Here is a 287,407-nt window from a genome sequence, read left to right as displayed (position 1 = left end):
TGCCTCCTGGTTTCTGCAGCTTTTTCTCCTCTCACTTTGCATGTCCAAGCCCTTTGCAGGGGCAGGATGGGCACCAACTTACACCTAAAGCTGTGAAAATGACCATGAGGTTCCAGGATGACCAACAGCAGCATGTGGAAGAACAGCCCTACAGCTCCGCTCAGCAAAGCAGCCAGGCACCGTGACCTGCAGATTTCAGTAGTACAAATCTCAGGACTACAACCCGTGTAAAGAGCCAAAGGCTGTGTTTACTAAGTCAGTCACTTATTTTGTTAACCACGCAGTAAAAAGAACAAGAATATCTTTCCTCGTCTCTGGAGGACTGTTGGCTGTTAGCACCTGGGACTTTAGCAATAGCTGTCCGAGTACGTACAAGCAGAGCTGTGTCTCAGTGCACTTGGCACCAAGGCTGCTCTTGGCATTTTGACCGCTGGTAAGTGTTCTGACCACCTAAATCCTCCAGCTATTGCACTGCCTCCTGATCCAGGATAAATTCTTTGCCAGTGACTTGGAGGAAAGAGAATTGCTACTTGTTTTACAAGAAGGGATAATAATGGAGATGATAAATCAAGGGGAATTATTGTATCTATTTGGACGATTAGAGGTTCCGTTACATTAATATTTTTGTCAGATTCTTTCCATTCCAGTGGACTACAAAGCTTCTTAATCAGGAAAAATAAGCACAGTAAGCTTCCAAAAACCTGTAATTACAAGGGACATCCCCAAGATAAAAGCTATAATTTTATAATGTTTTCTTATTTGTATTCTTTAATAACTTGGATGACTAAAACTTGAGGAAACATAAAGAGCCAAACTCCTTTTGGAAGTTCATAGTCCAGCCAATAAAATCCATCCACATGGTAGAGATCTCATAAAATAAGTTTTATGAGGGAAGTAAGTCATTTTCAGTGGCACTCATCTGGCAACTTTAGACAATACATTATACTTTCTACAGTTCTGTGGGACAAATAAATGAGATCCGGAGCACAGCCTCCCGACCATTTGGAATCTCACCCAAATCCAAACCTCTAGGCGAGGTTCGAAACCTCACCTAAAACAAGATGTCACTTTGGATCCAAACTTAACACAGACAAAAGGAAGACAGAAGGAAGTCCTTATGGAGTATGAGAAGGTAAGCTGGTATTAAATTCATACTCCAGCTCACTCCAATTTAAGTCAAGAATATTTGAGATAAGACAGAGATTTAAAAAATGAAAGCTAATTTGGTGGCCCACTAAACAGCTTGGAGAGTCACTTCAGCAGTTTTAATTTAAATCTGAAATACAGGAAAACTATGCAAAAAGCAGCAAAATATCTGCCCTGCTCCAGGCTGGTAGATGCAGCAGATACGATGCCTGCACTAGGACAGGGTCAGGACCTCTGGTTTGCCAGAATACTCTAGTCCCAGATTAGCAAACGCATCCCAGGAGTTCCCCAAACTCTTTCGGGTAGACTCCCAGGGAGTCTGGAAAATGATGCAGGACTCAGTGAAATAGGGATAAACTGCTACAGTGAGCAAGAAATACACCTGAGTTTTTTCTTTTTTGCCTTTCTCCAGGGCACATTAATTGTTACAAACAAAACAAAAATAAAATGTTAGTAGCCCAAAAAAGGGACTAAAAGACTTTTGGTGTCTCTCTCCTTTAGGTATCAGGGATATTTGTTGCATCTTTCAGTCACTTCACTCACTGCAAGCTGATTCATTTCTATTCTTGTGATAAAGTGGTGAACAAAAGATTTTTATCCAAAAGTTACTTATAAACCAAATATACTTAGTGGAGAATGCATGGCTGACTCTACTACAAGGTACCAAAAATGTCTATTTTGGTGTGTGGACATACTTGAAAAATAAAACAGCATTTTGAAACAGATTTACTGCAAAGATGGTCGAGTGCATTATTTTTAGATCCGCAGTTCAATGTTCGACTCTTATTACCATGTACTGGACAGAAGAGGTAAATGCAATCGATCCAGTGCTGCCATCAGAGCATGCCCGGGCGTCCTCCCTTTTTGTCCCTTTAATGAGCTTCCACGAATAAAGTATGTCTTCATCCATTCTTTCATCACAGCTTTGAAAATCTGCCATAACTCAGAATAAAGAGCATGTCCTGTTCCTGTAAGTCTCAGGCATTTAGCAGACTGCCGTTTCTCTTCTTGCTACTGTTGTAATATCACTTTTTAGCTCCTGTATCTCTGTATTAATAAGGGTGGAATTCATCTTACTTAACTGCAGATGGCTACACTGTAGACATTTACTTCTGCACTACTCATCGAGACTCAGTTTATTGCGCTTGCATCTGTTCTAAGCACTTCACGTAGGACAAAGTGTCTTCCGCCCGGCCAAGTACGCGTTTCCCTCTGCTTGCCACCGGGATAACCTCCCTGACTCATTCAGATCTACATCGTACACTGCAGAAGTCTAAAGGGCGACAGATAAAGCCTGCTTTCAGATGCCTGCATGTTTCTTTGGTTGCTGCTGCTGCTTTAACAGAACTGACATTGAAAGTCATTGATTTTCTCCAGCTAAATGAATTTTGTGCACTGTGGGAGTTAGAGGACACCTGTCTCAGCCCTTAGGAAGGCTGAGCTCCATATTGCTGTGCTTCTTCTTGGACACCATCATGACCATTCTGTTTCAATATCAAGAGACAGCGGAGCCTGTGACAGTGCCCCCCCCCCCCAGCCCCCGCTTTTCCATCATAATTGCATCCAAAAAAAAAGATGAAGAAAAACAACCCTTATTTCACCTATGAATGCTTCTACCGGGGTTCAATAATATTTTTTGGTGTTGAAACGTATTCATCTGCCACAAGAATCTGTGAATCTGTTCACCCGACTCTCCACTGCTTGTACCTCATATTATTTTCACGAAGACGTTTCTGATCTGATTTGATTTTAAAGCTTTATTTGTCTTGAGCATATGTGATAGAAAAGGATGCAAGGAGAAATAATGTTTCCTTTTTACACTATTTAAAGAACCAGACTGTTTTGGTACAGCCACATGGTGTGTGGGTCCTCACGGAGCTGAGCAATGTGTGGTCCTGGCTTCCTGGTGTAAGAAACACATCTCTGCGAGCTCTGGGGCTCTGAACTTGAGGTGGAGGGCAGAGGGAGCTTGTAAACGTGTAGGGCTAGGAACACAGAATCATAGAATCATTAAGGTTGGAAAAGACCTCTAAGACCATCAGGTCCAACCGTCAGACAGGGATCATACACAAATGCAGAGTGAATAACTCACTTGGGGGTTTAAATCTGCTGAGAGCCTCTGCACCTTTAATGTCATTGCTAGGTAACCCTTGGATTTGTCTTTTGAAATATGGTTCTAAAGCTGGTATTTGTCTCACCTGAACTTAGCCATCTAAACACTGCGTGTGAGTCTAGGCTGCTCAGTAACTGGAATGGGGGAGATGAGTCAGTCCCGCAGTTCTGCAAAGAGGCAGCGTGGGGACAGAGGGTCACGTTTAGGGGAGCTGTCTGCCCCCACAAAGAGGCAACGCAGAGGGGATTTCTTCCCTGCTTCTGTTGGATGCTTCAGGGCACAAGTTTACAGGCTCAGAATAGTAAAAAAAGTGAAAGGAGCTTTATAGTGAACTGCTTTGCGTTGTAGGCTAAGCAGAATGATTATTGTATGGACTGGATGACTGGAAAGGTTTGGCAATTTGAAACTAGACTGGAGAGCTGAAAGCGGTCCCGGGTACAGGACATAAAGGTTGTGTCCTGTAAGGCTGTGGACTGCGTAGACGTTGTGCCTGTGCTAGATGTGTCCTGGAGTGCTTAACACAGGGGTTACCGAGATTAAAACTTTCGATTGCTGCAGTAGTGATGAATGTTTAAGGACAGAAGCGTGCGCCTGTGCTGTGTTAATTTTTATTTCCCAGTAATTTTTAGAGAAGGTGTAGGAATGGAAAATCAGGCTGTAGGAAGGCATGCAGCCAGCATTTACTGCTCTCATATTCTTTTGGCTTTGAGTCCTAATAACAGAGGTGACTCCACACCTTTTAACCGAAAACTAATACAACAATTGACTTTGTGTGCCTACATATTTATTTATTTATTTATTTTCTTAGGCAATGAAAAGGATAGGACTCTGAGGAAATAATTTCTTTCAAGAACAGGATGAAAAATGCTGTTGTTCATGTCGGTTCTGGGATTTTAGACTTTAGCATGATCCCAGTTCTGTCCCCTCTGCTCAGTCTGAATACTTACATGGAAATTAATGTTCTGGTATCTGCTCATTTTTCAATATATGATGTGTGGTTTTGTAAACGTAATAGTGATTTGTCCATGGCATCAGGGAAACAAAATACACTGAAAAGAAAGGGAAGGCTTGTAAAATGGCTATGGGAGGCTCATGCCCTGCAAAACCGCTTCTTGAGGCGATTCTTCGCTCCTGGAGATAGGGGTCAAAGAGAGACATCTTTGTGTTGGAAGGAAAATTATGTCACATCTAGTATCTATAGAGTCTCTTCTGGCTGCCATCTGCATTTGGTGAGCCCTACAACACAGCGCAAGACATCAGCCTTGTACGTCTGTACGTCTGCTGTAGATCGTAGCATCTGACACAGGGAGTGAAGGAGTGAAGCAGACCTGCCTGCAAGAGGCAGCCTGGGGGAGAACCTGGTGTGCTCTTCTACTGTAAGTGTGACTGACTCCCCCGAACAATGCCCCATGGATAAAACAATGGAACTACTTCATTCCACCACCTTTGGAAGAATGCATGTATTTGATTAATCAGCATTGATATTAGAATGCTGAATTACAGGTTTTCAAATAAGCATTGAGGAAGGACCAAGTAAACAAAAACATTCTCACTGGAGATCTCAGCAATTTTAACTTCAGAATTTAAGCGGTTTAAATAACCTTACGTCATAAAATACAAACGTATCAGGATTTTCTTCTCGGATGGCAGCTGATGAGAAACAAGATTCTCCAGGCACTTTGTGTTTTCTTTGGTAGCAAAATGAAAACGCAAGGCAAGAGTCAGTGAAGGATGGCCATCAGATTTGTGAAATATTGTGCCATTCTGAAGGCCCAGGTTCTGGAGTGGTAGGTACATGACAATCTGAACTGTCCTGTTCATATTTGGGTCCTTGAGTTTGGAAAGAAAACCTTGAAAACACTGAATCTTCCATTTCATGGACAAGTAAAAATAGAACATAAATTAAAAAAAAAACACCACCAAACCAACCTCGAAATGTATATTTTACTTTAAAACACCATAAAATTCTGGACTGGTGTAATGGATTTTCAACATTTGCAATTATCTGTGTTTTAATAAAGCTCGAATCCAGTTGGCTGCACAGCTTACTAACGAGTAACATTTATTGTTCAAACCGCACCAGGAGCAGACCACCAAAAAACAATCTGATGATTCTTGTTTCTCATCTGTGTAGCCACACCTTTCACTCTCTTACTCCGAGCTGAAGCAAGCTACTGCTGGAGGCTCAGATGAGGATTCCTCCATTTCTCCATTAGTTCGAGTGTGGGGTCATGCAAGCTGGAAAACAGGTCCTGACTTGCTGTGTCCACAGGTTTCTGTTTATCCACAGGCCCATGAACGACCCTGCAGAGCTTAGGCTTTTCTGGTCCTGCTGGGTCTTTTGAAGCTGGTAAATCTACCTGGTGCTTACGTCTCTAAATTATTATTCTACAATTACAGCCTGTTTGAGCGTAAGTAATCCCATTACAAGGAAAATTTGGCCTTAAACCTGAAGATGAAGCCAAAAGGCAGAAAGCAGCCAAATCACACTCTTCAATGACAAGTGCTCTGCTCCAGCAACCTCATACATCGAATTCTCATTTAATTTACAGAAACTCATGCTCTTTTTTGAATTCTTAGACTAACATCTCAAGTAAATAATGTACATTTGGACCATCCGTTTCTTTTGTATCCAGCTCTCCTTTGGAAAGAGATTTTTGTTTTGGCCTCAGAGAAAGTAAATTAATTCCTCCAGTTAGTAGTATGGAGTTTAAATAGATATTTCATGGAAGTCAGTGTTGCTTTGAAGATAGTCAAGTTATTTTCTTCAGTTGCCAAGGGCCATCACTCGTGACAGGAAATCTATGGAGGTTTACTCAAAAGCACAGCCACTTCCTGAGGTTTTCACATTCTCCTTGGTTCAGATTTGAAAATAAAGTATTGAGCTGTAGTTCTGGGTTTGTGAATATCCTGGACTAGGTCCAGGGGAATGAGAGCTCTTGTGTCACAGATGGCCACAGGGAAGGGGCAGGAAAATCTCTGTTGCTACCCAGAGTTTGTCCTGGCATCTTTGCTTTTTGCTGAACAGCCATTAAAATGCTTTTCACGAGTATAAAGCTGCGGAAACTTATTCAGAGTTCTGGTTAAATTCCACTTCGGCTAAATACATGGCAGAGCTTCTGTTTTTCCTGTTAATTCTTTAACAGCTGTGTCTCAGTCAGCAGGAGTCTCAGTCTTATACAATACCACCTGCAAACCAACACATTATCAGGCTCCAGCATAAAAATGCTTCCTAGATCTTCTAGCACAACACAAGCACTAAGAGAAATAAGCAGCTGGGAGAAGATGTTTAATGTTTTCCAGGAAAGCTTCAGATTTTACTCTCTGGAGTAAAAGGTAAAAAAATTGTAGACTGACTAGGGTGAGGGGTCTGCATTTGCTTTTCAGGGCTCATTGGAGTGATGAACCCATGTCCTAATTCTGCAGAAATGTGCTTAGACAGAAATCGCTAATTGCAGCACAGTGCAGCAAAATCCCTTTGCCTTTCCTTACAGCATCACCGAATCACAGAATGGTAGAGGTTGGAAGGGACCTCTGTGGATCATCTAGTCCAATCCCCCTGCTGAAGCAGGGTCACCTAGTTTAGTCCTTAGTATTAGCACCACCAGCCTGATGGTACATGGGGCCTGTGCTTACATCTGTGTTCCACAAACAGTTCTTGATACTTCTTCTTCCTCAAATATCTCCAGACATTTCCTACCCTTCCTTATTTCTACTCTCACTTGATGATACCTCCTGCTTTCCAGCCTGCTGAGTTCATTGTCCCAGATCCAGCTGATTCACATCTGGGACAAAATCCTTTATTTTTCTGTCTGTATGTTTGCAGAACACCTCACACCCAATGGAGATGCATAAAGAGACTTCTTCTGCTGGCCAGATGGGATGAAGAAGTTCTGGGCAATCTACTACTTGAAGTTATTGTATTTTGCTCCTCTATTACATTCTTCCACATCACAGAGGCTTTGAAATTATAAGTGACTGAGGACAGTCATCTCCACAGGCCAAGAAGTGGTTTCGTGCTGCCTTGCGGGATTTAATGAACAGGTGGCTGTGTTTGGCTCTGACAAGCTGCAGGGTGAATTGCAGGGCTCGAAAGAGAAAATTGCAGACAGAGACCTTTGAGAACAGCTGGAGACTTTACTGCTAATTGCCTCAGCTAGTGAGATGTTCTTGGCATATAACTTTGTGACAGAAGGAATCACAGTGTCTGATTACAGGCCAGAAACACCTTAGCATCAAACCTGCCTTGTGCAGGGAGATGGGAGAATTGTAGGTCCTCTGTGTGGGAAGAGGTCTAGGAGGAACTCAGGATTGTTTGCAAGGAGCCACATGATCTCAGTACGCACTCTCCAGGGCCATACACCCTTGGTGCATTCAAGGGGGAGATAATTCCTGGTCTTCACATCATTACATCTCAGTAGGGAACATACTGTAGCATGTGTGTTTCTGCTTGGCAGCAGAGGAATTTTGAAAAGACTTTGTGTATCCTTAAAAATTTCCTGAAGCTCATACTCTAACAATGAAAAATTAAATTATTTGTAGTAAAACATGTTTGTCAGACTTCACTTGACACACATCCTATTCCTTTGGCCATGCAGAGTTTTAGCTCAGTCCTGCACTACAGCAAGACCTTGCACATTTATCATCTCCCAGGGCTTCCTTTCTTCTTGCTTCCTTCCCAGTCTGAGGAAGAGCAGCAAGCTGCAAAATCCATCTCTCCAATTAGGAGGATACACTGGGACATCGTTAACTGTTTATGGTAAGACTCGAGAAGGTGGTGGTCCGGCTAAAGACATCTAAAGACATCTGCCTATGCTCAAAGAATGACCCCCAAGTCCAGCACAGCGTGCAGCTGGGTAATGTATATTACTTTGTACATTACTTGGCACTCATCCCACTCCAGAGCTCCGGTCTCTGCCAGCACCATATTGATATCAGCACAAGGAAAGGGTTGGCATGAACACAATTTGTGGTTTGGGTCTGCTTTGTAGAGCTGCAGTCCCAAAGGAAAAAGAAAGCAGAGAGGAAGGGAGCAGCAATGAACCTTATAATGCAGCTGAAAGCCAGACTTCGCGTGGGCTGAGTACTTGGTTTTTTGAACAAATGCGTTTATTTGTCTTTAATTTGAACAATTGCTGGTAGAATGTCTTTGTTTCTGCTTCTGCTGTGAAGTAGGACTTTGTGGATAGTCTTTGTGCACAGAAAGGTTTCCAGACAAAAAATGTTCATCTTGTGTGGTACATTTGTCCTTGAACAGAAAAAAGCTAGAAAGTCTACAGCCCTGGGGTAAGCACACAGGTCAAAATATATACAAATGTAGCAGTACCTCTGCATGTACCTTCAGCGGATCTATTATTTGATGTGCCATTCTTCCTGAGTTGTCTCAATATGTGCAATGATTCCTATCTGTAAAACAGACATACACCTCCCAAATGAGTCTGGTGGGTTTTCCAGATCTGCGCTTTCTTAGTCTCTAGCCCCATTTCTCCTTGTCTTACCCCTTCCCGTCTTAACAATTCAAAGAACTGTGAAAACTGTTGAAGAAATGAAATTCTAAACCGACTAAATTCTCTGACAAACTGTTGTAGAAACTTGCAAAAATAAGGTTTACATCCCGTTTTATCATAAGGAGCAGCTGGCATTTCCGTGGTGTAGGACAGGTGCTGTATTTTATGCTCCAGGGTTGATTTGCACAATCTTTTCCTGGACTCCCCCTCCTTTTCCCACTGTCTGGCCCCTACAGGGAGTGAAAGTAGCTGGGCTGATGAACTTTGGACCCTAAGCTCTGCCCATCACGATTGCTGAATGTTATTTCATGGGGAACACTAGTATTTTCTGTATAGCAGAGAAAGTGTATGTTACTAGAGTCAGTGACTCAGAATTCAAGCAGTGATTCACCGCTAGTTTATTTTCAAGACAACATCCCAGGAACTTTTCCCTGGTGCTGGGGTATGAACTCTCTCCTTGTTACCACGTGGCTATTTCAGCAAAGACCCAGCGCTAGGGTCCAGCACCAGCTGTCCCACAGCCAGCATGCAGGATTTCACTTCATGGCTGGGCTGTAGTCAGCAAGATCAAAATATCAGCTCTGACTGGTACTTTAAGCCACTGGAGAGGAGACAACTCCTTAGGCACATGCTCTGCAGCTTTGTTCCAGCAGCATGCCTGTGTGGGGTGATCACAGAGTTAGTCTTTTCTGCTTTGTGAAGAGCCAAGTATTGAATTTTTCCGGACTCAGGTCATTCAAGAAAATTTGTCCTGACAGAAGAGACATCTTTTAAGAGGACAAGCACTTAACCTCAGTCTGAGCTAGAGTCCACTGCACTCAGACTTGGAAATGACATTTTGATCCCACTCATGGTAGACAGTACTCACGGTGAAGGAAGGACTTGTTGTAAGGATGCCTTCAAATGCTGATCTCAACTTCTTTCCAAATCACTCCACATACTCATGGGGAAGGTCAATGTTAGTGTATCGGTATAAAATTCAAAAAATAGGAAGAATCGCATAAGCCATTCTGCATACATGTGTCCTTGCACGACCGAAGGCTTTATCTATGCTTTGGCAGCACTTCAAATACATTAAGGCAGTTTGGTCCTGAAAATTTTTACAGCATGAGAAGACAAACAGTATAATTTGAGTAGGCGAGGAGAAAATCAAAGCACACACAATTCTACATATGTAAAAAACCTGCCTTTTCAAAGATGTGGGAGCTGGCTGGTTTTGTACAGCTATAAGAAAAGATGGGTAAATCAGGACATTTGTGGAATCTTCAGTTTTCAATGCTGTAAACAAAGCAGGACTGCTCTCCACTCCTTCCAGGATGTGCTGTCTGATTTCTTTCAGAAGAGGAGATAATTAGGTCTTCAAGAGGAATTTCAAAGAGAGAAAGATTGTAAGTTTAAGGCTGAGTAAGATGCCAAGTGTAAATAGGATCATGGGAAACATAAACAAATGCAGGATAAAGTTGGATTTGTTGGAAGCAACTTGATGAGGGACAAAAGCTGGCCAGACAGAGCGGAGCTATGAGGGTCTTTGGATGTGAGGACACGTAGCTGGAGCTTGATGTGAAGTGAAGCTGGAGGTGCAGAGATGTCAGCACCTTGCCCTCTCCCGCGCAGTCTTGCTCCCCATCGCTGACTGTGAGACTTGCCCTTTTCATTCCTTGGTGGGTCAGGTTGCGGACAAAGAACGGCAGGGCCAGCGCTGTGGGTATCTGAGCTGGCAATCTCTCTGCCATGAAAACTGGAGGCAGCGTAACTTAATAGGAAAAGTCAATACTGCAGAGAAAGAACAAGCCTGAACAGCCCTCTGTGTTCTGCTTTTGCAGAGGGCCCGGCCCCGTCCACTGCTTGCATCTGTGCGGGGAGGGTTAGCATGCTATTAGCATATCATTTACTCACTGAAAGAGAGGTCTTGTACGGCGGCAGCAGCTCCGATGGACATGCTCCCAGGGCAGTCGCATTCCCTCTTTCAGAGGCGTTGCCATGCATCCGTTTCTGCAGTCGCTGAGATGCAGAAGGGTTTAGGTGAAAAATGAACTCGTACTTGGAGCAGCTGAAAATGGTACCAAGGGGAGCGCAGACCTCTCAGTGGCACTCACAGACGCCACTCGCCCTTCTGTTACCGTCTGAATTCTTCGCCAGGCTTCACGTTTCGCACCGACGTTGCGTTCTCAGTTAGCTGAACGCGAGGGCTGATCTCAGTGCTCACGCTATCGCTTGTTTGTATTGCAGGAGCCAGACGCAGCCCCACGCCCAGACCCACCTTCCTCCACCCATTTAGTGAGTCCTTGTACGACAGGGCTTACGGTCTGTATACAAGGCAAGACAACAGGGCAAGGAAAAACAAAACAGGTGAAAAGGACAAAGTAACAGTGAAATTATCATAATTTTAGCTAGTTAAAACCATACTAAATGTAGCAAGAATCAAGGCTAGCAATCTCACAGCCTGGCTCTACTGGGGAGTGTTTTGTCTGGCATCATAACAGAGGTGAGCTTTTAATTAGTGTGATCTTGAAATCGGTGGGATATCGGCACAGTAGGAGTAGTGGCTGCACTTCAAGACCTCCCATTGAAAGTAGCCAGAGCACGGGAGGAAGAAGTCTTAGATGAGAAGCACCAATAAAATCTACAGCATATTTCAGACTTCGAAAAACTTTCATCAGAATCGCTATTCTGCTCACAAGAGGGGGAATGGAAAAATCTGGCCCCTATTAAAGAAAAGCTCTTGATTAAAATGGGGATTTTAGTGCAGCTTTCAAAGGAAAATCCTATTTAAAGCTCCTGTTTCCTCATTTTGATAGATTCCCCTGGGAAATGTACATAAGGATAACTCCTTTAGAAAACACAGTGTGCTCTCCTTTGAACTTAGATGAAATTCCACATGGAAAATACAACAGCTTGGTGTTCTTTTTGCTAACAGAGTCAGCAGGCAGCTATAGGTATGCAGAATGCACTATATATATATATGTGTGTGTGTAAGATATATATATATATATAAAATCACCTGTGCTAAAGGAAAGGAAACAAGCTCAGGGTTAAAAATGACAAGGAAAAATGGAGTGCGGGTCTTGTTTCTGCTCTTACTTTGAGAGCAGGATTCTGCATTGTCGGGTCTTGCAAAATCATTCTACCTCTGCTAAGAGAATATGACTCTCCATGCAAAAATCAGATGTACCACTCCTTATGCAGAAGTGTGAACATGCTGCATCAGGCATGAGCTCTCTTTATGACGGTGATCAAATTATCTAAAAAATAATGCCAATGGGGAATTTATCTATGAAGTAGGGGTGAATTACACAGGAATGTCGATAAGCGAGGAACTGGGAAGGTAAACAGAAAGTAGGCTCGGACATAGATTTTAAAGCAATCTGGTCATATCCCTAACCCAATCACAGGTTTTTATGGCAAGTAAATACGTACTTAAGATGCTCATCACACCTCTGACTGAGGACCACAATGGGGGACAGTACTGCAGAGCTCTGAAACAGGGGGTACCTGCTATTGATTTGGATATTGAATAGCAACTCAGTGGACAAGAGTGACATAGTCTGTAGTGGACAAGAGCGACATAGTCTGTGCTTGTGGCCAAGTGCATTGCTTCTGAGCAGTATTTTGGGGAAAAAATTGCATATTGATCATCAAGGAAAAAAACAGCTAAATAATACCGCTTCTCAGGAGTGCATTTACGAAGTAACATATCTTGTGTGTCTGTAGTTCTGGAGGTTTTTGCTTGCATGTGGCAAGTATCTAACCCCAGGGTAAGGGTCAGTGCCAAGGATAGTCCAAATGAATTGATTAAGCTAAATCACGGTCAAAGTGTGTCAAAGATCATCTTACCTTTCAGGAACAGAATTACTCCCAAGCCATTTTCAGAGCCTCACGGCTCAGGTGTCATTGCAGCCTCTCCTTGTATTCACTGCATTGATTTTTTTCTTTTTTTTTCAATTCCCATGCCACCCATAAGGATATTTCCACAGAACCAGGTTTAATAGCTGTTTTCTGTTTTCTTTTTCCAAGAACAAAAAACTTCATGTGTGGGATTCATTTGACCAAATACAACCACCCATTTCCAAGTTAGTCATCCTCCAACTTCCTTTACACTCTCTGCAGAGAAAAAGTACTTTGAGGGAGAGATTCATCTCATGTTAAAGACAGCTAAAATTAGGCAAATTGACTGTGCCCTCACAGACTATATTTTTCGCTTTTCTTTGCAAGCAAAGCTGAGAGGCACTAGCTCAGATGTTCCAATGTACACTGAAAATGTCTAAATGTAACTGAGATGAATGCCAATGCGCCCTATTTTGTGCTTTTTTTCCCTCTTTTTCTTTTTAAGTACCACCAGTGCTATATATTTTGCTCAATTCCTGATGTAATTTCTGATTCATGACTACTCTGTCATTACTAGGTGAGAACACAGAGCTGCCTCCCTTCTCCACAACAGGAGGAGACCACTCGGTTCTGGAGGATGCGGTATCACCAGCTCTTACTGCTACAGTCATTATCATCATCACCGTTATCATATCGGGGAGTGCTTACCTGTGTTTCCTGAAATACATCTGCTCTGGATGCTGCAAAGCTACCCAGGTAGTACCAGCCAGAAGGCTTGATCCTAGCAGGTCTGAAGAACAAGTCTAATCTCACCTCAGCAGGTGATTTACTCAGCTGTAGTAAGAAATATCTGTAACTAAGAAGAAATATCAGAAAGCAGTGGAGACATGCTATTCACCGAATAATAACAACTAACAGACCCCTCCCTAATATCAGTGATTTGCCATACTGTACCCTTTGTATCTTTAATTGATTCTTCCCAGGTATAGTGAATCTTCTTTTGCAGCTTTCGGATGAAACGCTACTATAGATCACACTTTCCAGTACTATTTGCCTCTCCTTGACAATATCTTTCATCCCCTCTGACAAATCTGGCTTACTGCTTTTTCTTGACATTTCTCTGCTTTCATATTCGATTGGATTTGGGGTTCCAGAGTTCTGCCATTGCTACCAAGTGTTCTCTCTTGGAGACAGAGAGAAAGAGCACAGGACTGGATACCTTGGGAACTGTCTGAATCTGTCATCTTTTGAAACGGTAAAGGCAACCTGGACACACTTCTGGAGCTCTAAAGCCAAGCCTTTGGTCTCCATATACAGGTATCTCAATGATACACTATAGCTTGCATTATGTCAGAGGTCAAAATGGATGTTCCAGCAATCTTCTGACTGTAAACTCCATGCCAATGCATACTCACATTTCTGTTACTAACAGATCTCTAAAGTCCATGTGTCGCTTTTTCTTTACTGGTGAAACATTCCATATTTGCTGTGTAACCAAGCCGCTATTGTGCGTCTAGCAGAGCCACAACTATACTGACGGGTTAATAAAACTCTCAGCTGACACCATTCCGGCCATGCCAGTGCTATTCTTCCAGTTATGCGTCCTACCCAGTGCGTGAAACATGTTTGAACCTTGTTAGCTGTCCGGAAAGAAACACATCTGGGTGAAATAAAAGTGAATCGTACACTTTCTGACAGCAGACATTTTTACTCTTTCTTGGGATCAGCTGAGAAAACGAAGTTCAGAAGAACATACCAGTGGAATGGCTCTTCTTGGGTCATTTCGGCTTAAGGTGAACAGGGAAGTATTGAAAAGCTTTTTGGAAGATCTGATTGTGGGGTTTGCTGTGCAGCTCCCAAAGAGAAACAGGTACAGATAAATAAAGGCAAACATCCAGAGACAGTCCGTTTGAGACCTAGCTGTATCAAGTCTTTGAAGTGTGTGTTGTCTGTGACTAAAACATTCGCTGACCCAACTACAGCTGTCTTTGCCCTCTTACAAAGGGCAAAAATCTCTCTCCAGGAGACATTGCTTTTATGTCAGCCTCTCCTCTTCCCCTTTAAAACAAAATCTAAGCAGTTCTGGTCTTTGTTTTTGCAGTAAAAAAGCTTGGAAATGGGATGTTTGAAATGCCCATGAGGAAAATTTGAAAGAGAAACTCTTCTTTTTACAAATCTGCCTATGTGGGCTGAGACAATTCACATTTTTCTGAAGAGCTGGGTTGCCAGCACTGTATGCCAGGCAAGTTTTGGACCTGATCTGTGTCCCTTGGGCATCCAGTGCTCCTAATCCAACAGCAAAGATGAAATACAAGAGCCAGGATCACTGTTATTCTGGGAGAAGGCCAACGAAAAGCAGCGCAGCTCTGCATTCAGACCTGGATAAATTCCATTATCGTTATTCAGATTTCACCTGCAATTGATCAGCAGTATTTATGCTTAAAGCTGATATGTTTATCTTGCCAAGTCAAAGCTGTATATTGTGTTTCGCCTCTTAAATCTCAGCGTGTTTCAGTAGCTCTGTATGTGTCACTAGTAAGTCAACTGAAGAGCTGATTTCTATCAAATGAAAGACTGACCTTGATAAATCTACTTTACAGCTGTGCATATCGGTGAAGAAAATAAAATAAATAAATCTTGATCCCTCTTTCATTGTATAAAATGACCATTGTATTTTTAGCTGTAGAAGTTTCCATGACTTTCATTTCATACCAGAGAGCTATTTGTGAAAATAGCTCAGCAGTCCAAGGAAAGCCCATGAGCACTGCTGCTAGCTCTCAGTATGTGCTGGTCATTGTTGATATTTTGACAGCTGTATTGACAACACAATAATTTGTATTTCATATTTTGCTTTCATTAAAACATTTTCTCACATCTCAAACATTTCTGACTGATACCACTAAATAAAGTCATCAAATGCATAAATCTGATTCTTCTTGATCAATTAGGTGCTTGGGTTCTCGATTAATGATGTGTTGGGGTTGGTTACTTCCATTCTAGGTACCTGTGGCATCCTGGTTTTACATAAAGGAATTGCTCTTCTCAGGTTTGTTTTGACACACAGTCAGCCTGCTGCCGGGGTTCTTCTGGCTGGGAACAAGGATGTCCCTCTCTGTAGGCTGGCCTTGAGAGACCTGGGTTTCTCATTCTTCCAGAGATGATCTACGTGAACACCTCCAAGCAGGTCTAACACCTCCAAGGACCTCTGTGTATCTACCCAGCATCAGTGCAGCTTGGGGGGGACCACACAGACATTTCCCACCAAACTCACAACCACCAAGCTACAGCTCTGGCTGCAGTTTCCTTCCTTTCCTCCACTGGGACCAGCTCTGCTCGGCAATTAATTTAATAGGAATTAACCCAAGAAGAAACAAAAACAGCTTAGTGGTCAAGGTACTGCCCTGGGCAACAGGTGGCACAGGCACTGCTCCCTTGCCCTGGGATTTGCTTCTGTATTTGCCATTAATCTTCAGAAAAGAAGACATGACTGGGAGCAGACCAGGATCTGCTGTTCTCCCAGGTCAGCTGCCTGTTCAGCCAGAAAAATATGGGTCTGATTAATTTTAAATATTTTTATACAGCGTGTGACAGCAGTGCTGAGCATCACAGCGGTTGGAAGGAGACAGGGGAAAGTGAGTGAAAAAGACTTGGTGGTCAGAGCTGAAAAGCCTCAGTACCGGTGGTTTACAGGGAAATCTAACCCCTTAATCCTCATTTTTTAGCCTCATTTAGCAAAATGTGACTCTTCTCCCTTCGCTCACACTCTGTCCTTAGGAAAAAGGCCTCAGCAAGGGGGCTACATCAACCACAGCAACAAAAACATCCCGCGAAGGTATCCAGCAGAGGGAGTTCCACGAATGCAACAAACCCAGGCTGAAACAGAACCGGTTATAAACCGGCCGGGATGAGCTGCCGGGTGCCCCCCGGGATGGGCAAGCTGCTCCCCGCGGCCCTGGTGAGGAGCCCGGGCTGAATTCAGCCAAGTACTGACCCGAATCTGCGTAATCGCCAGTGAATACTCAGTGAACTCGAATGCTCTGCGCATTGCACGGAGCCAGGGTTTCATTAGAGGGGTGAAAATACTCAGCGCTTCGCAGGATCATATGAGGAAAAGAAAAGACTCTGTTTACACCTCGGCTTTTGTTTTTCCCTCGCTGGTTTGCTTGTCAGACAGAAAGCCAAGCGAGGGCCAGCCCCGATTCTGAGAGGCCGGCGGAGGAAGCCTTGGAAGCAAACCTGACTGCTTCCAGAGTCTGTGGCGAGGCCACGCGGCGGGCACAGAAACCACTGCTCTTGCCGGACCCCGGACACCTCTTCCAGAGAGAAAGGCGATGAAACGGTGACACCTCTCCATCCACACTACGGGACGAATCTCTGATTCAACGTGAAGTCTACCTCCGAGATCCTTTGACCCAATTCATGTTAATACTGTTTTCACCAGAGGGGAAGAGTGCATGCTATCCCTTTACCAAAAAAAAAACGGTCAAATTCCTGCCTCCCTCTGTCCCAGAAAGCAAGCAAAGGATCGCAGTGCTAGCAAACCAGCGTGGAAATATCCCAGACTAAAAATACCATCTTAGAGCTTTTTTAATTTTTTTTTTTTTTTTTTAATGTTATCTCCTGGGTACCACAGTGTCTTGAAGAGCTGCTAAAAGAAATTTAAGAAAAAACACTCCACCCTGCTGGAGATCCTGCATAAATTCTGCTTTATATCGAAGTAAAGGAGCACAAGGAGTTAATCCCAGCTATGTGCTTTGACACAGCTCCTGGCTCAAGGCTAGCAGAGGCTGTGAGAAGATGTTAAATGAAGGTGATTCCTGTCTTGATGAGATTATTTTCTAATAAGGAAAAAGAAAAAAAAAAGGCATCACAATATTAGAAATGGACTACACTGTGTTTTCTATGACCGCAAGAACAGTCAGGGGAGCAGAAAGAGATGCAGAGAGGGTTTTGCCTTAGAACATTCCTGAGCCTGAATTCCAGCCCCGAGAGCAGCCGGCCCCCAGCCCAGGGCACAGCCCTTTGTCACCTCTCCTCCCTCTGTAAACCGGGAGTCTTAATACCCCCCCTCAACCCCTCCTTTTCACAGGAATGCTGAAGAAAATGCCTGGAAGATGAAGTGCCTGCGCTGCTGTCACGCTGCCAATTCTCCGGCGCTGCGCGGATTCATATGGTAACCAGAGCCAAGGTCAGGGAAGCATTAGGCAGCCTGAATTTGGCAGACGGGGGTGTCGGTGTCTGATAGCCCTCACTCATGGATTAGATTAGCATGAAACGCCCTGCCTAGGTTATCCTTGAAAATCACTTCAGCTACTGCAGGAGACGGCTGTGCATTGCCATTAGCAGGGTTGAGGGCAGGACAGTTACTTTCAATGCACATTTGCTTCGTCGGTCTTGGTTTTCCGGGCTGTTAGTGTTGGTTTAAGCCTATATAATTTGAATATAAGTGTCCCCAGGCCCTTTAATGGTTACTAATCTGTTCATATTTAAGCTAACGTTCTTTTATCCCTTTCCTCTTTTCGCTTCTTTCAAGCATATCCAGGGGGTGTCTACTGACAGGCCATTTTCAATGGTGGTTCCCTCACTGTGAAGGTCTTGTCAGTCCTATCTGAGCATATAGATTTTTGTACAATGAATTTCTGGAGAAAGACCATGATTTAACACCCACCAAGGCCGTACATCCACGGGGTGCAGACCAGCACAGAACACCACCTGGGCAAAGCCAGGCATCCACATCAGTGTATTTTCTTGCCTGACAAACCCTGCCATAAGCAAGGCTGAGGACCTTGTGTGCAATGTCCTCTGCGCACACTGCTCCCGGTTTTGAAGCCAGATAGCTGGGCCCCAGCCACCAGGCACCACGCTCCGCTGCTCCGTGCGATGAGGGGCTGCTGGTGAGGTCATCCTTCGCTGGAGAAAACATCTGGGATGACAGCAGGTAGCTCCGGTCCTGTGCCAGGAGACGAGCAGGTCAGGACTATGAGGCTTGTTTTGATCATATCAAGAATGTCTTTGCATATCAAACATATGTATTTTAAAAATATTTTCTTGATAGAAAGGCAAACACTACGAATGAAGAAGAAAATGCCAAGTGGGTTCTCCATGCTGTTTGCCAGTCGCCTTTAGTCTGGTGTCACTTGCAGTCTAGGGGAAAGGCGAGTCTTTTGAAGCACTAACGATATTATTAGAAATCTAAATATTTGCACTGCCTCTCCGTGTCTCCATCAGCCTCACACGAGACACCAGCTTTTCTGTTAGCAGTCATGAAGGTTGAAGTCCCGATGCCAGCCACGCTGTGCTCACCAGGAGGCTGGGACACAAAGAAGTGGGGGGAGAATATGAATCTCACTCACCTCTCCACTTTCCTGCCCCTCTGCAGAAAATATTGCCGTTGAAGGGATGTTCAAGTCGTGATGGTGAAAACCGGGACCGCACTGCAGCGCTGCTGCCTTCGTGGCCCTTCCCTCCTCTCCCCAGCACGTGCACTCACTCTTAGGGAAAGTTTCCATCATCTTTGCAACAGTGGAAAAGCACAAAGTGAAATACCAAGATTGGGCCTCTGTCAGTATTAGCAGGACTTGGGAAAAATGCCAATAAACCCAGACTAAAGCATTTTTCCTTTAATTCTGTGGGGCTCTGACAATAAATCTATGTTTTTCTAGGAGTTCCTTCTACTCTACATACCCTGACCCTCATTCAGTTCATTGCGTATGGTAGAAGAGTGTGAAACTACCATCCCAGAAAGGAGGTATCTCCCAGCTCCACAGCCATTCTGACTGAGGTCTGGTTTGCTCCACACAGGCAAATCAGCTTCCAAAAAGCAACATGATTCTGGAGGAACAATATTAACAAAATCAAAGTGCATGTGAGGAAAAGCTAAGACGAGGCCAGGAAGGCATTCAGCTGTCGGTAAACGCCCCCTCCCCTTTATCCCCTACCACTCCCTTGTCTCTTTATTCACACAGGAAAAAAAAACGATCCTGATGAAGCTGTAAATGACACAAAGCAAGTTTAATTTTTGCGGTGAAACCAGTGTGTAACAGCCTTGAGCTGAATTAAAGTCATACAAACTGGGGATAAATCAAAGCAGCTTGTGTAGAAGCATCCCAGGGCAGCCACAACATTGCTGAAGACTGCGATGGAAGCGGGGCCAAGAGTCACATGGAGATGAGTCCTTGCAAAAAGTCTTTTCTAATATAATCAAAGTCAAAATACAGTCCAAAGTGAGGCTGCTGTAAACAAAGGGAAATTTTATTAATTCCAGACGGCATCATAAAACTAAGTTTCAGAAAAAATCAAAGCCAACATGTTGAAGAAAATAACCACCTCTTTTTGGCCCATCTTGCAGAAAGAGGTATTGGCATCAGACAGCCCCTGTGGACATGGAGACGTTTATTCACATACATGCTCCTTACAAAATAAGAAAGGAAGAAAAAAAAAGGGCTTCCCACCTGCTTTCTCCACCTTCCCATTACAGTCTGGTCTCTACACATTTCACCAGGTGAGACCATGGGAATCGTGTTTTTTTTCTGCCTGATGAATTTTTATGGTTTCATACCTGAGTAAGTCACAAATCTCAGTCCAAAAAGTCAGCTGCACTGTGCACAGCTACTGGCAGTAAGAGCAGTCAGGGTTATCTGTGCCTTGCCTATCTTTGAAGCAAGAGAGCCAAGTTCATGAGAAAATCAAGGGTGGCTCCACTGAACCCAACAGCACAACTTTGATTAGCTACAGTGGGTTCAGGATTTCACCCCAGACATTCCTCCTGCAGTCTATAAACTGAACCTGAATCTGAAAGTCAGGTTTGGCTTTCTCTCTCTTTTCCATCACCAATAACCTGTGTTTGGACTTTCATATACAATTGTGTTTATAATCCGTACACCAGAAACCACTTCAGTGCTGGGAACGTGTTGTCCCTGCAGACCTCGCAAGGTGAAGAAGCAGTGCAAGTTTATTTGAGTCAATCGAGTCGGTCGGTAAGGTCCTGTCTATACACAGGAATTCAGTCTGCTGCACAAGCAAGGGCCAGAAGTGTTTACATGTTTCCATAGTCACTTAATAGCCACCACATACAAAATCCCCAAGTTTAGCATGCTTTCAGATGAACAAAACTCCACCTGGATCCTAGCCTTCACCCTGCTCCCATTAAGACTTCCCCAGATTTAGCTAACATCTTGCGTGCAACAGAAGAGTAGCTTTACTTAACTTGTCTAATTTTTTTGCTCAGTTCTGGCTGTTTGTTTGGCTGGCTCAGCTTCTGTCTGTACCTCTAATTCTCATAAATGTTTTACACTGGCCTGTTCACATTTTTGAAGTGGTGAGCTCCTCTTTACCTTGCCTTGATCTGTAAACAGCGAATTCCTGTTTAGGAGCTGTCACGTGGCTCTTTGCTGATGCTTCTTTTCTTTCGGCAGCTGGGACTGCAGTGTCTCTTCCCGGGCTGGCAAAAAACCTACTCAAACATCTTCAGAACCTTTGCAGCTTATGGTTTCTAGTTTTATTAAGTTCTTTACTGTGTGTGGAAGCTGTTGACTTCTCAGAGAATGATAGCAAACTAACTGGTAATGGTACCAAAACTAACTGCAAACATGTAATGCTTCATCAGGAACACAGGGACTGCTCTAGTGGCATGAAAAAAATGATTTTTGTGTGGCTATGGCCTCTGCTAAGACTTGCATGCCCTTTCCGAGGGACTCTTCTGCCGGCCTGGGGTGCTCCAGGGCACTGTGCAGTAGCAGTGCCGCAGCAGGTCCCCAGCACTGCGGTGGTCCAACTATTTTTCTCCAGCAGTGAGGTAACAGCTTGAACCATGGCTTCTGCCTGGAGAGTGTCAGGAAAATATTCACGCTGGTTGTGCCTCTCCTTCATACTGGTGCAACACTGGTGTCTGAGACCATTAAGTCCAGAGCCTTAGCCAAGAAGTGACGACCCTTAACTACACGCCTCTCAGCGTCATTGCGAATGGCCTCACAGACAGCAACGGCTCCGATGGACCCAAGCAAGACCAAAGTGATGCTGGACAAAAAGGTGAATCCCTTTAAAGAGCTCACTTGGACACTGACCTCACATCGCTCCACAGCACACATCTCCCTGCTATCCCCATGTTAAGAAACTTAGAGCCTTTCTCAGAACTTGCAGGACCACACTGTCTGAAACCACCTTCTTCCATCTCTGGCAAGCTAAGAAATTCCTTTATTTCGTCCTGGATGAGGCCTTGGTGACCCATGCCTGCATGGCCTCCCATTTGACCTGCTGTGATTCCCTGTTCGAATCAGAATGTGCAGGCAATAGGAGTCCAACTCAGCTTGCTTTCCCCACGCTTTGGGTTTCCGTGAACACAGGTGCCTTCACTGGCTCCTGGACAGCGTCCGGTGCCAGTGGTCAAGCCCATTTTATTGGTACTAACAAAAAGCTAAGATAAAGGTCAAGACATAATAAAATTTTTTTTTCATCCTCACTGGAGTCTGGCTACTAGAGGAGATCAGACAACTTCTGTCCCTGAGCACCTTGAGGGAATGAGGCAAATCCTTCCTGCCCGGATCAGCTCTGTCAAAATGTGACTCAGTCTCCGTCACTGCAAGGAATTGTTGTTTCTGTCTCAGCTGCAAGGTCACCTCTGGATTAAAATATTTGCAGTTCACTTTTGATGGATATTTGCCATCTGAAGTCAAGTGACGAAGGCACTTCATTTTCCTTCAAAACACTCATCATTTATACAGTTCTAAGTAGTTCTTCCTCTGAGACAATGTCACTGAGATGAACCTGAACTTCCTAAACAAAGCTAAAAACAGCCACTAGAAAAAAACTGAATTTCCCTAAACACTGGGAAATGAGTGAAACACCATTAAATATGGAAAAGAAGGACATGTAGGTTATTATTCTTTCCAGAGCTTTGTATTATAATTGTCACCCTTACAACAGTACCTACATAGAGCAATTCAGATAAGAACCCCCCTGAGATAAGCATTGTGCAAGGCCCTTATAGTACGAGGCAATCCCCATAATAGCAAGCAGATTAATGTTAAAGACATGGAAGCATTTCATAGCTGAATGTCCTGTCAGTAAAGTCGGATAATACGCCTTCTTTTCACACACCATTTGCCTTCTAGCAAAGGAGGATAAATTCACCTGCACCGATGACTTCCAGCATTCAGGCCAGGTCACTTTGGATAAATCTGCATGGGTCACCTCGGGCAGACAGGACTCACTTGTCAGTGCTCAGAGCAGCAGGGACGTCAGCCAGCTTCGACCCGAAGGCTGCGCGACCACGTTAGCACCGTGCTGGGTTGCGTTCCTCCGCCTGGCTGGTGTGACCAAGGGGACAGAGCAAAAAGCAGGGCAGAGGGATAATGCTGTAGATAAGAAGAATTCAAGAGAGTGATTCAGTGACTTTCCTAAGGTCACACAGAGGAACTGGCTGGGGTGACAACAGGGCACAACTATGAAAAGCAACAAGACAAACCTCCTTTTCTGAAGGGTGACCAATCCAACATTGTCTGACTTGGGTTTGGAAAGCATGTTGCGCAGACAAAGCATTCCTCTCCTTTTCTTTCTGAATGTGCTGGCTGCAACTTTACCAAGCTTGTGTTTTCCTTCTTGAATTTCTTTATGGTTTTCCCTATTCCACCACCAGCGCCCGGGGTGAAGTGTCAGATACCAGTGGGGAAGGTGAGTGCAGACAGAAGGAATGCAAGTGTTGGAGGAAGCCAGGCTGCCAGACAGCATCTGCGTCTCCTGCTGAAGGCTACGTTGGTGCTGACACACCGGGTTATTTCTGCTGTGATACTACCCGGGTGTCTAATTAAAGACAAGGTTAAAGACACAGCCTGAGATTTAAAGTTATGAATACTTACGAGTGGAGATTTCAGATTTTGCTTTCGTGTTTAAAAGGTCAGAAGCTTTATAGCTCCTGCTAATCTCCACTGAGACGCATCCCAAACCCCCTCCCAGGTAGCCTAGCTTTAGGACACTGGCACAGCAGGGCAATATTGCCCTGCCAGGCCTAATCAGAAAAGATCGCACTAATGAGGAACTTACTCAGATTTTTCAGATTTAAAAATGCTTGGCAAAAATATTGTTGTTTTTTTTAATATAGGTAATTAAACGATTTTTTATTGCAGTCAAGACACTGTATTGTTTAATGCACAAAGTGCATGGATAAATAATATTTTTCCATTAGGCTTTATTTGGAAATCAGAAGAAGTACAAAATCATACTTTAAATCTAGCTACTTATCCATGCCAAAGAGCATGAGTCACACATGATGGTATTCATGGAGAAGCCAGCAAAGCTTGGAGAAATATTTTGGTGTTAGGTTTCTGTTCCATACCCAGAACCAGACAAACCGAACTGTCTAGAGGGTGAAATCCGAGAATAACAACAGTGGTCAAGATTTTCAAACTCAGGTACGTAAGAGATAATTCTGTTTTGGGGGACTTTGATGAAAGATAATGTCATTGCTTGAAATTTTGACTCCTACAAGGTTTCCAAGAAGCGAACAGGCACCAGAGGTGTGCACTGCAAGGGAAACTGGGGTGGGATTCAGGTACCTGCTTGTAGGTGTCTGCACGTGAACTAGGGACTATGCTTTCATTATGGTAAATATGGATGATGTCTCCCATAGTCACAGTCAATGAAGTCTGGAAACCACTTGGTTGACTGTTAGGTGACTCCTTCAGGATACACCAAATTATGCTGAAGGCTCCATGGTCTGTATTAGCTGGATCTCCGCTGAGTATAAAGGGAGAACAGGCACTTAGACCCCACATACACACCAGCACTTTAGTGTTTTAGTCTCTAACCCAATCCCGTACCAGTTGCTAAAATATGGGCCACCTGTGCAATCGTAGTCAAGATATATCTAAAGCAGTTGTGTCTCAGGTACATCCACTGCATACAGAGGTTACTCCCTTGCGCACACCATGCTCTTCCCCCTGCACATCTCTTTCTTCACAGCAAGGAAACTGAGGTTCTCAAAGCACCCCGGAACCAAACCCTAGAGGCGAACACCCTAGCTCAAAGCAAAGTGTCAGAAGAGTTCCTAGCTCTGTCTGCATGGACAACACAACCCACTCTCAAGCTGCAAGAATGACCTTACCATGCCTTGCGTCTACAGGTAACAGGCTTAAAGCCTGAGCTTGAAGTCTGGACTCTGACCATGGGAAAACAGAGTCAGCACTGACCACCCGGGCTATCTACTTTGCACTGTGCTGGAATTGAGATTCCTGACCAAAACCGCTTTCTGTCATGCTGTTTCCATGAAAGCCAGTCTTGGAAACCAAACATACACAAACACTATCCCACCAGTCCTTGCAGCCTCCCCTGGCACATCTTAGAACTGGCCCAAACTTCAAAATATCTTTAAGAACTATTCAGGTTTTATTTCTTTTTCCTTTGTCTTTCCTTTGCTTTTGTTCATCCATTTTTGCAACCTTTTTTCCGTGGGCAAATTGCAATGGAAGCCTGATTACTAACTTTTGTTACATGGACCTTTAAATCTCTGCAGGGTGACACTGGAAATCAAGGGCTTCTTATGTTCATAAAGCTCCCTGCAATATCTAATCTATGTAACAAAGAACAGGAAAGAGAGGGAAAATTGGCCCCAAAGCCCTCAGAGTTAAATGTCTGAACGGGTGAGGAGTGCTGACGGAGGGGGAGGCGATGCGACCGCGCTTAAGCAAGGCTGTCCTGGTACTCAGAAACACCCAGAGTGCTCGGCGTCACCCCCGCTGCAAGGGACGTCAAAGAGCCTGTAAAACCCTGAGTGGATTCAACAGATCATACCCAGATAAAGTGTTGAAAAATGAAAGACAGTGAAGTGGGGAGGACACTGGCAGCCAAGGCTCCTTGGCTCTGCTTTTCGCTCTGCGGTTCCTGGGGTCCACCAACCTTAAGAGCCTGGGCTGAAGAGCTGAGCCCTAAGCAATGTGAGCCCCGTCGCACAGCCCGGCCACGATGACCTGCGAAGGCACCGATTAAAGCCTGGAAATGTTTCCTGGGAAGGGGTGGGCCTCACCGAACGTACAGGACATTTTTATAACCCTGCCCCTCAGGCTGAGACTTTGGAAACAACCAGCAAGCCAACCACGAAGGGTCGCCTTGCCAAGTAAGGCAGTGGAAACTAATGACAGAAATACACTTTGAACAAGACATCTTTATCAAGAGAGGAAGTACTAAGAGCTACAGTGACCAGGCCACACAGGAGAAAGGAGGATAAAGAGGACTGAGATAAGGTTAATGAAGAATGACAAATAGAGCCAAGTGGCTTTTTCCTGCCAAAAAAAAAAAAAAAAAAAAGCCACCTCTCGATATCGAGCTCAAGGATGCAGAGGGGACGTTCCTCAGCCAAGGAGCTGCACAAAGAGAGCCCCAGCAGCGAAAGGGGACAGAAACCCAAACCCTCTCCCTCACAAACGCGGGGCGAAGCTCTGGTCCAGCTGCAGGTGGGCCTGCTCCCCCGGGAACCCACAGAGGACAACGAGGATTCTTCCCCTGGGGCAGCGGCAGCCCGGGGCTGTCCCAGCGCACACGAGGGCTCGGGCACTGCTGGTCCTGCTCTCCCCGGAGCCAGGGGAAGACAGACACGGTCAGACCCAGGTTGAGCCCTCTGAAAACGTATTCGATTGCCTAGACTTGTCATTTTGTCATTCCAGAAAAGTTCCAGGAAGGGTAACAAACTGAAAGGATTAATTAAAGAGCAAGAATTAATCGAAAGCAGAGCAGTACCTTCTGGCTAACAGACCCTATTGCACTTGCAGCAGGAATTGTTTTCATCTCTCCATGGTGCGGTTTTAATTTCTAATAACTGAGCTCCCTACAGCCATTTGCGAGCAAACTTCCCTGGTTGCCACCCGACCCGACCTGGACCTCTCCGCGACGACTGCCTTTCGAGCGGATGGAACACGCAGCACACTCGGCAGCAGAGCTGCGAGACCACGAAGAGCCCGTCCCAGTAACTGGCTGGCTCAGACAAAACTGAAGCCCAGTGGAAAGAATCCAAATTACTTTTGAGGACGCTGGCTCAGGGCTTTTGAGATTTCGGGCCAAGATGACAGGGCTAGAAGTCATGAAAGCAGAGGAAGGTGTGAAGGTCTGGGAGAGCTTTATGTGATTGCACCCACCACCTCTTGCGCAATCGTCCTGCAGAGCAGGGCCTGCCCACCGCCACGCTGTCTTGCTAATTAGTGTGTTTTGCATAGAAATTTCAGGACCCTGAGACCAATCACAAGCCTTAATCAATTGACACGACCAAGCTGACAGCCCTGCACCCATGCTGTAAGTAGCCTTGTCTCCTGTCCTGTCGCTGGCCCTGTCTCCACGTGCTCCTGGCCAGGCTGCCTGAATGGACCCAGACCTTGCCTTGTCTATGGTCAACAGAGCTGGGCTTGTCCCACCCGTAACTGCGCCCTGTTGGGGATGGCACTGCCCATGCTGGGATCATCCTCAGCTCCCAACTTGTCCTCCCTCATGGAGCGGCCCCATTCTTACTCCTCCTGAGCAGGCACTTAAATATCATATATCTATCCCACACATGAGGACCCCATAAGCAGCTAAGATGGCTCTTGCAGGCATCCCAAAGCGCTTTCCATTCTCTGCTTCACCGACCTTCCCAGCTTTGGCAAGTGTGTGGCTTCGCTATGAGTAAGGCAGTTGGGCAAAGGTCTCCTCACTGCAAGTCAAACCAAGACAGCTGACCTTCAAGAACACCTTGAAGACATATGGATGTTCTCCAGATGAAAAGGGATTCAGTTTCCAGGCCAGGCAACTCAATTCTGTATCTAAATTTAAGTTCTGCAGAAAGGGGTTAAGCGAAAGCTTAGGTTTACATAAAGACGTAACCAGGCTAAAAATAGAATGTTACATCATGGTAAATTGTATGTTCTATATAAACCAGAAAAAAAGCAACCCCCAAAAAAGCTTCATATACACACATCCATACACTTTCATGGTTTATTCTAGCTCAGTTGCAACAGAAGGACCTGGGCATTCTTATCATTCAGTCTCAAAATCATATTTGTGAACTTCGGATATGCCATTTACAGCCTGATTTATCCAGCAATAAGGTAAGGCTGTAACGGCGCTCACCATTTCTCAGAACTGCTCTCAGTCTTCACACGCTACTACTTTCAAAAGTATGACAGCACAGATCGATACTCACTTCACATGACATGCAGGTAGATCATCTCCTGAAAAGCATATCTGAATAGCAAAGCATTATTAATCATAACCTGAGTTTTGATAAGGCTGAAAGAATTTATAAGAAAGGGCCAGTGGCAATAAAAAGATGGGTGGGAAACTCTTAGTAGCTGTCCTTTGCAACAAGAAGATTTCCAACCTCTCGCAGGAGCTGCGGGGGGATGTCCTAGCTCTTACCTCCAGACAATCAAACACAATGCACTGAAGAGTGATAGCAGCTAAGAATATCTGCAATGAAATATTCCACATGGCATCCTTTGTGTTTCCACATGGAGCCTCTTTTGACCTCTAAGAGCTAGTCCTTCTCATCGCTGTTGTCCCACACAGCTACAAACGTTCCTCACTACTCCATTTCATTAGCATATACGCTGAGACGCAGCCCGTTCTTCACAAGCTGAGATGTGCAGTGCGGGCAGCCCTGTGCCTTGCTGCACAACTACCACATCACTCGGGATATCTGGCAATAATTTGTTCCAACAGCTTTCGAAGTACTCATTTTAACAATAATTTAATTTTATGTTTTAATAAAAAAGGCAGATGTAGGCTGCAGCAGAACAATTCCCTGCACGAGATACCTTCTGAGCTCCAGAAAAACATGTTTTAATAGACTCCCCTTCCATATCATTTAGGAAGATTTTAAAATGTACACATGCTGTCCAGTTACCATCACTTTGCTGGCAGCTGCTTCATAGACCTTTCCTACAGTAAAAATAAGCTATCAAAAAATGACAGCACAAGAAAAATACGGCCCAAATGATAGCATTTGGTAAAAGTAGCATCTGCTCATTTAAAAGCAAGAAGCATTTAATATCCTGTAGTCATTTTTGTTTTTCAAGCTTTTTAGGGTTCTGAAACATTTTCAGGACACAGGTCCCAGGAGTCCCAAGCGAGGTGAGAGACCCACTGCTGCAAAAACAAACCCAGAACTCAACAGCTCCTCGACGAGATCAGCGCAGAAATGCCATTTGCTCCACTGTCACATGCAGTCTGCGTTTAGAGCTGTCTCCTCGCTTATCAAAGTGCCCTTCCTTTGGACCCATCCCTCCTCAGAGAGAAGAAGGGGAATTTGCCAAAATTCCACGCAAAAAGTTTGGACAATACTAACTTGTCTCACGTCAGGCTGTGCAAGGATTTCGCTGTAAAGAGAGCAGAGGGACCCAACAGACCTGAACATGTGGAAGTGCTTCTTTGTCGACCCGCAGGTTTTATGGAAGCTAAACCAGGCTTATTATTGAATTTCTTTTTGTGTGCTGTAAATTACCGAAGAGAGGTCCCGGATTTCAAAATCTGGCCTGGATTTCAACCTCCCAAAGAGCTGGGCTGATATTGATTCTGTGGTTATAGTTCAACTGCTGCCAAGGAGCCTGTTACAAAGCTGGCATGTGGTTCCAGCCTCGGATTTCGATTATTTTTGGACCAAGAGACGAGCATGTCTGGAGCTAGGATTTTACTTTATGTCTCTATTAAGTAACATTTCGCAAATGCTCAGCCCAGAAGGAGAGAATGCATTCCAAGGGGCACAGACTGTTTTAAAACCAAATAGTTTTTTAAGTCTCGGGCTCCCGTCTTCTGCATCACCAGGACCCCAGCAGCACTGAGAGCTGCTTGCAGCCGGGCAGGAGCTGCCTGCAGCCCACAGCTCAAGCATCGCCCTCAGTGGAGCCATCCCAGACCCAATCTCAGTCCTCTTCTACCCCTGCCACTCTGAAAAACCTGAGCCATCAGCAGCAGATTCAGCACAGCTATCCCGAGGATGCAGACAGGCCTCCCAAATTGGCCACATCTGATGGCAAAAAGGACCAAGGGATTGTGAACCTCTGTGCAACCCTACCGAGGGGCTGTGACCAAGCTAATGCTTCCAGCCTTGGTATAAATGCCCAGCCCTGCCGTTCTTCACCGTGCCAGCCGTGCTTCCAAAGCTGAGCCTTAACAAGGGACTTCCCCAGCTGAAAACGCTCTGAGCAAAGCTAACCCCATAGCGACAAGCTCCGCGTGCAAGTGATGGAAAGAGGGAAAGTGGGAAATCTGGTGACCTTCCAGGCTGAGGGCCTTTTCCGCTGAACTGTGTGTGGTGATGGGTGGATGAGGGGAATAACAGACCGGCGGGTTTTTAATTAAGTCATAAAAAAACCTGTCCTTTGATCAAAGCAATGGGAAAGCCTCCGCATGGCATTTATTTATCTCTAGGTTAATCTGTCTTAAGGATCTGAAAAACGCATTGCATCTGCAGCAATTTTACTATTTCTGGCCATGTGATCTTTGTCACAACACATGTCTGGAGCTCTTGAAAATACATTCAATAAGCATGAACTAATCCTCACGCTAGCCCGGTGAGTGAGTGCGGGTGAGCATCCCATAAAACAGCTCGTACTCCAAGGACAGGGCAGGTGACTGTATCGTGCATTTTCTACACACTCCACAAAATGAGGATTTTGGAGCTACCTGCATCTCTGTGGCTCCCTCGTATCACGTGCACCTTTTATAAGGCAAAAGACACAAACCAGTAAATGGTATTTCCCCAGAGAAAGGCCACTGAGGCACAGATAAGAAAAAGTAGCTTCTCCCATGGTAACTCTAGAGAAGAAATCTGTCTGCTGCCTTACAGAGTTGTGTTACTCACCTGTCCCTGCTCCCTCTTACCACCAACGAAGTCAGTGTGTCTGATCCAACTTGAGCTGATTGAATTACAGTTCCTATCTTACCTAAAGTGACTGTCAGAGTTAAGCAGCCTTTTAAATATGGGGTTCCTTGCAATACTGATACATACAAACGTCACTCAATAAAGATCATTCTTCTAAAATTATTACCCATATTAATTACAATATGATTTTTTCTCTTGCCCTTCTGCTTGCTGTAAAGTGCTAAAGGGGCTATGAGAAAGTGAAGTGCTTTTTAACTCTGGATAGCAAACCATCAATACAGCTGCAGATTGATTTCCAGTTGCAGATGCTTTCTGGCTAATGAAGTTAGAGCCAGGAGAAATGCAGTTTGGCTTTGATGTTTTAAACAGTTTGCGGGCCTGACTGTTGGAAGGGGGGGGGGAAATAACCTTTTATTTGTACTTTGGGCAAATTAATTTTTGAAATGGCTGAAAGGCAGACAATAAGCTTTGCACTATCATGCTTGCAGAGCTGCTTTTGAGATTGACGCTAAACATAAAAACTTCTTGGATTGGAGCCTGAAGTGCTCCCTGGGGAATAATTGTGCAACAGCAGAGGGATGAACTAGATGATGAAATAAATCTTTTTTCCCATTACTGTCTGTGATTTTAAAGTTATTAGAGTGCTACTAAGGACTTGATAGCAGGAGAGACTTATAAGACTATTGTAAGACTTGGGAGAAAAAAAAAAAAGGAAAAAAACCCAGCAGCTGTAAAAGCCGAAGGCACTGCCAGGCCTGCTGGCACACTGTGCAGTTCAGGCAATACAGGAATTCTGTGAATTCTTAGAATTCCACAAAACCACTGGAAAAAGGACAGAACAACCAAGTGACAGTCTGCAAAGAGGGAACAGGCTTGGGAGATGCCATCAGGGTGCATGTCGAGGTAGGAACCAGAAGCAAATGGGGAGGGGGGTGAACCAAATCTCCTGCCTGGAGGAGAAAATCACCCAATGTGTTTGTGAAGGACAGGACACTTCTAGCCTACCTGCTCCAGTTCATCTCCTATTTTCAGTGATCATGACACAAAAACATACATTATATTATACTACAAATATAATTTTCCTTTTTATAGGAAAACAGTGTGGGACTGATCCGAAGCCCTGCGCTCTCTCTCTGGCTCCTTTAGAAACCCCGTTCAGCATGCACCACAACCTGGTCTGGTTGAAGATGTCCCTACTCACTGCAGGGGGGTTGGGCTAGATGGCCTCTAAAGGTCCCTTCCAACCCAAACCATTCCATGATTCTATGATTCTATCTTGGTGTCATCTTCCTACCTTGTGATAGGCAACGTAATAAAAAAGTGGGATAAGTCTTGGTTTTTCAGAGGCAAGAAGAGGTGAATTATAGGCAACAGTGTGCAATGAGTGAGAAGGAAATAATCAGGGAAGAAAGTTATGGCAAAGGGAGATGTGGAAACATGTGGAGGAAACAGCAGAAGAGAGGGAGTGGAGCCATGCTCAGAGCTCATAAGGTACAAACGCCTAGAAAGCAGTGAAAAATAGATAAGTGACTTTTGAGAAGCTTGAATGGGAAGGTGGAGAACTGAACAGGATGCTAACGCCCAAATTTCTGGAATAAGAGTCACCCAGATATCGTAGGTTTTCTGCACACGAGGATCCTCAAGCATGCTGAGAGTTGCAAAAACTTGGCTGTGTTATCTCTCCTAAATAGTCTTGTAGCACTGTGAAGAACAACCACTACCAACCTTTCATTTGTTTGGGGTTTTTTGAAGGTGGTGGTGGGGAAATTTCTCCTCCCGCAAACACAGCATCAAATCTTGCTCAGTACTACAAGTAGACAGGAAGGGACGGAGGCCTTTCTTGTAAAGGTCCCGGGGATTTGGGACAGAAGTGGGCACCTACAAATGGCGCCACAAACCCAGGAAAACCTCTTTGAAGGTCAAAGCAGTTTTCCTGTTCCTGAAGCAATACAGAGGGGATTTGGTGGAAGTTGGCATGCCTTTAGGTGAATGTGGTGGTTCCTTCTTGCGTTTGGTATGGTCAGAGAATGAGAACATCACCAAATATGGAATGAGATATGAACCACAGGTTTCCTGACTTCAAGGTGGTTTCCATAGCAGGTGATGTGATACTGGGCCATGTGTCCAGAGTGAAGGGGAGAAGGTATTGAAAGTGGGAATGACAAGTGAACTTCTACAGTTAAAAGATACAAAGCCCCACAAACGTGCAGAGCTAGGCATGACCCATCAGGGACAATTTCAATTTTAATCTTTTTTTCAGTTCTGGATTTAGTTACAGTTTCCTCAGTTTATTTGGCCTGTGGCACAGCAAGTCAAGCAGCAAAAGAAAAGGAGTGACTGTGCTAGGGCCCATCCCAGGTCTGCCTGGTCATTAGGGCTTGCATTTTGCTTTGAGGACTTCCCAATCCTTCCTCACATCAATGGCTTTCACTGGATCCCAGCAAATTAGAACAATTCTCAGAGGTGAGCAGAATCCCTGAAGATGTGCTGCGGAGCTCACATCTGACTCAAATATCTTTAAATTTTAAGAGGAAACAAAGTGTGTTCCAGGCTGACCTTTTAAATCTATCTATAGTACTTTGATGTTGCTAGACCAGCGTCGGAGCACCTTCCAAATTTAACAGTTTTAGCTGTCAGCTACCTTTCCAAAACAGGAACGTTCTGCTGTCCTGTAACGGAGCTAAGAGCCCTCAGCTCCTTTTAGAGACAATAGAGAGAAACAACATTATTCAGTGATTCATCTGACCTATTTTAAACATCAACTTCAGGGAAACTTGAATCATGACCTACAAAACGGGTTCCCCTCTCCATTGACTGTGAAAAAGTGTTTATCACATCATAGACATCTGCATTTGCTCAGCCCAAATTGCATCCAGAGAAGCTAAAGCCCAGACTAATTCTCTTCATTTCATTGGAGTTTGACATTTAAACATCTTCCAAATCTGTGCATGGTTACACAGACAGGAGAAGTAAATCCAGGTCTGAATTCCAGTCTAACCTCTGATCATTGGATTATTTTCCTTCTGGATCTGGTATAAAATGAGAAATAGTTTGGTTTTAGCTTCTGTTTCAGTTACAACTAAATTCTCTGAACGAGCCAATATAGTTTGTGTTCAGGCCTTCAAAACACTTTGAGTCTCTAGAGCTCCTGACCTCTCCTGTCTCAGATCCTCTGCTCCCTGTCTAACTCCTGTCTGCCCTCAGCTACAAGTCCCACTGACTCTGCCTCTTGTTGAATTTCCCTGATACTTTTCTGTATAAGATCTCGGTTAAAGGTCCTAAGATCTTGGCAAACTCAAGCTGTAAGGAGATGTTCCTGATATTCAGCTTTCTGCTCATATATTCTTGGAAACTTCATGCATTCCTGGGTTGAGACAAGGAGATGAAAGAGATGGCTGCACAGGTTAAAAGAAAAAGCTAGTGACATTTTGGGTAAAAAAGGCTGTTCTAGTGCTGCTGGATTTGGAAGAGGAGCTTATATTTTAGCAGACCAGGAGCTTATATTTTAGCAGACCAGATGTTTGCAGCAGTTGTATTTATCTTCTTGTTTTCTACAAGTCTGCCCAAATCTGACCAATCTCTAAGCTCTCAGAGAAAAAAAACCTATATTTGTTCTACAGAAGCTTCTTCTGTGCAAATAGCTATCATCTTTGAAGAGATGCATGCTCAAACCTTTCATTTTTTTCTCATGTGCTCAAACCATTTACACTCATGACAGTGTGGTGCTAACCAGGGTCTGGCGCTAACCTAACTGCAAAGGCATCAACTCCATCAGACCTCTGCGACTGCTCCATTTGAAGACAGTGGGGACAAACGTAGACTTTCGCAATGATGAAGAGCTGTGGCTGGCACTGGAACCGAGGGTTGGGTCTTGGTATCTGCTCTGCTCTGGGTGACCCAGACTCCCAGGAGTACCAGCAAAGAAGCATTTTAATTCAACATGGAAATGTTTGAGATAGGAGTAGGAAAAGGGAAAGGATTAGTGGGCAGCTGGAAATTTGGGATTAGGAAGATGAAGTGACAGAGAAGTTGAGAAGAATCTAGATTTTCATGTGAGACAGTGACCTGGGGGATCTGGTTTGGGACAGGTAGTCAAAGATACAGACCTGGAGTCAATACACAGGTGACATATAGGCTGAAGAAGGTAATGCATGGCCAGGATCTCTTCCTCTCCTATCTTTATAGGGAGATGAGAAGCCAGCTTGGACCACTGGTGATAGAAACTATCCCTGGTGAAGGGGTGAGCTCAAAAAGAGGAAGAAAAACCAGTTAAGAGATACCTGTCTGTGGAAGGAGATGGGGACTGGACTGAGAAGCCTCGTGAGTGACCCTGGGTGAAAGAAGGTTTTGTATTCACTATCTTCTCCAAGGAACTTGCAGCTTTGGTTAACGTTTCACATAGGCAGGGGAGGAGTATTTCCAACAGAAATAGTGCAGGGGAGGAGAGGCGTTCCGGTTTGGCACATTCACAGCAAATCTCTGTACCGTGACCTCATGATTTTAATCTCTAATGCTTTCTTTTTTTCTGGCTGGATGGGCTTTTTACTGATTTATAGATCAGATCCTCCCTATGGTAGACAGGCTGTCTCCAGGCAGAGGCCCACTCTTACCAGCTTCCTGGTCTAGCACTTTTATAGACACCTCTTGACTTTGACCTTACTAGAAAAGCTCTTTGTGTTAGGAAAGTCATCAGTTGAAAGAAAGGGCTGAACATCACCTATCATCTTGTGGATAGACATGATTTAACAGCTGGATCCCTCAAGACATAAATCCCATGCAGTTTAAGAGACCAGGGTCTTCTTTTCTACATTTTTCTACTTTTTTCTACATTTTCTACATTTCTATTTCCATTTTTGACACAAAGACAGTCCTTGGGCTTGACACTGTCTTTGACAGAAGGCTGGGTTGGATGGGGCTCTGAGCAACCTGGTCTAGTTGAAGATGTCCCTGCTCACTGCAGGGGGGTTGGGCTAGATGACCTCTAAAGGTCCCTTCCAACCCAAAGCGTTCTACGATTCTGTGACACAAAACTAAGATTTTGTTCGTGAGAAGGTTGCTCCCTCATCATTTGCGTCTTCTTGAGAATGGATTGCATCCAAACATGTTCTTATCTCCCTGCTCTTCCTAGGCTGGGCTTGCTCATGCCCATTGGTTTTAAAGAGTTGTTCAACACTCTGAAGGAAACGGAGCCAGCTTTGTTTCCAAGTTCCTGTTACCTTCTTTATCTCTCTCAACTACAAGCTTTAATGGATCTGTTTTGCTGGAGCATTTGAGGTTGGAGGCTATGAAGAACTTCAAAGGTATTTAATAGCAGCTTTGTCACTGATTTTGTAAAAAGACCACATAGTTTGATTAAACGTAAACTCTGCTCACAGTACTGCATGGAACTCTGCTGATCTATTTTTACTGCATCACAAACAAAGCTGAGGAGAGGGGGAAATCCCACTGACTAAACAGGACGTGTGGGAAGGATGGAGCACGTCTCCATCCTGTATTACTCAGGTACTCCTTAACTCTCTGATAACCAGTTTAGACAACACAAAGTGGAATGTCTCCAGCACCAGATGGTAGTGATGAGGAAGAAAGAGGAGTGCAGCAGACAAGATAAAACTTGGCAGGAAAATATACAGAGGAATTTCTGTTCGTTAGGGCAGAGATGGGAATCTGAGAGTTCTAAATTTAACCATTTCTTTGTTGTCAGGAAGTGTCTGAGAAGTATCAGCACAAAGATAACTCCTATCCCTGGTAACATAGCTGGCCCACCCTCAAAAATCCCAACTATCCAGTGATGCAGTTTCTGATTTAGCCCAAATGATGGAGGGTCTGTGGTGTTAGACCATGGTCCACAAGCGCTGCTGACCAGTGTGGGTACCAGATAGATCCCTGCAGAACAGTTTAAATTTGCAATCTCTAATCTGTTCCGAAGTTCAGAAATTTGGGCATTATCTTGGCCCTCGCAGCTTTAATTCAAAGCTGATATACATTGATAAAACATCTTAATTAAACACTACCATGTGCTTTCTCCAGTGTGTCCCAGAGCATCACAGCATAGCCTCATCCCGTGCTACAAAGAACATACTTTTAATAGTTTTTTAATAAACAAAAGGCAAACTCAGGCAGTAGCAGTGTGAAAGGTTTGTTCTTTAGAAATAATCAGTTACCTTCAAAAACTTTCTGGATGCATGAAAGGAAGGCACTGCAATGAGGAAAGCATTTTCCCAGACTAATGAAGTCTCTCTTTGAGCGAAGCAGAAGAATTTTATTGACAAGGATTCTATATGGGCTTTCGTACACTCACTGTGTAGATAGACAGATATTTTTGGAATGCATCTCCTGATATCACGGCTGTTATTAATTCTGGCTGTCATTTTCATTGAAAGCCAAACAAATTGCATACAGTGTATGAAAAGCAAATGTAAACCTTCAGTGGCCAGTAGCGCAAGAACCCCCAAGATCAAAGCAAGCCACGTCTCCTCTTTTACATGCCTTTTAATATACCGTGTTTTGCCTTGGTACAAACATTTACCAGGCACATATCATGCACTAAGCAGTAAAATATGTGCAGAACTCAGAAGTGGCAGACTCTGATTTTCATATTTATTAAAGAATATAGTAGCAATGGTACTCGGTCTCCTGTGAAGTGTTGTGAGACCTGAAGCCACCATACGTATTAAATTCAGAGGGATCATGTGAAATAGTTCATTAAATCCTGCAGCCTGTTCCCATTTCACCTTCAACCTACAGATCTTTCACAAAAGCAAGCGTGCTTTGCTGGGCTTATGGTTTCCTACAGCTTGTCCCTTCAGCAAGAGGATTTCTGGAAAAATAATGCACTTGAAAGCAAGCGACGACAGTGAAGGTGCTAGTGTTTGCTACAAACATAACAAAACATCTCCCTGCACATCAGTCCAGAGGCTGCAATTCCCCCTGTACCACATGGGAAGACATTATTACGGAAATTTGGGAGCAGCTAGCAACAGAGATGAACAAAACAAAACCCAAACCCAAATAACCCAAAAAGGAGCTACGGAGGTACCTTAGTCCGACCTAGGAGTGATGAAAGGAGGCTGTAGTGAGGCAGGTGTTGGTCTCTTCTCCAAGTAACTAGCTATAGGACAAGAGCAAATGGCCTCAAGTTGCATCAGGGGAGGTTTAGATTGGGTATTAGGAAACATTTCTTTACTGAAAGAGTGGTCAGGCATTGCCACAGGCTGCCCAGGGAAGTGGTGGAGTCCCCATCCCCGGAGGTGTTCAAGCAACATGTAGATGTGGCACTTCAGGACATGGTTTAGTAGCCATGGTGGTTCTGGGTTGATGGGTGGACTTGATGATCTTAGAGGTCCCTTCCAGCCTTAATGATTCTATGATTCTATTCTCTGACCAAACAGTATTTTCTCAGGTCAGATGGGTACGTGACTCTGGCGGTTGTACTGCGATGGTGCTGGAAAGCACAAACCCCAGCTGGGCGCCAAGCAGCCAGGACTCCCCGGGCTGCTCCCGCTGCCCGATGGCGCAGGAATCAGGGGTCCTGGCAGCCCCCAGCTCATGCCAGGTCACCCCTGCATGCTGGAGATCTCTCTGAGGCTGCGGCAGAAGCAAGGTGGTGATACAGGGAACTGTGCCCCTCTCACCAGTGGCAGCTCCAAAATAGTAGGGAATCGTAGGACCTAGAGCTGACGACACTCCTAACTTTGATTCCTTATTTAGCTCTTCCATTCAAATATGCAAAATATTTCATATTCCAAACAGAGGATTTCTACTAAAGCCCTCCATAAACTGACTTCACAGACTGTTTTTGTAATCTTCGCAGATCGCAAGAGTCAAAACTGGGAGGAAAAGAGGGCAACACTATTTTTTATGGGGCAAAGAAAAAGATTCTTCTATTTCCAGATGGCTCATAGCCCTTTCAAGTGTAGAGGAAGATATTATGACAGCAGATTTTATGATTCTTGGCTTCAGAATCACATCAAAATTGCATTTTATCTGACATAAAAAGAACGAGCTGTTTTATCATCATGATGATGCTAAAGATCGTGTGTCTGATCAGATTAGTGACAATGCAACGAAGGCAGCTATAGAGAATAAAAAAATCACAGTTGAATCCTTAGGATTTATCTGTGGTTTATCAGCTTCTAAACAATCAGCTACATGAAGAAAGAGAACCAATACAGTGTTTATGTTCTGGATTAGAGCTTAATAAAATTAAACATATACAACATTTTCCTAAGCTTGAAACTTAGATAATTTTGAGATTTTGTCCCATAAGACTCCCAGTTCTATTGATAATATTACACTAAAAGCCATGCCCCAAAACTGTAATCTTAATTGAAGTATTTCTTTCTGGTGAACATTTAAATAAAGATTAAAGTGAGCATGATGAAATAGTCCATCTATTTTGCACATAATTTCTTTCAGATTCTTAACATTGCTCAAGCAACAATTTAATTTATAATAATTGATTTTGGTGGACCTCATCTAACTGGATTTCAGCAAAGCAATTGAAATGGTGCCATATAAGGAATTCTTAGCAAAAGGGTCTGGCTGAAGCAGAGACAAAAGGTGCTGAAAGGGGAACCATCAGAGTAGAGGGAGGGTACAAGCAGCGTTTCTCAAGCATCGCTCTTAGCCAGTCTTAACTAAGCGCATTCACTAGAAACATTTGCACAAGAAGCAGGAGCACATTAATGAAATCTGCTGATGTCAGAAAGCTGGGAAGAGCACCAGAATATCTCACAGGAAGAACTCAGGGAGCCGATTACTGAGAAATACCCTAAAGATACTTAGTTATACAAAGCTTAAGATCATGCACCTAAAAGGGGATTGTGTTTCCTGAACGAGTTCTGGCGGAAACAAGGAGACAGAAAGTCTGTTTTTATGGTGGAGCCTGGGAAATGTGAATTTCTACAGCGGATGTTTCCACCTTACCTACAAGCTCGAGTCCAGCCCAGGCAGTGAAGGTGCTTAGCACTGGCAGCAACAGCAGTGGCCACAGGTACTTACAAAAAATATGAGTATTTCTGGGTACCCGTTTGCAAACAGTTATTTCATGTGAACTGAACGCATCTCACAGCTTCTTTCAGGTTACTCTCTCAGTTTTTACTATTCTTCCTGTTCCACAGTTCCTTCCCGCAGGAGGCATTGAGGGGTTCATCCACGACGGTGAGCGTGTGGCAATGCCCCTCCCTCCTCCTGTCGCCAGCGACATCCCTGCGCACTGTGAGCAGTCCTGCAGAGCAGAGCTGCTCCCCTCCCACCTCCGGAGCTCGCTCAGCCTCACCCGCTGTTTCAGGGAAAAGACATTTCAGAGTTATCCGCACTCCTGAGGTGTCCCCAGCATGAAGGGTTGCTTTTCCCCCACCCACACGCTCTGGAAAAGTCTTTCCTGCCCTTTCATCGCCCACAATGACCCCTCAGAAGGGCTGGCTGGAGAGAAGGGCTCCCACACGCCTGGTGACATTTAAGCCATGTGGCAGATCCTGCTCCCAGCACGGACCCTGCTCCCACCCAACACAATAGCAGACTTTGGTGGGTCCGGGATGAAGCCTCGCATGACATTTTCTTCCACCCCACGCTTCTTTGCTGAGTGAAGCTTTTGTGAGACGGCGGGGGCCAGAAAACCCATGTTGTTCCACCTGTTTCTGCAGCCTCTAGTCCCACGGTCAATTGACCCTGCGCTGCAGTGGTGCGGACCTCCTCACATGCTCCTCTCCCTACCAACAGTGAAACAAGCCCCTGTGTGCTCCACTCAGAATGAACAAAACTGCAATAAATTCAGGTAAAACATGACTTTTGGACAGGAGAATTTTGTTGAATGCTGTTGATAAGCCATAACATCATCTTCCAAGCAGGGGCACCATCCTCCTACCCACGGGGGCCTGAACACCACCACAGGAAGAGTTAACTGATGCAGGGTCTGACTGGAAATTCATTAGAAAAATAGCCTTTTATAGCAATTCACAGAAAATGAAGCTTTGTTGCAGTATGCTCATTTCAAACAAGTTTTTGTCAGCAAGGTTTCTTTGACCCAGGTGGAAACTTTTGGTCAAAACCAAAGCAAGTGCCACCTGCCTGGCCCAGACCAATCAGAACAGCCAAGCCATTGGGTAGGCACCCTCTTTGCAGCAGGAAAGCACAATCTTACCAGTTGAATGGGTTTCTGAAGTGCACCTGATCCCCTCATTTTTAAGGATCTCCATTCTTTTTCATCACGGGAAGTTTTCTTTTCCAAGGATGGGCAGGAACAGAAAAAGAAGCACGGAGACAGTGAGAAAATACCAAAAAGCAACTGTCTTCTAGCTAGCTCAGGTTTAAACTCATCCAAACTACCCCATTTAAACCTACCCCTTTCTGTATGGTGGCAAATATAGTACAGCTTCAGCTCAGAAGTGCGGCTACATTTCAGACAAGCCTTTAGTGAAATTTTGCGAATGTGAACATTTTTGTCCTCTTCTGACCTGCACATAGCAGTAAACACATCTGGCTTCACAGGTACTGGGATGCAAAAAAAATACTCTAAATCATCATTAAATTAACTTCTTTGTGTATCTGACCTGTGGAAAATCACCAGATCTATGATAATGTGGCATAAAATAGATATAGGAAATTATTTAGGATAAGCTGGAAAAATTTATTATACATTACTACTGCTGTCACTGAAATAAGAGCTAACTACCTTCATGCTCCCATCACATGTCAATATTTCACGGACATGCTCTTTGTATTGGAGTTGGCCAGGCTTGCCAGAAAAATGCTCTCCTCATCAAATCGACATGAACGGTGATTTCCAAAACTGAAACAAGTGCAAATGAGAAAATGTCAGTTAACATGTATCAGATATTTTCATTATATGTGCTATTTAAATGGAGTATTTTACATCATGATCATTTGCTTGTTGAAGTAATAGAAGTGTTTAACTTCTTAGATCTCTGCTAATGCACACTTATCTTTTAAACAGAATCTATTGTAAAAAAAAATAAACACTGTCCATAAAATGTTTGCAGATGAACATTCATTATCTCCCCTTGAGCCCCAACCACTTAATTACTGTCAGAGATCTTTAGATTAAAAAAAAAACAAACAACAGTATGAACCTGCTTCATGGCTCAACCTAGACCCATTTAGTTCAAAATCAATCGACACCCAAAGCATCACTGATAATTTTATCCTGGGAATAATCAGTATGGATAATAGTGTCTGGGGCATGCTAAGATGTTTCTCTTCTCTTGTTTAATCATTTACCTCTAAAAGCCCCCATTCCCTTCAACAGCAGGCACACCTAACAGTGACCGTGTGAGGCAGGAAAACACACCTTCTGGGTGGAAAAGATCAGGTTCCTAATTCTGATGCCACTGACGCTTACGCTTCTCCTGTGTACCGATAGACAAGCCACAGCCAAAACTTCTCACAGGCGGGTGCCGCACGCTGGCCTCAGATTTGACATTTACGCACTGATTTTAAGAGGCTTAATGGACTTCATCTCAGAAGTTTTTCTTCTATACCTAGTGGAAAAGGGAATGGAAATGAACAGTATTCCTCATAAAAACACTACAGACATGCGTATCCATACACGTGCACGTACACACCGCAACCGATTCCCCAGGAATCTCGCTCTTGCGACACGTACCATTCTGCCCTCTCACTCTTCTCTGCCGCTCTGCTCTGTCCACGCTTCCCTTTCACTGCAGGCAAGCAAGGACGCTCTCACCCACCCATCATACTTTACCCACTCTTTGAAAGCTTCTCCTCTCAAGGCCGGCGCACATTGCGTTGGCACGCTCCCAAAACCCGCTAACAAACGGCAGATTAAGTGGAAACACGGAAAAGAATTTCAAGCATGTATTATACTTGCTTGGAGTCCAGCGTGCAACTTTTAAGACGAGGGCTGCCCTCTGAACAGGCAGGCCTGGGAATTCAGTTGCAAAACAATTACAGATGCAAGAAAAATACCTTTCCTCTGAGAAAGAAACTTGATGTTCTGCAGTGCTGTAGGCTTATAAGTTCACTGCGTGCTCTGGAAGAGCTCGGCATGGCCTGTGCTTTCTCGAGACCTCAGTTTCCATCTCCAGCACTGCTCTCCAAGCGAGTTATATCACACTAACTAGAATTTTTCTTATGTCAGCCTCTTTAAGATGCAGAAGGCTGTAGTCCTTTCCATTCACAACCAAAACAGCCCCTCTCTACCCATCCGCTGTCCTGCCTTAAGACACAAGAACAATGCGGCATTCAACCTGACTCTGCAGATCATTGGCAGCCATCATCAGCTGGACAATGAAATTTCTGGTATCGCGTCTGTATATAGCTCAGTTACCTGTGTTTCCGTGATAAACTGTCGGCTGCATCTTTCTGACAGTGTAAAGGTCTGGTTTTAAAAGAGCCCTATCTACAGCATTAAAGCAAATAAACTCAGAATGCAGCTTCCAAACCTGCGCAGCAATGGCCCAACCCCACTCTGCATGAATACGCCGGCAAAATTGCCACCCGCTCAGGTGGGAACAGGCGAAAATGTCGAGCTTTAGCGCAACAAATCTGCCCACGTTATCTGAGATTTCCTCTTCTTCCCCAAAACAACCTGGAATGTTTGCATAGGGCATACAGTAGAAGGAGACTCTCCCACCCCTGAATGCACTAAACTTGCTCCATACTTTTTGATTTTTTTTTTCCTCATTTGCCTTCAGCACAGCTCCACTCTGCCAGTCATCTTGAGAGATTAAAAGATCTCGGTCCACAGTCCAGTTGAGAACACAGGTCCAGTGGATGGGAAATACGTCCTGTAAGCCAGGACTGGTGTTCTCAAGCCCACGTGACGTAACACGCACATCCAGAGATCAGGAAAGGTGTGTGGATAGCAATTCCCAAATCAAAAAGTAGAACATTTCTGCACTTCAGTGTTCCTCTAAAAATCTGTGGGTCTCACCGTTGGCTTAGGAGGAACTTTCTTCTTACTGCATCAACTGAAAGAAGGTAGACCTGATTTATGACCTTATACTGACTGGTTCAAATTCCTCCATAGTTTATCAACCCTAAAGTTAGTAAAAAATAAAAGTGACTCTTTAGTCTAAGAGGTTATTTTCAGTTTTAACTAACCTGAGCTCATGACTGCAACAATTCTATGAAAGCTAAAATTGATTACTACTGTCCAAAGACACAGAGTAATTAAGCCTACTGGAAAAAAAAAAATTAAATTACTGCTATAACACATGGGGACAAAAGAAAACTGAGGGAAAATAAACAACACTGAGGATATTAATACATCTGTTCTGTATCTGAACGTTCTTCCAAATAAGTGACTGAAATGAGATTGGGAGTGCAATCCAAGTATGGTACAAATACAGGAACGTCTGCATTGAAATTCCATAACATTTCTTTATTCACTGTGATACATTCCAACAAAAGTGCTCCAGATAACAGCCATAAAGTAAAGGAAATTAAAATAAAACGTCAGAAAAAGACCATCAGATACATATGGTGATTATTCATATTTCAAAGCACTAGTAACTGCTTGTATCTGAGTGCACCAGAAGCCCACATGAGGGTCCATGTTTTTGTACGCTGCACCTATAAAAATAATAATCATAGGCAGCTCTAGCAAAAAATGTTTTTCAGAACTAGAGCCAAAGCCATCACAAAGATAAAGCACCATCAGGCACATGTTTACAAATGCCATAGTAATTAGTAGAGTGTAAGAAAGGCTTAGCTGAATTAACATTTTCCTTCTATACCATAGGGAAGCTCTGCTTAGATTCATTCCTTCCCAGCTCTGCCCTTTCACACCAGGGACTTGCATTTGCCCCACACCAAGTGCCACAGGCAACTTGGGAAGCTTCAGGAGACAGCGAGAGATGGATGGAAGAGAAATTGCAACAGGAGCCAGCATCTATCCTCCTATTTAAAGAACAATATTGGCATGGTAGCATGTACTTAACCACGTTACTGCAATACAGGGGCACAATCCACCTGAGGAACACTGCTTGTACAGACCACACTGACTTCCCAAAGCCATTTACTGAGCTACAAGTATTTGACTGGACTGATTTTACCTACAAAAGGCAGTTCTTGTTTCAAACTACAATTCTGCTATAGTAAAAATATAAGTCACTTATCTATAAGAGACAGCAGAGCATCGCTCCATAGCAAACTCAGATTGCACTCTATAATGTGGCTCTATTCCAGCTGCAGAATTACCGCACTGTGCATTTGCCAAGAATTATTTGTAACTCAACAATTTGATGGGGAGGAGGATTCCTACCCCAAATAACACAAGAAACAGAAGTCAAGATGCCGTATAAATGACACTGTCAAAGGGACACGACTGAGATACACTTCTAAATCTAGGATTCCTCTACCTGGTGTATTTTTAGGTAGAACAGCATGGATCTTCAACTAAAAGGGGAAAAACTCAGTAGAACCCTCTTCCTGCTCTCCCCACTGCCTGCTTGCAGGCTGCAATTCAGGTGGCCAGCAAGACCAAGGACAGGCTTCCCCTCTGAGATACGAGTTGCTGACATGAGATTTTCCTTAAAAGATCTAAGCAGATCATAACAGAATACAAGCCTCTGTCCCCACAGGCTTTCTACAACAGCATATTCATAGGAATCCTGCCAGGCACAAGGCTATGCCCCAGCCACTATGAAGATTTAAGCCCAGGTATGATTTGTGTTTCCCAAAGCAGGATGCTACGGCACTGCTCCTATGACCAACATCATCTTCACAGTCAAGGCCTTGCAACATCAGGGTCTGTTTGCTCAAAAGGCATTTTTCTTCACTATGTTACTAACAAAGTCTCAAATCACTCAGGCCGAAAGAAGGTCAGAAGTGTTACGCAGTTATTCACCCTTCACGCTATTTGTGTGGCGTTCATCTCCCACAGCGCATGCCTTGCCCTTTTCACACTCCCTTTCTCATGCAGGAACACAAAGATGTAATGTTTGGGTTGCAAACACCATTAAATGCCCCTCTTCAGCCCCCCAACAGCATAGAAATATTTTCTTTCAAAAGTTCAGATCAAAGCATTTCTACTAATCCTAGGATTTATTAAAACAAACATTGTAGGCATGAGATAGTCAACAGCGTCCCTTTTATAAGATTCTTTGGAGACGGTTCTGATTTCGTACTGTTTACTGATCCGCCCCTAATTAATCTTCAGTTGCTCAGCTGCAAATTCAGCAAGTCCACCTGCTTCTTCCCCACCCAGCAGATGTTCCTTTCCCCCCAGTTTCAAGCTGTAATGACAGCACCACACAGCCCCTGTCCTGAGAACAAGGTGGCTTGCTTGAAAAGCTGTGTATCACATCCCAATGTCACAAGATCGCATCACAATCATTTGCAGCAGAAGTCTAGTCTTTCCTTAGATGAGTAATTAAAACCAGTCATTAAGTGCTTTCAATAGTTTCATTGTCTTTATCCTTCCCTGCAGTCAAGGTAGTTGCCTTTGATCCAGTAACAGATCTGTGCGTATTTGAGGGGTGTGATGCGAACGGCCACATTGAAGTCCTGCGGGGTGCCATTCATGTCCACCCACTGATGGCCTGAAAATATTCCAATAATTTTACGCTCCCATTTGTGATTCTGCCTCTTCCACATCCTCACGTACACCCCAGATCCACTCGCTCCCGGCTGCGCGTCACACTGCTGGTACAACAGGTCATACGTTTCGTCTTTGACATCACAGAAACGGTAAACCAGATTTCCTGGGCGATCATTGTCGTAGCCAGAGAAGTGAATCCTCCCTCCGGGCAAGTGTCTTGCTGGTGGGCTCACACCTATCTTCATAAACTTTCTTTTATGAGGCTTCTTGAGCTCCAGCAGGGCATAGTCATAATCCATGCCAATGTCATTGGCGTTGCCTTTGATCCACCCTTTGGGGACATGTGTCCGTTTCACTCGGATCCACTGGAATTTCATTTTCTCAGGCATTGCCGAGTTGGTGATATTGGCCCCTTTGCTGCCATCTTTCAGCTTGGGCTTCAGGAACCCTACCCGCAGTTTCTGAGCTCCTTTGACATAACTCTTGCCATCATGGATACAATGAGCGGCAGTAAGAACGTGTTTTTCAGCCACTAGCGTCCCTGTGCAACCTGTAGATAGCTTCACTGACGTGGAGAACGGGTAATTCAACAAGAAGTCTTTCCCAAAAATGCTAAACCTGCTATCATAGCCATAGATCTGCCTCTTAGTTCGGGATTTGCCTTGAGACCCATCACCGCTGTTGCTCAGAATATAAATGCCCACTTCAGTTTCAGTGAGGCTACCATTAGCGTACAAGGTTTCGTAGGACAGGTAGTTCTTCACTTCTTCGTAAGTGGGCAGCGGAGAACTTTTGTGGCACGCTGGGCCACACGGAGATACCACTTCCAGTCTGGCTTCAGCATCAAACTGCGGTTTGTCCAAGTTAAGGGTAGACTGTGGCAGGATAACCGGAACTCTGTAAGATGGCCAGGTTGGCTTCCAGTGAGAACTGGAGGGCATCACATCTTTAGCAGCACACAAAAGGAGGATTAAAGCAGACAAGCCTGCCATTCTGAACGCCGGTCTGTGGGAAACAAAAGGAACTCCGGTTACTCACCCAAACACGTTGCAAGATTAACCTACCTCACTAAGTAACGGCCTGCTAACCAAGTAAAAGGTAATAAGCATGCTATAATAAGGGTCAAGCCATTTGAACAGAGCCAACTATCATGAATTTCTGCAGGCAACTCATACCAGAAGAAGGTTTCTCCTCCACGTAGCATTCGCTCTCCCCGAGGCTTACGTGAGAAAGCACGATACGATTACACGAGGGCAGCTAACGAAGTAGGTTTATAATTCTTGAGGGAATGTTCAGTTAACATACTGTCTTACTCCTTTATAAACTCAATTAATTACAAATGCAAACCAACCCCCTCTGAGCACAGGGAGGCAAACGGGACTGCAAACGTGTTTATGAACCGCAGGCAGAGTGCCTCAGACTGCAGAGAACAGTGTGCACTAGCACTGCGTCAAGAAAATGTGTAACTTTAGTTTATTTGAAAATTAGCCATACAGCTGGATCGCTGCAGGAGGCATTGCGCCCTGGGCAAGAAGGCAGGCAGGATCTCCCTCATACAAGGATTATTCAAACAAAACTTCACAATTATGTTGAGCTTACACATATTTAAAACCCTGCTGAGGTTACACTGATCACAACTGCAGGTTCATTCCTGAAATACCTCAAATGAGTAAGCCAAAGCAAATCACAGAGATGACCACAGCTATCTAAGAATAAAAAAGAAAAATCCTTCCCTCCAGTGCTTTTTGTAGGAATACTAAGCTGCACCGAGAAAGACTTCGGAAGCTACAGACTGCTAAAGCCCAAAGGTGTCCAATTCAAGTACTGGGCCTGGATTCTTCCACTGTTGGTAGCACCCTCTTTGGGAATGGAGGCTATAATTAAAGCACACAATGTTCAAAATATCAATTGACTCATGCAGGACATCAGAACATTCCCATTCCAAAAAACTCAGCAGATGTAGATGAACAGAGCTAATGCTACTGATGCCCACAGAGGCAGGTACTGACCCTTCCAGAAGTGACCATTCTGCTGGCGATTTTTTTCATTAACAGACAGAACATCTTCAAAGGGACGTATTTTTTTCCAGAAGGGCTAAGCTCGTTAGAATGTGTTGCTTTATACCTAACAGGCAAGTCATGCTGCAAAATACAGGCCATTTTAAACATGAATCAGAACTGCATAATTTTGGATGTCCCAAAACTGGAAAATACTTGCTTATGTATTCAAGGAAAACCATCAGCTCCTCCGGCTCCTTCCACAGCAGAGATTAATATTTGATGCGGCTGGGTTCTTCAAGCTATCAGATGAGATAGATAGTCTCACGTAGGTGTAAGGATAGCCCAGGGAACACTTGCTGTATATCAGATACACTCCTTGTGTAACAGTGATTAAGAAAACACAGAAGCAGCAGGTAACGGGGACAAATGACACCACTCCATCCCCACAAAGACAACATACACTAGCATAAGTCACCTGCTAACTGTCCTACTTGTGACAGTGAGGGTGTACGCAGAAATGCTTACTGGTTTCCCAGTCAGAAGCTGAGAACAGACTAAATCACAGTCATGCTGTGCATCAGGCAGCAGATCCCATCATTAAGAGCAAGTATTTAAAAGCAGCCTGCTCTCATGTGCTTCACAACAAAGTTCTTCCCACAGATTACATTTGAAGCTTTCCTGATGGATGGAATCTCTTTCTAAATTGCACCACTCATTCTGCTTCTTGGATCTAAAAATCGTTCATGCTAATTGAGCCAACACTGGCCTCTAGCTGGTTTATTCAGCTGGCAGGGGAAAATTGGAAGTGTCTTGTCAGTTGTTATTTGCACAAGCAGCAAGATCCCCCTGTGCCCGTGATGAAGGGACTGCATGCCCAACAGCTTCTCTGCTTCCTCCAAGAGCATCCTCGGGGCTGAGAAATCCCTTCTCCCTGCAACTGCCCTCCCTACCATCACCGCTGCAGTAACGCCAGCGCTTCCCAAGGCAGTTTCAGTCAGCAGAGGGCAGCCGCCCTATGAAGTGAACACGACAGGAGCTGGGAATCATGCTGGTCCCAAAAAAAGGCTTCAGGAGACGACGGTATCTCTGCCTGTGCTGTACTCTGTAAAGCGGTACTCACCTCACCTCACGTCTCCGAGCAAGCCTTCCCACACCCCTCCCCTGCCGCCTCTGTGCTACGATCACACTGCAGATACATGGGATAAAAAAGCCTCCTCGTCAGCTACAGAACTCTTCTATTGTTTCAATGTTATTAAAACCTAACGATAAAATACAGTTGTGAGTTTATACCACCACAGAAGCTAAACAGAGCTCACAAACCAAGGCATTTACTGAAGTCTTTGTAATTATGTCTTATCTAGAGACATAACTGGTATTAAATCAGGTCTGGGCTGCAATAAATAGAATAAATATGCATTACTTACAACACGATGCCAAATTAGTGCATAGTACCTCCTTATCTGTAGATCCTTCCTCTTTAAAAGATAAAATGGTTAGGCAGAAAAATGAAGGAATCTAAAAAGTAGTCTAAATTTAAAGAGAAACCTGCCAGTTAGCCTCCTCTTTCCTTTTTTCTGTTTAAAACAAACAAAAAAAAACCCTGCAAAAAACAGAGTTAACACTCTCTATGTTCAGCTACTTACTCACGAGTGACCCTGAAAGATGCTCTCAAACAGAACAAACCGGTAAGAAGCGAGTACTTCCCTGAACGGCTACCACAAGACGACACTGAATGAGTTACGACGGGCTGCTCGACTGTAGTACTGCTCCTCTGCTTCTATTTAAACTCCGTCATAAACTCCATCCACCCTTTGGCGCAGCACAAAGCCCTGCTCTGATATCCAGCCTCGGAACCCCCTCGAAAGCCGTTTGTACATAATCACACTTGCTAATGGCATTAAAATTGTTTAGAGAATGGAAACAGTGACAGCTACCCCGGGGCTCCCCACGCCGCTAAAACACTTCACAGACACATTTTCCTGCCTGCTATGGGCATTCACGCCTGGAGATAGATGCTGGTGAAAGAGAACTGCCTTGTTCAGGACGGACATGAATCATTTTCTAATAAGCAAGTAATTTTTCTGGAAGAGTTCACTACTTCGGGGGTGGTTCTTGTAATAGATGGTTAAATAACAATAAATCTTGGAACATACAGTATGAAAGCCCGTGAAGTGAACAGCTGCCATTACATTTTGAAATGAAGAAAGTTTTTCCACAGTGCTGGGAGCCAGAATGGCAAAAAAAACATAGGAAAAGAAAAAAAGAAGAAAGAAAACCAAGAGAGTAAGAGACTCAAACCTGCCTCAAACCAAATTATAAAGGTGAACTAAATCACTGTCACTGCTGTGCCAAAATACCTCGGCCGCTTTTCTTAGTCACAGAACTTGTTAAAACACAGCAAAAGCAACCGAGCTGCGCTGCAAGAATTGCAGCAGCCCCACTGCCACGGAAACGCAGCATCGCTACCAGCCTGCGATGCGAGAGCCACGCCGCCTCGCCCGCCACACGGAGGGCTGCAGGCAGGGACGCCTCAGGAGACCCGAGACGAGCTCCGGTGCCGGCAGGCCGCGGGTGCCGGCTAACCGTGCGGGTGTGCCGACACGCGTGCCAGCGACAGGCGCCCGCAGAGCAAAGGGATCGCGCCGTGTGCTCACCGCTTGGTCCAGGGTAACCCCACCGCTTGGTCCAGTTCCGACGGAGTAATCCCACCGCCGGCTTTCGCCCTCCCTTCTCACCTCACTCCCCGCATGTGACGCGGCCCCGGTGTCGCCGTCCGAGCGCGAGCCGTGGCCCGGGCGGAGGGCGGCCGCCGCCTCGGACCCCGCGTCCCCGGGGCCACCGAGCCCCGCAGCGACGGGGCCTGGGCCGGGCACCCCGCCGGCCCCTCGGCCCTCGCTGGGGGCGGGAGGCCAACAGCCGCTCCGGCCGCCGCCGGGCCGAGGGGACGGCGCCTCGGGCGTCTCCGCAGCCCGAACGCCCGACGCTTCCCGGTCACGGCGAGGAACCCGACCGCAGGACGGCGGCGGCTCGGACGGAGAGCTGCTCCCGAACGCCTCCCGAACACGGAACGCGGCGACAGAGGGGTTTTTACCGGCTGTTTCCTCACCGGGGGTCGGGCAGCTCTCCCGCCGACGCCGGTGGGGTGAAAAACGAAGCGCTGCGAGAGGGGGGGGGCTCGCCCCGAGCCGGACAGCCCGGCCGGTGCCCCCGCAGCGCCGCGCTCCCCTCGGCTCCGCGCCCGCCGGCAGGTGAGGCGCCGACCCCGGGGCGCCCAGGGCACATCGCCGTCCTCCCCGCCGCCCCTTCGCGACCCGCACCCCGCGGCACCCTCCCGGCCGGCGGGACCCGCTACCTACCCGCACCCCGCGGCACCCTCCCGGCCGGCGGGACCCGCTACCTACCCGCTCCCCGCGGCGGCGTCTCCGGCAGCCGTCAGGCAGGTGGCGGGGCCGCGGCCGGGGCCGGGCCCATCCCTCCCGCCGGGCGCCGGCCCTCAGCGGCGCGCTCGGGGCGGGGCGGGGCGGGGCGGAGCGGCGCCTCCCGCAGGTGGCTCCCGCCGGGCCGGGCCCCGCTCCGCAGCGCTCCCGGCGGCCTCTGCCCGCCCCGGCCCGGCGGCCGCCCCTCCGCCGCCTCCCCGCTATGTTCCCCACCTCACGCCGCGGTTTTCGTTGATTTCCTGAGGTAAACCCGATGGTTTTTTCATCGTCTTTGTTCTCCCTCGCGGTGTCCCGGCACTGCGGGCACCTCAGGGGCTGCCACCCCCTCAGGTTTCGGGCGCGTTGGTCCCTCCGGCCATGGCGACTGCTCCGGCAGCGCCGCGGTCTGTCGCCGGCCCTGCCTCACCACGCAGATATTTAATTGTCAGACACGTCCTTTGCATGGGTTTTAATTACTCATCCTTCTTGAATCCTTACAATGACACAGAATCACAGAATGGTAGGGGTTGGAAGGGGCCTCTGTGGGTCATCTAGTCCAACCCTCCTGCCGAAGCAGGGTCACCTACAGCAGGCTGCACAGGACCTTGTCTAGGCGGGTTTTGAATATCTCCAGAGAAGGAGACTCCGCAACCTCCCTGGGCAGCCTGTTCCAGGGCTCCGTCACCCTCAGAGGGAAGAAGTTTTTCCTCGTGTTCAGATGGAACTTCCTGTGCTTCAGTTTGTGCCCATTGCCCCTTGTCCTGTCACTGGGCACCACTGAAAAGAGCTTGGCCCCATCCTCCTGGCACCCACCCTTGAGATATTTGTAAGCATTTATTAGGTCCCCTGTCAGCCTTCTCTTCTTCAGGCTGAACAAGCCCAGCTCCCTCAGCCTCTCCTCGTAGGAGAGATGCTCCAGTCCCCTCACCATCCTCGTAGCCCTGCGCTGGACTCTCTCCAGTAGCTCCTCATCTTTCTTGAACTGGGGAGCCCAGAACTGGACACAGTACTCCAGATGGGGCCTCACTAGGGCAGAGTATAGGGGAAGGAGAACCTCCCTTGACCTGCTGGCCACACTCCTCCTAATGCATCCCAGCATCCCATTGGCCTTCTTGGCAACCAGGGCACACTGCTGGCTCATGGTCAACTTGTTGTCCACCAGGTGACACCTGGCAAGAGAAGAGGAAATTGGAGCCAAGCAGGCAAAAATTCTACAATGTGTTTTAACTCTGTGAGAAAAAACACCCACAAAGTGTTTTGCCAGAGTTCCCAGCTGACCGCCATTAGCCCAGAAGGGAAATACTAATTTGACAGGAATCTTTATTTGCTGCCTTCTGCTGACCCTGCTGCTCCCCTTGCAAAGGGCCGGCAGAGCCTGCAGCCCGGCGAAAGCTCTGCCCCCGCACGGACCCTGCACAAGGAGCTGGGGTATTACAGGACCTGACGTTCTTAGATGTGACTTTTCCAATTTGCCTTCACTTGGGCCTAGCACCAAGCCCATGTGGGTCTGTGGAAAGGATTTACCAGATGACTGGAAAAAGCAGGTGCTACAAAGATCGTAACTACTCAGACAAGCCTTCACCATGAATTACAGAATTAGAGAAGTACAACGTGAGGGAGAGGTCCCCAGGGGTAGAGGGTGAACATCTTCGAGCAAGGGCTGGTGACACCAGTCCAGCTGCTCTTGGGCCACCGGGAAAGGATCACACAATGGCGAGCAAGATGCCTGGAGCATCAGCAGGCAGCTAACAAGCAGGACTCCATCAGCAGTACCACTCTACTCACAGATCCCTTCCTTGTCTGGACTCTTTGCCCTGCACACCTCGGCTGTTTTGCGTGGACAGAGGAAGTGGTCCACGTCTTGTAGGGGGTGAAAGCGTTGTGAGGTTTGGGCACGTAGCAGAAGTCGGGGCTGCAGCAGTGGTCCAGGTGGGCTCTTGCTGTCCACGGGCATAGAGCCTCTTCTGTCACAACAGCTCCAGGGCCTTCCCAGCTTTCCTCCTGCAGGACTTCCTGACTCTGGGAGGTCACCACACCGAACGAGGCCTCTTGATGGCTTTTACTCTTCTGACAATGTACAGATTGCCCAGCGGTCACTTCTAGATGACCGCACAAGCTCCGCTGAGCGGTTCTCTGTATGTCCCCTTCCTGCTTTATCTCAGATGTATCAGCCTTCCTGTATCACACTGCTGGTTTTCAAGAGTCCCAGTGGGAAGAAGGAATAAATAGTAGCATAATTGTTTCCTTTGTGTGTTTTCCCCCATTTTTTATTTACAGTGACTGTGAATAAATTCTGACTGACTAAAGAAGGACTGTTTGATCTGCAGACACAAATACAAATAGATGCAACCCTAGAAGATACGACACTGATAGAACACAGCGGACGGGGTGGCAGAGATACAAGACTGCTGAGATACAGACGGTGGGATTCACCTCACTTAACTGCAGGGGTTTGGGATGCCTTGAGCTGTCCATGATACAGTACAGGACTACAGACCTCCCCCGTCTGCAGCATCAGCTGAAACTCAGTGCTGGAAAAGATAAAAAAGGCGCTGTGTAAATATCCATAGTTAGACATCCCACCACGCTTCTCAGGGTTTCCTGGTGTATCTATCTTGTTGTGACTGGCTGCTGTCTCTCTGCTTCTCATTAGGGAAGAGGATAATTTTCTTTCTATGTAATGATCGTATAGCACCTGCCACGGTGGGGAGCTGGTCCACAGCTACCAGTATTTCAGCGAAGACATGGTGTGCCCTATGTACAACACAGAGATGAATAGGAGCTGCAAGGCCTGGTGTCTACGGGACTCCTCCTGAGAATGAAACCTTAAAGAAAGGGTTGGGCAAAACTTCTTTCACGTCAAACGGAGTGGAGAAGAATGTTTAGTTTGAAATTTAGTTGCGAGATATCTGGTTGCCATAAAAACTTCTAGAGTTTTATTATTTTTAGGGCATACATTCAACCATAAGCTCAGAAAAGACAGTTCACTGGTCTGTTTAATGCCTGCCTTTAAATGAACCGCTGTCTAGTTCTTTCCAGCAGCTATAGACAGAATCTAATGTTTTAACTTTCTAATTCAAAAGAGGAAAAAAATACCAGTTATAGGAGGTTTTTTTTCCTCCTGTGTGTATACTTCTTAAGAAACAAAAGCTCTGGTGAGTTTGGGCTGCACAAGCTTTTTTAAAAAGGGAGTGAAGTCCAAGATGTGAGTGTCACTGTGAGCCATTGTTGAGGCAAAGAGCAGCAAGTGAGAACATACGTAAGGGTGAAGAGGTACCAGCTGCACTATATTGTCAAGTGATAACACACACGCTGACTTTTCAGCACCTTGCGAGTAAGCTGAAAATGAAACAGTCTACAGGTGGGAGCCCCAGTGAATGGCACTGTCAGGAGATAATTTCTCATGGTTGAAGAAATCTTTTATTCCGCAGGGAAGTGAAGTAACCTGGCATTATGGGCCTGTGCCAGACTCCGCCGCAGACAATGGAGTGATTTCAGAGGCCACTGAGTCTGGAAGGAAGAATGACAACCAGCCGTTGGCTCCAACGAGTCCTCCCATTGCTCAGCGCTGATGTAATGCAGCGGCAAAGGCCTTGGAGCTCCCCGCTGCAACGGTGGCTCTCCTGCTGCCTTCCCTGGGACAGAGACCCCTGCTCACAGGTGCCCTGCTTCCCAAAGCTCTTTCAGACTGCGGGAGGGAGAAGTTAGAGGTGAAGACACTCTCTGTCCCTTTGAAAACAGCCTATTTTGAAGGCAAGGATGATGCGGACTGGGACTTTGGAGAAGGAAGTCCTATCCCCTACTTGACTGCAGGACTTCAGGAAGGCTCTGCTGCCTTGGTTCCGGATCTGTGCAATGAGTGCGAGAGCATGTTCGATCTCGGTGCAGTGTTATGGTGACAAATACAGTGATGACTGTCCCGTGACAGGGTGCTGTGATGACGGGAAGGGGGAGGCCAGACATTCGCCTCAGGTGTGTCGCACCATAAGAGGATACCACCCAGAGAGAATGAACGCTTTTTCTCTTCCAAGACTGTGGGTGCAAGGGTGGTGGGGGAGGCACTCATTTCTAGTTCCCAGAAGCAAGATCCTTTTACTGTCAGCTCTTAAAGGAAGCATGTGAGGGCTGAGAATCTGAGTTGTTTGGTTTATGAAAAAGATTGCCAAGTGGGAAAACTGACAGCTGAATGTATACAGTGTCCTTCCTGTGTTGGGAAAAACGCTGTCATCGGTGAGTGTGACCCAGTGGAGCAGGGTAGGGGACTCTAGCCTTGGAGATGAGTCCTCTGCCCAAATAAAGACAACTTAAAGCTAGGCATGACCACTCTAGGTTCCCTTTGCAGGCCTTTAGGGGCTACCTCAGAGGGTGATTTATTACACCCTGAAACAGGATATAAGATAGACCAGACAATCATTCCTTAAAAGCACTCATTTCCTTCCACTGTCTACTAGGAGAGGTTAAACCTAACTTTTTGAAGCCTGCAGTTAGATGCAGTGAGTCCCACTCAGTGTGTCCATCTTCTTCCCAGGTGAACAGGGGTATCTGAGCATCTCGCCGCAATTCGTCCGAGCAGGGGAAGGTTTCTACCGCACTCTTCCAGCTGCAAACATAACTGTGCAAATGAAAGACTTTGCCTGAGATGACTCAAGCTTTACAGAAAGTTTATAAAATTATTGGGAAAGTAATCTACTACTTTATGGGAAACTCAAGAGGTAACATTGGACTGAAAATACAGTACATTTTGGAATAATTTTGTAGGGGTTCTCTCTTCCCTGCCCCCCCCCTCCCCGAATTCTCAGTTGAAAGGCTTATTGGGATTATCTTTATCTGTCAGACAGGGCATGGTATTCTCTAAATATCTGCTTGAAATAGAGCATGTTATGTAGATGTTCTGATCAAACTATGAGATGCATAAAAAGAAGAAAATGTGGAAGAACGTTTTGAATTCATCTTGGTTCAAAATTCACAGCTATGTATTTGTTATATATGCTCTTAACTATACAGATCTTGGGAATTACAGCTATTCATATTACTGAAAACATTTCTGACAAACTAACAGGGTCCCTTTAATTTCACGATAGTGAAAGCTTGATGAAATAAAACAGGCACCTGGATTTCCTCCAACAAGACTGAGATTCCTGTAAGACATTGCATCTTCACCATGTGGATAAACAGCATATCAATACAGTGAAGTAATCAAAAAATAACACCTTAAAAATAAAACATCCACTGCAACTGCACTCCCTGAAAACTTCAGGAATTTCCTGAAAAAGGGAATTTTCAGTATTATGCAAAACTGGATCACATTCATCACTACTGGTTTTGTTTTCATGCTAGACTGTTTCTGTCTGCTGGGTTTGGATTCTGCTGTAGGTCTCGCTGCTCCGTCTGGCGGTTATGAATCCACCATGTACTCATCTAAGAATACTGAGCTATAGTATTTTATAAGTGCTGTATGTGACCATGAAGTTACTGTATAGTTACAAGGTCACTGAAGATATTAATAGACTGCTTTTCAGCTCCCATTGGAGACCATACTCACCATGTGCCCAGCTTGTTTAAAGAGAAGCCCATGTTCGGTGCACAGAGCAAAGGAGAAGGTTCTCCCTGCAGCGAGAGGCCACGCCTGCAGAGCAAATGAGCTGCGTGCTTCGACCAAACCTTTCACCACCTGCCCATCAGCCCTGGCAATGGTGCTGCTTGGCTGATGCTGGGAAGGGGCTTTCCTAGCCCTGTTGTACAGCAAGAATTGGTGGGAATTCATAGAATCATAGAATGATTTGGGTTGGAAGGGACCTTACAGATCACCTAGTTCCAACCCGCCTGCCACGGGCAGGGACACCTTCCACCTGACCAGGTTGCTCAGAGCTCCATCCAACCTGGCCTTGAACACTGCCAGGGAGGGGGCAGCCACAGCTTCTCTGGGCATCCTGGGCCAGGGCCTCACCACCCTCACGGTGAAAAATTTCTTCCTTACATCTAGTCTAAATCCATCCTCTTTTAGTTTAAAACCATTACCCCTTGCCCGATCGCAACCGGCCCTGCTAAAAAGCCTGTCCCCATCTTTCTTATAAGCCCTCTTTAAGCACTTGAAGGCAACAATAACGTCTCCCCACAGCCTTCTCTTCTCCAGGCTGAACAGCCCCGACACTCCCAGCCCTTCCTCACAGCAGAGGTGTTCCAACCCTGGGATTATCTCTGTGGCCTCCTCTGGCCCCACTCCAACAGGTCCAGGTCTTTCCTTTGCTGAGGACTCCAGAGCTGGACGCAGGACTCCCAGTGGGGTCTCAGCAGAGCAGAGCACAGGGGCAGAATTCCCTCCCTTGCCCTGCTGCCCACGCTGCTGGAGATGCAGCCCAGGACACGGTTGGCCTTCTGGGCTGTGAGTGCACACTGCTGGGTCATGTTGAGCTTCTCATCAACCAGCACCCCCAAGTCCTTCTGGACAGGGCTGCTCTCAATCCATTCTCCGCCCAGCCTGTGTCTGTGCTTGTGATTGCCCCGACCCATGTGCAGGACCTTGCACTTGGCCTTGTTGAACTTCCTGAAGTTCACATGGGCTCACCTCTCAAGCCTGTCAAGGTCCCTCTGGATGGCATATTTCCTTCATTTCTGGTAAGAAGCTTGAGCTCAGACTTAGTCTGTTGCCTGGTCACATTGCACCCAGCGTGAAGGCACCCTGAAGTTTCCTGTGTGACTGTGTTCTAGCTACAGTCCATCTGGCAGCACAGACAGAGCCTATGCAGTTAAAACATAGGGTTGAAGGTACTGTTCTTGCTGCGATCATCCTGCAATGGATGTAGACCCTGTGGGGACACCTGAAGCAGCTTCTCCCAAGCTTAGGGAGACGAAGAAAAAAGGAAAACCGGGATGGGATTTGGACTATTTTAATGTACAGTTCTGCCTTAATTTCTCAGTCAAATAAGCCTTTGCTGGTAGAATTTCTGTGAGTCCACAAAACACCTGTGAATCAGTGCTCCTAAGAGGAATGAACATCGGGGTCCAGGGTGTATGGGAGGGCTCTTTGGCCATCACAGCCAGCACATGGGACTGTCTGATAGAGCCCTCTAGTCTGAAACATGAAGAGCAGTTGTATTAGAACCAGGAGAGGTCAGTTACGATTAGAATCAGAGAATCAGAGAATCATTAAGGTTTGAAAAGACCTCTAAGATCAAGTCCAACCGTCAAATTAGCTTGGAAACAAGTAAACAAGATTAACCTCAGCTAATTTTAGCCACCTAAAAATTATGGCAGCAGCCGACAGAAGACTGTCTTTCAGTCAGAGGAGAGGAGGCATCTCCAGAGGGCAATCCATCCCACCCATGCTGCAGTTACTATGGAATGAACTGCAGCCTGAAATTATTTTCTCTTGGGTGTCAATAGAGGCAGCCTAGACAGCTCGTGTGGAGAGGACGTTTGGCTCTTAGATGGCAATACACCATTCAGAGTTAAGTGCTCCTCGTCAGAGAATTGCTCTGGAGCAGCTCTTGTTCACATCTTGTCAAGATGAGCTCGGCTTGTTTTCCAAATCTAGTGTATCCAGCTATGAAAACAGTGATGATTTTTCTCCCAAATAGGCAACGTGTTGCACTAACCTATGATTCTTTTCCTTCCCTTGTGGCAGATGACATCTTTCATTTGCAAGGTAATAATTGAGATTTTATGCTTCTCAGCTGTGACTGCAGCTGCAGTACTGCATTTAGTTCTGGCTACCTAGTTCTGTGTGAGATGTAGACAAATTGGAGGTGATTAAGAAAAAAAAAACCCCAAGAAATTATTGAAGGTAAATAAAGAAAACTTGTATAGTTTTTCATGGGATGAATCTAACAGTTTACACTTGCAGTGTAGAGTATATAGGACCCTAAGGAGGAATTATTTCACATAGCACTAAAGAGTATAATGACAAGAGTATAATGCAGTGAGATAAGAAAAGACATATTTGGGCTGAATGTCACCAGAAGAATTTCTGACTGTGCGAACTTGTTGTGAAATAGTATCCCAGGAGATTTTTGACCCCCTAAGGATATATAAACTGTGTGAGGCAAATTGTTAGGAAAGGGAACAATCCTGAATATCCTGTAGCAGTTTAGGTAATCCAATAGGTCTTTCCTAGCACTAATTACTACAATCTGAAGTTCAAAGCCTGGAAGATAAGAAAACCATTTGATGATATGTCTTGCAGAGACACATCCCCTAAGGAATATTTATAGCAAGTCTGGATTTCTTATAACTTTTTTCAGACACAGAGTGCCTTTGAGTGCTTTTCAAAATGCAAAGATGAATGTCTAAAAATAGCCCTGTGCTGCTCCATACTATGTGCCAGGTACTTTCTGGTGGTCTGTAAATATTTCCTCTCTCAAACGTGCTCAGTGAAAAAGCCTGTTTCCGAAATGTCAAATCTATGCACTTGGTCTACACTCTAGTTGGGTTCCCTTCTGTACCAAAGAGAGAGATTTAAGTGGAAAAATTTAAATTTTAATGACATGTATACAGCCTCACAGAACAGCTTCAGAGAATGATAGGTAGGGGTTGGAAAGGACCTCTGGGGATCATCTACTCCAACACACCTGCCGAAGCAGGGTCACCTACAGCAGGCTGCACAGGATCCATCCAGTTGGGTTTTGAATATCTCCAGAGAAGGAGAATCCACAACCCCTCTGGGCAGCCTGTTCCAGTGCTCCATCACCCTCAGAGGGAAGAAGTTCTTCCTCATGTTCAGAAGGAACTTCCTCTGCTTCAGTTTGTGCCCATTGCCCCTTGTCCTGTCACTGGGCACTACTGAAAAGAGCTTGGCCCCATCCTCCTGACACCCACCCTTCAGATATTTGTAGGCATTTATAAGGTCCCCTCTCAGCCTTCACTTCTTCAGGCTGAACAAGCCCAGCTCCCTCAGCCTTTCCTCAATAGGACTGATGCTCCAGTCCCCTCATCATCTTCGTAGCCCTCCACTGGACTCTCTCCAGTAGCTCCTCATCTTTCTTGAACTGGGGAGCCCAGAACTGGACACAGGACTCCAGATGGGTCCTCACTAGGGCAGAGTAGTAGGGGAGGAGAACCTCCCTCGACCTGCTGGCCACACTCTTCTTAGTGCACTCCACTATACCATTGGCCTTCTTGGCACACTGCTGGCTCACACAAGCCAAATCAGATTAAGATACAGATACTACAGACCTGAGTGTAGGACCAGGGGCACACCAGGAGCTGAGTGAGAGATCAAACCCATAAATATCATTCAGAATTTAACATAACTTTCTCATTCTCATCGACAATATGAAGTAAGACAAGCAGGGTATAGGTATCTACCTGCATTTAACAACGGCCTAAGACATTTAGCAATGGCCTTTCTAAGGCCTGAGAGGCATCTCATGTAACTCCATGGCATCATTCCTTGGCCCTTGGCAGAAGACTTGCTGGGACAGGAAAGCAGTGAGCAGTGCACCCGACCCCGTCATCCACACAGGTACTCCTCAAATAGGCAGTTCAGCCACACTCAGAAGTTAAGCTCCTGACACTGCCCTCACCCCCGTCTGTAAGTAGGAGGATCCCATATAACTGCTGATTGGAGTAGTGGACCTCAGCCGTAACGAAAGACCTTGGCCAGAAGTACCAGCTTTTGCTGTGCCTTGGGTGCTACAAAACACTTTGGTCTGTCTTCACTTGGTAGTCAAGTTACCCACACGAGGAGGGGTTTATAGCTGGAAGGAAGCACTGTGATCTAGCCCAAAATCCTACACTACCGTGTGGACTTCTCTGCTCCTGGTCACTAGACGTGTTCGAGCTAGAAGGACATTCTAAAGAACAGTCAAGTCTTGAGCTAAAAATTGTCACAGTGTAGGTATACATTACAGCCTTTGGTCCATCGTTGTCTAATTATTTCTATTTATACTTCAGCTGTTTACCAAGATATGTTATGGTCAAAGACCTTAGAAATCTTAAGTATACTGTGTCAGTACATTTACTGTTATTTCAAAACTTGTGATTTCACCAAAAGTAGTATTATTCTTTGACAAAATCTGTTTCCATAAATCTTAATTATATTACTTTTAATCCTTTGTAAAATATATCATCAATCCAATTATGTGATCTGAGATTGGACTCAAGTAGAAAAGCCCACATTATCTGGGTAATTCCATATATCCTGTTCAAATACTTATATCATCTTCACATTCTTCCAGACCTTTCCAGTTTTCCTTCTGCTTTAGGACTAATTGAAAGTTGACAGTAATGGTCAAGAGAGCTTCTTGACAAGTTTTGTCAAAATCTCCTGATTTTAACATGTAATTTTAGTAACAGTTGTAAGCAATAATATTTAACCCTTGGAATGATACCTCTGTTAGCTAGCAAGGCTAATATATTTTCTGTATTGATTTTCCGTTTAGAAAACTGTATGTAATTTTTAGAAAGTCCCACTGTCACTTTGGGAAATCCAGAATACATCATTCAGACTAAGCCACTTTCTCTACACATGGCAGAGAGATGTTTTAAGTAGGTATTTATTCTGTGGTTCTAAAACATTTGAGATCAATGGTTTCCCTTCTCAGTGACAGAAAGAGGCGGTGCCAGTTTTGACATAAAATTTCTGCTATTTTGAGATCACTACTTGCTGGCTTAGTTAGAACAATTGATTTAAACTGTCTGATCACAGAAATCCTGCCACTAAATTCAGTAATATTAGTTAGGTCAAACTGATGTTTATTAATGAGCAGGCAAATTCCTCTTGCTTATTTCCAGACTGAGTAATATCTTAAGGAAAAATAGATATTTTCTTCTTTGCAAGTCTCTTGGTTGCTTTGCTGATTACTTCTATGATGTTTTAAATTTGTGCTAATGAGAGTGCTTTTGTTCTACGTTGTTACTCTGCTCTTCTCTGAGCTTAATGCCCCAGCCTGATCCCAGAGAAATCTGTATGCCTTTCTCTTAATTTGGAGGCCACCTAAGCTGTCCCATTTCCCTAGGAAAATTAGGCCAACATTTCTCAAAGCTTTAGCTTGAACTATTTACCTCGTGTTTACCTAGTTTCTGCCTAGCATTTACCAGTTCTTCCAGATCACTTGAACATTCTCCTCAGTGGCTCCTTGCTGAGATCTCTACTCTCAGTAGTACATGGGGTGTCCTGTCATTAGTATTCATTTAGACCATCAGTAGTAATAGTCATTAAATCTATTTGGAGAACCTTAGAATAATTTAGGTTGCCTCTGACAGTCTTCTGGTCCAACCTTCTGCTCGAAGCAGGACCAAGTCCAAAGCTGAGCCTTAGATTCACCTCTTCAGTCCAGTAAAGCCCCTCTCTTGCAGAACATCTATCAAGGACCACCCACTGCCTTTGAACAGGTTGTGAGTTCTTTACGGGGACATGTACAGCCTCACAGGTTGAGACAGCCACAGTGATCTACCCCAAACCCTCTGTTCTTTTCTGAATGCCTTGTGCGTGTATGGCTTGAGAGAACAATTAATAGCAAGTTTAGTGGATTTGTGCAAGAGTGGCTTGATTCTGTTCTCAAAGAAAGACAAGTGAAAAACAATGAAAACACGCAACCTTTTTTGTCTCGTTTTCTTCAAATATCTTACAAAAAATATTTCCCTGCAATTTTTCTTATGTTGTTTACCAGATTTTATTTATTTATTTACTGTGTTGAAGCTGGGTTGGCAGATCTGTGGCATACAGCAGATTAATTTCCTGAGAACTTACGCAAGTTCCTTACTCTAACTGAAGAGATGGGTTGGATAAAGTGAAATCGGGTGAAATGTAAGAGCTTGTGATATACAGGAGATCGACTTGGATAATGCTGCGCGTCTTTTACTGTATCAGTCTGGAACTATGAAAGGCAAGGATTACAATAAACATGGTGACCTGATAGAAAAGGTACAACATGTATGCATGACTCAAAGTATGCTAACTTTACTTATTTGGAGACACACCATTAACATATTTTAAAATAAATACTTAAAAAGCACTTGTTAAATATTTCCTGAACTGCCAGCATGAAGGAATAAGGATACAATTCTCCATTGTACTGCAACAGGCATGATTATAAATGGAAAGGCAGTTTTAAAACAACAAATTCTCTATTATATTTCATTAAAAGCCAGCTGTTTGCTACCAGCAATGAACACAGAAGTGTCTGTGACAGCAATGCTCCAAGTTATACTTTGTCTAAGTGTACATTGCTTACAGTATTATGCTGGTAGCTGCTGACCTGTTCCATTATACGACTTTCAGACAAACTCCTTTTTACCCTTGCTGTAAAGCTAAGCACATTTTTTCAAAGTCCTTAGTAAATAATCGCTGTATCTCCATATACAAAAATAGAATGGAGCAGAAATTCCTAACTGAGTCTGTGGGGCTGGACAAACGATCACAAATGTTTAAATATTTGATTGGAGAAAAGCCAAATTTTGAATGTCATGGAGAGTGGCCAGTGCCAAGCATCCAATTCTTCTACAGGACTTGAGCGTCTGAGCTGGAGCTAATTGTTTACCCAGTCTGTCTGCCTGGGCAAACAAGCTCCTGGAAGCTCATTGCTGTGAGCCTGCCCGGCTCCCCATTCCTCAGCCTTTATGCACTTATTAGGCTTACAATAAAGGACGGCACCGAAGCAGGCAGAGGCGTTAACAAAGCCAGGGGAATGCCAGGCCTGGTCAGGATTAAGTCGGTGCGTCGTGAATGCTCTTGTTCTGAATGTGAATACGGAGTTTCTGTTGTGAGGGCAGGCGAGTTGCAGAAGGAGGGTGAGATGAAGTTGAGTCCCCTGTACGGAACTCGGCAGGGAAAGCTGACAGCTGCCTGAGCTCTAATGAGGACCTGACGACCTGATCCTGAAGGCAATATTCTCACTGAAATGAACGGGACCTCTGTCTGATTAAGAACAGTACTGTGTTATATCGCTAAATGTATTATTTATATGTCTCCAGACTCCACAAGTCCTGACTCAGTTTGGAGCTGCACTGTGCTATGCATTATAAAACAGAAAGACCAAAAGATATTTTCTTGCTCTATTTTGCAATCAAGATAGAAAAAACAATCTGTCTGCCTATGTTTGCACACCGTGTTACTGGCACAAGCTGGGATAAAGCCAACATCCCCTGAACCCCCGGCCAGTACACAATATTGCTCTAATTTAATTAGGTTTCTCAGATACATCCCTAACCTTAGTACTTAACTCACTTTTTCGTTTCATATTCTTTCATATTCCATATTCCTGACAGTAGTTTCAGGAGACTGACAGAGATCCCATAATACAACCCCATGTGGCATTCGGTGAGGGACAGAACTTCTAATTTGTCTCTGATGTGCTTGAGGAGATAGAAATAAATTTGTGGAGCTGATTTTCTTCCTTCTGGGAAATGTCTGAGAGAAAGAAAGCAAATGAAACGCGGAGCTGGAAAACAGCAGCATTAAACTGATTCTCTTTGAGAAAGGTATCTGAGGAGCTGTTTCCTTCCTCATGGTGGTTAATTAATTTCATAGTTTGACAGAGGTCGTCCAGTGTGGGAATTAAAAAGAGACTCTCAGTTTAGGTAACAACTTCTGTGGTTCCCTCCGGGGTCGGCAGTGTGCCGTGGCATCCAAGGGACCTCTCGTGCGCCGGCAGCCTGCTCCTTCAGCCTCTGTGCCGGGGCCGGGGGACCCTCTGGTCTCCCTCCCTCCCTCCCTCTCTCAGTTGCTGGCCTTTCTGCTGAGACAACTGATAAATACATCAAAAAGTGGTGCTGGTGGAAGACTGGATTTCGATTACAAGCCCAGGTCTCCAAACTGCCAGCTGACAGTAGCTGTGATTGCTGCTGCCTTGGACTTGATTTGAATGCCTGCCGAAAGGGAAAAGCTCCGTGTCTCATTGTCTGGCCCTGGCTCCTCTGGCTGTCTTTTCTAGCCCGCTGAGGAAGACTTTCAAGTAGGTTCTTCTGTGGACAGAGATGAAATGACACAGGAGACAGGGCAGTGGGGGAGGGCCTTATGGTCCCTGGAGGCAGAGGACATCCCGGGGAGCTCCTGCACACTAACACACCGTCTGGGACACAGATAGGAGGGCTGGGAGGTCTGTGCAGGTGCTGAGCTACACCATCAGTGCAATGACAGAGGTGCAGTGGGATGTTTGCATGGCTGGAACACACAGATGCACTCAGATGGAGTATAATATGAGCATACTCCCTCTTTAGGAAATACAGAGGAGGTGGGGAGAAAGCTGTGCTCAATGCCGAGGAGACCTCCAATGTGCAGGATGTCTAGATATCTCCAGAGATCCTTTACAATTTAAATTCCTCTAAAATTCTCCATGATGCATATTCCTTGGAGGATTATTCTTCACAGATCTCTCACCAGGAGGCCAGACTACACTGTCCATTTTCCCTTTTCACAGTTTATTCCCTCTGCATTCTCCTGGATAACTACTTTTCCCCTCCTGGTCACTTGCTGAAATTAATGATAAAACTGTCATTGAAAAGAGTCTGGCCCCATCCTCTTGACACTCACCCTTGAGATGTTTATAACATCCCCTCTCAGCCTTCTTTTCTTCAGGCTGAACAAGCCCAGCTCCCTCAGCCTCTCCTCGTAGGAGAGATGCTCCAGTCCCCTCATCATCCTCGTAGCCCTCTGCTGGACTCGCTCCAGCAGTTCCTCATCTTTGTTGAAGTGGGGAGCCCAGAACTGGACACAGTACTCCAGATGGGGCCTCACCAGGGCTGAGTAGAGGGGGAGGAGAACCTCCCTCGACCAGCTGGCCACACTCCTCTTAATGCACCCCAGGAGCACATTGGCCTTCTTGGCAACCAGGGCACACTGCTGGCTCATGGTCAGCTTGTTGTCCACCATCTTCGTATGGAGAAAAGAGGCCACACAAACTAGAATCACAGAATCAGAACTCAGAAGGAAGCACAATGCTGCGATAAGGGATCCATGGCTCCGGGATACGTTATCTGCTCTGGGTCAGGCAGCCTGAAAATGTCCCTCTGGTGAAAACAGGCGATTCAAAACCTGGCAGCTCAGCGCGTTCCATGCTCTATGCATGTACCCTCGTGAACCTGCTACAACACAAGGCAAGGTGGAGGCATCTGTGGGTGGTGAAACAGCTTCGCAGATTGTCTCATCCAGAGCTGAGGACGAGCTGTGGGCAGAGGAGAGCAGCTGCCTCTACAGTCGCCACTAGGTAAATCCTCACTGACAAAGGACGGCTCATTCCTCCATCACCTTCTCCTCAAAGCTGGAGATTTCCATACTGGAAGTCCTCTCGCACTGTTCCTGGAAACATATCACTGTGGACAATTTTTACCCCCCTGTTTGCTGGATCGTACTGAGCTCACACAGATGTACATGTAAGTTGGCTGCATCTCTCGCTAAACAGCAGTGACACTGTACAAGACCAAAATAAAGAACATTTTGACTTAGTATCTGGATTTCACCAGAAAAAAAGCCATACATTTATTTCATCTTTGGCTGCCTATATGATAATGCAACTACAATTAAAGCATCTACGAATGCCTGAAAATACTCTGACAGCGTATTTTCCCTGTTTCATCTACCCTGAAAACTTCCTCTATAACATTGCTGACTTTGATGATATTTTGGTCTGACTCCTTTGACTAATCTTTCATTTCACAACAACTTGTTGTCTCCAAACATATTTTGTTCTATATTACATTATACTAATAGCCCAAAGAGCTAAAGTCAGAATAGCAGTCTTTGTTCTTACCATAATAGAACTGGAATTAAAATGTTGGCATTTCTTGTGGAATGGAAACTTGAGGTTTCAGCTAGATCTAATAGCATCTGTTTCACAAAAAGGAAGAAAAGTTTCCCTTATATCTATTCCATTTATTATTTTAATATAGACTAAAACTGTAAGACAAGGGACTCACACCTGTTGTGTAGAATCCGGATGTATTCTCATAAAACAGGGAGCCATGGTTGTATCATAAAATAATCTTAACCTCCATGAAAAATTTGGTTGGAAATCAGAAAATATACTTCCAGCCAAAATCAGTCAATAGCGATTCTGTCTCTGCCGCTCCGATTAATTTAAACTTCAGATGTCATGGGGAGGAAAATGGAATACATTATCACTGGTGAGCAAGGCTGGCAAGCTATCCCAGTAAGCTGGATGGAGCCAGGAACGATGTGCACAGCTCCACTTACCACCCCTTCGCTCCACCGAGGGAACTTCCTCCCCATTTCCTGAGGACTGTGTTGGATGACTGATTCTGCCCAGTCTTTTCATTTAGAGCCAGGACAAAGCCAAAGTTTTTGCGTTGTCGCATCTGATAAAACACAAAGCGCAATGAGGAACCCAGAACTACAGCACTTTTTAGCAGATCACCGTTTGCGCAGTCTTTGCCAGCTGTCAGCTGGAAAGAAGAGACGGTCCTCCCGTGCCAAGGGAAGGTGAGAGAGGCCAGTAATTTAGCTTGCATCACATATCTTTTCCACAGTCCCAAGCCAAACCACTGTTATAGATTTCCCCCCTCCCACCCAGTGGACTTTCTAATGTGTGAAATATCTTCCCACGGAAAGCAGTGGTTACACAGTCGCATGGGATCCTGCCTTACTCATACTGCTGGCTTCTGGCTCTGTTTCATGAAACCGGGCAGGGATGCCAGAGTTACCCTCAGGCTGAGATCTCTCCTGTAAGCAGCAGCAGCAGAAGTCAGGAGGGAGCAGACAGGCTCCAAAAGAGCCTCCCAGTCATCACAGAAAGTGGCTTTTATTTGACTAAACAGCAGGCAGGCATCCCATTGCATATTATGGCACACGTACTGCCAGAAGAGCAGGGGATATAAATCTGAAGACCAAACCACCCATGCTCCCTGAAGACGCTGAAATCTTTTTGTAAGACAAAGCTATTCAGCTCTGAGTCCCAGACAAATTCCAGTCTAAGTACAATGTACTTATCTGCACTGCTTTGACAATAGCAGTTGGATACTTGTCCATCACTCTGACCTTAACAGCTCTGCCGGTGCTGTTTGAATAGTTGCTCTGCTGAGCACCAACCTAGATGAGAGTATTATTTCAGTGCTAAGCAGAGTGTGCTTTAAGTATGAGATTTATAAAATGCCTTGAGAATGTCACACTAAAAGTTGTAAGCTTATTGAAAACCATGAGCATGTTCACCCAGAACCTGAATGGCCGCGAAGAGAGCTTGGTGAACCCAGACAGTCCCAGCATCATCAGGCCACGAGCAGCATGCTCGCTGCTCTGGAGAGTGCTAAGAGCGGAAGCTCAGATCTGGGCCCTTTGATTGTCCCCCAGTTCCTCTGCACAAGGTAGGCATTAGACGCCTGCACTGCGTTTCTGCCCCGGAAAGCAATCGGCAGCCTCAGTCACCTGTGGCTTAAAGGGCTTCATGTGTTTTATGTGCAGTATCTCAGACTCTGCCATGGATGCAAATGGGCAGGTAGGGCAGGATATGGGGCAAAGTAGCACCAGAAAAGGAAAGTGGTAGACCCATGCCCTGCTAGACCAGGGTGTTAAGTTTTCAGAAGCCTTTTTGAGATCTTGGAGGCAACTCAGGGAAGTAGGAATGGCAGCAACTCTATCAGTGTTTTCCCTGGAAAGTCTGCACAACGCAGTACCAACATGGAAGATTAAGTTACTCTTCATGGGGGTAACTGTCCTGATACACCTAATATCTGCTTTTCTCTCCCATTCCTACTGGTGTTGGCATCTGATGCCCAGACCGAGACTGATGAGTTGTAAAGAGGTGTATGACAACAATAAGAGACATTTTCCTTCCTCACAGAGCCTCTAGATCCACCACCAAGTTCCCAGCCCCAAAACACTCTTTGTGGAGGCTGGGTGCATAAAATGTGAAATAAATGAGTTTCAGGCTTCTGTCCTCACACCGTGGGCCTCTCTGACTCACAGGAGCCCACAGTATTGCCTACAATACCATAGTGGGGTTCTTTTTGTTGTTTTCCACTGCATTAAAGCAGCAGTAATAACAGAGTGTCATGAGACCAGCACCAAACAGAAGAAATGCTGCCAAGTGAAGCTGTGCTCTTGTACAGCTTGAAAGCAGCAAGGAAAGGAACTGTCCAGAGAGTAAAACATTTCCATGTTAAACTTATGATTTAATACTTGTTTAAGTTAAACATTAATATGGGTAAAGCAACATTCAAAACAGAGCCAGTGCAGAGTTGATCCAAAAGTCAACAGGACAAAGGAATCTGGAGCAAAAATCTGAGCCAAACCACTGAAGCTGATAATGTCTGGCAAGAAAATTCACCTTGGAGAAGAGCTTGAGGACAACAAAACTCCATTAAAAAACACAAATCAGACCTCGCCCTTTGCTGACTGTCTCTCTGCCTTTATTCTGACCAGATGTAAGAGACTCATGGTCTTGGAGGCCTGGGATATCTTTTCTAAGAAGGCTCTGCGGGATCAGGATTGCTTCTGCACTTGGGGATTCAACTTCCAGGCTGAGCTGCAGCTGACCCTGCCAACTGGAGACACAAGGACAGAAACCTTTAAGTGACTCTGGCCCAAACTGTATTTACTGACAGAGAGCTGGTCTTGAGCTTGCCAGCTATTAATTGTACTTTGACAAATTATAAAGGCTTCCTGTCATGCATCAGGGTACCCACTTCCCATTATTCTGGGCTAACAGTCTGTAAAATGAAACGGCGAACAGAACTTCATTAAAACAAAGTGAGATGCTTTCTTGGCTGCCAGGTTTGGAAGAGCAGGAACCAAGACCCAGGGGCTGCACTTCCAGCTTCATCTCTGACTAGCTATATGGGGAAAGAAAGGACAAAAAGTCCTTTCAGCTCTCTGTACCTCAGTTTACACGTTTATCAGGCAGGGACACTACTACTCAGATTCCTCCTGAGAACATTGCGGCAATGAGTTACAATTTATAAAGCATTCAGTGACCCTGAGTGGATGCAAAGTATTAAATTCTTATTCCAAAAACATCCAGAGTAGCTGTCAAAGCACTAAGTCTTATCATTACAGTGATTGGAGACCCAAGATAGGAGTGTTGAAAACAGTATCAATCATTTAATTAATTTATCATCCAGCAGAGTACAAGGGAAAACACATTCCTCCGGTGTAATCCCGTACACCTTGGCGACCCGTACTTGCCCAGATTCCTCTTCCTGACTGTTCGCCTGCAGCGGAGGCAGCTGCCTGGGAAGGTAACACCCGAGTCTCCTGGTGCAGACAGACAGACAGACACCTTCAGGACTGCCTCAGATCCTGGGTGGGCTGACTCAGACTCTGGAGGTGTCTTTATCTTTCCAGATCTTAGACTCGGTCTGTATTAGTAAGTTAAACACGTCCAAGCTCTAGCCCTGAGGGCAGATGGCACTGTGCATCCGCCATCCAGGTGGGTAAATCTTCCTGCTCACCAAACCAAGGGGTCTCTGCAGGGTCCACCAGCTGGGAGTCGTGCCAGCCCAGTGGGCTCCCAGGTCATGGCCAGAGACTGCTGGGACAGGGAGAGTGCCCTTTGCTACTCCAGCGTCAGGGGCCCTTCTGACAGTACAGCAGCAGTTCAAGGCCCCTGCCATGGAACATTCCTTGGCTTGTTTAATTTATTAGTGGAGGCGTAGCCTTAGATGTATGAGATAAGTGTCTGAAGTTAGCAGAGATGTGCTAGGACAACACGGCTATGTGAGGGACGGGGTTAACTCTTTCCATCCTGTAGCTACTCATCAGAAAGGAGGGACAGCCCAACATCTAAGCTGACAGGATAAGTCTATATAAGCTGAACATGTCAAAGGAGCTCAAGAGAACTCCTTTTGGTGCTCCATGATCTTGGAAAGCAGTGGTTTATTTATGGATTTGAGCTCAGTGATGAAGCCCATGCTGTTCTCACAGCCCTGTACTTGGGACGTTCCAGAGCCAAGTGAGGCTGGCTTGGTCATGTTCTCAGCTGTTACCAGTCACCTGGGCTGGGGCTGCTCGTGCTCTTCTGAGAAGTGTTGCCTCCTGACTGGTTACTGATGGTTGTTTCCACCCTCCTCTTCCCAGTCATGATATCTGTAGGTCTGCTCAGTAAAATACTTCTCGCTCATCGCCCATATGCTGGCATCTTTGCATTTATAGTGCTTCTCACCGAAGCATCTCCCAGCCTCTGCGCACAGATGGAGAGCGCCGTGTGTACCAAATGTACAGGTAAAAGGAATCTGGGCACTGGGGACTTGTCCTTAGCCTGGCCGTGCGCCAGCGTGACAAACCCGGAGCGCAGGCCAGGATGTCTGAGTCGCAGCCCCGTGCCTGAACCAGGAGACCACAGAGCCTCGCAGCCATAACCCGAGCTCTTCGCATCCCACTGCTGCAGCCACCCCCTGATGAGCACCATGCATCCACCTCCACAGTGAGACAGGGACAACGAGGCAGGACCGCCTCCCTTGTGCCGCAGAGATAAGAGTAGTTCCTGGAATATCTACCAAGCCACTGAACCAAAACATTTTTATAGTCTAGCTGACAGTTTTGCAGAGCCTTTCAGCCCCTCTTTTTATGTGACAGCCATTTTGCAGCCCAAATCCTTGGGTCTATCACTAGAAACCCACAACGCAAAGGCAACATGGCCAGCATCTGACATCCTAGCATCCAAAAAGCAGCAGCTAGTCGCCGCAGAATAGAAACAAAGGGAAATCTGTGTGTGCAGTCCAAAGTGAGGGTATCTTTAGCATTGTAAGTGGACATCTATTTAAATACATCAATATTTCTATGATGAACCATACCTAATAGAGCTATTGCAGCTTCTAAGGATTAGGTGCTGTCTTCAAATCTTGCTTTGAAGAGCAAGGCAGATCAGAGCTCAGGTAGATCACGTGAAGTAAGAGGTGTGGGAGTATTCGCACATCTGAGCCTCCTGTGCTTAACCCTCAGCATTTAAAATACTGCTTTTAACTTGCCCTAAAATATTAACAAAAGTAACTAAAACTTTACATGCCAATTAAGCAAAACTGCTCTACATTTGGCTCTTGAAGAGCTTTGATTTGATTTGAATATAACTGTTTGGATTCCATGGATAGTAAAAGGCACATGCCTCTGAGTGTTGGCTTTTATTCCTTTAGGGCAACCAGCATCCACTCAATGCAAAGGATTAAATCAAAACTAAATTAAGAGACATATTACAGAGAAGGCTGGCTGTGTACTTTTCAGTACGGACAAAGCAACCCTTCTCCCCACTGGTAAAAATTCACACTAGTGCCGAGACCTAGCACAAAGCCTAGACGCCACTTAAAGATCTTGCTGAGGGGCTCAAGTGCTGGCTAGGCTTTGTGCTGAGCCTCAGTAATCGACTGAATACCACCCACACGAAAAAACAGGGACAAACTGCATTTGGATTTTTCCTGGGTCTGATATTTTATTTCCACAGCCCTTTATTTGGTGGGAATTTGGAGCCAGCGTGAGATACAGGACGTGCCTTCACATTTCACTTCATACCTGAAACCTGCATTTGTAATGAAAGGGGTATACGGATATATTATCCATGATGATCCGAGGGCTGGAACCCCTCTGCTGTGAGGAAAGGCTGAGAGAGTTGGGGCTGTTCAGCCTGGAGAAGAGAAGGCTCTGGGGAAACCTTATTGTGGCTGTTCAGTACTTAAAGGGGGCTTATAAGAAAGATGGGGACAGACTTTTCAGCAGGACCTGTTGTGACAGGACAAAGGGCAATGGTTTTATACTAAAAGAGATGAGATTTAGACTGGATATAAGGAAGAAATTTTTTATAGTGAGGGTTGTGAAAACCTGGCACAGGTTGCCCAGAGAGGTGGTTGATGCTCCATCCCTGGAAACTTTCAGTGCCGGGTTGGACGGGGCTCTGAGTGACCTGGTCTGGTTGAAGATGTCCCTGCTCACTGCAGGGGGCTTGGACTAGATGGCCTCTAAAGGTCCCTTCCAAACCATCCTATGAGTCTACGATAATATTTCTTTGCTGTAAATGGACACTGCACATAAAATATCTGCAGACCAATTACCACCGATCAAAGGCAGTGCCACTCATCGAAAGAACCACTGTGATGTGAGTCGTTTCGGCTCAGGGTCTCCCATGGGGATTTCCCAGTTTCATTCCCACACTAAGAAGCAGTGTGTCTGTGCCGTGGTGCAAGCTGGGGGCCCAATCACACACACGCACTGAGGCCTGCGGTCCCCTGGGATGCTGCTGCAGGCACCGCTGGGACTCCAGGTGGGTTGTTAAGGCTGGTTCTTCCCTCAGGCATCGCTGTATTTTTTCATGTAATCGCTATGTTTGTGTCCCAGATTCCACCCTCAGGAAAGAGGATACAGATGTTGTTTGTGGCTGTTCTGAGCTTCCCGTAATCTATTGATATTTCTAGCCAGGGCAATCGTGAGAGTTGGCTGCTATGAAGAATCAGTGCCTCTACTGGCTGGCTCTACCCATGGTGCCATTTCTACACAGCTTCTTCAGCCCTTTCTCCTGCGGCTGGTGCTTCTCATGGACCTTCACAAAAGGAAGCTCAAGTGGAAGTTGTTAAAACTCTCCAACTCATCACATCGCAGGCATGTTTGGAACAAGTAGCAACCTGGAAGAGCAGGGACCCAGGAGTCAAGCCATGGCGTGTGTGCATGGGAGAGACTGTCTTTGTTTATTTAGATTTAAATAAGGAAACTTAAGAAAAAGTTTAAGATGAGGATCAGTTGAAGAACTCTGTTGAAAAATCATGCAGACACAGCTTAGCGGTATACTTCCCACAAGCATAAAGATGCCAGGCAGTAAAACTGCCTTATAAACCAAACCCGCATTTGTGTCAAGGTACCAGCCCGGGTGTGAAGCAGCACAGCTCCAATCAGCATCCCGGTGAATCTGGACGCAGCACTGGGTGAAAGCCAGCTGTCAGCTTACAGCTCCAGTCTTTGCCCTATTCAGATCAGGGAGAAAGTCAAGGAAATCAGAGGTCCAGAGAGGTGTTTTCATAATCTTCTCCTATCTTTTACCAAATGTGTGACATATTGCAGGGCAGTTAGCACCAGGACTGCCACAGCAGAGTGGGCAGAGGGCCATCACGTCCAGCATCCTGTCCCCATGAACCTGCAGCACCAGGTGTTGCTGGGGAGGATACCAGGATCCCTGGAAGAAGCATTTCTGTGTAATCTGTTCCCAGAAGAATTTAGCACTTTATCACTGCTAAAACACTTTATCTAGTCTTGGTTTTTGCTTTCAAAATACTCTTCCTCTTTCTCTGGATATTCTCATTTGCGATACAAACACATTGGCCCTTTCAAGAATCCTGCTAAGCTCTTGATATTAATGGCTGTGTCTAGACCAGTAAATTAAACAGGGCCACGACGCTAGCTCTAACCCCGGCGCGTGCTTCTCTATATTGTTTCATGGTCCCTTGATGTGGATCAGCATCAGCTAGCAGACAATACCTGAGCATAGTGTAGGGAACAGCACATTCTTGGGACCATTCCCAATAGGCAGGCTGGGTGTGGCCACCCTGTTTTTAGGGGGAAAAGAGTTCAGTCATGTGGCTATGAATCACAACATGCCCTTTGGCTTCATGCCAGGCAACAACAGTCACTGGCCTGTTGCATTTAGTATTACAGCTGTAGCCAGTGGGACTTTTTAGTAACAAGCTTCATGGCCCAGTTAAGCAAACTGTGAAAAGCATCACTTTTGAAGAAAGCCCATAATATGTAGACAACAGCCTGATCCCTTTCAGGGGAAGAACACAGCATTTCCACAACGGGCTTGGTGCTGTGTCGAAGGACAGACTGTGTCATGAGGTTTTTGCCACGCTTCCCAAACTTCATCAGCAATGTAAGATTAAACATGCGCAAAGAAGGCTTAGCACTGTCCCTCCCAAATACCTTTCCATGCCTGTGGGCATGTTCAAGGCTTGTTCAAGACAGCTTGGCTTGAATCTGATCAGTTATCTTCCAGGTAAACACTAATAACTTCTAACCTGAGGTGCTTTTACATGAGTAAATGGGAGGGTTTGGATTGCCTAGGCCAGCCACCACACTGAACAGGTCTTCAGATTGACAGCACACACATATTTTCACAGTGGCAAAGAATACCTCCTGGCTCCTGTGCGCCACTTGGGTAAAGGATTCGGATGCTGAAAAGGACTGATTTGAGGACTCTGTTCCTTTATTCCCTCTTGTTTCAGCTGTTGAAGGCCACTGAACCTGGAAATCCGTGGGTACAGACTGGGCAGGATACCTAAGGGTCAGTTGGTTGGCTGGTCAATTAGTAAAAGGCAATCTAGCATCACTACGGTTTGTAAAATCAATTATTGAGATAAAAACATGCATGGCTGAGTTTGGTAGAAATGTCATACGTAATACAGAGGAGGAAGTTCATAAATATCTCAGAGACAGTTCTGTAATATTTCTGTTTTGTTTCAGTATTGTAAGTTTGCCATATAAATGTCAGTTCTAGACAACGGACAGGCAGAAATGATGCAGATTGCATTTCAGAAAGCATGGGCGTTAGCTCTCGCCATGAGCGAATCTGGTAATGCTAAATCATCCAGGGAAGTGAAGACTCTGGCAGAAAGTTGACTGAGCCATCAGTTCCTGCTGAATTCCAGCCTGTGCAGAGATCCTGAGTGTCCAGCTACAACTGAATTGAGAGGGAGGGGTCCTTGCTGGGAAAGAGTGGGAAACACGGAAAAGCTTCTCTGTTCAGCTACATGTACACACTAGGAGTATACAAAAATGATTTTCTGGAGTGCAGACGTTAAATTCTAGGTTCATAATGGACTTCAAACACCAAAATAATTATATAGGTACAGAAGTCCAGCACTGGAGTGCCTTGGAGCCATGTCAGCTGCTACATAACACTACAGGAAAAGTTAGTAATGCTTGAGAAGAAATATTTTGATGTATAACTAAAGCCTCCTACATCCTGCCACCACCTCATCATTAGGGGTCTTTATTAAAGATGAAGTTCTGGTGGGACCCTCAGGATGAGCATTCCTCTCTGCTTCCCAGGGCTCAGAGCATATCTGTCTGCTTGGTCTGCTACTAAAACCAGTCAGGACAGGACAGCTGGGAAGTGCCTCTGTTTCAGCTGCTGCCCCTTACATGTAACACCTTAGCATCACTCCGCTGGGGCAGGAAGGAAGCTCCTGTTTAAACTCTTACTTTGTCTGAGTTCATCCAAATTCTAGGTGAGCGGTGTCCTCACCAGGGGCTGCGTTCAGTCACGCCAGCCTTTTGTAACTGCTCCTACTTTGTACAACCTATTATACTCAAAGCTGGCTCACACAATTCTGTCTGACCTTAAAAAGCATAGAATCACAGAATCATAAAACCATTAAGGCTGGAAAAGACCTCTAAGATCATCAAGTCCAACCATCAACCCATCACCACCATGCCTAATAAACCATGTCCCGAAGTGCCACATCTACGAGTTTTTTGAACACCTCCGGGGATGGGGACACCACCACTTCCCTGGGCAGCCTGTTCCAATGCCTGACCACTCCTTCAGTAAAGACATTTTTCCTATTACCCAATTTAAACCTCCCCTGACACAACTTGAGGCCATTGCCTCTCATACTGTCGCTAGTTACCTGGGAGAAGAGACCAACACCTGCCTCATTACAACCTCCTTTCAGGTAGTTGTAGAGAATGGTAAGGTCTCCCCTCAGCCTCCTCTTCTCCAGGATAAACAGCCCAAGCTTCCTCAGCTGCTCCTCATATGATTAGTGCTCCAGACCTATCACCAGCTTTGTTGCCCCTCTCCAGACACGCTCCAGCCCCTCAATGTCTTTCTTGTAGTGAGGGGCCCAAAACTGAACACAGTACTCCAGGTGCAGCCTCACCAGTGCTGAGTACAGAGGCACAATCCCCTCCCTACTCCTGCTGGCCACACTATTCCTGACACAAGCCAGGATGCCGTTGGCCTTCTTGGCCACCTGGGCACACTGCTGGCTCAAGTTCAGCCGGCTGTCGACCAGCACCCCCAGGTCCTCTTCTGCCGGGCAGCTTTCCAGACACTCCTCCCCAAGCCTGTAGCGTTGTAGCATTGCATGGAGTTGTTTTTATATTTATTTATTTATTTATAAATATTTATTTATTTAAAATAATGCAGGAAGTATAAGAGTTCAAGAAGGACCAATTTCATAATAACAGATAAGATGGTACTTGGAGCCATCATCAAAGGTAACTGCAGCTGGAGAGCAAGTCCCTGCCGTGGGAAGGCCTTTGATTAGAGACATGGTGGATGTCAAGGGAGTCCCCTGCCACAGGGCTGTGGACATTCTCCATTCAGCATACTAACTTCTTCCTTTTCACAGCCTCAAAATGCTCCCTGTTCAGAAAATGGGCAGTCTAGGCAACTAGCATGCTGCTACAGAGAGGATGAGGGGTAGCTTCTTCAGCGCTGAGCCACATCCTTAGGTTACCTTGAATTTAATCACACTTTTCTCCTATTTCGAGTCCATGGTATTCCCCTAGTTTCCCTTCCTTCTCTGTTGCTTCATTTTATGAAAAGCCAAGAGGATTCAAGGTACCTCAGTGCTGGTCTTCATTTTACTGATATTCAGTAAATGTGCTTTGATGAGGGAAGGGTGACCTAGGTCCTTCATTCAGTAATTCGTTAATTGCTCTGAGTTATATAGGTTAATACTCCAGGCTGGTCTTGCAGTCCAGTCTGAACCCAGCTGGAAATATCTGTATCCTAACCACTCTTGCACTTACTTTTCTAAGAACAGGAGGAAATTGTCCACAAGGTCTCTGTTGGCCTCTGTAACACAAATATGAAAATATTTGCAGTCAAGTTAAGCAGTAGAAAATGTGTCCAAAACAGTATTGAGTAACCCTGCTTGTGGAGAGCAGTGTCTATAGAGTTAGTGGGATTTGACACTGATGTCTCAAAGGACTTGGGAATACCAAGGACAAGGCAAACCAAAAAAGGCATAAGTAAATATTTAACTGAAGACTGCAAGAAATTTCCCTTTTGGGTAAATTGTTCTTCATATCTGAGTTCATTTCAAGGTGAAAAGCGTAAAAGGCAATTACGTGGGCATCATCCGAGAAGTGTTGCTCATGGGAAAATCATTAAGACAGAGTGAAAGATAAGCAGTTTGAAAAAGAATTGGATAACTGATGACACTGTCTTATACAGAGATGAGAAGTGGATGCTCTGTTAACCATGTCTGACTTGAAACAGTCTGCTCCCTCCAGCAGATCCCTCTGCAAGCACCTTCCACAAAGAGGTACAATTAGGTATGCTGGGAAGAGAGGCGCCTAAGAGATGCATCTGAATAGTTTTCCTATGGAGATTACAGTGAATTTTGCCTCCTGAAATCAGTGGAATTCCGGTTTTCTTCTGAATTTCATTAATACATGTAATTCCATATTTCCAACCATATCTCACAGAACTACACAGAATCACAGAATGTTCGGGGTTGGAAGGGAACTCTGTGGATCATCTAGTCCAACCCCCCTGCCGAAGAAGGGTCACCCAGAGCAGGATGCACAGGACCTTGTCCAGGCGGGTCTTGAATATCTCCAGAGAGGGAGAATTCCACAACCTCCCTGGGCAGCCTGTTCCAGTGCTCCGTCACCCTCAGAGAGAAGAAGTTCTTCCTCATGTTCAGACGGAACTTCCTGTGCTTCAGTTTGTGCCCATTGCCCCTTGTCCTGTCGGTGGGCACCACTGAAAAGAGCTTGGCCCCATCCTCCTGACACCCACCCTGCAGATATTTATAGGCATTTATTAGGTCCCCTCTCAGCCTTCTCCAGGCTGAACAAGCCCAGCTCCCTCAGCCTCTCCTCGTAGGGGAGATGTTCCAGTCCCCTCATCATCCTCGTAGCCCTCCGCTGGACTCTCTCCAGTAGCTCCTCATCTTTCTTGAACTGGGGAGCCCAGAACTGGATGCAGTACTCCAGATGGGGCCTCACTAGGGCAGTGTAGAGGGAGAGGAGAGCCTCCCTCGAACCTGCTGGCCACACTCTTCTTAATGCACCCCAGGATCCCACTGGCCTTTCATATTTCCATCCGTACATGCAATTCCATTGGGTTCCTCTGTTGCATCCACATCCAGGCCCTGACAAAGTAGCTGGATGCTCCCAGGAGAAGAAATATGAAGCCAGACAGGTAGGTCCACTTCTTGTCTTCATCTAGCAACCATCACAGGCGGGTGAGCAATGTGTTACCCTCAGCAAGTTTGCTGATGACACATAACTGGGAGGAGTGGTGGATACACGAGCAGATTGTGCTGCCATTCAGCGTGACCTGGACAGGCTGGAGAGCTGGGCAGAGAGGAACCTGATGAAGTACAACAAGCGCAAGTGCAGGGTCCTGCACCTGGGGAGGCACAACCCCATGCATCACTACAGGCTTGGGGCGGACCTGCTGGAGAGCAGCTCTCTGAAGAGGCACCTGTGTGTCCTGGTGGGCGACAGGTTGACCATGAGCCAGCAGTGTGCCCTGGTTGCCAAGAAGGCCAAAGGCATTCTGGGGTGCATCAAGAGGAGTGTGGCCAGCAGGTCGAGGGAGGTTCCCCTCCCCCTCCGCTCTGCCCTAGTGAGGCCCCATCTGGAGTACTGTGTCCAGTTCTGGGCTCCCCAGTTCAAGAAAGATGAGGAGCTACTGGAGAGAGTCCAGGGAGGTCTACAAGGATGGTGAGGGGACTGGAACATCTCCCCTACGAGGAGAGGCTGAGGGAGCTGGGCTTGTTCAGCCTGAAGAAGAGAAGGCTGAGAGGGGACCTTAGAAATGCTTATAAATATCTCAAGGGTGGGTATCAGGAGGATGGGGCCAGACTCTTTTCAGTGGTGCCCAGCGACAGGACAAGGGGCAATGGGCACAAACTGAAGCACAGCAAGTTCCGTCTGAACATGAGGAAGAACTTCTTCACTGTGAGGGTGACAGAGCACTGGAACAGGGTGCCCAGAGGGGTTGTGGAGTCTCCTTCTCTGGAGATATTCAAAACCCACTTGGATGAGGTCCTGTGCAGCCTGCTGTAGGTGACCCTGCTTCGGCAGGAGGGTTGGACTAGATGACCCACAGAGGTCCCGTCCAAGCCCAAACACTCTGTGATTCGATGATTCTGTGATCTTGTTGTGTGGCCCTCTGGAGAAGTGGGTGCTTCATTTCATTAATCTGTTAGGATGACTTAGGAAAAACATGCCTGAGTTTTATTAGCTTTGCCTTGCAGGAGAGTTTGGGTAATGTATGGTATGTACATAGTTCTTCCCAAAAGAGTTACCAGTAGGATGGTAATAATTCAAGACTCCAGAAAAGCAAAAGATGAAAAAGCTAAAAGCTGTATCTCTGTGTAAAACCGAAGCAGCACTGAAATCAATTGGAAAGCTTCACTGCCTTTGATTGGAACTGGAGCTCACCTTCTAGAAACCTCCTTTTAAAGTATTTCAGATGGCAAAAAAAAAAATCTTAATTTACCACTGCTGATTTTAAAGCTTCTCAGATGACACTTTTATAAGGACTTGTTTCACTATAACGAAAAACCCTTCTAATTCACTTTAACATTAAGCATTGTGCAAACTCATTCTGGCTGAGAGGACGGTCATTTTTTATGTTGGATAGTTCTTATGACAAACAACTAAAATATGCATCTGGAGCTCTTGGGCTTATGGGACTTAAATCATTAGAATATTTTTATGGGAAAAAAAATAAGAGTACAAATAAAAAAAGCTACACTTCTGCTCTGAGGGAAAGTTCATTCGAGGGTACGGGACTCAGGGCACCCAAACCCACCATTTAAGCATACGTACGCCTCAGATGCACTGTCTACACGTATGTATGCCAACCCTCCCTGCCTGTGTTTGTGTGTGTAAAGTTTACATCTCTTCTGTTGCATTTGGCCACATTTACTTTTGTATCCAACAGCCCAGTGTGAACTGGGACCCACTGGTTTTGAAGAAATAAGGATCAAGCTTCTTAAAAACAGAAACCAGAACGACAGAGCCTTTTTCTCAGCAGACGATGCTGTGTGAACACAAGGCTTGATTCAGCCATCAGAAGGAGGAGTACCGGGCAACTGGGTATCCTGTGCTTCCCTAAATCCAGGGACAACGCAGTGATCATTTTTAAAACTACCTCTGCATCATAATCTGAATGAACATGCTTAGAAGAAGGCCTAGTGACACATAGCTGCTCTCCTGGCTCAGGAGGGTCCCATGCACCTTTACCAGTCCCTTCCCAACAGAGCGGGTGAGCGGTGTTGCAGCGCACCAGCAATGCCAATGCCTGCTTGCCTGGCCGTGCTGGGATGGAGGGTATCGCACAGGGCACATGAATGCTAGGAAACATCTGCTGGAATGGCTCAGCTGAAATCAGCTATCTGCCTGGAGCACAGAAAAGGGGGAGGCTTCTAAATTACTCGGAGCACAGACCATAAAGGGAAAGGTTAACAACCCCTAACTCCTCCTCCACTTAAGGGGCTTGCGCTTAACTTACATGGCATGTTTTATAATACATAAGGGATATGTTGTGATCTGGGCTTGGATTAACAAAAAAAAGTGTAGCTATAGGTATGAAACTCAGTCCTCTCTCTTGTTCCCAAGGCAGTTTTATGGTATTCATATTTCTTATTACTACAGAGTCCAAAGAAGAAGGAAGGAAAAATGACTTTGGGAAGTTGCTCAGGGTGTGTTATAAGGAAAGCCCATGAAATAGACAGGGAAGTAACTGAGCGTGGACTACCAGTGCCAAAACCAAATCCGTGGTGGTTTACATGACTCTCTGAAAAAAAGCAGTACGGTTTCTGTGACTGCCATCTGTCAGCTGAGATTCCCCTCAGGTTTGCTTTAAGCCTGTCTGAACAGCTAATCACCATGCATTAGCTGCAGCTCCTCTCAGGATGCCTTGGGAAGGATCCACCTTCATGTCAGGGTCAGTTCACACATTTTGCTTTGCAGATGTGACAGGTGAAGTGTTTTATGCTGATGGGTGCAGCAGCTCAGCTGACGGGCAGTGATTCACTAAGCTGTGGTAAGGCAGCCCGCTTGTTGCCTTCCTGCGCTCTCAGACGGATGCCTGGAAGGGCAGCCCCCATGTTCCCCCCCAAACCCCCAAGCTCGAAGCCTCACTTCTGCTCCACAGCATGAAACCAGGTACTTTGCCCTCCGTGCAAGGTCGCCCATATGACAGAGCCCTTAGCAACACCACTATCTTCATCTCTCCTTCGCTTTCCCCACTCTTTCCCTAGAGCTAGGATGAAGCTACCTCACGCATCTCAACTGACTGGGCTTTACGCACCCACTTGCGCTGGCTCTGTATCAGCACTCGCCATGCCCTGCTCCTCCTTTAGGTGCTTCTGTTGGATTCATCAGGGCAATGCATAGAAATTTCCTTTCTGTACCTTTGCCTTTCTCCCTTCCCTCTCCACGCCTGCTTCCTGCCATCTGTCACCATGCTCTTGTTGCTGGACCCTTTCTCAGTGTGTACCACAAGCATTTCTCTAGGAAATAGGCTCAGGCTTGGTGTGCTTGTGGCCTCACGGCGTATTGAGATAGCCATGCTGGAGCCGGGGAACAGCAGGAAGGAGCAAGGCATGGAGAAAAGTGGAGGTGAGGAAAACAACCAATGACTCTCAGTGCTTCTGCCAAAAGATAGTCTATGCTGCACCAAGCTGTTTGCCTCCCTGTACATCACATCTTAGGGTTTAAAGCATGCAACAGACCTTGCTCCTTATAAGTGGCACACCAACCCAGGAAAGCGTCCGTTAAAACGCGATCTCAGTACCTGCTGGTTCCTTTATCCTGATGTCTCTTAGAAGTTTATCTCTTAGAACAGATGTTGCCTTCAAGATACAGTTACTTAAATGTTCACTGCTTGAATGAACACGTGGCTCAGAGCTCTGCCCCAGAGAAGGCAGGCACTGAGCTCAAGCAGAGTCGCTGATGCCTGTTGGTATTGTGGGACTGTGGGACTCAGAGTTCGGGTTCCTTCTGGTAGGAGTTGGTGACCTGGGCAAATGTGTGTAGCTCTGCGCCAAGAGATTAATCATAGGCCTGTTTTACAATGAGTTCCAGTGTTTGGGAGCAGTGGAGCAATCACTATTAGAGTATAGATCTTTTTCTTCAGCGAGGTAAAAAAGATCTTTTCTTAATTCTTATCTAACGTTAGGAAAATCTTCAAGGGAATAAATTCTTTAAAGAAGTCTGTTTCTGACAAGTTATCTTACCAAGTCAAAACCCAGCCCGTCTGTGCGTGAAATGAACATATTATAACAGAAATTTCTATAGTCACATGTTTATCTAGAGATGGGAAAGTGATCCAGATAATAAGATTCATCAGCCTCCTAGGAGTATGTGTGATGGGTGTACGTTAGTGCTCTGCCCAGCCTACCTGAAACTCTGGCAAGGGATGGATGGAGTTTTCTCCTGTTCATATCGGTAACAATTTCTCAGCCTAGCAGTACCTCTTGCATCAGAACTATTTGCTCTGTTTTGTATTTGTGAATTATTATTTATTTTGTATTTATTCTCCATTAATCTATTCAATCATCCCTATACTATTTTCCAGTAACACATTATGCAATGTGTACAGCATCCAGCATTTGGTACTTGTTCTCCCATCCCTTCCCCGCAGGTAAAGGCGAACACATTGCAGCACACTCCATGGGGAGCTGGGACGGAGAGTGTTCAGGGGTTTGAGTTAGTTTAATTTTCTTATAAATGTTCATAATCCTGTGGGTCTCTACGAGATGTTTGCATCTCTTTTTGTTCCGTTCTGTGAGGCAGTACCAGTTTGGTGTACCTGCCTTCCAGACACTCGTGGCATTCAGGTGTTGTCCAGTGGCTGGGAGAAGCGTACCAGCTGCAGGCAGCGAACAAGGCTGGCCGGGGGCTGGAGAGGTGCTGGGGCTCTGGCAACCCCGCGCAAAGTCCAGCTCTGCCACAGCTTCCTACATGGTCACAGGTGAACCACGGAGTGCCAGGAAGGAGCAGCATCCTTCTCCCACACGCTGCCTGTCTCACTTCATACCCCACAAGCTTTCAGAGGACGTTGCACCGTATTTTTACAGCGCCAAGCTTAACTGCCAGTCTAAGCTCAGGCACTGGAGCTTGGTTATCCTCAAAACGGGAGAGCAGCAAGACCTTTTGGTAGCTGAGGTTGACACTTCCAAGCTACTCGGGGCCTTCTTCCCTTCTCCTGTCAGCAGCCACATCCTTCAGTTACTACTCCCGATCCACAGCACTTCTTCTAATCCTCCCCAGCACTCCTCCCTGCTCTGTGTAGAGCTCTATTAGAGGATGTGGCTCTGCTTTAAGGAATTCTGCCCCTGCAAATTTTGTGTCAGTCTCAGAGATATCCTCCTGCTCTCCCAGATGACATTCACTCATCTAACAGTGGATATAAGGAAGAAATTTTGTACAGTGAGAGTGGTGAAACACTGGAACGGGTTGCCCAGAGAGGTGGTCAATGCCCCCTCCCTGGAAACATTCAAGGCCAGGTTGGACGGGACTCTGAGCAACCTGGTCTGGTTGAAGATGTCCCTGCTCACTGCAGGGGGGTTGGGCTAGTTGACCTCTAAATGTCCTTTCCAACCCAAAGCATTCCATTATTCTATGATTGATTCTATGATTCCATGATTCTATGATAACACACTCAGGACCAAAACAAGCTCAGTGCGAGCTGAGCTCATCGATGCAGGTCAGGTTACCCACACCAACTCCACATTTTTGCCCCCAGGTAGGTGAGATGACAACCTGTCCCAGTGATGAAGTAACCCAGACAAAAGGGTGGAGAGGAGTGGAGAGGACAGGACAGGACGTACCTACTTCTCCAACAGCTGTGCAGAGTAAACAAAAATGCCCTCTTCCATCTTGATTCTTTCTCACCATTGGCCTTTTTACATCTATAAAAAGAGGTGTGATCTATCTTGCTGTATCTCTGCCAGGATTGTAGGCAACACACAGCCACCATCCGGTGTTGTTTTTCTGGATATAGCCTGTCAAAATGGAAAGAATGAGTCAGTGTTGTGCAGAGCAAGAATAACACAATTAACACCTATTTCATGTGTGTTCCTGCCTCCTAATTTTGCAGAGGAGGGTTTTGGATTGTTGGGGTTTTCAGCACGCAGCCTCCTAGGTGAACTATACACTCTTACCCGTGCATTAGCACGTACAAGATCCATGCACCTCCATTCTGAGGCGCAGGCTTGCCCGTTCGGATGTGGCCACAGGTTTGTTTTCGGAAGCTGACCAGCGGTGTCCTGCCAAGCCGGGTGCCTGGCACTGGGAAGGCGGATGGGATGGTGCCCAGCGGGGTGCTTACGCACTACAAACTGTTCCCTATAGGTGGAGTGATTTGTTTAATGCTTTGTGGTGGCTCTGCACATTTGAAGGTTAATTTGGTAGGTGCAGCATCACTCAGGGCAATCTGACAAATTCATTTGAAAACAAGTTTTGGACATACAAGAAAAAGATTGTCTTCAGCATTCAGACAGCGGAAATAAAATTTCCTGTTAAAGGAAGCTATGAAGACAGTGGAATTGCTACAGGATTAATTAATGGAGATTTAAAGCAATATTTCAGCTGTTTCTAATCACTGATCGTCTCCCTTCAGTATCCCAGGGATTCAGGATGGGCAGACTCGGTGGTTGCAGCTTTGTTATTTTGAGAAAAAAAAATCTTCAGGCTTTCTGCACTCCAAGAATCCTCCCTTCTCTTCCTGCAAAGCTCATCTCAAAACCAACTCCCAGGCAAAGCTGTTGCTCCTACCCTCTGTTAACACCCAAAATCTTTCTCATGACAAAAGCGTGCTCTACCTGATGCTGCAGAGTCCCTGTTGTTGTATATCGCAGTTGTGAATGTTTTGGGCTGAGGCCCATGTACGTGTCATTGAGGAGTCTGTTGGGACGTGGGGTCGCAGAGCATCGGTCCTACCCTGCTGACCGCTGGAGCGTGCTCCATGGGAAACATGACCTGGGGATCAAGCGTGCCAAGGGCTGTCGCCACGAAATAGCTGAAGTGGTAGAAGTTCGCCGCCAGCGAACCTCCCAGACAGCTGTTGATGTGGCCGTACCCTGTCATTGTGCTCCCCAACGTAAATCTCACATATTCAAGTGGCACTTTTATCAAACAAACCAAATAAATAACCTCAAATAATAGGTAAAACAATCCAAAGGCATCTAATCTTCTGGCATTAGCATTAAAAAGGAATAGTTCTTTATAAACAAGACCATATTTTGAAACTAACTCTTGACACAGAGAAGTGACACCGGTGGAACCATTCTGGGTGTGGACGTAAAGTACCAGGTCTGCCTTGGGTCCTTCCAACCCACACAGTGTCTACATGCACACGCGCTTCCCATGCAGTGTCTTTTCTGAGGTGTGATTCATGGTGAGCTAAAAAAAGGTTCAAGGGCAGGTAATGGCCGATATTTATTGGCATGAGGAAAGTGTAGCTGAAAGGACTATTAAACCAAATCATAATAAACTATTCCTGTTGATCAAGGCTCATTAAATTTTATATTAGCCTTGCCTGCAATTTTCTGTATGTAGGTTTTGCAGATGATCTTCAAGCTGAGCCAAAATGTGTATTGTGAATTATCCTGACCTTGCTCAGAACAGCTTTATATGTTTGCATGCCTGCCTGTAAAAAATGCTTTCTCGTAACCCATATCTGAACGTTGCCAGATGCATTTGCCACATTGTAAAACACAGAACTTCATCCACCTCCAGGGATTAAAGGCAGCGCTGTTTAATGGCAGGGACGGAATGTGCTGCCCTTGATAACAGTGGGCCATGCCCTCAGAACTCTGTTAAAGGATTTTATACCACCAACAATGGCCATAGATTAATCAAAACAAGCAAAAAGAAGATACAACATCACAACTTTCCACACAAACCGAAGTGTAAACTCTGCACGCAGCAGGGACGGACCTTCTTGCTGCGGTCCCTAAGTTGGTGCCTTTGCCACCGACGCCTTCCATGCTATAGACCAGTTCGGAGTCACCGCCTGCTGCTCTGTGCAGCTTCCCCAGCTTCTGGCACAGTGACATGAGGATTATTACAGAATGGTAGGGGTTGGAAGGGACCTCTGTGTGTCATCTACTCCAATACTTCTATTCCTATCTACTGCACTTGCAGTCAGAAGACCGATGGCACTCAGCGTTGTAACAGTTAACAGAAGAGATGATTACACCCAAGAAGCTATTGAAAATCCAAATGGGAACTATGGCCTTGGCCTTAGGGCACTGGGCTGGACAGGTGAAACTCCTCTGCTTTGACACAGACCACCCATGTGATCCTAAAAAAGTCACTCTTTAGTTACGGTGCAGATCCCCTGCTGAAAACATGGGCATCACGGGAGATTGGAGCAAGAATTACCAGTTTGAAGATGGGAAGTGTGCTGAGCCCATAGTTACAGAGGGCTCCTTGGGAGGGATACACCGCTGATGCAAACAGGACCATTTCATGCCCCAAGCTGTTCAATTACAAATCCTGGGATGAGATACTGTGAAAAAGGGCCAAGTTTAATGTATATTTAATGTTTCGCTGCTGGGTTTTTTGGCAGCTGCTCTGGTGATCAATATACTGTAGAGCAGGACTGTCACTCCCCCTCAAAGTCATTAGGAGTAACGCATGACTCAGCAATCCTTCCAGCACGCCGTGGGCTGTGGTTCTTATGAGCAATCACATATATTCCTTACTCTTGCCTCTCCAGAGTCAAAGTTGAAACACATTTTCTCCTGGTAAAGGTCAGGGAACTGGCTTACATGCAAACTTTGACATTGCAGTCTTTGGGGGATTTGAGCAGAATGCAATGAGAAGTTTAAATTTATTTGTTTGGAGGCAAACTAAGACTCTCTGGTCTTACGTCACAGAGTGGAAAACACAGGTGGTTAATCTCCGCACTGGCGATCATACCGTCAGAGGAGCAGATATAGTGATCCTTGAGTACTGAAATTTCATCGGTCATTGTAATTGCTGGAAAAAAAACATGTTCAGAAAGAGAAATAGCGATGAACAGGACTAATGAGGACTTAACCTCCTCGCTCCATATCTCCCTCTGAAGTACCACAAAAGCAGCCTGCCATGCCCTTCTTCACAGGGCTCTTGTTTCTCCACTCACAGAATCACAGAATCACAGAATCACAGAATGGTAGGGGTTGGAAGGGACCTCTGTGGGTCATCTAGTCCAACCCTCCTGCCGAAGCAGGGTCACCTAGACCAGGCTGCAGAGGACCTCGTCCAGGCGGGTCTTGAATATTTCCAGAGAAGGAGACTCCACAACCTCCCTGGGCAGCCTGTTCCAGTGCTCCATCACCCTCAGAGGGAAGAAGTTCTTTCTCATGTTCAGATGGAACTTCCTGTGCCTCAGTTTGTGCCCATTGCCCCTTGTCCTGTCACTGGGCACCACTGAAAAGAGCTTGGCCCCATCCTCCTGACACCCACCCTTCAGATATTTGTAAGCATTTATAAGGTCCCCTCGCAGCCTTCTCTTCTTCAGGCTGAACAAGCCCAGCTCCCTCAGCCTCTCCTCACAGAAGAGATGTTCCAGTCCCCTCACCATCCTTGTAGCCCTCCGCTGGACTCTCTCCAGTAGCTCCTCATCTTTCTTGAACTGGGGAGCCCAGAACTGGACACAGTACTCCAGATGGGGCCTCGCTAGGGCAGTGTAGAGGGGAAGGAGAACCTCCCTCGACCTGCTGGCCACACTCTTCTTGATGCATCCCAGAATGCCATTGGCCTTCTTGGCAGCCAGGGCACACTGCTGGCTCATGGTTAACCTGTCATCCACTAGGACACCCAGGTCCCTCTCCGCAGAGCTGCTCTCCAGCATGTCCGCCCCAAGCCTGTACTGATGCATGGGGTTGTTCCTCCCCAGGTGCAGGACCCTGCATTTCCCTTTGTTGAACCTCATCAGGTTCCTCTCTGCCCAGCTCTCCAGCCTGTCCAGGTCACGCTGAATGGCAGCACAGCCTGCTGGTGTATCCACCACACCTCCCAGTTTGGTGTCATCAGCAAACTTGCTGAGGGTACACTCTAACTCTTCATCCAGGTCGTTGGTGAAGAAGGGATTGGATTGTCTTGTTTCAAAATCGGATATTGGTGGCAAACTGAATGTCACAAACCAAGCAGGATATCACAGCACTGCTGTCCACCTTGGCTTTATTTTGTGAATTCTGGGACTCAGGAGAGGATTGGGACCTTAACAGCTCAGCTTCGGCTCTGCCTCCGTGTCTGTTAGCTTTTCCCACAGCTGCCGCTACTTTCTGTGCCGTGCTGTTCCAGGACGCATCCAGGGAAATGCCAATGCTCTCAGCTGGGCAGATGGTCAGGAGAGGCATCCCATCTCGCTGTCATTGATTTTATGCCTATTCCACATAATTTACTCTTTTGTAGTTACTGGACTTGAAACCGCTTGATTGTGCATTCATTAGAGCTATGTAATCCTGTGGTTTCCTATAAAATCTCTTTTCCTCCTTCAGTTCCTTCTGATCGCTTGTTAGAACCACCTGCCATTCTCCATAGATCGGATGGCAAGGCTGGAAGGGGACAGGGACCGTTTCTGACTTGGGGATTTATAGGTGGTTCCTATAACACACAGAGCACCCACAGGCTTAGGCTGTGTCCCACCATGCAGAGTAGGGCTGGGTAACCTTCCCTGACACAGTGCAAAACATCCCAGCAGCTGCCCCACTCGAGCAGAATGACCAAGAACAAAAAACATTGAGGCGTTTACATTCATTTCTTTGTCCCTTAAAAATCAGACTTTCACCTGTGGTTTGGCTGTATTGACTGTAACGTGAACTTACACCTTCTTATGGAGGAGGCCAGCTCCAAATAGTGGGGTGCGAAATCCTTGAGCGAGCCCCAAATGCTGGAAACAAGTGCTGAGCTGATGCTGGGGGCAGAGAGCGACACTTGGGCATTCTAGACTCCACGGCAATTTTTGCAGAACATCAGAAGGAGCTGCGCATCCAATGAAGCACCTAAGCTGTACCCTGGATTGTATCCGTCTAAGAAGGAATCTTTTAAAAGTCCGAACCCACACGGTCTGCACGGTCAATGAAAAGCGGTCAGGGCCTTTGGAAACCTCCAGAGGCACCTGCACTGGGTACCCCAACTCTGACAGGCTTTCCCGCTGGAGCCTTCAACAGCACCGAGCCCTCCACTGCCTCGGCTGGAACCCCAGCCTATAGTGGACAAGCACTGTTGTACCAGGTTTGGGGAATTCAGGGTGTGAGCTAGTTGCCTAAATTACCCACACTAAACCCCATCCAGACTCTCAAAAATCATGAGTCCGAGGGCCAGTTCTGCCCCAGGTAGGTACAATTTACAGTTCCTCCTCCCATCTGCACTGTCTGTCGTAAACTCTGCTGCAGTGCAGATCTAGCGCGCTGTTAATATTTGATGCTCGACACCCATAAGATGGCTGCAAATCAGCAGCGGGCGACTCCCACCGTTTCATTAATGAGGTCTGTTACAGTAATTCAGGATGATTATACACACTGTGAGATCTTTATTATTATCTATTATTTATTATTGTGTTATAAAACTGCATCTAGCTACACAGAAATTTTTTAGTTAAACAGTCATTTCAAATTTCTTCACAGTATGAAAAATAAAAAAGTCATCTTTAAGTAGGACATGGAAACGGTGATGGGTTCAAATGATGATCAGAACCAATAAACAGAAATCTGGGGTTCGGGTACTCTGCCATATCACTAGGCAAAATGTCACCGGGGTGTTTGACCTTGAACGCCTCCGTTCCTCTTTGAAAAAAAGTCTGCATCTCTCATGATGTTGTGAATCTTGACTAACATTTTCCAAGCACTTTATGCTGCTCAGATGAAAGACTTTCCTAATGCAAAGTATTATTACATGTTAAGTTCATGTCTGGAGCAAATTTTTAAAACAAACCATATGAAAAGCAGAATTAAGAATGGAAATGCTGATCCAGCCATTAAGTGCTTCACATCAGAGAGCGCGCAGAGGGTCTCCTTTCATGTTGTTTATTTCAAACAAACAACTCTGGGAATCTCCTGTGGAAATGAAACGCAAAAACCAAAGCCCTTTCATGGGTATTTTTGGTTTATCTCTGCATGAATCTTAAATTCATCATGTGGAGAGAATGTGGAACACATTTTTTTCCCCGTATACACTCACTTTCCCACAACGAATAAAATCCGTTTTCTTGTACAAGTTTGTCTGCTTGTTCACCCAAGGGTAACAAAATAACCCAGAAAGCAGGAACACCCTGTCCCTGAACCCAGTTGACAACTAAATAAATAAATAAGAGAAACAGAGGGATGACTCGGAGGGTTCCCAGGCAAACCTGCCCTGTTTAACATCGCGTCTGTAGTGACCACCGACACATGAGTCCCAGAGCTCCCCATTCCTCAGCTCTTGCTCAGCAGTGAGTAATCAGCCCCAGCGCAGTGACTCACGCCGGCTCGGAAATGCAGCTGAGCTGTGTGTCAGTGTCAAGGTTTTAGAAAATGTGAGTGGGAAGGGGAAGATCTCTGCACCTGCCTGCACTGGAGCGGGGGGGAAGCCTGGCACGCTGTGGGGTCCTTGTGCGCTTGAGTTACAGCTGCTGGCACGCAGGCCATCATACCAGAGGCTCCCAGCACATTCAGCGCTCCAGAGGAATTTTGCTTCTGTATTTTGTCTTCTCTTCCACTCTCCTTCCAGCACACACGTAGGCTTCACTCTTTTTTTTTTATTTAATCCTTCAGATACCGAGATTTCAGTGCTAGAGTCACAATATCGAACCACAAGTTAGCTGTCAGCTGAAACCCTTCTCTGCTGCAGGAAAAGCTTCGCTTTTCCCAGAGAATCCCGATGTGAATCCCGACGTGAACACGCAGCGGAGGAGGCAGCCAGCTTCATCAGGAGGAAACTCATCTTTGCTGTTAACTCAGTTTCTAAGCTGTAGCAAACAAGCCATGCAAACCAGGCTTGTCACAGGTGGTCTCTAAGGATTAATCCTAATCAATATCGCCTGTTTAAATATTAGACAGCAGCTCGAAGATATGCCTCCACACTTTAGAATGAGAGGAGTCAGGCTGGGGATTCAGTTAAATCCTTAAATCCCCCAGATGGAGATTCAGTTAAACTCTTCGCTTGGGATGGAAGAAAGTGCCCTCTGGAGACATCTTTCTCTGTCGGCTCAAGATTGGACTCTGGTTGCCTAGCTTAGACTAACCATCCCGTTTTCAATGGCTTAGCAACATCTCATGTCTTAGGAGCGCTTTGTATGGTTTGGGGCTTCAAAAGATCCTTGACTCATTTTCTTCCATTACACAAAATTTTCTTACACCCCATTGGCAATTCACTTGCACGGGTGATAGTTTGTCTTGTGATAAAGAGATGGTATCACTTTCTTTTTTTTGTTGTTCTGGCAGTTTGGTTTTGAAAATTTGTTCCAGTAACACTTGGTTGCTCGCTGCTCTGAACCCTTACATATTCTGCTGATCAGATGTCAAAGGAGCAGAGGGTACTTGGTTGTTCATGGCCATGCTGACATTCACAACTGTGTTTCAGTGAAATATCCACTCCTGCGTAATTCAAAAAATACTCCCCCCACGTACCGCTGCTGGATGTATGATTTATCCTGTGGGAATTTTTTGATCTTAGCAGGTCTACAATTTTTAGACATGATCTATAATTTGTGCGTGTGCTTTGAACTTGGCATGTCTCTACCTTTCTTCCCTGCTATTCCTTCCATTGCTGACTGGGGCGATGCTGGGATGCAGACATAGCATTTTACATTGATTTTGGTCACAAAGATATTTTCACATCAAATTGCTTCTTAAGATTCTGCAGGAGTGTCTCCTCATTTAAGAACGGCTCACAGCAATCTTTGCTGCTTGTGGATTTCTCTGTATCGGTGATGAATTGCCTCCACTCAGCCCTGGAGAATGAGCTTATTCATCAGCATTGCACATGCCAATAGGTGTTAATGGAGTTAGCCTGAGCTCCTTTGGGATGGACCTTTGACTTGCTGTACCCTTCCCTCCTATTCTAGAAGTAACACAAATGAGTTCATCGTTTGAGATTCATTATGGCATAGATTAGCCATTTTGTGCAGTTCACCATTACAATTATCTATGTTTTCCCCAAGCAGCAGATGGCAATTTGTAAATGATTAACTTTCACCTGTGGCACGTTCCATGCATTGAAAATGCTTTTGGAAGCCTCCTAGGCTTCTGCAGGGACCCAACAGCCTGTATGGCTGCGCCGGCAGCCTTTGCACACTATAGCTACAAGTGATAACTGTTCTCACTTTGCCTGCTAATTCATTCACCCCCTTTGCAACATCAAAATTCCCCACTGTGACCTAAAGAATGTCTATTTGAAAAAAAAAAACCCAACCCAAACTCATTTGTGCCTGGTAGAGCGTTATGAGCGCTGTCTTCTCTCCCGCCTTTAAAACAACCTCTCTGACACACTGGGTCTGGCAACTCCTGCTGCAGAAGTTTGCAGCGTCGGCAGAGCCAGCTGCCCACCCCCTTGGCCAGCAGTGAATTTCGCAGAGCAGAGTCAGCAGAAGCAAAAAGCCGCCCAGTCCCCAGCAGCTTCAGGGCGAAGCCGAGCTTCGGCGGGCGCTTGGCAGGCCATGATTTTTAACTGCGGGCAGCAGTTCTGCTTAGAAAATGAGCATGTTGATTAAAATCCCTTCCTACAGTTGGCTCATGCATGCAGACTCCGTGACATAAAGTAATTACCTAAACTGTGTTATATCCTCTCAGCAGAATATGAGAGAGATTCCTCAACAAACAAATCTGTGTTAATTGACCGTCTGCAGCGCAAGCGTTCCGTCACTTCTATTAAATGGCCTTTGAAAGCATTCATTTTCTATTTTCTGATTTTCTTGCCTCTGTAATAAATATATATTTACAACTACAAGAACTCAGGAAAAATGCTGTGTTTGGAATGAAGCGATCAAGTCAGTGATCAAGTCTGTTAAAACAAACTTCTGCTGGTGTAAATAAGTGGAATACTGATGTCAGAAAAAGCTACAGTGATTTGTATCAGTCAAAAATCTAGGCCCATTGGCTTAAAAAATGTTTGTCATGATTTATTTTAATAGGCATAAGTGACTCAAAGTCACCTGAAATCCAACCCAAAGGCTTTCTGGAAGATTGTCCTGGAGGTTGTAGAACTGACTGAAGACTTGATGAACAGACAAAATTTCTGCAAATCTTTGTAGTGCCAAAAAAGAGCGCTGAATGAGAAACCCAGCAAACATTTCTGCTTTACTCCTGCAAACAGCATGCTTTTATGCGACACGTTTGAAGAAGCCTGTCACTTTTTTATTTCTTTTACCATTGCGTAGGACACTGCAAAACATTTATCCTGACATTACACACATTTTTATTTAAACGGCAGCGAGACTGAGAGCTCCACTCCAGGTACGAGAGCGTGCCCGCGGCTGAGCACATCTGCACCCCGTCAGCGGGGCAGCTGACCTTGCCAGCTGCTTCTCACTTCCAGCTGTTTGCTTTCCTTATCAGCCCTGTGCCTCATCCACACACCTCTGCCCAGCTCCGTGCTGCGGAGCGGGGTGCAGAGCAGAGTTCAGCAGGAGCCTGCTGCCCTCCCTGAACTGGTTATCGCTCGGAGAGTTCGCGCCGGCCTTTTCGCTTTGCCAAAGAGTTTAAAGAAAGCACGCTTTTGGGTAAAGCATTAACGAGATGATTTTACTAGGAGGCGGTGGTTGCAATTTCCCTTGATAGCTACCAACTATTAATTGCAGAGCTACAATAATTCTACAGAGGCCAGCTGTGTTAAAGTGGATTTCTAAAAGGACCTTGTACCATACTGGCACCAGTTTCTCTAAGAGCCTGAGAAATCTTCAACAGATGAATTCTTCCAGTGCTTACTCTTACTACAGTTCATATTGGAGACTTGCCCACTGAAGAAGATATCCTTCGGGACAGGGGTGAGTATAAAGACTAATATATAAATATAGCGCTTGGAAAATGCTCCACTTAACATTAAAAGGCTTGACTTCTAGGAATGAGATTCAAAAAATGAAGGGATGACAACTGCCTGGTTGTAGGCAGAAGGGTGAAGAAATGTTTTGTGTGCAGGCATGCACGTTCCTTCATGATGTCCAGGTTTACTTGGCTCCACAGGTATTGTCATAAAGTTCACCCATGTGCAACCAGGTATTATTTTCTCATTTTGCAGTCTCAAAAAATAGCTACTTTTAAAACTCACCTCTTCACACACATAAGGAAAACATTTAAAAATCACATTGGCAAGGAAGCTAATGAATACAAAGTTTATGAAGTATAAATTATATACTTTTATATTATCCTGGGCTGCATCCCCAGCAGCGTGGGCAGCAGGGCAAGAGAGGGGATTCTGTCCCTCTTCTCTGCTCTGGTGAGACCCCACCTGGAGTCCTGCGTCCAGCTCTGGAGTCCTCAGCACAGGACAGACATGGACCTGTTGGAGTGGGGCCAGAGGAGGCCACAGAAATGATCCGAGGGCTGAAGCACCTCTGCTGGGAGGAAAGGCTGAGAGAGTTGGGGCTGTTCAGCCTGGAGAAGAGAAGGCTGCGGGGAGACCTTATTGCGGCCTTCCAGTACCTGAAGGGGGCCTATAGGAAAGATGGAGAGAGAATTTTATCAAGGCCACTAGTGACAGGACAAAGGGTAAAGGTTTTAAACTGAAAGAAGATAGAGTTAGACTGGATATAAGGAAGAAATTTTTTGCAGTGAGGGTGGGGAAACACTGGCACAGGTTGCCCAGAGGTGGTTGATGCCCCATCCCTGGAAACATTCAAGGCCAGGCTGGACGGGGCTCTGAGCAACCTGATCAGGTTGAAGATGTCCCTGCTCCTTGCGGGGCAGCTGGACTAGATGGCCTTTAAAGATCCTTTCCAACCAAAACTATTCTACAATTCTATGATTCTGTGAAATCAAAACTAAATCTTTAATCTATGAAATCTATGAAACTGGTGTTTAACATCTTTATCAATGGTCTAGATGAGGGAATTCAGTGCTCCCTCAGGAATTTTGCAGATGACACCAAATTGGGTGGGAGCAGTGGGCTACTTGAGGGTAGGAAGGCTCTGCAGAGAGGATCTGGACAGACTGGATAGATGAGCTAAGGCCAGCTGTATGAGGTCCAAGAAGGCCAAATACCAGGTCGTGACCTTGCATCACAACAACTCCATGCAACACGACAGGCTTGGGGAAGAGTAGCTGGAAAGCTGCCCGGTGGAAAAAGATCTTGGGATGTTGGTCAACAGCAGGCTGAACATGAGCCAGCAGTGTGCCCAGGTGGACAAGAAGGCCAACAGCATCCTGGCTTGTATCAGGAATGATGCAGCCAGCAGGAGTAGGGAGGTGATCATGCCCCTGTACTCAGCACTGGTGAGGCCACACCTGGAGTGCTGTGTTCCATTTTGGGCCCCTCACTACAAGAAGGACACTGAGGTGCTGGAGTGTGCCCAGAGAAGGGCAACGAGGCTGGTGAGGGGTCTGGAGAAGAAGTCTGATGAGGATCGGCTGAGGGAACTGGGGCTGTTTAGCCTGGAGAAGAGGAGGCTGAGGGGGGACCTTATTGCTCTCTACAACCACCTGAATGGAGGTTGTAGTGAGGCAGGTGTTGGTCTCTTCTCCCAGGTGGCGATCGATAGGACAAGAGGCAATGGCCTCAAGTTGCATCAGGGGAAGTTTGATTGGATATTAGGAAACATTTCTTTACTGAAAGAGTGGTCAGGCATTGCACCAGGCTGCCTAGGGCAGTGGTGGAGTAACCATCCCTGGAGGTGTTCAAAAAATGAGTAGATATGGCACTTTGGGATATGGTTTAGTAGGAACGGTGTTCTTGGGTGGATGGTTGGACTCGATGATCTTAGAGGTCTTTTCAAGCCTATGATTCTATTAAAAGCTCCTCAAGTTGTTTTGTCCTTTCATCACTTGTACTGCCCTAGAAGGCTCAGGAATGTCAGAACATGGCATAGAATAATTGAACTGATTGATAAAGTCAAGTGCCAATTGCAGTTTTGGACAATCGGAAAAGATTCTTCAGAAACATATCATGATTACTTTTGTGGCAGCAAGTCAATATTAAAACCTCCCTTGACCAAGCTCTTCTGCAAAAACTGGCATGATGATAAATATTTTATTGCTTTAAAGCCAGAGGAGACTGTTAAAATTTTGGTTTCCATGAACTGTGAAACTCGCTGCCTATCAGCTGTACTTGTACACATTCCCATGCCATGACAAATGTGGGCTGTCAAGAAGCAGGTTAACCCAACCGTCTGTGTGCTTACCCCAGTCAGGCTGAAGGGAATACACCTCACCGTAGCGTACTTTCCCCTGGAATTAACCCACCTCAAACTGCCTTTGCGGCAACAGCGAGTGAGGATGCGCATGGGTGGAGCAGCTGACATCGACATTTTACCCCTCAGTAACTTGTATAAGAGCTCTTACCATAGAATCATGGAACCATAGAATGTTTTGGGTTGGAAGGGACCTTTAGAGGTCATCTAGCCCAGCTCCCCTGCAGTGAGCAGGGGCATCTTCAACTAGACCAAGTTGCTCAGAGCCCCGTCCAACCTGGCCTTGAATGCTTCCAGGGACGGGGCCTCCACTACCTCTCTGGGCAATCTGTTTCAGTGTCTCACCACTGTCATGATTAAAAATTTCTTCCCTATATCTAGTCTAAACCTACCCTCCCTTAGTTTAAACCCATTACTCCTTGTCCTATCGCAACAAGCCCTGGTGAAATTTTTTCCTCATCCTTCCCATAGGCCCCCTTCAGGTACTGAAAGGATGCTAGAAGGTCTCCCTGAAGCCTTCACTTCTCCAGTCTGAACAGCCCCAACTCTCTCAGCCTTTCCTCATAGGAGAGGTGCTCCAGCCCCTGGATCATCTTTGTGGCCTCCTCTGGACCTGCTCCAACAGCTCCATGTCCTTCTCGTGCTGGGGGCTCCAGAGCTGGACACAGGGCTCCAGGTGGGGTCTCACCAGAGTGGAGTAGAGGGGCAGAATCACCTCCCTCGACCTGCTGGCCATGCTTCCCTTGATGCAGCCCATGATACGGTTGGCCTTCTGGGCTGCAAGCGCACATTGGTGTCCTTCTTGGCAGGGCTGCTCTCAATCCCTTCATCCCCCAGCCTGTATTGATAGTGGGGCATTGCCCTGACCCAGGTGTAGGACCTTGCACTTCATCTTGTTGAACCTCATGAGGATCACACAGGCCCACTTCTCCACCTTGTCCAGGTCCCTCTGGATGGTATCCTGTTCTTCTGATGTGTCAGCTGCACCACTCAGCTTGGTGTCACCTGCAGCCTTGCTGAGGGTGCACTCGATCTTGCTAAGTCATTGATGAAAATGTTAAACAGGACCCTTGAGAGGCACCACTTGTCACTGGCGTCCATTTGGACATTGAGCTGTTGACCACTACCATCTGGCTGCGACCTTCCAACCAATTCCTGTTGTTCACATGCCTGAGTTCCTGATCACCTCCTTGACTTCTTTCATATCACAAGGCATTATCAGGACATCTTACCTTGTTTTGTGAGCTGCAAAGTCTCACTCAGCATCATTTCAATGAATCCATATTGTTAATGCAAGTTTTCAGTCGCACAAAGTTTTCTAGGAAAACTAACAGTCCAGGTCAGTCTTGTGGCACATTACTAATTGGAAAGTCAGTTGTGCTCCTTCAGATAACAAACTGACTTCTAAGGAAAAAAGATTATCCCCCTCCTTTTTGTCTTCAAAACCTTCTGTTTAGACATGTATGATGTTAATCAAAAATAGCATCATCATGCTAGATGAGAAGAGGTTACAGAAAAAGCGCCACAGATGATCATGTGCCACCATAAAACAGCAGATCCCTGCAGTGGGATAACAATCCTCTCTAGTCTTAAACATCTTTATTACTCCAGCCTGTCCCCTGCAGCAAAATTCAAAGTCTTTTTTTTTTTTAATATAAGCATGGTTAATGCCACAGTGCTATTTTCTCAAGCACATTACAGATGGGGGGACATGCAGAGGGCTCTTGTTCATGGTCACATACTCAGACAGTGATGGAGCTGGGAACGGGATCCATACGTCCCGGCTGCCGGTCCCTTGCTTGCTTGTCATCTATCACCGGGCTCCCTTTGTCACAGCTGACTTCCTTGACACATGCTCTCACGATGTTATTCTTCAGCTGCGAGAGCCTTCGCTGTCGTCCAGATGAAAACCATCTGCAGCTGTGCAGTTAAAGCCTCAGTCAGACCTTTGGACCTCTTTCCTGGCTTCAGCTAGTTTTCGGTGATAATGGCGGTGGTTAATACTTGCACCTCTTAAAATGAAAAATGAGCATGGAGATAAACACGCCTCAGTCAATAAATTCTCCTGTCCTCTCTAATACAAATGTTGACTTATTTTTTTGTTTTCCTGCCATCTTACTACAGATATCCTAAGCAGTACGTTAACCCTGTAGTGCACGTGCATGATCCTCTGTGTCCAAATTCTTGAAGAGACATGAGCAGAACAGCAAAGACAATGGACTATTTAATGTCTTAATTTTTACTAAACAGAAACAGTTTATAGTGCAACCCAAGCATATAATTTTGATTTATTTTACAACTGAAATTGTTTTTCATAGACATGGGCTTTGAGCTTCCTCCCAGAGAAGGTGGCATAGGTGTTACATTTGGCTTCAACAGAACTTGAATACTGCTGCATTCCAGCTACAAATTTTAGTCATATTTTAAATTCAAAAATAGTTCTTTATACAGTGCAAGAGTACATTGGATTTGTCAGAGGTGAACAGAAGTGTTCTGGGGCTGCTGCACTGGAACAGACTTTTGTGAATCCTTGTGGATCAAAGATCAAGTATGCAAACTGCTTGCAGTTGGGAAAGGCTGGTGTGATGATCCCTGTGGTGCCTTCAGATCCCGCAGTCTGACCCGGTTTGATACCCTGTATATGCCATATAAATTGAGCCCATAATTTCTAACGGAGCTAATGCATGCATTTATCTGCAATGTACATATTTTACTATATATATGTTACTCTACAGATATTCTCTTTCCATATGTGTATGCATAAATGTATCAGTATGACCAAGAAGAGCAGTCTAAATGCTACAGCAGACGAGAACGTTGTCTCACCTTCTGCACGGGGAGCTCACCACAGCTCTCGCTGACCCGCTCAGCTCCAGGCTCTTCTGCAGCACGGATGCTCTGTCTTGCCACTGTTTGTTGTGCACACGGGTCCCAATCAAAACTCACAGCCCCTGTTGTGTGAGGCTGCTTGTGTCACGGCGAACTCAAACTAACAGTCTGCATGAACGGAGAGTATATCTGCAAAATCTAATAAACCAGGAGACACACTGCTGCGCAATCCCAAGAGTTCTCAAGGTATGTGGTTTGAAAACCACACCAATGTAAGTTTATATCTGCAGCTCAATTAATTTCCTGAGAGGAAAGATAATGCCGTAGAAGAACAGACACTATAAGGTCCCTCTTTATAGGTCAGAGATTCAGCCTCTGGTAAGTTTAATGAGTATTTCACTGGCATTCTCTTAGATGCCAAACTGTTACATGTGAGGCCACAGCACAAAGAGGTTTCTTAAATTACTGGAGGAATAAATGAGCTCTTATAACTCACTTCGAAATGTCACTTGCATTCTGCAGCAACCCGCAAATCCCCAAGTGTGTACAGAATCCCACTCCACAAACCATTGTTTCCTTCCTGCTGCTGGAAAATAGCTTAAATAAAATCCGAAGCCTCAGTGCTGAATGTAAGTGTGCATTTCACTGCTTTTGTAGCTTTTCTGTAACACTCTTCCTAGTTTTTTAACCAAAAATTTAACTATTGCTTCAATCAAATTAGCATTCAATAGAGGTTTGCATGTTAGACAAAGTGCATTCATGTGCATCTGACAGCAAGCACTCTGCACCCTGGAGATAAAGAATCGAAATCAGATTCAAGCTTTATTTTGCAGTGCCAGGTAAGTTTTAGAAACACAGAATTTGCAATTTCTTTCTCACTAAGTTGCAAAAATCAGTCTGATGGCTGTTGTCAGCTAATAGGAGGAAACAGATGAGAAGCCCCCCGGCAGGGCACTACTCAGAGTCTGCACGTGGCAGGGAGACAATTCATGGCTACAGAGAAAACCTTATTTTTAAAGTATACAATACATCCCTGCTCCCAGAAGCAGATAAGCTAGAATTTTAAAATCAAGGAAATAAAGTATGTGAAAAATGTCCATACAGTAACAATAAAGTCAAAACCATATACACGTGTGTATATATACATCTTTCTACATCTTCCTCTGGCAGTGTGTGCATGAGCCAAAAACGCTCCAAATGCTGTGAGCTTGTTAAAAATAACCCTTCTTACAATCCTGTCCTATATCCTCAGAAGTCAACAGTGGGAGATCTTACATGCAGCCACTTCTGCAGACCATTTAGAAATGAGATACTAGAGACAGAGCACTTCCCTCACTCCCCATCCTGTGCTTTGTGCCAGGCTGGGGTGGAAGGGGCGTGCGGGAATTCCCACCTTTGCCATTTGACCTTTTGTGTAGCCCCAGGCAAGCGACGTCTCCATTCCCCTGCCTACATTTGTCCCCCATGCACATTTAGAACATAAACTTCTCCTGAGGGGTTACGGTGCAAGGCCCCTGACATATTTCCAGGCACTCTTGAAATCAAGATAATAATCCTATCAGTTCAGCCCCAGGAAAAGAAAACAGACTTCTCTTCTGACAGTTCACACGCAGCTTTATGTTTTGTCGTGACCCTTGATCCAGCACCGACGGGCAGAAGACGGATGTACAAACTCAAGATTCATGCAGCAGCTCTCTCCCAGGGACATAATGGAAGCTCTGCCCCCAGCCAGAGGCTGAACCAACTGTTTGGGGAGCTTTCTCAATTTCAGATTGCTGCTTTGGGACAACGTTGTCCGACAAGCTCCAACGCAAGCTATGAAGCCCCTTTATTTTGCTGTGCTTTGGAACAGTATTAGGCAGGAAAAGCTGATTTAATTTTGTGAAAACTGTGTGAAATGCTTTCGATGATAATTCAGTTAGCTCACTGTGTGTATTTATGGGTATTCCTAGTTAAAACATGGTGTTCTGCTCATGCTGGTACAAAAAGAGGCCGTGATTCATGAGTTCCGAGAAAGCGCCTTGAAGAACATTAAGAAGCAGAATAAAATTCCAGTAGCGTTCAGAAAATTGGAGCCCAGCCCGAAGAGGTGTCACGGTTACCTTCCCTCGCTCAGGTCCAATGTCAAGCAATAACAGTTCCCCGTACCATTCAGGAACTGATCAAAGCTGTCGGCCTGGCCAGCAGTGCTGTGGCGTGGCAAAGGCCTTTTAATGTCTTCTTTCCTCCTCCCCCAGCTTCCCTGTCTTCTGTCAAGCAAGCATGGACCGTACGTTTGGTTTTCATTATTGGTGTCTGCCTTCCGTGGCAGCCACGCTGGTGTCTGTGCTTTTGCATCTCGTCTTTTACAGTTCTTAGCTGTCTGTTTCTCCTCTGATGCAAAGTTAAGTCAGGTCTGCCAGGAGGTTTAGAGGATTAGGAGGCTGCAGGCTACACGGTTTGCAGATACCGCAGCCAGCAATGTCCTGCCCTTTCCTCAGACAGACAGGTATTATATCTTCAGTGTTTGCTACAGATGAGTAGATTTAAGCAGTCATTTCTGCAAAAGACCCAATAGAAGTTGTCCTTGCTTGGATTGATCGAAAGATTCAAATCTATTTCAGATGAAATTTTGGAACATTTTGTCGTTAAATGCATTATATTTAGTAAACCAAACTCAAAAGTAAATTCACACAGTTAAAAGTTCTTAAAAAAACTGTTCTTAGTAAATTATTTTCTTATAATGTATATTTTAATTCAAAATTGAGGCTAGTTAGGGTTTCAGCTTCACTGAAACTTCAGCTTCTGTAGAAAAGACTATATTCTGTGATAATACCCATTTTAATCAGTAAAAAAGGTTTTCACTAGATCATATTCATACTTAATATTTTAATTCATACTTCATATTTTACACTTCTATGGGCCTGTCTGTATTTCCAAAAAGCTGGAAATTTAGTCCACTGCAGGTCTGAAATCCTCCCGAATTATCTGTTCCTCCTACTTAGTGACATAACAAGGAATCTTCCCCAGCCCTGGAATTCTCTTTCCCTCTCCATTCCTGTGGGGCTTGCGTATGTGTTAGCAGGCACAGAAGATACAATATTCAACAAGCAAGGAGACCTTTTCTGTCTGCAGATATTGGGTTAAAAACGTCAAATTACTTTGTGAAAACTTTGCGTTGAATACGTTTCAGGTTGCAGTGCAGACCCCTCGGAAACGCTGCCTCTGTACCATTCAGAATGGAGTCTTTCCTTTACGAAAGAGGCAGCGACGAAGCCCGTGAATCACCTCCCAGGTATTTTCACAACACCATAACGCCTGATGGTTTGAACTCAAGAAAGGTGAGGAGCTACTGGAGAGAGTCCAGCGGAGGGCTACCAGGATGATGAGGGGACTGGAGCATCTCTCCTACAAGGAGAGGCTGAGGGAGCTGGTCTTGTTCAGCCTGAAGAAGAGAAGGCTGAGAGGGGACCTTATAAATGCCTATAAATAACTGAAGGGTGGGTGTCAGGAGGATGGGGCCAAGCTCTTTTCAGTGGTGCCCAGTGACAGGACAAGGGGCAATGGGCACAAACTGAAGCACAGGAAGTTCTGTCTGAACATGAGGAAGAACTTCTTCCCTCTGAGGGTGACGGGGCACTGGAACAGGCTGCCCAGGGAGGTTGTGGAGTCTCCTTCTCTGGAGATATTCAAACCCCGCCTGGACAAGGTCCTGTGCAGGCTGCTGTAGGTGACCCTGCTTCGGCAGGGGGGTTGGACTAGATGACCCACAGAGTTCCCTTCCAACCCCTACCATTCTGTGATTCTGTGATTCTGTGAAGGGGCAATGGGCACAAACTGAGGCACAGGAAGTTCCATCTGAACATGAGGAAGAACTTCTTCCCTCTGAGGGTGATGGAGCACTGGAACAGGCTGCCCAGGGAGGTTGTGGAGTCTCCTTCTCTGGAGATATTTAAGACCCGCCTGGACAAGGTCCTGTGCATCCTGCTGTAGGTGACCCTGCTTCGGCAGGGGGGTTGGACTAGATGACCCACAGAGGTCCCTTCCAACCCCTACCATTCTGTGATTCTGTGACTCCTGACAGTTCAAGATGCTAATGCTCCTAGTTTGCGCAGCAGGCCAAAGAAAACTAACTGGCACTCTTCCTGCTGTTCACAGCAGAGATGACAAGCACAAGGACCCAGAGACCTTCCATATGTACTCAAAAACAGTTTGAGTTAACTCTTAGACACACACAGTCAAATTACACCACAGTTCTGTTCTTCTCTCAGACCATTTTCAACACGAAATTGCAGCATGCTTTTTCCGAGAAGAGGAACGCAGCACTTCACAAAACAGGCAAAGTGAACTGATTTGAGTTTTGTAAGAGCTGAATCTTTCCCCAAGAAAACACTAGATGGTGGAACTAAGTCCCATGGGTAGGAAGATCTTGTCCAGATTTTCCAAGGCACAGTAAAGGCATTTGCTCTGAGCCCGAGGGTGGGCACCTATAGCCAGCAGAGCTAATGGTGCTGCCTGAGACACTTCTCAGCTGTGCAAAGCAGCCCCATTGTGCAGGCTCTCAGTGTGACGCTTTTTCCTCTGTCCCATAAATCTCCTCCTTTTTATATCTTCGGTCACTAAGAGTGGCTCAAGAATCCGGAGATTTAGTGTTATGGACTCTTCTACAAACACCAGTGTCAAATGTCCTGTCTGCTACGCACAGGGCCACAACAAACAAAAAGACATTGCAAAATTTACAGTGAATCTGTGGGATGGAGAATAACTCACTGAAATTTACGCTGGCTAAGATGAGTGCGGTGCTGGCTGGTGGGAGCAGGAAAGCTTTGACGAGCTGGCAAGATATTGACTTTGCTTTTATCCAAATTGATCTTCACAAGATCCAAGTCTCAAGATTTTTCCAATTTATAGGTACGGAAAAACGAGATAAGAGTGGCAAATTGCTTCTTGTGTCTTCCATGCACTAAGAATCTCCCTGATTATAATGTGGCCTCCGCAATGCACATATTTTTTATCTCCACCGTCTGGGTCTCCCCACCAGTGCGTCTCCATTTATAGCCAGTTTCTGGTACTTGAAAGAAAAGGGGAAAAACCCCAAAGACCAAACAACCTCACTCTCAGGATGCATAGAATCATAGGTTGGAAAAGACCTCTGAGATCATCAAGTCCAACCATCCACCCAACACCACCATGCCTGCTAAACCATGTCCCGAAGTGCCACATCTACACGTTGTTTGAATACCTCCAGGGATGGTGACTCCACCACTTCCCTGGGCAGCCTGTTCCAATGCCTGACCACTCTTTCAGTAAAGAAATTTTTCCCAATATCCAGTCTAAACCTCCCCTGACGCAACTTGAGGCCATTGCCTCTTGTCCTATTGCTAGTTACGGGGAGAAGAGACCAACACCTGCCTCACTACAACCTCCTTTCAGGTAGCTGTAGAGAGCAATAAGGCATCTGACCTGGGGGGGGGGGGGGGGAGATTTTCCCCCATGGTCCTGGTAGTTATTAAGTGGGCACAGTCCTCCAGTAAGAGATGTGAATATAACCACTGTCTTACAGCAGAGGCGTAAGTGTCCTGGGCACGCCGAGGGCAATGCACCAAGCCATGTACTATTTAGAGAGAAATCACAAGATCATGGAGTGCCTATAAAATGCAAGAAAGGAAAACCACATCCATCTGATCAACATCTTTCACTCTGCAGTCCATTCTTCCATGCACAGACTGTGTCATCTATCCCCCAAAATGTTAAACCACATTAAAAAATATATTCCTGCAGCACGAAGGGAAGGAGAAACTGGAGAGGGTCCCTCACCCAAAGCAGGCCTGAGCTTCGTGGTGGGGGAGCAGCATTGATCTGAAGATGGAACTGAACTCGAATCTTCCGCTCTTTTGAGGGTAATCTGACTGCTGGGTTTTTAGATGAGAAGTGATCGTAGTGAGGACGATGTCACCATTTTAAGGGATAAAACAACTCATTTCTTTGAAAAAATGGACGCAGAAACCTGCCTTCTTCCGTGAGTAGAAAACACAGATTAGAACATACACAAAAATATACGTAATTAAATAATGTAACCAGTGGAGTATATAAATATGGGCTGGAGTACCTCTCCTACGAGGACAGGCTAAGAGAATTGGGGCTGTTCAGCCTGGAGAAGAGAAGGCTCCAGGGTGACCTCATAGCAGCCTTCCAGTACCTGAAGGGGCCTACAGGAAGGATGGAGAGGGACTTTTCACAAGGGTGTGTAGTGATAGGACAAGAGGTGATGGCTTCAAACTGAAAGAGGGGAGATTTAGATTAGATATAAGGAAGAAATTCTTCACTCTGAGGGTGGTGAAACACTGGCCCAGGTTGCCCAGAGAAGCTGTGGCTGCCCCCTCCCTGGCAGTGTTTGAGGCCAGGTTGGATGGAGCTCTGAGCAACCTGGTCTGGTGGAAGATGTCCCTGCTCATGGCAGGGGGCTTGGAACTAGGTGATCTTTAAGGTCCCTTCCAACCCAAACCATTCTGTGATTCTATGTCCAGTGTAGTGTATACACAGACTTTATCGAGGGAATGTCTAGATTATCAGTGGATCTAAACGCCGGATAACTGACTGCTGGGCCACGGCACCAAACCCAGGTGCTGGCCCCAACCCTGCCTGGTCCGACGCCGCACGGCAGCGAACCCCCGGCCCGCGGAACGAGCCACGTCCCGGGAACGGGGGGCTGCCGCGGGGTCCCACGCCCGCAGACCCTGCTGCTGGAGGTGCCTGTGAAGCCAGCACGCCGCTCCGCCTCGCCTCTGCCCGTCCGGCGGTGACATCTCTTCTCATCACCTCAAGCTCCGGCTTCCCGCCTGGTTTTCGACGCCTCTGCCAGCGCGGAGATGTCGGGGTGCCTCGTCGGGCCCGCGCCATGCTCCGGACCCTGACGGAGCTCTCGCCGTGCCAAGAGGTGTCCGGTGCCCGGCCTGGCGGCCAGGCGAGCGCCCAGGGAGAGGGGTTGGGGGGTCTTGTCCCCCTCCTCCATCCCCCTCCCCACAGCACCGGCCCGGGTTTCGGTCTCAGGACGCCCTGGGCGAAGGCGGGCGGAGGAAACGCGCACCCCCGGCGGGAGCGGGCGGCGGCGGGGCCAGGCGCTCCCTCCGGCCCGGCCATGGCGGGCAGGCCAGCCCCGGCCGGCCGAGCCCCCTCCCCTCGGGCGGCGGCGGGGCGGGCGGGCGCGCTGCCCCCGGCGGAGGCGGGGCCCCGGGCGGGCTCCCCGTTCCCCTCAGCCTTAACAGGTAACGGGGGAGGCGCGACCGCCGCGGGGCCGGACCGGGATCCGCTTCCCGGGTTTCCTTTCGCGCCGGGAGGGGCCGGGCCGGGCCTCGCCGCCGCCCGCTGCTGCCGCCTCCGCCCGCGCCCTCTGGAGCCGCGGCCGGGCGATGGAGCCGGTGTGCGGCGGGGCGGGCGGCCGCCTGCTGCGGGTGGCGGCGGCTGCCCGGAGGCCGCTGCTGCTCGGCCTCGCCCGGGGCCGCAGCTGCCAGGCCGGGGGGGGCGCGGGCGGCCGCGGCGGGGTCCCGGGCCTCAAGAAGCGGGGCTACGACATCACCAGGAACCCGCACCTCAACAAGGTGGGTGCCGGGCGTGGGGCATGCGGCAGGGGCGGCAGGGAGGGAGGCAGGGCGGGGGTCTCGGTGTGGGGTGTCCGTGGGGTGATCCCGGCAGAGCTCTTGGTGGGTTTGGCGGGCACTCGACTGCTGGTCCCGGTTTGGGGTGTCCGTGGGGTGATCCCGGCAGGGCTCTGGGTGGGTTTGGCGGGCGCTCGGCCGCTGGGCCGGGTGCCTGCTGCGGAGCTGGTCACCCGGAGACCCTGGGCCTGCAGCGCTGGAGGAGCCCGGCTAGGGCGGAGGTGGGCGGAGGTGACCCTTCAGCTGGGACCTGGAGCGCTCGCCCGAAACCGCGAACGCGTCGGGCGGGGGAAAGCACGGCCTCTGCTGAAGATCCAGCACCGCCACCTGAGCCGTTTTGAGATACGTCGTGTTACACGTCTGGCAGCGGAGCTGATCGTTCACACCTTCACCTTAAAACAGCGTTCCATGTTCTTGAAAGCTTCCTTCTGTAGCATATCCATAGCAATGTGCATTCCGCTGCCAAAAGAGCTTATTTTGCTGGGGTGAAGATGTATTCATGCTCAATGCTTAGGAAACCTCAAATTTAGAAAAAAGGCAAAAAAGAAAAAGCATTTGGAGAAACCTTTTCAAGGTGGGTGAAATGAGACCCTGTAATTTATCCCCATGCTACTTTTCCATCCCTTTCCATCATTTTAAGGGGGGAAACAAAAATCTGGATGCAGATTTTAAGATCAAATATGTCAGAGTCAAGAATATTTGGATCCAGTTTCTTCTATTAATATTGCTAGAAATAACTACAAAGACACTAATTACCTTTAAAAATAAGGAGGTATTAAAAATGGTATGGATAGTTGATGGGGCTGTGGCTGTTTATCACCTGCTCAGTACGTCGCTATTCGGTGTATGAACCTTCTGTGCCGCCTTCTGGACTGGAGGCTCTCTGGATGGCAGCTTTGACTTTCGGTAGTAGGCTGTACGCTGGGCTGCATCTCCCGGTACGGTTTCAGCATCCGCAGAGGTGCACTCCTAAGGACCAAGGCACGCGGTGGCGCAGATATTACTGAATACGCAGCAACTTGGTAGGCAGTCGGATTTGTATCGTTATAGAGTGCATGTCTGTAAGACTGAAGAGAAGATGAATTGCCAGCTATCTCATAAGCAACAGTAGTCTGTTACCATTAAGTGGGTTTGATGGGGTTTGCTTGAGTGTCTCACTTGTTCTCTTGGGTGCTCGATGACGGTTACAGAGTGTGACATAGCTAATGTTTCTAATAGCGTTACATATATCAATTTCAACTGAAAAATTAATACTTTGACCTTTGCTCGGTGTAATGCAATAGTAACACACAAACAGTTGAATCTATTGCATATTTTAAATTGATCTGGCTATTGCAGAAGTAGATTTTGAATGTCCCATTTGGAGCCTGGAGAAGAGAAGGCTGCAGGGAGACCTTAGAGCAGCCTCTCAGTACCTTAGTGGGGCTTATAGGAAAGATAGGGAAAATATTTCCAGCAGGGCTTGTTGCAGTAGGAGAAGGAGTAATGGCTGTAAACTAAGGAAGGGTAGGTTTAGACTAGATATAAGATGTTTTTTACCATGAGGGTGATCAAACACTGGCACAGATTGCTCAGAGAAGTGGTCGATGCCCCATCACTGGAAACATTCAAGGCCAGGTTGCACAGGGCTCTGAGCAGCCTGGTCTGGTTGAAGATTTCCCTGCTCACTGCAGGGGAGTTGGGCTAGGTGACCTCTAAAGGTCCCTTCCAACCCAAAGCATTGTATGATTGTATAATTTTCAGAACTGAGGCTTTTCTGCAGTACTTTCCCCCATTCCAGTGAAATAAAGTATTTTTCTGAAGTCTAAACAGCATTTTGGTCCATGTGGAGAGAAGGGAAGAAAACTACTTCTGTTAGAGGTAAAATGTATTCTAGTGTGCCGTGTTTAGTTGGCCATGAGAAATCTCCCAGCTGGCCTCCAGCCTGGATATTTGCTGTTTATGTTGCTATATTCCTTTGTCCGTACAGACTTTACAATTGTTGGTAAGGTCATCTACAGAACATCCAGGTGAGGACAGAAGTGGCTGACATCTGCAGCAAGAGATGAGGACTGCCTCTTTGTGTACCTACATAACTAGTATCTAGTCATTAGTAAACGCTCAAGCTCTCTTTCCAAACATTTAAAAACTGACTTCTATTTCTCTGTTGCTCTTAACAGCTCGTTGTAGTATCTAAGGAATTAACTGTGTTCAAATGAGATGAGATACTTGAGGCAGTTCCTGTGTGGTGAGGGTGTGCTTGGTGGCCCTTTGGTCTGCCACGCTGCAGCGGTGTAGGTCAGAATCGGGGATCTCGACAGGTTTTCAGCTGTTGTACTCTCATCACAATAGCAACTACTCTTTACCCTTTTGGTAGCTAAGCCCCTTTTGGTAGTTGCTGTACCCCTTTTGGCATGGGGTCACTGCCGTTTTGCTGCAATGGATCTTACTTTAATCTGAGCTTTCATTTGATGAAAGGCTGTTTTGCAGGGAATATTCCTTGCATCTCTCCAAGAACCTCTGAGAAGGTTTTTCACAAGTGAGGCTTTGGGCAGCAAGTGTTTTGCAAATCTTTATTCGATGCTCTGGCTGTCTGACAGCTTTTGAGTGAAGCTTAAAGCATCAGTCTAAAGCTATGAAGTGTGTGGTATTTATTCAAGGAAGAAGACTATGTCCCTCCAGCAGAATCACAGGCAGATTTACCATCTGAGGTTATTGATCCAAGTCTTTGCTTGCTTACTAGGTTGAAGGTGCTTTGAAGAAGCAGCAGAGTCAGAAGTCACTGCTGCCAGGTCCTCTGTAATACCCTGAATATCAGTAAAAGCAGGCTGTCCTCTGAGAAGCTCCTCTGCTTTGCCTGGAGACAAAAATAGATAAAAAATTGAGTGATGGATGTAAGAAATTTGCAGCTGTTCCTTTCCTTTGGTCATTGTTTACTGTGTGAATGTGTCTGGTTTTTCGGATGTAAAGGAATAGAATTCCTAAATACTAATCAAGGGGTGCCAACAGTGTGAAGTATGGATGGTAAATGAGTTATCTCCAGTCCTTAAATTATTTGGCCAATCTGTGCATTGTGTATAAAAGCTTACTGCACAAGGCATTGTGGGGAAAATTTAGAGAGAAAACTGGCTTGCAGTTAAGGCAAGACTGGGTTCCATCTCTGAGACCGTGTTTGTTTATGTCTCAGGTTTTCTGTGTGACACTGGGGAAGTCATGTGCGAGGAAATGCTGTAGCTTCAGTCCTCGGGCAGTCGGAGGAACTTCGGAGACAGAACCGGTTATGCTCCATCTATGCTCATGAGACTTCGAGTGCAGTGTGTTTGTTCTGTGCTATTCAGATATGGTTCTTCCTTCTGTTTGCAGGTATTACAGCCTCTGACCTAAGGGCAGGGCTCGGGAAATGTCAGCTTTCTTATGAAGGGTACTTGTGGTCTGAAAAGGCAATAGTGGTGGTTCTCAGTTGGCAGAACAGTCTCAGAAGCAAAAGGTGGATGAGGAAAAACTTGACACGTTTTCATGAAGTTCTTCTTTTCATGCCTTTGAATGCTGCAAAGTTGGAAAACCTAAAAATGTTAACAGTGTCAGATAGCCACAGAGAATCGGTAAGAGTGTCCTGTAGTGATCCAAGTACGAGCTGGATTCCAGGAGGATTGCTTAGAAGCTTTGGCCATGTGTGAGCGAGTGGCTTGCTAACAGGGCAGCAGCAGTGCTGGACTTGCTGAGGGACAAGTCTGTTCTGCTGTGGGGCTTCAGCCTTGTGAAAAGCTAACTCAACACTCGGCTCCTGGGAGGAAAGATGGGGTACCTCTTACTCACTGCCTTATTTATCAAAGTTACCTTGTGTTTGGTGTGGTCAGGGCCATGTTGGGTCATCTCTCTGACGCTGCTGTCGTTTCCTAAGATCCTTGCAATTCTGCTCGTCTCTGATGTGCTCTTCATGATTCCCCTGTTCTCCCAGGCACTCTGTCAAATTCACGCGCCCTCTCTGTGGTCAAACACAGACTGAGCTGGGCAATTCCCAGTTTGACCGCACACCTGTAGGGGCTCAAAAATCGTGAACAAAATTACAGTCGATTTTGGACATGACACCTGACTGCACTGTTCAGTTGGAAGATTGACAGCACTTCATGCATTTTGCTGGAAGACCTAATTTTGAGATAAATCGTGCCTCCTTGGAGAGCTGCCAGCACAAACAGATGCAGAACTGGAGGTCACAGTTTGTTTTCAGAGTGGCAGGATATTGCTATATTTGAAAGGCTGAGATAATACACTAAAATTTTCTGCGAGGGGCAGTGCGGAGATCAGAAGTCGGGGCCTTCCGTGTCTGTCTGGATAATGCCCTCTACTCTTTCAATATGCGTGCGTGCTGTCCATTTCTTTTCTTGGAATGTGTCATGGAATCATTTAGTTTGGATTAGGTTGGAACCTTAAGATCTTCGAGTCCAACCATAAACCTAACACTGCCACGTCCACCACTAAACTATGTCCCTGAGTGCTACATCTACAGGTCTTGTAAATACCTCCAGGGGTGGTGACTCCACCACTTCCCTGGGCAGCCTGGTCCAGTGCTTGACAATGCTTGAGATGAAGAAGTTTTTCCTAATATCTAGTCTAAACCTCCCCTGATGCAACTTGAGGCCATTGCCTCTCATCCTATCACTAGTTACCTGGGAGAAGAGACCAACACCTGTCTCACTACAACCTCCTTTCAGGTAGTTGGAGAGAGCGATAAGGTCCCCCCTCAGCCTCCTCTTCTCCAGACTAAACAGCCCCAGTTCCCTCAGCTGCTCCTGCTAAGACTTGTTCTCCAGACCCTTCACCAGCCTCGTTGCCCTTCTCTGGACACGCTCCAGCCCCTCAATGTCCTTGTAGTGAGGGGCCCAAAACTGAACACAGGACTCCAGGTGCAGCCTCACCAGTGCTGAGTACAGGGGCACGATCCCCTCCCTACTCCTGCTGGCCACACTATTCCTGATCCAAGCCAGGGTGCCGTTGGTCTTCTTGGCCACCTGGGCACACTGCTGGCTCATGTTCAGCTGACTGTCGACCAGCACCCCCAGGTCCTTTTCCACCGGGCAGCTGGGGCTCCTCCCCAGGCCTGTAGCATTGCATGGGGTTGTTGTGACCGAAGTGCAGGACCCAGCACTTGGCCTTGTTGAACCTCATACAGCTGGCTTTGGCCCATCGATCCAGTCTGTCCAGATCCATCTGCAGAGCCTTCCTACCCTCAAGCAAATCGACACTCCCACCCAACTTGGTGTCATCTGCAAAATTCCTGAGGGAGCACTGAATCCCCTCATCCAGATCATTGATCAAGGTGTTAAACAGGAGTGGCCCCAGCACTGAGCCCTGGGGAACACCACTCGTGACCGGCCGCCAGCTGGATTTAACTCCATTCACCACCACTCTCTGGACTTTGCCAACCAGTCTGCTTTCTACTCAGCAAAGAGTAGACCCATCTAAGCCATGAGCAGCTAGGTTCTCCAGGAGAATGCTATGGGAAACAGTGTCAAAGGCTTTACTAAAGTCCAGGTTAACCTGCAGGGATCAGGTTAGTCAAGCAGGACCTGCCTTTCACAAACCTGTGCTGGCTGGGCCTGATCCCCTGGTTGTCCTTCACATGCCCAGTGAGCACACTCAGGATGAATCGCTCCATAATCTTGCCCGGCACCGAGGTCAGGCTGACAGGCCTGTAGTTCCCAGGATCCTCCTTCCAGCCCTTCTTGTAGATGGGCGTCAAATTGGAGAGCCTCCAGTCATCTGGGACCTGCCTGGTTGGCCAGGACTGCTGATAGGTGACGGAAAGTGGCTTGATGAGCACATCCACCAGCTCAGTCAGCACCCTTGGGTGTACCCCGTCCAGCCCCATAGACCTGTGTGTGTCAATGTGGCGTAGCAGGTCACTGTCCATTTCCCCTTGGGTTTTGTGGGCTTCATTCTGCTTCCTGTCCCTGTCTTCCAGCGCAGGGGGCTGGGTACCATGAGAACAAGTGGGTCACAGAAGGCGTGAAGTACCTCAGCCTTTTCCTCACCCTTTGTCACTGCGTTTCCCCCCGCATCCAATAAAGAAGGGAGGTTCTCCTTCACCCTTCTTTTGTCGCTAATGTATTTATAGAAACATTTTTTGTTGTCTATTACAGCAGTAGCCAAATTAAGTTCTAGTTGGGGTTTGGATCTTCTAATTTGCTCCCTGCATAACCTCACGACATCCTTGTACTCCTCCTGAGTTGCCTGCCTCTTCTTCCAAAGACCATAAACTCTCCTTTTTTCCCTGAGTTCCGGCCAAAGCTCTGCTTTCAGCCAGGCTGGTCATCTTCTCGCCGGCTCATCTTTCGGCACGGGGGGGTGGTGTCACGAATGAGTGGTTAGGATCACTCAAAGGTTTTGCAAGAAAAGGTTTTACTGAAAACTTAGAAAATGTGAGCTTACAAAGTTTGTTGGTGTGGTTCACTTTATTGCTTATGAATGGAATACAAAATCGAAGGAGGTTTTGAGTGGAAAATGATTTATACAGAGTAGAAGAAAAGCGTAAGGTGTAAGGGAGACCCTCCCGTTGAGTCACCAGGTTCGGACTGGACCCTCTTGCTTGCTAAACTCCTTCTCAGAGAGGAGCCTAGGTGTGGCTGGATCCAGAACCGACCTTAGACCACTACGGTTTATGTCTAAGGGATATATTTAGCAGCAATTCAGGGCATGTTCACAGTTGAGAGAGAGAATCACATTAGCAGCTAATCATTTAGCAGCTATTAGTCACTCATTAATTTAGCATTTACAGAGTGATTAGAAAAAGTTTGCTATTACAGTCACAGTAATAGAATATTATGCTTTGAATTGATTCACACACACAGAGTCATAAAAATTCCCCTCAAATTCAGTGAAATAATACTCGCTTCAAATCGAATGGTTTCTCAGGTGAAGGCTGAGTCTCAAGGAGATCAGCCCAGGTAGTTCACTGGTTGCTCTGAGAGGCGTCCCACTCCGAGGGAGTTACTGGGCACAGCCCGCTGCGGACCAGAAGAGCTCAGAGGGCCTTCCGTGGCACCACTGTTTGTAGGGTCTCAAGATGACTGACCTTAGACATCAGTGATTCTCCATCCTGGTCACGATCCGCATGATACAATCGTGATATTTAGACAGCAGCTACACAATTCCCGCAGTACCCAGAATGCACAGTTCTGACGTTGACCAGGCGGGTGCGACTCCGGGCATCAGGAGATTCAGGTGCGGTCAGGGAGCGCCTGATGGGCCCAGCTCACTGCTCCTGTACAAGGGCAGGGAACGTTGCTGCACAGCAGCTAACGGCTCCTGCAGTGCCAGCAAGAGCACAGCGCTGGCTGGTTCTGGGGTTGCCAGCTGTGAGGGGGGGCTGCACCACCACAGATGGCCCCTGCGCCTGTAACATTTCCTTGCAATGTCATAATGAATTACTGTAATTGCAGCCTTTCAGTACTTAAAGGGAGCCTATAGGAAAGATGGGGACAATCTTTTTAGTAGAAACAGCAGTGACAGGACGAGGGGCAATGGTTTTAAACTAAAACAGGGTAGGTTTAGGCTGGATATAAGGAAGAAGTTCTTTACAATGAGGGTGGTGAAACACTGGAACGGGTTGCCCAGAGAGGCAGTGGAGGCCCCATCCCTGGAAACATTCAAGACCAGGTTGGACAGGGCTCTGAGCAACCTGATCTAGTTAGTGGTGTCCCTGCTTGCTGCAGGGGGGTTGGACTAGATGACCTCTAGGGGTCCCTTCCGACCCAAAACTTTCTATGATTCTATGGTTCTATACTAGTCAGGGTCTGTAAGGATGAAACTTTGAAGAACTGCTGTATGTTTCTGCAGTGGTTTTGGAATGTACTGCTGTTTGCATCGTTAAAATGCAGAAAGTTTGTTTGTCCTTCAGCTTTGCGGAGGTCAGAAATGAGCTGACCGAGGGTTCCTTGAACGTGGTGTCAGTGATTTGCCACTGCAGCTGAGGAAAAAATGGTACGGTCTTGCGCATGGCTGTACTTGGCAACTGTGGTGAAGCAGCCCTAAAATTAGCTGGATTTGTAAAATGGTTGCATTTAAACAAAATTAGTAACGAGCACAAGAACAGTGTGTCTGAAATGGCAGTTGGCAAGATCAAATGGAGGCAGGATTCTGTTACCAGGTTAGTAAATCTCTCTGAACCCGCAAGGTTACATGTATTCTTACAGCCGGCGTTTCTGGCTGGCTGGCGTTAGGTCTGGACGGACGTGTGACTACTGGGAACGCGCAGGGCTGGGAGCGGCTGCGTCACTCTCGGCTCCATCTGTTCTTGTTTTGCAGAGTCAGAGCACGAGGTGAGCTGGGTTTGGAGGTTCCCCATTTATTTTTCAGGAGCTCATAGCTATTTGAGCAAGTTTTGGGGGACAAGTTTTAGACTGGACAAGTTCATTTAAAAAAAAAAGAATCTGCTGAGAGTTACTAAATACACTAAAACCGCGGCTGGGTTAGGAAGTCCCCAAACTGAAAATAATGAAAGGTTGGGAGCATGGAGAGGAAGAGTAACCTGTTTACCTGTGCTGTTAACTGTGCTTAAGGTTTGTGGGTGCTGCTGGAGGCAGGGTGCTCGTGTGGACAGACTGACCTGGGAGGACTCTTGTGTTTCTAGGGATACCGAACAAGACACTTTCATGGCCAAAACCTGTGGCATGTGGGCCACTTCAGACCTGAGCCAAACCATAGCTGAGAGCAAGCTCTCTGTCAAATCATGCTCGAACTCTTCTGGAGTTGAAACGGGAGGGAGCTGGAGCAGTGTGCAGTGTGATGAGCCTTTGATCGTGTGCAGAGCAGAGAGGCTGTGTTCATGTTTTTCCATGTTCTTTATTTCATCAGTCAAACCTAGGTGTGTCATCCCTGACTTCAGTGGAAGCACACTCTGAGGAGATGAGCTTTGGCCCAGTATTTTGGCAAATATGGTGGCATTCTGGAAATACCACTGCTCAGTCAGATTTGTTTTGGCCTTCATCCTGGTGCGTGGAGTTTCATTTTTGTTTGTTCGGTGTTAGTGTCAAGCATATCTCTTTCTGAGTCCGAAGTCTCTTTTGGCAATGGCATTTCCTAATGTTTTGATACCAAAGAACTTTGTCGTTACGTCGTGATCAGCAAAATAAGCCCAAGCTAAATCTGTCGGTGCTCCTTTCCTTGTCGTACCAAACCAGAGGGCCACCTGCCTTCCCATCCCTTGGCATAATCTCCTGCCAGCCCTGTCACTCACCCCTTTGGGATGCCACTAATGCTTTGGGGCTAGAGCTCTCGTGGAACAGCTTGGAAGTGCAGAGGCAGGTCTGCTGCTGCCAAGGCGAGAGGGGTGCTGGCGCAGCCCCTGCCTCTGTCTGGGCTGTGCTAAGCCCGTGATACACTGGTCCTCGTTTTGCCTTTAGCCCTGGTAAGTGCATTGGGAGGCCTTGAAGTATTATTTGGGCAGCTTTTATAGGTGCTGAGTTTATGCTTGCACTCACTGTAAGATGTTAATAAAAATAAATTGTGTTTGTACCAAAATATGTGTTTCTGTTTTCTGAGCTGTTTATGTTATAAAAATACCTTTAAAATTGCCTTTAAGTTGTGGAAATTCATCAGATTGTTAGCTGCCTATGTTACTTTCTTTTTATCATGCCCTTTCATTTATAGAAACCTTAATCCTTACACCAGCCATGTTTTGGCAGGGCAGAGCCAGGACTGAATGTAGCTCTTGTTTTATAGAGTGGATTAAGTTTTTTGGTGCTGGAAGAAGAATTTGCCTTAAGTAACACAACCTGCTTGATAAATAGTATGAAAATTGATATTGTTGCAGTTAGAATGGATCCAGGGCTGAATGTTAACAGCATTCCTGTTGATTGCATCTAGTGAAGCCGAAGCATGTTATATGTGGGGCTGGTCCTGTAAACAGTCTTCGCTCCACTGACCTCAGCAGACTTCAAGCCTTGCCCCACATACGTAGCATGACATAGAATGTCATTGAGGTTAGAAGCTGTGTGCTGCTGTATGTTCAGGTGAGTCATTGGTGCTCGTCAGATTCAGCGATGATTTCACTGGAGCTGCTGAAAGGCAGTGGCAATTCACAAGATGAAGTGGAGAGCGATATTTTGTGGCTTTGTTTTGATTTTGGATGGATTTTCCATGCAGTAAGGTCCCTACTAGAGATCAGTCCGGTAGCTTTGTAGTGCTATCTGGCAGTTTGACCCCTGAATTTTTGCTTTTGGTGTCTCATGGATCTGGCACTCGCTGAACAAAACTAGACTAGAGCAAATTCCATTTGACTTGATTTTGGATAAAGAGAATGTAAACTGAATTCCTCTTTAGCTTCTGTAGCAGCCGCCTCCAGAGGAACACTCTAGCTGCTGTTACTGGCATTCCTTCAGAGCTGAGAAAGGAAAGGTGGGTCTTTAACGAAGACACAAACCAGGCCAGCAATTTCTTAGGAACAAGAGATAGAAACTGTTCAGTGACTCCACTGCTCTGATTTGAAGTCTGATGGTAAGAGAAACTGAGTGCTTGGGATCCTGAGGTTTGGGTCTCGATGCACAATGACCCTCCTTCCAGGGAGAAAAGCAGAAAAGCTGCCCAGCTGATGGGAGTTGGGTGCCTGAAACACCCACAGGTTGCACCGGCTCTCTCATGGTGCTTTACTGTAGTAGGAGCAGCACGGGGATTCGGATTCCGCTACTGCAAGGTGAGAGTGTTTTGTAAAAAAAAAAAAAAAAAGAAAATGCTGCTTTGTCCCAGTTTTATCACTTCAAAGTACTGAAATTGGTGTCAAAAATGGGGCTTGTTAGGCTCCCAGTGGACATAGATAGACAAGATCGTTTTATAAACTTACAGGATGACCTCAGCTGTGTAGTTTGACCCTGAATCTTGTATCTCAAATCACTTTATACCTAGTTTCTGTTCTGTTTTTCATCTGCTGACACGATATAGTGCGGTGTGTGATTTCTTCAAATCAGCATAAATTCCATAGCCTGCATATGCCTTGGAACGGAACATAATAATTACAAATGGTACTGTATAGTTTTTTAAATTTAGAGAACAATAAATGGGATTCAGCACAATATGAGGGAGTTTTTCAGTTTAATACACAGTAGTAATCTTCTTGCCATACACTGTTTGTCCCCTCATGCTCCCCTCCTTGCCCCCACAAATAATTCTTAGTTTTCATGGCATCTGCAGAAACTTCCATATAATTAACCTTTTTTTTATTTTTCTCATTAATAAGAAAGCATGCTGGAACAAAGCATCCGTAGTCATCTCTCTGTTCACTAGGTGTGTTTTGCTGGTGGACTGGTGCTCCAGCACTATTCCACGGTTACGAGTAAGGTGCGCAGAGCGGTGCCTTGTGCTCGGAAAGAAGGAACTGGGTTCCATGGAGCTGTCTGAGAGCCCGGGTTGGTCCTGCTGCAAGCCGTGGCTGGTTCCTGTGAGCTGCGGGAGAACCAGGATTTAATCCAGGAGCTGATAACAGACAACTGCACCCTATTGATACCCCCTGCTCGAGGGGGAAGTTGTATTTATAATGTATGGGCTCCTCTGGGGCTTTGGGATGGTTTTCTCTCCCTGGCTTGCTATGAGCGATGTTGATTTACCTTTTTGCCCCAAGAACTTGCCTGGCTCATGGCAGGTGCTGTGCAAACCTCTGCTTTTGGTCGCTCTCCTGTGGTTTCTGTCTTTTCCTCGTTCTTGGCTGCAGAGCGTGGCCCTGGCAGCGCGTGCCGGGGTGCGTTGCCAGCTCCGAGCCCTCGCGGGGCTGGGACCCCGCGGTTGGTGTCGGAGCTGCCGAGGCACACGCCTGGCGTCGCTGGAAGCTGGAGGCTGCTCGGCGCAGGAGAAGCACCGCCTCTACCTGTCTCTGATTAAATGCCATGCAGGAGTACAGATGGTCCTGTTTTGTTGATGTATTTTTAATCAAAGGAGCAGGGAGCTGAGAGGCAAACGGTTATTTTAATTACCCTTGGGGTTCTGGATCTAGAAATATTCTTACACTGGCAAAACCTAGGAGACAAATCAGGCTACAAAAACAATGTTTCTTCTTTCTCTTTTGCTTTTCCTCTGTTCCTTTTTTTTCTGTCTTTTTCTCACTGACTTATCAGACACCCTGTTGTAGCTTTCTCCCAAATAAATTCTTTTGGGACAGACTTAGCCTGAGAGTTGTTGTCAGCAGGTCAGACGGGCCTTGATGCTTGGAGGAGAATAAACACTGTGCTGTAATTCCTTCTCTTTCAACAGAGGACTTAGCACAACAGCAGACTTGACTACTTTCAGCTTATAATGTGCTCTAGTAGAGGTGATGAGCATGTTTTTAATTTTTAACCTCCTTTTTGAGGCCCAGGGGTGAGACTTGCTATCTGTCTCCCCAAACAACATGACGTTTTGATAAATGACTGATGTATTGTTAGCCTAAAACAATATGTTTCTTTTAAAAATGTTTTAAATGGCAACGCTTTTTATAGTACTGCAGCTGCCAAACACAAAGCTCAGACATAAACTGAGCAGACTGTGGTTCTGACAAAGAAAATAACGCCAACGCAAAAGTTTTCTGCGTATCAACATTTTCTGCTTCCCTTCACTTTGCAGCTCTCTGTTGTGCATATATCCTTTTTCAACACGGGGAACCATGGAACCGAGACAGATTTTCGGTAATCTTCTGTATTGGGTATAGAAAAAGACTAGCTCCATATCTCAGAGCATTTTTTTTCTGTGTGTCTAGCTTACAAAGTGAGAAGTCTGTTTTGCAGTGTGTCCGTATGGGTTAACTCTGTTCAGCCTCGTAAAACGTGCAGTTAAGGCTTTGCTGTGTTTTGTAACATAGGAAGGAGTTGGTTATTTCAAGTACAACAGTGTTATGTTCTCCTGGACAAGACATTTTGAACTTGTAACTCTTTGCCTTGGCTAGTGGATTTGTCACTTCCCCATGTGGTTAAATTCATTGTGGAAACTGTTAGGTTTAATCTCCCTTTGAAGGGTTTGATGTTAAACCTGCAGGTAATTTTAGCTGTGATTATTTGCAAATAAGAGAATGTATCAGAAGTGCCAAATTCTGTAATTTTTGGAAATATCCTGATTATGAAGACTTCTGTTAAGCGTGTAAGCAGCGCAGGGGCTGGAAGGAGAGAGAATGTGTTTTATGAGGCCAGCTGATTTAGGTGGGGCGGGGGGAAGAAGTAAAACCAGGGATTTTCACATTCATAGCCCTGCTTCTAGCAACTTAATTTTTTTTATCTCCAACTAGATCAACTGGCCCAATAAAAAACGCCAACTATAGCAATAAAAAAAGCCCAAACCCCAAAGAAAACCTCTCCCTGTGAGCCGTTTCCTACTCTGCAGGGAATTAGATGTCTTCATGTTGCCCTTTGCATCTACAGCTTATTGCTGGGGTGGAACAACTGCTTCTGTAAATCTGATCCCTTGATCACAGTTATTGGAGGGACAAGGCAAGGCCTTGCTCTCCGCTAATACTGTGTAAAGTTTTCTAAATCTAGCCATAAAATGAGCCAAATGAAAAAAAAAAATCGCTTGTTGAATTGGTAAGTCTGAATACTGTGGGGAAAAAATATATAATCTAAAAATGTATCATATTTCCCATTGATTTGGATTTTTTTTTAAATAGACCCTCTTCAAAAACAAAAAAAAGCTGGGAGAGAAAACCATTTGTGCTAGTGCGATGTGCACAAAGTCTGAATTCCGGCAGACACCCTGGTGGGGTAGAGAAAGGGGTTGTGCAGGGACATGAAGGACACCCATCGTTGCACTGGAGTAGTTCAGCAGTTTAGGTGGCTGCTGGGTGGGAGACAGAGTTTGCACAAGAGGGGTGTTTGAAGCGATGAGGGTATTGGGAAGAAGAGTTGAAACCTCCTCTCTCCCCACAGTGCCTAGCAGATGGCGTGGCTTGGTGGGTGAAGGAGATGGAAAGCAGTGGTAGAGGTGATTCCAGGTAGGCATAGCTGGAGAAGACTTGCCAAGCATCAGTTAATGCTGATCCTGATGCAGAATGGCTTGTGTTCGGCGGTGTCTGCTGCTTTATACTCACCAGTGAATTTGCTTACATTGGTGTCTGATAAGCTTGTCAAGTAAATCACATTCAAACACAAACTCAGTTGCTCAGAAGTAATAAAAGAATTTTTTCCCCGCTCAAGTCCGGAAGATTTTCTGTGCCCGTGCCACAGGGACTTGTTTCTCACTGCACACATGCAGCAGATTCCTTTTAGGTTTGGTCAGTTGCCCAGGTTGTGATGTGCAGCAGTATTTCTTAGAAGGAGACATGTGTGACATGCCTTTCACGCCATGTGCTGATGCCAGCAGCTTTTACTGGCTTATGCCTGGGGGGGGGGGGGAAATGCTTGCAACAGCACCGAGGTCTCCCTAAGCATTGCTCTTCGGTTTCGAAGAGGCAGCATAGGCTGAAGCTGTTGGGAGGCTTTCTGCTGATTTCAGTCGACTTTGCATCGAGCCTTTTTTTGAGCTTGGGAATAAGGAACTGTACTGTTCAAGATGTGAGACTATTTGATCACAAAAGGGTGAGATTAAAGGTAGTGTAGTGTGAAGTTTCACCAGCTTTCTCTGTTAATAGATGGTAATTACAATGGAAGCCTATGTGCAAAATTGTGCTTACTAATTGTTCCAGCCAAAATCTCAAAGCAAAAATGGCACTTGCCAGTATCATTGATTTCTGCTGATACAGAATCGCATGGAGGCTCCAGCTGCTTCCGTAGCTGTGTATCCCAAAAATTAAAAGTGCTTTTTAGAGCTCTTTGTTTTAGCATCATCTGTCCAAGCTCATCCGTCTTCCTGCTGCACTCTGGAGCAACGAACTCAGTGATGCCTTTCCAGTGCCAAAAGCTGTCCTCTGGCATGCAGGCAAGAAGAGCTGGACTTCTTCACAAGAGCTGCTGCCCTGGAGAGTTCAGGTAGCTTAATAAAACTTGCAGAAGTGCCTTTGAATTGTGACCTTCCAGATGTCCACTGGCCAAGGGTAACTGGGATTATGAAACCAGAATGAATGCATGACTTGGTGCTTGCTGGAACTGGGCCGCTCTCCCTAAGGGCAAGTGATTGTTTTGGATTTAACATGTTAACTGTATTTGAATTTATAACAAAGTCATTGCTCATAGAAATAGAAGAGACACAAAGGTGCTGGAAAGCAGCAGCTGGCTGCTGATGGAAAATAGGTTTGCTGTTGGCCACGTTTTAAAAGTTAATTGCATTTTAAAGATAAGCTTTAATGGATTTGGCAGTGAGAGTGCAATTGTAACCAGACCTTGTTGTTTTGTACAAGTGCCTTTCGGGTTACTCTTCAAGGTCAAATGTCCCGTTGACTGGCAGCTGGGCTACTTCGCTTGTAGGAATGTCGCTGGTATTTGTTGGAGTTGCAAAATGAGTTTCCCACTGAAGCCAAACATAAAAGTGTAGCAGAGTCCAGCGGTTTCACTTCCTGCAAAGCTGGAAACCCTCGTAGCGTTTGTTAGGATTTCCTGCAGGGAATGAGGGATATTAATCTGGTTTGACTTACCGAATCATAATATTTGCACTGCAATTTGTAACACAGAGCAAGGAGTTTTCAATTAGTACTTCCTGAAGAACTGCAAGTTCAGTAAAGTGGATGCTTTTAACTTTTTATTTTTTGTCAGAGAATAAATAAAGCAGCTCACAGGACCTGAAATGTTCCCCAGTGCTGGAGCAGGGAAGAAGAGCAGCGAACGCGGTTACAGGTCTCCTAGGAAGCAATGAACAGCAGAAACTGCTCTCAGGTCTGTCTCAGTGTCTTTGCTTGGCATCATCAGCATCCAATGTCTGAACTGTGGTGCTGTATCAAGCGTGCTTGTGGGAGGTACGAGCTTCAGTCATGTTGATAAAACAGTCACTTGCTCAGTTCACCACTGGTTTTAACTTTCCTAGTGTTGCAAAATTTTTCTCAAGCTCTAAGCTGATTGCAATGAACCCTGATTTGGGGCCCAACCCAAATTTGCGTGAAGTTCTGTGAGCCTCATCCCTTTCAGGTTCATAGTAATTTCAAGTTCATAGTAACTTCATACTGTGGGAAATTCTTTATGTCTTCTAGAAAGAGCCTTCAACCTTGAGGCAGCATTGCTTTTTCCTGTCCTGGCAGAAGAATGCTGCTAGGAGAGGCGAGGCGCTTGGGCTGAGGAGCCTCTGGGATGTGAGTTCCCAGATGTGTGGTGCACAGGGTGGTGGGACCATCTAGACGCGTGTTCCTTTATGCATTGTGGATATTCCACATCTCCATTCGGGATGAGATGGGCCATATATCTGGGATTTCTGGACATCCAGCATCTACTTTGGATACGGTCTGTACATATGCAGAGGCAGATCATCTTTTGGAGGCGTTGGATTTACTGTCCACTTGCGGATTGACTCTGCACATAAGACTGTAGCTCTGAGCCAGCTTCTGGACTTTCAGAAATCCTGGGGCAATGCCCAAGGTCTTGCATTTTTCCCCAGTAAAAGATCTAGGTGGGAACAGAGGGCATGCCTTGGGATGCTGGTACGTGACAGAGCAGATCTCGAAGCTCATTCTTTTGGGAGAACATTGTGTACATGTTGGGCAATTCACCTGACAAGTGTGAGGTGAAGAAAAAGATACTAGAAGTTGTAAAGGTACTTATTTATTGCTCTACAAATTAAGAAGCATCTTCATTATCTAGAATGCCCCATTTAGGTTTAGAATTTTCTTCATCTGGAGCCTGAAGTTAAGACACAGATTACTTTTTCAGTCCGGTGAGATTGTGGTTAGACACATCATCCCTGGCTGTGGCTGCCAGATTGTGGCAAAACACAGGAACTACTGAGTTTGAGCATGGAGACTTGGGATAAAAAAAAAAAAAAAAAAGAGAAAATAACATGACTGGAAGAAATACTTGTGGTTTATTATTTCTTATTCCTAGTTCTTGGAAGCATTCAGCACATACTATGACTTTCAAGGCACGTGTCATTCAGCTTTTGCTTTGCTTTAATGAGATTCATTCAGGCATTGCAGTTCAAGCTGTCGGAGGCCTAACACGTTCGCTGCATTACATCTAGCGCTTTTGAGCTCCCTTGTGTTTCTTGCCAAATAGCTACGGAGGGCAGCTTCTGAATCACTGGTACGCGTTCGAGAAAGGATCAGGCAGTCACGGGCATCACGTTGGCCTATTATACTTCACATTTAGTTTTGGAGCACTGTTCTGAGATAGGGAAATGGAGTTATTCTCACTGCAGTGGGGAGCAGAATTTAGCTTGCCCAAGGTAATACGGGACATTGTGGCAGACCAAGTAAGTGAACATGAGTCTCTCCAAATTAATTCCCGAACCGTCCCGCCAGCATACCTGTTCGCTCAGTTGTCTTAGCATAGCATCTTTTATCTGTACCAACAGTGGTCTCAGCCACAGCCTGTTAGAAGCACGTGGTGTATCAGCTGTGATGTACCATACATGCCATCAGTATGCATTGTTTCATAAAATGAAAAGCATTTTGTGAAAGATTTCCCAAAAGCTGTGTGCAAAGGAAGCGAGCACTAATAAGCAGCTGTTTCAGGAAGTTTTTTTAATTCTGTTTACCAGAGCTCACTTCACGTTTCTATTAATATGCTTAGTTAATCACTTAAAATTTCTGGTTTTATTATGTAACAGTTCAAAACTTGCGGTCACACTGTGTGTAAGTTACAGATGCCAGCACCTGTAAACTTGAGGTAATTACCTTGTCTACTTTATTAAAGTAGTCATTCAAAGAGAGAACCGAAATAGGGTAAATACTTATGCTTAAAGCTAGTGGGCCGGAGATGTGGGTGTGCTGTGTGGTCCCCCTGGGGCTGCTGCTGAATCATCTGGTTGGGCAGATGCTACAACCAGAGGTTTCTTAGAAATTGAGAGATTATTGGCCTGACTTTCCTCGCATTTTATTTAATGACACCTTCCAGCAAATGGCCTGGACTAGATCCAAAGCAGATAGAATTTGATGGGAAGCAAGCAAAGTCGTTACAGCCCTTTGCAGTGAAGTACTCAGAGCTCTAGCCTTATTGGCTTCATTCTGTTCGAGAAAGTGCTTTGCTGAAGTGGGGCGTAGGTTTTGGATTTAGTATCCTGCTGCTGTAAGCCTGTGAGTGTCTTCTGGCCAAAGGCTATCTGAGGAGTGGCTTTGTAGAAGCGCAGCTGGGTTGCAGAGAAATGATGATGCACTTCTGCTCTGCATCCAGAGAGAGGAGAAGGGAAAATAAAAAACAGTAATGTATCTGTATTGCTGGGTACCACACAGAATAAAATCAACTGCAAAACCAAAATGAACTTGCAGAATGACTTTCAGACAGCTTATAATGTCTCCAGTTGGTGTTAGCTTTATTAAATAAATAAGAAGAAAAACAGGTAAGGAATACCCCAGGAAGTGACACGGTCACTTCAGGTGTTAAAACTCTGGAGTGCTATAAATTGGCTTTCATCTTCACACTGCTGAGCTGGCACGAAATTTTTTCATTGATTCGCCATCTTCCTCTAATTGAAGAAAGGAGGAGCACAAGAGTAGTGGGTGAAAGGGAAGAAGAAATCCCTGAAGCAGTATGACGGACCTTTATGGTGGTAGTGTACTGGTCTTAGGTCCTACGTTTTTTAATGCTAGCGTAGGAGTTTGAGCTGTCCTTCCCGTAGTACGTCGGCAGTAGCTGAGCAGTTTGGTTGAAGTATGATTGATTAGACACTGTAAGGGTGTTTGGAGCCAGGGTCTGCCCCCAAGCCGTGGAGAGCAAACCTTTCTTACTCCCGTAGGAGTGAAATAAGCCACAAATAGATGTTAAATGTCGATTCGCCTCGTCTTGGTGCAAAAGTAAATACTTTGATACATTTGCTATTCTGGTTCGCAGTTCCCTTCTCCCAGCTGCCCCGTTCCTAGGTTTGGGAGGTTAGGAAAAACAAGCAAAGTGTAGCAGTAACAACGAGCACAGTGAGGATTGCCTGTGAGATATGGCAAAAGCAATAAATGCCCCCAGTCACCGCAAACTTAGGTCTCTCTTCTCCATACCAGGCACCTTTGCAAGCAAAAAGTCTGTGCATTTCTTGGAAAGAAAGCTGAGATCAGCAACATTGTGTAAATGTTTGGGTTCTGATCCTGCAGGTCCTTAGATGCAGTGCTTACAGTCAGGAAGGGGAATCCTGTCTCCTGGATGCTTGTAGAAAGACTCACACGTGAGAGCAGGTTTGGGAGGATGCCCAGATTCTGAGGTCTGGTGGGAAAATTCAGTGGTAGAAAGATTTCTGAAGAATATGAAGGTGGATGACTAGATCTGTGTAAAAAGTGCCCCAAGGCATGGATTTTCAGTGAGGATAAAAATAAATCCAGAATGTTTGCTTCATGCTGAGTCTTAGCAAAACTGTTCCAAGATAAATGTAGTTTAGAAGTTGGTGGCTTTTGGAAAAAACTAATTCTTTTTTTTTATGTTTATAAGTTATTCAGGTAACCTCAAGCTTTGCAGAACTGCTTTCTTTTGTCTGAGGAGAAAAAGGCTTGGCAAAGCATCAGGGCAACTCTTATGCAGAGATTTGGACTAAGCATAATGGAATCGGGAGGTACCTGATTCTATAAACTTACATGTAACAGGACACTGATTTAAAATGTGCAACTGCAGGGGCACCCCTCTGCACTTACCACAACATTTTAGCCTGAAGTAAGATTTTGATAGGTACTAAATATACATCCCCCACAGTACAGGATTTGAGCAACCTTAATTTGGATGCTCCTCAAAGTAGAACATTACATGAAATTTGCCTGAGGCTGCTTCCCTCGCCCCCCGTAAGCAAGCACAGGCATGTGCCTCGACTGTGATTTTTGGCAGAATCTGTTGTCTTTATTCTGAGTCCTCATTCACCCCTGCTGTTCTCTGAATTGAAAACCTTCTGACTGTTCTGCAGGAAGAGACATCGCTACTGCCACCTGCAAAACATCAGCATCTTCTACATCATGCTAAAATCACTCTGACCTCTCAGCGTATGATGACTTTTAAAGAATGTTCAAGGGCATATCCTTATCTTCTGGTGGACACTGAAGTTAGGAGACTGAATGTGTCTTGTCATGTAACCCATTTATTAGGTGGGCACCAGTTAATTTATGGTGCTGCTTAGCAGCCACTAACTCATACTTCAGTTCGTGTATTCTGGTGGTGGAGAAATGGTGTGTTTGTCTACTTTGTATTGACCCATTATTTTGTGCATTATTTTGTGCACTTCTGTATTTTACAATGAAAAACATTTCTGTGAAGCAATAGCAGATTTCAGGTGCTAAGTTTTGAATAGTACATTCTAGATGTATTTGCACGAGCCATCTTTTTTTAGAGCTCTCCTTTTATAAATATTGGTTGTAGATCGTGAATGGAAACGCTTGGGAAATGCATTCGTAGCTGCAAGCCTGAAGCTGCTTTGTGTGGGTAATCTGTAACACCTTGGAGAAAAATGTGAAACATTTCATGCTATTAATGTAACTGTATTTTGAATATGACATACACATCAGAAAGGGATTTTAATATAAAGATGAGAGTTGTTTCACCATCAGGAGTACAAGATAAGGAGACAAGAAGCAAAATCTCTGTGCTGTAATAAAATGAAGAGTGATAGCAAAAGCAGTTTGGTGTGTTGCCTGTGTCTATACTGTACTTGGGCTGCCTTAGAGGAACCCAGGTCCTGGTTCTGTCTGTGCATTTATCAGCAGCCCGACTTCAGCTTGTTTGTGAAATTGCAAGACCCTTATGCAGACCCTTTCAGGGAGAAACATGTGTGGTCTTGTCTGTTGGCATCAGGTTGCTGAAAAAAGGATGAGAGAGAGAGGCATCAGAACCTCTCAGTGGTCTGCTGCCCCACAGCAGACAGACGCATGCTGGAGCGTGCCGTAAAGCCCAGGCTGTACTCCCAACCTTTCCTTAGTCATAGCAGCCTGGTCATCCTGGTGGTGCTCCCTGGAGGGCTTTTGAAGGTCAGCACGATGGGCAAGCGGCGAAACAGACCTTGAACCTGGCTTTTTAGAAGACGTTGTAGAAGTAGGTGGTATTTCTGTTTCTGAAATCTTGTATGAAATATTTTTGTTTCCAGCTAGATTACTGTTCTACATCTTTAAGGAAAACCACTGATCCTGTGCAGTGGTGAAGGGAGTGAAGTCTGCATAGTGCAGTTTACAGGTATAAAACACCCTGTAGCTGCAGCGCGGTGTACTGTGCCGCTCCATTCTGTCTCTGCAGCTCTTTGAGTTTGCAGCACATTCCTGCAGATCCAGGTATCTCGTGCCACCCTGAAATCAAGGAGAAGATCGTTCTTTTAAACTTTACTGATATGTCTCAGGAAAGCAAAGGTAGAATGAATACATACGCCTCTCTCTCGCCCTTTGAGGACTTCAGAAGTGGTGAGAATTTACAGTTAAGTTTAAGATTTGTGACATTTACTATCAATCTGTCAACCTGTTCAGCTACCAAGGGAAGAAGAAAGAAGGCATTTTTTAATGCAGATGCTTTTTGCCACAAATAAATTAATTCGTTGGATTTGAGCATAGAACTACTTTAATTGCCCACAGTTTACTGAGCTTTGTGATACATTTAGAAACACTTTAGGAAAGCATCTGATCTGAATTTGTATTGAGGATTTTCTATTAGAGCTACCTGTTTGTCTTCACTGTGCTCAATCAGACATCAGGTTTTGGTGGTGTGATGATGTTAAAAGAGGTGTTTGTAACCCTTTAACAATTTTAAAGGGTAGGTATTGTAGATAATAACATATAAGCTCTTGGGGAAGTGGTGGCCGTAAGCTTTTTGAATGTGATTAGAGGTTTCTCTGTGTGTGATATACAGGAAGGCTGTAGGTTGACCACTGTAATCAAAATCAAGTATCACATATTACCCATCTCAGCATCCAGGTACTCTGCTAGATCTCAACTGTTTTGTGATCATTAGCAGCCTTCCTTGGACTCATAACTGACAAATATAAATCTTAATTGACGCTCATATAAAACCACAGCTGATGAGCTGTTTTGCCATGTGAGCTGGTCGCAATGGCATAATTAAATGTTTGCGTTCGTAATCTGGTTACCATCTCTTAATACAGGCTTTAAAGCTTGCCTTTATCCCTATCTCCTGGAACACTTCAGTCAACACTTTCTGTGAATGGGGCTACAATGAATGTGGTGTGGTACTGGATTCCTGCCGATGTAGGAACTCAAGAAACCCAAAATGACCTGCCTCAGACATAGGGATCATCTGTACTAACAAATCAAACATACCTAAGACCATTCTCTGCCACTGAGGCCGGCTGCAAGGTCTGCATGGACACTACTGAACTCTTACACTTCAAAAGAGTGGGTCTGCTTACTGGGTATGGTGCATGACCCATCGTAACTCCCAAATGGCCAATCCAGGAATCACCAGTCCTATGAACAGGACTGACTGCTGCAGAAGTTCTGGATCTAACTGTTATTGGGAGACATTGTGGGTTTTCAGTTAAAACATGGTGTTGGTAATTATAGCTTTTGATAATCAGCAGCTGTTAGGTATTCATTTAATTATTCTCCTACACTTGTTTTTAATACAATTTGTTATGGAAATGCATTTCTGCTTTCGATATTAACAAAAGTACAATTTAGTTTTTGTTAGTAAAGTTTTCTTTAAATCTCAAAATACAGACTAGGGTTTTAGTTCTGCAACAGATTTACAGCTTGCCTGTAGTCTTTCATTTCGCCTCACTATTTCCATTTTTTCAACTGGGGAGACTTTTCATTCATACTGGGTTTTTTGAGGGGTGTGTCTTCTGGTTTTTCTTTGGTTGGGTGAGTGGGTTGGATTTTTGTTCTTTTTCTATCAGTGATGGCGCTAGGGTCTCATTTCTTCTGTTACATGCTTTCTGCTTAGAGACTGGTGTATGAATCCCTGTACGAACCACTTCTGGATAGAAGCAGAATTTCCTTTTGTAGCAGAATCTGTATCTAATTCTATTCTTAAAATACAAAATATGCAAATGCACTTCACATTGCCTTGCTGTTCTTGATGATGTACCTCAGTTATGTCCTGTTATGTCCCCTGTTATGTCTATTTCTGTTGCTTTGGAGTAGGATGTGCAATTTATTTTTTACTCTTTTCCTTTTTTTCTCCTTTGTGTGACAGCGTCTTTCTTTAGTAAGAGTTACAAAGTGGTGGCTAAAAGCTTAGAATATGAAAAAGTACACTGACCCCTTTGAGCTCCACTTCCCCAGGCCTCCGTGCCTGCACCTTTTCAGTGGAAATCCAGTGTGGTCTGTGTGACAGCTGCTTGCTGATTTTTACACTGGTCCGCAGCAGAGTCAAAGAACTGAAGAACTTTTGTGCAACAAACAGGGATTTCCCACCCACACTTTTAAGGAATTCTTTGGAAATTATGTTTCTTGTGGGCTGCCTCAACGTTGGTGAATCATGTGGCACTAAACCCACAAATTATAGCTTAGTAAAGTGGTCTAGAGTAAACAGAAATTTCCAGTATTTGAGGAAGAATTTGTGACCCTGAAAGCCTGTCCATTTTTTTTCTTCCAGCTGTATTGACTGGCATAGCCAAGCTCAATGGGAATGACTGACATATGTCAGGAGCTCATAATTCTGACACTGAGAATGCTTAATCCCAAAATGGTTAATGCGTTTGCTGAGCAAAGTTGATGGAAATGCCCTCCTACCTGCAAAACCTGTAAGTCTTGTGTAATAGGAAATACATAAAAAAGGTTTCCATAGAGATATCTGGGTGGAAGGTGTCCCAAATACAAGAGAAAATGGACCTCCAAAAAGTAGCAATTCATCAGCCCCAGAATAAATGATGACTTGTCTTTCAAATAGTAGTTCATCATCATTCGAAACAAGATGCTTGTCAAGGGACATATCTTGGATGGTGTTCAGTGATCGGGTAATTGGTGTTCTGGACTTAATGAGCCAAGTTCAGGAGGAGTTTGGAAAGTTGGATCTATCTTGCTTCACAATTGCAGAACCACAGAATCTTAGGGGTTGGAAGGGACCTCTGTGGGTCATCTAGTCCAACCCCGCTACCGAAGCAGGGTCACCTACAGCAGGCTGCACAGGACCTTGTCCAGGTGGGTCTTGAATATCTCCAGAGAAGGAGACTCCACAACCTCCCTGGGGAACCTATTCCAGTGCTCCGTCACCCTCAGAGGGAAGAAGTTCTTCCTCATGTTCAGATGGAACTCTCCATGCTTCAGTCTGTGCCCGTTTCCCCTTGTCCTGTCACTGGGCACCACTGAAAAGAGTCTGGCCCTGTCCTCCTGACACCCACCCTTGAGATATTTATAAGCATTTATAAGGTCCCCTCTCAGCCTTCTCCAGGCTAAACAAGCCCAGCTCCCTCAGCCTCTCCTCGTAGGAGAGATACTCCAATCCCCTAATGATCTTTGTAGCCCTCCTCTGCACTCTCTCCAGTAGCTCCTCATCTTTCTTGAACTGGGGAGCCCAGAACTGGACGCAGTACTCCAGATGGGGCCTCACTAGGGCAGAGGAGTGGGGGAGGAGAACCTCCCTCGACCAGCTGGCCACACTCTTCTTGATGCACCCCAGGATCCCATTACCTTTCTTGGCAGCCAGGGCACACTGCTGGCTCACGGTCAACTTGTCATCCCCCAGGACACCCAGCTCCCTCTCCACAGAGCTGCTCTCCAGCAGGTCCACCCCAAGCCTGTACTGATGCATGGGGTTGTTCCTTCCCAGGTGCAGGACCCTGCACTTGCCCTTATTGAATTTCATCAGGTTGCTCTGTGCACAGCTCTCCAGCCTGTCCAGGTCACGCTGAATGGCAGCACAGCCTTCTGGTGTATCCACCACTCCTCCCAGTTTTGTGTCATCAACTAACTTGCTGAGGGTACATTCTTAACTCTTCATCCAGAATTGTCCTTTCATCAGTGGTTTAAGCTTGTTGCTTTATGTTTCATGTGGACACTGTAGACTCTTCCTCATCTTTACTACAGAGGCAATCAACTTCAGCAAGTCAATCAACTTCAGGGCTTTGCAACACACACACTACCCTAAAGCAAATACTCATGCTTGAACAGAATGCATTACCATCACAGCAGTTCTCAGCCCCTCGAAGGACCCTCGTGTGTTGTGGTGCAACCCCTTCTATGCGGGTGTTTGGATTTGGAAAGGGTTTGCTGCATCTGTGAGCCCTGAAGGGACTCTGCTCATTTGTAGACTGTAGCTGAGTCTCCTTTCTACAAATAAAGGGTGTGCAAGGGGAAAAGATGTTTTGGGGTATTTTTTGCAGACAGATCTCACATTCATTAAACACCAAGCAAAGCCTGCTGTCTTTACACTGAGCAAGACTCAGTTCCGAAGCGTTGTCAGGTGTGAGCGTGGGGTTTCTGGCAGGTCTGGCGTGGGGATGGGGATCCAACTGAATGACGCGTGAGGTTTCTGTGGTACGCTTCAGCACTTCAGAAAGGCAGTCAGTTCTTAGAGGCATTAAGCATCTGTGAAGAAGCACTGCATCTTAGGTTCTAGCTTCCCAGGCTTGCGAGACATCGGCTTTTCCTTGGCTGTTTGCCTGAGGGAAACATGCGTAAATCCTGTGAGTGCTCTTAGCTGGCTGCGTGTAAACACGTTAGCAGTGGAGAAGTGTGCGGTGGGGTTCGTGCTGTTGTTCCAGAGGATGTTTGTGCCTTGCTGGTCTTTTCAGCGACAGTTGACATAGTCAGCCTCTTCTGTAAAGACCTTTCATGGCCAGAGTGTTCCCCCCAAGCAGAAGTTTGAGAGCTATCCTGGTCTATTTAGCAGTTCTCTGTGTGTGAATATATAGAAAAAAAACTCAGGAAGGTGTCGCTGCTTTTTGTTCTGGCTTTAAATTTCCTTCTGGATAGCTTTGCATCAGCAGCGGTGTTACATCCAAACAATTTCAAACTGCAAAAGCACTCTTTCATCCATCGCTTTCCAGCCTGTTCGCTGAAGCCGTTCACACGTGTTTCACTGCGTCAGGGATGCTGTTTCCGTAGCGCTGCCTGTGCCGGGGTTGAGCTTATTTCAGCATTTTTGTCTGTCTGTTGTGGCTGGAGCGACATGTATCTCCATCACAGAAGATACTCGAGGTGGTGGAGGGCTTTTTGGCCAATAACTGATGCTAGATGTCACTTGGCTCTGTCAGCAGGGTTTGGCTGGTCAAGCTGACTCTGTTCTGTCCTCCCTCCACCCACCCTCAGATTTGTTTTCCCCTGTTCCACAGCTTGGAAAGGAAAAATGTGAAAGTGAAGAAGTCTCAGAGATTCCACTACTTCATACCCCGTCCTCTGCCGTTAGCAAATCCAGTTTCCTTGTGAATAATAACCACCTCAGTGCAAAGCCCACTGTAGAGAAAGGACAAACTTGAGTTGGTGGTAAGAATCAATTCCATGATGTGCAGCTACTTGAGTCATTCCTGATGCTGTTTCAGTGCTTTATAAACGATTAGAACATATTTTTGCCTTCTTAGGGGATCTTGTTACAAGCCACTACTTGGTAGTGGCAGAATTTTGGTTTCTGCACAAGCTGTGTGGTAAAATCCCCTGGCACACGCCTTGACTCTGCGATGGGTTGGCCCTGGAGCGCTGATGCTACAGATGCCTGTGGAGAACCCTGTGGCAAGAAACACTGTGAAAAAAATGAGAAACTTGAACAGATTTGCAGTTTCCTTGTATTCTGCCAACCAAATGGCTTTTTGTATCCTACCTTCTCCTGTATCTCGGGCAGCTTGATAATTCTACTGCTTGGATATGACTGCATGGCTTCAATTAGACCAGACCATTTGTTCTGGTATCCTGTTCCCACAGTGGCCAGCAGCAGATGCTTGGGGAAAAACAAGGATAGGCAAGCAAGCGGTGACAGTGCTTCCTGCCGCCAGCTCAGGGACCTACGGGCCCAAATCACCGCATTTAATAGCCTTTGAAATATTTTTTGTCCTCTGTTTGTTAAATGCTTTTAAACTCCATATTCAAAGAAGTAACATACATGACAAGGAGTTCTTTGAGATAAGTGAGTGTTGTATAAAGAAATAGCTCATTTTATTTTGAACCTACAGTTTGGTGGTATTTTTGATGTCTCCTTGTTCTTCTGTGAGAAGAGACTGTGAATAACCACAGATTTCTCTGTCCTTCCAGGAGAAATATGATTTCCAGCAACTTCTGAAGAGAGATTTCTAGAGAATCTCAGCCCCTGAGCTGGTGGTTGGATGAAGGAGTTACTGATGAAGGCTTTGTGGTGGTGGGATGAAGGCTCTGCAGTAGGACAACATGTGCTAGCCAAATTAAATTTCTCAAATTTAGGGACCAGTTACTAGGTCTAACTAGATAGGGTGGATATCTCTTCTTTACTGTCAAGTTTTCTGCTTTATATAATACATTAGTCATGCTCAGATGTTCATGACCTCCTGAATCTCAGCACCAGTTTTTCCAGTGTGTGTGGGGAAGAGAAGAACACTAAGAGTCAGGAAATGTGTATTCCCTTTGAAGCAGGTTAGGTGTGAGTCACACCTAGGTTAAAAATGAACAAACAAACAAAAAAATACCCCCCGCACATAAGATGATCACCAAAAATTAGCACATCTAAAATCAATGAATTTTGTAGAAGTAATTAGTTCTCAGCCAGTTGCTTAAATCCTCATGGGAAATTAGTGGAAAATTTGAAAATAGAATGGAGACTTGATAGTGAAAAGCCCTGGTGTAATGGAGTAGAGCTAGAAAATTAATTTGAAATGTGCAGTTCTATGAAATCAATTTTCTCATTTCATAAGAAAACAACAATTCTGAAGCAATGTCTAATACAGCTCTGCACTGAAAATTACTTCCATAAACTGAAGCTGTAACTTCAAGTGGATCACATAAACATATATTCCACAGCCTCAAAACATATTTAATAAATTGATATGATAGAATTTCAATACAAATAGCTCTGTGAAAGAGTAAACAACACTATGGTGGCAAAGCTGTACAGATAAGCCCTCAGGGTCTTTACAGTAGTTTTTTTATGTTGGTTTTGTTGTGTTTTTTTTTTAAACCTGTGTAAAAATATATTTGTTCTTAAGGAGAGAGTCCTTGTCTATTTTATGTAATAATCTACTCTGAGCTTGGCTTTAATTTAAAATAAATAAATGTCTGTGATGCCACAGGCTGGCCTTGAAGTTTGCACATATTTTGAAGACATCCACTGCACAGCGGGCTCTGAGGAGTCTTAATTAGCTGGTAAGAGAATGGATGCAAAACCAGGAGGTTCATCCTCACAGCCTCAGCAGACACTCCCTGGGGTGCTGCACCCATGGAGCTGCAGGAGCAGACCCTAAAACTCGTTTATGCGCCCAGTCTATCTGCTTTTTCTTTCTGGGCACTCTTTGGCTGTCTGTTTGGCTTTACTGAGGGATATCCTTGAGCCCTCTTGCACTGGACTTCGGTTCTGCAGAGAACATGAAAAAATAAAATTGAAGGCTAGAACCAAGGGAAAGAAAATGCTGGTTGGGGAAACATGGAGAAATAAAGCTTTGTCTGTTCATTCAGAATTGTGGGGAGGCTTCTACTGCTCCAGTGCTGGAGATGACACATGCAGATTACTCCGCTGTCGTGAGACTTACTCCGCTCTGGTGAGACCCTCCCAGGAGTCCTGCGTCCAGCTCTGGAGCCCTCAGCACAGGGCAGACCTGGACCTGCTGGAGCGAGGCCAGAGGAGGCCCCAGCAATGATCCGAGGGCTGGAACCCCTCTGCTGTGAGGAAAGGCTGGAAATGCTGGGGCTGTTCAGCCTGGAGAAGAGAAGGCTCCGGGGTGACCTTATAGCAGCCTTCCAGTACCTGAGGGGACCTACAAGAAACCTGGAGGGGACTTTTTACAAGGGCATGTAGTGATAGGACAAGGATTAATGGCTTCAAGATGAAAGAAAGGATAATTAGATTAGATATTAGGAAGAAATTCTTCCCCATGAGGGTGGTGAAGCCCTGGCTCATGCTGCCCAGAGAAGCTGTGGCTGCCCCCTCCCTGGCAGTGCTCAAGGCCAGGCTGGATGGGGCTTTGAGCAACCTGGGCTGGTGGAAGGTGTCCCTGCTCATGGTAGGGGGGTTGGAACGAGATGATCTGTAAAGCCCCTTCCAACCCAAACCATTCTGTGATTCTAAGATGACCTGAGGGGAGTCGAGGCGGCTGTGGTGGTAGCCTTCAGTATTGTCCTCAGAGTGACAGTGTGTCCATAAAGACGCCTGTGAGGACCAGTATGACCAGTAAAGCTCATCTGCTGTCTGGAGAGATGCAGCTCTGGTAAGGAGTTCTTCAGCTCTGGCTCTAAAATACATATCTCTCCTGACTGCATCATTGGTAACTGGAATCTCTCAGCTTTTGCACCCCAGGTGCCTACGCCGCTCTCCTGGCGTGGGTGTCCAAGCTGCTTCCGCAGGAACCTCCCTGGGTCTGTGTCTGTGTAGTTTTATCTGGCTAGGCTGTTTTCGTCACCGTGGTTTCGGGTTTGGGGATTTTCTTTCGTATGTTTCGGACTGTAATTGAGGCCTGCGCAGTGGTTGTCCTAATTTCACCGAACTTGCACCCAAGGCTTCTGACCTGGAATTCTTTTTGCTTGTCTCTGATGATTCGTGGCAGAGCTCAGGTGAGTTGTTTCATCCTGAAGCCTACTTAGAACTTGAGAATCAGCTAAGAATTACTAGTCAGCTTTTCCAGTAGGGCTGGTAGTGCTCGACAAGGGGTCAACCTGATGTCCATGTGAATAGGACCAGCTGGAAACAGCCCTTCAGCTCTGGGGTGAGAACGTAGTTTGGCGTTCAATTTATTTACTTGTGCTGTTTAAAACTTTTTCCTTTAGAGAAATGTCTTGCAGAATTTTTCGGTGGAGAACTTTTGTTCAGATGTGGTTTTCCAGTTTTTGGTTAAAATGGGATGTTCAGTCTCTGTTTTTTATTTCATTTACTCTTTTTAAGAAAGTTTTACTTTTTGTCGCTAAGTACAATATAAAGCTACCTGCTGTTTTTTGCTCTTCTTCGTGTTCCCACATTGCAGGGTTTCTTATTTTAATAGCTCAAATTTATGAAGCTAGAATAATGAAAAAGGGACTTTAAAAAGTGGAAGGAGGAAGGAGCTGATCCATATATTTCCTTTCAGAAAGACAGTACTGGAGAGGAGAGAATAAAGTTTAAATAACAAAATCCAACCTCCTCCAAGGATCCTCAGGCAGAGATAAAGTCACTGAACACGGCCAGCTGAGTATTTTAATAATCTGTCTGAGGAAAAATGAGGCAAAAGGGAATATGCAAATGGAAAAAGTCTGAAAATAAATGTATATCTGTAATTATATTGTCTAGAGCTGTACAGCATATGTGACCTGTGCCCTCATTGTGCTAATTATGGTTAATTCAAACAGTGAGAGACACCGTTCTGCTGTGCACTGCCACAGGAGGGAAGCAGGGAATGGGAAAGTTTAGTATCATCATCAGTGACACAGACAGTGAGATCGAGTGCACCCTCAGCAGGGTCGCAGATGCCACCAAGCTGAGTGGTGCACTTGGCATGCCAGAAGGATGGGATGCTATCCAGAGGGACCTGGACAAGCTGGAGAGGTGGGCCTGTGTGAACCTCATGAGGTTAAACAAGGCCAAGTGCAAGGTCCTGCACCTGGGTCAGGGCAACCCCCTCTATCAGTACAGGCTGGGGGATGAAGGGATTGAGAGCAGCCCTGCCGAGAAGGACCTGCGGGTACTGGTGGACAGGAAGCTCAGCAAGAACCGGCAATGTGTGCTTGCAACCCAGAAAGCCAACCGTACGCTGGGCTGCATCAAGAGCAGAGTGACCAGCAGGTCCAGGGAGGGGATTCTGCCCCTCTGCTCTGCCCTGGTGAGACTCCACCTGGAGTCCTGCGTCCAGCTCTGCAGCCCTCAGCACAAGAAGGACCTGGAGCTGTTAGAGTGGGGCCAGAGGAGGCCCCAGCAGTGATCCAAGGGCTGGAACCGCTCTGCTGTGAGGAAAGGCTGAGAGAGTTGGGGCTGTTGAGCCTGGAGAAGAGAAGGCTGCGGGGAGACCTTAGAGCAGCCTTTTGGTACCTGAAGTGGGGCTATAGGAAAGATGGAGAGGGACTTTTTACAAGGGTGTGTAGTGATAGTACAGGGAGTAGTGATTTCAAATTAAACGAGGGTAGATTTAGGCTGTGTGTAAGGAAGAAATTCTTTACTGTGAGGGTGGTGAGGCACTGGCACAGGTTGCCCATAGAAGCTGTGGATGCCCCATCCCTGGAAACATTCAAGGCCAGGTTGGATGGGGCTTTGAGCAGCCTGATCGAGTTGAAGATATCTCTGCTCACTGCAGGGGGGTTGGACTAGATGATCTTTAAAAGTCCCTTCCAACCCAAAGCGTTCTATGAAAGGGAGTGATTGAAGATCAAGAGGCACTTGGCTTTGATTCCTTCAGGCAGATGAATGAAGATGCAGAGCCTGGGTCAGTGAGTGTCAGTGCAGAACTTCAGCAGGATGAGAAAGTCTGTCATGCCTGGTTAAGGTCACCTTGTACAGCCTGCCGGGTCTTGGCAGCAAAAAATATTTTGCTTGTGTCTGTTTCTGGTCATTTAATTATTAAAAACATACTAAAACATGGTTTGCTATGGGTATCCAAAAACATGTTCGTTTTTCTACTCTTTTCATCCCTTTTATTCTGGAAAGTGAGTCTAAATGATGAGATCAGCATTGTGCTCCAGTCACATTGTTCTCTTTGCTCTCTCAAACCCACCTGGTTTTTGCAAACTCCTAAGGAGGCGTGATCCTGAGCAAGCTGCCCTGCTCTGAGCCAGGCTAGGACTAGATGACCTCTGGAGGTCCCTTTCTACCTGAATTAATCTGTGACTGTCTGATGTACTCATGTAACTGAGAGAGATCCTGCTTCATGGAATTGTATCACAGTGTTTGGGGGTTTGCCTCCACTGCTGCCCTGGACAGCTAGAACCAGAATCATAGGTTGGAAAAGACCTCTAAGACCATCAAAGTTCAGCCGTCAACCCCGCACCACCATTCCTACTAAACCATGTCCTCAAGTGCCACATCTACACGTTTTTTGAACACCTCCAGGGCAGCCAGTTCCAATGCTTGACCACTCTTACAGTAAAGAAATGTTTCCTAGTATCCAATTTAAACCTCACCGATGCACCTTGAGGCCATTGCCTCTCGTCCTATCGCTAGTTACCTGGGAGAAGAGACCAACACCTGCCTCACTACAACCTCCTTTCAGGTAGTTGTAGAGAGCAATAAGGTCCCCCCTCCGCCTCTCTCTTCTCCAGGCTAAACAGCCCCAGCTCCCTCAGCCGCTCCTCATCAGACTTCTTCTCCAGACCCCTCACCAGCCTCATTGCCCTTCTCTGGACACGCTGCAGCCCCTCAATGTCCTTCTTGTAGTGAGGAGCCCAAAACTGAACACAGGACTCGAGGTGCAGCCTCACCAGTGCCCAGTACAGGGGCACGATCCCCTCCCTACTCCTGCTGGCCACACTATTCCTGATCCAAGCCAGGGTGCCCTTGGCCTTCTTGGCCACCTGGGCACACTGCTGGCTCATGTTCAGCCGGCTGTCGACCAGCACCCCAAAATCCTTTTCCACCGGGCAGCTCTCCAGCCACTCCTCCCCAAGCCTGTAGCGTTGCATGGGGTTGTTGTGACCCAGGGGCAGGACCCGGCATTTGGCCTTGTTGAACCTCATACAGCTGGCCTTGGCCCATCAATCCAGTCTGTCCAGATCCCTCTGCAGAGCCTTCCTACACTTGAGCAGATCAACACTCCCACCCAACTTGGTGTCATCTGCAAAATTCCTGAGGGAGCACTCAGTCCCCTCATCCAGATCATTGATAAAGATGTTAAACAAGACCAGACCCAAAACTGAGCCCTGGGGGACACCACTCGTGACTGGCCGCCAGCAGAGCAGCTCTGTCCTTGTGGTTGAAACCAGGACATTAACAGGTTGAGGACTCTCATGTCTAGCTGTTAAAAAAAATTTTGATTTATTTCTTTTTATTTGGCTTGACATTAATTGATACTTTGTTGATGCTTAAGGGATATAAAATGAAGGATTTTAATGTTCTGTAATGTTTATTTTTCAAGTGAGACTAAAAGTAGACTACAACTTTTGACAGAAGATGTATTTTTTCTAATCTGTGCCAAGGAGAACTGTTGTTTCATTTCTCCTTCCGTACTCCTAAGCACAGGGCTCTCAGAATTAAAAAACCTGGACATCCATACAGCGTCTCTGAAGCAGTGAGGGGCAAGGACATTGCTCTTGCTAACTAGGTCTTCACATATGGCTTAAACCCACTCTTGGACAGCAAGAAGTACTTTGACAACTTGTTCTCATGCACAGAAGTCTCTGGTTTATTTAAAACTTGAAGCCAGGGCTTGATCTGTTTTCCACTAGAAATATCTGGGCCATCACTCAAGGTGAGCGTCCATGTGCTTGGTGGTCCATGTTATAGCATGATGCTATAGCGATGTGGAAAGTTAATTCTGAGAATAGCATCTCCTGACAGTGCTCTGTTGGTGTGAAGACCAGGCAGACAGATAGCTGCTGCCATTTCAGCTCTCCCAGGCAAATCCATGCAAACAGCAGTTCCACACAAAAATGAATCCATATTTTGCAAACATTTTTCAGACTTTTCATTATTTTAAAAATAAAAGTTGTACATAGGTGATTTCTTTGTTTCTTTAAAGGCCGTCAGGAACACCTGTCCGTGGCTTATTTTAAATATAAGAGAGAGCGTAACAACTATACTTGCAATATTTAGATATCGCCTGCCTTCTGCAAAGGCTTCATTCACGGTGACATGTGAGTCTGGACATGAATTTGTGTTGCTTGAGCTCACTCAACCCACACACAGTAGTTTAAAGGTGAGGTTCGGTAGCAGGAGTTGTCAGGGATTCTATACAATCTGGATTGAAATTTTATGTCTAAATGGGAAGAATATAACATTAGATCCTTATTAGAGGCTCTTCTGCTAGGATCGTGGCTCTACCTGCATATGCGGAGATCGCGGGGCAGAAAATACTCTTGTGTGTGGAAAATCCAGTTACCGTCCTATCTGTGGCTCCACATCTTGCCTAGCGTTTGCCCAGAGGTGAAATGGGGAGATGCTGTCAGCGATTGTTTCCTGCAGCAGCCGACCAAGGTGCGCCACAAAATTAAAATACAACCCTTGACTTGGCATTAAGGAAGGTGCCAGCTCTGGCTGAGTATTTTGCTGTTTGAAGTGCTGCTCCTACCAGCAACTACAAGGTATTTTAGATTTCGTGTCCCTACAGAGATACAAAGGCCAAACATCCACCACGACTGTACTCAGCTTCTATAAGATTATGTCTGTATGAGGAAGATAGATAAAAGGGTGTTAAAAAGGGCTTTTAAGAGAATTGAACAATGATAGGAGGAATGGAGATGCTGAACACTATCACACCACAGTCACTGGTATGTCTTACCTTTCAATAAGGGCTGAGAAAATGGTGAAAGGGAGCAGGTGTGGCTAAACAGCAAAGTAAATCAGGTTATGAAGAGATGGGAAGGCAGTCTTTGGAAAGCTGGAAGTGTATCCAAAGGATGAAAACGGAAAGAATCCTAATTTCTGGTAGATGAGAGATAAAAATATAAAGCAAAAAGAAGGAAAACTAGCTGTAGGACTTATAACTAGTACTGAATTCTTCAAACATATCGAGAGCAAAAAGCAAACCAGAGACTCTGTAGGGTCAGTTGGTCATCACAGTAGAAAAAGAAGCATCTGGAGATGATGGACACCCCATTGCAGAGAAGTCAAATTAATTATTTGCATTGGTATTCACTGTGGAAGAAACAGGTGAGTGCCATAGAAGATTTTGGAGGAAACACAGTAGAGAAAATGTCCACTATTGAGGCTACTGTGGAAGAAGTTATGATACAGTAGACACTGTGAAGCTGATGGTGTTCACCAAAGAGCTGTGAGGGAACTCAAAAATTAAATAGCTGGTTTGCTTACAGTAAAATGTGTTGTCACTTAAAGATTTCGCAGTATCTGAAGACTTGTGAGGTGGACACCCACCTGAAAAGCATTCTAAGGGAATGTGGAGAGCGACAGGCCTGCAACATCAGCAGATTAGCAGAGACTCTAACAGAGGATAGAATGAGATGTTTGGACAAATGAGATCTGCTGAGGCAGAATCCATGTTGCTTCTCTAAAGGCTTCTCTAAACCTCCTGGTTTGTAAATCTCTGAAGGGATCAACAAGTATGATGTAACGTGGTTTGGCTGATGTTGTCTGTAAGGATTTTGATAAGTTTTTGATGCAGCCCTTGCCAAAGTCTTTTTAGGAGACAAAGCGACTGTGACAGAGGAGGGAAGGCCCTGGTTATATCAGTAATTAAAAGATAAGAATCAAAGGCTTGGGATGAATGGAGGGAAGTTACCAGGAAAGTCCTGGAGGGATCTGTGCGGATGTCTGGGCTCAGCTTGTTCGTAAGTGCCCTGCACGAAGGGATGCCCTGTCAAAGGTCCAGAGAAGGGCAGCAAGGATGGTTAAAGGTGTAGAATGGCTTCCGTATAAAGAACAGTTGACCAGATTGAGATTATTTGGTTTCCAAAATTGTGAGTGGCATGGAAAGGATGGGCAAAGATGACGTTCATTTTCCCAGCATGTATGGAATGTAGAATACCGTTTTCATTAAATATCTCTTGGAAGAATATCCCCAGGGAAAAAAGGGAGATGAAAATGTCACAAAGTGCCTCTGAATTTCTTAGTACTTTCCAAAATTTTTCAAACCCTAAATTGAGATGCGAGTTTAGTTTGATTGGTTTTGGTCTTTCTGCTTTCATTTTGTTTTTGAAGTACTAGCTGTCTCCAGAGCTTGATGAAGTGGTGTCTTTTCCTGGTATCTAAAAGTGAGGCACAAAGTGCTTCAACAGAAGGACTCAATATCAGTGACAATTTTCAAATTCTTCTGAGTATTGCTCAGGTTTTTTTGGTAAGATTCATGTTGTATCTAAGCAAATGGGTCTAAAGAGACTGGAGTTCACTTGCTTGTGCTAGAAAACTGGCCAGAAATAACGTAGCTCCAGGAGCCTGCGGCCACATTAGTCGCTGATGGAGTGGCCCACTGCTTTGTTTCCAGAGTGGAGCAGCTTTGGGTTCGTTTAGATTGGAATGTGAGAACAGTAGATTTGTGCTCTTCCGTGTACAGTACAGCGTCCAGATCGTTCGTTCGTAGTCTGCTGAAGGATGCTATAGACCTGCCAGGGTAGAAGGGAGCTGAGGAAAGGCATTTTCAAGTTGATCTGTACTGGGGGGGGAGGGAATATTATTTAAAGCAATTTGTTTACTAGATCAGCCAAAAGTATCTCAGTGCACACTCTTTCGAGTTTGTTTTGTACCCCTCCTGCACTGTCCATACTTGTTTTTCATGAATACATATGAGAGTTAGATCAGCCAGGCCAAGCTTGGATCTGATAGACACCAAATTGTTATTGCCTGTGGTCCTCAGTCCTTATTTTCACTTCGCCTGATCTTGCCCCGCTGTTATGTTGTTAACATCAGTGGAGTTGCTCCAGGTATTGCTGATAAGTGATATCAAAATCAGAGTTTGTTAATGAGAACTAGGCTCGCTATTTCAAGGGAAAATGGTTCCCTGAACTGTTGCCAGAAGGAGAGCAGTGCTCATTTCCAAACCAGCCCAACTGTTGCTGACATATATTTGCTCTGAGAGTTGTTGCAGAAGTATGGGGGTTTATGCTGATCAATAAAGGGACTCCCCTAAGCCGTATGGACCAAAGTATTACAGCTGTTAACTTTTTCTCTGTGGATCGCTTAAAAGACTTACTTCATTGAAGGGGAGTGGACATTAAATCACTGCCAAGAGCATAAAATCCTGTTGTGTTCACGTGCAATACAACTGAAGGTTCCAGGCATTCCAGTAAGGATCAGCCCACCCTGATCCGAGTCACTGAACAGGAAATGCTGCTAGGCAAGATCCTGGGCTTAACTAATTAATGTATGTATTAAAGTGTTGAGCTAGGCAATGCAAGAATTACAAATGCTTGCGTTTGAAGACCATGAAAATTGCTAAAAGATGAAATTTTGCAGTCATCAGAATGTGAATGTTGGTCACATTTGGCAAAGAAATGTTTGTCTTGTCCCAGGGCAATGCGTTTGTAATGAAGATGCAAGTAAAGACTCTTGAGTAGACTCAGGTCTCTGAAGCACATCTCAACTTGTAGACTCAATAATGCACTACCTCTGTTGCATGTGCAGTCACAGAAATGGGTATTTTTGAAAGACACCCAGCAATTAATTTCAAAATGAGCCCACAGTCCGGAATGCCCAAACCGTCTTTTTTAAACTGTGTCCTTCGAATGACTTATTTCGTCCCAGGACATTAAGTTTAACCATATTAATTTCTGAATGATGGAATGAGACAGTGTTTTCAGGGTCAGCAGCTGATTTCACACTCGTGCTCTTTGCCTTCGGGCAATGGTTTCTCACCCACTAAAGAGACCTAAAGACGTTTGTCTGTTGTCCCACTGGTCCCTGAATCAGCTGCTTTCAGGAGGGCATAAAGCATATCCAACCTCAGAGAACTACTTAGCTTATAGCTGGGGGAGTTTCTTACTTCACTCTGACAAATTGCAGCTCCCAAAGGTTCCCTGCAACTGTCAGATCACTGGGAAATTGCTTTATTACCAGACAAAATTTAAAGGTAAGAATCGGGTTTGGCCAGTACCTTCATAGAATAAAGATAATCGTAAGTGGTGATTGTACTACTTTGAACATTTACAAAAGAAAATCATAAGAAAATGTTTTTCTAGAGATCGTTAGGCAAACACCCCTCTGTTTCAGCGGCGGTGTCTTGGCTCACTGCAGCTGCCGCCTCTTCAGCCGCCCGAGCCTGGTTTGCCAAAGAGCTGACACTCTGCTTTGTGGTGCCCTTTTTCAGTAGGAATACTGCTGTAGGGCTTGGGTTAAATGTGTGCTGAAAATGCCGATCTTTGCCTCCCTTTGCATTTGGGCTCTGGGAGGACACTGATCCTCCACGCTGCTTCGAGACGGGACCTTGCGTAGCTTACACTACCCTGTGCTCCTCAGTCACCATACCTTTTCTGGCTTCAAGCTGATGTTTCCCATTTACAGCCTGCAGAAAACCCAGGATGGTGAAGTGCACACCTACCTCATTGGATTTGCCATGCAGGGCTTGCTGCAAGCATTTCGTACTTCACACACAGTACAGCCATGAATATGCCAGAACTGGCACTGAGTCCCACCCTAAGTTACTCCCCCCCTAGCTGCCCACCCTCCCTTCGTGGTAGTTTGGGGATTTTGTTGTTGCAGCATCCATGGATTCCTCTGTCGCATCTGAGTGTGCTGGTCTTAAGGCACAAGAAGATTGTGTTCTGCCAGTTCCACAGTTTGTTTCCTTTTGAAGATGAAAATACAGATGCCCAACAGGCACTGTGAATGTTACATTTATATTAGTGTAGCATTCAGAATCTCCAGAAAAGCAGTGCCTGCAGGGACCTTAAAATCTAGAAGATTCACAGCGTCACTCTACCGCCTGTACTGTATCATCTCGCCTGTGATTTGTTCTCACTTTACTTTTCATCCAGTCTAGCCATGTACATTTGATATGAAAACACAGGGGGTTTCTAATGTACAGGACACAAAAATTTTAACAACAGAAGATCTAAAGGTGGTGCATCTCAAAATTCTTCCAATTCTGGTTTTCATTTAAAGCCTAGGTATGTATCTTGCTAAAATGTCTGCTGCCATTGAGAGAAAAATGACCATTGGCCAACCAGTGTTTGTAACAGTTAATGCGTTTCCTACCTGCATCCACCTCAGCGGCTGTGCGTGTGCCTGTGTACAGTTATGGAAGTAAAACTACTTGCACTAGTTAGAACCAGAGCGAGATGTAAACTGTGGCCTCCTGTTAGGATGGTTCCAGTTCTACTGAAGTTGATGGGAAGTTGGCGCAGGCTTCCACACCAGTGTTTCCTGACTTTGGGGCCACCCTACGGATAAATACCGATTGCATCTTCTGTGATCCTGATACAGCCAGGGAAGCTGAACACGGGGCTGTGGAAGAAGGAATAGGAAGAGAGCAAAAAAGGAATTGCTGCAGTGTGTCAGAAACAAGGGCAGCACAGCCTGGAGATTTAAAACAGGTGTTTGTTGTCTCCTTTCATCAACTTTGCTCTAAGACTGTTTACTTAAGAGCTCTTCAGCTATTGCCAGGAATGCAGTTATCCTATTTTAGGCTGTATGTACTCAATAAAGCTCTAAATCATTCCCACAGTGGGTGAGAGAGGCTTTGAGCTGGTGCTGTGATGCTGCGGTCCACCAAACTCTGCAGGTATTTCAGAGAAACCTCTTTGCTGGAAGGTGCTCACCTTCTCTGAAGTAGTGAGTGAACATTTAAATGTAGCTTTGTTGTTTCGTCATTTTTCTCTCACGTGTGTAAACTGAACCTCCTAAAAGCACAAAAGCCTCCAGATAATCTGCCAAATCAGATGCGGAGCGAGAGGAGAGGATTTGAAGCAGAGGGAGGAGGCGATACACATAGGAGGCCGTGGGGAAGATGGAGGGAAGGAACTGATGGAGACTTAGCCTCATTTTATGTGTGTTGCATGTCACCAGAATCATAGAATCATAGGTTGGAAAAGACTTCTAAGATCATCAAGTCCAACCATCCACCCAACACCACAATGCCTACTAAACCATGTCCCAAAGTGCCACATTTACACATTTTTTGAACACCTCCAGGGATGGGGACTCCACCACCTCCCTGGGCAGCCTGTTCCAATGCCTGACCACTCTTTCAGTTAAGAAATGTTTCCTAATATCCAATCTAAACCTCCCCTGATGCACCTGGAGGCCATTGCCTCTCATCCTATCACTAGTTACCTGGGAGAAGAGACCAACACCTGCCTCACTACAACCTCCTTTCAGGTAGTTGTAGAGAGCAATAAGGTCCCCCCCTCAGCCTCCTCTTCTCCAGACTGAACAGCCCCAGTTCCCTCAGTCGCTCCTCATAAGACTTCTTCTCCAGACCCCTCACCAGCCTCGTTGCCCTTCTCTGGACACGCTCCAGCACCTCAATGTCCTTCTTGTAGTGAGGGGCCCAAAACAGAACACAGCACTCCAGGTGCTAGTACACTCCAGGTACACTAGAATGCTGACACTCACCAGTGCCGAGTACAGGGGCACGATCAGCTTCTGCTGAATCACTGGATCTTGTGTTTTTAAGAAATTATGCACTGGCTATGTGTGAAAATGTAGCAGATGCAGGGAAAATACAGGAAAGAAGGATTTTATATTTCTGTAACCCGCTGCAAGAGAAGTGCTTGTTTATTCAACCTGGTAAGCTACGGGGATCATAATGCCTTCGCTGCTGTGTCTGTGAATGCTTTCTGTATACTGCGTGGCCTCTTCTCTGAATCTAAACAAACCAACTAAAACTTAAACAGCCCTGTGAGTGAACTCCATGCTACCTCCCTGCCAGAAAGGGAGGCCTCTCTCGTTCGCAGTTTCAGATGGAGCAACGTCCATCTGTCCGCCCTATGTTCTTTGTGCCGGGTCTTGATTTTTTTATGAATAGACTAAAAGGTGGAAAAATAGTAGCAGTTTGGGGGCATGGAGGGGAAGAACCGAAACAACCGTTTTTGAACTGCTTGGATCAGATTCAGACCAGCAGCCAAAGTCCAGCCCCAGGCAGGGCTGGATTTGGCATCGTTGGACCCTGCTCCACTGCTGATGGGGTGGATTTGTCCCGCCTGGAATTTGAGGAACAGGCTGTTTCTTGTGCTTTCCTCACTCTGCTGCTTATTAAGAATTTGACCTTTTGAGAGGGCAGTGTCTTGGTGCACCCGAGAGTCTTGTAGGTGAGCGGGTATTAGAGCTAAATCTTCAAATACACGTCAGTCCCGGAGCTGTCTGAAGGAGCAACATCTTCGCTTCTGCTTATGGCTGACTTGCTGCCGCTCCTCCGTGGCTTGCTGTGTTGTGCCGTCGCTCATTTCTGTCGAGGCTTTTTGTTGAGATCCAAAGCTCGTATCTGATTTCAGCTCTCAGTTCTGTGTTCAGCTGATGTTGAAATCCTCGTGCGACTTCGCCTCACTTCATTCAAGTGTTTGTCTAACAGTTTGTTAATTTTTCCCGGTGCTCTACTAGGTGAAACCAGGTCATCTCCTTACAGCTACGAGCTCCTCTATTAAGGCAGTAGTTTAAAACAAACAGATTTTTTTCTTAGACATCAGCACACGACCTGATGTCAGCGTGAATGATTGAAGCAAGCCCGCTTGGCTGGTGTAGCAGGCTGTTGGTCTGTGCACATGCCTAAACCCATCTCCTGCTGGGGGTCGGGAAGGGAATTCCTCCATCAGGAGCAGCACACAAAGAGCCAGGAGCATTTCTGAAGAAGGGAAAATCTCACATTCCTCCGGGGCATCAGCTACCTGCGGCTCCGAGGGGGACGGGCAGCAGTGGGCTCAGGGGACCAGCCTGGGTCAGGCATGTGGGTCCCCATCTCTCTGACTCTCTGTTACGCATCCTCCGGGGTGTAACCCTGACATCCAGATCCTACCTGCTGTGTTAAAGCCCCTCAATTTTATTTCTCCCCGGGAGAGCGGAGGGCACTGTGGTCTGTAGCTCCCCACCGTGGGAGATCTCTGGAAATGCTTTAGGCTTGAGGGAGGTTGCAGGGATGGGGGGGGTGGCTGGGTTTGGGTTTTTGAACTATCTCTGCACTTGGCCTGTTTCACCCTTTGCAGGAGGTGAAATATGTCCCAAGTAATGAGATATTTTTTTTTGTGCCAGTTTGTCTGCAAGGTTCAAAGGAGCAGAAATGCTTGGTAGCTTTTGTCTCCACTTTGGGAAAGAAAAATGCAGCCCTCAAATTCCTGCTGCGCTGCTGGTGAGTGAAATCTGTCCCGAACTGCAGCTGTACATCGCGAAGGGCAGGCAGGGGAGCAGCTCTCATCTAGATGGAACGCGAGCACGCAGGCATCTGCAGGCCAGATAAAATCCTTCATCGTAAACGAGGAGGGGAAGGATTTAAAAACAGATTCCGGTTTTGTTTGGGCCAGTACCTTTGGATAAGGTCTGACTCAAATGAGGTGGTTAACATTTCTCCCACGTTTCGGTCTGCTTCTCTGAAGAGCAGTGTGTGCTCTTGAGGTGAGGGTGCCTGGGGAGACGCCCCAGCTCTGCTAGTCCCTCCTAGGAAGACGCTAGGCCAGTCTGCCTGGGATTTCCCTTGTCGTATCTCACTGGCTCCTCAAATGGGCGTAGGATTTGTTGATAACCACAAGAGAATAAGGGGGAAAAAAGATGGGAAGGAGAGTCGTGCCTTCATCAATTCCCACCTCCAGCTGCTGGAGGTGGGTGTTGTATTGAGAGAGGTCTTGAGTGTGCTTAGTGAGGAGGGAACATCGTAGAATCATAGGTTGGAAAAGACCTCTAAGATCATCAAGTCCAACCGTTACTCCAGCACCACTATTCCTGCTAAACTGTGTCTCCAAGTGCCGCATCTAGAGGTTTTTTGAACACCTCCAGGGGTGGTGACTCCACCACTTCCCTGGGCAGCCTGTTCCAATGTCTGACCATGCTCCTGGAAAAGCCTTTAGCTGCAGCAAACCTTGTCTAGGACAAGTTGTCCTCTGAGATTAACACTCAGAAAGGTCCCTGTGGCTGGTTCCACAATGTACCAGTCGTGAGAAGGACACTGGTGAGTAATGGACCGTGGATGGACTCCTTGGAGTGTCCCGTGGATCTGAGGAGGAATGAGCCACCCACCACTATTGACCAAGTGCATTGAACTGGACATTCAGTTATTTCAATAAGCAACCACTGAAGTCTAGCATTTTCCAGGCTGAAGCAACACAAAATAAGACTCCATGGTCCGTGCGCTGGCCATCTTACAAGTGGCTGTTACCCAGAACAGGACAGTCCCACGTCCATGCCCCAGTCTTGCGTTTGTTCTTGAGGCTGAGATAGTCACAAAGAACAGAAGAGGAGGTTTCCTCTGATCTTCACCCCGTCATATTACTGTGATTTGTTTATTTCTGTGGATAATGCTCTAAAATGGGTTTGAACGTTTCTTCAGAAGTATGATTTACATCCTACATTTGGTGTTAATGAGCTTCGTTTGCATGTGTGTGTGTGTTTGCTGCCACTTGCTATAGTTGCATTTCACTCAGCTGAAATAACCAGCATCTTCATGAGTCAATCTTCTGTTCATGATCTGTTTTGATTCCAGTTCAATTGCTTGCATGCCCCGGCACTGGGACTCCAGTCCCCCATCCCTTCCTGCACCATGCGAACCAAAGAGGTGTCTTCTAGCCAGGAGAAGTCTCCCTGAAGGAAAGGAGATCTCTGCATGGAAAACTGGAGAGCCAGCGCACTAGTTTAGCACTGCAACATATGAACTGCACAGGCCGTAGGAAAATAGGAGTAGTCTGAAAACACTCAGACTTCTGGGACCATTCCTGTTGGGTTATTTTTTCAGGTCCGTTGCAAAGATAGACAGATATTGTGTACCTCCAGTCAGTATTTAATTTTCTTTTCCCTTGTACCCATATATGTACTTTATATATTGTGTTTGTGGTCGGGGAAGGAGGGCAGACGTTCATATGGATGCTGGGAGTAACCCCCTAGTATCTTCCCTTCAGGTCAGCCCTGGCCTGAAGTAGCCTAAACTGTTTCTTGAATATATTTTGTAGTGTTTCATTCAGCTGTGATTTCTGCCACATATTTTTTTCCACAAAAGCCATAAATTGAAGGAAATACAAGCACAACACATCCCTATTTTTTAGTACATAAAATTTATTAAACCCAGCTATGAAAATTGCTGGTTTATCTTATCTGATAACTTTTGAAAAGCAGATATTGAAGAGCTTTAGAAAGGTCTTTGAACAATTTATTTATGGGAATGGTATCCAAATTGTTTCGCTATAATCGTATTCGAGTAGCATTGACAGGAGTAGCTGAAGAGCTTCAACTGGGTCTGTGCTTCACACACTTGAGGTTTTCTACCTCCAGTATTATACTGAGTGATTTCAAGAAGCAATATTTATAACCATAAAAAAGCCTGTAAAGTTTTATTTTTAAAATCCACTATCACTGCATTTGTGCATTTTGGCGGCATCCCTGTGCACTGCAGCTGGGAACTGGCCCCCGGGCGCTGAAAAGCCGATCGTTTCCAGGCAGGTTGTGACACAGACCTATGTCACTGCCCTCATTCTTGCCACAGTTTTCCAAAGGTGTAAAAGTCAAAAGCCAGTGCACTGGAAATTACCCTTTGCTACGGATGCAGGTTAGTAAGGGCTTTTCCAGGGGAGAGGGTTCGCGCCGCGCTGACTCGCCAACCGTTCCTGTCTCATGAGCTCCGTGCTGTAGTGGAGGGCTGCAATAACATCTTTGCTGCAAGCAGATTTACACAGATACACCCAGAACAAACATTTCCTGTCATTTTTTATCATCTCCTTTGTTAGATACAAACACAAATGTCTCCAAGGACAATCAAATGGGAACACTTTGAAATGAACCCAAGCAGTGAGCAAGTGCATTAACATGCAGGGTCCCATTTTGCTTTTCTAATTAAACTCAATTGTGTTCTCTGACCTGCATTTTAAAGACTGAATATTTAGCGAGATTCATGCTTTTTTCCCCCCTTGCCTGGCTCTTTTCAGGCTTTATTCAGCATGTGAATAGCTCCGTTAGGGAAATGTGACAGCACTGGACTATGCATTGAGTTGCTGTTTTGACATTCCAGAGGGAGATGCTACTAAGCTGTAAATTACAGAATTGGACATCGTTGGTTTGAATTCAGATCAGTTTGGCCTGAAAAGCTGGGTTTAGCTGTTTGACCTGCCCTGACCCGTTGCAAGTGCTTTGTTCAGTAAGGTACGGGGATTGTTTGCAAATTTCTCCCAACTCTGCTCTGTACAGAAATCTGAAGTATTCAAATGCTTTAGACCAGATCTCTTGCATTGATAAAATAAAAATAATTTTGTGCTTCGTCATAATATGGGATTTGTGAACATTTTTGTTGCTGCCCTTTCTTTTCCAGCATGCCACAGTTTCAGTAGTGTAGCTACAAAAAAAAAAAATATTTGCTTACAAACCCCCTGAAACTCTGGGCATCATTGAAGCTAACATTCAATACAATGGTTAAAGCCAGTATTTACCGTTACCCGAGATGAGATTGAAAAGGTGCTGGGTTGCAAACCTTGACTCCAGGAAGAAGTACAATACTCTCTGCTGGAGTCATAGCCTGGCATGGAGCTTTGCCAGCACGTTGGAGGGACGGAGCTGGGGCAGCAAGGCCAGCGCTGACGGGTCTGTGCTGTGCTTGAAATGGATGCCGAAGAGGCAGCAGAGAGAGAGTGAGAGGTGGAAAGAAGCGACGAAGTCAGGAACATCACCTGTTTTCTCAAGTGAGATTCGGTTACAGAAAGGTTGCGAATTAAGAGACCCAGGGTAGTTCGCTGGATTTTGCTGTTATTTACTTAAACTTGAAGGTTTGGAGTGTTGTTGAATCACAATAAAAATACAGGACCTTATTTTCTACTTACAAAGGTCTTAAGCCGAGTGCATGACCACCTCAGCTGGTACAGATGTAGGTGCAGATAGACTGTTCAGGCATAAACCCCACACCTCCAGAAGGAAACCTTCTGGGTGCAAACTGAATGCCCATTTGCCATCCTTGCGAATCGTTTCCAAGGGCGGTGGTCGTGCCCCTGTACTCAGCACTGGTGAGGCCGCGCCTCGAGTCCTGTGTTCAGTTTTGGGCCCCTCACTACAAGAAGGACATTGAGGGGCTGGAGTGTGTCCAGAGAAGGGCAACGAGGCTGGTGAAGGGTCTGGAGAACAAATCTTACGAGGAGCGACTGAGGGAGCTGGGGCTGTTCAATCTGGAGAAGAGGAGGCTGAGGGGGAGACCTTATTGCTCTCTACAGCTACCTGAAAGGAGGGTGTAGTGAGGCAGGAGTTGGTCTCTTCTCGCAAGTAACTAGTGATAGGATGAGAGGCAATGGCCTCCAGGTGCATCAGGGGAGATTTACACTGGATATTAGCAAAACTGTCTTTACTGAAAGAGTGGTCAGGCATTGGAACAGGCTGCCCAGGGAGGTGGTGGAGTCCCCATCCCTGGAGGTGTTCAAAAAACATGTAAATGTGGCACTTTGGGACATGGTTTAGTAGGCATTGTGGTGTTGGGTGGACGGTTGGACTTTATGATCTTAGAGGTCTTTTGCAACCTTAATGATTCTATGATTCCATGATCTTTTCACACAGCTAGTGCTGGCCGTTGTCCGAGCTGGGAGAGCAGGTTGTCTGGCTCATCGCTCTGACTCCATTGCTGTTCCGGCTGTGCCACTGCACCTGCCGGCTGCTCTGCGCCCTGCCTGCACCTCTTGCCTTCTCCAGCTCTAGTGGGAGACATCCCATCCATGCCCACACTGTGATTCCCAGCTCTCCAGAAGCATGGATGACCGGCTTGGCTACCCTTGAAGGTGCTGGGGCACGGTGGCAAGCTCGCCGACATCCAACCTCCACAGCTTGCTGACTGAAGCTTTTAACAAGTACTCTGTGGCATGGACAGGTGTAATGCAGCAGGGTCACTCCTCCAAATTGTCGTCTTCTTGTTCACTTTTAAATTTGGCCTTTGGAGAGGCTAGAAGAAATGGAGAAACACAGCTTAACATTGTTCCTTATTCAGGTTGCATAGGGAGGCAGGAGGCACGTTCTTGGTTATTGCTATTTTTCGTTGTCTCCCACTAGGTTATTGTCCAAGTCTGGAAGAGGAGACCTTCTGAAGCATGATTTATGGTGTTCATCCTCCCTGGCTGTAGGTTAGGGAGTGAGGAAATTTTTGTTTTCGCTCCCCCAGCGCAAGTCATGAATGCAGCGATACTGTGCTCAACATTGGGTTTGTAAGTTGGCTGACACAGGGTCGTAAAAGGCCTGTGAACCGGCAGGTAAAGCTGATACAGAAGCATTTTCTCCATGGCAAGAGGAGCTGGTACCCAAGCCCTGTGCATCTCTTTCCCTTTTTTCCATTTCAGCGCAGGGGGGTTTGCAGGGGAACTGTAAAAGTCGTGAACTAGGGGTGGCCTTGCTGGGACTCTGCAGTGAGAAACAAGTCTGGTAGCTGGCCGCAGCAGCCGTCAGCTGGCTCCAGACGTGAGCTCGCAGCCGCGTCTGCCTGCGGCCCTGGGCTGTCCTGGCCGCTCGTGGCCGCGGCCGAGAGGTGTGTCGAGAGGCGCAGGCTAAGGCCTCACAGCCGCGAACTGCCTGGACGCTGCACACAAGGCTGTGATGTAGACCGTGGTAGCGTGAAGAAATAATACTTCAAGAGTATTCATTACTACAGTGTAGTAACAGCTATACATAGGCTTAAAAGAATGGGAAGGAGAGAAGAGGGGTCAAGAAGGCAGAGAAGATGTGCAAGACAGAAGAAGATGTACATAGGCTGCATTTCCTTAACTCATTTTAGCTTAGTTGATGCTTTCAGAGACATTTTTCCACCTTATTTATACACTTTTTATAACAACCATGGGCCACAAATTAGATAAATCACTCGTTCCGTTTTGCCCTTTCCAGTCCTGCATTATTCCCCAGCGCAGCGCAGTGCAGAGCTGCTCTGGCAATAGCCGGGGAGTAACTCATTCTGACGGGAACCTGCTGCTCCTTGAAGCACCCAGTCTAGGATGTTTTCTCCTGAAATGAGAGATGTAGCCAGCATTTCTGGTAGTGGCAACTGCAGTACGTACTTCTTGTTCACCTGAACAGCTAGTGCTCTGCGTGTGTCGGATGCATTATGTAGAAATGACACCCTAAAATTACTCCCTGTTCACTCTACTCGCCTCTCTCTCTAGTCCTTGTGGGCTGGGGGGTTTAAGCAATCTGCGTTTATCAGATGCTGATGGTTGCTTGAGGTCATCTGGATGTTGTTGGCACTGAGAGCGAGGGTTCCCCCCTTCCTGAGTTTGCTGAAACCAGAAGAACTTCCCACACGCTTTGCCATGGCAGAAGACAGGAACTGAGAAATCACCCCTCTAAGCTGGCTGTTAGGAATTCAAATGCCAGCAGTGCTAGAAATGAGGTTGCTTTTTTCTGTGCTTTTTACTGCTTTCTGAATATTGTAGGCTCTGAATTAGCAGTGATTTTGAAGGACGTTTAAGCAATGCAATGCAATTATTGTATTTGCTCATTACATTTGCTGATGACAACGAGCTATGGAGGGCCTGTGAGCACCCCCGAGGGCAGAACTAGAATTCAAAATTATTTGCATGAACTGCAGAAATGATGTGAAAAAGCATATATGTGAGGTTGATTTCCAGTAATCAACAGGGCAAACACAAGATGAGGGGAGAAACCCAGCCAGAGAGCAGTTCGGCAGGAAAGGATCTGGTGGGGTTGTGATGGATCTCAGACCAAACACAAAACAACAAAGTCATACTGCTGTGGAAAAAGCAGTCTTCATACTGGAATGTATAGACTGGAGTGTCCTTTGCAAGACACTTTTAGTAAACCTTCTCTCTTTGGCTTGTGTAGATGAGCTGGGATTCATGATGAGAAGTCCAGAAAGATGTGGCCTACTTGGCCAGAAGGTGACCATTCAGTAGAGGAGTGGGGGTGGCATGGCAGTGGTCTTCAAATATATAAAGCAGAGCAGTAACACTGAGGGATAAACTGTCATTTGTAGATGTGGGAGATGTGATGGGAAGTAGTGAGCTTCACTGCAGTGGGGGCTGGGCAAGAAGAATGTCTTTCTGGAGTGAACTGAGTGGGTAATGTGGAACTTGTGATGTGGGAGATTGCTAGGACTGAAGTAAAGATCTGTCCAGAGAGACGTAGGTGTAGCTCATCTTGCCTTATGGTGGAAGAATGAGCTAGATGACCCTGTCATGCCACTTCCAACCCCCTTTTTGCTCTGATTCTGGGACCGAAGGGTAGTGACTTTGCAGCTGAGTGGACCTTAGACCCAAAGGGTCTGTTGGCTGTGGGATATTTCCATGGAGGCTTGGCTGAGTGGGAAGGAAATGAATCCTCTCCCAAGGCCGCTTGATGGGGAATGTAATCTCTTCAGGTAGATCAATAATGATGTGTTTCCCTCTCCCCACCCCAGGAGGACTAACAGGGACAAGCAGCATTTGTCAAAAAAAATTGGTTCACGGCTGCAAAATTATTCATAGCTCTCCCTGCAGATGTATTTCATAGCCTATGCCAACGTGCCCTGACATTATTTGGGCTGTACTAGCAGGGCAGTGGCGAGGAGATGGGAGCAGGGTCATCCCCTTGGAGCACTCGGCTGGAGTGACCGTGTGTGGAGGGAATTCGCTTTCATCAGCGTGGCAGGTTCAGTTGGAAGCAGGAGATTTGCAGAGGGTGCTGCTGTCTGTGGATTGATGGTGGCACTGCGAGCGCGGTCGGAGAGCAGAGGGATGGAAACGCAGCACCCGGAGCACCAAATTCCCGCTCGTTGATTTTCATAACCCATCTTGTGAAGTCTGTACCGCGTGAGCAGCTCTGAGCAGTCGCTTCCTCCCTCCTTCCAACAACCAGCCACCTTTTTAACCAAGGAGAAAACTGGAATCGGGTCAGAGTTTACTTGAGCAAACAAAATTACTGTTTATGCAGAATGGGAAGCAATTTGGGCTTTGAGCAGTAGGAAAGAAGATGGTAATTACAGTTTGTCATTTTCCCCTCACTCATTTCCAAAAAAATAAACGACCGAGATGATTTGGGATTTATTTGGCAGATTTGACACCTGCGCTGACTTCCTGGGAGTGAAAGGGAGAGAGCAAATTGGAGAGTTCAGTGTCAGACAGAGAAGAAATGTCTAGGAAAAAAACATCCGCGATGCTAATAATTCCGATGTGATGCCAGTATGGTGTGCGTAGGCTTAAGCACAGTCCAAGGAGCTTTAAACTCCTGAATACTAATTCAAACAAGTTTGTATAAAGTGGATAGAGTGCTCGAACCATAAATAAAAGGGATGAGGGAAGAGTCCTGGGGGCAGTTTTGGGCCAAACTTGCTTTTAGTGAAGCCCCTCCAAGTTTTGCCACGGGCTTTGGTAAGGTCAGATTTCCCCCTTTGGAGACCATCCTCCCTGGACCCAGAAATGGGCTGAGCTTTTACAGAGGTGGATGGGGTTTGTCTCCAGTTGCCGTGAATTTTCCTGGTTAGCTTTGGGAGTTAAGTTATGTAAATAAATTAAAAGAAATGGGGAAAAGCGTACATGTGTGCCTGCAAGTGGCTTTAGAAAAGCATGTTGAACGTATTAACACCGAGTGAGAGCAGAGGGAATTCATAAAACGTTTCACGTTCTACTAATTCCTGAGCTACGCAACAGATGGAAGAGTAAACCAAGTGGCACTGGTAGAAAAAGCTTTTTGCAGAGTTTGGTGGACATCTGGCTACAGTTAAGGGATGCTTTTTTAATACAGGATGAATACCCTGTTAAAATATGCAGCCCTGTAGGTTCTGAATTGGGAAGGGCCTGTGTTAGCCGAGGGGGCTATAAACAAAGATGTGTGCTGTTGGGGGAAGCGCTCAGTAACTTGCACGTTGTGAGCGTGCAGATTGGTTTGGCCCTGGCTCCAAGAACCGCAGTGACGAGCTGTTCAGGGTTCGGAAGGAATCAAGAGAGAAGAAAAGAGAGAGGGACCCCGAACCGCGGGGAATCTCCTCCCTTGATGGCTGCCTTCTGTCGTGACCTTGGCTGCGGGAGGCTGTGGCTCAGCTCAAGGCCTTGCTCCAGATCCTGCTGGGGTGGCCCAGTCCCGCTGCTGGCAGTGGTGGTGCCTCGTTTGCAGGCTCCGTGGAGAGGTTGATGCAGAGACCTGGAGCGTCTGGGCAGGGCAGATTCCTCAGCAGGGTTTCTGAAGGCTAGGAATTTATGTTTAAGGAGCGCAAGACTTCATACCTTCTGGCTGGTTTAAGGCTGCTACAGGCTTTTCACATCAAAATGTTCAACCTATTCCTACAGGACAGGAGTTGTGCACTCCCAGATTATTGTCATTCCACTGGCTCTACTTCACCCTTTCTGAGGTTTTGCCGTGGTTTTCATCCACATTTCTCCCTTTCTCCTATTTGCAGCTGAGCTGTGCCTTCAGGAAGTCATAAAGACTTTGCATCACAATTTTTTTTGCAGAGGGAATAGCTGTGACACCAGGAATTGGAAATTACTGGACCAGATCCTGGTGATGTGGGAGTTTCTCCTGCTTTAATAGAAGTTCAAATGCAGCATTTCTCTGTTCTCTAAATGACTGTGTGATACACGCTGCATACTTCTGCTGGGAGCAGCATTTCTAGTGACCTCGTCTTAAGAAAAGCTCAAAGTCAGGATTTTGTACCTTTCCTTCTATCCCACTGTCATCCACCTTCGCTGAAGTCCGTGACATCTACCTGCTTGAAGTCCTGATATCCTTTGCTGTCTGTGGCTGTTTGCCTCTACTCAGACTTCTCTCACCACGTTTTTCTTTTCTTTTCAGTGGTGGACTTCTCAGTGGAGTATCTTCTATCATTTGTCCCCTTCTCCTTCCTTTTTCTTGATCTTTATGTCATCTTAACCATAACTACAAATGCAACTACTGTCGCTGTGTGTATATCTTAGGGTTATATTTCTCCACATGCAAATCTCTTCCCAAACTTCAAGCCTTTCTCTCTGAGCCATAATTTCAGCCTAATTTGGATATCGTCCCATCTGGCCTTTCCTAAGGGGAAATCTAGCTATTAGCTCGCCTTGGTGTACCTAGGATGGAGACCTTGGTATTTCGTCCCCATCCTGCTTTCTGGATCAGTGTCAGCAGCAGCAACCTCCTTCCCCATGCTTAGCTGGTACCCTGGGTCTCTCTAAAGGGTCTCTCTCAGTATGTCTGCGTGTTATCAGCTGCTTTTTGTGTAACAGCTCTAATATGTGGTCCTTTTCATGCTAAAATTTCACACAGCTATAATTTCATCCAGGCTTTTATCGTTCTGCGTCTGAATTAACTTCGGCTTTGTTCCCGGCCTTGCTGTGTGCTGCTGTTCTCTCTCCACTTTTCTGCAGTGAATCAAACCAGGCTCTGCAGTGAGAGCGGTTCACGGCTGATTCTGGTTGCATGGCTCCTTTTATTTGCGGTCAAGATGTTGACTCCCAGTTCAAAGCAGCCTGCAACATGAGCCTCCATCATTCCCTTGTTGTCTTTTCTGCGTTCTCTCCTTTCCCCACACATTAGAAAAAACTTTTTTGAGTACCCCTAAAGCTGCTACACTATCACCTTTCCAAAAAACAGCTACCTTACCAAGTTAGGCTGCTGATAGATCAAAATCATTGCTTGTCTTGCAGATATATCTTTGTGCCCTGCCGCGTGCCTGTACCAGCTGGACCTTCCTATGCTTTGTAATCTGTTTGGGGCAGGGTTTTGCTCTGTTAGTGCCACCTCCAGGACAACCACCCTGGGTCTCACGAGCTGAATCCCCCCCCCCCCCAGCTAAGGTGCCCCAGTAATTCAAGAAAAGAAGGAAGTTTGCAGAATATTTGGTAGGCTCCATCTGCTCACCTCTGAGCCCTGGCCTTTGAGAGTCAGTCTTTAACCTTTTGTCCAGTATGGAAACAATGAATTAATTCCTTTCTCATTTGAGGGCAAGTGCTGTAAACCTTTAGCCTGTGACCTCCCTGAAGAGCTGTGCTGGCAGGAGCGTGCGTTGCGTGTGCTGCTCAGCCCTTCCTGCAAGGCTGAGCCTAAACATACAACTTTGGCTGCAGTTCTGCTGCAGTCTGGAAAAAACTTCCCTTCGGTGCAGTAAAACCGAAAACTCATTTTGCACGCTTCGGCCGCAGACCGTGAAATTCAACTTGTGAACTTTGCATGGCAGCGATGTCGGAAAGCTGAAGTGTCTTTGTGCTCGCAGTCAAATGTGTATGGAAAGTGAGCTGCTGGGGGAACTGAGATCATATTTAACTTATTATTTACCATATGTCAGATTCGTAGGCTCAGTGATGTATTGACAAGATTTGTGAATGAATGTGAGTGAATTACAGCCTGCCCGACGATGGAATATTACTGGGAGCCATCTGTACCCTGTGGTGTAGTGCCATCCCCGAACATCTCCTTACAGCCTCCTGACCCGCCTTCTCCTCGCCTTTGACACACGCAGGGTGTAGGATCTACACCAGAGGTTGTTCGCTGGTCTTCCCTGATGACCGGTGGGAGGAAAGAAGCACCTGTAGGGTGCCACGACCCGAGCTGAGACATCTGCCTGAACGTGAGAGACAGCAGCATTGCCTCTGTTAGGCTTTATTTTCAGCGGTGAGGAATGGCGTTGGGCTTTACGCAAACCTTAGCTTTGCTTGGGTACCTGTGCCCTAGGAGCTCTCTGGTGAGACGGGAGAGCACCAGCATCGACACTGGGGGGGCATCACTGGTGGGAGGGGTGGGTGGCGTTGACCCAGGCTGAGCCGGAGCCACCAGCCAAGAGAACCTGGGGAGGGACTCTCTCTCCCTCTAAGGAAAGTGTATTTTTTAATAGCTATATCCTTACACAAACTATACAAGACAGGAGGAGTTTGGGGTTCTTTGAGATCTCCTGAGAAGAGTCACCTCATCACAATGCACATATGGGGATTTTTTTTGTATGTGGTTGTTGGGTTTTTTTACTTTAGAAATAAACAAGTGATAAAAATAACGTCTTTAGGGACTCAATTACCAGATTTGTGAGCATTCAGATATGTCCTACTTGGAATATTAACTGTCTTTTAACATTTACTTAGATTGTTGGTTTTTAGCATTTGTCTTTAGTTTTTGTTGCTCTCTGGTATAAATAGATAGACAATCTGTAACGTAAGTAGTGCCAGAACTAGCTAGGTCTGGTCAGCAAAAACGTACATGGCAATGTTCTCTGGAAATACGCCCATTCCAGGTAAATGCCATGAAATTATTTTCCAGGTGCCAGATCATTTCTCCACCAAAGAAACACAAGCTCTTTCCAGCCCCACGGCTTCTCCCTTAGGATCTTCCCCAGTTTACACCAACTGTGTAATTCTACTTGTGGGGTTCTTAGCGTGGAGAATCATTGACATCATTATGGGCATCATATCATTATGGGCATTACACTGTTATGCTTTCCTAGCCTTTTTCCTTTCGAATGTTTGTAGGAAAATTTTGGGAGAAGCTCTTAGGGCTGGTCTGCTGCTGCTACTGAGTGGCATTAGCAGGAAAAATCTCATATGGTTTCATTGTCTACTTTTATTCTGCCCTTCCTGGTTCACCCAATTAATTCTGAGGGCAACTGTTGCATATTAGGTAGCTAATGATGCAGTAATTTATGCTGATTACGTACCTCCTGTGGCTGGCAATGCATGCCAATTGCAGGAAGCAGGGCAGTAACTGGGGGCGTCTCTCGCTTGGTGTTTCTTGCTCTGACAGAGAACAGTGTGCTCTCTTTTCCCCCCCTGCTGCACAGATCTGCAGTGCCTGTTCAGAAGCTCTGTAGTCCCTGGGAGGAGGCACTCCTTGGCTCTCTGCTATGCCATAGCGTGGTTTTCCTGCTCGGCCGCCGAGGCTGGCCCTGCGAGCCCCTCGGGAGCAGCCTGCTTCTCCGTGCAGGCGTTTCGATGGAGCCATAGGAAATAAGTCAGTGTCCTACAGCGAGGGTCTTTTCCCCGTGTCACTCACACTAAGAATTGAGCCCAGGATCCTCTGTGTGTTACCTCTGAGACGATTGTCATCCCAGAGCAAAACGACTTGCACAGGATTACTTTAATGTAACGAATATTTTTGAGCTGGCTTCCTGACTTGGCTGCGGGCATGCTGAGAGTACTGCGAGACTCGTGCTGAGGACGAAGCTGGTCGTGCTCATCAGTATTGCTCTGGCCTCCTGCCTCTCTTTAGCAGTTGCCTACAGCCCATCTCTTTCTCATTGCTTTGTTTTGATCTCCTTTTTCTTCTTTTATGGTGTGCTTTGGACCCTAAGGCTGTGATGCATGACAGGAGCTATTCTAACATGAATATTTTTGAGGGTTTGTTCATAGTCCAGAACAAAACTTTAGCATTTATTGAAAAGAAATATGCTCCCATTCATTCAGTCTGTCTGCAGCTTGCGGTCCTCTCCTGGTGCCTGGAGTGCACTGAGCCTCTTTGCGTGTGCTGCTGTTGAGCGATGCTTGTGAGTGTAGCTGTCTGTACTAAATGCTGCCAGGCTGTTGCCATAAAGGGCTATGTCTCACCACTGGTTTTTTTTAATGAGAAAATTTTGTGTTGATTAATTACCTAAAACAGATGAAAGGTTCAAAATGCTATAAATGGTAGTTTCCTCCTTATTTTCAAAGGTGTTTTGCTGAGAAATGAATAATATGGTACACTCTAGATTTAGATAATAATTACAAAGGAGATAAAAGATAATAGAGAAAGCCTAGGACTCACATTCTCTAAAGAGTTCTGTGTACACTTGACATTGCATGTCAGATGAAGAAAAAAAGCATGTCCAGAGGCCTTTGTAAAATCGGAAGGCCCTGATTTCTGGTGTTTGGGAGAGAATGAAGTCAGAGTAGGAAGGTTGTGCAGAGGAGTTTCCATCAGGGAGACAAAATGACCAGAAGGAGAAGACTCGAACCTGCAGTGATGAACAGAATGAAAAAAAACCCCTTTCTCCTCACTCAGGTTACAGATCCCAAAGAAAGTGGATTAGAGATGTGGTGGGAAGTGGCAGCAGAGAGACATTAAGGTCACCTGAGTGCCCAGTCCCCACTGATTACCAGGCTTCTCCAGTTATGCCTTCGCAGAAACCTTCCCAGTGACATTCTCACTCTTAGTGCTAAGCTGCCCAGCAAGCTTGAAACCAGAGCGTGTGTACCTTGTGTGTATGTAGTGTCCAGCACGGGCGGGCATCAGTCTTTGCTGGAGGCTGCAGGTGCCACCAGGCTCCAGGGTGGGAGCCGAACCAGAGCTGGCTGTCCCTGTGTGATGAATTAACCATGGCTTTTCCTTCCGCTGTGGTGGGAGCACCCAGCTCTCATCTCAGTCGCAATCTGGGGGCTTTCCCACAAACTCGGTAGCACAGGACATGCTGCAGAGGCAACGGGTCAGGAGTGGAGCCGTGCTTTGCGCAAGGATGGGCTGCGAGCGACGGCTGGCGGTGAAAGGCTGCTGAAGCCCTCTGAGCCCCCTGCCAAGGGTGACAGAAGGAGTCGGATATTGGGCAGCCCAGAGCTCCTCAGTGTGTTGACCGTCTGCAAAGGTCCCTTTCCCTCTTCATCTGGAGGGTTTCTCCTCCTGGAGTGGTTTCTGGTCTAAAGAAGGAGCAGAAGACAAGCAGTGAACTGGTGAAAAGGGGTGTTCACATTGCCTCTGGCACGGGCATGTCTGGGTGAACTCCTGGTTTGACCTGGAGACTTCCTTTTTTTTCTTTTTCTTTTCTTTTTTTAACCAGCATTAGGGAATTCCTCACCAGCTTGTTCTTGCAGTAGCCAGGCCAACAATGACAAGAATGTGGAAATCAGCTAAGCAATTATAGTCACAGTGGTGGTTAACAGCATCCCTTCATCTGAAACAAATCAGTTACAGTCCAGCGAAACCTGCTGTACCTAGTGCGTCTACATAATAGAACCCTTGTTGTGCGTTTTCAGAGTGTGCCAGATCACTTAAACAGGGTGGAGGAGAGGCAACAGGAGAGAAATTTTAGGTTTTATTACCCAGAGACACAGAAACCTGGCTATCATCTTATTTTAACCCCCTTCCACAAAGAGAAATCTGCCATTGTATTTATAAAGGTATTTCTCCAGGTGCTGCAAAATGTTGTAGGTGTGAAGCCCAGGAGCACAACTTAGAAGGAGCTGTGAACAACAGCGATGAGAGGTTGCCGAGGTAGGAAAAACCAGCTGAGAGACTTAAAATTAGTTGGAATTCCTCTGACCTTGGTCACCTGAAAATCTGCTGTATTGTCCATAGCAGTGGTGTTTAACCTGTGAACGCTGGGAGGCTGCGAGCTGCTGCTAAGTGTGTCTGTGAAGGGGGGTTAGGAGCACACGTGCGTGTCTGCTAAACAGCAAAGGCTGGTGAGGGGTCTGGAGAACAAGTCTTACAAGGAGCGGCTGAGGGAGCTGGGGCTGTTTAGTCTGGAGAAAAGGAGGCTGAGGGGGGGACCTTATTGCTCTCTACAACTACCTGAAAGGGGGTTGTAGTGAGGCAGGTGTTGGTCTCTTCTCCCAGGTGACTAGCGATAGGACAAGAGGCAATGGCCTCAAGTTGCGTCAGTAAAGGTTTAGATTGGATATTAGGAAAAATTTCTTAACTGAAAGAGTGGTCAGACATCAGAACAGGCTGCCCAGGGAAGTGGTGGAGTCCCCATCCCTGGAGGTGTTCAGCAAATGTGTAGATGTGGCACTTTGGGACATGGTTTAGCAGGCATGGTGGTGTTGGGTGGGTGGTTGGACTGGATGATCTTAGAGGTCTTTTCCAACCTTAATGATTCTATGATTCTATGAAACGTTGTACAGACAGTTCTAAAGACATGTTTGCATGTCGCTGGAAAATTTTCAGTGACCTACAACTCAAACAAGACTACACAAACGCAAGAAGTTACGGTAGGCAGAAGCTTGTAGAAGTCAGCTGGGAGGTATGAGCAGCAGTTTGGAAGCCCTGCCCTAAGCTACGCTCCTGTTAATGTCAGCACCGACATACATCTTGTGCAGAATTTGATCCTTGGTGTTCCCTGACCTGAAAAATCGTCTTCTGCTCTGGGAAGTGAAAGGCATGAACAGTCCCAGGCTGCGCATCGCAGAAACTCCTTATTTACGGGGCTTTTGTTGTCGTTTTGTTGAAATGAGGGGGAAGATGCTTCTTCAGTCTTTTCACAGACTTAGTGACTGCTAGCAGGTTTGGGAAGGTTCTGCAGCTGGGCTCGGCAGTGTCCGCCCGGCAGTCCTGTAGTTAATGCAGCTCATGCCTGCTATTGCTGAATTTGTTGTTGGAATTAGTCTGCAGTCTGTGCAAGTCTCTTGAATATGAAAACAAGCTGGTTCAGAGTGAACAACAGGGTTCTAAATGGGAGTGCAGTGTGAACTACAGTAGCAGATTTTCATGGATTAATGGCCAAATTGTTGTCTCATTAAAGTCCGATGGCAAAATTCCCGTAGGCTACAGTAGGGAGAGGGTTTGACCCTAAGAAAAGATTCCATCTGAAGGATTTGAGCACCTCCCAAAAGCCAGTTATTAAATCAGCAGCACCGTAATGACTGAGCTCAAATTTATTTCAGGAGAAGGAAGGGCGGTTGGGAGGTCACTGAATGGTCGCCGTGCCATTTCTGTGGTGACATGATTGCAGAACGCGGTGCTGGCCTGTCTGCAGTGCTGGCAAGAAGGCTGAGATGAGACGGAGCATGAAAGAATCGCCTTGTAACAGATGAAAAGAAGCCATTTCCATCAGCCACCTCGTCAAGCAGCTCGGCAAAGCGGAAGGAGAAAGGTCCCTTCTGGTGACTGACCTCCACCACGTTTCTCTGCTTTCAGTGCCATCAGTAGGCACCGCCTGGCTCTGCTCCAGGCGCCAAGGAGAGCTCCAAGTAATAAAATATTTGCTGGCAAAACCACGCGGACAGAATGTGCCTGTCTCCGCGGTACAGTTTAGTACCTGTGCATCGTTATTTCCTCTTCCTCTAAGCAAAAAAAAAAAAAAAATCAAGAGAAAAAAAACATTTACATGGCTCTAAGTTTAAGGTGTGTTAGGTATTCTTTTCTTTTTTTGTCATTCCTCTTCATGGTTGAATAGAAGAAACCAACTAGCAGAGGCTTTCCTGAAATGCCATTTTGTCTTAAGCACTTCTGCTAGGGACACTAGCCTCCTAATTAGCAATTCTGGACTCTCTCATTAACAAAACAATGGATGCCAAGCACATGCACATCCTCTTAATATGCTGGGATGCTTTGAGCCTTAGAAATTGCAGACAGGTCTCAAAATTAGAAGGTGAGGAACTTGGTTGTCCAACAGATTGTACATTTAGAAAATGCAAAGTGAAACCCTGTAATGGAGGCACCTCACCGGTTACAACACCGTGGTGCAGAAGCAGCATCCAGCTGGAGTAAATGGGCTGGAGGGAAGTGCTGGCTTGCCAAGGTGAGATGGGCTGACCTGTAACAATCAGGAAACCTGATTTTGTGTTTTTTCTTTGATTTCCTAAATGTTCTTTCTTCTTGGCTAGCAATGCTTATGCATGTGTTTGTCTGTAAGGAAAATCTGCTATCAGAAGGCGACCCTACCACTTTGTTTGGTTTTGCTTAAACAGTCAGGTAGCTTGTCTAAATCCATTCATACATGTTCGTTTTTTCCTTTTCCAGATGCTTTTACTCTTATATTAGGGCTATTTGGCTAGAAATTAGAACTCCCTTTGAAAGCATTTTTAAATAGCTTTTTTTTTTTTTTAAATAGTCAAGCCCCCTTAGGATAATTTTGTTTTATTCAAAAAAGCAAATTTGTAAAATAAATAAAATACTAATAGCCACTAGAGAATCTGTAGTTTCTTGTCACCTTTCCAGTCAGATTTGTGGATGTGTTTAGATGGCGCTGTGTTAAATCTGTGGGATCTGAACACAATGCAAATTAGAGACCTATCCTATTAATATATCTTTGATAATCCCACTAGATCTCTTTCTGCATCTATAAGTACCTAAATACCCCTGGAAAAAATGGCCGTGTTTTCATTAAGTAAATGAAAAAAAAAAATTCATTTTCATTTTGGGTGAGTGAGTAGATTTGATTCTTGATTCTGTTTTGGTGAAAGAATGGAGAAGTAAAAGAAGTTCTCCTTTATCAAATATCAGTTGGTTTTCCAACTTTGTGGCTAGCCCAAATGGAGGAAACATACTGCACCTGCTAGCTAACTCAAATCCCAAGATGTTAAGATGAGACATTTCAGAGCAGCAGAAACGAAAGGATTTATGTTTGGAAGAGTGTACTTCATTGGCATTTACTGCATCCAGTACCTGGTACTGGACTTTGACTCTGTTGATTTTATGTAAGTTAAAAAAACATCAGTTTTCCTGCCAAGAAACATAGCTTAATAATGTAACATTTATTTTGTTACAGAAGTTATATTCCTTTTAAAAACCTTAAGTCTCTAATATCATAGAATTATAGGATATCTCAAGTTGGAAGGGACCCATAAGGATCATCCAACTCCCTGCTCCTCACAGAATCTCACACATTTAATGGGGTTAAACCTTGGTATGTCTCACCATGGCTTCAACTTTCATTTAAAGGAGGTTTTATTTTTGAATAATAATGGAGTAGTTGTCATTATTTACGTTTGTGTTTTTGTCTAGCAGACAAATCCCAAACACTTATCGTATCTGATCCGCTCTGGAATGAAAACGAGTTTTGCTGAGCAATTCACTGGAGCCAGGGTTTTACCGCTGGAGTCCAACTTGTCTTAAGCTGGAGAGAAGGGCTAGGCTAAGTGCTAAGCCAAACCCTCCGGCGAAGGAACAAAGAAAGCTTAGTCCGCTTTGCTATCCCTTTCAGTGCATACAGGGTATGGTTTTGCACGGCCTAGATGCCAGCTTGATGATCTCCACCCTAGCCTGCTTCTGAACAACAGCCTGCGTTAAGCTCAGAACAGAACTGCCAGCCTTGGGCGGAAGAGACGGCTTTCAGACAAACTTCTGAAGTTGGCTTTCAAGTTTCCATGTTTGCAACTTGTTCTAGCAGAAGGATTAACTCAGCGCTTTTGACTTTAGATCCTGTTAGTTGCTCATCTTCAGCCTTCGTATCACTGCCTGTAATCCTGGGGCTCAGCCACGGAGACGCTGCCCTCGTTCCTTCATGGAGTCCGGACTCAGTTCATGGTTAGGCTCTCCTTCGCTGTGCTTTGTGTTTTTGAAGGGTTGAGTTGACAGAGCTTTAGCAATTAAAGGTTGGTTTGAGCTGTGAGAGGTATAGTTGCTGAAGGGAAAGGCTTTCGGTCATTTCCAGAAGGCCACACACTGCATCTACTTGACTTTGACTGAAAGCTTCTTCCGGAGCTAGATATCCTTGGCAGCTTGTATGTAGCCTGCGCACAAATTGCCCTGGGACCTGGTGCCTGCCCTGTCTCAGAAGACCAGCTGCTGCGATGGTTCAGAGACCAAGCTCTATACCAGAATTCTGTCGGTGTAACCAAGGGCTCAGTCCATTCATTTCTTTAAAAAAAGCAAGACCCAAGGTTTAACGTTGCTGTCTGGAAACAAGTGTATACAGTTGAACATGCCTGCCCCTCTACTCCTCTCTGGTGAGACCCCCCCTGGAGTCCTGCGTCCAGCTCTGGAGCCCCCAGCACAAGAAGGACATGGAGCTGTTGGAGTGGGGCCAGAGGAGGCCCCAGCAATGATCCAAGGGCTGGAGCACGTCTGCTGTGAAGAAAGCCTGGGAGAGTTGGGGCTGTTCAGCCTGGAGAAGAGAAGGCTGTGGGGAGACCTTATTGCGCCCTTCCAGTATCTGAAGGGGCCTGTAGGCAAGATGGGGAAAATCTTTTCAGAAGGGCTTGTTGCGATAGGACAAGGAATAGTGGCTTTAAACTAAGTGAGTGTAGATTTAGACTAGATATAAGGAATAAATTTTTTGCCATAAGGGTGCTGGCACAGGTTGCTCAGAGAGGTGGTCAATGCCCCATCCCTGGAAACATTCAAGGTCAGGTTGGACGGGGCTCTGAGCAACCTGATCTGGCTGAAGATGTCCCTGCTCACTAGGTTGGGCTAGATGGCCTCTAAAGGTCCCTTCCAACCCAAAGCATTCTCTGATTCTATGATTCTTTGTAAAGCTGGTGGACTCATGGCAGCCGCTGTCCCAAAGGGAGCACATAGCTGCTCTCTGCCAACTGGAGTTATTTCGTGGTCTCCAAATCAGACTGCATAGAGTTGCCTAAGACAGCCCAGAACAACAAACGTGTGGGAGCTGTCGTTACGTAAATGTGAAGGATCCTCTGTATTTATTGCTGACATAATTTTTTCACAGAACGTTTTAATGGAAGTAACCCAAGTTACTAATAACTGTGAAAATAACCAAACTTTGGTAGCAAGTTTTCTTTATTGTGTGGTGAGGTAGCAGTAAGGTTCATCCTGCAGGTTTGTCATGGATAGTATTTGTTTCCTTAGTTTCTGACACTCACACATCTACTACCAGCTAGAAAAACTAAAAACCTTGCTTCGGGAAGTCATCGGAGGAAATACGATGACGGTGTGAGACTGCTGCAGCCTAAACACGGTGCTCACTGACATGCTTGGAAGCTCTGAATGAGACATCCTGCAAATAGCAACTTCGACAAGATAATCTGGCATTAATTAGCAGCTCTGCCACTTAACTTATTTGCATTTTCCTTGAAAGAAAATCAGAAGAGAGAGAGACGGGACTGAATGAGCCAGCTACATTTGTGCTGTAATAAAGCAGTAGGAGCTGCTTTAGGAGTGGAAACACAGCTGAGCTTGGAAGTGCCGGTGCCCCGGTGACCTCCCCTGGGAGCTCCCCTTGGGCCCTGGGGGAACGGGGTCAGCTCCTGTGTCAGTGCCTGACCCTGCCGTGGGGCTGGGGTGTCCCACGGGCTTCCTCCTGACCATCGCGTGGTATTGCAGAGCTGCATGGTTTGTAGCCCCTTACCTGCTCATTTTCCCCTTGCCAATCCCATTCTGCTTTTTTTTTGGTCACAATTTTTTTGACAGAGAGGCGTAGGAAGTGTGTCTAGCTAGTTTCTTACCCAGACAGCTGGACTCACTTGGCACTCGGAGAGCGTGATACTTCTGGTGACATTACAGCCTGTCAGAGCTGAGGGATACGATGATCCTCTTGAATCACTGAGTGTAAGACAAGGTGGCATTAACAACTGCAAGAGATGTTATGCTCAGGTACTCCCCTTGCTGCCCTGAGTATAGCTTCCCAGCAGAAAGCGTTTTCCTCAAACAGCCCCGGAGGTTATCAGCTTGCAAACGATCTGCGCGGCTCGGTGAAGGAAAAGCCTGCTGCCTCTCACTGACATCTTGTACTGAGCTCTGGGTCCGGAGGGTCTGGACTAGCACCCTCCCGTAGAGATTGTCCCTTCCTCGAGCAGAGATCTGCTGGGGTTTGCCAGCTACTCTACTGCTCTTACACAACTTTCCAGACACAAGGATTTAGTATCAGGCACGTACTACTGAAATAATTACAGAGGTGTGAAGGCACAAGCGAAACACTGTGCTGTTCTTCTTATATTGCTGTTAGGTTCTTTCAGCCAACAAAAGACGCTGTAGGTTTGCTTACACAGGCATCGTGACTGGGACCCCATCTTTAGGGATCCCGGACCTTTGTCCAGAGCATGGTTTCTACTGCAGAGGCTGTTGGTGTGGTTGTATGCCCATCCTTAAGTAACTGTTAGGTAACTCCCTGGGGTGCTGTTCAGCTTCATCCCTTCTCTCTGAGAGCATCCTTTAGTTCATCGACATCAGTAGCGGATCAGGCAGTCAGAACTGCTGACCTCTTCTCCTGGGTTGGGAAAGGATGCTGTCGTGTGGCAGCAAGGCAGAGACACAGCCGGAACGTCGTGATGTTGGTTGATGGCTGACCTGGCAAAGTCAGCACTTCTGCGTACTGATGGAGCAGAAGATAAAGCTTTTTTTAAGCACGCAAAAGGCGTGCCTTACGGACATGTCCTCTGACAACCGTGCTTTTATTGTAAAGGATGATAGAGTGTGACTGCTTATGTTTTGTTCAATGCTACACGTAATGGTAGCCCAAGAACTTCAGGAGTGAGTGCTCCCTCACTCAGATTTTATGGATAATGTGATAACTTCCCAGGAGGAAGGCACTTGTGTCTGATAAAACTTCCTATAGCCACTGAGAAATGACGAAATCGTACTGACACTGAAGTGTAGCCCTGTTTTCCCCAGAGTACAGACTCATGGAATGCTTTGGGTTGGAAGGGACCTTAAAGGTCATCTAGTCCAACGCCCCTGCCATGAGCAGGGACATCTTCTACTGGATCAGGTTGCTCAGAGCCCCGTCCAGCCTGGCCTTGAACACTGCCAGGGATGGGGCATTGACCACCTCTCTGGGCAACCTGTGCCAGGGTTTCACCACCATCATCTTAAAAAATGTCTGCCTTATGTCCAGTCTTAACCTACCCTCTTTTAGTTTAAAACCATTACCCCTGGTCCCATTGCAACAGCCCCTACTAAAACGTCTATCCCCATCTTTCTTATAAGCACCCTTTTTATTTCGAAGGGTTGCAGTAAGGTCTCCGTCTGGCTTTTCAGCTCTGAATATTCAGGGCTTCATTAATTTCAGACACTAAGCAAGTTCAAAATCATTTTACGTTTGCTTAATTCTGATGTTGCTGCAGGACTGTGGTGTCAGGCAGAGAATCAAAACCCTGGACTGAAACCTGAGTTTGAGGGGTCTGTTCCCAAAGATGTGCACGGTGTCATCAGCTGGCTTTGAAGAAGGCAGAATCAGTGGCCATCCTGTTGTCCTGCATGCAGATCTTTCGCAGCAGGTCAGAAGTGAAGATCGCTTCAAGCTTCCCAGTCTTTGCAGACTCTGGCTGGCTCTGCCCCCAGTGCTCCCCACTTTGCACCTTCCTCTTTCAGCAAGGCAGGTATCAATAAGTTGAAGCCCACCTTTGAGTGGCAGGTTTGAAGGTTTGATGCATCAGCTGGTGCCTCCTAACAAGCAGAGGTGCACCAGCGAAATCAATGCTGTAGCCATTGCCTTCTCCTGATCATCTATATAGCACATTATTTTGGGATAACGCTTGTGCATTCAAGGAGCCCAGACTGCGTTTGTTACCCTCACTGCAGTCACGCTTCATCTTTGCGTCATTTAGCCAAATTGTTTCGGTTACAGAAGAATACATGTTCTGTTGGAGGAAGGAAGCTGCCGTGCTGGCCTCGGACAATACTCGTCTAAGCTAGGAGAGGCTGGAGGTGGACAGGCAGCAGCCATGCCAAGAACAATATTATTTACATTTCAAGCTATAGTATCTAATGGAATCAAGAACAAAATCAGTTTTTTTCTAAACTCATTTGAAGGTTTGCCAAAGGGGCGATTCACAGCTTCCTAGTGACAATGAACAGTTCAGCTGCCTCGACCCGCATGTGGTCACGCATCTCCAGACTGACAGAAATACATTATAACATCTTGCTGCAGTTCCTGTTCCACAGAAATGTTTGTCAGGCAGCTCCGGGAATCAAAAGGGTTTTAATCTTTAAATTTCATCTCAGAGTAATTGTACTTCTTTTTTTTTTTTCCTGAACTTGGATAACTTGTTTCATACTGCCCTTGATTAAAAACAGTTGGAAGAGGAGGATGGGAGTTTTCATTTTCAAACGTTTTTGGAAATATCTCAGAACTTTATCAGTTATTTGCTTTATAGTCCAGTGTAAATATCTTTCTAGTGCAGCGGGTGCTTTTGAAAGTGCAAATGGTTAAGCTCAGTCTCAAGAAAGTGTTGAAAATTAAAGCACTTAGATGAAATTAGTGGTGTTTTGTCACCTGGAATATATGGACAGAGTTCTACTCACACCATATGGAAAAAATAGAGCTCAGATTCTGAGGGGCAAAGAAAAGACTGCATCATTGGAAGAGTATTTAGAGGTCCTGGGGGAGAAGTTTGATAGAAAGGTTGTATCATTTTGTATTTGTGTTATTGTACAAATTGAAGTCCAGATGCTCTGGTATCGGGGCCAAACATGCCGAGTGCTGTGCATTCAGCTGCGTGTAGTTTAGAGACAGCTCAAATCAAGTTGACAAGAGACCAGGACAGCAGGGAGAGCGCACGCAAAGGTGATGAGAGCTGTAGACACGGAAGGTCAGACTGCACGTACGTGAGCCCTTCATGCATCTTCCTTTTTCCTCTCTGCATTGAAAAGGAAGAAAAAGCTTGAAGTAAAATACTCAGACGAGGAGGAGGATGAGGGGCCGGGTCAGAGGGTAGTCACGGTAGGCTAGCTGCTCTCCTGGTGATGCCAGAAGTAGTTTGGACTGTTGGATGACTGAGCTTAGCATTTAAGCAAAACATACGCTTGGCGAAACAACAGCCCCTGAGGTCAGCATGGAGATCATCTCAGGGCTGGCTGGAGCCTGCGCTGGAAAAGGACGTGTTTGTGCTACGGATATATATATGTGTGTGTGTGTGTCTGTTCGTACATGCAGCTTTAGCTGTCTTTCAGTGTTGAAAAGGGGTTGGTGAAATATGGTTGTAGAAAGGCTGGAGCAAAGAGAGGGAAGCAAGATGCTCAGTGCCTTGAGAGACAAAAGAAAAGACCATCGGAGGGGCTGAGTCTGTGGAAGGCTGAGAAGCGGGAAGAAAAATCCCATCATGGTGTGAGGCACAGCTAAACTCTAAGGTGAGCTGCCGAGCGAGGACAGCACGAAGATCTCCCGCATTCCAGAGGGAAGCTGGACACTCCCGAGAGCGCTGAACGTCTCCGAGCCGGTGCGGAGCAATGCCAACAGGCACCGCAAATGGCAACAGTGCCTCGGCCCCGCGCACGTGATGATAGCTGCAGCTCCCTGCTGAGCCCCAGCATTGGCTGACTGAGTTGAAGTCCATCAGTGACCTCGCAGTGTGGATGGGCTGCGAAAGCGGTGAGAGGGAGACAAAAGCAGGGCGAACTGCTCAGATGGGAAATGGAGGCTCACACGGATTTCTTGCGGGATGCTCTGTTTACCTGCGTGGTTACTTGTCTTCAGGTGGTGGTTGTATAACCGGAGGAGAGCTTGGTGGTGTTATTTCTAGTGCATTTGTTTTACTGCGATGACAGATTTCTCATTTAGAGCCTTCTTTACTTCTCATATTCCTAATTTTTGAAGGAAAACATTGACTTTCTCTAGAATCTTTTATCTGAGGGAGTATTGGAGTGTTTTATAGGCATCTCAAATAGCCTGTAGTGCTCTGAAGCAGGCAAATGTTACATCTGGACATATGTACCATACCAGCATGGGCAGCAGGGCAAGGGAGGTGATTCTGCCTCTCTGCTCCACTCTGGTGAGACCCCACCGAGTTCTGTGTCCAGCTCTGGAGCCGTCAGCACAGGGCAGACCTGGAGCTGTTGGAGTGGGGCCAGAGGAGGCCACAGCAATGATCCAAGGGCTGGAACCCCTCTACTGTGAGGAAAGGCTGGGAGAGCTGGGGCTGTTGAGCCTGGAGAAGAGGAGGCTCCAGGGAGACTTTATTGCAGCCTTCCAGTACCTGAAGGGGCCTACAAGAAAGCTGGAGAGGGATTTTTTACAAGGCCCTGTAGTAATAGAACAAGGGGCAATGGTTTTAAACTGCAAGAAGCTGTATTTGGATTAGGTATAAGAAAGAAACTCATCACCATGAGGGCAGTGAGGCCCTGGCCCAGGCTGCCCAGAGAAGCTGTGGCTGCCCCCTCCCTGGCAGTGTTCAAGGCCAGGTTGGATGGGGCTCTGAGCAACCTGGTCTGGTGAAAGGTGTCCCTGCCCATGGCAGGGGGGTTGGAACAAAATGGTCTTTAAGGTCCCTTCCAACCCAAACCATTCTGTGATTCTGTGATCTCATTAAACAGCTATCAAAATTGTGGTTCAGAAGCCAAGCCTGCTTGTCCTGGATTAGATGGGAATGAGCAGAGAGCATCTGGTACCGCTCAAGAAGCTGCTGCTGATGGTTCCTTACTACAGAGTTTTGGTAGAAGAAGCATACAAGGATGCATGTATGGTACAGTGGAGAAATCATCTCTGATAAAGTCAGTAACAAAACTACTCTTGGTTTCAGTAAGATTAAACTTCTATCTAAGCGATCTCCATGTGAAGCAGGTAGTTCTATGGCTTAGGCAGTGCTTTCCAGTGGTGTTCAACCAACCACAGCCATCAGCAATCATCCATGAACTGCAATCCAGCTCCAGCCTACATTTGGAGCAACCTCATTTGCTGGAGTGGCAATAGCAAACGAGATACAAATTGCAGAGAGACTCCCATCCTCCCAACCCACAGCACGACGCAGTTTGCGTGCGAGCAGTGAGTGCACAAGCCTCTTTTTGTGCAAGTTGCTGGAACCTCAAAGGGAAGTTAGTGCTCGCTGTAGCACTGATCCCAAATTATATGCAACTACGGTTCACGCAACCAGCTGCCCGTGCAGTGGGAGAGGTTTCCAGGCATTGTAAAACTGGCTTCTCAGACTGTATTATCTTAATGTTTTGGATCACATTTAAACCTTTAAAATTGCCTTGATCTTTCTTTTCAGACATATTAGCTTGTCCAAGTTGAGGATGAGGGCTGGTTTTCATAGACTTAGGAATGCAAGCGTTGTAGTTTATGCTTAATTCTTCCTGCCTAGGAAAAACATATTTGGGAGAAATGTGTGTCTGCAGCGTCACAGAAACTGCCATACTCTGACGGAAATACTGGGTTTTGTGCTTGGCAAACCTGCATAAAACTGGTTTTACCCTGCTCCCTCTCCCCATGAGGTGAAAGAATAGCATCTCCCCCAACCCCAGCTGAGATAGCCATGTGGACTATGAGCTTCTCATTTCTATCCTGGACTAGCTCATTTTACTCGCTAATTGACGTAAAAAGCTGTGACAGCGGTAGGTGTAAAACAGATGTGGAATTACACAGGAAGGCTGGGAATTGTGTAGAGGAGACACCAGGGTGTCTTCATCTTCTTGAGAGTCAAGAGGGCCAATCCACTGGGATTTGTGCGCCGAGATCACGTGGGGTATTTTTGAGAGGGGGCTGAGAATTTGAGGTTTGCCTCCGGAATCTGCGCGTGTACTTGGCTGTAGCACAGAACATGAAGTCCTCCTCACTGCTCGCTCCATCAGGGCTCCCCTCTGCACCCAGGACTTTGCTGTACATGAAGAGGCCACCAGCGGGTGCTTAGTGTGTTATGCACACCCAGGCAGGAACAGCCTTTACTCTGCTGGGTGCGTGTGTGCGTGCACCATGTGTCAACCCCATTTTGGACTCTGTGCTTCTCTGTTGCTCCTAATAATTTCGCAGGATTTATCCTTTTTTTTTTTTCCCTGTTACACCAAGTTTTTCTGTAGCATGGCAGTCCTATTCGCCATGCAGTGATTTTACTCTTCTCCTGTACTGAAAGACACTGAGGCTTCTATTTAGACACTTCATGCATGTAAAGACATTTGTGAATCTAGTCAAAAACAAAAGAGGTGTCAGCTTAATCTATTTCTTACTAAAGCCAAAGAAGTGTTCTCATTAGCTTGGCTAGAACTCTGTGAGGATCTCAATATTGCTTTTGTGGGAAGAAGGAACGCATTGAATTTGGCCCAAAATTTGAGTTTCTTAAAAAAAGTCTGTATCTTGTCACCTCTTGGCATTAATTGTCTGTCTCCACCTTTCCTATCTATAGAGCAATGAAGCTATATTTAACCATCTGCAAAGTTCACAGATCCTTCACACCACCAGCCTGGCAAACCAGCTGTTCTTCGGGGAAGTTTGTCTAGCTCAGCTTTAAAAATCTGTTTTTCTCAATGCACCAGAATCTTGTTTGCAGACAAAACACATATAATTTCTAGCATATGGATTTCTTTTTTTTTTTTTTCTATGGAGGAAAAATTGCTACCCTGGAGGCTGGCAAACTGTAGTAAATATTGCTAGTAATGAGTTCTCTGCTAAATTCAGTACAGAGCTGTACCCCTGCAGGCTGAAATCACAGTGTAGGGCTTGAGGAGCTTTGCATTGAAGTTCTTCCTGTGGATTAAGGAATAAAACCCTGAAGACATTTGGCTTACGAGATTTATTTATTGAGGTAAACCTCCTGTAAAATGTGGGAACAGCATGGCTTTGCTTCTTCTTGCCTGTGATCCTATCACATCTTGCCCGCCACATGCCCATCAGGGGTGTCTTCATTGGGAAAACATTTATTTCTGGGAGATAAACTGTGCAGGATCAGGTCCCTGGTCAGTAAGGATTCTGGCGGACAGTTGTCATATTCCAGTTCTGATCACTCTTACATTGGTGTAAATCAAAAGTTGTAAGACAAGGTAAAAATGAGGATAATAATGGAAATATGCCCCTTTAATCCAGTGAAAGGAAGTTACTTGCACAAAGCAAAAGTTATTGGTGAAACCTTATTAATAGTAGGGACAACTCATCGTGTAATTGAATTAGTGGACCTCATTAAAGATGGTTCCCCAGGAACAGAAACAAACATGAGTTGCTTAATTATCTTTGTCTTGGAGGTTTTTTTAGTGTTCCCAGGCTCTGTGGGAGAGGAAGGAACAACGATATGAAAGAATTAGAAATCCAAGATTATATCACTTTGAAACAAAGGGGATGGCCAAGAGTGTGGGATTTTTCAGTCAGTGACTTTGAACCCAGAAGGATGCAGAGACACTGTGAGAAGAGTTTGTAAATCGCAGTCAGCAGAAGGTTTGCCCAGCAAAAACTGCTGAGAAGGCACAGTGGGGAATTTTTCCAGGTTTCAGAGAAGACACACTGCATGATGTCTTCCCCATACCCCAAAGCATCACGGATTTGGGTTTACTCCACGCCTAAGAGCACAGACACATACAAGTCTTAGAATCACAGAACCATGGAATCACAGAATGGTTTGGGTTGGAAGGGACCTTACAGATCATCTCCTTCAAACCCCCTGCCATGAGCAGGGACACCTTCCACCAGACCAGGGTGCTCAGAGCCCCATCCAACCTGGCCTTGAACACTGCCAGGGAGGGGGCAGCCACAGCTTCTCTGGGCAGCCTGGGCCAGGGCCTCACCAGCCTCAGAGTGAAGAATTTCTTGCTTATATCTAATCTAAATCCACCCTCTTTCACTTTAAAGTCATTCCCCTTTCTCCTATCACTACACACCCTTGTAAAAAGTTAAGGTAATAAAAATAATAAATGTAATAAGCTACAAGACACTTTAAATGAGAAAATAAAGGTTTAACCCTCCAATGTGCCTCCTTCCCTCTTTTTATACAAATAATATATTCAGTACAGCTTTTCCAGGGTGGGATGCAGTGCAGGACAGGACCTGTGGCAGTCCGTCCACACCAGCAAGAGAAGCTTGAGTAGCTGAGAAGGAGCACTGTCAAGAGGGTTGTCGAGTCAGCCGTAGCTGAGAAGGCCGTAGTAGAATCTGACCTTTCCAGAAAGATCTTTCAGAGTGTAGAAAATTGATGTTTTCTGCTGCTGCTGTCTGCTCCCCAGCCTGTGCGTGCAGTCTCAGTGGGGATTAGTTTAGCTTCTGGCTCTGACCCCTTACAGGAGGAACTTTAGCATGCAGATAGTCAAAGTACATCCTGGCTGTAAAACTGGACAGGTGCCGAGATCTGTGGAAAACACATTACAGGAAAAATCTGTACAGAATAAGCTTACGAAGTTCCCTGACTATTAGGACTTCCCTGGCATGACTCTTCATATCCTAGTTATGAAGGAGAAGCGGATGCAGCCTCTTGCAGCCGGCAGTGGTGATCCCTGTTTGTCTGTGTGACCCCCGTGTCCCCTTCCAGCACGCTGCTCTTACCAGACTAGGAAAGTCCCTCTTCCAGGGACTGTTTCCAAGGGGCTGGGAGATGTTCGCTGGTCCTTGTTTGCTCAGCTCAGAGATTGTCAGAGCGCAGGGATGTGGAAAGACGCAGTACGCCAAGGCTTTGCTCCAAAAAGGTGCTGAGCAGCTGGAGGTGTTTGAGCTGCAGTGGGCTCTGCTTATTCTGCACTAGGTAACGCCTAATTCAGCCCATGATTAGGTGCCCACTGCCTTAACAGTTTCCTGGTACCCTAGGAACTACCCTGTTGTGTCTTTGTTCCCACCTACACAAGTATGATCTATAATGAGTAAATTAGAAGGCTGAGCCACGCCTGCATCCCTCCTGCTTGCATTCATCCCTGAGTGAAACACCCGCTTCTCGCTGCTGGAGAATTCGGGCGGTGATAAAACTAATTGTTATCTGTGAATTGGCTTTGCCCTTCAGTTTCTAAAAGAAGTGGCTTTTATGGGCTGGAGCTGCAGAGAGGGAGCTGCCACACAACAGACCTGTTGCTGTCAGCGATAAGAAAACAGAAGCATGCGAAGTTCTTTGCAGCAAGCCTTTTTCAGCAGGAAACCCCTCACTTAGCCCCCACGTAGCGTGAAGCCTTGTCGGCAGCTGATATTTTTGCCTTTGTTTTTGGGTAGTGACATAGCATCTGCCCTCTCCATGACAACTCATTTCCCACACATTTTAAAATGAATCGGAGCACCTGGCTTTAGCTCTGCAGGGCTGTGGCTCACCATCTAATCATTAGACCTTTCAAGACCAGAAAAGGAGCGGTACAATATGGCTTTCAGGCAGTTTAAAAAAAAAAGAAAAATCTAACCCTAAAAGCTTTAAACAGAGCAATACCTCAGTGAATTCCAGCTTTTGATCGGGGGCAGAATGTGTTTCCAAATTCATTTCACGCTGCGCTGTTTCAGTGAATATAACCGCTTCACCCAGGGGTCCTACTCCTAGACCTTCCCAGAAACTTCAGAAAGCAGCCTGCAAAGTTAAGCCGGGCAGTTTCTGCTCCGCTCCCGGCCCTGCCACAGAGCCACTGTGTGGTGGACCAGCTCTGGACTGAAAAGTGGTTTGGAGATTTAACTGGTTGGGAAGGCAGCAAGCTCCTCTTCGCGTGTGGCTGCGATCGCTCCAGTGGGCAGATGCTGATACCAGTACAGCTCACGTGGACGCAGCAGCTGCCAAGTGTGGTGAGCTAGAGACTGGGTCTGTTGGTGTGGCTGTGCTTGCCTCTGGGCTGTTAGTGGCACAGCTGTGGTTGTGTCCAGACAGTTTAATCTGCTCTTGCAACCCGAAAACGTGCATCCCTGTGCATGGATCTCCCAAATGCTGAAGATTCAAGTTCAGAGACTGCAGTATGCGGTGTCTTGAAATAGTGGGTCAGCGCTGGAGAAGACCAGACTCCTGGCACTGTGCAGATGTAAACGAGCCAGAAATTAAGCACCAAGCAGAGTCGTGCCCCAGGCTTGCATGCACATCCCGCCCAGCCCAAGTTACACAAAAAAATCATTCTACAACCCCACACTCACTTTCAGCTCCATTCAGCCTTATTAACTATTACATTAATTCCCAATACCACTTCAGGAGGTTTCCCAGCACGCTGCTGAACACTGTTCAGCCTGGGGGGTTTCCCCCGAAAAAACCAAAAAACGCCAGCGAGGCTGAAGGTCAAGTGGCCAAATGCAAGTGCTTCAGCGTCGTGGCGGCTGGAATTCCATCACGGCCCTCTCATTGCCCCTGGGTGCAGGGAAGCTGGATGCTCCTGACCACGCTGGCTTGTGGGAGATGTCATCCAGCTAGAGCCCAGCCCACTGGGGAAAAAAAGAGGAGATACTGATGGGCACGCAGACCGCTGTTTCTGTAGGGCAGCGTGGTATTATTGTGAATAGAAATCAGCTGAAACGCAGAAACTTTTTCTTGTGTTGGGTGTGTGATCGTTTGACAAAATATTGAAAGTTATCACTGTTTTAGTGGATAGAAAATAACTGAGAGGCCTTTTTATCCTATTGAAAAAGTGCCGCAAGAAGATTTTTAGTGGTTGGGGGAAGCAATGCCCAGGATACTGTGTTTCTGTCTTTTTTGTCTCTTTTAGAGGAGTGACCACCACTGGCTTACTTTTTTTTGCTGAGCTTCATTTCTGTCCCAGGGGCTGAGCTGGGGTCAGGTCTGTGACCCTGATCAGCCAACCTGTGATGTGACTCTCTCTAGACAAGCGAGCAAAGCATTTGCTGCCAAATATTTCTGTCTCCCATTATCTGTCCTCCATGTTCAGAGGTCACAGGAAGTAAACGGTTGGAAATTGTATCTTTTTTTTTTCCATTCATTGAAGATAAACTTTGACATTCGCAGTAGCTGTATTTTCCCTGCCATGATACAATATTGTCAGCATGAAGCCAAATATTGGAGCTGATGCCCAGCGTTGATCTTAGTCTAGTATCTGAGAAGTCTCCAGTCTGGAGAATACAGGCGGTTGCAAATTTTCTGGTGAGAATGTGTTGGGGTTTTTTATAAACTCAGAAATGATGACTGACAAAAAATTCAAACGTTATCGTGTGGGAACGTACCAGTTCTGCTGTGAAACTCATCTGCGGGAAGGCTTCTCAGGTCCAGGAAGGAAATGTCAGTCAGAATTGTCAGGCACTCCGGCAGAACCAGCCATGGCCTGCCTACAGCATTCACCAACGACCGCAGAAATTTCCGTGCCCTTTTTGGGTTTGACAGCAATGTCTTGACCTCCTGCCTCCCGGGCAACTGCTGACTCCTCGTCTGCTGGCTGGGAGAGGAACGATTTCTCTCTGCCATGTCCTTAACATCAAAGTTTTCAAAAATACTTGGCTCTATCCTGATACAGAGCAGAAAAAAACTATGAAAACTCTTGCAGGATAAAGATCGTTTTCTTCTCAGATGTCCTGGAGGCTGAATAGCTCTTCCGAAATATATGAAGACTTCTTTTTTTTTTAAATTTGTGCTAGTGCACAATTTACTAGTAAAGGAAGGGTCACACTATGTACAGAGCATGGATCTGGCAGACAGGAGAATCGGTTTCAGTCCTTCCCTCTGGCCTGTAGCGGGTTACTCGTCATCGCTGGTACTCTGACAAACATTTTCACCAGCATCTGCACCACTTGGAAGTGAGCGGCTCTTCCAGCGGTCCGTCCCCATGGCTGCATGTCCCGACTGGCTGCCCCCAGGCTTGCCCATGTCTTTAGAGCCATCTCTGGGGTGGCATCAGCCAGGGGAGCTGCTCGGAGCTCAGAAGACCCGGTTATTCTTAATCCAGGTACTTCTTCCCGCTGATGAACCATGTGAGTGCACACGTGCTTGGGCTGGCACAACACCGGGAAGGCACGGGGACAGGAACAAGCAACGGGAGGCAGGGGAAGTCTGCCAAAATCAAGTTCATCGAGATATGTCCTCACTTTTTCTTGTGCAACATTAACAACGGTCATTTGTCATAGAGTTAACAGCAAATCCATGGAAGAAAACAACAGTTTAACAGCTGTGTAGTCACAGAGCTGCTCATTAAGATTTTTTCAAGCATTTGTCTGTTTGCTTGAGTAGATGGAGACCAATAATTACCGATTTTGAATATTTTACTGCCAGCTGTTCATCAAGATATGAATCAGTTGGTTAGTTATGGGTGAAGTTTTCATTAGGATTTAATCTCCTTAGATGCTTCTGAAAATCTCTCGTTCTATCCTGCTGTCTAATCCGCTATCAGCATGGCAGAAATCCCATTAAATAGGGACTAAGACCTTTTATAATCTTCTTCCCAGGCTGCAGAATGCATTTACCGTTGCTGTTCATTGGGCTGACTCCCAGCACAGGCTGCTGCTGGTCATCTGGAGCATCAGCCCTGCATGCACGGGAATGGGACACACTCAGGCTTCTGCCTAGGAAGGATGGAATTGTCCCACAGAGCAGGGTTATCCCACGCAATCCAGCATTCGAGCTTCAGCTGTGGGCCAGTGTCAGCTACTTCATAAAACTTCTGGCACTCTGTGTGCTCCTTGAATTAAAAAAAAAGGTTTACCACTGAGAAAGCATCCTACATGTCGTGTCTGTCTTCTGCATGGCTAATATGCCATTAGTACATAATTGTGTCTGGTGGAAAACTAGAAGGTAACTGAAGCTGATGAGTTGGGTATGCTACAACGAGTTGATGAATTTGGTATACTACCCAGTATCCAAATCTAAACTTGGCTAACTGGGGATTAACAAATGTGACGCCCATCTACGATGATGTAAGGAGGATCTGGGGAACTAGAGGCCTGTCAGTTTGACCTCAGTGCCAGGAAGGTTATGGAGCAGATCATCTTCAGTGTCATCCCATTGCGTGTACAGGACAACCAGGTGATCAGGCCCAGCCAGCATGGGTTTATGAAAGGCAGGTCCTGCTTGACCAACCTGATCTCCTTCTGTGACAAGGTGACCCGCTTAGTGGATGAGGGAAAGACTGTGGATGATGTTTACCTGGACTTTGGTAAAGCCTTTGACACTGTTTCCCACAGCATCCTCCTGGAGAAGCCATGCTCATGGCTTGGATGGGTGTACTCTTTGCTGGGTAAAGAATTGGCTGAATGGCCAAGCCCAGAGAGTGGTGGTGAATGGAGTTAAATCCAGCTGGCAGCTGGTCAGAAGTAGTGTTCCCCAGGGCTCAGTGTTGGGGCCAGTCCTGTTTAACATCTTTATCAATGATCTGGATGAGGGGATTGAGTGCTCCCTCAGGAAGTTTGGAGATGACACCAAGTTGGGTGGTAGTGTTGATCTGCTTGAGTATAGGCAGGCTCTGCAGAGGGACCTGGACAGACTGGATTGATGGGCCAAAGCCAGCTGTATGAGGTTCAACAAGGCCAAATGCCGGGTTCTGCCCTCGGGTCACAACAACCCCATGCAACGCTACAGGCCTGAGGAGGACTGGCTGGAGAGCTGCCCAGTGGAAAAGGACCTTGGGGTGTTGGTTGACAGCCGGCTGAACATGAGCCAGCAGTGTGCCCAGGTGGCCAAGAAGGTCAACAGCATCCTGGCTTGTGTCAGGAAAAGTGTGGCCAGCAGGAGTAGGGAGGTGATCGTGCCCCTGTACTCGGCACTGGTGAGGCCGCACCTCGAGTCTGTGTTCAGTTTTGGGCCCCTCACTACAAGGAGGACATTGAGGGGCTGGAGCGTGTCCAGAGAAGGGCAACGAGGCTGGTGAGGGGTCTGGAGAACAAGTCTTACGAGGAGCGGCTGAGGGAGCTGGGGCTGTTTAGTCTGGAGAAGAGGGGGGTGAAGGGGGACCTTATCACTCTCTACAACTACCTGAAAGGAGGTGGTAGCAAGGTGGGGGTTGGTGTCTTCTCCCAGATAACAAGAGGAAATGGCCTTGATTTGTGCTAGGGGACGTTTAGATTGGATGTTAGGAAACATTTCCACACAAAAGGGTTGTGGAGCATTGGACCAGGCTACCCAGGGAAGTGGTGGAGTCACCATCGCTGGAGGTGTTTAAAAGACAAATAGATGAATCACGCACTTAAGGACATGGTTTAGTGGTGGACTTGGCAGTGTTAGACTCAATGATCTTAAAGATCCAAGCTAAATGACTCTATGATTTTGTGATTCTAAACCTGATATGTGATTTGTAAATGGCTGTCAGAGCTGAGCTTTCAGGAGGGCCATTGAAACTAGCAGGAGTGAGCTAATTAAACTACGAAGAAACCAGGGCAGTAGTATAAGAAAAGTGTAAAGTGAAAGAAACCCTAAGAATGTCTACACTATAGCGTTGTATACACTACAGAGACCAACCAGATTCAAATGGCAAAAGGGCGTGAACCGTCAAAGCCCTGCTGGCACTGGGACTACTGGTCGGGAAGCTGGAGGGTCTGAGGCTGAGCCCCGCGCTCCCGGCAGCCAAGGACTGCCTGCCAGGCCTCGGGGGCTGCCGCCGCCGGCTTTCCTCTTGGATGTCCTGCCTGGTAGCGCATGGCGTGCCGTTTGAACGTGCACTCCTCTTGTCTTCCCAGGGAATGGCCTTTACGCTTGAAGAGAGGCTGCAGCTGGGGATTCATGGCCTCCTTCCTCCGTGCTTCTTGAGCCAAGATGTTCAAGTCCTCCGTGTGATGAAAAACTACGAGAACAAATCTAACGATCTAGACAAGTACGTCAAAACCATCTTATTTCCTTCTCCCTCCCCCTTTCATTTTCAGTTCTGTAAAGCCCTCGGGAAGACTTGGGGCACACAGCTTTGCCTCAGAGTCCCTGTTTTCCAGCTGTCCATATTCTCCAGCACCAGGAGTGTTTGTTCTGGCCTGTCTGCTGTCACCTCAGTTACATGCCATCCTGGTCCCAAAGCAGCACCAATATTGCTTTTTTTCTACCCCTGCATTGCTGGAGAGCTCTGGTGTTAGCCTGGCAATTCACTGTACTTTGGGTACAAGTGCACAACGACGACCAGTCCCTGCCTCACAGTGCTGGAGGCAGAGCGAACACATGTGGTGCATGTACCGATCTGTATGCTCATTAATATATTCACTGAAATACTGGATGGAAGCACAGAAAGAACCTGCCAACTGGTATAAAAAATAAAAGAAAAGAAGTAATGATATATAATGACTGATCTTTCTGTTCCTGAGCTTGCCTTGTGTCCGGTATTGTTCCTCAGGGTTAGTGATGGAAGATGCTGTGCGACCGTCGTTGTGACGGGCGGTGGGGTTTGCATCTCCATCCCTCTCAGCTGCTATTGATCTGGGGGCAGAGGCAGCAGGACTCTTCCCCCGCAGAGCAGTTCCATTGCTTTGGTTTTTCTCTGTCACAAATGCCTGTGTCCATCTTGCAAATGACATATTGTTGGCAGCGTGCGATGCCTTTTTGAAGCCACGCTGCGAGATTGGGCGCTGAACACAAAAGGGAGCTCATCATTATGTTCATACAGGTTTTTCAGACAGAAAATCGTTTGCAATCTCTCTTTACTTTTTGAGTTTTTCATTCTGCTGGCTTCAATTTGACAAATTCAGTCTTAGCCAATGAAGCATTTTCAAGAAAGAAAAATCTTTGGAGAAATGTAACATATTTTAAATCCCTAAGTGGTCATACAAACCCAGTGAGGGACGTGTAAGTCTGGAGAACACTAAGAATACAAAGTTGATTTAAAATTTTCATTTTCTTAAATTAATGTCTTTTTCTTTTTTTCGGATATGGAATTTAGCTATCATAATTACCAATTAAGTAATTGAGGATGTGGGATAATGTAGAGAGAGGTTTTGTGGAATTATTTTAGGAAAGACAGTGCTTTGAAATGTGCGTGTTAGCATTTGCATATATGCATCTTTCATCTTCTAGATTGCAAAATAAATTCTGATAATAAAGATGATGTCCCGCTCTGTCCCAGGTAGCCCTGAAGTCTGCTTTTGCCCTTGTCCATTGCATTTGTTTCTAATGCAAATTCCGAATTTCTGAGTGTACACATGGGTCTGACTTCCAGCTCTGCCGAGTCTTTGTGAGCTGTTGGTGAGGGTGGCGGAGCCGCTGGGGTCCTCGGGGAGGTCTTGCTCCAAGTATCTGCTCACGATGGAGCACTGAGGAGTGTCAGGGCTTGGGAGAGCTGAGTACGTACTGAGTGAGCCAGCTACCGCTTTTTATCAAACTGCTGACATCCATAAATGCTGATATATATCTGTTTTATTTTACTTGTAAGGTATATTGTTCTTATGACATTACAAGACAGAAATGAGAAGCTTTTTTATCGAGTGCTGACCTCCGACATCGAGAGATTCATGCCCATCGTTTACACCCCAACGGTTGGCCTCGCTTGTCAGCAGTATGGCTTGGCTTTCAGGAGACCGCGGTGAGTGATCACACTGTTCTTGCCCCTTTTTTTTAATTCCATGTGAATGTTTCCTTTGTATCGACAGTCCATCTTCATGTGGGTGGCCCGAATCATCTAAAACTCAGTCCTTCATCGGAAGACGGCTCAGTAAGCAGCCTCTTGTGTGTACCTTTGGTGATGAGCTGGGGAGTGGAGCTCTGCCTGCTCCCTGCGAACGGCGAGCGGAGTGGGTTTGTTCTCAGCCAGTACTGTACGGTCTGTGCAGCTCAGCTCCAAACAGCTCTGAGCAGACGGCTGCACCCCTGCCCGTCCGCTGCCTCAGGAGCACTGCCTGCCTGCTGCAGGGCGGGCCTTGGAGTCACCGCTGGATTTTGGACACGTTGTGCTGATGTGGAACTTTTGTGTGCACTTCCACAAACCATCCCGCAAGAAGCATTTTCGTAGGAGGTGATGCCCTGCGTCAGTGCTGCTCAGAACAGCTGCTGTGTAAATTCATGCAACGTTAAACACTGTGCATCATGTTGGAAGGCCCTGTTCTGCATCATTCTTGTTAATTACTAATATTTAGATAAAGCCCTCATTAGCCTTCTGAAATGCATTTTAGTCCTAGCCTGAAAATTCAATGGTAAGGTTCCCTTTTCTCTGCAAGCTTTTTATTTTTTGTGTCCTCAAAATGTACCAGTGGGAAGATAAAAACTGTAGATTTTGCTACAAAAACATGCAAAGTGACGGAGTGGAATAATACTGGTTTAAAAACATTTCACAAGCATGAGGTTTAACTGCAGTTTCAGCTGAGAGTAGTGTTCCGTCTGAACGTGAGGAAGAATTTCTTCCCTCTGAGGGTGACAGAGCACTGGAACAGGCTGCCCAGGGAGGTTGTGGAGTCTCCTTCTCTGGAGATATTCAAGACCCACCTGGACAAGGTCCTGTGCAGCCTGCTGTAGGTGACCCTGCTTCAGCAGGAGGGTTGGACTAGATGACCCACAGAGGTCCCTTCCAACCCCTGCTATTCTGTGATTCTGTGATTCTGTAATAGGTGGGGCAACTGAGGCAAGTTCTACTGACTGACCCAAGGTCAGACCTCGAAGATGTAAGGGCTGTGTAGGCAGATAACGGATAACGTATTACGGATCCGATTATCTTGGCAAACATGTGTGATTCCTGCTTGTCATCAAAATTTCGAGCAAAGCCACTGTGTTCCTTCACATGAGCTGCTCCTCAGGATTGCTTTTTGGCTTGTGTCTATCCCAGGTAATTACATTCTGTCCCTGATACCCAGCTTCTGGATCTGCTGGGCTATGGTGACATCATTCATCTAGGCAAGCCTTGATCACATCCCCTCCTCCTCCTCCTCAATGTGTAAGAGGAAACCAGAGAAGGAATTGCCCTTTGTGCAGGGGGAAGGTGCTTACTTCTTCTGAGCAGGGGAGAAGGTAGCAGAGGTAAAAGAGCCCAGACTCTGTCCCCGGGTGAGCACTGTCAGGAAGGGAAGAGCACGCTGCTGGGTCTCAGCTGCTCAGGATTCACAGCAGGTGGGTCCTGCTGCACAGCCACCGTGTCCCTGTCTTCAGTCTGCCTTTGCCGTGCAAGAAGTTCAAACGACATTTGGGAGCTTCGCCTCTTGTTTTCTGTCCCTGTTGTTATCCTCAGGAGTGCAGGGGTGTCTTTCCTATGCCGGACTCTTTCTGCAGTGGTTGCTGTTGGAGAGTTCCCCTTCCTGTAGCTCACTTCTTTCTCATGTTTCAAACGCACGGTGTCTTACCAGTGTGGTAAGCACATCTGTTCTCCTAGACTGACAGTTTCGCTGGTGAACTTGGGTTTGGAGCTGTTCTGGATTCCAGCCCGTGGCTTCCGCAGGAAAGGGCAAGCTGTCATGCCCCGAGTACACTGAATTTCCTGTGGCAGGGCATTTGTTTCTCTGAAGAGGGAGAGTGAATTTCAGCCTACCTCAGATCTGGTTTTAGTCTAGGTTGTTTTAGCAAGAGTGGTGTTTTTCCATAAAGAGAAGAGCTATTATATCATGTAAACTGATGAGATTAAAATGAGGAGCATTCGTGTGTGCTTTTTTTGTAGATCTGACTCGTATTTTCTTGCAGTATATATTTTCTTTCCTGGAGTGTATTATATATGTAAGGGTTGTCAAGCACTGGAACAGGCTGCCCAGGGAAGTGGTGGAGTCACCGTCCCTGGAGGTGTTTAAAAGACGTGTAGACATGGCACGTAGGGACATGGTTTAGTGGTGGACTTGGCAGTGCTAGGTTAACGGTCAGACTTGATGATCTTAAGCATCTTTTCCAACCTAAATGATGCTGTGTACATCAGGAGCCAGCCTGTGAGACACTTAGTTCAGGGTAGGATGCCAACACTTCGCTAAAATTGTTGGGACCTGCAGATTTGGGGAGCTCAGGAATTAAGATCTAAGTTTGTATTTCTAGATCTTCTCATGTTTGTTATCCTAAGCTGCACTTTCAGTCTGAAAAGGTGATTTTTCTAACCTAATTGTAACAGAAGTTGTTTTGAAGGAAATGACGCCCACAAGAACACGTCACCCTTGTTTTAGGTAGAACATAGCACCTGGAACCAGAGAGGATGACCAAACCAGTCAGTTTGGCTCTGCTGTCACAGGAAGTCGTATCATATAATCCTCTTCATTAACTGGTGATGGCTTGTTTTAAAGCTGCAAGAAAGCTGCCCTATGAAGCCCACTCCAGTACTTGACTGTCATAAAAGTAGAAGGTGGTTTTCCCCTAGTATGTAACCTAAATGTTCTTTGCCAGTGTCATCAGGGTAGAAAACTGGGATCACGTTCAGCCTGGTGGTTTTCTTGCCTGTAGTTCTTGCAGTTCTGCCCGCATTGTCCCACTCGGGAGTCTCCGGTTTGGCTACATTTCTCCTGAAGTGCACCACGGAAGAGTGAGCACCGCTTTGCCACGGAGGACTGGCAGTGCCGAGGAGAGCAGGGCAGTCAGATTTTAGCTTTCGCTAACGCATCCCGGTGTGCCCCCGCCTTTTGTGGCATTGTCTGACCGGTCTGCTCACTGCAATGCATTTTGACATCTTCTCCTTGTGAACCTTTGCTTTGACACGATTACCCCGTCAGATATGTGCCACTCCGCAATTGTGCTTAGCATTTCTCCTCGCTGCATGTCCTGCTGTGAACTCTGTCCTGTTGGTTTTGGCTCATCTCTCCAGTGAATCACGGTCTTGCTAAATGTGTCCTCTGGAGGGTCGTGCTTCCCAGCCCAACCCGTTGGACAACGGGGAGCTGGTTTGAATGTTTGATGCAGCAATTACCTTTTCATCCAAACTGTCACATTTAATACTGTTGATCAGGCAAGGGAGATGAGATACCTCAGTTTTAAAACACAACGTGGTGTTCCAGTGTGGATGAATGTGCACATATAGCACAGCTTATGGTGAGGAGGGAAGCCTACAGAATATTATACAGTATTTCTGCGGCCACAACAGCAGCAATTAGTGACCTGTGGGCACAATAAACTTCTCCCCTCTGTTGAGATCTTTCTCAGCCCCATTAGTGCTTGGCTTCATATTTGAAGGTTGAGCCTGGAAAGATTAAAGCACAAATAACTTGCTTACAAAGCAACTCTTGTACAAGAGCATCTGAAAATAGTCCTTTGAGGTCCAGCAGGGCTTCTCTCATCAGAATGCATTTATCAGTGTTTGCATGGCAGCAGATTTTGTTTCCCAGATACTGCTGTCAGAACTGCAGGGCTCAATGCCTTTTTTACCTTTCCTGGTCTCTATAGACAAGCTCTTGGAAGTGGAGCTTTTACCTGCACTCCAACAGGGCTGGTGTCCGAAGTTCTCCTCCTAGGTCAGGGCTCCAGCATCCTCCTTGCCAGCAGATTTATCTGCTCCAAATGGGATCAGACACCTGCTGTTCTTTCCTTTCAAAAAGTTACACAGCCAGCAGTTTTTAAACTCAGGTTTTCTCTGTTTGCCAGCAGAAAAGCACTACTAGGGAAAAAAAGGCTTGCAACATCCAACTCTTGGCATGCTCATCTGTGATGGCCACAGTCTCCCCACTTCTGCGGGTGGGCCAAGCAGAGCTCCTCTGCCCCAGCCTTCCCCAAACTCCGGCTGCCTTTCTCTTCAGGAGCTGCTTTAAATTCTTCAAGTAGGCTTTCTTTTTCTGTGGCCTCAGACTTTTTCCTAGGTGATGAAGTCTTGGGGTTTTAAAACAGCTGGAACAGAGGTGGAACCATCAAATTATTAGGGTGGAACCATCAAATTATTAGAAATGGCATTCTGGCCCTGTCTCCTAAGAGCTCTGAAGTTTTTGCTGGAAGGTGTCTATGTTGAATAATGTTTTTCCTTTCTTGGTTTCCAGACAGCTCCCTGCTGAGTTACCAATATTTGCTTATTCAAAGTCATGCAATAAGCATTAAAGTCTTCAGGCCAAAGTACAGTGTCATTTTATATTTTGTGGGTTTAAATTAGAATTTATGATGTAATCTGTAAGAACAGGTTGAAGTACCAGGCGGTTTCACCTCTGTCACACTTACGATAAGGACCCTGTCAAAATCAATCTCCATCTTCTGTGATCAGATCACGTTAAATAAGCACAAGGGAAGAGCGACTATGTCCAAAGAGAAGTCTCTCTAGCCATGGACCCTGTCTGCAGAAGTGGGCAGCAGCAGGTACCTCAGGAGGAGAATAAGACGAGGGTAGGCAAATATGCTTGCTTCTTGGGGCTTCTCAGGTCATGTTCCTCCACAGTTTGTGTCTCAGGGTCTTGCAGCTGTAGTTTTATTACAAAAAGTCTGCTGCCGTATTTGTCTTCGCAAGTTCTGGAATGGTTGTTAGGGGACCCAGATGAATTCTTATTGTGAAGGCCAAATTTTATTGCTGGAAATAGTGTCCCTGGATTGTGTAGGTGTAATTTCTGGTGCTCAAGGGTGGCCCAGACTTAAAGGAGATTTCTTGCAGAGTTGTAAAGCTTCAGATCCAGTGGCTGAAATACAGAGCTTTGCAGTCTGTCTCCTGCGATCCATCCCTGGTTACTCAGTGCTCCCTTCCACCACCCTCGTGCCTGCACAGATGTCCATGCCTCTGCGCAATGATCTGGTTCAGGAGTAAATGGGGGTAGATCCAAATCTTCCATGGGCCAGGCTAGCGGTAATCCAGATAGCCAGTTCACCGCCAGCGGCAACAGGAGTCGTGCTGAGGTGGTGGAAGGGATGTGCAGAAGCAGGAGCAAGCTGCTGGAGGCGTGGGGAGGGCAGGTTTGCTTCTGTTCAGCAGCTGGGATGCTGTACCATAGCTTTGTGCAAGGGATGGGTTACCCTAGGTACTAAGGAACTAAGGAAGTGTTTGCTTTTGAAAGCCTGGAGATCCTTTATCCTCATCAGAAGTTTGGTAGGGGGAAGGAATGAAGTGTCACAGAGCAGGGCTTGCAACTTTCTGAGACGCTAAAAGAGGTAAGGAAAGGGGAATCTTTGTTCTTTGATCCCAGTAGTAGAAAGAGTCACTGTTATCCTAGGAAATGCTTCCACCAGCCCTAAACGTTTTGAAACTGTGGCTGAGAGTCCTTTGTGCTTTACGGTGAAGATAGAAAGTCCTTTGTGAAGAGAACTGCATAGTAGTATTATGATCTTTTTTCTTTTTTTGCTTTTTCTTTTTTTTTTAATGTAAAATATACTTAATGAATATTATGGGGGTCCTTATGCAGCACAGGAGAGAATATGTGCAATGCTGTTTAAAAGGGTTTTTTCAAGCTGGAGGATCTCTTTTAACTGTGACAGTAGCTTTGGAAAGAGACGTTATACTTTTTCACAAAGAGAAAGCAGAGAGGGAACTTGTCTCAGGGCATGGAATCAGGGTTTTGTTTCTTCTGTGATAGTGAGGGATAGTTTATTACAGTGGCATAAGGCTGCAGTCTCTTGAGACTGGATAATTCATGAGCATACTGGTATTTGAAAGTATAAAGTTGTCAGCTGCTCTGCAAAAGCTTTTGGCATCCCCTGAGAGGAGGGCTGGAACAGGTTGGTGCGTCACTGTCGGAGGAAAGCTGTGGGGACAGAAAAAAACTTCCCCAAGTTCCCTCTCCTTTTCTGGAGACATAAATATCTTTAAGGGCTGATGGCAGAACAATGTGAAACATGTTGGGGTGAAGCTGAACCTGGAGAATGAACGCTGACAGGATGCAGATGGTGTGAAAATCAAGTCTGACAGAATAATGATCTGTGTCACCGATGAAAAACGAGCAAGTGGAACATCAGTCAGTCTACAGAATTGTCTTGTCAACAGATCTGACTCTGCTGAGGGATTTTTTTTAATGGTGTTGTGCAGTCTGAGCAGCAGGAGAGAAAGTTGCCTGCCATTTCTAGACACTTTAAGCCCAAACGAACTGGAAATTAGAATACAGGTCTAAATCCCATAGACTTGTCCCTAACCACAGAATTGTCTGTACTCCCTCTTCTATAGAACAGTGGAGACCAAAAGTGAGTGAGAAGACTGGGTTTTTGGATTATTGTCCTGGAAATTGTACTTTGAAACCCCTTTAGGCAATCGCTACTTCTTGCAAAAAAACTGATTGTCATAACTTCTCTTGTTGCCACCTGCCTGGTTTGTCCTTCCAGAAGCAGCTGAAGTCAGTGTTCAAGGGTTCCCACTACTCCCTCTGTGCTGACCCCACATTTTCCAGGCGAGTCTTTTCAGCGTACTGCACCCCCATCCTTGTCCCTTCTCTGTTCCCTCTCCAGTGAGGTGGTTCTCAGAATGCAGAGAGGAGCACAGATTGGCTCCTGGGTGTGCGGGGAGAAGAGCTGGTGTGTCAGCCGTGATCTGAGGTACCGGGAGGACTGGGGGAATAGGGTGGACACTGTTGGGGCTGTGAGGCTGTACCAGGGTTATTAAATTGGGGTGGGAGTGAAAAAGGATTTAGAACCCTTTTGTCATGAGAAAAACAGTCAGTGCTCGTCCTTCCATATCTCCAGTCTTCCCTCTCTTACTTTTCCTGAGCAAAATGTACGTGCAATGTGTCTAACGCTCAAGAGGAACTTCCATGGGTGTAAGGTAAAATCTCAGGCTCAGTGAAGTTAACAGCAAAGTCTCATGTTAACTTATCAAGGTCAGGCTTTCCCCTGCTGTCAGAGGTGATTTAGATTTAAGTCTGTTGAAATTCCCCAATTTACCAGGAGAAGCTGAAAGGAAGAGGTGGAGTTGACCAAAAGAAAGAGGTTGACCTGGTGAAGGAAATTCAAGAGGATGTGTTCGCATTTAATCTGGCTAAGCTGCTGCCACAAGGAACAACCCCACCTTAAACAAAAAATGCCAAAGATGGGGAGGAGGGAGGAGAATTATTTAGAATAATAAATACCAGGATGTAAATTGGAGGGGAAAGAACACTGGCAATCATGAAAACCTCGGACAGCAATATCCACTGTAACAGGGTGTACAGTTCTCGAAGAGAAGAGAAATCAGTCGGCAGCATGAAGAGCTGGTTTGCATTTGCCAAAGACTTCCCCAACTGATCTGCACAAAGTGAGGGCCTCTGTGCTTTGGTACTGTAATTCTTACCTTTCTTGGGTTTTGCTGTGTTTTGTTTATTTTTTTTTTCTGGAGAACTCTGTGTGCGGATGCACCGTCCAAACATTTTGACAAGGCAAGCCACACGCATCTTCAGTACGTGATTGGGAAGACCTGCTGTAAAAGCTGCTGATGTTTTCTGTATTTGGTACAATTTATGGCAAAAGACAGAATATGCCAGGTTAGATTTAATTTCTCTGAAAGCTGTTTGCTCTGGTATTGTCAAAATAATATTTCTTTGTCAAACCTCGTCCCAGTTCTGTGCTGGTTCTTGGGGCTCCCTGCAGCACACTTTAAAAGTGAAGGTGCGGGTCTTGGAAGGATTTGCACAGCGCAGAAAGGAAATATAATCAGAGCAGGGCTTAATTTATCTTCCCAGGGACTTCTGATCCCACCTTAACCTCTGTACTATCAAGTAAAACAGAACACGTTATGTTCTCAGCAGTGAAAACAGATAAGGGCTCCTCGGTCAACGTCCCTGAGCAACAGCACCAATGGCTCACCTTTCTTCACAACCCTGTAATCTTCCAGGGTCCAACACACAGGCAGGTTTAGAACTGAGCCTCCAAAAAGGCAGAGAAAAATCAGGGCTGAGACGTGTTTTCCTGCACGTAAAGTTGTTTCCGAACGGAGGGCTTCAAGCCCCTTGAGCCTGAGGAGCTTAAATGCAGCAAAGGATGCTGAATTTGGGAGATGCCGTCACTCGCTGGTTGGTGCGATCCCTGGGTGGTGGGAGCTTACGCCTCACCTCAAAGCCTGGTCTTCACCCGTGTGCGTCTGTAAATTTCCGCACGGGTGGCAGAGTAGTTGTGAACAGCCTGGTTTCTCTGTCTTCCTCCTGCACAAGAAGGGAGCTCCGGCTGTCGAGGGTAAGCACGGGTCAGACCCCGCGCTGCAGACCTGCCTGGCTCTTACCCAGCCCTCGGCTCCGGGGCCTCAATCTTTACGCAGAGCTTTGCAAAGCTCTTCTTAAACACCAGTATTGAAACACCACTGCTGAAAAGAACACTGGAGAAAGTTTGTTTCTGAAGTTTTGGAATAGAGACAGGATTTAACCAATGCATTATGCTATGACAGGACAATTCTCTGGTTAAACCCTTCTGTCCTGAGAATCCAACAAGAGGCTCCTGGCAAGCCAAAAGCAATGTGAACCTGTTGGCCTGCCTTAATCCTTCGCTGTGGATAGCAGAGATTCACCAGGGATCTGATGCCAACCCTCTGCATTTTCTGTATGATGACCAGTATCAGGAGTTAGTGCGCTGGTCTTTCTCTATCGATTCCCCCCTGGAGCGGAAGAGAGGGCTATTTATTCTTTAGGCTGTTTCCTGACCAGCAGAACCAATGAATCCAGGATCCCTCCTGGTTTCTGTCCACTGTCCCCTAACACTTCCCCTCTGCAATACCTTCTGCTCCCTTCCACATCACTTTCATCCTTTCTCTGTATCCACCTATGCTCCACCATAGCCACCCATGCCAGCTCGTCCTTCTCCCCTTCCCTCACCTCTTCTTTAGGCAGCAGTGGGCGCAGCTTCGGGTGCCCTGCTTGCTGTCCCCTCTGGTTTCCTATCTGTGTGCTTTTGATCCTGCCCCATAACCATTCCAGTATTTCATTTGATTTACTCCACAACCAGCTTTTTCTTCCGTTTTCTCTGCCTTCTGCTTAGTCCCGCAGCCCAGGAAGGCTCTGAGGCTTTGGTAGGGCTGGGCTAGTGAGGGCTCAGCAGGGACTAGGTGTGAAGCAGCACATGTTGTGTCTAACTGCAAGCTATCTTTTTTGGCCAGCTGTCAGAATAATTGTCAGGAGAAAGTCTACGTGCCCCTCCCCAGAGTGCTGGGGACAGGAACCCCATTATCTTTTCACTTTATCTCAACAGTGATTTCCATAGAAGGGTGTAGGAACAAACATCTTCGAGACCTTTGCCTTTCTATTAAATTTGCTTGAAATGAACTAGCAGGTAAGAGAGGACACAGAGTGGTTGTATAAGCTCGCTTTTCCTGGAAAAAAACCCTGCTGAAAATAGTGCTGGGTGTTAATAACTTGGCAGACTAGGAGGTGGATCCAAAAGCTTTGCTTTAGGCTCTGACCTGGACCTTGCTGCTGTGGCAGGGGTTGGGCTATGGCCGAGAACTGGGAGGGCTGCAGCTCCCACTGAAGCCTGTGTGCGCTGCCGTCTGCGTTTAGGAGCGGTCACTGGGTTGTGCTTGTTCAGGCCTCACTGTTCCTGAGCTTTGGCAGTTTCCTACAGCTGCTCTGCTTGCCGTCCCTTAGGATCCTGGAGATTTCCCTGCGTGGCTTTAGGGGGTTGGTGTGGATAGGGAATAATTCATTATTATACCTTGGAGCCTGCATCTTCTGAATTTTGGTTTTTCTGCCTAAAATACACAATGACAACTTTAAGGACATTTATAATAATGCAATCATTCACCTTGCAGATTAGTTGAAATTTAAATCTCACAGCGTACTTAAATTATAGGATGTTGCCTTATAAATCTCTGTGTAGGTTTCATTAATAGTTGATTGTACTTTGTTTCTATTATTTTTCTGCCAGTACCTCAGGGTACTGTTCAGCATCCTATAATTTACAAAGAAAATTATCTAAACCAACAAAAAGTTCTTGGCTTTTATTATAAATAAATCTGCAAAAATAGCTGACGTATTGCCACAGAGATTTTGTTCAATTTGATGATTAATTGTACTGTATTTAGACAAATCAGTTCATGCTTGCACAGACTTTATCTCCAAATCCTGTAGCCCACAGGCATTCATAATCTCAGGCTCCCTAGAAGAGCTAAGCCATTTCAAAGTTTGTTTTATTATTCTGAAGCCTCTTACCCTATTCTGGCAGAGACCTGAACCAAAACAGTCAACAACAGGGGTGCAGCTGGTGGAAATGTCTCTGGAGGCTCATATTGCTCAACCTGTCAATTCTGTGTATGCGTCTTCAAAGTGTAAATAAATCAAACCAAATGTAGGGCTCTACTGTAACCACGTTTTACTGCGTCTCTAGCAGCGACGGGCTTTGAATCCAGAGTGGGTCCTCCAGCCTGTTCTTCTGGCCCAGCAGTGACAGTTTTCTGTGGTCAGCACGCAACAAAAGCCAAGGCCGTCAGCTGGTCGCTCCCTCGCGTGCGGCCCCTTTGCAGCCTTGCACAGCCAAAAGACCTCCCAGTCATCTGGACCTGGGGCATCAGCCAAACTCCAGAGAGCTCCGAGCAGCGGGCGGCAGCAGTCAGCATCCTTCCCCAGTGACAAGCCAACTTGTCTTTTTCCTTCCTGAGCCCGAAGATAAGTTTGCCAGGTGAACCTCGGCGTCACTCGGAGAGCGTTTGCTCAAAGCTTTCCAAGAGCATCGTGCCTTCTTGTAAGGCAGTGGCTGTGATCGCTGCAGAAGGTCAGCTTGTGCCGCGCCCGTTGGAGCACTTTGCTGCGTGACCTCGTAGCTCAGGGTAGGTTCCTGACCACTGTCTCACAGCTTTCTCCTCGTTGTTCAACTGCAGCTTCGTGCAGGCTCAGGTGTTGGCAAAGATCTGATTCATCTCTTGTTTGTTGCTTCTTTAAGCAGTGGCTTCCCATGGACTTCCTACCCGTTCTGAGGGAAGTCCAGGCCCTGCTAAGTCAAAACACTCCAGGACTTTTATGTGGGCAGGATTTCATCACCTTCAGATTGCGAGTGGAGATGCTTAACCTTTGTCCGGAGCATTTTTGTTCTGAGAATGAGCCTTTCCTGTCTGGGTGAAAACATTGAATTGTGATGCCTGCCTGTCTGCTAGAGGTATTGTGAGGGTGTTCTTGATGCTGTCCTACTCGGTAGCCTTTATCCTCTCCTCACGTGTGGAGCACGGACTAGAAAGTAAGTGGAAAGAAAATGAAACCAAAGCCTGGGTTTTGTTGCCATGTTCACGGTTTTGTCTGGCGATTCATTGCCCGCTGGTGCGGCAGCAGACACGCGGGGAGCCCGACTGCTTGCAAACGCCCTTCTTGTGGTGGATGACAAGCAGGGTGTGAGTATCTGGAGAATCAGGGACCTCAGCTACTGTTTTAATCTGCTTTCCTGCATCAGTCCCTCTTCTCAGGAACAGGAATTCTGTAAGGCAAAGACTGGTAGCCCATTAAAGACAGGGCAAGGCTGACCATTGCAAATATTGGATAATGCTGTTCGAATACGTACATCACCTGTTAAGCAAGTATCTTTTTCTTCAGAGAGTAGTGCTTTTAGAGGAGTGAGGGAGGAAAAGAAGGATGAAGCTGCACTGGCTGAGTGGGTTTTCTGTGCCTGTCAAGCCCTGTCAACTTAGGAGCTTTGGAGATGCTTCCAGCGGTGTCTCTTTTCCTCCACAATGACATAAACATCATACAGCTATGGTCCTATCTCAGCTAGTAAGGGAAGTTCATGTGAAGCAAAGAGTAATGTCCTTTGGCTTCATGCCTAGTGTACAAGTCAGCGATCCAGCGCCATCAGCTGCTCTGCCCTTCTGTGGCTTTTGACCAGGATGGTAAAGTTAGCGGAAATAATTGCTACCTGTTATTCATGTATGGTAAGTGTAAATAAGTCATTAATTTTGTAGGTGTAAACAGGCAACTGAAGTTGTAGGAGCGCTGCCCAACGCCATGGCACAGGCCAAGACTGTAAGAGCAGCACAGCACTGACCAAAGAGGTTTTACATGGAGCCTGGAAAGCAAAGACGTTGAATGCATTGGATTTCTGCTTGGCTGCGTGTCAGAGGCAGCAGCAGGCTAGAAAAGTGGGGCGAGATGCCACCAGGAGGGTTGCAAACACAGCCACAGAATCACAGAATCACAGAATAGTAGGGGTTGGAAGGGACCACTGTGGGTCATCTAGTCCAACCCTCCTGCTGAAGCAGGGTCACCTACAGCAGGCTGCACAGGACCTTGTCCAGGCGGGTCTTGAATATCTCCAGAGAAGGAGCACTGGCATTGCCAAGGACAAGCTGTTGGGGGGGGGGGGGGAAGGAGACTTTGGGGTAGAAGGGAAGTGAGGAGCGATTTGGAGCTGTGAGGAAAGAAGTTGCAAAATCTTTTTGACTCCCCTCTGTGTTTTGGGAAATGCAGCTTTGCTCATTCTCTGTAAACAAACAATAGTGCTTTCGAGATAGCACTCCTGGCTCTCTTGTACGTTCTTGCTTCTAAGGGGAAACAGCTCACAAGGCAGCATTGCTAACCAGGAAGGTCGTAAAGGGGAAGACCACTTTGCCTTTTTGAAGAAGTGACTGCTCCTTGAATGAAAGCATTAAAGAATGTTTTTGTTTCCTAGTACCTGTGACATGTTAAAACTTGTTCTTTCCCGAATGTCAAAAGAAATGAATGTTACTCTAAAAACCCATCACCAGTGTCTGGCATTGCTTCCTCTGGGCATCAAATGTCTCCTGTCGCCCTTGTCCCTGAACTCTTGCTATAATGAGCCTTGCAATTCTGGGATTGTCTTCATTGTGGGTTTTTAAAAATGCCATCCGGATGGCCAAGATCTAACCAGTACTGAGCACCACAGCAGGATCCTTCCCATGGCTCACATGGTAAGCTGTGCAGCTTTGTAGTTCCTGGAGCACTTCCATGAACTCAGCCAGAACAAAATCAGAAAGGAAAAGAAAATGTTCCTGGCCTGGGGATGAGCAAAGCTCTTGTGTGATGTAGGTGAACATAACCAATGCCTTTGACGGATTCTGCAATGCTGCTCTGCAGTCTGCTGGATCCTGCAGTCCGGTTCAGGCAGCTTGACTTGACTTGCTGAAATCCAGATAGAATAATGTCTCCGTGGCAAATTAAGAAGTTGAAACTCTCCTCAAAGTTCCCTGGAACCTTACAGACGAGCTCAGTGGCACAATAAAATCTAGCCTGACTTCCACCTTAACTAAAGGCAGCTGTGGTGAACCTGTGATGTTAATGGGCTGCGTAGGAGACTGGAGCTCTGAAAGCCTAACGAATGCAGGCTGGAGCGCTCCCGGCTCTGAATTACCCCCGCAGAGGTGACAGCTCTCTGAAGGTTACTGTTTACCCAGAAGTAGTGGCGTAGTGTGTACATTCTGGCTTGACATTGCCGGGGCAGTTAATTTTTACTAAGCTCCATTTCTGGTATTTTTACCCCCATGCGTGTGCGTTTGGCTTCCAGCGAACTGTGTGCATAGCTGCTTCTCGGGGGGGGGGGCGGATAAAGCTGTACCATGACTGAGGCCGTGCAGAATGGCGGGATCCTGGGCACAGGTGAGTCTTCTGGTCTGGTAAACCAGCATGCGTGTTAGCCCCACACAGTGCCCGTGTTACATGACTTGATCAAAAGGACTTATCTTTTTAGCATTTTATTTAATTGAATCATTTTTACTGAGTCCCAAGGAGATTAAAGGAAAACTGCCTCATTGTCTTTTTGTTTCACTGAAGCAATATATCAACTGTAATCCCAAGAGAGATGGAGAAGGCACGATGATAGAAGCAGTGTCTGTTGCTGAGGTTGCATTCTTTCTTCAGAATGCTTAGGCTGCATCTTTTCCTCAGAAAAATCAAGTGATTTGGTTTTATTGCTGCTTGGGTGTTTCTTATTTACTACTGGTCCACATAGACCAGCCTGTCCCTCTCAGAGCTCTACCTTGCCATCCTCAAAGGCACAAATAAGCTTTTGCTCCTCTCCCAAAAGCTCTGTACCCTTGAGAGAAACCTGGCTGCTGCTCTTCCCTATTCAGTCACCAGCAAACCTTTTGCCGAGTTCAGTTTGCGGAGCTTGGCTGTTCTCTCTGCCTGCCTTGTGGAAGGGATTTTGGGCGTCTTATTTCAACGGGTAAGGTGGCCAGCTCAGCTCTGTGCGTAGCTGTTATCGTCAGCGGAGGGAGCACAACTCTTCTGGGGAGCTTTCAAAATGAGGACTTACTTGTGACCCTGAAAGTCTGACTGTGTTTGTTTCCCTTTACATCTTCTTAAAAACACGGTGAACTCGCTGAACTGCCTGTTGGAATCGGTTGTTTCATACTCAGTCTGCAAAGAGACTTCCAGCTCACTGCTACCAGGATCCTCTGCTGACTGCTTGAACACCTGATGGAGTCCACAGCGCCTGGACCGAGTTCAGGAACGTGCTCCAGTTGGGTGCCTGCAGGCATTGGAAGCTTGTGTTTTATTGAAACTGGGCCTTGGCTCATGGCTTCAGCGTTAGGGGGGTATGAGGCTTTCTTAGACATGTGCCCAGTGAGAGGTCACTTTCCTCAGATGGATCACTGTTTCTGCTCCTGAAGGTTTCCCTTCCAAAGCTGGCAGTGCCAGTAGTGTGTTAATTGTTAGTCAAAATGACACCATCTGATGTTGCCTGGAGTAAAGGAAGGAGCAATTGTTTACCTGAATTGCTCCATGCCTGCGACAGCCGAGGTAAGCAGCTAGGACTGGGGACCTGGGCGATGGCACAGCCTGAAGGGAGAGCAAATGTGTGGCACAGCCCTTCTGTTTTCAGAAGAGGATCCACGGAAGCCAGCATACTCCATGGGAAGGTCTGCTTAACATCAAATAAATGCAATATTGAAGAAGGGAATGCAAATTCTGAGTGGGGTGCCTCTCTGTGCTTGGTTCTCAGTCACTGACCTGGCTACCTAAGCCAAGCCAGTCCGTCCTCAGGCAAAACACACCATGCTGATAGCTGTGAGAGCCCTTCTCCCAGGGAGCGCAGTGACAGCAAGCATCCGATTTTGGAAGACATAGGCTGAAAAATGTCTTCTGCTGGATCTGGAAACCAGCCCATTGCTCTCCCGAGGCAACAGCCAGAGCCAGGAGCTCTGCCGAGGCGCTGGGTCTCTGCCCTCTGCATGAAACAACTCGCAGTTCCTCCAGCCACGGGGCTGCTGGTGGGTTGGCAGCTGGGTCTCGGCTTCTGCTGCGCACACTGGATGTCCTTCAAAGGTGAGATAGCTGGTGGCCTCACTGCAGCACTGAAGAGATGTGAACATCTGAGGCACGCAGCTGGGCACTGAAGTAATAGGTGTCTTGACTGTGTACAGAAAATGCTATGTTAAAACAGGGGCACTCTTTTTAAAAGCATCTCATAACTTGAAGTATCTGCAATGATGTTACTAATTTGTGCTTTTAATTCCTGGTTAATAACTCTTTTCTAAACGTAGAAGGCAGCAGTACAGTACCCCTTTTTTGTGAAGATTAACGTCTGTGAATACTGCCTTTGAGATAGGCTGTGGGTATGTGATTAGTTCGTTGGTTACTGGGCACAGTTTTAAAGAATTATGCTGGATAAATGAACCATTACTTTTTTTTTATTTCTGATCTTTCTGTGTGATTGCGATTTGATCAGTGTTGATGTCAGCACTTTTATTTTTCTGCTTTTCAAAGTAAAGGGCTATTTCATTAGGAATCCCACAGTTAACTGTGGGAAGATATCTGCCCTCCTGGAAGAGTCATGTGAGAGAAGTCCTTGCTGGAGAAAGTGGCCCAATTATGTTTGATTATTCATCATTTATATGGACTTACAATGGGAGATGTTTTCAGCCTCCTCTAAAAATGAGGCATTTTCTAGCTAACATTTCACATCAGAACCCCAAACCGTGAGCAGATCTGAACTTACTGGGGCTGTGCAATAGTAGAGAGATGTCAGCAGCAAAAATGCATTGCTCTGTTGCTCCAGCTGATGCTACTCACTGGTACAACTCCTGCTGTTGTGAGCAGGTAACAAGGCAACGACAGACATTGGAACAGGCTGCCCAGGGAGGTGGTGAAGTCTCCATCCCTGGAGGTGTTTAAAAAACATGTACATGTGGCACTTTGGGACATGGTTTAGCAGGCATGGTGGTGTTGGGTTGATGGTTGGACTTGGTGATCTTAGAGGTCTTTTCCAGCCTTGATGATTCTAATTTTATTGAAAAGAAGGCATTTTTGTTTAAACAGTGAAGACCTTCATGCTGAGAAGCGATTAGCCTTAGTGCAAGCAGGTATGCTGTTGTCCATGTGAATACTTCATACTGAGATTTCATCCAAACATTTAATTTTCTGTTTCACTTCTCATAATTTTTGGTGGTTTTCATTAGGTGAATGCAAGTGTCAAGAACTGGGGTCAGATATTCAGGGAAAAAAAGGTGTTGCAAGGGCAGGTTTGGCTTGGTCAAAGCAAATACCATGGCAAACATTGATCCAATCAGATCCGGTCGGAGCTCTGTTGACTGGAGAGGAGACCCCAAACGTCTGACTCTGCAATAGCCATCCACATCGCTGGCATTGGTAGCTGGGTGAGAAGGATCATGCTTTCACTGTTTGAAGTGCCAGCAATAAGTTCCCCGGGAAAGAATATGTAAGAAGGTTGAAGGTATGATCGTCGGCCTCCCCTTCGTTTATCAGAATTATTTTAGCCAGAAAGCTCTTCTGCGCTGAAGCAGAGTTTGCTCCCTGAAGCAAAGATGTTTCACAAGGGTGAAATGTGCAACACCAGTGGCTGTTGAGGGAAGCTGCTGTTAAAGATCTTGAGCTCTGGAGTTTTTAAATGAGAACTAAACGTATTAATAGCCGTCCCTTGAGGTCTCATTTCCATGCCAGTGAATAGCTTGGTTTTGTGCTCAGTAGCTCATTTCCCTGTATTTTCAAGTTTCAGCTGTTCTGTTTTATCTTGGAGCTATTAATTTTATGAAAAATTCTTCTTTTCTTCTTTTTTCTCCTTTCTTAGGGGGTTGTTTATCACCATCCATGACAAAGGCCATATCGCAACAATGCTAAACTCTTGGCCTGAAGAAAATATTAAGGTACGTGGCCTGTCTTCTGTGGACTGGGAAGTTACAGGGAGGTGGGTGGAAAATGGGATGTTGAATGGAACTGCTTGACCTTATTTACAGAATTGCCTGTCTAAAAGGACAAGCTGAGAAATATTCCCTTCCTCAGAGAGCTTCCAGGCTAGTGGCTGGACTTCAGAGACTCTGTCATGTGTGTGTGTGGTCAAGAACATCTTTATCAAAGGTAGCAGGACCTTGGGCAATAAAAAGAGTGTGCATGGTAATAAATTTGTACAGAATAGGGGCCCTAGCGAACAAGTAAGACACATGTATTGAAGAATTCTGTGGCTAACTCGGCACTTGTTAGATGTACCAAAGCTCTTTAAGACACCTCGGTCACCGACTTGCTTGTAGGACTTCTTCCCAAATCCAGTGAGTCATGCAGCATCCAGAACATTCTCAACTCTGCAAATAAGGTTTGACATGCAGCAGCTGAAAATATTGCTGACACCCTACCCAAAAAGTGATCTTGTGAAGTGTTTTTCACTGGAGCTCGGGGCTGTGCAAGTCCCTGGCGTGAAATAAAGTCAACTCTTATGACAGGTCTTGCCAGTCACCTGCTTCCATATGTCTGAAAGTGTGTGTGCCTGGGAACTTCCCTGGCTATTGACAGGTCTTTGGTCCCCTATCAGTCAGCTGTCTCTTCCAGGAAAAGAGGTTTGGCAGCTGAGAAAATCTTGCGAGCATTTTCCATTTCTAAAGGGGAAAAAAAAGAGGAATTTAACATGTTTCCAGAAAAAGTAATCATATTCCTATAACATTGTCTTTGGAACCATGGCGAACAGATGCAAAGTAGATGTTTTGTCCTTGCTCTGTCCAAAGATCTCAGTATTTCCATTTGTTTCTGACTCGGGACTATGAGCAGAATTCATTATGGCTAATAGAAATGTTTTTGCAGATGGGGAAACTGGCACAGAAATATTAGAGACTGTTGTTGAAACGGCCCCCTCTGGCACCCGGAACAGACCATAGGAAGGGCAGCAGGCCGTGGAAGAGGTTCAGACTATCTGCTTTCCAGGTTTGCCAGACTACAAAGGCAGCTAATTTCATCAGTGTGGCTGGTTTGGACTGCAGGGTTCCCTGTGTGTTTGTACACAAACTTCTCCATGCCTGCACTGGTAGGCATGGAACGCTTGAGATTGTGAGATAAGTAGGGAGGCACCTGGACTGCACCTAAATCCCTGGAGGGACCCAGTTTTTTTGAAAAGGCTGAACACCAACACTAGTAAGTCCTATTAAAGGTCTTACCTGTAAGAAGAAATACCTGGAGATGCTGCCCCACCTTTTGCTTTGTGGCTCCTTATTGCTTCTTGGCAACAGCATTTACTGTGGAAATGGGAAATGTGGGTTGTGGGCCTGGATCCGCTGCCTGGGAGGGCTGGAAGGGTGCTCTGCTTAGCTTAGCAGAGCCTCAGCCAAGCTCTGATGCACCCACCTCCACCCCTCGTGTTGAAGCTGGCCTGCTCTGAAAGAATCAGAGTGCCTGAAGCAGAAGAAGCAAAAGAAGCCATTTCTGAGCATACTCATGGGGGAGCGTGGGGTTTTTGTGTTTCTTCCAGGGTGGCTAATGAATCCTGCCATGAAGAAACACTGGATAAAATGCTGATAGCCCTCATCAGTGCCTCCCCTTGCGAATTTTCTGTCTGGTTCCTTAATCGTTTGCCCTTTTCCGCATGATGGCCCAACTAGAGCAGGCAGAATGCAGAAAGTCATACAGAATAGCGTTGTGGTAAGGTGTCATCCTGGCAGCTATGAGTTCAAACCACCTCAGAGTGAGGGTAATCTAGAAGCCATGTCTCCTATCCCAAGACAAGTGTGCTGCCATGCTAGCTACTGCACTGGCCTTCCATCCTGCCTTCCCTAGGGCGCTCACCCTAGAAGCGTGCTCAGCATCTTGGGTCTCTGTCAGGATTACTCCTCTACAGGGCTGTTCGAAGTCATGGTGTGCTCAAGGCCGAGTATCAATTTGTCCTGTAGAGACTGACCTTCTGCAATCAATACAGAGAAGTGGGAATGCCAACGGCGGCGCTTGCCGCTCTGCATTGCCTCGGTGGCTTGGAGATCAGTGCAGTGCTCTGGATCACTCTGCGGAGCCAGATGCCTCCTGCTTAGGCATTGCAAACCTGGGCTAGCCACATACAGCCTATGGTCCAGAGTCATCTCAGCTAGCCTCAGCTGCCTGAAGACTCACTCGGTGCCGAATCTCAGCTTGTGAGTACTTCTGCGGTGAACAGCGAAGAGGGAGATGAGCGTCTTCAAAGAGAAATGCCCCTTTCATCCCTCCCCAAAACAGCTGCTGGAGGGAGGAGGTGCACTCTGGAGGTTTCTGTCTGTTCCCATCAGCTATCAAAGAAGTTTAGAAACCAGTTAGATGATGGACTTAAGCTGCACACCTAACCTTTAGCCAGAGACTTGACTAGAGTCATCAAGGGGATCTGTAGCAGCTGGAAGCAGAAAACAGGTTCCTAACTGTTAAACCAGTGGTTCAGCTGGAAGGGTCTGTCCTGCTCAGCCAGAGATTAACAGCCTGTTTCTTGAGTTTTGATCACATGAACACGAGCGATTAAAAACATTACTTTAATAAGCTTGCATATCAGGTATCCACTCAAACTTTGTGCGCTGTTTCTGTTGGTTTTTACATCCAAAGAGCCACAAACAAATGTGAATCCAGTTTCCCCCTCTCTGATACAGACAGCAATTAATGTCTCCTGTGCTGTATTTTCAGTTCTCCTGTATTTTTCAGTGTTACTCTGAGGAACTTTGGTACCTGTAGATTGCAGCACATCTAAGACTGGGGAAATTTTCTATCTCTGATGGGTATATTTAAGTGCTATCGAGGAGTTCCTAAGGGTTGTCTGAGAACACTTTCTTGTTTGGATGAAAGGGGATATGTGCTCCAGGGAAATATTTTGATTCGTTAGAACTTAATTGCTTTTTAAAATAATATTCTCTGCATAAGTGGAACAGGTTGCCCAGAGAGGCTGTGGCTGTCCCCTCCCTGGCAGTGTTCAAGGCCAGGTTGGACGGAGCTCCGAGCAACCTGGTCTGGTGGAAGATGTCCCTGCTTATGGCAGGGGGGTTGGAACTAGGTGATCTTCAGGGTCCTTCCAACCCAAACCATTCTATGAGTCTATGACTCCTTGTCATATAATTTGAATGAGTTTCGGGATCATCCTGCAGCAGTGTGTGTGCGTGCTGCTTTCCCCGTTCCCACTGCTGCCCTCCACTCCCAGTTGCATCCTCTGGGTGTGGTAAAGAAGTGAGCACACACCCAGAAACAGATGGAGCCCACCCAAAAAGAACCTTTCCTATCACCAAGACTTCACGTTGTCTCAGAAGGAAAAACAAACAAGAAAATGCTTGAAAATGGAGGTGAATAAGTGTGTCACTGCCACAATAATGAATTTCCCCTGGCAGGTTCAACCTCTGCCCTAAGGATAGGTGTGTAGTCCTTTTAGTTTTAATAGATTTTGCGTTGAAGGTTCACTTTTAGGAATTCTAACTCCTAGTGACAAGAAACTGACGACAGCACAAACCCAAATATTCTACATATAGCAGGAGGATGTCAAAATAACCCCTATTACATATAGGTTGTCACTATTACTGTGTGCATTATGACCCTGAAATGTATCATGCCTGAAACTGCCAGAGGTTTTTTTTTGCTAGAGGGCAAAATAGGTGTAAAAGGCAGAACAGATGCATGTGTCCTGCGTGTCTGCAGTTTCTCCTCAGGCTGATTCCTGAACTATGTAATGTAATTTTATCCTGCTATTACAAAGAGTGGATTAGGTTGATGGAGGAAATAGCCTTGGGATGTGTATTTGGTTTATATAGAATAAGAAAGGACACTGAAACAGATGAGTACGATTCTTCCTGAAATAGGGAAGGGCAGCAAGAGGTTTATTCCATTCCTAAACAACAAAATCCTTCTCCATCACAGCACCAAACCAATTCCTGTTTCTTATCCCCCCACCCTGGCCAAAGAAGTACATCTACTGAGATAGTTTCTCATCCCCCATTCTCTTATTTCTCACTAAAGCACACAGGTGTGTATGTCCAAAGTTTAGCCTTAACTTTGCAGATCAGCAAATAAAGAACTTCTCTGCAGTCTTGTCCTTTGAAATCCAAGCTAGATTGTGCACTCGAGTCCACTGCAGTCTGATAAACCATTTGATGTGAGCGCTCTGTCCTCTGAAGTGCTGGGACAGTGCTGAAAGTTGAAGTTTATTAATGTATTTACAGCTTTTCTTCCGTGGTGGGACTGGACCCTGGTATCTTCCTGTTCTTACTGGATTGCAGAACTACCCCAAATTGTGCCTGGCCCTGAGAACAAAACTGACAATTAGAGTAGTTAACCTAAAAGTTGTGAAGCTCAGTCAGATCTGCTTGGTCGTTTGCCTCCTGAGGTCTCGATGTGCAGTGTGCATTGAACAGCTCTACTTTAGGCTTCTAATCTGGACAACATTAAGCAGGCTTTTACTTTCCTTCTTGTCACAAAGAAATGATACAATAACAGGAAAACCATACAATTATGGATCAGAGATTTTGGTGAGGTAGCACATTACGGTGTTTCTGAAATGCAAAAGGCCAACTGCACACAGAGTTCAACGACAACTGTTGAACTCCCAGCCTAGGGGGGAGAAGAGTTCTCATGTTAAATACGTAGAGCAGAAGCCCCTCCGCCGTCCGTGCTGCTGCCCGTGCTGACGGCTGCTGTCTGCCTGCCTTGCAGTCAGGGCTACCAGAGGGAAAGGGACCCAGCTACAGTGAGTTTTGTTTCGATTATCTGATGCTGGCTACTCCACAGCTACTCTACAACAGGGTGAAGACATGAGCTTGTTACTGCTTGGAACCATGGAATCGTAGAATCATTTAGATTGGAAAAGACCCTTAAGGTCATCGAGTCCAACCGTACTTCCACAGATGCAGTTCATAAGCACAGGCACTTTCGTACAGAGCTATTTTACCTAAAAAGGAGAGAAAAAATCGAGGCCAGATCTCTTCTGTGCAGCTTCTGGTTATGCAGCTGAGGATGCACAAAGAGCCATGCTGGCTGGGTTCTGCTGCAAGCGAATTGAAGTGCTGGCAAGCAGAGCTGCTCCTCAACCACACCGCGAGCTGCAACCCATCAGTCACGTTATCTCTACCCCCAAAAATGATCAGCCCTCTGTCACTAACAGCTAATGAACACGGTGTCGAGTAGAAGGAGCAAATATCCAGTGCACGATGCAACTGCAAAATGGCGTCGGTGTGAAGACAGTGGAGCTGGTTTTGGTTCTAGAGCCTTGGCAACACCATACAACAGTCTCTCTTGATCCTCCTAGGCGATCGTGGTGACGGATGGAGAGAGGATTCTCGGTTTAGGAGATCTAGGAAGTTACGGCATGGGTATCCCTGTGGGGAAGCTTGCTTTGTACACAGCTTGTGGTGGAGTTCACCCACAGCAGTGTCTCCCTGTCCTGCTGGATGTCGGCACAGACAACGAGGTAAGACAATTTCTCATAAATCTGACGGGTGAGAAAGAATAGAGACTAGTGCTTAACTGAGGCCAGCTCCCTAAATGTGGAGGCAAAGCCAGAGGCATCCAAGATGAGATGATGGCTAGACCAGCATTGCAGGGAAGTGGCCAGGTTTCATTCCTGTTTGATGCTCAAGAAACTTTTGCTCTTGTGAGGAACTGAAATAAACACTGCGTAGCTTCCTGGTGCCCTGGTGAGAAGACTTCGAGTGTTGCCCATTGGAGCTGAAGGATCAGCTCCACCTTTCAGCACGGCAAGGTGAGCAGAAAGATTTGGAACAGGAAGTCCCAGATTTATTCATCCTCCTGTAATGGTGAGAAAACAGACAGATGCTCGTGTCTGCGTAGAGGTGACTGTGTTCCAGAACATGGAGAGTCCCTGGTGGGTGGTTTGGAGAAGATGAATTTCAGTGTTTTGCCGGATTGCACACTTTGCTGCACGTGCTCACCAGCCAAGAGGCCTCCGTCCGATGGCAGATTTTTGCCTGATGACTCTGGCTCAGAAAGGCCGAAGTGCAGCATTTCAGCAATGCCAGGATGGTCATCTGTGAGGATGTCTTTTTTAAAATGAATATCCTATCGCTATTTGGGATGGCCCGGGTTTGCCCATTTTTGTAAAACGCACTTGTGCCTCACTTGCCCCCGAGTAAGCCAAACACGTTTCTTGAGAGAAATAACAAACGCAGGGTATAAGAGCTTAGAGTCTGTGTATGAAGACAGAAGAGTGCCAACATTTTCAGACATGCCTGTGCTTACTGGAAAGCTCACTCTTTCCTCCAGCCCCAAATGTGAAAATCAGTGGCCATAGATGACATCTGGGATGAGATTCCCAATTACCTCTTTGGTCTCTGATCCCTCTCTGGTCCCAGGGTTGTTTTATCCCTTTAGCACAGAGGCAGATGGACTGGTGGAACACAGAGTGGCACCAATGATTCTTAGGCATCTCCAAGGGTCAGATGGTGTCAAAAAAACAGACTCCCAGAGTCAGTCTTGGGCACTTTTGTTCTGCCCAAAATCAAGTGTCACTTGTGTGTCCAGGAACTTCTCTGTGGAGGCAGTTTCCACATCTGGGATTAAGATACATATGCTGCTGTTTTCCAGCAATATAAACAATATATTTCCTCACAATGTAAATGATTTGTTTATTTACTTAATGGCTTTCTCATGTGCGTAAGCCCAGCTTAACCAAACCCTAAGCATGTCCTAGGAGCATGCTGCCCCACACGTAAACTCATGTATCAGTGCAGAAATAAGACACCTCCTGCAGGCATTCATCCCGTCCATCTCTGCCTGTCAATACAAGTTGAGCCTAGGATGACTATGTTGCTAACACAGGCATCTCAGGTAGAATGGAGTAAATACAGCAGTTGTATTACATTTTTAGCATGAATTTCCAGCTTGTCTTTCTGCTAGTCCATAATACTTTGTGTACTCTTTCAGCAAATCGGTCTGTTTTCAGAGCTTGGCATTTCTCAGCTTGCCTGGGGAGAATTTGATGCTCCCTGAATCAGCCCCAGAGCACATGGTGCTGTAGGGGCAGTCAGTGAAGCAATGCAAATGGGTCTGCTTTCTGTTTCAAGGCCCTGAAGAGTTAATGTAGCAAACACAGAGGAAAACCTTTTTCATCTTTCCTTCTAAGGGAAAACAGCTGTGGCTGTAAAAACAGATCTAATTTTAGCATACCTGCCAATATTTAGGGCCCACGTGGCTGCAGGACAAGAATTTTGAGGTGGCTCATCCCCTGCTCATGTGAGTGATTCAGTTCCTGGAATCAGAAGGGAACGCAGTGACTCATGGAGGTGTTCGCCCACCTGTCTCCTGCCACTGTTTGTCCTGTAATTTTCCCAAAATATGTGCTGTTTCCATGCAGACCCAGTCATTTTTAGGTGGCTTAGGGGTCCTGACTGAACACCTGCTGGATTGGTTGGAGGAAGGGCCTCAGTTTTTATTCCCGACAGGAGCCAAAAAATAAACTAATCTGTTGTACGTGAATACCTTGCCTTCACACCTGCAGATAACTGGAGGTGAGTGCTAGGTAGGTGCAGGGCTTGGGAGCATTTTGGCATCCAGTCACTGGTTCTGGTCAACCCTGGGCTGTCACCTAAAGGCCTAAATGGCACGTGTCATTTCAGGTTAATTCAGGCATTGCTCAAAGCCCTGTTTGTGGTCAGCAGCTTTCATGGTAACCTTCAGTGCAAAATTACGAACTGATTGAGCAGTAAACACTCCCCACACAAAGTCGGTTTTATTCACTGGGAGTGAAGCACCTTAGCAGGGAGCCGTGGTGGAGCTGTTCTGGGGATGCAGAGCTCCATTTCCTACAGCACCCAAGAAGCATTACATCCCTCTGAGTTCATTAACACAAAAAGATTGTCCACAGCATCATCTGACTTCATATGGAAACGCTGCTGGGGAAGAGCTGTACGAGCTGGCCTGCACTGCATAGTAAGTAAAATCAACGTGGCCACAACAGACAGACTTTTTGGGTAGGCTGGGCCATAAATCTCCATCCGTCTGTGGAAGAGAAGATGTCAATGAATTCCTTTGTGTCCTAGGCTCTCCTGAGTGATCCACTCTATATTGGACTGAAACACAAGCGGGTTCGTGGGAAGCAGTACGATGAACTGATTGATGAGTTTATGCAGGCAGTTACCAACAAGTAAGTGGGATTACATACGTGGTTCCTCTGGGCTGCTTCCGTTTAAGAACAAATGTTGCAACTCGTGAAATAAGCATTAGTATAATTGATCGTCCAAGCAAAGAAAGGTCATTTAAATGCACATCTCCTGGGTGGTCTACACATGACTTTTTGTGCTTGAGCACTCTGTGTCTAAAATATTTGTCTTCAGAGAACTGAAATGGGACTGGCTATTTATAGCCATTTCCTGTCCATATAGCCCAGAGGTGTCAAACGTGCGCCCTGTGGGCTGTATCTGGCCTCCATCCTGCGTTTATAAGCCTCATTTGGCATAGGCAGAATCTAAACTTTGGGTTTGTGTACATTTGGTAAAGGAATTTTTTAGCTTTCACCGTTATGAAGGCGATCATCTAACTGGAAATGGCCTGTCACTGCACACGGTGATGCCTGTCAGAGCCTGCAGACTGCCCCTCTATAGCTTTGTTAAAAATAGGCGCTTCCCTGCGGGCATTGAAATCTGCGCAGTGAGAAGGCTGGGATTATAGGGATTGTCTTTTTGATGGTGGGACAGACCCAGTGCGTATTTCCATTCTTACTGACTAGCTGGGATAGAGGGTCTCTGCTGTACCGGGAAGTTTGAGATGGGAAGAGCAGAACCACAACCTCAGCGCTGTATGTGCACCTCTTGCACTGCGTGGAGTTCCTCTTTCTGAAAAAAGAAAATATATTGAAATCTCCATGACTGTCATCTGGAGAGGTAACCATGTGAAAGAAAGTGAGAACAACTGTTAAGGGGGAAAAAAATAATATTTGGAAAGCCCCAAGCTCCTAAGCAGCTGCTTCTGCCTTTCCTAAAGCAGGTGATGCTGATAAGGAGTGGCAGAGAGCTGCGGTCTGTGCCTGAGTAATAGGCTGCTGCCTGTCTGTGAGTTGTAGGGTCTTTTCCTCACAGCCGAAGGAGCTGTGTTTGATCTTCCCTCTTTCTGTCTCTCCAGCCAGCTCTGTGTGTGTGGGTATCCCTGTCTAAATGGAAGGGAGTGGGTGGTACATGTGTCACCAGCTCTCGGTTCATCCCTTGAGGTAGGAGGTGTCATGTCCAGCACCTAATGACAACACATACCCATCCCCTGAGAAGCGTATCTTTCCGCACGGTCAGACTGCCGGGCTGGCTGCGGGTGGAGGGATGTAGGAAGCAGGGACTGCTGAAATGCTGAGGACCGACTCAGTCACAGCTGACGAACCAAGTTTTGAGAGGGATGAGCGCGTCCTGGAGAATATCAGCATCTGCTGGTGTGGTGTCTCGGTGCGGCTTTGTGCTGCACCCCGTGCATGTGCAGTGCTGCTGGTGGGACAGGGGTCTCCCCTTTGCTGTTCAGCAGCATGGTGTAGACACGTCCCGTATGGCAGCCGGCCAGTACGTCAACCCGCCCAGCTGCAATGCCCCCTTACTGAGCCGAGTTACTCGCTCTCAGCCAGTGCAATAGCCCCTGTGTCTGTGAATGCAAACACGAGAACACTGCCTGCCTGTTGGATTAAAATTACCTAAGGACGACTGCAGAGGAGAGAATTTTGTGTTTGTGCTCTGGTTTGTCCTTCTGTATATCTGGCAAGAAAGCTTGACTGAAATGTCAGTTGATTGCAGTGTAGTATTATGTTAGACACTGGTGGGTTATCTAGGGGGAAGAAATTCTTGGAGGCTAGAAAACTGGTGAAACACAACTAGGAAATCACAAGAGGCTCTACAAGTAGAAAAGATTCAAGAGTTGTCGGGGTTGATTTATGGGGTTTTTGTTTGTTTCGATTGTACTTGCTAATTAATCCTTCAAGGAAACTGTCCCACTTGCTTTTGGCCGGAAGACCACAGGGGTATTGCAGTGTTGGTGTTGACGATAGCATGGGAACAATGGAATGAGACCCCAGATGATGGTCTCAGCCATCACAAATTTGGCGCTGAGATTTATGCTTGTGGTGTTAAATGCAAAGCTCATTGCACCCACTACTCCTGCAGTTTCAGTGACGGGGCCAGAAAGACAATTTGCCTTTTCTGTGCATGCTGCTGGAGAGGAAGGATTGGCTGTTATTCTCCTGTGTTTAGTTTACATGAGCTCATCACCACATTGAAGGGAGAAGACACTCAGCCATGAAACAATGAACTCTTATCTTGTGAGGGGGTGATGTCATGTCTAATGCTTTCGTCCAAGTACTGGGAATCAAGTTCCAGGGGCCCCTGTCCCAGCTTTTCTATTTCTCTTAGCCAGGATGAATTGCTTGAACACAGTAAACCCCAGAAAAGTTCTCCGCAAAGTGGGGCTGGGAAATTCCGCTTTGCACTTCTCCATTCACATCTGTAAAGTATTTGGAGATCCTTGAGTGAAAGGAGCTGTTACCTTATATTATCATCCTGACCACCAGCAGACTTTAAAGCATTGTTGGAGTGTGGTCCTCTGTGAGCTCTGGGCTGGTGAACAATCCTGCTATCAGCCTGGGTTTGGCAAACTTCTATGAAACAGATTCATTTGCTCTCAAATTTCCACTGGAATGACTGGATGCAACCCAGTAGGAGATCTCGCTTCTGTTACGAAAGGAAGCAGAAATTGGTCAGAAAGTCAAGAACATACTGCTTCCACGTGTGAGGAAACCTGTGAGTACGAGCTGCTGTGATCTTCGGTCGGCTGTGGTTTCTTATGCACGTCTGTAATGCATATTCAGTTATTTGGGGAGGAACCTTTTGGGTTGCCACAAATCTCTTGCAGTTTGGGGGTTTCCTTTTCAGCTTGATGTTCATGCCGAAATTCTGTCTGCTTCCTGAGGGTACGTCAGCTTCTCATGGAAACCATTTGTCAGTTCCTCTGCAGGAGTACCTCCCACCCTGTCAAATCACTGCTGGCTCAAGGGACATTTGTCACTGAAGTGGAATGTGTCAGAGCCCACAAGAAAGCCAGGGGAGTGAAGATTTACTCTTCTAATGGCATAATAATATCAAACAGATGTCAGATTCCTATAGCTGGAGACCCCTACAGTCGGCAGAAAGGGCTCCTGGTCTCCTAACAGCCACCTCGTAATGAAATGAGGAGTGCGTCAGAGGCTGCAGAGTTAGCACTTAGAGTATTTGAAATAAAGTGTGACTTCTGGGCAAGTTTAGAAAGAAAAGCCCCTCCTGAAACACCTGGATAAATTGCTGCATTTTCTGCTGCCTAAACCTCCGTTCATTACTCTTTCACCTAAAACACGTGGAATTACTGAGCTCTTTAACAAGAGCTCCAAACCATGCATTTTGCTCCTCATGGGAGGCAACTACCTGCAAAATTTGGCCCATTGAGCCTCGCCTATGACGGAATGAAGCAGCCTGACAAATTGCTGTTTTCTCACAATGAGTAATGGGCTTCGTATGGGAAAATACACTGCTTCGGTTTTCCCTCTCCTCAGTTACCATGGCAAAGGGCAAGTCAGTCTTATTCTTGAACTGGTACATTTTTCCCTTGAACTGGTACGTTTTAGTAGGCTGGAATAAATGTTCACCTAAAGCACCCAAGGATCGTAATCAGAGTAACCCTCAGAATTTCTGGAGCGTGCCTATATCAGCAAATTAAGGTCAAAATCAAAATGTGATGGGAGATGAGTTGTGCTGCAGCATGTTCTCTGGACTCTGCAGAGCTTCAGCCCAGCCTCCACAGTTACAATATTCTTTAATCTTCAGGCTCTCTTTCAAGCAAACTACCACTGGAAATTTCTTTCCTCCTTCTCTTTTTCTCCTAAACTGGTATAGAAACTGGAGAGCAGTTCCTTACCTGTCTTACTCCATTCCCTCCTGCTGTGGCTTCATTGCAGAGTGCAGGTTGGTGGCTCCAAGGGCCAGAGGTGCTGACGGGTGGGCTGTCCCCGAGCTCCAGCCGCCATTTCGAGCGCTGGCCTCCGTCGCTTGCCAGCAGATCAGAGCAAGAGCCTCTGCAAGAGGCACCTCCGCACACCAGCAAACCCTGTCGCAGAAGCCTCATTAAGCTGTCATAACTTCACGCCCCGTTCCTTTCCCATCAGTGCTTGTTAGCAGGGTGGCCAGGGAAACAGCAGCTTTCCATCAGCCATGCCAGGTGGCAAAGCACAGCCAACATCAGGAGATCAGGAGGCACTCAGTTTCTCAAAACGGGGGAAGAAGGAAGGTAGCTCTGCTGAGTTGATTTTCCCTTGTGCTTGTTTTATACCTGAGTTCTCTTTGCCTAATCCCTTCCCAGTACTTTTACCCACAAACACACCGAGTCAGGTCCCACCTGCTCTCCAGCAAGCAGAGTCTGCTCCACAACAAGGTGCCTCTGAATGAGCAGTTCTCCAGGGCCGTGGATCACAAATTCACCAGCACCTTTCAGAAACAAAATCACCAGTACAGGTGCCCATCTGTTCTTTATTCAGGTGCTCTAGTTAACTTGGCTAATTGATCCTGAATGACTTAAGTCTCCAGGCACCGCTGGCCTCCACAAAGCCCTCGCATAATACTGCTGACACATAAAGTCTCTCCTCAGCATCTATGGGTCTGCCAGGAGATGTGCACACCATCACCAGTGCTCTAGCAAGGCTGATGGGATAGACTGGCTCTAGCCTTCATGGGGATACAAGGTGGACATGCTCCTTGCCCATCTGCCCCAGTTGCCATGGCCAGAGGGACTCCGACACCATCCAGAAGGGAGAAGTTTCACCTCCATCCTGGGAAAGGTGATGGAGCAGCTTATCCTGAAGGTCATCAACAAGCAAGTGGAGGAAGCTCAGGAAGTGTGGGCTGGATGAGTGGTCAGTGAGGTGGATTGAGAACTGGCTAAATGGCAGAACTCAGAGGGTTATCATCAGCAGCGCTGAGTCTAGTTGCAGGCTGGTAACAAGTGGTATCGCCCAGGGGTCAGTACTGGGCCCAGCCTTGTTCAACTTCTTCATCAGTGACCTGGATGAAGAGTTAGAATGTACCCTCAGCAAGTTTGCTGATGACACCAAGCTGGGAGGAGTAGTAGATGATACACCAGAAGGCTGTGCTGCCATTCAGCAAGACCTGGATAGGCTGGAAAGTTGGGCAGAGAGGAACCTGATGAGGTTCAACAAGGGCAAATGCAGGGTCCTGCACCTGGGGAGGAACAACCCCGTGCATCAGTACAGGCTTGGGGTGGACCTGCTGCAGAGCAGCTCTGTGGAGAGGGACCTGGGTGTCCTAGTGGACGACAGGTTGACCATGAGCCAGCAGTGTGCCCTGGCTGCCAAGAAAGCTAACGGGATCCTGGGATGTATTAGGAGGAGTGTGGCCAGCAAGTCGAGGGAGGTTCTCCTTCCCCTCTACACTGCCCTAGTGAGGCCCCATCTGGAGTACTGTGTCCAGTTCTGGGCTCCCCAGTTCAAGAAAGGTGACGAGCTACTGGAGAGAGTCCAGCGGAGGGCTACGAGGATGATGAGGGGACTGGAGCATCTCTCCTGCGAGGAGAGGCTGAGGGAGCTGGGCTTGTTCAGCCTGAAGAAGAGAAGGCTGCGAGGGGACCTAATATATGCGTACAAATATCTGAAGGGTGGGTGTCAGGAGGATGGGTCCAAACTCTTTTCAGTAGTGCCCACCGACAGGACAAGGGGCAACGGGCACAAACTGAAGCAGAGGAAGTTCCATCTGAACATGAGGAAGAACTTCTTCACTCTGAGGGTGACGGAGCACTGGAACAGGCTGCCCAGGGAGGTTGTGGAGTCTCCTTCTCTGGAGATATTCAAGACCTGCCTGAACAAGGTCCTGTGCAGCCTGCTGTAGGTGACCCTGCTTCGGCAGGAGGGTTGGACTAGATGACCCACAGAGGTCCCTTCCAACCCCTACCATTCTAAAAAAAAAAAAAAAAAGTGATGGTGGTAGGAAGAGCCACCCCCACAGTCCAGTATCCTGGCTTGATGTGGGATGAGCTCAGCAGCCAGCTCCTACAATCTGCTTCTAGCTACTGGATGATATTTAAAATCAACGAACACTATTTAGGTTTTATTATCTTGATTTTCTGCTACTGAGGAATGATTCAGCTCCAGATTTTCTGCTTACAGGATCTCTGTGGTAATGGACTTTGATTACCTTGCCTTTAGATCCTTTGGGATAACACATTTACAGATGTCAAAAAGCCTTCTGCCCTAGGCTTTCTGTCTGTGCCTTCCACCTAAGCCAGATTTACCACAGCTGGTTTAGAAAGATCTAGCTGGAGAAGATCTGTGTGGGTGGAAGGCAGGTGACAAGGCTCCATTCCTTGCTGTCTGTCGGAGGGTAGCTCCGGGCTACGCCTGAGGGTCCGTACTAGCACGGTTGCATCTCCTGCTTGTACCTCCAGCTGCAGCTGTTCCTCAGCCCCACTGCAAGGAGGATGATGTCATTCGACATAAAAACACAAGAATGGCCGTAGCAGCCGTTAGTGCTGGTCTCGGTGCTTGGAAGTCATGAGATGCGCTGTGCAAACGAGTTGGGGCGGTTTTGCTGCTGTAAGGACTACAATGAAAGTTGACTGTGATTTTTCAAGTTTTTTTTTCCCAAAAGCTCTGTGATTGATCTTGACTTGATCTTGCCCCGTCTCCTGTCTCTAACAGTAGCTCATAGCAGATGCCCTGGCATACGACTAGGAACAAGCAGCAAACCATCCTTGGCATACTCCCAGCTTCCCAGGAATCTGAGATTCAGGGTTTTCCTGCTATCTTTGTGCTCCAAGGGTCCCTTTCATTTAGCGCTCGCTGAATCCGCAGCAGGCTCCGCGCCTCAGAGCGTGAGGCTGTGTCTGTGCTGGCAGAAGCCTAGCGAGACTCCTGCCCAGCCTTCGAGACAGTCTGCAGCCGAAGAAGGTGGTGAGGCAGGCAGCAGCTCCTGCTGGGTTACAGTGCAGCTCCCTGGCATGGAGTTTCTAAACCCAGGACCTAGGGCTCTAAATTTTCTGTTGGCTATAATATAAAAGGCTGCAAGTTTTTGCAGAACTCCCATCTGTTGGCTCAAAACCAAACGTTCTAGCATAAAAGCAATTGCATTTCTGTCTCACTCAATGATGACCATCAGAACTGCTACATCTGCTGCAACAGTTGTGACTTCACTTGCAGATCCTTGGGGCCAGCTTTCACCATGCTGTGATTGTCTGACAGTCAATGGACCTTCCCCCTGACGTTTCCATTTCAAAACAAAGTAACAGATATGGTCATGTTTTCTAACTTACCTCTTCATCTCTCCTTTTAACACTAGTGGAGCTATTTAATGAGTGATGTACATAATGCTATTAAATCACATCAGAGTACTGAGTGAGGCTTCGAAGGGGTTTTTGATTGGTTTCAGAACTGGAAGGTCAGCTTTTAACTTACCAAAATTTTAGTTTTCATTGTCAGTTTTTTATGGGAAAACTTCCTCCTAGCTATGTGGAAGTATGAAAAATTTCTTGTTGTTAAGTGTTACATCTGTCTGCAGCCTGTAAGCAAACAAATGTTGCGAGCTCTCCCTGGCCCCATGCCTCTTGGTAGTAAACCCATCTCCTTACCTGTCTGGGTTTCTTCTTCTTGGCCAGAAACACATACAAATATGCAAACAGTGCAATCCTGACATGAGATTTCCCAGACGTGAATAGACAGTAGAAGAGCCTTGGTCTTTTGGGACATGCTTAAGCTGTTGTGTCACCTGCCTATTGCCAAGAGCCCAACAGCCGCAGCAGAGCTGCCGCTGAGGGGCTGTCAGCAGACTCGAGGGGTGAAGGAACTGGGTCCCAGTAACAAAAATCAGCCTGGGCTTCATGCCCTTTTTACATGGAATGGACAAAGGGACTTTTTCCCTCTAAGTCTCTTCTTAGCTTGGTACCAGTGTTTGCTTAAAGGTTGCTGGTTCTGTCTCTAATGTAGGTGAAAGTGCATGTTCTTCTGTGCCTGGAGTTAGCCTTGGTGTTGGATGAGACAACAGTCTAGTTTTCTTCCGCGCTTGTTTGTAAAGACTCAGTTTGCAAAGACGTTATGGGAACAGCTTGCCTTTTCTCTCTCCGAATGCCCAGGTGGCCCTAGGCCCCGTTTCTGCCGGCCCGAGGCACGTTCTGGCAGGACCCCATCACACTGCAGGGGCACCTGGGTGCTTACCCTTCATACACGAGGACAGCGCATGTCTGTAAGTCACTGCCGTCATCGTCTCCAGCGGCAAAGTGAGATCCTGGCTGCAGCAGAATGAGGGAAGCGCTTTGCCCACTCCTGAGCCACTTCTAGCTCCATCAGGACGAGTAAGCAAGAGTGGCCAGAGCCCGTTTTCTGGTCATAAGGCCAAATGGCGTTGTGGTTGCTGCTCGTGTCCATACTGCTTAGCCATACCCATACTGCTTAGCTCTCATACTGCTGCAAAGCCACAGGCAGGAGAGCTCTTGAGGTGGTGCCTGACCAAGCTGACCCCTAAGCTGTGGCCAGGAATGGCGTGGCCGAGTGCTGCTGGTCTGACCAAAAGCCTGCCGAGGACTGTGTTAAGAATTCAGCAGTAAGAATGGCCCCAGGACACTGGCCAGACTCAGGTCTTAGTGTTGTTTACCTGGCTAGAGTGGAATTTGGTTTTCCAATCCTGAATACTGATCACTTGCTGAGCATGATTTTTTTCTAATGACGGGCTCCTTTACTGAAAATTGAATTTTTCTTGGCAATTAGAGCTTTGGTTGCTGGTGTATCAAGCAGCAGTAAGCAAGTCTCAAGGCCAAGGGCAAGGACAATTTGGCTTTTCTCTGCCTGGTTTTATCTAAGCCTGTGAGCAGGAGTTGCAGTGCATCAAAGCAGACTCCTAACGTCATGAATGACTGTAAGCAGTGCTATCAAATGCTAAATGCAGACAGGGATTGTAATCTCCTGCCTGTGATTCTTTCCATAAAGAAACTGGACCTGCTTACAAATACTATTATCTATTTTCATATATGTAGGAGTGTTTATACTCCCTTCTCATGGTGAACAAAAATGCCCTTTTGCTACGGGTCAGCAAAGGCACTGCACAGGTCCTCAGGCCACCCTTGAAGTTCTGACATCTGCAGTTTTCTTCAGATGCTTCTCAAATGGCAACTGCTGCCTCATGAATTTTTTCCTCTCTGACCTGGTGGCTTATAATGAGGCTGGATGAGCTCGAAGAGGTACACACAAATGAGGATGAAAGAACTAAGTTGCATAATGAGATAGTTCAGGCAATTGAGAAGTCTCTTGAATAAAGAAGCTAAAAGCAGTGTCATCAGGAAGGCATCTGCCTGCCTCTTCTGGGATTCACGCTCTTCTGTTCCACACTTCATGCTCATCCAAGAGAGATGCATATCATCTTCTGCAGGGCATGCAGATCTCGCTAGCAGCATCTTTCCTCTTAACATAGCCCAGAGATTCAGTGTAGCTCTGGGATGATACTAACAGCACCAGAACAACAGTATAGTGGTAAACAAAGCGTGAATCCTACACTTGTTTGTTTTCCAGCAAACGGAACAATTTCTGAATAAAGATTTTTGGGTGGTAATTTTTCCAGCAGATTTGTACTGTTGTATGTGTTTACCTCCTAGAGTCATCCTTCATTAGGGCAACAGTCTAATACTATTATTTTGATCAATAGTACATTATTTCATTAAAAATCCAGTTTGTGCAAAATTTGCTAGGTCAGGTCTGGAGATCGGACTAAAATGAGTGTGTGGGACCATCCTGTAAAGCTTTTCTCAGTAAGACCATTTTTACAGGAAGGTTTTTGCAAGGTATGGGAGAGAAAGCCAAACTTTGGGTCATAATTACAGAACAAGACCCCCGAATATGCAAATTAATGAGCCACCAATATAATCCTTGCCATGAAAGATTTTTTTGATGAGGAAGAAGTGACAGTGTGCATCTTTTTGTTTCTGACTCTATGAAATGGCTAAATTGATTCCAGAGATGGTAGCGAGCAGTCCCCGGATGGGGGTCTGGCAGCCAACAGTGAACCAGGAGACGTGGTGATGGTATTAAATGACTCTTGTAGTGTCACCGGTTACAAGACAGAAGTGAAGAACTGTGTTTAGAGAGAAATTAGATTCAGTGTTTTATCTGAAAAAAGAACACACCGAGCCTTCAGCAAAACATGTCAGAGTTTGCAGCCAACATTAACCCGCCATACCACAAACCAGGACAGCGGAGCTTGGCGTAACTCCAAAAGGTCTTGTTTTTGCTGAGAAGTGTGTATCTGTTGTGGTGGTTGAGGGGGCATTGGCGTTAAGACATCAGCCTGGATAGTATTTAGTGACCATAAAAGACTGTGTTGTTATAGCCTCTCCCCATTTCTATCTATCTGGCATGTCTGAATTCTTTCAAAACCACCTCTGTCAGAGAGGTACAGAAATGAACTGTCCGAGCATCCTCTCCCACAGCCTGCAAACGCAAGAATGACTCATGCTAAGGGGAAAGCTCCAGTTCCACAAGGAGACACAGGACCACAGGCACCCCTAGAAATGCGCACTTCAGTGTGCCCAAGAGGCAAAATCAGGTCAAAACCAAGAACCTTCCTTTTGTGAAAGCCGGGGGGAAACAACTGGGGAATGGAAGAAGCCCAACTGGAGATTGGCACTTGCTGTGTTTCAGTGTACCTTGTCTGTCTGAAATCCTGATAGTCTACATTTGAGCTTTCTTTTTTAGATAAAGGCAGTGAGATCCTGGGTGTTTAACTACTAATGTCCCAGATGCCAAGGAGATGATAGAATGCTCTAGAGAAGATGAGTCACTGACAGTCAGGATGAGATTACTGGAGGGAGCCGGCCTTAGCTGGCCGTGCCTTTCCTGGGCTGGAGAACATTCAGTCCTGATGTGACCTGCTGCTCTTGGCTTCGGCCTCTCCTTCAGGCTCTGAGCTGAAAGTTAGGACACTAGTCACGTGGATCGGTAGAAGCATGGAAGAATCTATGAGAACTGGGAAAAAGCCAAGCAGACCGCCCTCAGAAGCCTCTTCCGATCACAGCAGTTTGCAAGATCTCTCTGCAGGGCCACCCTCAGTTCTAGCCACAAATTTAAGGATGTTTAAATGTGGCAGAGGGGAGCTTCAGAAATCCTTGTTCAAATACTCAGTTTACAATTGCTTTTTCTGAAAAAAGGCATCCTGCACCTGTAGGCAGCAAGCATGGTGTAAGTGATTAGGTGTGTGCTACTTGGAACTGCATTCGTATCAGACCTTACAAGTTAAACAGAGCAAAATGTCTCAGCTGGTTAGACAAAAGCATACCTCACTAAAAATGATTCCTCCAACAAGAAATGGTTCATTTTGACTTCGGAATGGAAACTGCAATGTTTCCAATGAAACACAGTAATTCTACAAAATCAGTTTTGTCAAGATCCAGTTTTCGTTTAAAAAATGTTATGATGGGGGAGACTGCCCAGTATATTTCATTCCATTCTGAAGTAATTCCATGTACCCTGGCAGGGAACCACTTGGATACCGTACACAAGGGATAGCACCGGGCAGTTTCTGTAGAGAAGATCAACAAAGAAATTGCAGGTGTTGAAGGACAGCAGAGCATTGCAGTTGAAAGGGTGATAAGCCAGTGACCGAGGGTGCATGTCTTAAGTTTAAGATCTTTCTAACCAGCTGTGATAATTAGATAACATTAGATTATCTCTCGTAACTTAGGTCTCTGAAGTTACACATCTGAATTTAAGTTGGTCATCTTGGACTGTCTTCACAGAGACTGTGGAGAAAGAGGCATCTCCGGAGATGTGATCTACTTCGATTTTCCACTGAAACTAGTTCAAAGAAGTTGCTATTGGAGGTGCTTCTTTCTCTCCGTTGTCTGAGAAGGCAGCCAGAGTTGTTCAGCTGGGCATTGCACAGGCAAATTTCAGGTATGTAAAGTTAGTGGAAGAAATCCCATTCTGCGTTGCATTTTGTTGGCTGAATCCCAGTAAGAGTAGCAGCTCTCTGACCACCCTTTCCTTTGCAGTAACAAGTATTCGCCACTTCTTCTCCTACGCTGGATGGTTTTTTAGGACTGTTGCATATGAGAGCACTTCTGTGCTCCAGTCCCCAGCTGGCTGCGTTTTACTTTTGGGTGCTACCCAAATACTTTGTAGAGTGCTCTGGATTCCTTTGGGATGAAACAGGTAACACAAATCTTGAAGTTACTGTGCTGCACAGGAGAGACAGTGGGACTGACTCGTCGTGTTGATGCTCACAAGGATGTTACTGCAGATGGGCCCCGCGGTTGCTTTGTCCACACTCCTTGCTAAGGTTATCCTTAGGCTGATCAGGTCATGCTGAGATGGAGCATTGCACACAGCCACCAAAGTACCCTTAGGATAGAGCAGTGAGCATTAACTGGCGGATTTCTAAGATGGCTCAGTAAGTCAGCTGCCTAATTTGTGTTTAATTTCAGGGACTTGGAGCAGCACAAGTTCTTTAAAGTCCTCTCAAAATCCCAGAAAGGTGGGTAGTCCTTGAGGATGAGGATCATCATCCCAAGATTCCCATCTTTAACTGCAAGTCTGAAATGTTTGGGTCTGTCATTTAAAGTGTCTGGTCTTAGGGTCTTGCCGTGACCAATTTGTGGTCTTTATTAATGAAAACTTTAGTTCTTACACTATGCAATAGTGAGCAAAGGCTCACATAGGCTGAAAGATGTGGTCTATACTTTAAAAAGCTCAGCGGACATATTGCAGAGAAAAACAAAACAATCTTCAAAAAAAAATAGCTCAGTGAAAAGAGTTTGCATTCCAGCACTGTCCTGTCATACTGAGGGGCTGGAAGAGAAAGGGTTTATGGACCACCATACCTTTCTTGTGCTCTGCTTAATAAAAAACGATCAAAGACAAAAAATAGAAGTAACTGTGCACTGTCTCGTGCTGCAGACCAGGAATGTGAAGTGAGGAAAGAATTCTGTGCTCAAAAGAGAAAAAAAAAACCAATCCTGTTCAAGTTAATACTCTTGCAAATGTGACTGTAGTCAGGGAAACCCACCCACCTACCCTTACGCTCTCTGGGGAGCTGGTCACACGTACGTTGATGCTGCCTGAGATCACTGATTTTATTAGGCAAGTCGGTAGTGTTACTTCCTCAGTGATACAAATAAATAACAAGAAATAGTTTCTATAGCAACTGAAGTTGCTTAAAGATTTGCTAATTCTTTGCTGTGCGATGTCAGCAGATGTTCTGGATGGTGTGTCGTCTCCCTCTTAGCCATGGTTTCCTTACACATTCAAACAACGGGTGAGAGGATTGTCCACTAGAAATCTGGTTTTCGCAGGCCCTTTCTGTATTGTTTATTTGCACAAATTCCTTGGATATCCACAACGTTCATTTTGATTTCCAAGACTTTCCAGAGAGAGACTTGGGAATCTTCATCTTTTGCTTTTCAGAGTGTTGCTCAGCATTTCAGAAGAAATTTTTATACTGGATGTCTCCTTGATAGCTGCCAGAATCTGCAGTGGGGAGGCAAAAAGAGCATAAGTAGTCTGTCCCTCAAATACTCGGTGTAACTTGTGGTTAGCAGCACACTGGAGACAAGTTTAGAGCTTCTTATAAAAAGCAATGCAAAATTTCGATAGACTCCAGCTGCTGCTGAGCTGTGTAACGTGGCCTTGTCATATAGGGTGCAGGAAAGAATTTGTCCTGTTCAAAGTCACGAAACCAATGGAAGCAGTTATCCAGTCCCTTTTCTAGGGTTTTTTTCCCCCTTGAAGTATGGCAAGCTGGAATTTCCCCACCTGAGCATCTACATCCCGCTGAATTTCAAAGCCGGTTGGTCCCCTGGAAAATCCGTGCCTAAACCTCCATACCCAGGGTGAGAGTTTTGGTGCAACTAGAAGAGGAATATTGCACAGGGCTCTTTTGTTGCTCCTTTCAGCACAGGAAACAAGACAAGCTGCTGCCTTTCTGGCCAGTACGACCAGTCATGCTTGCATCTGCCTGCCTAGAGAGGGCTCACCGCACTCTGACATTGCAGAGCAGGGAGTAAGTATATTTAAAGTATATACTAAAAGTAGGAGCCATCAGATGGCACACAATAAATATAGAATAATTTTGAAGCAGTTTTTAATCGCTCTGTGCTGTGTTCTCTTCCAGGAGAGATATGGGGAACATATATGGTGGGGACTGGGCATGGTAGTCCACCTCTGATGGTACCGAGGTACTAGAAAGGTACCCAGACTGCACATGAGATACGTTGAAGATGCCCTCAGTGATTGGATTCCACATTAGCCAGGAAGAACACCACCCTCCATGGCATGTCCTCGCTTGCAGGTGTGCCACATCCATTCCCAGCAACACCACAGGAGAAGCTGAAGAGAGCCTAAAGGTGCCCAGGGGCAAGGAAGCAGTACCATGTTCTGGCATGGAGCTGTGCTGTACCCAGTCAGGGATCTCGGCACACATGGCTCCGTAGCATGGACTTGCCCCGTTCTTTGGTGACAGGAGCAATGACACTTCCCTCTGGGGATGACACTGCATTGCAGACCCCATGGAAAAGTTTCCACAGCTTCTGTGTCCCTGATTCTACAAAGACTCCAAGCACCTAATTTTTCATTGAAATTTTTGCAAATATTAATATTATTTTTCAAATATTAAGCTTAGTAGGATATTGGGAAACTTAACTGGAGCAAGGCATTGAGTTGAATCTGAGCTTTTTGTGTCTAGCAGAGTCATACACAGCCCTAAAATCACTGTGGTCCTGTTCTAAAGCAAGCACAGAGACTGTGCAGGAGGTGTGAGAGCCAACCCTTTCCCCTGTTTGAGACCAGAAGGTTTCTGAAGCGAGAGTTTCTCATGACGGACAAATAAAGGAGCACAATGCCTGTGCTTATCGTTGCCTCCTTGCTGACAGACATGCTTGAAATGGAAAATAATAATAATAAAAAATTGGAGGCCCTCCCAGGAGACCCTGACTCCCCGCACTGCGAGTGCCATGAAAAGAGCTTTTCACGACAGGAGCCACAGGTCTCAGACGGAGCATGTTTTATCCAGTATCAATTTCCAGCTGAAGGCAGGGGTGTCCCCTGCCTGGGATTTCGGTGGCGAAGGAGGAAGGTCTGAATGGGAGGCAGGCAAGGTGATGCTGCCTCGGCACTGCTGACAGCCCCAGAGAGGCTCGGGGCTCTGACACAGTGCAGCGACGTGGAGCCCTTTCACCTGCCTGCAGCCCAGGGGTTGCTGACGGCCGCACCGCTCGTCCCCTGAGCATCTCCCACTGCCCCGTCACATTTATGAGGGACAAGAGTACTCACGGGCCTTTTAGATTTTATTAGCAAAGCTTTAATGCAGCCTAGAGTCATATAAAGTGCTGAAAGTGTATAGTTACGGAGCAGTCTGAATATTACCCAAGTTTTAGAAATTGCACACTTGCCCTGGTATTACTGCATAATTACGGAATGTTTGCAGCTATTTCCTTGCCTTTTGACTCTACGGGTCACTAGCTGTCATTGCGTGCTGGGTTCCCGTAAAGCAACTCGGTGGAGAGAAACGTGTTTCCAAAGCAGGAGAATGTGGCCATGAACGTGGCGGTGAAGCACGCAGTCCGTGGGATCCCACGCGCAGGTTTTTGTCTCATCTCTTGGGCACCGGCAGCTGAAGGGGGCACTTGGTGGTGTTCCCTTCGCAGTCGGATTTGCTGTATGGCAACATGGCAGTTGCAATATCCATTGCGAGAGAGCGTCTCCTTCACTTTGAGAAGCCACGGAAAATTTGTCATACCAGTCGTCCAAAGACAGGTGTATACCTGTTAATAAGCCCCTTGTGCCCCTTGAATAGACATATTATGAACATGATTTATTCTTAGAGACTCCACGTTTCTGAGTGTGTGGGCCTCGGGAAGGGTGGGGTCCTGCTGGCTGTCGCTGTGGTGCACTTCTCTCATGATACTTTTATCTCTGTGCTAGAGACTGTAGCTGCACTGTCCTGGTAAGAGACATATCTATCGTCCTAAATGGTGGAAATATTTTAATCCATTCTTAACTACCCTTTAACTTGCAGGTATGGCATGAATTGTCTGATCCAGTTTGAAGATTTTGCCAATGCTAACGCTTTTCGTCTCCTCAATAAATACCGCAACAGATACTGTACGTTCAATGATGATATTCAGGGTAAGTACTGTTAGGAAAATGCAAATTTAACCTTCACCTTCTCTTGAGGAAAGGTGATTAAGATCACGAGACTGTTTATTATACAGTACTCAGATGTGTGATAAATTTTAGCGTTTACACATAAGCATTTAAAAATACAAACCAAAGCACAGCAGTGAGTTGAAAAGTGAGTCTCCATTGTTTTCAGTAATTTAGCTGTTCACTGCAGAAATGTTGTTCAAGGGGGAAAATGAATCACGCGCTTTAGATGATTAAGGTAATTTAGAGAGCTCCATTAATTCTCTATAATTTAGCTAAAACAATGATGATGTTTTAACAGTTACACAAGGCTTTCAGTTTCCGTAGCCGGGTGGTCGTTAGCTGATCCTGGCATTGTCCCCTTATTGTTATCCTCCTCATTACACGCACAGAAGAGAAGGTAAATCAGCTTCTTCCCTCGCCATGGGTGCTGGCTCCACGGTAATCTGAGAACAGGTATGCTCTCCCCCAGAGCGGTGAACGCAACTCTTCCAGCACCAAAGAGGCACGAGAGCAGCAAAGCTGGGGCTGTAACCAGCACGTCTCCCAGGCCGGGGGGGCTCAGCGGGCAGCAGAACCGCTCAGGTGCACGGAGGGACGCGGGCTGCGTGTTGGTGGTGTCCTGGTCTGGCGCTGACTTTGCTTTAAACCATGGGAAGGGCTGTTTGCCCATCCAGCAGGGACAGGATCTTCCCAAGTGATTACAAATAACCAGTTCTTCTCCTGTGAGTCCCTTCATCTTTTCTTCTTTTGTCTAGCCCTGCTTGCAACATGCAGACATTTCCAAGGTCTGTTGATTTAATTATTTGCAGTCAGTTGGGCTTATCCTCACTTGTACTTGAACGAGACTGAGAGAAATGCCAGTGTCATTTTTCACACAGTGATGACTCTTTTGTGAGCAGACTTTCCAGCGCTATTTCTGCATCTGCTACCCATCTAGCAATATTTGGCAGTGTGTGTAATGACTTGTTTGCATCTGTCACGGTGGTACAAGTGGGAGTAAGACCCTGGCTTGTGGGAATATGGTTGGTGCAATGGGATGTGTGGTCCTGCTCAGAGACACTTCCATGAAGAGGGTTTAGAAGCAGAGGAGCTTAAGGCGTTTCAGACGAGGTGCAATAGATAGTGCTGTACAAGAAGACTCATTAGGTGTTCTTGCCACCCATACAAGCTTCCAGTGGAGACAGGAGCACAGACAAAGGAAATTAAACATTTTTGAATTGAAGTCTTGAACAGAGGAATCAAGAACTCAAACTTTTCTGGAGGTGGACAGATGAAGCCCGTATTAAGGAGTCAGTGCTGTAGAGATTTATTTTGGATTAGTTGCTCTCTCTGCAAGTGGAAGAGGACTCAGCAGTCAAAAGGAAAAGGGGCCAGGTGATGTCGCAAATCTGTGGACCTGGATGTAGGTGTTCCTGGGGGAGCTAGAGTGAATTGGAAAGGTTTCTTGGTGAATTGGAATAGTTTCTTTGACTGACAGAGGGAAGAGAAAGAGGATATTAAAGCAAAGCTGGAGATTCTGAGGGGGAAGCAGGAGACTGTTGTTTTTTATAGTTTCTTTTTGGCCATAGGTCATAGCTAAATGCCTCGGACAGTTCCTGGAAATTACTCCCTCGGAGGGACAAATCGCATCTAGGAGGATGCCATAAAACAGCATTGCCATAAAATGGACCTTGTGTGCTTCTCTCCAGTCAGATGTCTGTCACGGTGCATGGGAGACGTCGAGTCCCCTGAAAATTTCCCAGAGTTACACCTGTTAAAACAACAGGATTTTACCTCTTACTGAACTCACTTATATTCTCAAATAAAGCATCTAGCTGACGCTGGTTTCACAGCAGTAGATAAGGAAAGAAATCCTGATGATCTTTTGCACAGACAAGCGATGAGTCAAGGGATGCAAGCCACTGTGTCAGGCTTTTTTATGTAGCTGTCAGAAAAAGAAAAGAGGGATTCCAAGCCAGGGTCATACTCAGGAATGGGTTTGGGGGACCCTTGGGAAGCTGATGCAACTTGGGTCTGCTCAGTTAGAGTCGTGTAAGAGGTGAACTGAGCTGAAGCTGGGATGAGCAGTCTGATTCCCCCACCCTGATGTGCCCCTCTGCATCCCCAGGCGGTGCGAGCAAGGTAGGAAGGGCCGTTTTCTCACTTACATCCTCCTGCTCTCTGGTTTTGCCTCAGGCTCTCTCTTTTCTAACATGCTGGTGTTCCATGACTTGCTTACTTAAAAAAGTGGGAGAGTTCAATGCAAATTGTGTTTTAAATGATTAACGAGAATTATACAAAGCCTTGTTTCAGCAGTCCTGATTCATTTCACTCAAGCCAGGCAGGAACAGACCTCCTGAAGCCTGAGTTATCCCAGCTTCTAAGCCAGCATTGTTTTAGGTATATTGATTTAAAAACACATCTTAGGCCCAAACAGTGCAAGTTAGATCAGGCCTGAGCTTTACTAATTTAAGCTCATTGCCCGTTGGTTAGTGGGACGCTGAACGCCGTGTGCCTGCACGCACACACGCAGATGAGATGTGGGAAGAAAGTACAAATTGCTCCACTTAATCTCCCTTAGGCCTCCCTCTTGCTGCCCCAGGGCCTACTCAAACAGAAAGCAGTTTATAAATACAAACGCCCCGTTTTTTGTTGTTGTTGCACAAATTGCCGTATTGCCAAATCCATCCTGACCCCACGGAATTCGAGCGAGTCAGCCCCCTCCTGGGTCGAGCCAGCCCGCTGACGCTGAGCGGGACGCCTGCCAGGTGCCACGAAGCGAGACGAGGTGATGGCTCTTCTTCTTCGGAAAGCCATTAGCCGGGGAGCTGGCGGGAGCTGGCTCGCGGCGCCCACGCATGGGAGCTCCCCATTGAGGGAGTGCTTCTCCTGCCCCTACGGGGGTGGTGACATCAGCCCTTTCCCAGCTCTGTCTGGGTTCATGCAGGGGACAACAGCTTCGATTTCAGCTCTACAGGAGAAAATTGATTGCCACTTCTTCCCTTTTCCCAGTGAAGTACCAGGGCAGGCAATGAAGCACATACGAAACTGGAGGGACATGAGAACGCTTTGGATCCTGCTCTTTCTCTGCCTACTGTGGCTTTGCTCCACGTAGTTATGCAGAGTGATAAACAGAAAGGAGATAACTGAAAAGTGTTACAAAGGTGTCAAGGCTTGTGAATCCCTGAGACAGGCATCTCTGGCCTCCTGCTTCATTTCCATACAAGAAAATACATAAAATCATGGAAGAGATTAGTTCAGAAGGGACCTCTGGACATCACCCATCCCTCACTCAAATAAAAGGGGATTTAAAACTTAGATGCGGCTTTGACACAGGATCAGGTTCCTCAGAGCCTTGTCCAGCCAAATAATTTTCAATATCTACAAGGATGGATATTTGCAATCTTTTTGTACTACCGGTTCCAAAGTTTTCTCATCTTCCTTGTGCCTTCCTGTGTCCCATTTTTTTCCCCCTAATATCTGATTGGCATTTCCCTAGATGCAACTTGTGTTCATTGCCCCTCATCCTTTTGCTGTGCACCTCTGAGAAGAATCTAGCATCTTCACAAACAGTAAGTAGTTGTAGACAGAAATTAGATGCCCTCTTAGTCTTCTCCAGCCTATTCAAACTCACGTCCCTCAGTCCTCTTTGTACACCCTGGTCATATTTACGGCCCTCCTCTGGACTTTCTCCAGTTTGTCGATGTATTCCTTGTGCTGAGAGCCCCAGACTGGAGATGCTAGTCTAGAGATGACCTCAAAAGTGCTGAAATAGAAAGAAATGATCACTTTCCTTGGCCTGCTACCTAGACTTCTCTTGACACAGTCTAGCAGGCTGTTGGCCTTCTGTGCCACAATGGCGCATTGCTGGCTCATCTTCAACTTGTTGTCCACCATTACCCTCAAGTCCTCTTCTGCAAAGCTGCTTTTCAGCCATCAGCCCCTACCATCTGCTGTTAAGTGAGGTTATTTCTTCTTCCCAGGTGTGGGACTTTGTGTTTGCCTTTGCTGACCTTCATGAGGTTTCCATGAGCCCACTTCTCCAGTCTGCTGAGATCCCTATGAGTGACAGTCACCAAACACTCTCCCCAGTTTGGAATCATCCATGAACTTGCTGGGGGTGCACTCTGTCTTATCATCCAGGTTTTTAATAGAACGTAAATAGTACGGGCCTCTTTGTAGCACTGACCGCAAGCCTTTGAGCCTAGCAGCCCAGCCACTTTTTCACCCACTTACTAGTCCACTAGTTCAGTCTGTTTCTCTCCAGTTTGGCCACAAGGATGCTTTGGGAGATGGCTTCAAAGGCCTCATGCAGGTCAAGGAAAGCAACACCTGCTGCCCTCTCCTTGTCCACATAACCTCATCATAGAAGGCAGCTGAGTTGGTCAGGCATGATTTGCCTTGGGAAATCCATACTATTCTCAGTCACCTTCATGTTCCTAGATGGATCTTCCAGAAGATTCGCTTTGTAATCCCCAGGTACTGAGGTTAGGTTGACTGAGCTAAAATTCCCTGCATCTTTCTTCTGGCCCTTCTTGAAGATGGGTGTGACATTTGTCTTTTTTCAGGAATTAGGAATCTCCCCAGGTACCAAAACCTTTCAAAGAATGACTTTGTAATGCCATTGGCCACGTACCTCAGCAGCCTTAGGTGCATCTTATCAGGTCTCCTGGACTTGGTCTGTTGAATAATCCCTGTTAAATAGGCAGGAGTCCGTAGAAACCCTTTAATTTTGCACACCTAAGGTTCTCAGCATGGGACTAGGGCTCTGTGTGTACGTGCCTCACTGTCTGTGTGGTAAAGGGCCTGTCTAATTCCAACACAGCCTTCAAAGATGTGCACTGAGTAATCAAAGAATCAGCAGGAGTTTGTGCCTGGGCTAAGCAGAAATAGGATCAGACCCGTCAACCTGGTATTGGAATTGGTTGACTTGGCTTGCGGAGCTCAAATCTTTACTCTGCAACAGAGATTGTTCGGTGTCATGGTTCAGTTATCTGATCAGATATAACGCTATGAGTGGTTGAACACTGGGACAAGTTGTGCAGAAATTTGGGAGGACTTATATCCTTCAAGAAGGCTCTAAGCAATCTAATCTTAATTTGGAAGCTAACCCGGCTTCAAGCAGATACTGGACTAGATGACCTCCAGGCACTTCTTCTAACCTTATTTTTTCCGTTCAGAGGTCATTCTCCTGGTTGATCAGTGTGTCGCCCTCCATATTCACATACCAAACATGAATTCTTCAGGCTTAGATTGCTTACTCAGTACTGAACAGCAGACGTTCTGCAAGTTTAGTCAGAGTTGAAGAAAAATTAAGAAATCTCTAATGTGTTATGTAATTAATTGGATCTGATTGTGTCATTCAAAAGCCTTTCACATATATGGGCAGGGCAGAGAGACTAGTGCCCAGAAGCATAAAGCTCACTGTCTCCTGGCTCCGGGCATCTTCAGCACTCTTTTAAAACTAGAGCTGATATAACACTGATAGCTTCTCGAAGAACCACCAATCTGAGTGTTTCAAATACATCCCTACCCAGTTCAAGACGCTGTAAACAGACAGGATTTCTAAAATCCTGGACACCTACACCGTGCAAATGAGACTTCTTCAAGGCACTTCAAGACCGGAAACCCCAAATCACTAGCCACATTAAAAAAAACTCAGCCTTTTGTATTTTCCTAGTCGCTGCGCAACTGAAGTAGTCTACGGGCAGTGCACGGGGTCATCACTTTCACAGAACCTCTCTGAGTCTTTTCCCAGTCGTTAGAGCGGTGATTCCCCTTCGCTGTTGGATGCGTGACTGCTGATGAGCCTCAGAATATCTCCTGACCCAACGACCACCTTTTCCCCTTATCCTAGCAGATAACCTTTCCATAACCTTTCCGGGACACTTCAGGAGCGGTGTCTCGGCCTGGAGGAGCACTGCTTCCGGACCTCAGCTGAGGCTGGGAACGGGCTGACTCCAGTGCTGCAAATCTGAGCGGCCTCAAACATTTGGGCGAGATGGAAATCAATCATGTGCAAACGTGGCCTAATTTGCAGGCACATTTCCATGTGCTGTGTGAAGCAGACGAAGCTAGTTTTTGGCTCGGCATTAACTAATTTCGGCGGATTAAAATGGTACAGTATCTTACTTTGTTGTTTCAGCTGGCGTGGAAAATGCATCAGTAATTATCACAGGAAACTGGGGAGGGGGGGAAGCGCCATAGGAGGGGAGCGCTGGACGATACCCTGCTGCAGAACAAAGCAGACTGTGTCCTGCCAGGCAGCTCCTGAGCAGCGCGCCTTCCCTGTGGGGTTTTACCCGGCCTGAAGATAGATCTGGAGATGTTCTGAGTCCTGTAGGGCTTCACTGTCACCAGGCCCTTTTCGACCTGCTGTGCCCTGTGGCAGACGAGGCTCCTGCATTTTGTCTTGATGCTACTACATTAACTATTTAAGGGCCAGCTCCTAAACTTGTGTCTGAATCACATGTTGACTGCTAAACAAGCCAGGTCAGAACAGTATGGACTCCTGTGTGTAAATGGACCTCAGTTTCTTGGGCTTAGTGGTGCAGAGCTTTAAAGATCTGCCCTGAATCTTGTGTCATTTTGGGAACTGTTAACATTTCATCCCCTTTCCTCTCCTGCTTTTCTTGTTCACTGTTGTTCTTGTTCACTGGATGTAAACTCCTCCTTTCCAGTAAAGAACAGCATACATCACTGTGTTAAACTGTCTGTGATCATAGAATCATTAAGGTTGGAAAAGACCTCTAAGTTCATCCAGTCCAACCATCCATACACCACCACCATGCCTACTAAACCATGTCCTGAAGTGCCATATCTACATGGTTTTTTGAACATCTTCAGGGATGGTGACTCCACGACTTCCCTAGACAGCCTGTTCCAATGCTTTACAGATCTTTCAGTAACGACATTTTTGCTAATATCCAACCTGAACCTCTCCTGACGCAACTTGAGGCCATTTCCTCTTGTCCTATCGCTAGTTACCTGGGAGAAGAGACCAACACCCGCCTCACTACAACCTCCTTTCAGGTAGTTGTAGAGAGCAATAAGGTCCCCCGTCTGCCCCCTCTTCTCCAGACTAAACAGCCCCAGCTCCCTCAGCCGTTCCTCGTAAGACTTGTTCTCCAGACCCCTCACCAGACTCGTGGCCTTTCTCTGGACATGCTCCACCATCTCAATGTCCTTGTAGTGAGGGGCCCAAAACTGATGTTTAGGTCCAGGCTAAGGCAGCAAAATGAACAGAAGAACAGGGCTGTGCTCTGAACCAGTTTAGCTTGTTGGTATAAAACAGTGTCCAGCAGGTGTCCACATCTCCAGCGGGGAGGGGGATGCTTTCTTGCGGAGCGCTGGCAGCTGCCTGGTAGCCTCTGCCTTGGCGGGCGGGGGGTCCGCTCTGCCCGGTGGCACCGGCTGTGTGCCGGCTGGCTGGAGTGAGGGCAGCGCTGCAGGCCGGCACTGCGACCTGCTGTTGGGGCACTGCACTCTATTGTCCAAGCGCTTTACAGCGCAAGGATTAAAAAGAGGCACCTAGAGATGACCTACGCTGGGCATCTACTTCAAGACAAGCTCTGCATCTCCGTTGTCCGACTGCTCTTCCCCATACCAGCACCTCTTCTGGGTCACCACTGTCCCTAAATCTGTCAGTGGAGGAAGTGAGTTCCTTCCCTGAGCGTCAATGCTTTGCGTTTTACTGCTGTTCTCGTTCACTTGCTCCACACCATTTCTACGTTTATTTTCTTAACGTCTTACAGAGGCCCTCTGGGGGAAGGACAGCAATAGCCCGCGGCCATGGAGGTGAAGACCTTGAGCTGCAAACAGTTCGGCAGCTTTTTGCTTCGGCTTTGTTGTGTTTGACTTCTGATTATGTATTTGGAGTCGATCTGGACAGGCTCCGCTCTGCTTTCCAGTAACAGGCGGAACTGCTGCAGGGAGTTAATGTGAACCAGGATTTGGAAAAGCCCTGTGCTTCCTCTGCGTCCATAAATGTAGATATATTTTCTTGGCTGCCCTTTGCTGGAGCTGTTAAACTGATGTTTGCTGTTCCCCGGGCCTTCGTCTTGGCATGGTTTTGATGAGGTGAAGCGTGAGCAGGCGGGACAAGGGTAAAAAATAAAAGATCAGGCTGAATTTGGCCATCCCTTCCACCAGTGTGCTGTGGAGAAGGGGGAATCACCTGCACGGGCATTGTATGAAGAATCGGGCAGCGGCGTGCCTGCGTTCGGCATGGCGGTCATGCTCTGCTCCGCTCTGGCGCCTGGGCGAGGTGACAGGGCAGCAGCAGCCCTCGGCATGGGGGGACTCCCGTCCCCAAGCATGTGCGGGTCCCCGCTTCCCCCCATGTCCCCTGCTCGGCCCCTGGGTGCTGTCACACGCGGCGCAGCCTTGGCGTCGGTGCCGGGCAGCTCTTCCCCTGTTGCTCTGGTGCCAGCGCTGCCCGTAGCTCCACGGGCGAAGCTGTTCGCGCCTCTGCCCGCTCTCCCTCCTCTGGAGGAAGGATAAAGTCCCCGGGCACGGAGAAGTCCTGAAGCTGTGGAGCAGATCCTTTTCCCCTGGTTCTGCTCCAGTGCAGCTCCACTGACATCTACTGGGGCTCGTTCTGACTTACACTTGTGCAAGTGGAAAGTCGGCTTCCCTTAATGTTTTACAGCATTCCGAATGCGCCCGAGTGCCAGAGATTAATTCCTACATCAGTTTTAAATCTCTCTTTTCTTTGCTGGTCCTGTTGCTCTGGACTCCCCGGAGAGGCTCCTGGGGTCTGCTTGCTGTTTTGTGATACTGTGTTGAGCGCTCACTTTGGGTCTGGGACGGACAGGATGATTTGTGAGCATTTTCCTCTCTCTGTGCCCCTCTGTATCTCACCTCAGATACAGGCCAGCCAAGCTGGCTCTTGCTAATTACTTAAGGAAGTAGTTATCTAGTAGTTATCTGCAATAGCAGCATTTCGTCTCTTTGGAAAACAGATAGACCAACATGTTGAAGGGTAGTTGATATTTTCTTGCCACAACTCATGGTGAGGAGGTTTCTTCCCCCTCTATCTCGTTTTGTGGTCTTTTTGGAATTGAAACACAATGATTAGCCAATTCCTTATACGAACCAGCTGTGAACTCTCCTCCATAGAGACGCTGTGTTGTTCCATGCTCAGAAATTGTAATTATGAAAGAAAAATATTGATCTGGGGCCAAGGTACAGTAACTTTCTTACTTGAGTAATGGGGGTGAGAAGCAGTCTGGGAGACGTGGAGGGATTAGAAACACATTGGAGGGAGAGGGGGAGGCTTAGGAACGGCAGAGCTGAACAGAGTCCTGCTGTTAGTCAGAGCGCAGCGCAAGGGCAGGGGATGAGTAACGGCACACCCAGTCCCACAGGTCTCCGCTCGCTGCTCTGCACGCTGAATCCGTGCGCCCTTTCTTTCCGTATGCCCCACTTCTCAAACTCCTGCTAGTAACATCTTTAAAAAGACCTCGAGTCCCTCTGCTGAATGTCCCACGAGCATTTTCCATTTAAATGGGTTTGCAGATACCAGCATTTGTCCCACCAGACTTCTTGACAATCACAGGGTATAAAGCAATTTTGCCTGGGTCAGGACCAAGAGAAACAAGACTTCTCTTCATTTTAAATGCTTTCCAGGCATCTATTGCTGCTAATGCTGTGACCTGACACACTGCTGCACTGTAATTGTTCCACTTCTGGATTTTTTCCTCTGATCCGTTCCCCGCTCCCACCCACACGGGGATTTGGGGATTTCTGTGCAGTGCTAGCCTGGGAGAGAGCGTCTGAGCATGCGTGAGCGTATGCAGAGCTCTTCATATTCCACTGCACGTCACAAGCTTGGCGTCGCTGTCAGCTGTGGGACCCTGGTCTCTCCCCACTCCTTTCAGTTCAGACTGGGACCCTTTCCTCCAAACTTCAGATGTCTGCAATAGAAATGTCTACATGTATTCCAGTTATCTTGTCTCTCTTAAAAAGCTCTGGTGGTAGTGACATTTCTAGGGTGCATGTCATCTGAGCCAGTTCAGGTGTCTGCTTTAGCGTGAGCAGGATCACGCACGTTTGCTCAGAGGAGTCCCGTCCTGGGCAGCTGGCGTGGCAGCAAGCCGAGCAGTCCTGCTGGCTGTCAGCTTACCGAAATGCAGAGAACGGGCATGGGCTAGCTGCATGACACCCATAAAATCAGAATCTAAAAACTAGGCAGTTTTCTGGTGTTCTCTGAAATTCGTTCCATGTTCATTATCTTCCTCGGTAATTTTTCTAGTCCAGTGGCATGGCATTTGGCCAGGTAGATACAGTACTCTCAATGCAGCTTAAAAAGGCAGAGATTTAGTGCCGAAGAAGCAAGAGGGAATCCTTCGTGTACATCCCTCGGTTGTCTGAGCTGACAGGTGAACACGGAAGCAGCAGAGCCCTCAGAGGCTGGTTCCCTCCCCACCAACTCCCTTTTAAACTGACCGAGCTCAGGTGGTCCCGAGCTGGAAATGAACTGATCCAAGCTGTGGTCTGCACTAACGAAGGGAGTTCATGCTCCGTGCTGAAGCAAGTGTCTCAAGTGGTTCTTTGCAAGAAAGATGCCTAAGAAGCTAAAGTCCACTCTGTGTTGAAGACACAGATGGCTGCAGTGCCCTCACGAGTAAGAAGTGATGCTGCTGCCGTTCTGTACTGGCGTGCCTGTGCGTGGACACCGCGACGCTAACGTTTGCTGCAGGAATGCGGCTGCTGCCAACCTCTCCTAAACCAGAATCACTCTTAAGTGGCACTAATTATTACTTTGTGGAGAACTAAATTCATCTGAGTTATGAAAGCAAAATGTTGGTAAGCTAGTGGTACTGATAAACACTCCTCAGAGTACCTTATAGAGATTCCCTAAGTAAAATAAGCCACGTCAGTAAAAGTTACTTCTCTGCCAGAGTAACTGTGCTCCTGCTAAAAGCAATGAGAGAGTAAATCATTCCCCGATGCCATGATGCCCCAGCAGATTTCTAGTTTAGGTGTGGCTTTCGCACTGAAGGAGTGGGTAAAGCTGAATTTATTTCCCTGGTCCTTGACAGATGAGGCAGCACCATCTGCTGGCTTCGCTGCTCACAGAATCACAGAATGTTCGGGGTTGGACGGGACCTCTGTGGGTCATCTAGTCCAACCCTCCTGCCGAAGCAGGGTCACCCAGAGCAGGCTGCACAGGACCACGTCCAGGTGCATTTTTATTATCTCCAGAGAAGGAGACTCCACAATCTCCCTGGGCAGCCTGTTCCAGTGCCCCGTCACCCTCAGAGGGAAGAAGTTCTTCCTCATGTTCAGACGGAACTTCCTGTGCTTCAGTTTGTGCCCATTGCCCCTTGTCCTGTCACTGGGCACCACTGAAAAGAGTCTGGCCCCGTCCTCCTGACACCCACCCTTGAGATACTTATAAGCATTTCTAAGGTCCCCTCGCAGCCTTTTCTTCAGGCTGAACAAGCTCAGCTCCCTCAGCCTCTCCTCGTAGGAGAGATGCTCCAGTCCCCTCACCATCCTTGTAGCCCTCCGCTGGACTCTCTCCAGTAGCTCCTCATCTTTCTTGAACTGGGGAGCCCAGAACTGCTCACAGTACTCCAGATGAGGCCTCACTAGGGCAGTGTAGAGGGGAAGGAGAACCTCCCTCGACCTGCTGGCCACACTCCTAATACGTCCCAGGATCCCATTGGCTTTCTTGGCAGCCAGGGCACACTGCTGGCTCATGGTCAACCTGTCGTCCACCAGGACACCCAGGTCCCTCTCCACAGAGCTGCTCTCCAGCAGGTCCGCCCCAGCCTGTACTGATGCATGGGGTTGTTCCCCCCCAGGTGCAGGACCCTGCACTTGCCCTTGTTGAACTTCATCAGGTTCCTCTCTGCCCAACTTTCCAGCCTGTCCAGGTCTCGCTGAATGGCAGCACAGCCTGCCAGTGTATCCACCAGATACACCATGGATTTTTTTGCTCGTGGTCATGCTTTGCTGAATAGCTGCTCTCTTTCCCCAGCCAGAACGTGAGCTGATGCCTGGCAGCACCCCAGGCCCTGAGGACCCTGCAAGGGGTCTCACTGAAGCGCTGGCTGATGGAAACCCCAGTGCGCTGGCTGATTAAATGGGTAGTGAAATAGGAGCTGCTGGAAGTGTGGTGAAATGAGGTTTATTAGCCTAAAAGGGTTCGCAGTCTGCCCCACCCATGACGACCCACACAGGGCTTGTTACTTGTGGACTCCGTGATTTCTCATGGGTCTTCTGAAGATGAGAATGGAGAGGGCAGCGTTAGAGCTGGGGACAGCCTCAGAGCTGGGGGTGCATCCAAACTGGCATCCTTTGAAAGGCTGCGGAGTAAAACTAATGGACTCGATGGCCCTTTTGAGTCCCTTCCAATTTCAGATATTCTATGATAAAACTGCCTCCTTCATTCCTAGCTCACCTTTAACACTTGCATCCAGCTTGCCCAGGTGACCTGAATACCACCAGTGCCTGAATCCTCATTAGTCTGTGCCTTACTGGATTTCTTCCCACCATGTTCCTTCACCTGGGATAGGACATTAGAGCAATGCTCTGTGTGACTGGTGTGGGGTGAAGGCAAGATTATTCAGTCTAGGCATCTGCCTCCCTTGGTAGATGGAAAGCTGTACATATCGCAGTGGCTGTAACAGCAGGGCCCTCGCTCCATGTCCTGGGTTCTTTCTCACTAGTCTGGGTCCAGATCCTGTTCTCGATGACTCCTTAGTGCTTGGCAGTGAGGCTTGATGGCTCTGAGTCAGGGTATCAGGGTTTCAGGGCAGTAAAAAAAGATAAGGCGGTGCTGGGCTGCGAAGGTAGATGAGCAGAAGAGGATGGTAATGGTGACAAGCATGCCCAAGGTCGGACCACTGCTCTGCTACAGGTGTCTTATGCGACCTTAGACAAGTCAAATGCATCTTAAACCCTTGGGAGCTAGGTTTTACCTTCTTACATTCTGGGACTCAGTGTCCCTTTGAGTCTATATAGAGAGAAATTAGTGTTCTCCTGCCTTGCAGGGATCTTCTGAGGATTCATATTTCAGAGTAGAGAAGGCACTCTGATCCTTTAGTGACAGGATTTAAAAGAATGGTTCCTACCACAAGGTTTCTATCAGCGTATCAGTAGGGTAGACAGTCCATTTGCCAGGATGACCATCTCATGGTGTTTCTCTCTTTTCAGGAACTGCGTCTGTTGCAGTCGCTGGCATCTTTGCAGCCTTAAGGATCACAAAGAACAAGCTCTCTGACCATAAGTTTGTTTTCCAGGGAGCTGGAGAGGTACGAATGTTCTTGAGTTTGTTCCTAAATATGATCTAAATTCAGATTTGGAGAGAGAAAAAGTCAGCCGTGAAGCTTCCTGCAAGGCTTGGCTTCATGAAAACAAAGCACAGAAGCAGGTTCCTTGTCACTGGGCAGGAGTGGGCCCCACAGGTGGATCTTGCTGCTGTGTAGAAGTTGCCAACAATCCCTCAGTGACCTCGTGGCCCACGAGTGCTGGGCAGACCTCCTGGATGCCACAAGGCTGCCCATGTGTCAGTGGGGCTTTAAGTTCCTTGAGGGAAGTCCCTTATGAGGCAGGAGGCTGCAGGAACATTAAGGAGGCTGGTCTGAGTCCTCGGGGTTGGTATTTAGGGTAAACCACAGCCTCTTTAGCAATAGAGTCGAAAGGACTCAGACTCCAAGAACTGTAAGAACATAACCTCACTGTCTGGAGTCAGTCATATTGCCCCCGTGGCAGAAGTTGGGTAGCCTGTGAGGTGCCTTTCTCAGAGAGAGAGGGGAAAGAAAAAGTTTTGGGTTTTTTTAATCCATTGCAGCACCAACGGTGCTAAAATCTGCCCCGTGCCATGGCACTGTACAACCACAGAGCAGAAAGCCTCCCGGCGTTGTGCAGTGCTGCGGGATGACCCAACACATCTCTCACTTCAAATCTTCCCCCCCCCCAAAAGACGTTGATACCCCAATGCGGTGTCTGTATAATGTGTTCCAGGCTGCAATGGGCATAGCTCATCTCATCCTCATGGCCATGGAAAAGGAAGGAATTTCACGAGAGGATGCCATCAAAAAAATTTGGATGGTGGACTCCAAAGGACTGATTGTGAAGGTAAATTTGTCTCCAGAGCTGAGCTCCACTCCCCTGCCACCTCCTGCAAGCTAGAGAGAGGCCAGAGTGGGAAGACACCATGGAGCCCTGCTCAGCCCTGGAGTAAGGCTGCGGTTTTACTGGTGTCAGCAGAGCTGGTCCTGCTTTCAGAGAAGTAGGTCTCATGGTGACAGCAGTGTACCAGCAGCACTGGCTGCCCTAAAGGCAACGCTCTGGCCTGGACCTCTGAAGTGGTAGGATACACTGCTGGTCATCATCTCAAGCAGTGCTGGAAGTCTTGCATGTCATATGGGGTACTGCAACACCAACATTGTGCCCTGCTTGGTGATGCTGACTGGCCCAGCTCGACTCCGCACTCCCTGGGTCCTCAGGACCTCTGCCCTTGTCCTTCCTTAGACCCAGGGAGACTTGTGCTACATGTATGGTGTCTGCCCTGGCAGCCAGATCTTGCCTCCACACAACCAATGTGTTTTGGAGAACGAGAGGAGCAGAGACCAGCCCCACCATGACATTACACCAGCAGCTCAATGCCTGACTGGCTGATGCTGAGGACCTGCTCTGGGGAATCTGGTTTAGTTAGAGGGCCAAGAGATGAAATGCACTGATGAGTTACTACATTGTCTCCACCGTTTGCCAACAGACCAAAATTTGACTCCTTTTTTTTCCTCACAGGGCAGGAGTCACCTGAACCACGAGAAAGAAGTGTTTGCCCAGGACCACCCCAGTGTGAACACGCTGGAAGAGGTCGTGCAGAAAGTGAAGCCTACAGCAATTATAGGTGGAGTTCCCTTAGCATGACCTGCTCACATCAATTCAGTTCTTCGGAGAGTTTCTGCCTTTCTTCCAGGGCCTCCTTTTGTTCTCCCAGTCAAAATGAAATGAGCTTTTTTCACATCCTTCCCCCTTCACTCTTGGAGCATGGACTTCCTCTCTCCTGGAGCTGTAGAGCCCTCCCAGACAGGGCTGCACTGGGAGGTGCCATGGGAGGCAGGACCTGGGGCTCTCAGCAGCAAGCAAGGCCCGGGTGGGCTGGGCAGGACGAGGATGACAACAGGGACATCTTTGGGAGACAAAGTGTTGAGCACCACAGCCAGACCAGCCCAAACACTGATTCCCACCCTGCCCCCAGTAGCAGAGGGCTTTATTTTGGGACAGGCTTTTAATCTCAACATAATACGAGAAACATTCCCACCGGCATCTCTGGAGATGGAGCCCGTTCCCTCCCGCAGTTCGTTTACCGGTGGAGGCATTTGAGAGGGATCAGCCCAACCACTGAAGTTAGACAGGCGGAGAGCACCGTCTCACTCTGCTGTCGCTGTTCTAGGTGTCGCAGCCGTTGCAGGAGCCTTCACTGAGAAGATTCTGAAGGACATGGCAGCCTTCAACGAGAGGCCCATCGTGTTTGCCCTGAGCAACCCCACCAGTAAAGCGGAGTGCACAGCAGAGCAGTGCTACCGCCTCACCGAGGTACTGGAGCTCGGCGTGGGGAAGCTGGGTGCTCCGGGTACGCTGTGGCCATCACTGTGCCAAGGAAACCACAGCGGTGCATGGAGGGTGGACAAGTGACAGCGGGCATAAGCTGAAACAAAGGAGGTCCAAGCTGGTCATAAAAGAAAAACTGGCATGCTGTGAGGAGAGTGAGGAGGTGGAACTGCTCATGCAGTCTCTGTCCTTGCAAGTTTTCAAGACCAGGCTGGATAAAGCCCTGAGCAACCTGGTCTGGTTTCATGGCTGACCTTGCTGTGAGCGGGAGTCTGGGTCCCTGCCAGCCAGAATTACTTTGTGAGCCTCTAAAGAAAGCGCTTGCCTCCTTCACCCACAGCTGTCTGAGCTGTCCCGTCCTCCCAGGTTACTGTCCCCTGTGTTTTGCCACCCTGGTTGGTGGTGTGAGAGTTTCATCACCCAGCTCGGGCTCAGTGTCACGGAAGAATTATTGTCATGTGGCTTGGCTTGGGGTGAGAGAGGAGGCCTTGTCTCACTCTCCCCTTAGCCCCCCCATCACCACTGGCTGCTGGCTAGGGCAATCACACAGCCCCAGACCTTCATCCCACATGAGTCCCTCTTCACACTCCGTAGATGGTTGACAGAGGGGGAGAGAGAGTCCTGCTCAGCGAGTTCAGAGCACTTGTGCTGGGCAGTGCAAACACCCATTCAGTGCTCAGTGGCCCTGTCCATGGCCGTGTTCGTGGCTCTGAGGACCAAGCCCTCCAGAAGTGTCAGCTGGAGATGGCTCTGGCAGAGAACCCTCTCCCTGACTGGCTGGAGATTTGCCCACTCGGTCACCAGAGTTCCCTGATCATGGCAAGCAGCAGAAATGTGAGATGTCTCATCTGAATTTGGGTGCCTCTCTCTTATCAGGGACGGGGGATATTTGCAAGTGGGAGTCCGTTCTCAAAGGTGACCCTGCCCAATGGACAGACGTTCATCCCTGGCCAAGGAAACAACGCCTACGTCTTCCCAGGAGTGGCACTGGGAGTCATCGCCTGCGGAGTCCGGCACATCTCTGATGATATCTTTCTCATCACAGCAGAGGTTTCCAACTGGCATTTAACTGATGTTTTTTAAAAGATTGCAAGAAGCAGACGCACCTACTTCAGGTGTTTTCAAGAACGTGGCCTGGGGCAGTGCCTCACGTGGAAATGGCACAGCCTCAGCAAAACACCGCGGCCTCTCCCAGTCTCAGGGAAAGCTCAAGTTTCCATTGCACCTACCAAGGTGCCGGAGCCATGACAGAGCTCCCCTCATTCCCCGCAACTGATGCCCTGGCTCAGCACTTCCATCACGCTGGCGCCAGTTTGAAGTCTGTAATGAAGCGTATGCACACGTGTATTTTGAATAGCTCAGCAGTTCCCACTGAGAACTCGTCCAGCCCCTCGCTGCTGAGGTTGCAGCCACACAGCGTGTGATGCTAGTGAATGTGGCACGTGCTGGCGACCGTCTCTATCAGCTGCCTTTCTCTTCTTTCTAGTCTATTGCCGCCGAAGTGACAGAGCAGAATCTTGCAGAAGGAAGACTCTATCCCCCCTTGGACACCATCAGAGAGGTTTCTCTCAAAATTGCTGTGAAGGTGAGTATTGCCACTTTTATTTCCACTTTCTGTGGTAGGGAAGGCAGGAATTGCCCTGGCATCATTTTTGCTTTGTGGTTTTTTAATTCAGCTTATTCTACAGCCTAAAGCAATGATTCTTAGGAGTCCTTCCAGCCGGAGTTGCTGCTTTGTTTTCTCCCATCATTGAAGTCCAAAAGTGAAAACTACCTTCTGATTCTGGGTGCCTCACAGCTCACAGAGCTCTGCTCCATTGTTTGGAGCTGTGAGCGCTCAGCACTTGAAAAACCCAGGTTTAGGGTCAGATTCAAACACGGTGCAAGTTGCCAGAAGATTTTAGGTTCCAAACTGCTATTTTTGAACCTCTGCTCCTGTATTTGATAGGGCCCTAAGCACCTAAATACTATTCCAGATCTGGGCTCCAGGGTGTGAGCGGAGGTGGGTAAAGGGCTGCTCTCCTCCGTTCAGTGCGGGCTCCAGCCGCTCTGCCAGGGCAGGGCTGTGCGTTGCTCAGCAGCCAGGAACTGCAGGCAGCTCACGCTCCTCACCCAAGGGATGAAGCGCAGCTGACTCAGGGAATTGCACAAAGAGAAAAAAGAAAAAAAGCAAAAAAGGACACAATTTTGAGGGGAGGGAAGAGGGAAAATACAGCCAGGGCCAAACGGCACTTGGTTGCAGCTTCGTAGCGTGCCGGCGTTGTTCGATCAGCTCACGCTGCGTATCTTTTTGCAGATTGTTGACTGGGCCTACAAGCAGGGTCTTGCTTCTTGGTACCCCGAGCCAGCAGACAAGGAAGCCTTCGTGAAACGGCTCGTTTACAGTCCTGATTACGATTCGTTCGTTATTGATGATTACAGGTGGCCCCCCGCAGCCATGCAAACACAAGATGTATAAGTTTCTGTGAGAACTGTTTGCTCATTTTTACCGTCGGTTCCCCTGGTTCGTCTCATTGCCGATATAAATGCACCTCCAGGCTTGCAGAATGATAAAAGTCAATGACTCCGAGCAGTTCTTTGCTTGCCGCTGCTTTTTCTCTGTGGGAGCCTATCAGCAGGGAACAAAACAGAGTCCAGTCCCTAAGGAGAGAGACGGCCCATGGCAGCCGCCCGTCCCTGTCGATCAGCACTGCGTGTTGCCACTTGCCCTGCCCGGCTCTCGGCTCAGCCGCTGCGGGACCAGCTGCCTGGGCCACCCCAGAAGCACAGAGCCCCGTTCCTAGTGGGATCCCCACTTCCACGGTGGCAGCTGTGTGCGTGACCACCCCTCCCGCGGGACAGCCACGCTGTGCCCGTGGCTCTCTGGATGTGGTGGGAAGGGTGTGCGTTGCCCTGAGAGAGTTGCACACATGGGCAGTGCTACGCTTTCCTGCTCTGAAAGTCCCCAGCGCTTGGGGAGCCCTGTCCAACCCAAGCTGGTGCATGGGCCACACACCCTGGCACTGTCCTGTGCCCCCCCACCTTGCAAGCGAGCCCCAGAACCTCCCTCAGCCCCATGGGGAGCACAGACTTGCTCGCCTCCGCAGTCCAGGCTGCTCTCCAAAGGCACAGGAGCCAAGAGACGCACAGCAGGAGTGGAGCTGGAGACCCAGGCATCCCCAAACCCACGCACGGCCACCCCACTGCATCACGGCATCTTCTGCTGGGTGCTGCGAAGAAAGCCCTGCCACCAGCCAGAGGTCCTCCTGGGATCTCTCCATGACACAGAGCCCCAGAGAGGCCTCCCCTAGCCCTGAAAAACTGTCACACTCCGCCATATATTGTCCCAGTGGGATGACGGTGTTCCTGACCGTAACTGGGAATACTGGTTCTGGTACAGCTCGCCTTGGTTGGGCAAATAGCAAGTCCAAGAGAGGGAGGATCAAGCTATGCCCTTGCCACAGCAGAGGCCTCTTTGTTATCCTCTGGATTTGTCTGGTATCTGTCATGCCTTGTAGAGTCGAGCCCAGCCAGAGAGACAGCAGTCGCTGCCGGGCTCTTTGGAGGCAACGATACCCCTGGGACCTGGGTCCTTCAACCCTCAGCTCCCCGGGCGGAGGCAATGGCAGGTTTGGGGCAAGTGTGGAAGTGCTTTCCATACCTGGGCCCTTCCCTGTGTAAGTGTCCCACTGGGCTCCAGGAACAGCCCAGGGTGTTGAACAAGCTCAGACATGCACGGAGTGATCCCGAGAGCGGGTGGTCTTCTCCCCACGTTGTGAACTCAGCCCTGATCGCCATTCCCATCTGGTTAACGATTGTAGGCAGCCAAGTACCATAAAACAGCTGGCTCAAAACAGCTGGCTCGCTCCCTGGCAGCGGCATGGGGAAGAGAATCTGAAGGGTAAGAGCAAGAACACCTCTGGGCTGCGATAAAAGGCAGATTAATAGGTAAAGCAAAACCTGCATACACAGGCGCTCCCAGGAGCCAGCTCCCACATTACTTGCTCTGTTAGGCTCTTCCTCCATCCTTGCTTCTCCCTTCTCTTCCTCCACCTGCCCCTTGGGAGTCTGAAGAGGCCCTTCCCCACCAGCTCTTCCAGGTGATTCGTAGAGCCCAATCCTGGAAACAAAAAGACAGCAGGATTTAGTCCTTGCGAAAAGCCTCCCTCCGGCTCCTTCCTGACCAGTGGCACTGGCACCAAGCCCCAGCACTACCGGCTGACCCAGCAGAAGCTGAGAAGCTGCTGGCATGGTCGGCAGCCAAGGGCTGAAGAAACAAATGTACTCGCTTGGGAAACAGGACGACATCACCAGAAGCCATCTGGGAAAGGGCGTTCTTTCTGCCCAGAACAGCCGAATTCATGATCCCGGGCTCCGGCAGGAGAGACAGCCCCAGGTGAGACCATCACCCGGAAAGGATCCCATTGCCAACCAAGGCCGTGAGCCTTTGGGCTGCCCTCTGCAGAGCGTTCTGTCCTCAGCATTAACCCCTCTTTACTAGAAGCAGGAGCTGCAGCTGGCTTTGTGCAAGGGCAAGAGGCAGCCGGCTCAAGGAGGGGACGAGGCAAACCCACGCGGCAAAGTCACTGCCAGGGGTCTTTCAGGGATTTCCCCAGAACCCACGGCAGTGTTGACGGGCTGAGACACTCACGCTGAGGAGAGATTTCAGCAGGTGGCCATCAAATCCAAGATGCAAACAAATTCTGTGGTAAAACACGTTTTGAATTTAATTTTCATAGAATCCTAGATTGGTAAGGGTTGGAAGGGACCTCAAAGCTCATCTGGTTCCAACTCGCCTGCCATGAGCAGGGGCGTCTTCCACTAGACCAGGTTGCTCAGAGCTCCATCCAACCTGGCCTTGAATACTGTGGAAGAATCGATGGACAGTGTCCTTACAGATGAGTTGAAAGCCTGCTTTGTTGCCAGGGTGTAAGGCAGAAGGGGCAGGGTCTCTTGCGCACCGTGCTGTACGGTGTTCTGAGGAACACTGGAACACGGAGCCCTGCGCCCTGTCCTGGGGAACGCGGGTGTCCAAGGTTACCAAGCCCCCAGCTCCCATTGCAGAAGCAGTGACCATTCTGGGGGACATCTCTAAGTGCCTCCCATGCCTGGGCCCTCTGCAACGGTTCCCTGTGAGCCTGGAAATCAGCCCGGAGATAATTCTCCTCTTCTGCTCTCTGCTGCTGCTGCTCCTCCATGTTAATGACATATGAACGCTGATGACACAGACATGTAGAAGGTGCCTTTCCAGCTCCCTTATGTCCATCTCAGAGGTCTCCATCCAGGCTCTGCCCTTCTTCTGGTGTCCCACAGGAGCTGCCCCCCGTGCTGGCAGCAGCCTCCAGCCGCACAGCTAGAGCAGTCCCCACCAGGTTACCTGGAGGAGAGGGTGAGAGAGAAAGCGATCAGGTGCGGGAAGCAGGTGCGCTGTTGGTGCTTCTCTTGTGCCTGCCACAAAGATGGCTTGTCCTCAAAAAAAAGAAGAGCCTTCTCTTTCCCTAAAGCCCCAAGAGTTCTCTGGTCTTGGCCAAGAGAACAAACTGGGGGAGCAATGCCAGGCTACAGGGGCCGGTCAGTGAGCAGCTTAGGGAGAAGAGAGCCTGGTGAGCCCAGACAAGGAGCTGCTCGGGGCAGGATGGAGCGTCTACCCGGGCTTCCTTGCAAAAAGGAGAGGCCATTCAGGCAACCATTTGTGCCGTGATAGTTCACACATCGGCTTCATCCTATACAACAACCTGTGGGACGGTGTGGGGGATTGTTAACCTATCTTCCTTTCCCAGCTCCTGCAAATAAATGTGTTGCAAAACCCTCCAGCTGGAAGCAACTCTCTTTGTTGTTCTCCAAGCAGTGGGATTTCATAGAATCATGGACTGCTTTGGGTTGGAAGGGACCTTCAGAGGTCATCTAGTCCCACCCTTCTGCAGTGAGCAGGGACATCTTCAACTGGATCAGGTTGCTCAGAGCTCCATCCAACATGACCACGAGCGTTCCCAGGGATGGGGCATCGACCACCTCTGTGGGCAACCTATGCCAGTGCTTCACCACCCTCATTGTAAAGAATTTCTTGCTTAAATCCAGTCTAAATCGACCCTCCCTTAGTTTAAAGCCATTACTCCTTGTCCCGTCACCAGGAGTTTTAAGCTAAGGGAGGGTCGCTTTAACCTGGAGGTATTTCGCCCCGGGAAGTGCTCTCCCCTCCTCTGCTCACAGCTCCACAGCTGCAAGAGGGCAACGGTGAGTCCGTGGCCTCTCCTTCTGGCACTGGGACCTTCAGCCTGGTCCCACCGATCTTCTCGGCTGTGCGAAGGAGAGAAGAAGAAAAGGTTTGAGGTTTAGGTCCGGCAAGGGGGACCGAGAAGCACTGCCTGTCCCCTTCAGCCCCGGCACTCCGGGGCATCCCTGTGCCTGCTCTGTGGGCATCCCGATGGCTCTGTGGCTCTGTTCCCAGCGGTGGCAGGGACCCACACGGCGCTGGGCTGAGGAGCTGTGCGAGGCCATGGCAGGGACCTTCAGCCGAGGGCAAGGCCTCTGGTGGCAGGTGCTGGGCGGGGGGTAGCAGGGAGCATGGCCCCCTTCCACTTGGAACCTGTGACCAGCAGTGACGTGGAGTTTTATCCGTGGGGCTGCCGGGGACAGCTGGGGGCATCTTCCCCGACGTTCCCTAGCAGAAGCAGCCAGGGGATGGAGATCCGAAGCCCATGGTCCAGCAGCTGCCACCTCAACCATGCAGACCTTTGAGGGAGCTGCACATGTTTACTCAGTCCGTGACTTGTCCAGAGCCGCTGCCTCTGTCTTCTTCTCCGGGGGGTGAGGGATGAGACAATGAAGAACCCTTTAAAGGTCCCTTCCAACCCAAAGCGTTCTATGATTCTAAGATGCTGCTGCTGCTTCAACTCCAGTGGTGCCACCCAAGCTCCAGGCTCGCCACTTGACATAGACAGCCGGACAGATGTCCCCCAGGCATCAACTGTACCTGGGCTGCCATGACACAAAGATGGGAGCCCGGCCCGAGCTCGCTCCAGTGTGCAGCACCATGAGAGGTGGCAATGCAAAGCCCTCTCCCATCACCCAGCCAACTTGCCAGCCACTGGGTGTTCAGAAACCAGGCCAGAGGTGCTGGAGCATGTCCAGAGAAGGGCCACGAGGCTGGTGAGGGGTCTGGAGAACAAGTCTTATGAGGAGCGGCTGAGGGAACTGGGGCTGTTTATCCTGGAGAAGAGGAGGCTGAAGGGGGGACCTTATTGCTCTCTACAACTACCAGAAAGGAGGGTGTAGTGAGGCAGGTGTTGGTCTCTTCTCCCAGGTAACTAGCGATAGGACGAGAGGCAATGACCTCAAGTTACATCAGGGGAGGTTTAGATTGGATATTAGGAAAAATTACTTTACTGAAATGGTGGTCAGACATTGGAACAGGCTGCCCAGGGAGGTGGTGGAGTCCCCATCCCTGGAGGTGTTCAAAAGACGTCTAGATGTGGCACTTGGGGACATGGTTTAGGAGGCATGGTGGTGTTGGGTGGATGGTTGGACTTGATGATCTTAGAGGTCTTTTCCAACCTTAATAATTTTATGATTCTGTGATTCTAGAGCAACGGCCTTGGTCAGGGAGGCTGCCGGTGTAGCTGCGGGTCCTGAGCACAGCCCTGTGCCCAGCTCAGCCCTCAGAGCTGCCCCGGCGTGGGGCCAGGGTTCGGCCCCCTCTCGCCGTATCCCCTGCGCCTCGTGCTCAGCCCAAGGCTGGGAGGGGACTGTGCCGGGCACGGCAGAGCTCCCAATGCAAACGCTGTGCTGGCGTTGGGCAGGGCACCCCAAAACATCCCAGCCACCCAGCCATTAGCGACCTGCACGGGTCACCGGGGAGCAGGGCAGGTACCCGGTGCAGACGGCGTGCCTGCGTCGTCGGGGGATGCTGGTTCTGGACATCTCCCTCGTGGACCTCTCGCTCACCATCGCCCGCTTTCACCCCCGGCAGGACGCGTGCTCCCTGTGCGCGCTGTGGGGTGAAGGGATCTCCGGCATGGCTGGCCGGGGAGCGGCTCCAGGAGGACAGGGAGGCAGAGTGCCTGTGGGCAGAGGAGCAGCCTCGCAGGGAGAGGGATGAGGCAGAGAGGGCCTGGGCACGTCGAGGGGTTTAAAGCACTGCAAAACCCAACCTTTCCCTGCCCTTGGGGGGCCACTGCAGGCACTTTTCCCCTCTCTGAGCTTGACCCGTAAGCTTCCATCCAGGAGAAAGACGGGCACTTTTTGAGTCTCATTTTCCTCCCTTCAGGACGAGGGCTCCTTCCAAGCCCACCGCAGGGAGAGCTTTCTTCCTTGTCCTCATCTAACCTGGCAGCCGGGAACAGGGACCAGGCAGCTGCTCACTCGCTCCGTGCCGCCCCGCAGCGCGATGGGGAGGAGAATGGACGACGAGTGAAACTCATGGGTTGAGATAAGGACAGTTTAGTAAGAAAACAAAGGAAGAAATAATAATAATAACAACCACCATGATAATAAAAGAATATGTAAAGCGAGCGATACACAGCACAACTGTTCTCACTGCCCGACAGCCGTGGCACAGCCAGTCGCTGAGCAGCGGTCGTGGAACTCGCAGAACTGGTGGGTTTTGCAAAACTGGTGGGTTTCGCTGAGCTCACTGAACTCGCTGAGCTCATGGAAAGTTCCTGCCCCCCATCCAACCCCCATTTATATTCCGAGGATGGCGTCTATAGTAGGGAATATTTCCGTTGGCCAGCTTGGGAAAGCTGCCTGGCTGTGCTCCCTCCCAGCTCCTGCTCATTAGCTGAACGTTGGAGACAGGAAAAAGCGCTTGATTTCTCAGCAACAACTGAAAACATCGGTGTTATCAACATTCTTCTCATACTAAATCCATACTGCAGCAGCTACTGGGAAGAAAACTTGGTCTATCCCAGCCAAAACCAGGACATTCCCCTTGGCTTCAGAGAACGAGGGCTGAAGCCTTCCCTGCCGAGTCTCCTGGAGACCGGAGGCTGCAGGGCAAACCGTCCCGAGCTCGGGCAGACCCGGCTGGGGGGCCTGCCGCACCATCGACTGCCAGCTGCTGGCCTGGCACCTCCATCTGGAGCCCGTCGTGTGCTTTTCCTTGCCCCGTAGCTGCAAACGCGGGCTGGGAAGCTGCAGCTGCTTCACCACGGCGCAGCCTCCCTGGATGCGGCTGGTGGAGCTGGGGAGGAGGGGGAAGGCTGGCCGGAGCCCAGGGAATTCACCGAGCCCAGTGACTTCACCAAGCCCAGTAAACTCACCAAGAGCCTTTTCAGGGAGGGAAGGCTGTGCCCGCCCTGGGAGCCTCCTTGCCAAGGCTGGGGCGTTGGGTTCCCAACGTGTAGGCTTCAGAGTGAACACTTGAGGGCTGCAGAGGACTTCAGTCCATAGCCTTCCCCTGGATGAGAAGGTACCCTCAGTGGTACATCACATTTTACCTGGGACTTCAGTGGTGGCAATGAAGGTTTTTTTCTTGTCCGGTCTTGTACAAGAAAAACCTCCTGTGGAGGGGCTCCTTACTGAAATCAGAAATTGCTGTGTGGCTGCCTTGCACGACACATTAACCAGTAAGACATTAAACCAGTGTAAGAAAAACACAAGCTGAATATTGCGGGACTTCTAGCTGCTGTCTGTGTTTTGTTTTTTAATTTAAAGCACGGATACTTACAGCAGATCATTTTCTGTTTCTCTGTTTGCTCTCACTTTTTCTTTCAGCAGCAGAACAAGTGTTTTATTCTGAAGTTGTTCTTTTTTCTCTTCCTTTGAAAAATGAGTTGACTTGAAACAAGTGGTAAAAATACCATAAATACAAGAAAAGAAGATCAACACAGGTAACAATTTGGCAATATGAATGCCTATTTCAAGCCCAGAATGGATCACTACGGCATCCTAACACGGTGCTAAGCCCAGGCATTGACTGATATCTGAATTACCTTTGCCAGAAAAAAAAACCCTCTCTTCTCTTTGCTCAGTCACTCACATCTCTCCTCTTGTTGAACAAAACTGCACCTGATTTATAATCTCAGGTGTCCTGGATTAGTCAGCCACAGGGTTTCTGAACAATACTGTAAAAAATAAATTATGTCGAGGTCAGGGCCGTGCTCTGATGCCTACTTCAGCCCTGGAGCCTGGTGTTTCTGTCAGCCGGCTCCAGGCCTGAAGGATCATCTGATCCGTCAGAAATATTAATGACAGACCTCTGGATAAAATTCCAGCTATCTGGTCATCCCATTTGTGCTTGGCACACCAGGCATGTTCTGACAAGCAGCCACCCTGAATTAAACCTCCACCCTTTAAGTCATTTTCTGAGGCTTCCTCCTCACCAGCCGTGACTTCACGTGCAAGTCGGAGCCATTTGCCTTGCTAGCACTTCAAGGGTGTGCTGACCTTTCAGTCCTGAAAGGAAAATCCTGATAAAATCACTAATTAATGACTGAGCTTGAATCATTTGTCCCAGATATGTGGATAAACAAAGAATCTAAAGGTCTGGCTATTAAAGAGGAAAGAAAGGGTTTTCTTCATAGAGCGAGCTTGGCTGTTCAAATACCTTACACAGTGGTAATTGATTTATATTCTATTATTTGAGTGCACAGAAGCAATTATAGCTAATCTTTAAAGTCCAGTTCTACTGTGAAGCGTTACTATGCAAAAAATGATTCCTGATTAGTAACCCGCTGACAAAAAACGGTGGTAGGAGGATGGAATCACAGAATCACAGAATGTGAATTTCCCTTTTATTTAGAATTCACACCCAATTTTACCCATCTGATCTCTGCTTTTTGTATAGTGAGAACAACAGGGCTGTTTACTCGAGACCCAACAAATTTAGCTGACAAACCAGTGACAGGGAAGAGACTGCTGGAGCTGGGAGGGGATTTGATCACAGAATTGTAACGCTGGCCGGCATTATTCAGACAAGAGATGTGCCAGAGTCCCGCTCATCAGCTTGCAGTCACCCAGGCTGCATCCATATCCTCAGCAGTCAGAACATTAAATGGTATCTTAACTCCTGCGGGGTGGTTTGGTAAATCACTGAGATTGCCAGAGCTCTCCCAAATTCACGGTGAGCCTAATTTTCAGCTGTTGGAAGGAAAGAGTAGCTCTCAGGGTACTCAGCCTCAATGCCCAAAGAAGTGCTCCAGCTAGCTTAGGAGATGGACATGACAAAGAGACGTGGGGAAGAAGGAAAGCTTATGTATGTCACACTAAGTGAGGGCCCAGGACAGCTCTCAAGGCTGTCTTGGAGCGTTGCCTCAGGCTGAACCCACAGCAGAGACCAGTGTACACTCACAGAATCACAGAATGTTTGGGGTTGGAAGGAACCTCTGTGGGTCATCTAGTCCAACCCTCCTGCCAAAGCAGGGTCACCTACAGCAGGCTGCACAGGACCTTGTCCAGGCGGGTCTTGAATATCTCCAGAGAAGGAGACTCCACAACCTCCCTGGGCAGCCTGTTCCAGTGCTCCATCACCCTCAGAGGGAAGAAGTTCTTCCTCATGTTCAGACGGAACTTCCTGTGCTTCAGTTTGTGCCCATTGCCCCTTGTCCTGTCGCTGGGCACCACTGAAAAGAGTCTGGCCCCATCCTCCTGACACCCACCCTTCAGATATTTATAGGCATTTCTAAGGTCCCCTCGCAGCCTTCTCTTCTTCAGGCTGAACAAGCCCAGCTCCCTCAGCCTCTCCTCGTAGGAGAGATGTTCCAGTCCCCTCATCATCCTCGTAGCCCTCCGCTGGACTCTCTCCAGTAGCTCGTCACCTTTCTTGAACTAGGGAGCCCAGAACTTGACACAGGACTCCAGATGAGGCCTCACTAGGGCAGTGTAGAGGGGAAGGAGAACCTCCCTCAACCAGCTGGCCACACTCCTCTTGATGCATCCCAGAATGCCACTGGCCTTCTTGGCAGCCAGGGCACACTGCTGGCTCATGGTTAACCTGTCATCCCCCAGGACACCCAGGTCCCTCTACACAGAGCTGCTCTCCAGCAGGTCCGCCTCGAGCCTGTACTGGTGCATGGGATTGTTCCTCCCCAGGTTCCGCCCCACTTGGCGCGGGCTCCAGCTCTTCACCGTGAGGTTTGGCTGCCTGCCTGCGGAGAGGGCCATGGCTGCCACAGGGCACTGAGACTGGTCACGGGGATCAGTCCCTGTAAACTCTATCTTTGCCTCGTAGAGTAGCACAGCCCATATCACAGTCCGCAATTAAGAAAATGAGACAAAATCTGGGCCACTGCCACTCTTGTGCCACCACCCCTGGTCCAGCAGCCTTTCTCAAGCAGGATTTTTCACACCTTCACATCTGAAGAGTGTCTTGTCAACATCAAGTTAAAAATTATTCACTGAGTTTTCACCACTGTGGAGGCACACAGAGCTTTAAGCAGTGGGCCTGTATCTTTTATAAAGATGAGGAACAAAAAAAGGCAATGATTATGCCCAGCGTCTACTCAAGAAAAAGAAAGCAGTCTGCATTCCCTATCTACAGCTACCAGTAAAGCAATATTGTTGTCACCCAGCGTCTCTGGTTTAACTCACTCCCAGTCTGCAAGCAGATTTAGAATCATAGAATCATTGAGGTTGGGAAAGATCTCTAAGATCATCAAGTCCAACTGCCGACCCAACACCACCACGCCTGCTAAACCGTGTCCCAAAGTGCCAGATCTACACGTTTTTTGAACGCCTCCAGTGACAGGGACTCCACCACCTCCCTGAGCAGCCTGGTCCAATGCCTGACCACTCTTTCAGTAAAGAAATTTTTTCCTAATATCCAATCTAATTTAGCTTAGCTGAGCTGTGGCTGAAAGGGCTGAGCTGAATTCCAGCCGTTCCCGGGCTAACCAGTGTGACCCCCGGCTCACTTCAACCCATCCCTGAAGATGGGTTTGGGCACTGATGACAGCCTGGAGTGATGGATGCACAGGTAAAGCTCCCTCCGGTCCACACCACTAAGGGATGGCAAAGAGAGAGTGCAGCAAACGGGGACAGTCACCTCTTCATCTGGCACAGCAGAACTTGCCAGAATCTGTTCAGCAGAGCCCGCAGACTGCGCAATGATTAGCTGCCAAGACTGAGACAGGCTAATATTCCCACCAGCAGCCATCCTAGCACACCCAACACGCACCAACAGGAGCATCAGAGCCCGTTACGGCAAAGCCCAAACCCTGCCCTCCCTCCCTTACCATGGACCAACCCACGTTTTCTCACACGCCCAGTGCTGTCGGGATGCCTGGAGGGAGCACAGGGCAAAGCGTGCTGGTTTAGCTGCCTTGGGGGTGGGGGTCACAGAGACTTCATAAATCAGATGCGATTTCCCCTGTCTCAGAGAAGGAGAGGTGAAGGATTGCTTGGGAAACGCTGCAAAGGGAAGCGGTTCAGGGAGCTGGGGCTGTTCAGTCTGGAGAAGAGGAGTCTGAAGGGGGGACCTTATTGCCCTCTACAGCTACCAGAAAGGAGGGTGTAGTGAGGTGGGTGTTAGTCTCTTCTCCCATGTAACCAGCAATAGGGCGAGAGGCAATGGCCTCAAGTTGCATCAGGGGAGATTTAGATTGGATATTATGAAAAATTTCTTTACTGAAAGAGTGGTCAGGCATTGGAACAGGCTGCCCAGGGAGGTGGTGGAGTCACCATCCCTGGAAGTGTTCAAAAAACGTGTAGATCTGGCACTTCGGGATATGGTTTAGCAGGCATGGTGGTGTTGGGTGGATGGTTGGACTTCATGATCTTAGAGGTCTTTTCCAACCTCAATGATTCTATGATATTCCTTAAATCCTACGCTGGCCAGTTCAAGCAATTAAAAATATTTTCCATGGACAGCTGTGCAGTGATGTTGACTCTGTGATCTCTGGACAACCGTGGGTCTGTGGACTACAATGAAAAAACCCCACAAAAAATAAGGCTTTCACGGTTCATTGCCGTTGGATACGGAGGGGGTCCGAAAAGCGTAAAAGGCTAAAGTGTTCTCTGCCAGTGAGGGAGCGGAGTCACCAAGGATAATCAAGGTTACAGGGAGGTGTTGAAAAATATTACAAAACACAGAAAATAGATGTTCTCCCCTCACCTTTAGTAACATCACCTTTCAGCAATCCTCTACCAATCTTCACCCACACAGATTTTGGGAGAGGGCGTCACCATGATACACTCTTTTTTTACTCTTTTCTGTAGCTGTACTACAAAGAAACATTGGATTTTAAGCATTTAACATTCTTAAAAATGAGAGAGGAGTTTATTGCAGAGAAGACAGGCTGCAGTCTCTTCGGCTGACATCAAGCTATCCTAAAAGCTTTCCCAGCGCTCACTTCATAGCAGCAGGTTTGTAGGCTTGAACTCTCTCATTTCCAGCTCAATTTCTTGCACATCACCACGGAGTTGCTCCACCACCTTTCTCCTCCTGTTGCCAGTAACTGCAGACTGACCTTCAGTTTTTGCACTGTTGCCAAAAGCAGTTTATTCGACAAGTCAGGAAACAAAAAAGTTTACAATCAACTTCTGTATCTTTTTTACTACCATTATTTGAACAACTATGTAAGCTCATCAAAGACGACTCATCATCGATGGTCAGGCTGTATTGGAGCAATCCCAGGCTCAGGTGATTCGATAGTTAGCAAGCCTGTTTCAAATCCAATCCAGGAATCTTTCTACTTTCTGGAAGTGGCTTTGGAAAAGAGCCAGACCGTTTAAATCACAAAATCTCGAGACAAGGTAATAACTGTTCACGGTGAACCCTTTGTTATTCATCAGTAAATCACCATTAAGGAAAGGTAAGATTCCCTCACCTAAAATGAGAATGAAGGGTTCTTGTTATTCCCCTTCTTCATCTTTGACTGCATACAAAAAATTATTAAGACGTGTATGCTTTATCCACCAAAATCTCCAGTAAAATCAGATGAGGCGTCAGAGACACCAGCAACAAAATGGAATTTAGTACATCTGAGGCACTCCGTGCGGGCTTTGTAAAACAAAACAGTTCAATAGTCTGACCTAGATCCAGCCCCGCAGAGCTCACTTCCATTCACAGGGACGCACTCCTTTTAAGACAGAAAAACTAAAAAGAATCAGCTTTAGTTCTTAGGGACAGACTCTGTAAAAGTGCACCAGATAAACCAAAACATCGCGCTCGATTACAAAAGGTTTTATTCTTACAGCCGCTTAAGATGATGCTCTTCAGTGTTTCAGCAGAGAAAACAATTTCCCAAGGGTGTTTCTGAGTGAGACCCTTCCGTGACACTGGCAGCGCCTGCACTATTCAAGCTGGGGGAAGCAACCGCGACAAAAAGAGCCCACACATGCACAAAGAAGATAAAAGATGCGGCTCCGCTAGACGGCAAACCCCTGGTCCGGCAGCCGTGCCCTCGCCTCCTCCGCCGCACGGAGAGCGGCTCCAGCCCTCCTCACCAGCCGCACAGAAGTCCTTTGTCTGGCCTCTGCTGTGGGAAAAGCGGCTGGGACCAGCCCAGCCGCTGGTAGCTCCTTCCCAGCCTTCCCACCCGGCTACTCCTCACTCATCCCCCGGCAGAAACGCTGCCGGGCTTCAAAGAATACTAATTTTATTTTTTTTTTTTTCACTGTAAGCTCCTATAAACTGAAAATCCCCCTTTCGGGAATTATTGCAGAGCAGAAGCTAAGCTGGAGCGACGCCTGCAGCCGCTGCTCAGCCGGGCTGACCGCCGCAGCCTGGCCCCAGCTCCTCGCAAGCCCACGCAGAACGCTCCCAGCCTGGCAGCGCCCGGAGCTGCGACAGTTTTGTACCAGCCCAGCTCTGCCGACAGCCACGGAGCCGCTTCTCCCGCGGCTCTGGGGCGAGATCTGACCCAAGCAGGCTGATGATGCTCTGCTCCTGAGCACCGCGGGTCACCGACGACACGGGAGCAGAGCACCCACGAGCGAGAGCCACCGGCAGGTCAGATCTGTGGCACTTCACAGCTACCTGGGATAAAAGGGCAAGGCCTGCGGGCAGCCAAACCATTCAGGTTTGCAATGCCTACATAGCTCACGCCAGAGTCTACTCCTGAAGACTTCTTTTAGACTTTTTTCAAGCAAAACCGCTCTGCAGTCTGCGAGGCAGCTGACAAACAGGACGGCTGCAAGGTCTTCAGGATTAGAACGCCGGTGAATGCATATTCAGCTTGTGGGATAAATAAATTGCTCAGTGAAATCCTAAGTGAAATCCTAAGTGAAGAAAAGGTGTTTCCCTTCCTTAGCAGAGAGCGTTGCACCATCAGCTTCGCCTCCACTTGCTCGGCCTGCCGGAAGGGCGGATCTCGGGCGCTCCGGTGGGGAGGCTGGGCGGCGAGGTGCATATCAGCGCAGCACCACCGAGCTGAAACACTCCCGGCAGCGGCCAACAGACACTATGAATTCCCACGCTTGAAGCAGCTGCTGAACAACAACAACAACAAAAAAACCCCACCTCTCCAACCAAAATAACCTCACAGCTGGGTCCTGTCTGGATGATCACAGAATCACAGAATGTTTGGGGTTGGAAGGGACCTCTGTGGGTCATCTAGTCCAACCCCCCTGCAGAAGCAGGGTCACCTACAGCAGGCTGCACAGGACCGCGTCCAGGAGGGTCTTGAATATCTCCAGAGAAGGAGACTCCACCACCTCCCTGGGCAGCCTGTTCCAGGGCTCCGTCACCCTCAGAGGGAAGAAGTTCTTCCTCATGTTCAGACGGAACTTCCTCTGCTTCAGTTTGTGCCCATTGCCCCTTGTCCTGCCTCTGGGCACCACTGAAAATGATCTCGAACCCCGCATTACGTACAGCTCTGCCTGGACCCCGGCACGCTGCCGGCGAAGGCGAACGCGCGCTGCCCTCGCCGGGAGCTCTGCCGAAGGGGAGCAGGCAGGGCTGAGTCCACGGAGCAGGACACCGTCCCGTCGTCACAGCCAGCAGCGGGGCAGGGTTCACCCAATTTGTAGCGAGCTCGGCTGGGCCGGCCGCCCCGCTGTTGCTCCTACGCGCGCTCGGGAAGCTCAGTTAATTAAACCAGCACAAACGCCTACTTGGAAAGCGCCGTCCCTTCGCAGCGCTCGGCTGCGAGACGTCGTGGCCGCCCATCCGCGGCGGTCCCTTCCCACGCAGCTTGCGGAGACCTCGGGCGGCTTTCGGGGAGGAAAGAGGCAGCGTTTCAGTCGCAGCTCTCGCTGCTTAAAAGCAAAAGCAAGCCCACTTCCAAAACAAACTCCCCCCACGGTTTGTATCCAAAAGATCCCGCTCCGCCTCTCCGCGCGCCCCAACATCTCGACCCCCAACCCTCAGAAAAACTAAATCCGGGTCGAGGAGCGAAGAGAACCGCTTTACTCCCCACGTTGTCTTTTAAAATACTGCAGGGACTAGGGTGAAACCCCCACCGGTCAGTATGTGGGTCCCGTTTCAAACAGTGCGCGGGGCGCTGGCGGGGAGCCACGCCGCGGGCTTGCCTGCCTCAATAGGAAACCTCCAACTATTTCGAGCCGTTTTCATAACTGTAACAATTTTCATCCCTTGGCTTTGCAGCGTATTATCACTCCCTTCTTTCCAGTAAGTTAAAGAAACAGCCGGTACAAAGGCAGGCAACAGAGCCACGGGTCGCTGGGGATAAAACACGGCGTTTCAAAAGGTTCAGGAAAGACAAAAAACCCGCTGCCCGTCTCAACTCCTGCCAAGAAACCATTACGGCGGCGCGGTGAAAGCCCCTCAAACGCTGTGTTTCGACGGCAATAACCACCACAGGCCTCCGAGCTACTGTGTCGCTTTATTTTTTTATAGGACCTACCATAGACTCTTTTTACATAACTTAAATGATTATCAAATAATCTCCTGTACACAACGAGACCGAGCCGCATTGCTTCCCGAGCTTCAACGCATTCCTGGAAGAAATCCAACGGTCTCTGCGGGAATCCCATCGCCGCGGTGGCTACGGCACTTCTCCGTCCCCAGCTGACACCGCCGGTTAACGTACGCGTCGCTGCCGGCCGCTGCTTGCGAGGCCCCCGCGAGGCACTGTCAGATTTCAGGACGCTGAGTTTTGGTAGCAGCATTCGTCATTTTGCGCTTTTTTTTGTTTTTTGTTTGCTTCCCCCCTCGGCCTCCGCGCCCTCGGCCACAGGCCCACGAGTGCTGGTGACAGGGGCAGCTCCGGGAGAGGTTTTCACAGGATCACAGAATGTTCAGGGTTGGAAGGGACCTCTGTGGGTCATCCAGTCCAACCCCCTGCCGAAGCAGGGTCACCTACAGCAGGCTGCACAGGACCTTGTCCAGGCGGGTCTTGAATATCTCCAGAGAAGGAGACTCCACAACCTCCCTGGGCAGCCTGTTCCAGGGCTCCGTCACCCTCAGAGGGAAGAAGTTCTTCCTCATGTTCAGACGGAACTTCCTGTGCCTCAGTTTGTGCCCATTGCCCCTTGTCCTGTCGCTGGGCACCACTGAAAAGTGTCTGGCCCCATCCTCCTGACACCCACCCTGCAGATATTTATAAGCATTTTCCTATTTTCTCGCCGCACCATAAGCGTCGATGGAGTTTTAGCTTTCGGGCTTCGGCGGGGAGCGGCCACGGCTGCCTGCGGCCCCCCCGTCGCGACCAGCCCACGGCCGCGACCGGGCGGGGTCCCCGCGGGAGAAGCCCCCGGAGGAACCCAGCACTTCGCGGTTTACCGGCGGGGCCTCGCAAGGCGCGGGGTCGGCCCTGGCTGCGGGCTGGGGGGGGGACACGGCCACGCAACGAGGCGGTGGGGCTCCCCCCCCCCCCCCCGCCTCAGCCCCCCGCGCCCCCCCGCACCCCTACAGCCCGGGGAAGGCGCGGGGGAAGCCGGCTCCGTACTCGCAGGGCCCCGGGGGCAGCGGGCACTCGGGGAAGAAGGCGGCGAAGCCCTCGCCCCCCGCGCCGGGGCCCGGCTCCCCGGGGTAGAGCGGCCGCAGCGGCTCGGCCGCCCCCTTCCCGGGCGGGCCGCAGGGCGCGGCGGGGCTCCAGGGCGGCTCGGGGCAGAGCAGCCCGCCCAGCAGCGGGGGGGGGGCGGCGGGCGGCCCCTCGTAGAGGCCGCGCTCCGGGCCCAGCTCGGCGGGGAAGGCGGCGTGCTCGGGCAGCGGCGCTCCGTACTCGGCTCCCAGCAGCTCCAGGAACTCGGCCGCCTCCCCGCCGCCCCTCTCCGCTTCCCCGAGGCCCGGCGGGCGGCGGGCGGCGGGGGGCAGCGCCGGCTCGGTGAAGAAGGAGGGCGGCAGGTTGCGGGCCCGCAGCGGCACCTTCCGCGGGGCCCCCCCGCCGCCGCCGCCCGCCTCGCCGCCCGCCGGCCCCCGGCCCCGCCGCAGCGAGCCGAAGAGCGCGGCCAGGCTCCTGCTCTGGAGGCTGCTGGCCGCCTGCGCGGCCTCCCGGCGCGGCGGGGGCTTGGCGGGGCAGGCGGCGGGCGGGGAGGAGGAGGAGGGCGGCGGCGGGGATGGGGAGGCGGCGGCGATGATGCCGGTGCAGCGCTTGATCTGCTTCTGGAGGTACTTGCGGTGGTTCACCTTCCGCCGGGACTTCGCCGGCTTGTCCAGCGCCAGCTTGATGTTGCTGGAGGCCGAGTCGATGAAGCTCAGCAGGTCCCGGGTGGCTTCTCGGAAGTCCCCCCCGTCGCCCCCGCCGCCGTCGCAGCCCTCCTCCGGGTCGGCATAGCCCAGCAGCCCGCCGGCCGGGAAGCAGAAGGAGAGGAGCTGGTGCGGGCTCAGCAGCGCGGCGGGCACGGCCATGGCCGCCGGCCCGGCCCCGCCGCCCCGAGCTCGGCAGGGCTGCGGCAGGCGGGCGGGCGGCGGCGGGGAAAAGGCGGCGGGGGGGGAGGGGGGGGAGAAGGAGGAGGGCGAGGAGGAGGAGGAGGAGGAGGGCTCGGGAGCGGGGCCGGCCCCGGGCATCCCCCGCCTCCCCCCGGGGGCCGGGCCGGGGACGGCGGGGCGGGGCGGGACGAGCACCGCGGCGGGAGGGGTACAGGGACCGCGGGGCAGGGACAGAGCACCCCGGGACGGGAACGGACACCCCGGGACGGGAACGGACATCCCGGGACAGGGACAGACGTCCCAGGACCGGTACACAGCACCCCGGGACAGGTACAGAGCACCCTGGGACAGGGACAGACATCCTGGGACAGACACACAGCACCCTGGCAGAGGCACGCAGACACCCTGGGACAGGCACAGACACCCCGGGACTGGTACACAGCATCCCGGGAGAGGTACGACACTCTGGGACAGGTACCCAGACACCCCGGGACTGATACAGACACCCTGGGGACAGGCACAGTAGTCCCGGGACAGGCACACAGACACCCCGGGACCAGTACAGACACCCCAGGACAGGCACAGACATCCTGTGACAGGTACACAGACACCCCGGGATCGGTACAGACACCTCGGGACAGGAACAGAGCACCTCGGGACAGACACAGACACCCCGGGACAGACACAGACACCCCAGGACAGGCACACAGCACCCCGAGACGGGCACAGAACACCCCGGGACAGGCACACAGCACCCCGAGACCGGCACAGAACACCCCGGGACAGACACAGACACCCCAGGACAGGCACACAGCACCCCGAGACGGGCACGGAACACCCCAGGACAGGTACAGAGCACCCCCGGACCCGGTCACCCTGCTCCCCATCACTAGCGTGCAGCCGGCCCCAGCCCTGTCCCCCCCCTGCCCAGCTCTAGGTGCGAGGGCACGGAGACGGGCGCTTGCTCTGACACCCACCAAGGTGCCCGAGCCTACATTAATTTGCAAAAGGTTTTTTTTTTCCCAAGCTCATTGCTATGCACATTACCCAGCAGACTGTATTTTCCTAGCCAGGTCAAGTCCTGAGAAAATCCAGCCCCATGACCTGGTAGAGATTTTAAATGACAGGGCTGCATTCAGTTAAAACTGAAGATTTTTGCTTGCACGGGTTTAGTGAAGCAGCGGTATAAATCTTCCTTATGGAAGGCAAAAAAATTAGCAAAGCGGCTACTGAAAGTACTGCTAACAGCTCCTGAAGGAACAGTCTTACCTTTTCTGGGGGGAGAAGGTGTTTGGTTGATTTTCCTTTAGAAAACATCTGCATTGGTGCAGAACAACCTCAGCCCATAGAGCTCCAGATTTATTTTCGGTGATTTTTTATGTCCAAATATGAATAAAGATGCATATCTGATTTTGACTGAAATTCATTAGCAATGTAGCAGTTTTGTGCTGGAAGGAAAAAAACAGAAAGCAAAACTCTGCAGAAGGAAAGGAAAACAGGCTCCTAAGGCTGTACTTTGTGGTAAAACAGAAAAATCAGCCAAATTCACCTCAATGTGGTTTCAAACGCTCATTGAATGCAAAGCAAATATGGCAAGGAGAAAGGAGGAGAAAGCACATATTTCATGCGAGCAAAGAAAAGGCTCAAAACCCTCTACAAAAAGAAAAATGCTGATTTTCTTGGTCTCTCACCTGCACCTCAGCAGGTTTCAGCAGGGTCCCAGCGGCAGGTGAAGCCTCCCGGTCCCAGGCACAGCCTTGACTCTGGTGCCAGCACATTGGGACTGGGTCTCCTTGCAGAACCTGCTCTGCTGGAGCCCCCCAGAGTCGCTCGTTTGGGGGGTTTCTCAGAGTGCAACAGTGCAATTGAAGCAAAAAAACCTGGTAGGCAGAGGGCTATGGGAAATCTATGTATCTCTCCATATCAGAATGAGTATGTAAGCAGAGGAGGTGGATTTAAACTACTTAGCTCAAGTACAACTGCCATAAATCAGCTACCTAAGTGTCGGGTTCCAATATTTGGTTTTGAACAACGTGATAATTAATTACAAGATCAGCATTCACTGACAGAATCACAGAATCACAGAATGTTCAGGGTTGGAAGGGACCTCTGTGGGTCATCTAGTCCAACCCTCCTGCCGAAGCAGGGTCACCTACAGCAGGCTGCACAGGACCTTGTCCAGGCGGGTCTTGAATATCTCCAGAGAAGGAGACTCCACAACATCCCTGGGCAGCCTGTTCCAGGGCTCCGTCACCCTCAGAGGGAAGAAGTTCTTCCTCATGTTCAGGTGGAACTTCCTGTGCTTCAGTTTGTGTCCATTGCCCCTTGTCCTGTCGCTGGGCACTGAAAAGAGCTTGGCCCCATCCTCCTGACACCCACCCTTCAGATATTTCTAATTTCCCCTCGCAGCCTTCTCTTCTTCAGGCTGAACAAGCCCAGCTCCCTCAGCCTTTCCTCGTAGGAGAGATGCCCCAGTCCCCTCACCATCCTTGTAGCCCTCCGCTGGACTCTCTCCAGTAGCTCCTCATCTTTCTTGAACTGGGGAGCCCAGAACTGGACACAGTACTCCAGATGGGGCTGACTCCAGTCAGTGGTGGGTGCACACCCACAGTCTCTCAGAGGGTCTTTTTATATCCACCCGAGTCAATCTGGGGTGATCTGTTCACACCGGTCACCTTCACACCAGTCACTTTGATGCCAATCACGTTTACACCCACGAGGCTCCAAGATGTGGTCTCTCGGCTGCTCCGGGTGAGTTTAGTTTGTAGCAGTTCCTGTCCTGTCGCTGGCCAGCCATGGCCGGTCAGGCTGCGGGTGTGGAAAGCCTTCCGGTGTAGCTGGGCTGGGGTGCCAGGGGAGACTGAAGATGGCAGCAAATTTTCTGAGACATCACAAAAAATGGCGGGGCTGAGTCCCACACCGAGTTCTTACCCGGAGGACCTGTCAAGCCCTGCCAAGCTTTGCAGCCCACTCCAAGCTCCCTCACCGATGGGGAAATGTAAAGAACAACGTATATATCCCCTGCGTGCCCCGCTAGGTAGCTTTGCATCCACTTTGAGGCCACTTCAAACTGCGCGTGGGTCTAGAAAACGGGGATCGCTATCTGGCGCTGGATGCACAGCCACGTTGGGACCGTTTCTTATCTGAGCAACGTGACACGACTCTAACAGAGCAGCAGCTAAGTCGTCCTCAGGTGAGTATCTGCTTCAGCGTTGCAGCGGCGATGTTTCACAGCCTGTCTAAAGGGGGTTGTTAATGAGCCTGGGTGGTATTATGTGCAGAGTGGCTAAATATCCGGTGGCTTAGAGAAAAAAAAGCTGAAAGCCCTGGCTTCTCTTCTGTAAGGCTGAATTAATTCAGTTAACCAGCATTGAGAGCTCGGCTATGGTTTAGCGGGAGACTTTATTACCTCCTAAAACTTGGAGAGTATTAAAACAACTGTTGGGCGTGCAAGGGCAAGTTTGCATTCAGTTGTGCTAAGCAGCCAGATTTACATATTCTCCACCAGATCTGGAGATTTAGAAAGCCTTCATAATTGCATTAAACATGCTTATTCTCCATGTTCTCTCAAGCAGAGCTGATTACCCCAAGTTGGGCAATGCCTGGAGGGAAATTTGCTAAGCCACATGACGTCAGCAACTTGCAAAGAAACTTCATTTTTCCAAGGAAATAGCGGTTTGGGTCTCTCTTTCCCAGGGGCTCTACGAGCCAGTGCTTGTCTTCTGCCTGTGCTCTCTCAGGACGACGATGCTCAGCCCGCGCAGCGTGGCTCTCACCCCACCAGCCATCCACCTCCGCTCGCCGGCAAGGTCTAATGTCCGGGAGGCGCTGGGATTAGAGCCACAAAATAACCCCAACCCCAGGAAGATGCTTGGACCCGACGTCCTGGTCCCTCCGCTCTCTGTCCCCCCACAAGACCAAGGGGAGCGAGGTGGCTGCAGAAGCGCTTCCCCCACCCCAAACCTCCATCCTGCAGGGCAGCACTCAGTGCTTGCTATGTGGCTCTGGGGGCTCGGCTGCTATGTTCTTGCCCACTTTGTGTAGGAAATGTGTCTGGGTTTGTTTATTTTCTTGCTCATTGCAGGCAGCAGCATCTCGACCAGCTCTGGGGATTAAACCAAGGCTCTCCAGAACCATGCCCTTGGTGTCAAGTTTGGCTTTTTCAGAGTGAACTGCAGCACGGTCACCCTGTGAATCGAAGGGAGCAGGGACACGCCATGCTCACTAATCCTTTGCACTGGCCACAAATTCAGCTCGTAGCCACACAACCAAGCCCTTCGCAAGAAGATCGATTTGTTATCCTTACGGACCAAGCCGGCCAGAAAGGAGAAAGCGCCTTACGCAAACAAGAAAGCCTTGCACAGCAAAGGACCACATTGCGGTGCCAGCACTTTTGTGGAGCAGCTTCTCACCAGAAGCAGAAGCAGAAGCTGAATCCACCCTCCTGATGCTCGTGGGACCACCCGTGTCAGTGTCCAACACCGGTGTAAATCCTCTGCAACGCAGGGACAGGAACCCGCTAGGATCCAGCCTGAAGGAAACATCTCATGCTGTGCCCTGTCACTACAAGAGGGTAGTTTCAGGCTGATATAAGGAAGAAATTCTTTACCATGAGGGTGGTGAGGCACTGGCACAGGCTGCCCAGAGAGGTGGTCAATGCTCCATCCCTGGAAACAGTCAAGGCCAGGTTGGACGGGGCTCTGAGAGACCCGATCTGGTTGAAGACGTCCCTGCTCACTGCAAAGGCGTTGGACTTGGTCCCTTCCAACCCAAAGCATTCCATGGTTCTGTGATCCCTCGCAAAACCTTCGCTTGGGGAAGGCAAGCCGAATCCAGCGCTGAGCCCAGCCCTCACAATTCACTGCACCCATTTTCCTTTCACCGCGCCAGCGGGAAGGCAGCGTGAAAGTAAGAAGATCTCTGCGACAGGGGAGGGAGGACTTTTTCTTCCCTGCCCAGCCATACGGTTATCGAGTTATGGGAAAATCCGGCTGCCCAAACAGGTGTCACCGCTCGCAACCTACAGTCTCATTTCCTGATCGCGTCTTAATCGGCGAGTTGGTTGTGAAAGTTGATTTCTTCCACATTCTTATATCAGTGGGAATTTCTGCCCTTCCCTGACAAGTATTATGGGCAGCCTTTGACATACAGCCCTACGGGACCTAAATAGGCTGCTATTCTTTCCCCACGCTGAAAGGGAGCTTTGTGCCAGGGATTCATTAAACTGCACTGCACAGCCCTTCATAAATGGGCTCAATAATGAACAGTCGATTTAACTGGAAAAGCTGCTGGAGCTGTTAAATTAAAGGGAAATAAAGTGCCCTTCAGGCTCAGTCTGCCAGAAGAAAATGTTGACCTAAAAAAAAAAAATCTTCGTTTTACTGAATCTCTTGCAAACAGGCTAAAATCTTCAGGAAGTTTATGCTCGCAACAGTGGGAGAAAGTTTAAAGCATGCTGGTTTGCTTCCCCGCTAATAAAGAAAGAAAAACTGACAACAAAATACTCAATAACATCCGAAGGAGGGATAAAAGACATATTCCGATTAAACCAAATTTAAGCCACTTAAGCTAAATTTAGCATACGTGTGTAGATCCAGTCCTCCCCCTCCTTAAATCACTCTAGACCTCTTCAAACGACACACATTCATAGGTGTGCGTATGCACAGTTCCTTCCTTTGCAGTCTTGGCTTCTTAGAGATGCTGTTTTATCCGGATGGAAGTATTAGTGGCCACAGGACTGCAGGCTCGGCACTCTGCAAACGAAGCCCTGTTTTCCTCTTGCAGCTTCTGGATGCCACTGTCACAGTTTCCCTCCCCTCTTTCACTCTGGGTGTGCATTTCGAGTTCTCCTGGGATATATTCCCTTCAGAAGAAAGGGAAAAGCAGGTTTTGGTGGTTCTGCTGGCACTGGTGAGTGGGTGACGTGTCTGCAAGCACTGCATCGCATTGGAAAGAGCTGGGCAAGGATAAAGTACAAAGCTATGTTGTCTTTGTCCAGGGGATCGTCCCTCCATCAGGAGATCCTGTAAAGACTCTCCTGGTCCTTGCCCAGGCTGGGCTGAGCTCTGAGATACTGTTGAGGGGTCTGGAGAAGAAGTCTTATGAGGAGTGGCAGAGGGAGCTGGGGCTGTTTAGTCTGGAGAAGAGGAGGCTGAGGGGAGACCTTATTGCTCTCTACAACTACCTGAAGGGAGGGTGTAGTGAGGCAGGTGTTGGTCTCTTCTCCCAGGTAACTAGTGATACGACAAGAGGCAATGGCCTCCAGGTGCATCAGGGGAGATTTAGATTGGATATTAGGAAAAATTTCTTTACTGAAAGAGTGGTCAGGCATTGGAACGGGCTGTCTAGGGAAGTGGAGGACTCCCCATCCCTGGAGGTGTTCAAAAAACGTGTGGATGTGGCAGTTTGGACATGGTTTAGTAGGCATGGTGGTGTTGGGTGGATGGTTGGACTTGATGATCTTAGAGGTCTTTTCCAACCTATAATTCTATGATTCCATGGAGACTTCTGAGTACCTCGGCAAAGTATTGCTGAGCTAGACACAAGTGTCTGAGGTGGACTTTAAACATTTAACATGAGATTTTTTTATGTGCTTATTTTAAGCAAGCAAGGAAAAAAAACATATATGGTTTAGAACTAGAAAAGAAATAGTGGATCACTTCAAGCCCTCTTCCAATCAACTTCATATATCTAAAGTTTCCACCAAAACTCAATTCATAAATTGATTGGGGAGAGACTTTCTATCCTGTTTGCTATTATTTTCTGAGATTTTGGAGTTTTACGCAGCCCAGTCGTGCAGCGCTTAGGTCTGGGGTTGCTTCACCCGTGTGAGGAGTGCAGGACTCAGCTGGAACACAGACCACACGTGAGGGGACTATATTTCATCTTCTGGGTGAGCAGGAAAGTCCATTCTTCAGCTGAGCCTGACCCACCTCTCGGGTTTATAACAGTGGATTTCCTTATTTCAGTGAGGTTACTCCAGCATAAAACAGGTTGCTTAACAGTGAATCAGCTCTTCCATCATAGCCATCTCATTCTCCTTCACCTAAACAGTCATAAATATTGTAAGCTGTGTTACACACTTTATATATAATATATTGTGAAGGAAATCCATGTATGGGAACATAGACCAGAAGCTTAAGGACAACAAGATCAGAACAAGCATGCAATGGGGAAGGGACATGTCCCAGTCTAATTCCTGGGGCAGTTCATCTGAAAAAAAAACCTCAGCACCAGCTTAGAAACCATTGCATTGCTTTCACTGTTTCAAGTCGTAGCTGGTTTTCCATTGCATAAACTTCCCAGTTGGAGAAACACTCACCTTGTTCATAGTATTGTGACTTTTGTTCAAATCTTCCGTATAATTTTACAGGCAATGGCAGCAGGCTTTCAGCTCTTCACAGAAGTTACATTCAGTGGGTTAAATATTTCTTCACACTCACTGAAAACTTGAGCATTCAGGAATCACAGGATCACAGAATCACCGAATTACAGAATGTTCGGGGTTGGAAGGGACCTCTGTGGGCCATCTAGTCCAACCCCCCTGCCGAAGCAGGGTCACCTACAGCAGGCTGCACAGGATGGTGTCCAGACGGGTCTCGAATATCTCCAGAGAAGGAGACTTCACAACCTCCCTGGGCAGCCTGTTCCAGTGCTCCGTCACCCTCAGAGGGAAGAAGTTCTTCCTCATGTTCAGACGGAACTTCCTCTGCTTCAGTTTGTGCCAGTTGCCCTTTGTCCTGTCGCTGGGCACCACTGAAAAGAGTCTGGCCCCATCCTCCTGACACCCACCCTTCAGATATTTGTACGCATATATTAGGTCCCCTCGCAGCCTTCTCTTCTTCAGGCTGAACAAGCCCAGCTTCCTCAGCCTCTCCTCGTAGGGGAGATGTTCCAGTCCCCTCACCATTCTCGTAGCCCTCCGCTGGACTCTCTCCAGTAGCTCCTCATCTTTCTTGAACTGGGGAGCCCAGAACTGGACACAGTACTCCGGATGGGGTCTCACTAGGGCAGAGTAGAGGGGGAGGAGAACCTCCCTCGACCTGCTGGCCACAGTCTTCTTAGTGCACCCCAGAAAAGTGTGAGCTGTAATGTATCAGTCTTCCACCTAAACTTTGCAGAATTATTTATGGCTTGATTAAAAAAAAACTGGTATAGATCAAAATCCCCCCAAAGCTGTGATAACATGAACTTCTCTGCCACAAAAATAGCTCATTTGAGAAGTTTTGTGGGCTGCTTTCCTGAACGCAGCGCTTGGGCTGTGGCTCTCTGTCACCGCTACAAGAGCTGTGCAAAAACCACCTCTTGCCTCTTCAGGAAAGACTTTTGGGGGTGGAAATCGTAATTTCATTTCAGTAAGCCCTTGCTCTTAGTCCGACACTTGGCTGCTGGTAGACATATGCTTTGAGGAAACATTTACATATACTTGAAACGAATAAGAAACTAAATTACTTTTCATATTATTGAGAAATATTTTTTCATGTTGTTTTACCTCAGTCCTTGTGTATTCCTTGAAATTTGCAGGGTTTTATCTTCACTTAGAGACATTTCTGAAGGTAAATGTGTGGGGTTTGAGATCAAATTCATTCCTTTATTTTGCCTAGTCGCGCAGGGGGCTGTGTGGAAGAGCTTAGCTAGGTGGAAATGAAATGTGAAATGCAAACAAATAGCAACTAATGTCAAGCACAGTCTTGCTTGTTGCAAACTGTCCTTCCACTAATCCCTGTTTGCTCGGCTGGAACCAGTTTATTTGATCTCATGGTTCCTGACAGGCTTTGCTGGGAGGTGCTGCAAGGCTTTGGGGAGGACAGGAGCTCCTCAAACCTTACCTGATGCAAGCAGCGAGGGTTTAGCAAATGCAGCGAAATACTCTTCACGTATCTCAAAATGGTCACTGAAACAACAGGCACTGAGGTGTTTCTCAGAGGTCCGGCTGTGCACCATCCGCAGCATGGGGGAGAACATGGGAGGGCTGGGGGCTGCTTGGTGTGTGGTCCATGGTCACATGCAGCGTGGTGCCGGTGCTTCAGAAGGACATCTTCTCAGTTGTTATTTATGCTCTGATGTAAGGACCTGGTCCAACTCCCAGTGAAGCCATTTCCACTGACTTTCATCAAGTGATGAATAACCCCAATAAACGGACCTGATTTTTGGAATTGCTGAGCATCAGCAACTCCCCTAACTCTGGTGGGCCAGTCCTTGTCTCTTTGCCCTCCATTTGGGAATAATCTACTTTCCTGAGCCAGGAAACCCCATGTCAAAGTCTTCATACAACATGTGGCATCTTACCTCTGTGGAGCTATGAGCTAAGCTCTGCTTGTCCTTCCAGCTGTCCCGTGGCCTGGGCTCAGCCCTCTCTCCCACCCCAGGTAGCTCTCCAATGATGCCTCAACCATGCTGAAGAGTCTCTGACTCAGAGGTGTCTTCAGGTACCTGTGACCATGGCAGTGCTATCAGAGCTCTTCTTATTCCTTTATGTCTCTTAAACAAACCCAATGCAGCTCAGCTAATGGATCCATAACGTGATGACGCTGGCAACAAGGTGGCCTCTGCCTGCAGAAGCTGCTCTGGGACCATCTCCTCTGTGTCCACACCAGGGAGACGGCTGGGGCTCAGGTTCTGAAATGGTGGGAGCTGTATGATCTCATAGCAGACAAGAGCAGAGACTAATCCTCGCAGGTGTTTACTGAAAGGAAATTTGTTTTCTGGTGTGTTACAATCATTATGAGATATTTGCAGCACGGGATCATCTTTAAAAATGCTGGTCACCACCGTGTCCCAGTATTTAAAAGGTTAAACCCATTTTCTTTCCAATAATTTTTTTTTTTCATTAAAAAGGACAATTGTGGAATTTTTAATTTCTTTATTTTTAATTAAAAATGTTATCAAAACTATGACCAGGTTTGCCCCTTGAAAATTGCCCGTTAGAAAGGATCAAGCCATTTTTAATAAGCTTAACTAAACAGGCAAATACAATTTTCTATTCCCAGCCTCACCACCCATCCACTGCAGTGCTGGGCTGCTCCGAGGAGGCCTCTGAGTTCTGGGCCAGGAATATGTTTTTGTCACGGCGACGTGACGATCTGACAGATCCATATCAAAAACCATCAGGTGTAGGACAGCTGATGCCCCTTGCTGAGCTGCTGTGGGGAAATCCAAATATCAAATAAATTCCATGAGCTTCTGATACCAGCACAGATTTTATTAACACCCTTTAATTTTTTCACCATTTGTTTTCTCCCCTGCTGAGGTACGTCTTCAAGGAGTTTAATCCCGTCAGGAGCAGGAATTGGTCCCAAGACCCCTTGCTTACAGCAGAAACAACCTTCTCGGTGGTGCAGCGCAGTCTGCAGGCCGAGATGGACATGGTCTGTAGGACGTGGGGATGGCAGGAGTCGATGCTCCTGCGCAAAGCGCGTCTTTGGCGCGCTCTTGACCCAGATGCATTCTCAGGAACATATTCTCAGGAACTCTCTGGGAAAACCCCAGACCCTTACTCAGCACAACCCAAGCATCAGCCACCCATGTCAGCCTCTGGATTTCAGTGGGTTTACTCTCATGCTCAGGTCTGGGCATGTCTTGCTGAACGGAAAACTTTGTTCATGGCAAGAGGGGTTCAAAACCATGCTGTGGAACACAGCTACCTTTCAAATGTTCGTAGGATTCATTAAGAGTTTAAATCTTGATATCTTACTTGTCTGTAAATTATCTAGATAAACACATCATAAATCATTATCCACACATACCCACCCAGAGCGGGAGCATACCTTGGTTTGGAGATTTGCATACAGCAAATACACATAAGCTAAAAATACTGCGAAAGAAAAAACCAAAACTTTTTTTTGGAAAGCTATAGCTAACAAAAATGTTTTATTTTTGGTTACCAGGAATGTTTTCTTAACCAGATGTTTCCAGTCTTTTCTTGACAGAGCCGCTCGCAGATTGTCCCCTGAATTATTTCATGTTTAGAAATGGCGCCTTGTTAAAAGAGAGAGGGAGACGGAGGGAGCGAGTCGCACAAACTGCCATTATCATGCAAATAGCCCCAGAGGAAAAAGGACAGTGAAAATGATAGCACTGATCTAATTATCTGCAGGCCAATATAGCTAAGTCACTGAAAGAGGCCCACAGAAAAGGCTGCCACAGAAACACAAAAAACACCCAGAAAACAATAAGGAACTTAGCAACAGTATAAAACCAGACTTCTTTCTGGGCACAAAGAGTAGTTTTATGAGCATTTTTCTTGCTTTCAGTTTGCAGAAAAGGTTAGAGCACATTTTAAATTCTATGCCAGGATTTTCCATCCCCCCTCCCCAGCCCCTGAAGACCCTTTGGCACGCCGTCATATCGCTGCGCGCCCGGAGCTGGGAACGCAGCCGCTCCTGCTCGCGCGTCCCAACGGGCACGCGTGGCGGGCGATGCTGGAGTCGCGCAAGGCACGTTTTGGGCAAGGCATTCAAGCTTTGCCCTTTTTGGGCATTCAAGCTTTGCCCTTTTTGCCCTGTGTTAACCCTCTTGCCTTCCCTTTGGTGCTCCCAGCTGGAGGATGGAGGGGCTCTACACTGCTCACCCTCCCTCGGGTGACCCGTGCAAGGGTCTCAGGGCTCCCTCCGTTGCTATTGCAGCCAGCACATGGGCACAGCCATCCCCACAGCCATAATTCACCCCAGTAAGGACCTCAGTAAAGACCACAAGATGCTGCCCACCAGGTTGCCAAATACAAATACTGACAAGCAATTAAAAAACCCAAAAGCCACTGACCATGGTTGTCGAAGAGGACCTCACGTGAGCTTCTCATCCTCAACTCTCTTCTTAGTGGAGAGAAACGGGCAGCTCCAGAGTGACTTTTCTGACTTGTTTTAGTGATCCTGCCTCATGATTACCTGTTTTCCCTCTGACCTTGAAGGGAGTCCCCATGATCAACCTAATCAAACTAATCCCACCCAGATCTTAAAAACTCCAGGCACCTGCCAACTCGGCCCCACGTCCTTTGGAGCTACAGGTGTCAAATCAGTGCAGGACAATTGCCCAAAATGTCCTGAAAACCCTTTTTAGCCACTCAGAGGTCACCACACTCCTTTTGAGGGAGAGAACTCCCAGCCAGTAACTGTTTCTGTTCCTTACAGATTTAGACCAGACTGGGACCAAAACTGGAATGAGAAAATGCAGAGCATCTCTCTACAAATTCCCGAGGTCATCTAATCTCTCCTATTAAGCTTAACAAGATCTGAAAATATCCGCAGTTAGCCTCATGTCAAGAAGGTACAGACATTGCAGCAAATAGTTGCCGGACGTGGTAAGCCCTGTCTGTACGGCTGGACACTCTAGAAGAATGAAGGTAAGGAAGGGCAAGATTGTCTCTGGGGTAGGGCTTTGAATTATTTCTTTTGGGCCTACTGATGGTACTTTTAAGGATCTGAATAGGAATATGGAGAACTCATTCAACTTGGGTGCAGAGAGTCATCAATATAGGCAAAATTCTAGTGGTGGCAGCACAAAGAGGAAGAGAAACCACCGGAAAACCCTGAGGGATGAGGGGATTCAGGCTACATCCTCAGACGCAGGTCAGATGGACACTTTTGCCAATGACTCGAGCCAGTTCTGAGCCTGGTACCCCTCACAAACAGCCAAACATGCAAGATATGGAAATACAAAAATTGTGCACTCAATTTTGCCCAGGGGCAGTTTATTTAATCCTGCTTGGAGGAAATCTGGTGATTTTTTTTTGCAAGGGACCATCTTTAAGCCATCCCTCTGAAGTCTAGGGCATGCAGCCCTGATCTTCAGGTGAGGACCACTATGGAGCAAACATGCAGCCTAGAAACACTATTGAAAGGTGGATTTTCCTTAGAAGCGTCGTATGGCCTCATGGGACAGTATGGGCTTCATGGAGGAAGAATCAGGAGGAGAAAGAGGGTAGAAAGACTCAAAGAAACAAAAACAAACAACAGACTTTTGGAAGGGATGGGCAGATCCACTTGGAGATTTCAGTTCTTGAGAAAGATATGTTAACTCTCAAGTGCTTAAAAAATTTGTTGTGGATATAGGTTCCTCCGTCTAGCCAGCAAGCGCTCCTTGCCCTGCTGCCCAGTCTGTGGCCTGAGAGGATAAACTGCGGATTCATAGTGCACATGACTTGAGTGGAGATCTGTGGAAATGCGGGACAGGAAAGTGTATTGGTCTGGGCAGCAGAGCTAACGAGCCACAGGTAGACCTGTGTGCATCGCCCTGGTCCTTCCTTCTTCCCCTGTCTCAGCCCCAGCTCCTGTCACCAACTGGAGCCAGCACCATGTGCAGCCCCATGGTGAACAGCTTGAGGAGCTGCTCAAAGTCAGACCTCTCCTTTTCCAATCTTGCCGGGTTCATCTGAACCCTGATCAATTCCCCAGTGCCCTTCACCTCATTACCAAACACTCGTACCAGCTCTCCCTACCTTATGGGCCTCTTGAAATACAGATTAGAAAATAGCAGAGAAAGAGCAGAAGTCAAGCTGGCATGAAGAGCATGGCAGGTAGCTCTTTCGCCAGCGTGGCCATCCAGCTGCCCAAAGTCTTTCTATATTTGGACGCAACACACAACAGCAAAAGGAATAAATCAGATGAAGGAAACTATCACAAATACTAAGACGGAGAAATAAAAAGCACTCAACCCCTCCATCCAGCTCTCTGGAGCACTCCTTGCCTCTTATTTTGACTATATAGAGTGTCCCCCAAACCCGTCTATTTCCTAGGAGAGCTTTGTTAGCATTCATACCATCGGAGGTGGGGCTGTCACTTCTGTGAATAGTCGGCTGAGGTCGGAAAACAGATTTTTGTAGCAAAACTGGCTGTGTCAGATAAATGTTAGTCATGGTGATTATCTGCCAGGGAATGCGAACAGGCTACAAAGCGATAAGAGGAGCTGCTGGCACCAGAGATCCTGTTTCAATTTCTTCCGTCTACATGGAATTTAATTTATGCAGGCTTTGCAAACAACATCTGATCGCTCTGTCAGATGGTCCGGCAGCAGATCAGCAGCCGCCAAACTTGTACCCGGTCAAACTCACCTCCTTGTTTGCTGCACTGTAGAGAAATGGAAGGGATTTGAGCCCTATTCCTCACAGCCCTTGGTGCATTTTTTAGGTCTTCCACGCAGCAAGTCTCTCCCCATCTGGTCTCTTTTGTGACAGTATCTACCCAATACACATTCTTCCCTCCCTGTTTTGTTTTTTTTACTTGCTGCTTCCCAGGCCACTCTGTTGGAAGAAATGACATCATCAGAGAAATATCTGACATTGCAGCTGATCTAAATTCAAAATATGCTGAGTATTGAATAGCGTGGCACAGCACACAAAGACCACTGACAGTCACAGGCCACAGCAGATACTTCAGGGAGGAACTGGATCAAGCACTACTTTGGTTCACAAGGACCATGAAAACTAGACTTAGTTATCAATATCTACACCACACCCTTATCATTTCAATATGTAATAGGTTTGATTCCTTTCTGTGTTTCCCAGATGCAAAATACACACCAGTAATCTGCTGCGATGGAGGCGTGGAGGTGAGCCTCGCAGTCTGATATCCACCGCCCGTGATTCGCCCCATGACATGAAGGGCCATGTAGAAAGGTCCAGCAGTAACCCAAGGGGGTAATGCTCCCTCAGGACCCCTCTGGATTACGAGGAGAGGGTACCTGAGGCCAAAGGTGACTTTCTGAGGATGCCTTGAGCCAGGCATCGGCGGCATGACATTAAGGGCTGCCAGCTCTTCTCATCACCAAGCAAAAATATGACCTTTTTAAAGTGCATGGGAGACACAGATCCCTTTCTGAAGACATGTAGGAAGTACCTGTGCTGGTAGCCCAGGGACCTGGTTTCCAGCCACTTTGACTAATAGTCTAATTTCTGGCTTGCCCTAATCCTTGTCCGAGCTGATTCTGCTGGCCCCGGTCCAGAGTTACTGGCCAAGGAGAGGGTGGCTATGCCCCTGTGACATCAGCCAAAATCTGGCACTTGGGGCCTGTGTGATTTGTGTTTAGGCTTATACAGGACCAGAAGACACTATTTGGGTCATGGAGCCCAGACAGCCACGCAGCCAGAGCTCCCCAAGCTGCGGATTTTGGGAGGATGGGGACAGTGTTGGGTGAGCGTTGCTCTGCGCTCATCCCATTCTTACAGCTCTTCCCAAGGGTCTTCTCTGGCACGAAGGACACGAAGTTCGTGTTGCAGTTCAGAAGGTTATGCAGAGCAGCCACTTCACATGGCACTACACACTCTGGACCACAGGGAATCAACTGCAGCACAAAAGACCAAATCAACAACCATAACATGCCCCAGAGGAGGGGAGACCTGCAATGTCGGTGCCTAGGCTTCTGCAATAGCAGTAAAATCTCAGATGATGCTGTGAAGTTCCCCAAGCCTCACTATGCAGCAGAAGGAAAATAAAATACTAAATTAAAAACACAGTGCAGAAGAAGTTGACTTGCAGCCCTCACACTGGTGTCCAATAACTCAGGATCCATTCGGACAGAGATGCCAAAGGCGCCTGCCTGGGAAGGGAAGCCCTGGCGTCAGGTATCTGCTGCCAATGCTGCTTTGGTGTTTAACATGAAATACCAGACTGCTGCCCCCTCACCTCCATCCTCCCCATCTCCTCCTCCATCAGCAATGACTGACAGACGTCCTTGAGTCCCCAAGACATTCCCTGGTGTCCCCTTCAGTTGGGGCAGCAACCCTCTTTGGATGAGCCCCAAGGACAAAGATGCTTTATCCATTGGGGTTTTAGCTGGAGATCAGATATAATTCCCTGTCCAGAGGGACATTTCTTGTTGGGCCAAACCTTGAGGCTCACACCCCTCAAGGTGCCTAATCCTGACCAGGTTCTGGTGTGACTCAGGTAATATTGCTTAAATTCAGAGATGAGCTGTGATAGCAACTATCCAGGGCTGCACGACTTTAAGCAGAATATGTCACACTTGGTCAGGTACAATCCCTTCCAACTAAAGGAAATCAAAAAGAACTAATAAATTTTTAAAAAAGTTCAACCCCCAAATTACTTCCGAAAATTTATACAGTATTATCCACATTTTCCAGTTTTTCTGTTCACCACACACAGCATGGTAGGCTTGCCTTTGAAAAAGAGAAAAAGAGAGAAAAGTGAATAAGTAGGATATATTGAAACAATTTTCTATATTGCCAGGAAAACAGCCTCCACATTAAAAAAAAAAAAAAATATTTTTTTCTTTTGAGAAGAACACTTGGTAAAAGCAATCTGATTTCGAAACCTCAGCCGGCTCTTGGTAGCAAGCCGCCCTACGAGCAGCGCCATGTTCCTGCATCCATCACCACGGCACTCGCACGGGCACATTGTTCACGCTGCCTTGCTTCCTCCGTGTCGTGCGGCTCCACACGTAAGCAGCTCATGATCGTTGTGAGATTCAGTTCTACGATTCTGCTTTATCTCCCAGTGCTGCCTCCCTCCGCCGACCACCTCTTTCCCTGGCATCGGTCGGGTCAGCCCTGGCTACGTGCTCTGTGCATGTGTGTGCCCATTACTTGTAACTGGAATAACCTGGATGGCTAAAGGCTGGAGGACTGGCAAGGTGGGCTCCTTACCCTCCGTGAGGACACAGCCTACTTAGAGGGCCCAAAGCTGCCAGCACATTTTCAGGAGCCAATGGTTTCCTGACCGGGGTTACCCAAGGGCAAGAGCATGGTGGTGAGCACGCTAAAATCCCATTCTTCACTCAGCATCTGAGCCTAGCGTGGCCATGACGGGCGCAGAGAGACCCTGCAATGGCACCAAGCTGTAGGTCCTGGCCCTGGAGCAGCCCTGTGCACACACCAGCAAAGCCACCAGGACACGTCTCACGTCATCCACCCGGGAGACGCTCGTTGACTTGCCTCAACCCAAAACAACAATGTCAGTCATCATTCCTCTTCCCGGCTCGGTTCCGCCCCCCCTCCCCGAGTAAGGAAAAGCGTCGAATAATCCTCCTCCGTTCGGTGTGTGGTCTGGTTTTCCGTGTCGTCATGCAGACAGTACAGAGACGGGGGGTCAGGCGGGTCATCAGAATGCTAATAAGAAATCTGATTGATGAGCCGGTGCCTCGGGGTTGAATGGGATACTTAATTAATGACTTCTGCTCTGTTAAAGAAAAAGTTTCCTTTAACTCCCATTCCTATTTTGCTTAAAAAAAAAAAGAAAAAAAAAAAGAAAAAACCCCCTCTGTAATCCCAAGTTTTCCAAACAACATAAAGGGAACTTCAAAGACAGACATGGTCAGTTTTTATGTGTTGGGTTGGTTCAGTGATTCTTTCCTTTCTTTGTTTACAAGGGCAGCCAGGCTTGATTCCAAGCCTGAAAAATAAAAGGCCACATTGTTCAGCCAGATTCTGGATTTTTACAAGAAATTTCCTCCTTCCCAGTAGGGCAATTAACTGCTTCATTTCTGGGTCCGTGAGTACCCAACCTCCCCGCCGGCCCTGTGAAACTTGGCAGCGCTCGGTTCCTGCCAAAGCACGGCTCTGCTTCGGAAACCCGGCGTACTGTGGCGACGCCATTGTCCCACAAACAGCCCACCAGCCAGGCCTGGGGGGGTTCGCAGGAAGAGAAAAGCCTGTGGGGGAAAATACCTGGTAGGCGCTTCGCTGAGGAGCATCAGCCCGCGCATTCGGGGCGGTTCGAATGGGATTTCAGCCCAGCAATTAGCAGTGGGAAAACAGCAACAGTTTCGCATGACCCCTTCCGGATTGATCTGGAAGGTTATTTCATGCCAAATGAATAGCAGCAGGAAAGACGATGAAAAGGGGGGGGAAGAAAAAAAAAACGAAACCCACACAAATGATTTTTTTAACTGTGAGGTCTTTTTTTTAGGACTGGGCTCAGCTGCGGCGTTCAGGGCAGAACGAGCCGCTGCGCATCGGCGCCGGGCAGATGGGCGATGGCAACAGAGCGGTGCGGGTGGGGGATCGGGCCCCGTGGGTCTCCCACCCGAGCTCGGAGGCTCCCAGCAGACAGCTCAGGCCGCCTCGTGGGCCCAAACACCGCGGCATGCAGCCAGGGCCACCGGCTCAGCAGACTCACGGGACCTCAAGCACCTCGGTGGACCCAAGCAGGGAAGGAAACGGAATCCCCTGTCCCCGCACGGGCTTCGCCAGCCCTTCGCTGGGGTGTAAGAACATCCTAAACGCTAAGCCCATTGCAGGAACATCTCAGTAAGTGGGAGCTGCTCATGCACTTGAAGTGAAGTGTATATTTAAGTGCTTGGTTGATCTGAAACCCATGGGAGGAAGAGATGGATCCTGACTGAGCTGGCAGCCATGCCTGGCCGCGATGCTCAGCCTGGGGTTGCAGGACCTGGATTGCTGGAGCTGAATTTTGATGTTGATGTCTCATTTTCAACTTCTCCTTGCAGTCATCCTGTGCGCATTTGACATCATCTGCTGATCTGTTCAGCTTTAAATACAATTAAAATTCATTTCTTTTAAAAGTCAAGGGACTCTGAGGGCACAGAGAGTCTGTGTCAGTCTGAAATTTGGGCACGGAAGAAAATGTGCAAACTCCAGAGAAGAAATGGCAGGCATGGCTTTAAGCCGGCAGCCTAGTCTACTGACAATTGGTACTTTTTAAGGAATCATGAATTTTCTAAGTGAGTAGACACCTGCTTTGGCCTGAGGGTTTAGAGCACCAGTTACTCTCACCAGCCTCCCAGGTTAAAATCCCACTTCTGGGGGATTTAGGAGTCTCTCAGGTATTTTACTAGCTAAAAAGCCCTGACCTATTTAAAGTGATGGGAAAGTTCAGAGTCACCTTCCTCCCTCTGATCTTGACTCCTGCAGCTGTGATCTCCTATGTGATTTTATCCCAGAGATGAATCCTGCGGAGAGGAAGAAAAGCAGTAACATAAAATGCCCCAATGTTCTCATCTGGGACTGGTGTGGCCCACCTGACCATTATTTTAGGGAATCTGAGCAAGTCCTGGTTTGGTTTTAGCTCTTTGGCTCTTTCTGTTTAATAAACACAAAGGCTTTAAACAAGCTGGGCGTCAGGAGGAGGAGGAAGAGGAGGGCAGAGGTGTGGGAATGGAGCAGGTCTCTGACCCTCCTGCGGACCTCGCTTGGGACACGCTGGCTCAAGGAAAAGGAGGAAAAGAAACAAGTGAGAAAAGCCCTGCCAAGTGATGCTGGGCAGCCAGGGAAAAAAAACAAACCAAGGTCTACCACCCGGAGCTGATTTGCATTTGTATTGGGCACTTGGGGAATACGGATAAAACACTCTGTTTTCCACGGGAATTGAGGGAATATCAGCAGCAACATCCGTCCAAAAGCACAAAAGGGAAAACAGAAGTATTTTGGTGATCCTGTTCTTAGGCAGCGGCGGTGGTAACATCTGAATCACGCATCTCTCGCCCCTTTTTCGTGCGTCCTGCTAAGAAAAGCGGCACAAAATTACGGTTACTTCTGGCGGTGGGACATGCGGGAGAAGTCAGGGAGAGAGGTTAGATGGGGGTGGACGTCACTAGCAATTTATTGCTAAACTGTGAACGAGAGGAAGGGCCCAGAGTCTATAACTACCCTCAGAGCCCTCCGGACCTCCTGCCTCCGATGCCCGCGGTGCTCTGGAGCCCTCCCGTCTGTCTGCTGGGCACTGGCAGCGTAAAAGCAAAGCTAAATCAAAAACTGAGAACGAGCACCGGCCAAACATTGAAAAAGGCCGCAGAAAGAGGAGTCGTTTGTGGCCGGTGAAGCAGATTGTATAGCTGAGCTGCTTCTTAAACCTCAGGCTGTAGCTGCTCACCATGGGTGTAGGACACACTTGTCGATCCTAGATCCCCCGATTCCCAGCTGGAGATCCTGTCTGCATGTGTTTCGTAGAACCACAGAACCATAGAATGGTTTGGTTGGAAGGGACCTTCAAAGATCATCTAGTCCAATCCCCCTGCCATGGGCAGAGACATCTTTCTTTACATCAGGTTGCTCAAACCTGACCTTGAAAATTTCCAGTGATGGGGCATCCATCCAGTCATAAGACTGCCTATCCCTGCACCCCCTAAGTACATTAAACGCTTTCCTGCTGGACTTCTGGAGGTCTCCAGTCTGGTGGCCCACGAGCATGTCTCCTGGGCAGATGGACATCTATCAGCTGCTGGACCCCTGCTCTAATTCTGTTTTAGTTAAACAGCCATCTGAATTCTACCTAAGCTGTGAAAAAGCAGTGAACCGGCCCAAGTTGTGACAGATGGGAAAAGGGAGCCACACGCCGCACTTTGGTTTCTGATGGGAAATGTGGAGACTGGTCCCAGGCACTGGTCCACTCTGTCTCCACTGGGGAGGTGACAGCCTTCCAGACCGTGCTCTGGCAGCCCATGATCCGGTAAGCTGGCCAGCTGCTTTTTGCTGCACAATTTTGTGGAGATTTACTCGTTTTGCCCTTTTAAGGACCAAAGAGAACCACCGAGTTATCTCATACCCCAAGTCAAAGTGCTGATGCTACGTCTCCTGTAACAACCTCAGTCTGTGGCCAGAGTGATGCTCCAGGAGGGCTCCATGCCCGCTGGTGCAGAGGGACGGGGGGCAACAGTTGCTTTCTGGTCCCTGACAGAGACCTCTCTCCAGTGCACATGGTGGATCAGATGAGGACATGGGCCCACCGCCTCAGGTAGTGCCTGAGGCAACAGCCCAGCTCTGTTACTGTGTTAAGGACACAGCTCTGAGGGAAAATTTCTTCTGCTGTAAACCAACATCTGCTATTTATCCCTGAGATAATGGCCAGGAAGCCTTCTCTGATCCTTTAGATGCCCTTGAGATATATTTACCCCTCATGTTTAAATAAACCATGTGCTCCTCTGTGTAAGGAAGGGTCAAACCCAGGGAGGTTTTCCATGTCTGTTTGTGAGCGGTACGTACCAGATCAAAGCAACGTAGTAAGTAGCCCTCCGCTGTCATTTCCCAGCTGCGAAACAACTCAAGGGCTACTTTGGGCTTCACTCACTTCAGGTTTTGCCCACATAATTCCGTCTTGCACCTTTGCAGCAAACTTTAGGCCACATAGAGCTCCAGCTGGGTGCAGAAGCACCACAAAACCCAAAGCAGTGATGGAAAAAGGTTTAAAATTGCAGCTGTGGCAATGCTACCCCGTAGCCCCTTGCCCCTCCTGGCACCCATGTGCTGGGGTCCATAGGTGCCAGAGAAGACATTGCCCTCTACACCCGTTCTGAGGTTTCATATATGTCCTCTTCATCCAGGAACTCTCCATTCAGAAAGAAGTTTCTGAGGGGAATCTTCCCTCATTTCTAGATGGTTTGGAGGATGGGATGGGGGGGCGGGGAGAAGAAGGGAGGGACTGAGATAGCAGAGGTCGAGCCCCTGGCTTACTCCGCTGATCAAATCCCGGGCTGCGGCATTACCTTCCTTTCCAGCTGACCCAGTTCGAGAGCTGTGACTGCCTATTCCCACGCCACGTCAAAGAGAAGGTTTACATTGTTCCTTGGATATTAATTTAAATTATTCTGGGGCGCCTGGAAACCACCTCCCCCCCCGTTCAGTCACCATGGGGACTATCGCAGGGGCTGGGAGATATCAACGGGCAGCCACCGACACACCGATCCTCCTCCCCTTCTGCTGCAAGCTGCCGCGAGCAACCTCCACCGCCAGCGTTAGGGGACACACTCATGTTTCGCTGAACGACTTGCTAGGATAAGTTAGATATAGATAGATTTTTTTGCTCGTTAGGGAGCAGTACAATATCCCGTTAATACCGGTTTCCATTTGCCCCTCAGGTTCGCACACTTGTGTTGTGGTTCTTTTCTTCACACCAACATCCTGCTGCTTGTTGATGGTATTAATAACGCGCCCAGCGGGAGGCTGTGCCCCTCGGGGTCCGGGCTGTCTGAATAATTACTGAATGACATTAGGGTTGTTCTGTAAATTACTTTGTGACCCAGGAATTCAGCAGGTTACCGCTATAACTCAGGCTCTCGCACTTGATTGCACTCACCTCCTGCTGCCCCGACATTTATCGGTCTAGTTTGCGGAGCAAGTCCTGACTTCAGCTGTTGGGAGGAAAGGTGGGAGCCTCTGCTCTCCTCCAGCGTGACCTGGGAGGGCCCGGCCTGCTTCAGTGGCCTTGTTCGTGGTGATTGAGAATGGGAGCCTGGTCTTTGCAAGGAAATAACGTCCTTCGCTTCCTCTCCCATCCTCTCTGGCACGTGGTGAAGTGTTAAGGGGCAGCTGAAGAGCCCCATTTGCACGGTTGGACACATCAGCAGGTTGCAAGCAGGGAGGAGAAGGTCATTCCTTTCTTTCTGGAGGAGGAACACTATTTTTTCCCCGTGCATGCTCATACATACATACACATCTCACAGAGAGGACACCACCGTTCTCCCCTTGGACCCAAGGAACGGGGCTCCACATCACCAGAGCCTGGCTCAGCCAGGAACCTGAAAGCAGGCAGGGGATCTGTGGGATGCCTGGAGAAACACCATTGGGCATTAAACACAGCAAGGTGTGGCATTGCTTCCTAGCAAACTGATGCATGCGCAGGTGTGGAAGCAGAGCTCTGGGTGCACAGGGAAGCCCAGTGTTGGAAGTAGTGACCCATTGGACTGTGCCTGCCATCACTCCTGAACCCCCCCAGCATCTGCCCAGATGTGCTGGATAAGTTCCCTGGGAGCGGTGGGCAGCCCTGCAGCACCGCTCAAGATTTGGGCAGTGATATGACATAAAAAGTTTTGTAATTCATCCTGAAGGAAAACAGTCAAGACCTCTCTGGTCTTATTCAGGTCCAGATTCGTCACTTACGAAATGGTGATAAAACACCGGTGTTACAATAACTGTGATCCAAGGCAGAGTTCTCTCAGACTCATCTGACCGTATGAACCACCCTCCAAAAGAAATCCTTTGCTGCTTACAAGGAGGTAGCCCAGGCAGCTCTTCTCCCCCCAGCCCATTTCTTATTTTTCTGGACAGTGTTTCACTGCTAAAGCTGTCCCACAGTCCCTCGCAGAAACGACTGGGTTCTGTTTTCATCGCAGCACAGAGACTGCAGTGACCGAATGTCACTTCTAAAGCTCATTCGTACGACATCAGGCACTGCAGCACGTCTAAAAGCCGTGTACCGATGCTGCACATCAGGGCAGGGTGGTGTGGGGCTTTCCTCCCTTGTCCTGGCAGCCGGTCAGATCTCAGCTGTAGAACCCATGGCAGAATTGATGCGGGGATGCAGGCAGCAAGAAGATGGTCAGGAATGATGTCACCCTTTCAACACTGCAAATACTTTAGAGAACAAACGCTTTATAGACCAGTCCACGCATAATCTTCTGTGCAGAGATAAAAAAGAAATTATGTTGTTCTCGGGTTTCAACTTCTTTGGCATTTCTTACCCTTGCAGGTGAAGTTGGAGGGAAGAGTTAAGACACTCACGGAAGGGCAGCCACTCAGACAGAAGGAAGAAGGCAACAAGAACATCATGAATTTCAACAAGAGCAAGCACAA

General features: G+C 47.3%; 3 protein-coding genes and 1 long non-coding RNA gene across 4 annotated transcripts; 1 reads left to right on the top strand and 3 right to left on the bottom strand.

Annotated features, from left to right (window-relative positions):
- Window positions 1-19,682: 19,682 nt before the first annotated feature.
- LOC142361784 (uncharacterized) lies at window positions 19,683-23,191 on the bottom strand. The gene is made up of 3 exons (XR_012764392.1): window positions 23,054-23,191; window positions 22,720-22,943; window positions 19,683-19,823 (listed from the first exon to the last, which is right to left on the bottom strand). It is a non-coding gene; the product is annotated as an uncharacterized LOC142361784 (long non-coding RNA).
- A 20,598-nt stretch (window positions 23,192-43,789) lies between these two features.
- PRSS23 (serine protease 23) lies at window positions 43,790-51,437 on the bottom strand. The gene is made up of 2 exons (XM_075417165.1): window positions 51,352-51,437; window positions 43,790-46,955 (listed from the first exon to the last, which is right to left on the bottom strand). Exon 2 carries the CDS (start codon window positions 46,940-46,942, stop codon window positions 45,824-45,826), a length of 1,119 nt encoding a protein of 372 aa, XP_075273280.1. The 5' UTR covers window positions 46,943-46,955; window positions 51,352-51,437; the 3' UTR covers window positions 43,790-45,823.
- A 56,297-nt stretch (window positions 51,438-107,734) lies between these two features.
- ME3 (malic enzyme 3) lies at window positions 107,735-246,799 on the top strand. Its single transcript, XM_075417156.1, has 14 exons — window positions 107,735-107,923; window positions 185,375-185,508; window positions 187,045-187,194; window positions 204,378-204,453; window positions 209,805-209,966; window positions 212,554-212,657; window positions 228,562-228,671; window positions 241,839-241,936; window positions 242,649-242,762; window positions 243,435-243,540; window positions 244,087-244,229; window positions 245,121-245,294; window positions 245,731-245,829; window positions 246,541-246,799. The coding sequence occupies exons 1-14, from the start codon at window positions 107,735-107,737 to the stop codon at window positions 246,700-246,702; spliced, it is 1,821 nt and encodes a 606-aa protein (XP_075273271.1). The 3' UTR covers window positions 246,703-246,799.
- Window positions 246,800-258,529: 11,730 nt separating this feature from the next.
- On the bottom strand, window positions 258,530-263,965 carry FAM181B (family with sequence similarity 181 member B). Its single transcript, XM_075417143.1, has one exon. It carries the CDS (start codon window positions 263,911-263,913, stop codon window positions 262,972-262,974), a length of 942 nt encoding a protein of 313 aa, XP_075273258.1. The 5' UTR covers window positions 263,914-263,965; the 3' UTR covers window positions 258,530-262,971.
- Window positions 263,966-287,407: the final 23,442 nt, after the last annotated feature.

The sequence above is a fragment of the Opisthocomus hoazin genome, chromosome 1 (genome assembly GCF_030867145.1).
Source record: "Opisthocomus hoazin isolate bOpiHoa1 chromosome 1, bOpiHoa1.hap1, whole genome shotgun sequence".
Taxonomy (NCBI): domain Eukaryota; kingdom Metazoa; phylum Chordata; class Aves; order Opisthocomiformes; family Opisthocomidae; genus Opisthocomus; species Opisthocomus hoazin.
Note: the sequence above shows the minus strand (reverse complement) of the source record. Positions and strands in the feature narration are given on the sequence as shown.

What these genes read in the sequence shown, in the direction of transcription:
- PRSS23 (XM_075417165.1), bottom strand. Translation starts at nt 46,942, where the DNA reads ATGGCAGGCTTGTCTGCTTTAATCCTCCTTTTGTGTGCTGCTAAAGAT.
- ME3 (XM_075417156.1), top strand. Translation starts at nt 107,735, where the DNA reads ATGGAGCCGGTGTGCGGCGGGGCGGGCGGCCGCCTGCTGCGGGTGGCG. An exon ending in AAATCTAACGATCTAGACAA is followed by an intron (nt 185,509 to 187,044) that starts GTACGTCAAAAC and finishes TTTACTTGTAAG; the next exon opens with GTATATTGTTCTTATGACAT. An exon ending in AGTGCTACCGCCTCACCGAG is followed by an intron (nt 244,230 to 245,120) that starts GTACTGGAGCTC and finishes CTCTCTTATCAG; the next exon opens with GGACGGGGGATATTTGCAAG.
- FAM181B (XM_075417143.1), bottom strand. Translation starts at nt 263,913, where the DNA reads ATGGCCGTGCCCGCCGCGCTGCTGAGCCCGCACCAGCTCCTCTCCTTC.